At 46.2% G+C, this 275,147-nt stretch overlaps 24 protein-coding genes and 1 long non-coding RNA gene across 61 annotated transcripts in view; 11 read left to right on the forward strand and 14 right to left on the reverse strand.

The window, feature by feature from the left end:
• The first annotated feature begins 3,015 nt into the window (after positions 1–3,015).
• LOC114857960 (membrane-associated guanylate kinase, WW and PDZ domain-containing protein 2-like) lies at positions 3,016–53,372 on the forward strand. 9 transcript variants are annotated; one of them, XM_029154922.3, is made up of 23 exons: positions 3,016–3,657; positions 15,666–15,782; positions 26,142–26,261; positions 28,577–28,801; positions 29,865–30,093; positions 30,173–30,252; positions 36,901–36,958; positions 37,075–37,196; positions 37,632–37,814; positions 39,897–40,426; positions 40,871–41,042; positions 44,508–44,539; positions 46,014–46,206; positions 46,301–46,416; positions 46,772–46,964; positions 47,361–47,594; positions 47,803–47,997; positions 48,072–48,387; positions 48,921–49,140; positions 49,244–49,387; positions 49,801–49,939; positions 50,236–50,318; positions 50,763–50,963. In XM_029154922.3, the coding sequence occupies exons 1-23, from the start codon at positions 3,360–3,362 to the stop codon at positions 50,817–50,819; spliced, it is 4,056 nt and encodes a 1,351-aa protein (XP_029010755.1). In that variant the 5' UTR covers positions 3,016–3,359; the 3' UTR covers positions 50,820–50,963. The 9 variants fall into 9 exon arrangements, with proteins under 9 accessions (XP_029010755.1, XP_029010757.1, XP_029010748.1 ...); XM_029154924.3 differs by having other exon boundaries at positions 3,018–3,657; positions 40,874–41,042; positions 46,301–46,392; XM_029154915.3 differs by lacking the exon at positions 50,236–50,318 and having other exon boundaries at positions 3,019–3,657; positions 50,763–53,372.
• Positions 53,373–53,730: 358 nt separating this feature from the next.
• ergic2 (ERGIC and golgi 2) lies at positions 53,731–56,946 on the reverse strand. Its single transcript, XM_029154943.3, has 13 exons — positions 56,540–56,946; positions 56,343–56,451; positions 56,203–56,249; positions 56,043–56,110; positions 55,902–55,942; positions 55,653–55,754; positions 55,475–55,567; positions 55,284–55,339; positions 55,074–55,172; positions 54,901–54,998; positions 54,652–54,814; positions 54,313–54,392; positions 53,731–54,209 (listed from the first exon to the last, which is right to left on the reverse strand). The coding sequence occupies exons 1-13, from the start codon at positions 56,643–56,645 to the stop codon at positions 54,144–54,146; spliced, it is 1,128 nt and encodes a 375-aa protein (XP_029010776.1). The 5' UTR covers positions 56,646–56,946; the 3' UTR covers positions 53,731–54,143.
• An 81-nt stretch (positions 56,947–57,027) lies between these two features.
• kxd1 (KxDL motif containing 1) lies at positions 57,028–58,588 on the reverse strand. Its single transcript, XM_029154949.2, has 4 exons — positions 58,475–58,588; positions 58,238–58,390; positions 58,116–58,162; positions 57,028–58,033 (listed from the first exon to the last, which is right to left on the reverse strand). The coding sequence occupies exons 1-4, from the start codon at positions 58,570–58,572 to the stop codon at positions 57,777–57,779; spliced, it is 555 nt and encodes a 184-aa protein (XP_029010782.1). The 5' UTR covers positions 58,573–58,588; the 3' UTR covers positions 57,028–57,776.
• LOC114857978 (uncharacterized) lies at positions 57,774–58,912 on the forward strand. The gene is made up of 2 exons (XR_008694882.1): positions 57,774–57,895; positions 58,225–58,912. It is a non-coding gene; the product is annotated as an uncharacterized LOC114857978 (long non-coding RNA).
• Positions 58,913–59,526: 614 nt separating this feature from the next.
• On the reverse strand, positions 59,527–65,332 carry sinhcaf (SIN3-HDAC complex associated factor). The gene is made up of 6 exons (XM_029154946.3): positions 65,149–65,332; positions 62,748–62,875; positions 62,544–62,643; positions 62,323–62,446; positions 62,001–62,151; positions 59,527–61,734 (listed from the first exon to the last, which is right to left on the reverse strand). The coding sequence occupies exons 2-6, from the start codon at positions 62,873–62,875 to the stop codon at positions 61,467–61,469; spliced, it is 771 nt and encodes a 256-aa protein (XP_029010779.1). The 5' UTR covers positions 65,149–65,332; the 3' UTR covers positions 59,527–61,466.
• A 766-nt stretch (positions 65,333–66,098) lies between these two features.
• On the reverse strand, positions 66,099–78,831 carry LOC114857962 (DENN domain-containing protein 5B-like). Its single transcript, XM_029154926.3, has 21 exons — positions 78,474–78,831; positions 75,005–75,114; positions 74,118–74,829; positions 73,508–73,695; positions 72,016–72,534; positions 71,700–71,931; positions 70,887–71,037; positions 70,687–70,765; positions 70,477–70,596; positions 70,238–70,390; positions 70,049–70,127; positions 69,875–69,950; positions 69,596–69,724; positions 69,399–69,520; positions 69,093–69,238; positions 68,886–69,004; positions 68,556–68,740; positions 68,346–68,428; positions 67,925–68,051; positions 67,547–67,721; positions 66,099–67,456 (listed from the first exon to the last, which is right to left on the reverse strand). The coding sequence occupies exons 1-21, from the start codon at positions 78,580–78,582 to the stop codon at positions 67,273–67,275; spliced, it is 3,798 nt and encodes a 1,265-aa protein (XP_029010759.1). The 5' UTR covers positions 78,583–78,831; the 3' UTR covers positions 66,099–67,272.
• A 668-nt stretch (positions 78,832–79,499) lies between these two features.
• armc10 (armadillo repeat containing 10) lies at positions 79,500–83,045 on the reverse strand. The gene is made up of 6 exons (XM_029154945.3): positions 82,559–83,045; positions 82,017–82,162; positions 81,773–81,907; positions 81,474–81,650; positions 81,315–81,386; positions 79,500–81,102 (listed from the first exon to the last, which is right to left on the reverse strand). Exons 1-6 carry the CDS (start codon positions 82,818–82,820, stop codon positions 80,851–80,853), a joined length of 1,044 nt encoding a protein of 347 aa, XP_029010778.1. The 5' UTR covers positions 82,821–83,045; the 3' UTR covers positions 79,500–80,850.
• A 174-nt stretch (positions 83,046–83,219) lies between these two features.
• fbxl13 (F-box and leucine-rich repeat protein 13) lies at positions 83,220–93,096 on the forward strand. The gene is made up of 21 exons (XM_029154953.3): positions 83,220–83,437; positions 83,644–83,750; positions 84,060–84,153; positions 84,248–84,315; positions 85,119–85,273; positions 85,632–85,741; positions 85,832–85,927; positions 86,702–86,797; positions 86,882–87,017; positions 89,780–89,832; positions 89,982–90,082; positions 90,397–90,526; positions 90,893–90,991; positions 91,147–91,267; positions 91,353–91,515; positions 91,588–91,707; positions 91,790–91,913; positions 92,008–92,088; positions 92,361–92,495; positions 92,574–92,737; positions 92,819–93,096. The coding sequence occupies exons 1-21, from the start codon at positions 83,366–83,368 to the stop codon at positions 92,952–92,954; spliced, it is 2,361 nt and encodes a 786-aa protein (XP_029010786.1). The 5' UTR covers positions 83,220–83,365; the 3' UTR covers positions 92,955–93,096.
• On the reverse strand, positions 86,794–90,680 carry LOC114857968 (leucine-rich repeat-containing protein 17-like). Of its 2 annotated transcripts, XM_055509369.1 has the most exons (8): positions 90,467–90,680; positions 89,979–90,035; positions 89,357–89,619; positions 88,773–89,252; positions 88,473–88,687; positions 88,006–88,161; positions 87,592–87,733; positions 86,794–87,511 (listed from the first exon to the last, which is right to left on the reverse strand). In XM_055509369.1, exons 3-8 carry the CDS (start codon positions 89,494–89,496, stop codon positions 87,226–87,228), a joined length of 1,419 nt encoding a protein of 472 aa, XP_055365344.1. In that variant the 5' UTR covers positions 89,497–89,619; positions 89,979–90,035; positions 90,467–90,680; the 3' UTR covers positions 86,794–87,225. The 2 variants fall into 2 exon arrangements, with proteins under 2 accessions (XP_055365344.1, XP_029010771.1); XM_029154938.3 differs by lacking the exon at positions 89,979–90,035.
• A 147-nt stretch (positions 93,097–93,243) lies between the features above and the next one.
• Positions 93,244–96,073, reverse strand: fam185a (family with sequence similarity 185 member A). The gene is made up of 8 exons (XM_029154944.3): positions 95,539–96,073; positions 95,359–95,468; positions 95,170–95,262; positions 94,891–95,029; positions 94,188–94,229; positions 94,009–94,104; positions 93,761–93,895; positions 93,244–93,685 (listed from the first exon to the last, which is right to left on the reverse strand). Exons 1-8 carry the CDS (start codon positions 95,933–95,935, stop codon positions 93,573–93,575), a joined length of 1,125 nt encoding a protein of 374 aa, XP_029010777.1. The 5' UTR covers positions 95,936–96,073; the 3' UTR covers positions 93,244–93,572.
• Positions 96,074–96,795: 722 nt separating this feature from the next.
• LOC114857961 (mucin-2-like) lies at positions 96,796–102,042 on the reverse strand. Its single transcript, XM_029154925.3, has 2 exons — positions 98,519–102,042; positions 96,796–97,923 (listed from the first exon to the last, which is right to left on the reverse strand). The coding sequence occupies exons 1-2, from the start codon at positions 101,940–101,942 to the stop codon at positions 97,214–97,216; spliced, it is 4,134 nt and encodes a 1,377-aa protein (XP_029010758.3). The 5' UTR covers positions 101,943–102,042; the 3' UTR covers positions 96,796–97,213.
• Positions 102,043–105,894: 3,852 nt separating this feature from the next.
• LOC114857964 (lysine-specific demethylase RSBN1L-like) lies at positions 105,895–114,118 on the forward strand. The gene is made up of 8 exons (XM_029154927.2): positions 105,895–106,400; positions 106,650–106,775; positions 107,244–107,917; positions 110,243–110,380; positions 110,494–110,636; positions 110,810–110,977; positions 111,069–111,180; positions 111,690–114,118. Exons 1-8 carry the CDS (start codon positions 105,917–105,919, stop codon positions 113,343–113,345), a joined length of 3,501 nt encoding a protein of 1,166 aa, XP_029010760.1. The 5' UTR covers positions 105,895–105,916; the 3' UTR covers positions 113,346–114,118.
• Positions 114,119–114,400: 282 nt separating this feature from the next.
• Positions 114,401–116,093, reverse strand: LOC114857976 (transmembrane protein 60-like). Of its 2 annotated transcripts, none has more exons than XM_029154951.2 (2): positions 115,898–116,093; positions 114,401–115,662 (listed from the first exon to the last, which is right to left on the reverse strand). In XM_029154951.2, the coding sequence occupies exon 2, from the start codon at positions 115,574–115,576 to the stop codon at positions 115,172–115,174; it is 405 nt and encodes a 134-aa protein (XP_029010784.1). In that variant the 5' UTR covers positions 115,577–115,662; positions 115,898–116,093; the 3' UTR covers positions 114,401–115,171. The 2 variants fall into 2 exon arrangements, with proteins under 2 accessions (XP_029010784.1, XP_029010783.1); XM_029154950.2 differs by having other exon boundaries at positions 115,761–116,093.
• A 548-nt stretch (positions 116,094–116,641) lies between these two features.
• On the reverse strand, positions 116,642–122,775 carry LOC114857967 (proline-rich protein 5-like). 5 transcript variants are annotated; one of them, XM_029154936.3, is made up of 10 exons: positions 122,577–122,775; positions 121,324–121,454; positions 119,937–120,062; positions 119,776–119,856; positions 119,100–119,371; positions 118,923–119,014; positions 118,690–118,830; positions 118,473–118,608; positions 118,111–118,389; positions 116,642–118,022 (listed from the first exon to the last, which is right to left on the reverse strand). In XM_029154936.3, the coding sequence occupies exons 2-10, from the start codon at positions 121,452–121,454 to the stop codon at positions 117,793–117,795; spliced, it is 1,488 nt and encodes a 495-aa protein (XP_029010769.1). In that variant the 5' UTR covers positions 122,577–122,775; the 3' UTR covers positions 116,642–117,792. The 5 variants fall into 5 exon arrangements, with proteins under 5 accessions (XP_029010769.1, XP_055365343.1, XP_029010767.1 ...); XM_055509368.1 differs by lacking the exon at positions 122,577–122,775 and adding an exon at positions 122,399–122,531; XM_029154934.3 differs by lacking the exon at positions 122,577–122,775 and adding an exon at positions 121,571–121,811.
• Positions 122,776–122,922: 147 nt separating this feature from the next.
• On the forward strand, positions 122,923–126,535 carry rad52 (RAD52 homolog, DNA repair protein). 3 transcript variants are annotated; one of them, XM_029154933.3, is made up of 12 exons: positions 122,923–123,991; positions 124,191–124,254; positions 124,346–124,447; positions 124,533–124,626; positions 124,705–124,772; positions 124,858–124,976; positions 125,059–125,134; positions 125,228–125,457; positions 125,557–125,747; positions 125,835–125,915; positions 126,025–126,258; positions 126,334–126,535. In XM_029154933.3, the coding sequence occupies exons 2-12, from the start codon at positions 124,201–124,203 to the stop codon at positions 126,393–126,395; spliced, it is 1,311 nt and encodes a 436-aa protein (XP_029010766.1). In that variant the 5' UTR covers positions 122,923–123,991; positions 124,191–124,200; the 3' UTR covers positions 126,396–126,535. The 3 variants fall into 3 exon arrangements, with proteins under 3 accessions (XP_029010766.1, XP_029010765.1, XP_040927259.1); XM_029154932.3 differs by having other exon boundaries at positions 124,194–124,254; XM_041071325.2 differs by having other exon boundaries at positions 124,194–124,254; positions 125,557–125,735.
• A 156-nt stretch (positions 126,536–126,691) lies between these two features.
• On the reverse strand, positions 126,692–152,734 carry LOC114857958 (serine/threonine-protein kinase WNK1-like). Of its 4 annotated transcripts, none has more exons than XM_029154913.3 (29): positions 152,613–152,734; positions 146,668–147,896; positions 140,867–141,039; positions 140,463–140,683; positions 138,685–138,842; positions 137,567–137,655; positions 137,271–137,490; positions 137,034–137,135; positions 136,490–136,856; positions 136,224–136,375; positions 135,808–135,891; positions 135,429–135,464; positions 134,876–135,010; positions 134,534–134,632; positions 134,075–134,154; positions 133,832–133,994; positions 133,632–133,748; positions 133,305–133,418; positions 133,161–133,209; positions 132,907–133,050; positions 131,687–132,678; positions 131,526–131,597; positions 131,313–131,423; positions 130,912–131,221; positions 130,543–130,699; positions 130,249–130,436; positions 130,063–130,170; positions 129,734–129,963; positions 126,692–129,620 (listed from the first exon to the last, which is right to left on the reverse strand). In XM_029154913.3, exons 2-29 carry the CDS (start codon positions 147,457–147,459, stop codon positions 129,237–129,239), a joined length of 5,847 nt encoding a protein of 1,948 aa, XP_029010746.1. In that variant the 5' UTR covers positions 147,460–147,896; positions 152,613–152,734; the 3' UTR covers positions 126,692–129,236. The 4 variants fall into 4 exon arrangements, with proteins under 4 accessions (XP_029010746.1, XP_029010744.1, XP_029010745.1 ...); XM_029154911.3 differs by lacking the exon at positions 152,613–152,734 and adding an exon at positions 149,559–149,777; XM_029154912.3 differs by lacking the exon at positions 152,613–152,734 and adding an exon at positions 149,072–149,229.
• LOC114857965 (ELKS/Rab6-interacting/CAST family member 1-like) lies at positions 152,649–165,637 on the forward strand. Of its 4 annotated transcripts, XM_055509366.1 has the most exons (21): positions 152,649–153,194; positions 153,291–153,479; positions 155,394–155,685; positions 156,112–156,239; positions 156,374–156,448; positions 156,532–156,687; positions 156,788–156,955; positions 157,102–157,269; positions 157,347–157,484; positions 157,603–157,743; positions 157,990–158,130; positions 158,248–158,441; positions 158,818–158,829; positions 159,292–159,427; positions 159,541–159,672; positions 160,144–160,200; positions 160,768–160,928; positions 161,159–161,306; positions 161,914–162,009; positions 162,779–162,964; positions 163,101–165,637. In XM_055509366.1, the coding sequence occupies exons 1-21, from the start codon at positions 152,649–152,651 to the stop codon at positions 163,236–163,238; spliced, it is 3,402 nt and encodes a 1,133-aa protein (XP_055365341.1). In that variant the 3' UTR covers positions 163,239–165,637. The 4 variants fall into 4 exon arrangements, 3 of the variants coding, with proteins under 3 accessions (XP_055365341.1, XP_029010761.1, XP_029010762.1); XR_003786307.3 differs by lacking the exons at positions 160,144–160,200; positions 163,101–165,637 and adding an exon at positions 162,209–162,288 and having other exon boundaries at positions 162,779–162,918; XM_029154928.2 differs by lacking the exon at positions 160,144–160,200.
• Positions 165,638–166,039: 402 nt separating this feature from the next.
• On the reverse strand, positions 166,040–168,664 carry LOC114857969 (F-box/LRR-repeat protein 14-like). Its single transcript, XM_029154942.2, has 2 exons — positions 168,574–168,664; positions 166,040–168,072 (listed from the first exon to the last, which is right to left on the reverse strand). Exons 1-2 carry the CDS (start codon positions 168,577–168,579, stop codon positions 166,825–166,827), a joined length of 1,254 nt encoding a protein of 417 aa, XP_029010775.1. The 5' UTR covers positions 168,580–168,664; the 3' UTR covers positions 166,040–166,824.
• Positions 168,665–176,735: 8,071 nt separating this feature from the next.
• On the forward strand, positions 176,736–204,341 carry LOC114857404 (genetic suppressor element 1-like). Of its 7 annotated transcripts, none has more exons than XM_029153857.3 (16): positions 176,736–177,341; positions 194,152–194,331; positions 195,164–195,363; positions 197,161–197,324; positions 197,440–197,640; positions 197,784–197,939; positions 198,966–199,237; positions 199,340–199,649; positions 199,749–200,353; positions 200,441–200,553; positions 200,628–200,904; positions 201,311–201,424; positions 201,511–201,882; positions 202,025–202,324; positions 202,433–202,536; positions 202,678–204,341. In XM_029153857.3, exons 1-16 carry the CDS (start codon positions 177,305–177,307, stop codon positions 202,813–202,815), a joined length of 3,543 nt encoding a protein of 1,180 aa, XP_029009690.1. In that variant the 5' UTR covers positions 176,736–177,304; the 3' UTR covers positions 202,816–204,341. The 7 variants fall into 7 exon arrangements, with proteins under 7 accessions (XP_029009690.1, XP_029009693.1, XP_029009689.1 ...); XM_029153860.3 differs by lacking the exon at positions 176,736–177,341 and adding an exon at positions 187,444–187,597; XM_029153856.3 differs by lacking the exon at positions 176,736–177,341 and adding an exon at positions 188,251–188,583.
• An 851-nt stretch (positions 204,342–205,192) lies between these two features.
• Positions 205,193–206,048, reverse strand: LOC114856880 (dynein light chain roadblock-type 2). Its single transcript, XM_029152730.3, has 4 exons — positions 205,983–206,048; positions 205,783–205,858; positions 205,536–205,703; positions 205,193–205,428 (listed from the first exon to the last, which is right to left on the reverse strand). Exons 1-4 carry the CDS (start codon positions 205,983–205,985, stop codon positions 205,385–205,387), a joined length of 291 nt encoding a protein of 96 aa, XP_029008563.1. The 5' UTR covers positions 205,986–206,048; the 3' UTR covers positions 205,193–205,384.
• Positions 206,049–206,078: 30 nt separating this feature from the next.
• Positions 206,079–208,986, forward strand: psmd7 (proteasome 26S subunit, non-ATPase 7). Its single transcript, XM_029152721.3, has 8 exons — positions 206,079–206,219; positions 206,474–206,565; positions 207,001–207,093; positions 207,184–207,281; positions 207,387–207,467; positions 207,599–207,690; positions 207,841–208,039; positions 208,381–208,986. The coding sequence occupies exons 1-8, from the start codon at positions 206,146–206,148 to the stop codon at positions 208,642–208,644; spliced, it is 993 nt and encodes a 330-aa protein (XP_029008554.1). The 5' UTR covers positions 206,079–206,145; the 3' UTR covers positions 208,645–208,986.
• Positions 208,987–209,865: 879 nt separating this feature from the next.
• hprt1l (hypoxanthine phosphoribosyltransferase 1, like) lies at positions 209,866–213,396 on the forward strand. 3 transcript variants are annotated; one of them, XM_029152729.3, is made up of 9 exons: positions 209,866–210,132; positions 210,423–210,529; positions 210,819–211,002; positions 211,178–211,243; positions 211,330–211,347; positions 211,498–211,580; positions 211,961–212,007; positions 212,476–212,507; positions 212,922–213,396. In XM_029152729.3, the coding sequence occupies exons 1-9, from the start codon at positions 210,115–210,117 to the stop codon at positions 212,967–212,969; spliced, it is 603 nt and encodes a 200-aa protein (XP_029008562.1). In that variant the 5' UTR covers positions 209,866–210,114; the 3' UTR covers positions 212,970–213,396. The 3 variants fall into 3 exon arrangements, with proteins under 3 accessions (XP_029008562.1, XP_029008561.1, XP_029008559.1); XM_029152726.3 differs by having other exon boundaries at positions 209,880–210,132; positions 212,476–212,552; XM_029152728.3 differs by lacking the exon at positions 211,330–211,347 and having other exon boundaries at positions 209,875–210,132; positions 212,476–212,552.
• Positions 213,340–215,948, forward strand: nudt7 (nudix (nucleoside diphosphate linked moiety X)-type motif 7). 3 transcript variants are annotated; one of them, XM_029152724.3, is made up of 4 exons: positions 213,340–213,472; positions 213,996–214,165; positions 214,470–214,628; positions 214,710–215,948. In XM_029152724.3, the coding sequence occupies exons 2-4, from the start codon at positions 214,010–214,012 to the stop codon at positions 215,061–215,063; spliced, it is 669 nt and encodes a 222-aa protein (XP_029008557.1). In that variant the 5' UTR covers positions 213,340–213,472; positions 213,996–214,009; the 3' UTR covers positions 215,064–215,948. The 3 variants fall into 3 exon arrangements, with proteins under 3 accessions (XP_029008557.1, XP_029008558.1, XP_029008556.1); XM_029152725.3 differs by lacking the exon at positions 213,340–213,472 and adding an exon at positions 213,479–213,697; XM_029152723.3 differs by lacking the exon at positions 213,340–213,472 and having other exon boundaries at positions 213,479–214,165.
• On the reverse strand, positions 215,266–231,247 carry nfat5a (nuclear factor of activated T cells 5a). 3 transcript variants are annotated; one of them, XM_029152719.3, is made up of 12 exons: positions 230,893–231,247; positions 226,560–226,688; positions 223,928–224,552; positions 223,605–223,788; positions 223,157–223,347; positions 222,876–223,048; positions 222,622–222,756; positions 222,490–222,542; positions 222,246–222,378; positions 221,861–222,042; positions 219,681–221,781; positions 215,266–219,553 (listed from the first exon to the last, which is right to left on the reverse strand). In XM_029152719.3, exons 1-12 carry the CDS (start codon positions 230,963–230,965, stop codon positions 219,153–219,155), a joined length of 4,380 nt encoding a protein of 1,459 aa, XP_029008552.1. In that variant the 5' UTR covers positions 230,966–231,247; the 3' UTR covers positions 215,266–219,152. The 3 variants fall into 3 exon arrangements, with proteins under 3 accessions (XP_029008552.1, XP_029008551.1, XP_029008553.1); XM_029152718.3 differs by having other exon boundaries at positions 222,222–222,378; XM_029152720.3 differs by lacking the exon at positions 230,893–231,247 and adding an exon at positions 225,111–225,173 and having other exon boundaries at positions 222,222–222,378.
• Positions 231,248–231,981: 734 nt separating this feature from the next.
• wwox (WW domain containing oxidoreductase) overlaps positions 231,982–275,147 on the forward strand; it is a 99,335-nt gene continuing 56,169 nt past the window's right edge. The window contains exons 1-8 of one of the 3 annotated variants that reach the window (XM_055509587.1): positions 231,982–232,272; positions 232,926–232,990; positions 233,321–233,378; positions 233,507–233,676; positions 242,063–242,169; positions 261,374–261,462; positions 264,746–264,931; positions 267,371–267,635. In XM_055509587.1, the coding sequence (XP_055365562.1) occupies positions 232,166–232,272; positions 232,926–232,990; positions 233,321–233,378; positions 233,507–233,676; positions 242,063–242,169; positions 261,374–261,462; positions 264,746–264,931; positions 267,371–267,635 (1,047 nt within the window). In that variant the 5' untranslated portion in view covers positions 231,982–232,165. The remainder of the gene's footprint in view (positions 232,273–232,925; positions 232,991–233,320; positions 233,379–233,506; positions 233,677–242,062; positions 242,170–261,373; positions 261,463–264,745; positions 264,932–267,370; positions 267,636–275,147) is intronic. The other 2 variants (XM_055509588.1, XM_029152600.3) reach the window with 2 other exon arrangements.

Genomic DNA, 275,147 nt, shown 5'->3' on the forward strand with positions numbered 1-275,147 from the left:
TATGCTGCCTCATTATGCTCACACAATAACCTGTAATGCTATTATGATAAAACTATCTCTTACTAGTGGAGCCTAGAACATTTTCCCCTAGATATAAAACTATGGATCTATTTATCGAGAGAATGCTAGAAAAACCAATGCTTGCTGTTACTAAGTGATTTATTTGCACCCTTCTACTTCTAAACCACTGATATCAGCGGTTGTCACCCCAGAAAAATGCATCACTCAGGCGTTATTAGGGACGTCTGTGTGGCTTGTTGTGGAGTCTTCTACAGGTGTTCTTTGCCGTCACAAGTTTCACTGGGTAATTAAATCTTGTTGTAAGCTTGGATAAAAAGCCAACGTGGTTTAGCTGCCAATTCCCTTAAGCCATTCAGTCTAATTAACTTATTCTGTGTGTGTGTGTGTGTGTGTGTGTGTGTGTGTGTGTGTGTGTGTGTGTGTGTGTGGGGGCGCGTCTTTGAAACGGATATTTCACTGCTGCTACAGTCCAGCGTGCCCTTGGGTTTGTCACTGATGTCTATATCATTTTAAAGTTTAGAATGTTTTCCAAACATTGTGACTGTCTCGGTAGAACGGGGCTTACATTATATATTTATCTAGGGTCTGTTGTTTTTCCTTTAAGCTCTGGCAGATCTGTGGATAAACTAAAGATGAGCAGAGTCTGTCGAGAGTGTGTGTGTGTGTGTGTGTGTGTGAAGGTGAACCCCCCCCCCCCCCCCCCCCCCCCCCCCCGCTCCTCCCCACCTCCCCCACGCCTTCTTAGCTGAGCAATAAAAACAACTTAGCGTGCATTTCTTCCCAAACAGTAAATGCACAAAGTCAATGACGAGCTAAATCCATAGGCTCTACTGAAAGTCCTCCTGGTCCGTTTTATTGTATTTTGGCCTTCTGTTGTTGGCAGACTGCTCCGAGAGGCTCATTAGTTTCTGTCTGTAATGATGATATAAATTAATATCCTTTTGTTTGGTCTTCCTCCCCCACCCAGCGCATCAGCGCAGTCACAGGCATTTGTCACAGTTTGAGGGAGCCGCTCCAAACATTCAGGGTGTGCACCGTCACAATAATTCAGCTCTTGCTCTTTATAATGTGACATAGAGGTGATCAGATGCAGCTGGTGAAACGCATTCATCAAACTCCTGATTTTAGTACAGACAAAAAGACTAACGGCAGCAATGCTGTGGTCGCGGCTCCTCATAACGCTGTGCATGTGTGTGTGTGTGTGTGTGTGTGTGAGCTGCTGCTTCACTACTTCGATGTCCTGTCAGAAGAACACGCTAAAGTGGCGATGAGTCGCTTGAAGTGGCTCCAAATTTAGTCGCTCCAGCTCAGATCTGCGACAGCCGATGGCTTTTCCTTTTTTCTTCTTCTTCACAAAGGAAGGTCCAAAATAGTAAAACGCTCGGATCCAGATATAGATTCAAGAGCAGGATATGACCTGTGCACACAAACACACCTACGTCTACATCCAGAAAGCTGCGATGTGCCAGATTTACTAAAGCAGCATCAGCTGATTTCACAATTTAGTTTAAGTGAGACGGTGACTCTGAGGCCACCAGGGTTCCCTTACTGAACAGTTCAGGCCTCCTGTAGTTCTAAAACCCACCACTAGAGGCGCAACGAACGCAAAAACGGGAATTCATAATCATTAATCTGCTAATCCAGCCGTTTTCCTGAAAAATATCAGTTCTCTACGAACCTATTTGTTTATAATCGTCTAACCTGGCTCATCTTCTTCTAAGTAGAGTCATAAACATGTGCTGTGACCAGAATGTACAGTGTGACCTAAATACACTTGCCCTAAAGCAAGAAAAGTGACAGTAAAAGTGAGTCCACTATACTTCATGGATTATTTACGGCCTGTAAACTGTGTGTGTTGTCTTGTATGAAGGACGGTCGCACAACGCAAGCATGCGCCTTATAAACGCACGTTCACAGAGGGTCGTCAGCGTCTGCAGACCTGGAGGAGCGGCTCTCGACTTTTGCGGTAAATATTAAATGAGACGTTACTTCGCTCACTCCGTAAAACCATGAAAAAGTAATGGCAACAAAAGCATTTGTCATTCTGTGTTGGACGAGGGTGTGTGTCATCAGCCTGCTTCATGAAGGGGGACGTTCAGAGACCAAAGGCGCCGATGAGGTGTTTCAGCTCACATTATGACAACAAGAATAAGACTCCATCCATTCTCCATCATCACATCCCACAGAACCAACATCCAGGACGGTCCAAATGGTTACACAGGGCTGAGCTTATCCTCAACAAGGCCTCGGTGCTGGTCCGGTCTGCGAAAAGCTTGACCACAAAGTCACAAAAGTCTATTTGTCAACAGCATTTCAGTCGTCTTTGCGTGTCGTCGTTATTTACAAGAAGCATTTCTACTCCGGAGAAAAAATCGGTCCCCCCACATTTTTTCGCAGAATAGTTCGGCCCACTTCCCCACTGCTATATAGAGCTTTCAAACCTGCCGCTTCCTGTTTGACAGCCTGTACCTGAGCCCAGTTATCAGATGATGTGACGCACACGGTAAATACGAACGCCACAGTTTTTAGAAATAGTGCATCACAAATACTATGACATGACAAATACTATATTAAAACAAGTTTTTCTCTAAACTCCAGCACGATTTCAGTTTTAATTTGTTTGACGCGTTTTTGACAAAGAGCCCGTCAATTACTCCGCAGTAATTAGGCTACGACCAACTAGCGCCACATGGTGAGTCCGAACCCTTCGACCCCCTTTGGGTCTGGGGGGGGGGGGGTCCGCGGGGCTTCTGTCCACGCTGCCCCGGGGCAAAGCTGCATCACTCACTTGAAATACTTTTAAAAACGCGTGGGATGCGCTGCGTGGCATAAACGTCAGCCACGCTGCCCCCCCCATCGATATGCCCCGGACTACTTTGCGGTTTGTTTTTTTATATATACACGCATTCTGAACCGATGCTTCTGCTACTTGTCACCGCCACCGCGCGATCACAGCGAGCCCGAGGAAGCGCCCCTGGCTGCGTAGCGGGAGCGAAGCGCCTCCCGTGTTATTTCCCCCCTCCTCTCCATCCTTGCACGCCGAACCAGAACCATTCATCGCTCCCCTCCTTCAGGCTTCACATCCGGGTCATCCGCCAGTATCTGTGTCTCCTGCGTCTGTGCGTCTCGCAGAGTAATAAGCATTTCGTCCGCCGCCGTGCCGTACCGCAGCCCTCCGCCCGACCGCGCGGCTCGCCGAGCGGACCCTGCGCGTGCCGTGCACCGGCGACGATGGAGCCACGGGCGCTGTGAAGCCGCAGCCGGTCGCACAAAGGCTGGGATGAGACGGTAGGAGGCTGTTGTGTGGGCTAGCCCGTGGTGATCAACTCGCCCTAACGATGTCGAAGAGCCTGAAGAAGAAGAACCACTGGACCAACAAAGTCCACGAAGCGGTGGTAACGCGGGGGAAGGAAGGGGACCTGGGGTTCGAGCTGAGGGGGGGCGCGGAGAACGGCCAGTTCCCGTACTTCGGCGAAGTGAAGCAGGGGAAGGGGCTGATCCAGAGCGGCAAACTGGCCCAGGATGAGCTGCTGCTGGAGGTCAACGACATGCCAGTGGCCGGGCTCACCACCCGGGACGTGCTGGCCGTCATCAAACACTGCAAGGACCCGGTCCGCTTCAAATGTGTCAAGCAAGGTGAGAGATACGCGGGGCGGGAAGAGGGTCCGGCGGCGCGCGCGCGCGCGCGCGAGCGGGCGGCGCGTGCGGGCGCCTTCATTGAGATGTCATCCGCGCAGTCACCTGTCAGTCTGCGCCCAGGGCGGCACGGACGGGCCCGGGCCCGTCGGTTGGGACGCGCGACGCCGCGTCCGGTCCGGCGGGACCAGAAGCAGCCCCGAACGAGCGTCGCCGCCGTGTGTTTATGACGCTGTCAGAGCTGGTTCGACGCCACAGCCCGGAGGGGGTGTGTCCGTTTAGGCGCGATGCCACAGCCTGCGGTTCGGTCCGTGTTTGGGTCCGGTTCACCGAACAGGCCCGAGAGCCGCGGATCTGATGCGTTCTCTCCGCTGCCGCACGGTCTGGACGACGCCGCCCGGTCCACGCGCCGCTGTTATTACAGCACAATCACGCGCTGACGAAAAATTCAACCTGCGCTGCCTAATCACTGCTGGGCGCGCTGATTAGCGCCGCTCGCCGTAACTCGCGCACACGCACTCGTGCACATTTTGTTTGTGTCCGCGCAGCCCGTGCCTCTGAATCTGGAGCCTGGTGACGTTTCTGTGGATTTGCGTGACCTGCTTCTGTCAGCGGGGCCGAACGCGCCCGGCTCCGCTGGAGACCAGAACATGGGATTGACGGCCCGGCGGCGGAGATGGTGGTTCTCACACCCTCTGACGCTGGGTCTAAGTAGCAGTAAGTGGCTGAAAGCGCTGTGCGCCGCATCCCCGGCTGTGAAACGGGCATTACAGCCGCTTCCTTGTGAGAGGAGCCAGACGGGCTCTTATTTTTGGACGTTGCACATTTTCACCCACATAGGATTTGTGTCAGTGTTTCCATGGGTCAACGTGATTGATTATTGAGTAGGAGCTGCTGACACAGACTTGTCTTGTGATGTGCGAGGAGTTAAATGCTAATGGTGTGAATCTCAGACAAGTCTATTCTCCACCTTGTTTGTCGAAGCATGAGTTTATTATGTGCTCGCTTATATGAATCAGCCCTATATTTATTCCTCCCGTTCCCGCTGTCTGTCCGTCCGTCCTCCCATCTGACTCCCATCCAGTGGAGAGCGCGGCGTATTCATGGTAGTGCGCCTGCAGACACCCAGTAGCGCGGCTCCTCTGAATCAGAGGCGTCCGTCCTGTTCTCAGTCAGGTAGAAGGGAGAAGCGCCCCCTATGGAGCGGAGCGGAGCGGCGACGGCGAGGCCCGATGGACCCCGGGCGAGGTCGCGGCCCGACTCGGCCCCGACCCGGTTCGTCTTTTCTCATTCCAGACATCACCTTCACAGGTGTGACATGTGCATCCAGTCACCTTCTGATACTTCGTAGCATTCAATCAGTCAATCGCGGAACATTGTTTTGTTTCAGAGATAAACAACTTCAATATGAAGAACGGCGCCAGGAAAGAAATGTGCTTCAAGCATGTTCCTCAAGAGGGCTGTTACTTATTTTGCTAAGTGCTTCAAGTGTCTCACTTCTCTGACACACGAGTGTCCCGTAAATAAATCAGTAACAATATAAAATAACAAAGATGAAACTAAAGAGGCTTTTTACATTCGTCTAAATAATTGTATGAAACGTGAGCACCTGCATTTTATGCATTTTCGGCAGCTGTTTAAAACCTTTTCAGGAAACGTCTTTTACACGTCACCACAGCAAAAGCAGATGTGCTGCTTCACTAATATCTTGACTTCATCCCCGATGAGTGTAATCGGAGCGTTCTCTTGAACATGCGCACTCCACTTTTCAATCTCCCAATCTCCCGCATGCATTTGCACTTTAAAACAGACATTACTGTAGATCAGCGATTGGCTGTGTCCATCTGTGTGTAATTATCTGATAAACATCTCTCGCCCGTGTTCGTCAGCACCGAGCGGGAATGAAGTTCAAACCGCGCTAGAGGTGTTAAAACAGTATGGGGAGAAGTGTGGATGAGCGTCTGTGAGAGAGAGAGACGGAGTGAGAAAAAGAGGTGAAGTCCTAAAAGAAGAGTATGGTGACGGCGTGACAGTATGGAGGAAACGGCACAGTGTGATTTCTCTCCTTTGGTTATATCTGGCAGATTAATAAAAAAAAAAAGCTTGTTTCTAAAACGATGGCAAACCTGTTAGCCTTGACTAAATAAGCATAAAAAGCCTCCAGTCCCGTTAGCGTTTCCATTTTAGAAAAAAAACATTAAATATATCCCCTAATATAATAAATGGGAGGAAAAATGAAATCTGCATTTAATCATTCCATCCCCTCTCGCCTCTCGTTTCCTTTAATCTAGTGTCATAAATAGCTATGGACAGCTACAGTGATAATAATAACATTAATGTCAGCTATTTTTAGCTTTATTTATTCATATTGTATTAAGGCTGTCATCCCAGGCCTAATCCACAACAAATGCAGCGCAGATTTACATAACAATAAACAGTATCACAACTGCTATTTTCACCTCCTGGAGGTTCTCAGCAGACTCCCAGCCACAAACATGTCACAGTGTGCCCGTGTTGCCCGTTTGATGTTATTTTTTTGTGGCCTATTAGAGAGGAGCCCGGGATCGTTGTAGGAGAAGGATGTTTAAGGAGGAAACAACTTGAATTCACAATGCTAACGTGCCCTTTAACATGGGAGCGGAGCTTATGTGGGAACAGGACCTTCAGCAGAACCCAGAAACAGAGCTTCACCTGCAAAAGACGCAGTGGGACAGTGGTCGTCGGTGCATCTAAGCAACAACAGGCTAACGTGTTGAGCTTCAAGCTGGAGGATTTGGTAAATGTACTGTAAAGTCACATATGAGGGCTTCAGGTTAACATGCAGAGACCGTTTCCTGTCTCTTCCAGGTACAGTGACTTACATAACCGACCCAAAACATTATGCAGGCAGCTAATTACAGCATCGCCTGGTAGCGGACTGTGACTTACTGTGCAGGGTCCATTTTGACTGTTTCTACTGTAGGTATACTTTGTGTTCCTGCAGTTATTTGAAGCTGTCAGCTTTTTGACCCGTCTTCCCGCGTCCGACCGTGGACGGAGCGATGGTCAAAGAGCTTTTTCTCCCTGCTGTGTTGTTAGGGAGCTTAAAGAATCGACGCATAACAAACACTGTTTGCTCTGTTGATATTATTAACTCGCAAACGCGTCTCGTTTCTGTCAGAGGCGGACGATCGCGTTGTCGAGGCTCGAAGCTGCTGGCGCTCGGCTCAGAGGATCAAACCGGAGCTCAGCCTCCGAAGCGCAAATGTCTAAGTGGTCCAGTTAAGTGAATTAGGTCACGGCAACTCTCCTCAGCGTGGACACGCTGCGCGAGGCGATCTGGGTCTGAGCTGCCGGGCGCGAGATGCAGATGGTTGTGACGAGATGAAAATGGGATCCTGTCAAAACATTGTCGCTGTAACAGAGTTTTCATCCCACAAATGTCCAAGACGCGAAGCGGCGGTAGCGTCATTTGTCTCACTGTCCACCGAAGTGAACAGGAGGGGACCGAAGCAGAGATGTCACATTTGTCCTTGTCATAGGTCAGAAGAAATGTGTCTAGTTTCCAGCATTTTTCAGTCTTTGTGGTGGGTCGCCATGGCGATGAGACTGTATGATGCCCTGAATGAGGAAAGAAGCAGCGTGTTGTTTGTTTAGCACGTGTTTGTTATGCCGAGAACGAAATGCACACAGATTCAAGGTTGGGCATGCATGGAATTCCTGTTGGAATATTAAGAAATGAAGAAACCTATGGGAAATAGCTACGATACAAAGTAATTATTTTTACAATACAAATAATTATTAATTACATGTTATTTTCTTGTTCAAGCTACAACCTCTTTAGAATATATATATAAATGAGTTGTGGTTATGAATTTACTGCTCATGTATTTGTATGTTCCTGTTTGCATTTTGGTTGCCGTTGGTTACTTGGAGCTCCATCAATCCATTACTATATTTTTTACTTCTTTATTCTCATCACATCTGATTCCAAAAACTTGTCATGTGTGAAACTTCAGTTTTACACGAAGGAGCAGATATATATAAAGTGTGTCTCACATCAGTGCAGCGGAGTCAAAAGTGCAGCCTTCCCCTTTGAATTTGAGTGAAGTCGAACTACAAAGCGGCGTGAAATGGATGCACTCGAGCATTGTACGTGATGCAGCCTGAGTGCAGGTTGGGGGGGGGGGTCGGTGGGGCTGCGGGAGACGAGGGAGGCAGCCATCTCTCACCTAGAGACGGAGGCAGCCAGGACGCCTGCGAATGCCACAGTCATTCGCTCACACACCAACAAATTCACTGCACGGGACACGAGGCCTGCTTTCGGCGTGGTATGTAGCGTACGTGGCTACGAGCGCGTGACGAAAACCAGATATGGGCCTGTAACAAAGGCCCTTTCCAACTTCCACAGAATCATATCTTATGCAGTCAGGCGCAGAAGGCAGGGGATGCTTTTCATTCGCTGACATGCAGCGGCGTAGATTAGCCCCCAGTGCTAATCTGATAGCTTCGCTGTGGGCTTCAGCTCTCAATGAGGAGGATTATAAAAGCTGGCGTCAGGAGCGGCTCTAGCTGCACAACGGAACCTGGTGGACGGCTCCCAACAATGTTCCGCGCCCTCCTGACTCGCTAAAGAGGCTTGCCATCGCTGCTGAGCTGCATATCTTGGATCGGAGCCAACTCATACACAGGATTATATAGACTGCATACAAACATGGCTCTTTGTCATAATATGGAGTTAAAGGGCCTTTTATACAGAACCTCGTATGTTTCAAAACCCTTTGAATCATCTGCTTTTTTTTGTATGTTAACTTTTCATCAAGGGATAATAGATTTCACCTGATTGTGCCTCATCATTGTTCCTCCTGTAATAATAAGTGTTGTAGCGCTAATGCATCAGCTCATTTAAGATTGGAATTTAATTACTGGGTTTTTAAACATGAGCCTAAATTGCAGTGCAGCAGCAGCAGCAGCAGGCAGCGCCTTCCTCACTGGAAGAAATCCCAGCTGATGTGTTAAACTGCTTGATTTGCATTCAGCATCGCTTCGTCCCTGCAGTTGCCGTCTCACACCAGCAGAGGTCGCTAGCGGTCTGGTCAGTTTATGCACGGCTGCTTCCACAAGGCCCGAGGCAGCGTTTCCCTCTGTTTCTCACACTTTCACTGGTCTCTTATGGTTCAGCTCAACTTGAACTTCAGAAGTGATGCTGATCATCTTCCTTTTTTGTATCCATGTGTTAAAGATGTGAACCTCTATATATTGAGCTGCTGCTCAATGACGTTTCATACTTTTAATAAAATATTCCACAGTTTGAGATAATCAGCTATTTGCGACTGAACCATATTGGTTCGACTCAGTCTAGTACTTGTTGGTGTTTTATTATCTGAATAAGGTTTACATTTTGTTTATATTTCGATTAACATATTTATATGCTACAGTTTGGATGTTTTCTAATAAACGTAATACTCTTAATAATGTTATAATAAAATGATGATCACTATGTTGATGACTCAAATCAAAGTGTCCACTCGGGAGCGTTTATAGGTAGTTTCCCATCTGGCTTGTTAAAATGTGAGTTATGAGCTGTATGTGCTGGGTGTTGGTAATCTCGCTGCTGCTGTAATGGAGACAAGAAAGAGGAGCCGTCAGGTCAGTAGAGTTGAGCTGAATTCATTTCATTGTGCTTTGGGTGCAGCACGGTGACGGACCCCTTAATCGCTACAGACAAGCCTTATTAGATTATCAGACCGTGGCAGCCAAATGAAGCATCGGTGGGGAGAATCATTATGACGCTCAGAGGGCGGCTTCTCGCCGCCGTCACCATCATTATTAATTTTTTGTATTGACCAGGAACAAATCCCTGCTGCTTTTAATCCTCCGAGTTATCGACCGCTGCCCCCACAAAACAATGAGTTTCTTATGACTCTCCGTTGCCTCCTGGATCCTTGGAGTCCTTCCTGTTTTCTCCACATAATTGTTACTCAGTCTCCCGCTGCTACAGGTCAGAGGATGAAGTATTTATGCCCACACACCTTTTGCTCTTCTTTGTGGCTCGTACTGGACGCGACCTGTTGCTTTCTTTCTCATTGGGATGCTCTTTGGTTTTCCGCGTAGCGTCTGAACGCGGCGTTTGAGCCAAGGAGTGCAAGTTTAAAACAGGAGCCTCCGGTGCTTGTGTAGCCTGCTACGGGTTGAGGGGACATGCAGGAGGAATATTCAGGCTGGCATTTCCTGTAACCTGCAATCTTGAAGCCTCATTTGTAGCCTGGACCTGTTTGTCTTTATTGTGACTCAGACGTTGCGTATGTAAATGGGTGTCGGACCTTGTTTTCAACACTGTAGAGAAAGACAAGTAGGAACATCATCATTAGGACCAGTGTGAGGGGAGAGAGATCAATATTAAGACCTTTAGGCGAGGAGCAGTGTCATTTACTATTAATAATGGGCCCTGCCGGCCGCTGTGATGATGCCATTAGGAAACAAGTGAAAACAGATACTTCATTCACAGCCAAATGGCCTGTACAGTACATGCACATGCTCAAAGTGTCCCTGCGTAAACAGTATAACTCACAACCACAAGGACACAGACGCTCAGCCTTGGTTTTTCACAGTCGAGTCAAACTAAGCGTGCTTAACAACTAAACTAGACTGAGTGAGGTCAGGTTAGTGAGGGAGAGAGTCAGAGATGAAAACTAAAGCCGTGTAAATGACTCAGAGCTTCCTCTGACAAACAATAGATGCAAGGTTTATTTATAGAAAAGCATGTAAGAGAAAATCAATATTGGACAATAAAAGCTTTATTCATCCCCAATATCCTTGTACTTTTAAGGCTCAATATACAAAAGTGCAAAAATCTTTAGGCCCTTAGTTATTTAACAGAACATGAACATAGTCTGAAGTTTTTTTCCTCTTATTGATCTTTGTTAAAAGTTTTAAGTGTAGGTGTTCTAGTGTTAACACCTTTGTTTGATATTGCATATGTGGCTAATAAATGAAATGTAGAAAATATACAGACTACACTCACTGACCGGCTTATCAGGTGTAAACTGTCCAGTCTCATCTCTTTCAAGTCCCTTGAAACCGGAAAGCGAGGCATCAACAGCGAATATTGACGTTCTCAACAGGGTTAGAACTCAGCAGGATTAAAAGCAATCACATTTATGTAGGGAAGCATACTTTGTGTGTGTGAGATATGTTTAATGTATGAACTAGTGTTCTGAGTTTATTTTAATGCTAAATGGGCTTTATCAATGAGGATAATCACGGTCTTCCTTCCTCACCTGTGTGAATCAGTCCGTTCTCGCTGGTCTGTCGGTCCCAGGTGAAGCACACACTTTGGAGGGAACAGCTGCAGACAGTCAGCCTGATCCTGGCGGCGGTGTCATTTATCACACCTGTGTTTGACACCTGTGCTTTTCTACTTGCTCACCTTTTTGTTTCACTCCACGTTTCCGCTCACAGGGTAAAGACAGGGGCGGAGAACGCGCTCGAGCTGGAGGCCTGCGATATTAGTGCGTGATTACAGTCAACAGGGTAAAGCTGCGCATACAGTGGCAGACACTGCTGGTATTTGCAGAAGATGAAGAGTATTGTCTGCAATGCTCGGTAGACTTTGGATGAGAAAGCAGCCGGAGAGATATTCCTTGTGTGTGTACGAGAGAGAGAGAGAGCTGCTCCTGCTCCTCCATCCTGCGTGACCTCCTGTGGGTGTGCAGGCAAGCTATCGATCATCGAGTCTCCCTGTGAATTTCGTTCTCCATGACAACCGCTCGGGCCCAGCGCCGCCTCGCCCCGGCTTCCCCCCGGGACGCCCCCGACCCCCGGCTCGGATCTCCGCCTCTAACTGGCTGGCCGTCCCCGCGCTCCGCTCGTCCGCGTCGCTGGGATTCGATTAGTCGTAGGCGTGCGTGCTGTAATTGGTGGAGAACGAAGGGGGGGATGCGTCTCAGTTAAGATGCGGTGCACGGAACCTGAATATGAATGGTGTATTAGACATTCAAAGTATCGAGCGTTTAGCCAATATTGACAAACTGTTGGACTGTGTTTTACATCCCTCTGTTTTTCTTCTGTCCGTGTGATTATGGGATTTTCTTTTCACGTGTACAATAGGTAAATGTGTTTACAGGATCTAGGACCCCAGATATAATAAGTCCAGTCTGGATGAGGTGATGTAAGTCACCTGTACCTGTGGGTGGGTTTTTACCCGCGAATCACTTTAGAACGACCCTGAACCTTAATGCGGTCGCTGGCGTGCGTCTTTTAAGTGTGACTGCGCCGAAGACTTGAGCAATTAAAGTTTGTGAGGAGAGACGCTCTGAGAATCGATGCGTCTCCGCTGAGCTTCCCTTCTCCTTCCTCCTCCTGGGAGAGTGGACATGTCAGGCCTCATTATGCCGTCCCAAATCAAACTAAATGGCTGCTTTTGGGTCCTACATTCACCTGCTCCTCCCTTCAGCCGTGCAGTGCACTCAGACCTCGTTGGGAGAGAGCAGCGCTGAGAAATGGGACGTATGAGGACCATCAACATATTAGTGCACACTGCCTTATGTGTTCTGCATAACTGGTTGTTGCTGCAACAAAAAATATATTCACCTTTAAGGATTAGTAATAAGGTGACTACCTATTATGATCATGTTTCTACCTTAAATATATGCAAGATATGAATTAAAAATATGGAATGTTCCTTTTAATAAAACAGGATTAAACCATAAAAAGATGTTATGAAAGCAGATCGTATTAAACATGAACCTAAAACACCTCATAAGATATGATTGTTTATAAATATAATTTCAAATCACTAATTATTTATGGCTAACTGGATGAATTTTTACATGGATGCAGAGGAACTGACATGAAATGAAAAGGAAAACGCAGAAATGCTCGACTAAGCCCTGTTTTGATTAAAGATTACATTCCTCGGGTTCGTGCATGCGAGTGGCTGCTGTTCGCTCGGCTTAGAGGCTGTTTCTACGACGACGGCACATCAGGATAAGTGACAGGTATTGGAGTGTGATCTTGACCCTCTCAGGGCGAGCGGGGAACGAAGAGCAATTCCGTCAACTTCCTGTCCAAGCCAAAGTCAAAGCTTTAATGCTCTGGTCTGCAAACGTGTCTGTACAGAGCTCTCGCTCTGTTAAGTGCTGCATCTAATGCCAGTTTACAGACTGGGAACCATCACACACAGCTATTAAGTTTGACTTGGAGAATGAATACTGTTATTAACCATCCTAAAATATTTTAGCATGTTGTTGTTTTTATGTAAATGCTCAGCAATCAGTAATAGACACGGAGGATGGAATTAAACACTTTGCAGACAGAGCAGCGTTGCTCTCTAGATAAAAATCAAACCTCTGTAAACAAACCTGCTTCTTTTGCGTTGCCTAGCAACAGAGGCATTAGACCCCGGCGCGCGTGCCAGCGTTCATGCATGCATGGATGTGAACCCGACGCCCTGCCGGCGTCATCTGGCTGAACGCACGGACCGGACGTAGCCCGGTGCTCACCCCGTCTCCGTTTACCACGCTTGTCCCCGTGCGTGGACTCCCGCAGCCTGCTGCACGCTCAGCGGGAGGACGGCAGACAAACAGCACGAGGCGCCCCGCATATAGATGCGAGCGGACGGGCTGCACCATTGCAGCGTGCTGATGAGCGAGCAGCGAGGCGGAGGCCGCCGCGGCTGCGTCGGGCCGAGCGGCGGCTGCGGCGCGGAGGAGCGGCGGTGCGCGGGGCTCAGACGCGCCGTCTCGTTAGTGTGTCACTGCCCGCACGGCTGATGGGCAGGACGCTGTGACCTGCGTGGGCAGCAGCAGCTGCCCTGATTTCTGTCTGCCTGATGAGCTCCTGATTGATCGCCGCTGTCATCTCCTTCTCCTTGACGTGCTAATATTTTCGGAAACTCTACAAAAGTGTCTTTCACTGACTCTGCAAGCATCCGGCTGCAGAAACACTGACTGTGGTGTCGACAGCATCAGATGCACCAATGATGTGTTTAAATACCACCCCCCCCCCCCCCCCCCCCCCCCCCCCCCCGCCCACATGTGCCCTGAGCTGAGTGCTCATATCATGAGTTAGTGCATCTGTGTTGCTGTTTGTTGATTTCTCGTATTCAGACCAAACCTTGACCAACGCGGCGCTCGGGGCTGTTTCACTGGCGTCTGCAGCTGTGAACCCGTGGGGGCGCGCGCGCGCTCTCGTGCAGCATCGGCGTGACATACGCTCCCCGGTCCGTCTGTGGCGGGCGCTGACACAAGGTCACCCGGGGAGAGCACCTGGTGGGCTGCACGCGGTGCGTTTGAGGAGCGTCAGGGCGCACACGGTGCGGACACGGACGCGCATCCACGGATGCTTCCGCGCACGAGCGTTTATCTCATTTGCCCCCCCTCTCTCTGCCTATAGCACACGGTCACACCGAGCACACAGCTGCACAGACGCTCCGGTGCAGTGGCGGCGGCGGCAGATAGGGGTCGCTACAGGACCGCGGAAGCCGCCCAGCCAATCCGCTGCCTGCTCGCTGGGAGCGCAGCTTCCCACCGCCACATCTTTCTCCTCTCTCCTCTCCCGACGGTCACCGTCTTTCTCCACCTCTCTCTCGCGCGCTCTCTGCTTCTCGCCGTCTCCCTTCCCCCCCTCATCCCCGTCGTCTTTTCCCTGGGATTACGGCCGGCTGCGTCGGGGCGCCGCGTACGCGCCGGAGCGGCTGCTGAGGAGCAGGAGGGGAGACGCTGGGACGTTCGACCGCGGCCGGCGGCAGGAGACGCTCGCCTGCCTGCGAGGCTAGAGGACGCCTGCGAGGACGGGCTGTCTGGGGGGGGGGGTGCGTACCTGTGGAGAACGCGCCGCTCTTCCCAACATCTGGCGCCGCCGCCGCTGCTGCTGATGAGGTGCTCCGGATGCGCTGGCCGTCTGTACTCTCCGTGCTCGCCGTATATCGTATATCTGTGCGCGTCGGCCGTGCATGTGCAAAGACGCCTTCGTCGTCTGTCCGTGCGCGTCAGGGATGTTCCTCGCGTCCGAATAAATAGAGGGCTGGTGTGACAGCGGTGTTAATGGAGGTTTCATTCCGCCTCCCTTTGTATTCTGCCTCCTCGCGCTTCTCCAGCGTAGCTGTTTGGGAATCAGTTCGTTGCCTCACAGCCCCGCTAAAATGGTGTCAGTTTACATAAGATGTTCCTCCAAAGGATGTGGAAACGCTGTCACCTGTGTCAGCCACATACATGAGTGTATGAGCGGCGCGAGGCGGTGGAAGGCATTTTCTCCCAACATTACGCCGAACGCTCCCCCTGACAGGTAGATGCTGCATTAATCTCCACCGGTAGGCCAAACGCTGTCAAGTCAATTTGGCAGGAGCTCGCTGGAGTATGCATGAGCGAGGCGACACGTTTGTCATGTGTAACCGCAGCCCCCCTGCTGTCCAGTGTGATAGCCCCGCATAGCAAATGCTGTGTGGGGAACAAGTTCCGCTCTCGTCCTCCCGGGCTTCTCTGGATGGGGCTGACGGGAGGTGAAACATTCACGGCCATTATCGCACTGTGATAATAGTGTGTGTGTGTGTGTGTGTGTGTGTGTGTGTGTGTGTGTGTGTGTGTGTGTGTGTGTGTGTGTGGATGCGCTGGCCCGCTCTTGGCCCTCAGCCTTCGCACAACTTGGTCGTTTATTTTACTGCAGGTGCTCACCTCAGTGGCTTAATGGGAAGGAGGAGGGCACGCAGCAGATGGGATGCGAAGGAGGCGAGGAGGTGTGGACCCGTGTCCTTTGGAGGCCTTTGTTGACCAGCCTGCTGACGCCACACATTTAGCCCAGAGGGGATCACTAGTTTGGCAACTACTGTGTGTGTGTGTGTGTGTGTGTGTGTGTGTGTGTGTGTGTGTGGTAGCCATTATTATATTTTAGCTATAGCATGTTTTCTTCATGAGAGCGAAGAGAAGCATTTCAATGGACCAGCGCCCCTTAACTGGTTCCAGTTGTGTTTGTTTAAAGGCTTCCGCAGAATGAAATCAGACTGTAACCTCTGTCTTCCTGTTTGTGTCCAGGGGGGGTGGTTGACAAGGATTTGCGGCACTACCTCAACCTGCGCTTCTCCAAGGGCTCAGTGGACCACGACCACCAGCAGATCATCAGAGACAACCTCTACCTCCGCACCGTTCCCTGTGAGTCTCCCCGTCCTCCACCTCCCGGCCTCCATCATTCCTGCGCCCCTCTCCTCCACTCTTTGTTCTCCGTCTCCCGGCGTCGCTCTGTCTGTAATTGCCATCTCCGTCTTTCGTACGCACCATTTTCTCCACCTCCCCTCGCGCCTTTTCATCTTTTCTTTCCTCCGTTATAGTTTTTCCCCCGCTCGCCTTTGGGACATTGCCCTCGTATTTTTCTCATCACACACACACACACACACTCTCTCCTCCGCCATCGCTCATCGTCTATTGCCTCCCTCCTCTCGCCGTCGTCCGGCTGCTGAGCCTGAGGTTTCCACGGCAACCACCCTCTTGTGTCGAGGCTTGCGCTGCGACGCCCTGCTCCCTTTAGCGCACGCTCAACATGCACACACCGTTCGGACGTATACGAAGGCAATGGCACGTCACTCTAAAGGAAATTAGGAAGGAATCTGCAGGTCGTCATGGAGACGCTGGAGACACGCTTACGTTTTGTGAGCAGCGTTTGCCTGTTGCCTGCCCGGGGGTCGATGTCATTGCTGTGATTGACACCGAGGCGACGCTAACGCCCGCAGCTCCACCCGCTATCGATACTACGCACTGAGCAGCTCATGAATCGGCCCCTCCAGAGAGCGCCGCCGCTCTGATTCCCGACTCCACAGACTGCACTCACGCTGCGTGTGGTCTGATGAACTTTGACTCGACGCTTGTTGACGTAACATCCGTCCAACGTGTTGCAGATGCCGTGTTAATAACCAATGAAGGTGGATGAGCTGAATCAGCTGGCATCGTCCGCCTGCAAAATCGCGAGAGACCAAATTTCCCGTCGGTGATGGTTGTTTGACTCTTGTACTACACTAGACATCCAGAGCCGCTGACACAGAAGCGATTGTTTCGTTCGCTCCCACAGCTGCACAGTTGCCGGGCGCCTCTCTCTTGCCCTCACGCTCTCCTGTCATCTTCATCTCTTTGCTCTTTTTTTTATCCACTTAGATTTCTTCGGTCACAACCTCACAAACATTTTTTCATTTCTCCTTTTCAATTTGAACTCCAGACGCCCCCCCTCCGCTCTGTTTTCCACCTTTTCTAGCCTGTTGGCTGTGCAACAATGCAGCATGGGCAGGCTGACAGGGTGACGGCTGAGCTGAAGGGGACTGGCTGTAGTTCAGCACTGCAGGTTCAACTGTGCCTAAGGACACAACAGGCTCCTTCTGTTAGGAAAAGCAAAACTTAGTCACTACTTCTCAATTATGGCCACTATTCATGCAATACAGATGATCTGACAGCATAGTGTGTAGTGTTGTAGTTGGGTCAGGGAACATCTGTACTGAGGATGCTTCATACCAATTCATTGCGTAACTTTCTGGGAGCCTGGGAAGCACCGAGCAGCGGGCGCTGCTCGAGCATCAGTGTGACAAAGCATCAGATCCCTATGAACAGGGCTCTCGGTCCCGGGTGCTGCGCCGCTCGGGCCCCGCAGCCTGTTTGTTGTTGTGGTTTGGAGCGTTATAAGTTCAGCGTTTTTTCTCCCATGTCTGCAGCACTCTGACCAGGCTGTCATTGCAAGTCTGTCAGCTTGACAAGCAGACGCCACTCTGCATCACAACATGCTGTCACGCTGAAGGACGTGGGAGGAGGCGTGTGTGTGTGTGCGCGCGTGTGTGCGTGTGTGTGTGTTCACACCGCTAGAAGGCTTACATGACATCAACTTGTGCATCCGTTTACATACCTTCAATGATTGGTCATTCTTCCCTAAAAGATAATGGAAGTTAGTGGAGGAGAGTGGAGTGAGTGCATAATTCAATATGTGCAAAAATGTGAGCGGAAGCAATCACAGAATTGCAGGAAAGACACAGGAGAATGTGAAAGGAATTTGTAGAAAACTGGCGTCATTCATAGAATAAAACGCATTTATTTATTAAACACATGATTTGAATTTTGGCCCCTCGTCCACTTCAGGAGCACCTGCAGAGGCCGTTCTGCTCTCTGCACAAGAAGCACGTTAGCAGCTTTTTGGATTCAAGCCGAGCCGAGAGTGTTAAACAGTGTTAAAGGAGCGAGTAGATAAACACGGGGGGGGGGGGGGGGGGGGGGGGGGCAAGAAGGAAAGGAAACAGGAGGAGACAGAAGTGGTAGGAGAGAGGTGGAGGGTGGAAATTGAGAGGATGGGGGTCGAGACACTGGGAGGAGGAGGGCGTTCATGTGCTGAGTGGGGGTGGGAGGAGGAATGAGGGAGGTGGTGGTCCCCCTCAGAACCATCCCCTCTGCTCAGCCCGACTCAGAGGCATCAGTAAAAGGACCTATAAATAGCTTCAGCAGCGGAAACGCACGTTCACCCTCCGATCGCCCATAAATACACGCAGCTTCTGTCACTTGACATTCACTACTCCTGGACGCTCGTTGCCCCGCAGCTCCAGCAGGGATTCCTGCGCTGGAGAGCAGCGGACGCGGCGGCGGGAAGCAGTCACGGCGACAGCGACCGCGGTAATGACGATGCTAATCTGAGGTGAGGCGAGGTTAATGCGCTGCCCTCATGATGTAAAACGGATCCAGTAGCCGCCGCAGCGCCGCCGCTATTTCCTGTGCTTAAATGCTACAAACAGCCTCAACCCCTCACAACAGAAACCCTTGTTTCATGTCTCAGGTGATTAAAGACTTCCAGCAAACGCGCAGCCAAAACAAATTGTCTGACATTTTCCCCGTGCATCGCCGTGCACACTTGAAAAGGACCGAGCGCTCTCATCTCGCAGGTATTCGTGAACGCAGCAGAAATTTGAAACCAAGCGGACGAAACGGGAATCGGACCAGTTTAAACCTATTAAGGAGCGTTTGCTCTCTGGTCCCAACAAACCAATGGAAAAACCAAACCAAAATAAAAGTATTTTTTTTGAGTGGGTGGTTTCTACTTCACTCTGACCTTAAAGCTCAAGAAGCAGATTCAGCGTGTACTCCAGTGACGTCTAAGCTGAGGTCAGGGCGTCTGTTAAAGACCTATGAGCTGGTGTCACTGGGAAACAGCTGTGTTCAGCTCACTGGTGATTTTTCACGCTGTTGTGATTGTTCTGCTTTGAGTCCTGGTACGATTATGGGATTATTAAAACCTTGTTTGCCTGATCCTGCTGGTTTGCATGTTCGCAAACAGAAGGTCTGCCGCTTTAGCTGATCCATATGGAGCCTCATGATGCCTGGCGGTGGGATTTGACTGTCAACATATGTAACTACCGACATTCATAAATGACAGAATCACAATGCAAAGTTTGAAACGGCACTTCCTGTTTGGTCGTTAGGTGCATTTTTGGCCACGTAGAGTAGAAGAACCCCTGGCTTTGCTCTTCGAGGGTTCCTTCCACGTTCCACGTGGTGTGAACATGTGTATGGAGCATCCATGAGTGGCTGCTGCCTCTCCAAGGTACAAGTGGAGCCGGCGCTCCTTCGGACGGTGACATTTGAGAAGATGGCTCTCGATTCCGTCTTGCTCTCCTTCAACCCGCCGCCATTTTGGCCTCTTTATTTCGCGCTCTCGACATCTCATCCCCACATCCACTAATGATCATTTACAGATTACTATCACAGAGAATTACAAGACTTGTTGAGTTTGTTCAGGATAAAACTATGAGGATGTTATCTGTCAAATTATGAAAGATAAAATTAGTTTTTAGGAAAGTGTGAGTGACGAAAGCGTGTGTTACAACTTTTGAAACAGTTCAAGGAAAAGATGTCTTGTCTTAAGTCATTTGTTCGGCTTTTCGGCAGTTATTTTAAAACAAAGACATTGCTGTCGCCTGCTCGGTGTCACGCTGTAGCTGTGTCTGCTTTGTGAATTCAACCCCCGTGATCTCTAGGTTCAGCCAACACAGTTGCCAATGTGTCGCTGCGATAATGTTAGATTTTAATTCATTACGCTTGAAGTGCAATCGGATGCATGTGCTATAAATACACAAAGGGACAGAGTCGGTTCATTCATTTGCGATGATTTTACTGGGTGAACGCTGTCACCTCGCTGAGCCACCAATTTCTCCCACCTCCATCTGTCTGATGCCTTTCACTGGCTGAAGGAAATATGTGATTGTTGCTTCCAAACATGAGTTCTGAACCAGTTGAGGTTATTTCTTTAGCTGGAACATGTTCGCCTTATTCATCGGTTCTGTTCTGTTTATAGCCGGGACCTTCTTTGTAGTCGCTGATATAGATGTGAGTGGGCCCCGATCCTAGTGTTGTGCGACGATGATGCAAAGGAGGAGAAGGCAGAGTGGAGAGTTATTTGGGGATGTTTGTCGTGACGGTAATGGAGCCGCTTAACGAGGTAACGCAGACACGATTAAGTTGTGTGTTTGTGGGACGGGCTGTTTGTGTGAGTTTGTGTGCTGAGATTTACTAGGACGACTGCATAACGGGAGTCTAACACAGACTTGCGCGCGCCCGCTGTTACGTGTGTGTCTGCGAGGGAGAGCGCTCCATCATTCCCCAGGGACTCTCTTAAAGGCGTGATTTACCTGCCGGCTTGCTCTCGTTAAAGGGCTGGCTGTCTTGCTTTGATGTGGTTCTGTGCTCCCTGCAGTTTGATTGACACACCGGATTAATGTTGTCCCACGGATGAAAGCGACTGCAAGCGGAATGATATGAATTTTCCTGAAATGAATATAGCAAATATTGAATGTGATTAATGAGCTGGTAGTGTTTGCGAAGTGTTCTGTGCATTAAGCTCTGGACAGGTGTCATCTCATCTATTTTTTTCTTTCTCTCTCTCCACATTATGATCCTCTCACTTAACAGCTAATCACAAAATGAGCTTCCTCTGGAGCCTTTTATGTTTCTGTGACCCCACTTTTTTTTTATTTTGTACCACCAAGATCTAAATAACATGCAACGCTGAGTGAGCTGTCAGTAAACTATGAACCTCAGAAGGCTTAAGTCTTTCCTCTGAACACACACACACACACACACACACACACACACACACACACACACACACAGAGCAGAGCTTTGTGTGTGCATCGTTTCTCTGCATCACTCACCTCTGCAGACTAATAAAGGTGCTTTTCAGCCCATCAGGGCTGATTTCTGTCTCCACATGAAACTCCTCACGACAGATGTAATAATTTCATGTCTCCCAGACTCCAGCTCTGCCAGAAGCTGAGCTGAGAACGGGACCAGTTTTGCCACCACTGGTGAACCTGGCAGACGTTATGGAAGAAACTCTACACGAGCTGTAGCTGCTCTTTGAGCCTGGAGTAACTCTGTGTTTGCCAGCTTTCACTTCTAACACGTAGCTTTGGCTGAATGTCAGCTTGCTTTTTAATAACTTCTCAGATTTTTGTCATATTCATTATTTCTCTGGTGCCATTGACAGGCCAACAATTACAAAAGCAGTGTGTGAAGTCATTCAGTTTCATTTTAATTTAATTTGCCAAAAGTCCAAACAAACCAGATGAACAATATGAAACACTGGAGCAGAGAGTGCATTTACTGCACTAGACTGAAATACTATAAACGTCCCATTAGGCTAGATTTTATTTACAATACTACAATGGAATAAAATTCCATTGTAATAAAAAAGGAATGAGGCAAGGGTGGCATTAACAAGGAAGAGTTGAAGGATAATTTTGCAGTTTTCTTAAAAGTAAAGGTGGGCAAATGTAAAAAGCTGCATCTACAAATTGTCAGAATTGACAGAATTTCCGAATAGTTCCCCATCATAACTTTGAAGGCCACTGTGTAGTAATGAATCGCTGTCGTTCACTGTCTGCGAACACAGTTTGACTAACAGGCAAATAATGCAAGATAAATACCTTCTATTCCAGGAAGAACCAGCAAATAAACAAACCGTAGTCAGACACCTCTAAACTAAACAGTTCCTTTGGAAACCAATACAGGGGTGTAGCTTCCTATCAGCGCTCTGTTCAAAAGTCTTACAGATGTTAAGGTGTAAGATGTTCACAGTTTGCACATCCAGAAAGGCTCCATCAGCTGATGCAGCCCAGATGCAGCTTTTTCAGGAAAGGCCTTGCATAGTTCAAATATACACACACAGCATAGGAACCTAGACAGCTGAACTCAAGAATATCACGTCTGTCTGTTGGGGGGGGGGGCTTCTCCTATCCAGAGAGGCATTTACACAGGAGAGGTGACCCTCTGTTTCCCAGCCTGCAGTCCCTCCCAAGCCAGACCTCATTTTGACCCATTTAACCACCAGCTGAATCACTGAAGGAACCAGGTGTGAGCTCAGTGCTGGAGTTGTGATCGTAATTGACTGAAGTGCGAGACAGAGAGAAGCGTGAACCTGCAGCGCCCCAAACTGTAAGTAGTGAAACGGCCAAGTGTCGTATGTGACATAAATATTATTCTTGTACATCTAATGTGGATGTTGCGGCTTGTTGCCATGGCGAGGCGGCGTTGCCGGGCGCTGACGTGCTGTTGCCGTAGCAGACGCTCCTGTCAGCGTGATGCCATGTTGCATCGCTGCATCTGCAGCCCGGGCTTTGTAGTGCAAATGTGCGCGCGCCCCGTCGTACCTGGCTCAGACCTGCTGTCTCACTTCACACCTGCCAACCGGGAAGATTGAAGAGGGGGGAGCGGGTGGGGGCGGTGGTAAATGGTGAGAGCGAGACTTGACACGGAGCTTGAAGCAGGGACGAAAGAAGGGGGGGGGGGGGGTAATGAGAGGAAGAGGAAATGGATGGAAAAAGACAGAGGGGAGGAGACGGGGCAGCGGACGAACAAATGGGTGGAAGAGCAACGAGGTTATTTGGAAACCAGAAGAAGAGAAAAAGGCCTCATTGATGAGGAGAGAGAGAGACATTTAGAGGGACAGGCGTGAGTGTGAGTAAGAAAGCAGCTGTGTCTGCGTGTGTTTCTGGGTAAACAAGTTCAGGGTTTGAGGACAGTGGGGTATTTTTTTTTTTGTCACGTCTGCAGCATTGTTTCGCAGAACCCAATTATATTTCCCCCCTGGGTTGTTTAAGGATGAGGCGTTTTTTTATAGGAGCGCCGTTAGACTCAGTACAATTTTTACAAATGCTTTGCGTGTCGTTAAAAGCCTCGCTGGAGTTTGGCGCCTCTTTATATAGTTACAGATGGGATATGTACACGCACTGGTGTGACTCCGTCCACCTGGGGACAACTGTGACGGAGCACACGCCCGTTCACCTTTTGGTGCTTATTTTCAGCTCCCGTTAGATTTGGTGCTGCCTCGGCCCCCGTAACAAATTCACTTTCCCTCCCGAAGCAGCCGGATGGTTCTGATGGATGACGGGCTGGAACCAGAGGCGACAGAGGCACAAGCCCGCGAGGGAATATGTGTGCCCGGGTTTTATCTATTTTTACCCTCTAATTCTTCCTTGTACAAATACTGTAAGTCGTTTGTTCCAACGAGTCACTTCTCCCGAGGATAAAATGACCCTTCTACTGTAGCTGCTTGACTACAGCTTTAAATACTGTTATTAAGGAAAAAAGCCTTTTTTCACCTCTGTGTTCCTTCACATCGGCTGCCACATGAAATCATGTCACTGGACCACCTCCCCCACCCTTTATTGCCATTCCATCCATCAATAGTCTATTTTTAGCCCACACTGCCGCCGCCTCTGGGTGACTTCCTTAATATACCAACACAAACATGTGTATGCACAGTATCAAAGTCACTTGCAGTCTGCCGTGGGCGCGCGGTGACGCCGGCCAATCCCGGCGCCTCGCGCCATCTTCTCTGTTGCTGTTTTTTTTTTTTTTTTTTTTTGCTGTTTGTGGCTGCGCTGCTGTTATTCTGCCAAGGTCTTTGTCCTCCTGTCGTTCGACACCCAGCTGAGTTATTTCAGTATATCAGCTATTTTAGCTTTAGCTCCAAATGGACTTTTCTTGTCATGTTTCAATGTAGTCTCTCTCTCTCTCTCTCTCTCTCTCTCTCTCACAGTCCTAATGTAGAAATACTCAGTGGTTATGGTTTGAGGGACCAAATGTCTTCACTCTCTAAAGTGGCAGCTCAGAAGCTTTTCCGTGCTATTACAGATTTAAATCATTTAAGCCATAAATCTCCATGGCGCTCGTACCCCCGCTCGTGCCGTCACCTCGCGCTTTGCCTACATTGGCTGATTGCAATGCAAAGACCCTCTGTGGCTCGGAGCCAGCCTCATCTCTTTATTGGGGAGAGCGCGCAGCATCCAATCAATAGCCAACAGCAGCGGCGCTCATGGCTCTGGGGAAACGTTCTCAATACAATCTGCTGGCTTTTTTTTTTTTTGTGGAGCACCTGTGCACCTTGTCCCGCTTTGACGAGCACATGTATTATAGACATTGTGTGACTATGTGCAAGACAAAGAAAGAGGAGGTCCCTTTTAACCTGACTCTTTGGGTAAATAGAGATTTGGTGCTCTGGCTTTTCTCCGGGATGATGAGCAGGATGCATGGCTGCATAGAGAACAGAACATGGCTACTGCTGCACACGGCGGCTACTCCCGCTATGTAGTTAGCGTTGCTATGGGCGAGAGGAGACGAGCGGAGAGCGAGAGAGCTGAACCGCTCTGAGGCATAAACGTGTGAGATGGAAGGAAGAGGAGAGGAACAGTCGGCCCATCTCAAGGCCCGATAGCCGATCAATATTCCCAACTCAGATCCAACACGGCGTTCTCTCCCTCTGTTCAGTGGATGTGTCCAGTAAAGCAAGCTGTGGGAGAAGGCCATCGGCGGGGCATCAGCATTCACTCCGGTGTGGGCAGCAGAATAATTTCATTGTGATCGTACAGATCAATAGCTGTGCCCCACAGAAGGCGACCGGCCCCGCCTGGCTGAGCCGCTGCAGCGTTCAGACGAGCAGTGGATGCTAATTTAGCTCGCTAGCTAGCTACCTAGCAGAATGTGAAACAGAAAACTGATCAGTAAATTAATAAAGGAGTACATTTATTCTAACATTGTGATTTTACACAGTCCAGAAAACATAATGTTTATACTAGAGCTTAATAAATGACCATGTAGTTAAATCAGTGTGTCTGAAACTGGAAGGCTAATGATGCTAAACCTGTGTTTAGCGATGTTCCCTCGCTCTCGACCTGCTACTGTGTCGCTGGCCGTGTCTTTTCCTCCTTCTCTTAGCGCTTAGCTCTGCGCCGAGGCTGCGCACAGTTAGCGCGGTTCTGTCTCATTGTGTATATTAATCTACCATGGTGCAATTGAATTTGTGTAATAGCTCATGGAGATTCACAACCAGGAACCTGATATCTGTGCGGGCTTTTTGGCTAAAGCTCCATGCGAAACCAAACGTCCGTGTCGAGGTCACGCTCAAAGCGTCTGAGGCCTAAACATGAAGCCCACATTTGCAGAAAGTCGACACAAACGATGCGACGGCGTTGGCGGACCTGAAATCCCGTTTCCACCCATGATGCCTTGCTAATCTGCTGTCTCGGCAGGAGTAAACTCAGTGGAGGGCGTTGGGAGAGGCACTAAAGGAGCAACGTGGTGACAGACAATCGATGGAGATCTAATGATTAAGATATCGCACTCTGGGGCCAGTTAAAGGCTCCTGACAGACACCGCTCCGTCAGTGTTTGTGCACCTGTATTTGTGTTACAGCAGCACATCCGCTCACACTCCCGTTGTGAAACTTCAATGTTTAATAGCCTCCATTCAGACTGGAGCTGTTACATTGGTAGCGGCTCATCTCTTCATACATGTGCTCTTCAGGCTGGTGTTTCAAGCCAGATCAGTCCGCCGTACGCTCCCTCTCTGGCTCCAGCTCTGCTCCGGACCACTGATTGTTTTAAGGCGTGATCAGTGGAGGTCTGACACCCACGCCGAGCCTGGAGTGAAGGTCCACCTGGCACAGGCGTAAACACAGCACCTCATCAAACCCGCCAGCGCGGAGCCGGGCTCCTGAGCTGCAGCGCTGATGGAGTGTTGATAGAGGAGGCCTCTAATAGTGATGTGGAGCCCGTGCGTTCCTGCTGTGCTCACAATAATCCGGCCGTCACATTATGGCGTGCTGCGTAAGGAGGTTGCGTTATGCTCGTTAAAAGTGCCGTATCGACCCGGTCGTGACCAGGACGCCAGCGGAGCGGCGTGGAGGCCCTGAGTGATGGCGCTGCCTCTCCTCCCTCGCTCGCTTCCTTACTGTCACTCAAACGCGATTGTGTGAATGGGTTTTCGCTGGCGCGGGTGATGCCACCATAACTCATCCTCTTCTGTTCCATTTCCTCTCCCCTCCCATTTCCTCTCGTGCACTCTGTAGCCTCAAATCTGCCCTCTTTTTTTCTGTCCAGCCCCGTTTTCTAGGCTCCGTCTCTGCCTTCCTGCCTTTTCTCCTCAAGTGCCCTATTTGGCTCTGATGACCTCTCTCTCTCTCCCTCTCGCTCGTCCTCTCTCCCTCTCTCTCTGCAGGTACAACCAGGCAGCCCAAGGAGGGGGAGGTGCCGGGGGTGGACTACAACTTTGTGAGCGTGGAGCGTTTTATGGAACTGGAGCAAAGCGGGGCCTTGTTAGAGAGTGGAACCTATGAAGGTAAGCTGTGGGCGTGCAGGAAACATGGCGCATCTGCGAGACGAGTGCCCGCGCTTGTGGAGTAAGAATGGGAGCACGTGTTTCAGTGAAGCCGCTCTGCTATTTTTGATCTCATCTGCCTGCTGAAAACGCAGCTCATGAACAAAATGTGTTTTATGCAGACTGTAATTTATGACGGCGGCTTCCTCTGGTGACTGCTGAATGGCTGACTGCTCCTGTGTGTGTGTGTGTGTGTGTGTCTGTGTGTGTGTGCGTGTGTGTGTGAGATTTTGAAAGCTGGATGAACGCCATTTCCAAGTCATGTCCTGTCTGTGCATCTGCTTTGCTGCGCTGTCAGGGATACATCTACAGATGGGAGATTTGCTGGTTCATTTGCCCAGTAGCGCTTTCTGTGAGCATGTGCAGCTGAACACACTAGCAGAAATGATGTGTGTGTGATCGTGTGTGTGTAAGTCGTACGGTATGGGCACATGTACCCTCGTGTGTGTGTGTGCGCACAGAGCCTACTTTATACCCAGTGGGGGAAGCTGCCTCTTTCTGGGTGGCTGCGCTGGAGGTGCAGCAACTCATTTCGAAATGCACATTAAAATAAGAGGGAGCGGAGACGAAGGGATGGGGGACAGGAGGTGAGGAGGAGATTTAGGAGGCAGCGAAGGGCAAAACCGGGTATGAAGTATAGTTTGGAAGCTTCAAGGTGTTTGCGGAGCGCGAGTGTGAGCGAGGCTTGATGCACATAAAGGTCTACTTGTGCGATGGTGGGAGATGAGTCACAGTTGAAGGTGGATGTTGAACAGCGTCTACAGCCAGGATGCCCTCGGATAAAACGGGGATGGGGCCTTTTTTCAGACCTGACCAGAACGGAAGCGGTGGCACTGGAGCCGTTGCTAATACCTGTGAGTCTCCTGCCGGGATCAAAGTAAAGTGGACTCCTGCTGATCCTCCCTTTTGTCCCTCATCGCTGTGTTCTCAGCTGTTGTCTCTCTGTGAGCCCCCCCCCCGGTCTTCTCCGTCCTCTCCACTTTGAGGGATTACAAGTTCCCCGCAACTCGCTCACCTCGGTATTCAGCCACAAAGCAAACCCCCCCCCCCCCCCCACACGTCTGGATTTCAAATGAAATTAGAGCTGTATCGCAGTTGACGCGCACAAAGCCAAAGGAGGGAAGTCTATTTGTGTGGGTTTATTCTGGTGCCTGCACCTCGGAGCCGAGCTGAGCTGTGTGTGTGGACCAGCATGGGAGGGATGACGCAGCTCAGGGTGTGCTGAGGCGGATCAGGGTGTTCTGTACAGGCTGCTACCATTTCATCATTAGGTCGCACCTGTTTGCCTGGTAGCCGCGCCGTAGCATAGCTGCACGGCTAGCATCACGTCCTGAGGTCGGTCTGTGGGCATCGTCAGGCGGAGGCGAGCACAGTCACAGGGTTTTCGTAGCTTCCCAAATATTTATCTTAAAAACATGCCTGTTCTGTCTTCAGGGACGTTTTTAATTATCCTGTTGGATTTCGGCGTTTTACCGCTTTAGGACTCTGCTCTAAGTGTTTTTTTTTTCTTTTCCTCGGGAGCAAATGAAATCTCCCAACAACCCACCAAGGACGCTGTCTGCTATTGAGGATGTAGTTTGGTATTAGTAATATGTATTTATGTGGTCCTCCCACCATCTCTTTGTTGGTTTTCCTCCAGCATCATGGTTCATACTAATCAACATCCAAATCAGTTTTAGTTGACGTAGAGTCCGCTTAATAAGGATAAACAGACGTCTGGTCGAGAGCCAGCAAACTAATGATTCAACTGATTTAGCACAGCAGAGCTTGTATTCAACCCAAAGGTACCGACTAATGCTTGTTAATGTTTTCTTCTGCTTTTGCTAATTTGATTCGTCTTAGGAGAGTGCATGGTTCATATTTCGAGTGTACATTGAAACACACGTCTGAAATGAGGTGGACTGGAGCTGAAACATCCGGAGACGGTGGAAGGAAAAACGAGGGCGTTCGCTCCCAAAATGAGATGAGGAGTCGGTGTTACATTGTGAATGTGACAGGTTTGCTGTGTTTTAGGAGACGGTGAGGTGTAATCTGTTTTTCTGCCGTCGTCGAAGGAGCGAGCCCGGACAGCAATGATGATTGAACAGTAAATTAACTGGAAGCTGCCTGGAGTGCTTCCTTCTAAGGATGGGCTCCACGGAGTTAGGAACGATCGCCGCTCGTAAAATATTGTCACACACTGTTTGATGGGACACAAGAAAACATCACCGGCGCCCGGATGAGGTGGACCTCCGCGCCTCTAACTGTGCATGTGGCCTGTTCTCCTCCGCCCTCAGACAACTTCTACGGCACACCCAAACCTCCAGCGGAGCCGTCTCCCGCGGCTCCTCCTCTGAATGTGAGTGAGGCCCTGCTGCCCGGAGCCCGGCCCAGCGCCCAGGGCAAGAGGAAGAGGAACCAGTCCGTCAGCAACATGGAGCAGCGCGCCAGCCTGGAGCCGCCCGAGGAGGAGGAGGAGGAGAGCCCGGTTGTCAACGGCAACGGCGTGGCCATCACTCCAGGTACTGTAGCGTACAGTAGCAGCGCTCTTTCATGTTTTTACTCCGAGACGGGAACTCGATTAACTCACCATCTGTTCCCCGCGTCCCGCGAGCAGAATATTTGATCACGTCACGTTTAGGTGAGGAGGGTCCGCTTCCGAAGGCCCCGGACTCTCTCTCGGGTTGTTTATCTCAAGGCGTTGACTGTCTGCTGTCTGTTTATTTGTGCCTCACTGGTGTGATTAAGGAAAACTAGAAATCAAGCGTTTGTTTTCTTTTTCGGCCCAGTTTAATGGGTGCATCAGCAGCTCCTACCTGTGTCCAGAGCCTCATTTGGGCCTCAGCGTCCGTCCGTCCGTCCTGTGTGTGTGTATGTGTGTGTGTGTGTGTGTGTGTGTGTGTGTGTGTGTGTCCTGCTGCCTTTTCTCTCCCCCCACTGGCCTGGGGTCCCTGCTTCTATTATTACCCCCACTCTCCCCTTTCGTTCCCTCTCATCTTCCTCTGAACTCTCCAGCTTCTTCTCTGTCTCTGTGGCGGCGTCCCCTGTGCCCTGGCCTCCTCTACCTTCACCCATCTGTCTTTGTAGTTATATTCTTCTTTTTTATTCTCCCACTGTCATGTGCTAGTTTTACTTATTCATTTCCTTTTTGGGTAAAAGGCAAACTTCAGTTGCCCCTTTGATTATTTTACACATGCTCTTCAGGCCTAAAACAACTAGAAGTCTCTTTTCTGATCATTAATTTAAACTCCAGTCACTAGTTAAACATAGTGACTGTAGGCTTATATATCCTGTGTTTGTATAGTGTCTATCGTGTGCTTAACTAGATGCCACCAGCTTGTCGTCTTTATTCTAAGGACCTCCTTTTGCTTTTCTGACTCATTCTCCGACCCCTAAAGTCTCTGTCTTTCCACATTTCTCCAATTCTGACATCCCCACGTTGTTGTCTCATTGTCCTCAGACCCCCATCCCATCCGTCCCTCTTTCTCCTGGGGGTCTATGGCTCTGACTCATCACGCGTGGCGAGCGTTGTGTGCGTCCAGGTCTGTGCGGGAGAATAACTGCCCCGTGTGTGTTTGTGTGCAGAGTCCAGCGAGCACGAGGACAAGAGCACAGACGCCTCCGGGGAGGTCGCTGTTGACTTGTCCAGCCAGGCCCCCAATTCCACCGAGCCTCCCATCGAAGGAGAGGAGGCCCCGAAATCGCCCTGTAAATCCCCGGTCAAAGTCCCCGATGCAGACGAGGAGGAGCTGGGGCCACTGCCTGACAACTGGGAGATGGCCTACACCGAGAAGGGGGAGGTCTACTTCATAGAGTAAGAGGTTTCAGTCTCTGTGGGTGAACAGGCACCTCTGTGTGACCTCCTCCTCATCGCCCGCTCTCTTCTTCTCCAGTCACAACACCAAAACGACATCGTGGCTGGATCCTCGGCTGGCGAAGAAAGCGAAGCCCCCAGAAGAATGCAGGGAAGACGGTGAGTCGGAGCGCTTTGACTGCCTGTCTGCTGGCTTGTTGCGCGAGTTTCTGCTTTTGTTGATCTGAGTCGAGCTCGTCTTTTAGAGTTTGTGGGAGTGTGTCGCCTCTGCGTTCCCCCGCCGTTTGTGTACCTGCGTTGTCTGTTTCTGACTCGCTGTTGCCGCTGTGTTTTCCATCTCGGGGGGGAGCACAAAAATACTCTGTTTGAGGTGTTTGTCTGTCTGCCACTGGTCCCAGTCTGCTCCACAGGTTGTGAGAGGGACAATTACGAGTGACTTGCTGGGGCCTTTGCTTTATAAAGACGAGGCCACCATCAGATGATGTGAGGATGTCCACATGGTCCTAAAGCAGCTGAAGTCAGGGGTGAATTAGTCTCTTTCTGCCATCTGTCAGTTGTGTAACTGAGAGCCGCTGTGCAGATTCTGTGTTCAGACTCGTACAAAGAAGCTGATCTCACATGACTCCCTGCTGTCAGTGCATTAGGATGTGATGCGTTTCATCTGAGTAAGATCTGAATTAATACTTTCTGTACCTCTCCTCCTCTTCAATCACCCCCTCCCCCCTGCAATCATTCCCCTCATGCCTCTCTCTCGCTCCCCTTTCAATCTCTCCTCCCTTTAATTTTCCTGTTTTTTCTCTCCCACCTTCATTCTCCATCTCTCCTCCTCTTCCTCTGCCCGGTAAAGGTCCGGACTGTGACAGGAATCCTAATAACTCCTCTGCTCTGCACAAACTGGTTCTCTCTCTCTCTCTCTCTCTCTGTCTCTCTCTCTCTCTCTCTGTCTCTCTCTCTCTCTCTCTCTCTCTCTCTCTCTCTCAATTCACAGACCTGTTTTACCAGCACAGCCAATGTACTATAGTTCAGCTTCATTCTGGCAGACCACAGATCAGTTTTCACCAGCGCCAGCGATGTTCAGTAGCCAAGATGCTGTCAGCTGTGGCGCTGAGTGATCACTCATTTCGTGCATAAGTGTAACTACTTGCTGTTGCTTCTGGCTTTGTCTTTGATCGCAGCTTTTCAAATGAAACTTGGGTCTTAGATATCATGTGGGAAATAAAGTCACGGAGCTGCCTTATGGCTAAAGCTGTAGCATTTTTGAAATTTCATTTGACTCTCATTGAAATCCTTAATTCGTGTGTTTCTTTCTTTCATTCTCATTCAGACGTGTTTATTATCGGAGACAAACGGTTGTCTGACAATTTAATTCACCGAGGTTAAAATGAATCGAGTACACGGCACTTTAAGAACCTAAAGCTTTGTGGGGCAGCGCCGTTTGACAGTGCTTATCATAGACCATAGGTTTATTACAGTCACCATCACTCAAAAGTAAAGAGCGTCATTTGTTCTTGTTTCAGCTGTTTAAAATCCCACATGTCATAATCTCAAGACGTTTTTGGCTTTAATTTAAAGGAGCAAACAGCGTGGATTCAGAAAAGTTTACCTTTACTTTACACATATTGAACTTAGAACTGATATATTTTCTGCCCACAAAAACTAAATATTTTTCCTCGATCATTAAATATATTTTCAGCAGTACTTCTGGTCCTGGATGACACATTATATCCTCTTATTTATATCAGTGTCTTGTTCCTAAAAACACATTCAGAATAAACCCTATTTCTGTGCTGTTCTGCCCGTTTCCTGGCGTCTGTGCTTCTACGTGCTCGCTGTGAACTATGACATTTTAGAGGAGGTTTTTTGTAAAGGACATGAAAATGGGTGATTGATGAAATATACATGGACGCGAGGATGTCAGATCCTGAAAGGAGAGTGAATAATCTAAAAATGTGGGTAGGGAACAACAAGAAGAGGCGGTGCTGTTTTTAACTGGCCATCTGCCTGGAGGATCTCCCAGAGTCTCTGAACCTCAGGCAGGAAACAAACATTCAGACATACTTTTCTCGGCGCTCTGTTTGCATCTTCCCTCTTGTTAGTCCCTTTCAGTTGCCTGCATATCGTGCGTGTCTGTTTCTTTTGCTTCACATCATATCCTCATTCACTATTCCCTTTCCCCTCTCTCAGCTTCTCAGGATCCCTTCGCTGCTTTGCTCCATACATGCGAATTTAAATAGAGGCACGTGTCGATGTGTTTGCGCAAATGTGCAACTTTTATGTGCGTTGTGTTGTGTCTATAGGCTGAGGCGGACTCTCGGATTTATGGGCTTGTCATTATGGATCTGGTTCACTTGCACTTTTTTTTTGTCAGCCCGGTCTTTTGTTATGTAACTTAAGCCCGCGTCTCCTCTCTCACTCGGAGCGAGGCAAGAACAGAGCGGGACGAGCTTTACATCACAGCAAGCGTCCGCTTCAATCCTGCCTTTGATACGCACTCATATTCAACTCAGGTTTTCAAAGTAATCTCTCTGCTGTTGACAGTACTATGCTGCTCATGCTCATTTAGAGACAGAAATCCTCACCGAAGCCGCTCACAATTTCCAAACCCGCACAGTAACAGAGAAAGAAATGCAGAGGCTGTGAGAAAGAAGAAATGAGACATGATGGAGATGGAGCAGTGGTTGCTCTCGAGCCGAGTTGAGACATTTTCACACAGTCATGGAGTCACGCTAAAGTGTTACTTCTAAGTTACATCACTGTTATTACCTTCAGTCGTGTTGGGACCAGAACTATTTCTGCCTCTTTCTCATATCGCGGCTCGATATCCATCAATCCATTTATTGCCTTCTCATCACTGCAGCGCAAAGATGTAGGGTTTCAGTCTAGACCGGCCAGCGCCTGGTGGACACACGCAACTGTTTCACCCGCGGCCTAATTAGAGCCAGCAATTAACCCGAGCCGCGTGTGGGAGGAGACCACGCAGGTGGAGGGAGCACACGGAAAGGCTCCCCACAGACTGCAGGTTCAAACGGGCTCGCCGTGCGCTCATGGTGCGATGCTGCACCGCCTCAATGCGCTCTAAGATTTTAATTTGCCATCTCTGCTTTTTGGATCTGGTCTTTGAATATTGGTGCACAAATCCGAAGACTTGGACTGTCTCGCAAGCACAAAATCCATCTGGCGTGGAGCCCCAGCGATGTACTGTAGTGATGCAGACACACTCTGAATACTGAAAATTATGAGCAATTAGAACGTTTCTTTGCCATAATGTGAGATGTTTTGGTCATGTCTGTTGTTGATGAAAGGCCGTTGAAGGGCCCTTCATTGATTTGTGCCTGGGGATCCAGCGTCGCCACTGAGCAGATGTAATGTATGTCACAAACAGGTTAGACCCGAGACCAAGAATGGTCAGGATGTCCAGTTGGTTTCAATGGTTTAAAAGGTACAGAACAAAAAATCAAAGCAAGGCTGGAAATACAAGATTACATTAGGAAAACAGCAGTTCAGCACCTAACCAGGAATCACAAATAACCTTAAATCTGACCTACTGAGAAAACAAAGTCTCTGCAAGGCAGGTGAAGAAACAAATAACCTAATAATAAATATAAAAAAACGAAATCATTGCAGAGTTGGAACTAATGAATCGAGCCACCAAACCGGTCACTAACCTACAAACTCAGATGAGACGAGCTAGAGGTCAGGAAGTGGAGCAAAGCGGTAACGCATGAGGACCGAGGATGAACCACTAGCAACTAGAACGAGGACACTGTAAACACAGACACAAATCAATGAAACGCGACAGACCTGAACAGAGAAGAACAGGAAACGGAACCACAGAACATCAACACACAATAAACACACACCGTCACCGACGGGAGGAACCGCGACGCCAGCGTTGATCAAGATGATTCACATAGTATTTCCTGTTCTTCTTTAAACTCGGATGCAAAAAGAAAAAGACACCAGTGACATTAAGTGACTTAATATTATGTGTTATACAAAAAAGTGATTTGAATTTGTCTGTTTGTGTTGTGAAATTATTATTGACCAAACAATTACTGTAAAGTTACAATTCAGAGGGATTAGAGAAATATGCATTGGTTACTTGTATTTCTTCATATAGTCATAATTATCTTTTAGTTTTCATTATGAATGAACAAAAGTGCAGTATTGGTCTGTAATCTACATTTGTGAATATAACTACCGAACATATGGAAAAACAACCTATTTGAATGTGGAAGTTGCTTCTTGACTCCATTGTTAGTATTTTCTTTCTGGGAGACAGATGACTTCATCTTGTTTGTGCCTGGCTGCCTGTTGGTCCAAGAGATTGTGAGCAAAAGGGAAGATGAGTCATCTAATGCAGAGGAATCGCAATTAGACCTTATGTCAAATAAGACACTAATACACACACAGAAGCAGGCCAGCTCCTCGGAGCTCACACTGTGTACAGACACATAATGAGGTGTTTGATGGCACTCTCTCTCATTCCAACATGCAAACACCGTCCTGCCACCTAATACACACACAAACTGCAAATATATACACTTGAATGCAGCAAAACACACATGAAAACACTCGCTCCCTCTCTCTGTGTATTTCAGCAGCAGGAGATAGAGACAAGACAGAGCCCTCAGCTCAGCAGAGGAAAAAAAAGACTTCCACTGGTGGTTTCCATGGAAACTGTCTCCCTTTCACTTCAGGGGAGGGCAAGCGAGTAGTGGATGAGTTAGGCCGTCATTTAAGGTGGCGCGTGGACAGGGTGAGAAGGAATTTAAGGTGGATTGAAGTGTGAATCTATCGCGCTTTTCCGCCTGGGGGATGAGAGGGGTCGTTCGAGGTAATGGCAGGCGGTGGACGAAGCAGTAAAGCTGAGCAGGGATAATTGCAACGCGCGCCCCCCACCCCCCCTCACCTTCGGCTGCACAGTCAGCATGCTCAAGAGCCAGGACGCGCATAGACACACACTCAGCCATGCGCCTTCACACACGGCTTACTCATATCAAGATCGGAAATCTGATCATAATTACATTACAGCGTGAGGAGATGATGCCACGGCATCAGTGTCATTCAGACCAAATAATGGTAAAAATAAAATGTCTGTGTGTGCGTCAGTCCTAAAGGACCCATTTTGTAAAAACAATGCTTTTTTTTTTTAAAGCCAAGCTTAAAGAAGTGTTTCATAAGGATCTTCCTTTAATGCATTTTAAATGGGGGCTTTTTAATTTGATACTCATTTACTAATAAGTTAGGCTGTGTAGGAATAAAATGACTAAAATGAAGTAAAATGACTCCATAGATACGCATCAAATCAATTACATTAAAATGGCCATGCATAAATGTACTGTCTTCTTCAGACAGGCTCACATTTCATCTGTGATGAATGAAGTTATAATTAAACATGGTTTGGATGATTCTGGTTTCTTTAAAATTAATGCCACATTGGCTTTAAAGCCAATTTTTCCATTATTCTTCATTCAATAACGCACAAACCAGCAGCGTTTGATGACAAATGCAGGAACAGGTTAAAAAACACTCTTGTTGATCATCGCTAATAATTAAGAGGCAACAACGCAGGTGGAAAATACTTCATTATGGCTTTTTATTTGTTCGTCATCACTCAGCGTGCAGCTGAGGTACAGTACACGTGTGAGCACAGGATCGTCCACATCACGTCTCACCGCGTCCGTGGCATTTCCATTTGCGTTGGTATGTGGCGGTAGTCACGAACACGCTTCCTTCTTGGCAGCCTACCTGCTTTTTCTGCTTTCTTCTCCTATTTTCTCCGGGTTTCTCTGTGGGCTCACGTGGGCCGGCGCTCACACCTCTGTGTTTGTTTTAAACCCAAGACGTTTGCAGGTGATTTGAAAAGTGAATTCTGTTAAATTGCAATTTAACAAGCACTGATATCTCAACGGTTGGCCTCGTCGTGCCTTTTCAGTTTCCTCCTGTGTGTTTTTGTGCTTTAGTAATAAACTCAATCCAAATGCTCTGTGACTCATTGTTATTGTTTGCCATCTTTTCCAGGCTTGTGTAATATTAGTAACAAACTGATTTTTCACTAAAGGATTTTGAGCGGCTCGGTCGTGGTATATTGTGCGTTTCTGTATGTTCGCTGAACCTTCTCGTTCTGGGTCAGTCTCCTTGATTGTGCTCTGGCGAAGGTCAAGTTTTAAAACCAAGAAAGAAAAAGAAAAACAAGGCACGTCGAGCTGGAAAGTGTGTTGGAGCGGTGTCAGACAGGGAGAAATAGAATTACAGGGCGTAAATTAGGAAAATTTTATCAGTGCCTTGACCCAGTTCTTGTACAGTGGAAAGGAGAGCGCTAAATCAACAAAGGGATGGATGAAGTGAGGAGGGAATAGAGATGGAGACAATTAAGACAACAGCCATGGAAGGCGTCCAAGGCAAAGCGAGTGGGTGGATGAAAGGGAACAGAGGCAGACGTGAAGTAGCACAGCGGAGGTATTTGGTCTTGAAAGATTTGTGAACATGACAAAGTAAAGAAGAAATGAGAGAGAGAGAGCGAGCGAGAGAGGCCAGGATGTAATGTGGCAGAGCTTTAAATGTGTTTTGGTGCTGCCCCGCGTTGTATCGATGTGTCTGTTTCTGTTTGCCCGTGTCTCCATGAAGAAGCCACTGCCGCAGATCGAAGTGTTGTCTGTCTATTAAAGCGGCTCTTTGGGAGCGTCTAGCTGTGAGCCCAGAGATTCATGTTGTCTCCCCTCAGTGCCTCAATTTAGTGTCTGCTTTCCTTCTCCTCTCGACTTAAACGGCCCTCTTCCTCCTCTGATTTCTCCCCCCTCTCAGAGCTGCCCTATGGCTGGGAGAAGATAGACGACCCAATCTACGGCAGCTACTACGTCGAGTGAGTACAACGGAAAACATTTTACTAGTTTATGCCTCAATCTGAATTAGATTAAAAACAACTCTGACAGTGTTTGATGTGTTGTAGGTGTGAGTTGTTCTCATTTTTTTCCGCAGTCACATCAATCGAAGGACTCAGTTCGAGAACCCGGTTCTAGAAGCCAAGAGGCGTCTGGAGCAGCAGCAGCAGATGCAAAGCCAGGGACTCTCCGCTCTACCACTGCCGACTATATACAGAGGTACATGTGAAGCCTCACCGTATGTGCGGCACTTAAATAAAACATGCTGACAGAGCCACTCATTTACACAAATATGAAAACGCCAGAGCAGCAGAAAGGACGTGCAAGGTACACAGCTTTGATGTTCAGTGCATCAGGGCCCCTCAAAGCTCATTTGCTGATAGACTTCAAATTTAATAAGTGGGGTTTTTTTTTATATAGTTTTTCTCATAAAGTGGGTAGTTTCATGAGTATTTGATGGGGCAGATGCACAGTCTCATAATGTACCGGCTTGGATGGAAATCAGAGGCAGAGAAAGCGTTCGCCTCGAGGCCAACACGTGTGAGGGACCTTTAGACCAGCACTTACTGTAATGCACTGTACAAGAATTTAAATGATGTGATGGACCGAACGCAGGCCCAGCGACTCAAACCCTCGAACATCTCGTCCCCGCAGAGAAGCCGCTGTTCACGCGGGACCCGACCCAGCTGAAGGGCACCTTCCTGTCGACGGCGCTGCAGAAGAGCAACATGGGCTTTGGCTTCACGATCATCGGCGGAGACGAGCCCGACGAGTTCCTGCAAGTGAAGAGCGTGATACCGGACGGGCCGGCCGCTCAGGACGGGAAGATGGACACAGGTGGGAGAGTCATTTGCAGCGTTATCTGTTATATAGATTAATTCCCGCTTTAACATTTTAGTTTTTAAATCTATCTTCTTAGTCACAGGCGTTGACGCCCCGCAGATAAATAATGTCCTTTGCCATTATCACCGGTCAGGACATGAAGACACACGGATGAACATATGCAGCATAAAAGACAAAACACGGCACATAAAACTGAAGTCAGGCCTGTTTTGCTCCTTATGGCCCGTCGATGTTGCCAGGTTTTGTTAATAGCCGTTTGGGTGCCAGTTTTCAAATGTATAAAGAAAAAAAAAGAAAACCACAACTTGAATCGAGTTTAAAAGAAAAAAAAACTGCAAAAATGTGCACATTGTGCTTTGTGACACTGCGGTAGAAGCTCAGTATTCCCCAAAACATGAATTTATGTTCATAGAGGACAGGTTTGCCCTCCTGGGGTGTCCTACATCCTCTGACTGTGTCCCAGACAAGCACCAGCGTCATCCCTTACATTCTGAAACTGACGCCTACATTACCAGGAGATTTAAGGAGAACCGGTGGCCACACACACACACACACACACACACACACACACACACACACACACACACACACACGCACACACACGCACACACACAAAATCCTATCAAGTCGTCCCGGAGTTGGATATTTGTCTAAAGCTCCACACCAGCGGCGGTGTTTGTGCCACACTTACCGTTCACCCAACAACCCGACAGATTCTCGGCCTCCTCCACGTCCCAAATCCTGCGCCGTGCCCGTTTACGGACCGGGCCCTTTGGTTTGGGACGGCGCCGGGGCTGATGTTGCGGCGGGCCGGAGCTGCGGGCTCCGGAGGAAGCGTTGCGCGGCGCTTTGTGCGCGCCTCGCTCTGAACCTGTGCGCTGGCGCTTCGCCCGGCGCCTGCTGCCTTAACTGCTCATTTAGAGCCTGTTCCAGAGCCCAGAATCCGCGCGCTTCCTCCGCGCTCCCGCGTTCCGCTTTCATGTCTGCGTATCAGTTGCTCTTTTATCTGGAATCCATCTCTTCCTATTTTATCTCCATCCCTCTCTTTGTCTCTCTGGCTTACCCTTTATTATGCCCTCTTATCGAGCCATGTCATCTGACACTTTTCCTCTGCTTTCAGCCTCTTTTCTCACCACCTCTCCGGTTTCCCTCCCTTCATCCCTCCATCCCGGTCTGTCGGCTTTTTCCTGCGCTCCGTCCTGATTTGCCTCCCTCTCTGCTCGGTGACATTGCCAGAGCTGCTCGTACGCTCGCATCCACCCTCACGCATGCACGCTGTCGCACACAGGCGCGGCCCGGCTGAGATTAGCTGGCCTATTTGAGCTATGCGGCATTGCTTTTAGGGATTTTGTGTGTTTGTGCGCGCGTGCCCGACTCTGCACGTGTGACACAAAGTGCCTCCAGAAGTGTGAAATAGAGGATTTGAGGCAGCTGCATTTGTCATAGGGCTTTGACTTTTAAAGCTCAAATCCATAACTTTCCACACGTTCAAAGTACAGCAGAGACGACAGAGCATCTAGTGTCACGTCTGTGAAGACGGCTCCACCTCGTTGTTAGAAGTCCGCGTGAAATTATCATCAACCAACCAGGTGAGGTGAACATGAATATAAATTAGTGATGTGAGTAGACAAGAGAGGCGCTGTGACCTGAACAACACCGCATTTTTACTCAGGACAAACACAGTACAGATGTGTTTGTCCTCATGGTCACCAGCCTGGATCATCAGAGACACTTAGTTGCTGTTACTATGAAAAGTGTTTGTAATTTCCATAATTGTAGGACGTACCGTGGCCCTGTCTGCATCACACTGTATCCCTGTGCCTCAAACATGCACCCGCCTGCAGTAAGGATGAGGCGATATTATATTTGTGACACTTGAGAAGGACAGCGAGCGTCTCCTGTTGAGCTTCACTGTGACCAGCTACTGTGGAGACTTGACATTTATAGCAACAAACTGTGACAAGTTGTATTTTTTAATTTTTTTTGCTGCGCAGCGCGTTTACACACCCCCTGTGCAGACCATGCGACCTCTGTGACTGAAGCTGCCTTTGTCCTTCCTGTCCTCCTCGTCTCCAGGCGACGTCATCGTCTACATCAACGACATTTGCGTGCTGGGCACCACGCACGCCGACGTCGTCAAGCTGTTCCAGTCGGTGCCCATCGGTCAGAGCGTGACCCTGGTGCTGTGTCGAGGCTACCCTCTGCCCTTTGACCCCGAGGACCCCAGCGGCGCCGCCACCACCTCCCTGACGCCCATCGGCCTGGAGCACCGGCCCCTGGTGGTGAACGGCCGCGGCAGCTACGACCCCTACCTGGAGTACCTGTCTCTGAGCTCCCAGCTGCCCCCCCAGGCGCTGGCTCAGGCCGGGGCGCCCCACCCCGGGGACACGCATCTGGACGGCTCGTCCCTGCCGCCCACCACGCCCGGCTCGGCGTCGGCGCTCACGCCACACGACGATAACGTGTCCATGGCCTCATCGGGGACGCAAGGGATTACCGGGGGAGCGGCTCAAGGGGCCGAGCTGCTGACAGTCACTATGGTGAAAGGGTCTGAGGGCTTTGGATTCACCATTGCAGACAGTCCCACCGGCCAGCGAGTTAAACAGGTGATGGCTCTCTCATGTATCATTCTCCTAGGACATCACATGTGTTTGATGTTTTAATTCTATTATACTGCGTTTCAGGAGAAAGTACAAAAGTAGTCAGCTGAGCTCGGGATCTGAGTTGAGTTACACGTTACACTGGAGATAGGTCAAAGCCAATTTTGCTCAGTCAGTGCGACTAAGTAGAAAAAGATTGCTCAGGTTGTGGAGTACTTGCTATTTGTGAGCACGGTGATGTCCTAAGTGACTGTCTGAAGCAGCTACAGAGTGAAAAGAAATCCCCGTGAGCCCTAATCTGGTGAATAAAAGCAGCCGGCAAATGGTCGAAGGCACCGTGAGTCGTGATGTCACCGATAATATTTATTATTCCTGATGTAGCCGTGTTCTCTGTACCACAAAATCAAATAGTGGAAGGTCAGAGTAACTGGGAGTGGATGTGTTGTGAAGCAGGTGTTGGAGCCGGGCTCACAGGGAGCCTCGGGGCTGATCGAGGGAGACCTGATCCTGGAAGTGAACCAGCAGCCGGTGGCGGCGGCCGGACACGGGCGAGTGGTGGAGATGCTGAAGGAGTGTCCTGTGGGAGCAGAGGCCACGCTCCTCATACAGAGACCAGGAACAGGTGAGGGACGAACGCTTTGTGTCTCTCCCTTTGTTCATTCATGACCTACAGTCATAAACCCATTGGGCAAAACTACAGCGACTGTGGATGTGCAGCCTCAAGAGACAAGTCACGTAGAACTGAGAGAGATTCTGATTATGACAACTTTGATATCTGTTCTATTTCAGTCAAGTCTCCACGTGAGCTTTTATATTTAGACTGTAACATGGTTTTGAAGCTGCTAATTTTGTCACATTCAAATGACTATTTCTTGTAATAATTCAGGGTTGTCTCAGAATAATAATTTTTGGTATCACAGTAATGAAATGAAAGGTTTGTTTTATTTCACATGTGCTGACTCATGGAGAATAGGCAGAAATTAGAGTATAAGCAGATGTCACAGTAAGCTGAACGGGTGTCAGATTGCGTGTCCTCACTGTTAAATGCGGCTCGTCAGTGATTTTAACTGGAGGATTTAACACACGGGGAGAGTTTATGGCAAGACAGAGCAACTCAGAAGCTGGTAAATGCGACACGCACCGAAGGCTTGGGATGAGAGGGAGCATAAATAACAGTGTTAGGTGCAGAACTGGGTAGAGATGGAGGAAGTGGGTTCATTCCCACTCAGCTCACATGTGTTGAGCATGAATTCTGTTAGTCTTACTCTAATGTGCTGTGCATCGGTTTGACTGTGGAAGGTGCAACGCAGCCTCCAAACAAAGCGGATCTGGTTGTCGCGCCGCTGTTTGGCTGCTTATATAATTATGCAAGTGCATTTTGTGGTTTCTGGACAGTTGTTAATTTTCACATAACGCTGTCGAACCAAATAGAAAATATGAGCTCTAAACCAACAGTGTCCCATTCAGCTCGGCCCAAATCTAATTTTGTTGCAACTGACCAGCATCTGTTCACTCTGTTTGTCTGGAAAGCTCTTCCTCACGTTAACACACGCTTGAATTTTCACTGTGTTCAGACCGAGACTCAGCAGCTTTTATTGGGTACAGATCAGTTCCTGTGTCCACATTGACCTTAAATACATGTAGGTAGGACTGAAGAGTGGGTTCCTATTGTTTGTAAGAGGAACTACACATACGCTCTCATTTGCTTCGCTCCTTTTCATGGATCGCATTTAATTAGGGATGAAGGCAATCAGTCTCTTATGCGTCTCAGGTTTAATTAATTGAAGTGTGACAGGAATTATTATTGCAGACCTTAGAAGCAATCACAGACGTTGGCTCTTAGTGATCCTTAGACGTCAGCCTGGTTGATGTAAGTGCTTGTGGGTTGGTTGCTGATCCGGCGTCAGCTCCGTCGTCTCCAGCGGGCAGCGTGCGCGCTATCGATCGTCATTGGAGACGTCATGACTAATTGTCGCCCGATTGATTTCACTGAGCTGTATGTTGGTGCGCTTGGGCTCAGCACAGTGGACTTTATCACCTTCATTGTAATCAAGTGACTGTGCAACAGGAAGAACCTGTGACTGAGACGACACGTCAGCCGCTGTATGTGAGCGGCGCCTTCCGTCCATCATGCGCCACCTGGTGGTTAGTCTCTGCGAGGACCCGCCGTCATGTTTTAATGTGAGACACTCCATTTGAAGGGCTTACTGGAATTCAGTATGCGAATGGGGTTAACCTACACTCTCATACATCATGCGCACGCACACATCTGTATTCAAATGCACACACGCAGTCAATAAGGGCTTGAATGTGACAAAATGCCTCCCTCCCCCCAAAGATGCCATCTCCTCCCTCCGCCTCCTCCACCCCTAACACCTCAGGACAACGGGCCCACAGGGACCACTGGCTTGACACAGCAGGAGCTGCTGTGACTCTGTGTATCTCTCTGCTCCCTGCAGGATCAAAGAAAGGAAAAGGTCCTTTAAAATTACTCCTCCGTGCAAAATGTCAGGAGCGGTTGGGCTTGTTTGTGTTTGCACATGTAGGATTTCTGTGCAGAGGCAGCAGTGGAATTCAGTTTGCACACATGATTTCATATGTGTGACTGAGTGCATCGGCGCATTGTGTAGCACAGACAGCGTGTTAGACCTCCGCTGCATGTGTGACTCTGTGTGTGTTTGTCTCTGTGTCTGACTGCTCCGCTGTAGCGTGGGCATGCTGCCAGGGTTCCACTGAGCTCTGGTCGTGTTCACAGCTCTGTCCCCTGACATCCCAGGTTGAAGCCGAGCCAACCACAGGCTAGAGACATTTCGCGGCGCCAATGAGGACGCAGATCATGGCGCTAAAGAAAAGGGTGCCGAGGAGCGCGGGCCAATCAGGCTGATCTGAAGGCCATCCAGATCTCAGCAGGCTAGTCTGTGAAGCCGGCCTGCCAGACTGCCTGACCACTGACTCGTGAGGGAGGCCAAACCAGGCCTGTACGCCAGTCGATTGTAATTCATCAGCATGTATACGAGGGCTCCACACATCCGCCACATAGGCCAATGAATTGTATTAGCATTTAAATTAAGCTTTCATGTGTTGTTGAGAGGCACGCTCCTCTTTAATTTAAGCAACAATTGCCATGTATCTCATAGTTATTTTCATCCGTGGATCATTAAGAAATGTTTCCTGAGTATGAGTTAATAGGATTCCTCAAAGGCCTCCCTCAAGGCCTATATTCCCCGCAGAACATGGTTATTAGTCCCAACCTCCCACGGTGCCCTCCTTCTGCTGCCAGTCTGCTGAATCATTTCAGCACCACGGACAGCTCCCCTCAAACCTCCATTTATGTTTATGGGATCATGTACATGAGGGCTTTTATTTCTCTTTGTCCTCGTCATCGTGAGTCCTCCTGCACGCCGACAGGCACAGCAGGGAGGGAGGAGACGACGGCAGAGACCGCCAGGTGAAAGAGACACTTTAATTGAGCAAATAGAGGAGAGCTGGGCTCGGAAATTGGGAAACAATAAACCGTACCGTGATTTGATCTACTGTCTTTTGATTTGAAACCTTTTTCAATTTCTGCTCACTCACTGGCGTTGATGGGAAGTTCTTCCAACCTGCTCTTGCGCTAAGTGCTGGGGCCTTGATGTCACGCATCTAAAAAGGGGCAGCTGTAAGATGGAGCATAAGTCCATTCTGTTCTCTCTGAGATTATTATTAAACATGTATGTAGTTCTTTTATCAAATGGAGTCATAGAGCAACTGTGTTTGTTGAGATTGTTGTTGTATCATATGATAACGTGTGACGTACAAATGTGTGTCTGTGTGTGTGTTGGGGGAGTGGCTTTGTGCGTCCGCCTTGAGCTAATGATGCAATTATGTCGAAAACAAATGTAACAGCCGAACCCGTTCAGGAAACGTCGCACAAACAAAGTCAGTAGCACGTAATCAGAGATTATTTCTCTTACATTATAGGAAAATCCTTTCAACAGCCAATATCCCATCATCACAGTACGTGTTGCTTTTGTCTGGTCCGGTGAGAATCTGACACATTATTAGACCCTGCGCGCTGTTAAATATGTTTTTTGTCTTCCTCCTTCAGGCCACATCTCTCCATGGAAGGCCTCCAAACAGGTACGGTGATTGAACCACATGTGTTTCTGCTTGTCTGTGTCTGTGTGGGTGAGAGGCAGAGAGAAACCATCATCTGTGAGTCAGATTTGTTTGCTGAGGCGAGGAGGTAAGACAGTAGAGTGCAGGATCGCTGCTTTGCCTCAGAGGCGTTTGGCTTTTGCTTTATTGTGAAATGAGCCAGTCTGTTGTGACCTGCTTATTGGTTTGATCACGTCGGATCTCGCACCTCACCAGATGGGGAGAAGCTCGCCGCGTTTATACTCGGCCTGCACCTGTCACTGCTTCTACAATCAGCATTCATTCATGGTATTGCAGTATTCACACGTGATGAATTTGGGCTCAATCGAGGAAATTCAAGTGATCAAGTGTTTTATTATCACAGTGACTTAATTGAGATTAATCTAATTGATCAGTTCAGAAACTGGAGAGCCCTTCTCTGCTCAACAAGAAATAAACCTCATACCTCATAACCCAGGGTGTAAAATACAAACAGGTTCTATTTAGAATGTATTTGTAAAACTATTGAAAGTCCAAAGTTTAGACTGTTTATTTGAAGTACCTTTTTACGTATTTTTCTGTCTCTACAACCTCTAGGAGGAACTGTTTCAAAATGATTAAGCTCACTGTGAACACTGGGAATACTAATAGCTTTAGTGATCGCTTGATACCAAGTCAGCTGTACTTTTCACCACTGATCTTCACACAGTGTTCCTTCACATGAAGTCTTTTTTAGGTGTGTGCCTTTCTACACTACTGTACATCTATGTCCAAGCGGCCATTTTACCACATCAAGCAGTCTCAATACGTCATTTACATTTATAATTTGTAATACGTTTGCAAAAATGTTAATTATGTTTTATCAAATGTAGAGAAAAATTATACAATACTAATTTGACAAGATGTTGAAGTGAAGTGATAGTCGACTGGGTTCATTTGTGTCTTTATTAGATCTTCATTCAGATATTAGTTAATTTTCTTTAATCAGAGGATGAGCATGTACAGATACAAAAGCTTAAATCATTTTCATCAGGGCTGTTATGTCTTCAAGCTCAACTGGTTTTAATTCAGTTTGATTTACTTAGTTTATGCTTTAACCTTTGCTTTCTGCCCACTTTAGTTTGCTCATGAAATTCATATTAGTCTTATTAGCTCTGCAGCTGGTGCTGTGTGTTTCCACTGCCCTTATGCTAATGTCAGTTCTTATATCTTCTACTGTGTCAGTATTATAAGCGAGTGTTTCAGCTTTTCATTGTGGAGCTGTTTTCATCTGTCAGTGTGATGCAAACAGACGTTTGTCCCACACTTTGACAAGGAATCAAATAATCTCATTGTCAACATTTTGGAGTAGGTTTTGTATTTCAGATTCATGATTCAAGAAAAAGCAGACATAAATTATTGGACAAACAAAAAGAACAAGGCTGTATTTCTACACACCCCAGTCTCTTAAACGCTCTTGCTGGTGTTTTGCTTGCAGTTGACTGACCAGTGGGATCCACATGGCAGCCCTCAGGCCAACCTGTCTGGCCCAGTCCTGCCTCCTGGCATCCCCTTCCCAAATCAGCCGCAGCACCGCACTTCAGTGCCCGACTCCACTGAAGGCTTCGACCTTAACAAGCCTGACCCCTATGACCTTTACGAGAAGTCGAGAGCGATCTACGAGAGCCGACGTGAGTGCACAGCCTTCGGGGTTCGAGCGCTGGGGACCACGGTCACGGTGCATTCAGGAGGGACTTCACATTAACTGTCTGCGCCTCTCATCAGGTCCAGAGTATGAAGAAGTAGAGGTGCACCTGCTGAGGGAGAAGACCGGGTTTGGCTTTCGCATCCTGGGGGGAGACGAGGCTGTGCAGGCTGTGAGTCCGGACGCCCGTGACAAGGCTCGTATGGGACGGGCTGGACCTCACACGTTTTAACCTCATACGCACCAAACACATCTGACCTGCAGCTAACCAGCTCTCACCCTGCACACACACACACACACACACACACACTCTGACCCTTCACCTCTAACTGCTCGGTACCTCCCATACTGACGTAACGCCTTGCTAACCTGTGCCAGTGTACAGCAGCATGCTAACTGTGATACGTCGAGGGTGAAGCAGCCGAATAATTGGAAACTAGCAGTTACAACGACCCAAATCCAGTTTAGTGATTTCTGTGTGACTCTACGTTGCGTCCGTCTCGTCCTCTTCACCTTCATCTACGCTGCTAATTTTAATTGTCTTTGAACAGATTGTTATTGGAGCCATTATCGAGAACACTCCCGCTGAGCGCGATGGGCGGCTTCAACCCGGGGACGAGCTCATTTCTGTGGATAAAAACGTGGTTGCTGGGAAACCGCACAAATATGTAATAGACTTGATGCATGCGGCCGCTCGCAATGGTCAAGTCAGCTTGACTGTGAGAAGGAGAGTGCAAACGCCTGGTGAGGACGTGCTTTATGTTTGTGATTGTTTTTTTATTTTTTTTTTTCCTTGTGTTTTGTTTTTTTCACACATTACCAAGACCGGAGAACATGCTGCACATTTCACTGGCACCAAGAGAAAACAACTTGGACAGGACACACATGCTGACAATCTGTGTGCGGGATCAGTGTGTACTTTGCACCCACACATCTTTTCTGTAATAGTAGCTCCTCTGTCGTTTGTTCACGTTGATCACTGTGGGGTGTCACCTCTTATATATAGACTCCTGTGAGTCCATACGGCCACATGAGTCACAACCCACAAGCAAACTGTTGATGGAGCCTCTCTGTGGGACGTAAACAGGAAGGAGAAGCCTCTCGCGTCCCTCCCTGACCTCGCTGCTTCCTCTCCTCCAGGTGAGCTGTGTCCTGTGAACGGCCGCAGCCCCGGCTCCGTGTCCACGCAGCACAGCTCCCCGCGGAGCGACGCGGCCTCCGCCTCGGGGCCCCCGGCGGTCCCCGTCCCCGCCGCTCACCCAGAGGCGTCCGCTCTGCAAACCAGCGATGTCGTCATTCATCGCAAGGAGAACGAAGGCTTCGGCTTCGTCATCATCAGCTCCCTGAACAGGCCGGAGAACGCCACTGTCATCAGTGAGTTGCTTCTCTGGAGCCCTAAAGCTTGTTCCTCAGTGCAAATGGTGATTGTAAGTCTTGGTGACAAAGACCCCGATGGGTCACTGCACCAGACTGGTTGTTTGTAGATCTCTGGCTCATTAAAAACAGGAAGGAAATTTTGTTTTTGTGTATTTTTATAGTTTAAATGCCTGTGTACGAAGCTGCTGTGTCGTTGTTTTTCCAGCTGTTCCACATAAAATAGGACGCATCATCGAGGGCAGCCCGGCGGACCGATGCGGGAAGCTGAAGGTGGGCGACCGCATCCTGGCTGTGAACGGACAGTCCATCATCAGCATGCCACACGCAGATATTGTGAAGCTCATCAAAGACGCGGGGCTAACGGTCACGCTGCACATCATACCAGAGGAGGGTAGGAACTGTATGTGAATCTCAATCTTTTAGTTTGCCCCAAATCTCCATTTCCACTCATAAACCTCCTGTATTTGCACACAGGTGCCCATTCTGGGCCCAGCTCAGAGAAGCAAAGCCCCATGACCCAGAAGCAGAGCCCACAGACCCAGCCCAGCCCTGTAGCCCAGCCGAGCCAAGGAGGCGCCCAGCCCGGCCACACGCTTCCTCAGCCGGGCCAGACGGCCGCTCAGACGGGCCAGGCGCTGGTCCGGCCCGGCCAGACACCAGCCCAGACATGCCAAACGGTGGCTGGGGCTCCTGCACCAGCAGCCCCCCAGCCCGCGCCAGCTGGGAGCCAGCAGAGCCCAGTCACCCAGCCCTCCGGCCTCCCTCCTCAGCTCTACCTCCACGATGGCAGGTGAGAAAGCGCCGCTCGATGGCGGCAAACATCAAGCATATACTGGGCCCTCGTCTTCCTGCACCTCAGTAAGTTTTGGAGAAACCCTGGGCTAACTTTTGCTACAGTCGGACTCTCGGTCTCAGGCTGGTGTCTACTTTGTTATATAACACCACTTAGCTCTTACAGCGTCGGTGAATAATTCAGCTTAAGGTATCTCTTCTATAATGCAGGAAGCCAGCAGTTACACACCACAACTGGAAGAGTGTGCGTGCATGAATGGCTGTGGATGAATGTGACTCTCAGAGTAAGACTGAGAGTAGCACTCCCAGCGCTATGGATTTATGCCCATTTCACAACTAGGAGCTCGATGAATTTTTCACAACAGGGAGTGATATTTCTGTCCTTTTTGTGAGGCTCTTTGGGTGCACACAACAGTAAGACTCAGGCTCATGAGCTGAGCTCGACTCTACTAAACGTACTGGGGACGTGTCTGGTTGACTTTAATGCTTTTTCCCAAATTGCAGTGTCTCTGTCGTGTCGTCTTGTCGCAGGTCGGAGGTTAAAGCCAGGCAGGATGTCAAACCTGACTTCCGCCATCCTCCATTCACTGATTACAGACAACCTCCAGTCGACTATCGTCACCCACCGGTTACTGATTATCGACAGCCGCCGACACTGGACTACAGACACCCACCCGGCCTGCTGGACTTCAGGCAGCACCCTGCGGCTGCACAGTTTCCTCTTGGGATCCCCGCTGACTTCAGACCACAGGTACAACCAGACCACATGCTGTCACTGTAATGAATATTATTCATGCAAATCTGCGTGACCTGCGCTTCGACACGCCCCGGCGTTGCTCTGCAATGTCCTGCAGGACTACGATTACTTCACAGTGGAGCTGGAGAAGAGTGCAAAGGGTTTTGGCTTCAGCATTCGAGGAGGCAGAGAGTACAAGATGGACCTGTTTGTGCTGCGCCTCGCGGAGGACGGTCCGGCCATAAGAAATGGCAGAATGAGGGTGAGATGGCCACAGATACGATTATGTGGCTCTCTGTGAGTCAAGCACATTTACTGCTGGTTGACAACAGCCGTTTTGTGGAAGAAATGTAATGAATCTAGTTAAATGCACTGAGGAAATGAAAATGTCCCCGTCTCCTAATTCAGATATTTAGTATATTGTCTGTTCCATCTTCACGGGGCAGGAAGAGACCTCGAGCGCAGATAAGTGCACGGCACTGAGAAACCCTCCCCTGACCCTCAACAACAACTCTTGAGATGTTGTCGAGGGAGTTGTTGAGGCACTTAATGCCACTTACTCTCCAGATGCTGCGGCGGAGCTCGTCTCCAGCAGCCGTGTAGGAAAAGTCAACTTTCCGCGGGTAAACGAGGGTCGACAGGGATCGAGCATGTCCTCTGGTGTGTCTCCTCCAGGTGGGGGATCAGATCATAGAGATTAACGGGGACAGCACCCGGGACATGACTCACGCCCGCGCTATCGAACTCATCAAGGCGGGCGGCAGGCGGGTCCGGCTGCTGCTGAAGAGAGGCACCGGGCAGGTGCCAGAGTACGGTGGGTTCTCCCGACGCACCCGGTTCCCACGCTCTAACTGTCGGAGCTGATCCAGATCGGAGTCTCACGTTCATGCTTCATTTCGTAATGTTACCAAACTGTTCAATTTCCCGCAGCTGTTAAACAGCCTAACTTATATTAACATGTATTAACACCTTTCTGCATTTACTCCCCTCTGTTTTTCTACTCAGAATTCATACTCGTGAAAAGCTGTTCCTTTCACAGTAAACAGTCTGTAGCTCTGTGTCTGCTTGAAATCTAATGATTTGTATAGGCTCTTACTTGCCTTCCCTCAGGAATGGTACCTCCCAACCTCTCCATGTGCATGAAAGGTGACACACTAAGCTCCCCCTATTTCTTCCTAATGGGCAAAGACACGGTTTGTGAAAAACTGCACGTCTCTCTCTCTCTACATTCCAATTAAACTGTGTGCATAGTGTGTGCGTGTGTGCGTGTGCGTGTGTGTGTGTGTGTGTGTGCGTGTGTTTGTGTGTGCGTGTGTGTATGTGTGTATGTGTGTGTGTGTGAGTTCATGCATGGGAAAGCGTCGTCTTGAGCGGCACTGTGAAGTAGACTGTGTGAAATCAGTCTGTTCAGGATCAGTCTGTCACACACAACGACACATATGTTCATTATTTCCCGGGAGTGAACCGTATCACGTCTCTCTGTAGTGCGGAGTAAACGTCAGGTGCATGCCAGTTTGTCAGTTAGTAGATGAGGCCGTGTGTATTTGTTGTGTGCACGTTTTTCAGCATGTGCATGCTGGTTGTGCCGGTCGCCTTCTATTCTTGTCCACATTAACGTGGTGGTTTCTCCTTGACAGACTGTACCGGCCCCTGGGATTCCCTTTCTACAGCCCACTCTGCCCTGCAGGAAGTGACCCTCGAACCCCATCTGAATCCATTGCTCTCATCCCATCCGATCTCAGCCCCAGACTCCCTCCATCAGCTCCCCCTAGAGGCCGTGGTGTGCATGGCGGACAAGGCTCCACAGATGACGGACCACAGCTCCATTAGAGGGGCTGCAGGTGGCAGGTCCACCCAGCAGAAATGCATCATTAGGGGTCAGGAGACCCCTCAGGGGTCTGGAGAGGTGGACTGTGGGCTGGGGGACAGACAGCCTCGGGCTTTGCCTCCCAAAGCTGTCCTGGGGAGGTCCATTGAGCGGAGAGAGCAGCAGAGGGAGGCTAGCTCCCCCTGCTGTGAGAGAAAGGGCCTACACACACAGGCCACGAGCACCGTCTGGCCCTGGGACTCGTACGTGAGCGTGAATTTGAATGGGGCCTCTCTAGCCGGCGGCGACGTGCACATCAGCCTCCAGGAGAGGCTGGTGTCCAGAGGCCTGTTCCCCAGAGAGGACGACCGGGCCGGCGGCCACGGCGGGATCTGCTGCCCCTCTAAAGGCGTGGAGGATCCTCCTGTGCGGAGCGCAGCCGCCTCGCCTGGACCCTGGAACCTCCCCGGTTCCGACAAACTGCCCGGCACCCTGAGGTCCTGGACGTCCACAGTAAGCAGATAGAATGGATCAACCGGCTCGGACTCGCGCTCTCTGACTCCTCCTCCAGCTCACCCCCGGATGTCTGAGACTCCCCCCGCTCTCTGCTTTCTTCTCCATCTACTGCTAGGATCATCCGTTAGGTTTCATTTATTCTTACGAGATGATTATTACACCCACCACCTTAAAACAGAGAGCAACTTTTACAGCTATTCTAACGTACAGTTTAAAGCCCAATGGACTCTGCGTTGTGGGCATTTGGATCCTCGTCCTCAGCAGTACGATCGCAGATGAGCGGAGCTGTGCTCTTGAAACGCACCTTTAACGGCTCAAGATCGGTCATTGCAGCTCAATCTCAGTTCCTGTTGAACGTTCCGCGCAGGAGAAGGACATACTGTACCGTATGCACGCCCCAGATATTTACTTTTGCCCTGTTTTCCCGGGCGAAGTGGGAGGAACGAGACTAAAGTCCATCAGACGGAGGCAGTGAGACTGAGACTCCCGGGGGGACGCGCCACTGACCCAAGCCACAGCCTGGTTAACGCGACATATGTTAGATTCCACATGCCTACCAATATCTCATATACTGTAAATGTAATGATGTGAAAATTATGTACATTTGGTGAACTCAAAAACATGCCTGTCAGTGTTTTTTGGGGCCATGTTGTAGTTAGATGCATTGTAAAGAAAAGAGAAAAAACACCGGGACGGTGTTTTCCGGTCACGACTCCCACGGCCTCCTATAACTACATATCAAAGACTGTGCAAGGCACCAAACCCATGCCACTGAGGGAGGCAGTGGTCCTGTGCATGGATACAAACCACCATGGCGTGCAACGGGGACTCGCACGCCGGTTAGAGGTATAAAACGTTAGAGGACATGCTCCGCGGAGCGATAGGTGTGTGTAGGACGTGAGAACATCCGCTTCATCGAATAGAACCCAAACCAGTTGGCTTAGTAACAACTCATGTGGCTCTTCTGAGTTATGTACACACCTTGATCAGTCCACCATGCCGGCATTGTGCAGTGTTGTATTCATTTGATGCTCAACAGAACAATTCTGTCCAGTCTATATTTCCCATTTCTATGCCTTTTACTGTGCTACGTGTACCACATCACTGTGGGAGAGGGGCATCGGCGTGGGGAAGAGGAGGCCCGTGGTCACGAGGTGGGGCGGAGTGCCTTACTCGAACTAATGCAGAGCTGTCGTGATCTCTCCTGGCAACCGAATGCAAAACAGACGCTGGTGACCGCGCAAGACATATCAGCAAACTTTGGACCGAACACCAAGCAGTACATACAGTTTTCTCAATGCACTCTGAGCTCCACAGCTCGTCAATGTCCCCGAGTGGTGGAAAGGGAGTCAAATGTAGCCTGTAGCATCACACGCTCGTCTCACAAGTTATCCAAGAGAGTCGAGCTGGAGACGTTTGTCCAGACAGGGTTATTCTCAAAGTGGACCACAGATTCTGTTCAGTTATTTCTGTGAAGGCAACGTCATTTTTTGTCTTTTTAGCAGGCGGCAGCGCTTGTCACAGTTCGGCCCCTGGCAGAGTGGAGGCGCCGCCCATGAAGTCACTATCCTGCGTTTCCTCATCTGGATGTCAACCACTTCTCTCAACACGACGATTGCTCCCATGACAAAACGCTGGGGCCGTTGGAGCAGTTGGACGCAGCCTGACGGCAGATCCGAGCTGCACTCGTGGAACAGGGAGCGGGCCGTCGAGCAGAAGCCTCGAACGAACGTGAGCGGCAGCGGGTTCTGAGGAAAACCGGTGGTCTGGCTGCTTCTGGGCTTTGGTTGACGTGTTAGCAAGTGGCTGGGAGAGAGCGTGTTTACTGTGTACAAGTGTCAGAAAAGGTGAAGCAGTGTGTCATCCAGCCCTTCGTCTCCGTCCAGGCCGTCCCCTGCCTACTGTGAGTGATTTTGTACACAAATGGATTCATTGGAACCTGTGAAGGAAGGTTGGCACATCCATCAAACCCCACTGAGATCAAGTATAACTGTGTAGTGTTACTTGTGTACTATTCACCTTGTACAGCTGTATTCCTACAAATATGGTTTACTGTATCATTGATACTGTAGTTTCAAAGACGTGAACAACTATTTTTATGAAATGCGACAGTACTGATATATTACATTTTGCTAAAAAACAAAAAACTTGTTTACTGAAAGATATTCTGAAATACTGTCAAATAAACTCTTGACATGGTGTAAAATATACTTTTCTGGAGACTTTTTTTTTTTTTTTTACAGTGGTGAGACTAAAAACATTATTCTGAACTTAAACCACACTTCAATCAAGTGAATTTTAATTTAAACACTTATGTACACACAGGCACTTGTCAAACAATTTCAAACCCTTCCAGTCTTTTGACATTAACGTTTAAAGCTCCACACAAGTTTCTGCTCTATTGTAGCAGATCTTTAAACTGGGAGTTCTTCAAGCTCAGCTACATAAATGGACACAAACAGTAGTGACTTACATCATTTCTCCGTATCAGTCCTAATGAGGTTTTCCCCAAAGTGGCAGATGATTTAATGATGGTATAGTTTCTAGTACCAAACAATAACATCCTAAATTCATATCCACCAAATTAAGTTTTTTAAATTATTTACAGATTTCTGAGAAGAGAGGGTAATAAAACAATTTGTAAACATGTTCCCAGCATCTCATTGCCGTCTGGTGGGTGAGACGTCAGCCGTTATCACTGGGGGTGACTATCTGTAGGAATGGTGGTTGCACTGCTTTCCTGCCCGTTGACTGGAGCCTCCTGAGAACAAAAAGAAAGAAATATGTAGTGTGAAATAGAAGATTTACACTTTTTTTTTTTTTTAAAGCGACGACTTTGCTAAAACATTCATGTATTGGCTTACCTTAAGAGGCTTGTAAATTCCCATTTGGAATCGACAGCAAACGATATCAACTGCAAATCCTACCATACCGTGGAGCATGCCTGCAGGCGAGAATGCTCAGGTTCAGTTACTCTTCAGCACATTTAGCTGATTCCAAATGAGAATATATTTGTTCCTTCCTCCCAATGGCATCAGTGTCTCTGTGAGTATCTCCAATATCCATTTCATTCCATTAACTTCATATTGTGTTAAATTGCTGCAGATCATTCTCAGAAGTAAACAAATAGTTTCTTGTTTTTTTGAATCCATGTGTGAAGCACAGCAAATGTTTGGTTGTGTAAGTGTGTGTGCATTACAGACCTGTGGTAGAGAAAATGCCTCCAATGATGCCACAGAGTCTAACGAGGAATTGCCAAAGAGGCATGTGCTGCTCGGTGACTTTGACCATTAGTGAACTGATATCGTACTTCATGAAGATCCCAGAGACTCCATGGCTGCCTGCAGCATGGTTTATTACCCGCTCCTGCAAAAGAAAAAACAAACACAGTCACCACACTGACACACAAACTACTATAGAAGTACACAAACTAGTCAACAGTGTGAACTTACCCGCTCAGTGACCGAGTACTGATGTGTGTCTGCCAGAACCTTGTAGGTGTTTAGTTTGGTTGGCACAATGGTGAGGAAGTACTGAAACATGTGATTAGCTGCAGAAAAAAACAAAGAGCCATTAATAAAGAAAAATGCAGGTGAAAATATATTGTTTCACAAAACAGACATACAGTCAACAGAAACTTTCTCTGTGCCATCCAGGGGGTTGATAATTCCAGGAATCATTTCTCCAAAAGACAGGTGGTCGATCCGGTGCGAGAAGTTATACGCTGTAGCACAAATCAAAGTTGACATCACAGAAACCACAAAGTATTATTAGCCTCTTTACCAAAGTGCATCCACATACGAAAAGCATGAGAAGAATCAGTCTAAAAACTCACAGTCGTGGCTGACAAGCGCGGCTAGATGTGCATGGCCTCTGGGATGTGGGATAGACCTGTGCAGTGAAAGCTTTAGATTCTGGGCCTCTAACACTTCAATAGTTATGAGTGGGGGTTATCGTCAGTCACATTACTTTAATATCTAACTATTTAAAATACTTGTGACTGTTTATAGGCTTACAGACACATACTTGCCAACAGTGATGTGGAAATTTCCTGCCACCTTGTTGACATACAGATGCCCGTGGATCCTGCAGGCGCTGAAGGAAGCTGAATTGTCCTCACTTTTGAGAAAACACATAAAGAAAGTGAAACCGCCATCTGGTTTACGCTTGTCCTCATAAGCATCTCATGACTCGGTTGCAGCACCTGTGGGGTATGACAGGGGGAGCTCCTTTTATTGCAGACTTGAAGAGCACATCTTGCAGAGAATGCTCCACCCTCAGGCGCTCCTGGATATGCAAGAGAGTCCTGACAGCAAGGAAACAGGCAGCAAGTTAAATGTATTAAATATGATAAACTAATATTTAATAGTTTGTCTTTATAACCAAAAGGCTCAGCATTTTTGTTTAGGGTGTGTCACGTAGAACAGGTCTAACAAGTTCAGTTTGCTCTCACATGTGCCAAATCTTCTGATGGGGTGAGAGTTCAAAGTTAACCTGGAAAAGCAGGAAACAAAGCGACACAGACGGTAAGTAGCTGCATTCATCAGCGTGACGTCATCTTTCCCAATAAATTATGTTGGGAGCCGATACTCACTGGTTCATATTTTAAACCATCGCTTGCGACCATCGTCTCTGCCAGATCCAGTACATCTGCACCTATGTCTGCGTCCGACAAGACACACAAGCGAGTAAAGACGTCTCCCTCACGACTTAGTGGTTTATTCTATAGGTGAAATTCAAGTGTTGGCACTTACACTGGCATCTCATGGCAACGGTGATGTCAACGTTTATCCTCAGCTTACTGCAAATGAGAAGCACGTGGAGTTAGTTATCGCACAGAGCCCTCGCGTCGGGTAAAAAAAAACACGCATCGGTGCAGCTCTTCGGCTCCCACCTGGTGAAGTCTCTGTCCACCTCGTACTCGTATCTCATCCATGTGTTCCTATACACGAAGAACTCCAGGAAGGCGAGCACGGCCATGAGCGTGAACGCAATCAGCGACACTGGACACAACATCGCAGCCACTCGTGGTTAATATTAAGTCACTGTAAAGCGTGATCCTGCTCCTTTTGTAACCGTGGTTATTTATACCTGTCCCGCCGCTGGCCGTCGACTCCACGTAGCTCTCGGGAACTTTGGGGAAAGCGTCCAACTCCTTGACCAGAGTCAGAGCTTTCTTCTTGGTCAGCCTCCTCATCGTGGCGGCGCGCCTCCGTGCGACCTCCTTGTGGAGTAAGCGAACGCTGGTTGGAGAAGACCGTCAAGCAGTAACGATCATATCTGTCCTCCTCTCTGCGCTGACGTTGATCATGACAGCGGCAGAGGGAGCCGCTAACGTGAGCTAGCCCAAGCTACGCTAGCTTAGCAAGCTAAAATATAACCGCTCCAATTTAGGAAGTGTACGATATGGTGAGTTTAGGCCACGGCCGATGTGCTTCTTTCCAAGTTAAACACAAATAAATTCCGAAATGTCTCATGAACCTGTGTTAGCTACGGTGTCCTTTGACCCCATTGTCTGGAAAAAGCGAAGCCAGTCGTACGTAGCGCCCCCCAGTGGTCAAATAAACGTGTCACCGACATAAATGTAACTCGGTTTTTATTAAGGTTAGTTATTAAATATATTACGCAAACATTTAAGCAACAATCACAGTTCTCAATTAAAGTACGCTATTTAATAACTGATAATTTTACATTCATTTTGGGGGCAGTATAGTCAATGTAAACAGCAGCGATTACTGTCACTGTATTACAGCAAATCTGCGCTGTACGTTTGTGATTGTAACACTAGAAACTAGATGTGAATGCAGCGTTGGAAGCTATAGCAAATGTATTTGTGATCGATCTTTTGAGTTAGTAAATTTGACATATATGACCATTTTAGGCCAGATCTGTCTGTTGTAAACTGCATTTTCAAGGGCATCAGTGTAGCAATGTAACCACCCAAACAAAAGAGTTACAGTTGTTTTATAACGACAGGTGGTCCAAACCCCTAACTAACACGGAGCAAAGCTCTTACTTCAGTTAGGTGAGAATCCTTCCAACCACCAAGAAATAAATATTATGTTTGTAGTTGCATCACTGGTGAGGCTTTTGCTCAGGTTTACTGCCAGCACTGAATATATCTACGGTATAAAGACATACTGTACAGCTTCAAGTACCACTTGCATTAATTGTGTTGTGCAGTCAAAAAAGCATGCCAACAAAAACTCAGGATTATCAGACAGTCCAACACAGATTCAAATATTTACAAGACGGTCTCCTGCTAAAATAGTTTTCATGTGCTCAGTGCTCAGCTTTAGAGACTGAAATCCTTTGCAAACTTTCAGCGTTACTCTTCAGGTACGGAGTCGGGACCCTCGTCTCGTAGGACGGCAGCCTCTAGGCCGTCTGAGGTAGGTGTGTCAGGCAGCTCCTGCGAGAGATCTTCAGAACATCTGCTTACAGTGGGTGAGATCACGTCTGGACTTGTGTCACACGACTCTGTGCTCTGCTCTGACATGGCTGTTGTGATTGTTGTGGCAACACTGGGTGGTATTGGGTCGAACTCGTCGTCATCATCCTCCAGGATCGGTGACTCGTGGATATCTAAAGAAGAAATTTGATATTTTAGACCTGCTATTTTTAATGAGGCTTGAAAATGATCAATGAAAGGAAAACCGAAACTCACTACTGAAAGCTTCTGGATACTGCTTAGCAATTTTCCCTTTTAGTGTCCTGGTAAAGCACAGGAGACAAATAAGGTTGTGTGTATTTATGCATGTGTGTGTTTTGCACAGGGGAGGTGTTTACCTGATCCTTCGGAAGATGCTGTCTAGATCTTTCTTCATCTCAACAAGGGTGCGGGTGTGTAGCAGGAAGCGGTCATTCATCTGCTGCAGTCGGACGTTTGACAGCCCGTTGAAGTTGATCAGCATTTCATTCGTTTTCTCAAATCGATCGAGCCTGTTTCCAGGAAGGCAACATCAATCTCAAGACATGATCTTTATTTAGTAGTATGGAAATAGGAAAACGCAGCATGGCTCTCACATGTGTCTCTGAGCCTGGATGATGGCGTTCACGTCCTCAGAGTTGACCATGCTCAGCATCCTGTTACAGAACACGCCAGATGCTGTGGGCTCCACCATGATGCCGATCCAGACCCAAAGCCTACAAACACAAACATTTGTTTAAAATGTGTGCCAATATTCATTAAATCAATGTAATTTATTGTCACCTGCTTCGCAAACCGCACTATATAGTCTCCTTTTACATTGTTTGGCTTGCTGGTACGTTAGTTTCTTTTAATCACAGTTCTTCAGAGTTGGAGCAACGACTAACTACACACGCACCTTACCTGCCTCAATGTTAGAGTCCGCCTGCGAAGTTGGTCCGAAAAATCTGGGTGTTTAGTTGCTTGGTGGCTGCGGACTGAAGGTTGCCCCAACAGCTGTTCAATAAAAACAAAGCTTTTCCGTGTTTCCTACACTTCCGGTCATATGACCATTGCTTCCGGAACTTTTTATTTTTTTGCTTTTTATTTATCTTTATTTAAAAATTACAAAAAATCTAAAGACAACCAAATCTGGTGAAATATTGTTTTCCAACAGCCAGGTTGTGAGCAACACGTATGATATGAAATCATAATTATACCTCTGTAACAATATCATGTAAGACGGATCATATTTCTTCACATAAAATGAAAAAAATCATTTTAAACGTGTTTTTTACAGTGATGGCTAAAAAACGGCAATATCTCGACAAGTACAGGTGTAGACCAGCATGATGTTCTTTATGAATGACTTAAACATTGTTTCTGGAAAATGTTACTGATCATTCTTTGCTTTGTCCTGGCGATTATCATCACAGGTGAGGATATTTCTGTGAAAATTAGAGTAAAACTGAAATTGCAGCTGTTGCTCATCTGTAATATGGGATCAAGTAATAGTATAAAGTAGTATCACATACTTCTATAAAACGGTATTTCAACAGGCATAGAAGTGTCCTTATAGGGAAATTAAATTATTTACACATTTCCAAATAACTGAACACGTTTTCCTGCCGAGTTATCCATTATACCAATAAATTCAATAACTCCATACTTCCAGAAAACTCACAAAATTACTTTTATTAAGGGACAAGTAAAAAAAGTACATGATGTATAAAAAATACAAAACTGCTTTGTCTAACTCGTAAGCTAAGTAAATGCATAGCAACAGGGCATGCAAGTCTAGAGTAACGTATCCTAATATTCTGTAACATTTTAAGCCACAGGCTAAACAGGGAGAAAGTACAGTTTGGTTCTATCATTCGTTTCAGTCTACGTGATACAGAAAATGATGATACTGAATTAGCCAGGTTGCACACAACTCAACTGATGAGTAAATAAATACACAACATTTCACAAATATTGACAACCAGTAATTCAACGCAATGTTAAACAAAGCCTGCGTGAAAAATTACATTTGATTTCCAATGTTCAAAACCATATGACGCAGAAGCTAAATATGAAAAGAATTCATAGTATTACACTTCTAAGCAGGGAAGCAGTGATACAAATAAATATGAAATAAATAAATAATGAAACCCACGTATGAGCCGCGTGGCTCACCCAACCCGTATGTACAGAACACACCCTCTGCTCCCAACTACACCATCAAATGTATGAAAGATCCTATTAGTGTTCGTTCTTAGAAGACCATAAACATACATACAAATGACCTCGGACAAGCACAAGTGTCCATAGAAAACCTGCATTGAATTGACATTGGGTGAAATTTCAATGTGCTTTGGCTTTTATTTGATAAATAAAGTAATATTAGGCTATATATCACAACACATTTGTGGTATATAAAAAGGCAATGGCATAGAATTTCAGCTTGTATAAAGTATGTTACCGTACACTGAACTATAAATGAGGGAAATCACTGATACTGGTATCGATATTGCGGACTGACTATAGACCGATCATGGGTTTTGCTGTCATATTGTGTGGTATTATTAAGCAATGATACTTTTATTGTTCCTTTTTCTTTTTACATACAAAAATAAGTTAGACCTTCAGAGCAATTGATCAAAAAAAAATAAAAGTAAGATTTACAGTTTATATAAGGCCATGCAATTTTAGTAGACTCATGCATCAGATCATTAGGTCTTTTGGATGAGCGGCTTTCCATTCATGCAAAATGCACTATGTGTTGCTGAGGCCACAATAAATATAGCTACTGTCTCTTTTTGTCCCGTAATACCAATCCAGAATTAACACTAGCGCTGTCTGTAACACATAATTAAGGCTGGTGTATTTGCTGTTGAAGCTGTGAATAGGCCTTATTTAAATGAGACCCATGTATGTATTTGCACAGAGCGACACTAATCCAGTCTACAAACAAACTCTTTGATAGGAGTGAATGGTAATATGAATAGACAAACACAGGGGGCTACTGTACAGGTCTGTGCTCTGTTAATGTAAAGGAGAGTCATTCATTCCAAAACGAGGCATCCACCATTTCAACAGAAGACACTCTGAACAAGAAAAAGCAAATGTCATGACATGAAATCAGTCATGTTGACGTGTATGCTCCCAGATCATCCACATTAAAGATGGGTTCAGCGGTGAGCAATGAATTCCATGTACTGTAGCACCTTTTCCTGTAGGTAAGCGGATCTATTGCGTTTTGGAATAAAAATCTGTTCGATGTACCAGCAAACTAGAGCTCCAGCATTTCATCTAAAGTAAATCAAGAACACCGTAGATAATGGTCCATCATCAGGATGGTAAGAATATTAAATACAGAAAAAGAAGAGACACTGAGGAAACAACAGTCCATAAATTACCATTTAAACATAATAAACAAACCTCCAAAAGTATCATGGAGAAGACCAAGGATTTTCAGCTGCTTTATGATTGAAGGCAATCTGAGGCAACTTCTTTCTGCAAGTGCTCGTGAAAAAAAAAAACCCAAAGAGAACAAAAACACAGCTCCCCAAGATTACTTCATAAGTGTGGTGTGAACCTCGGCTACCCCACTACTCCCTTCCTTCGCTACTGGCACACTCCTGGCTGGAGCTCTGCATTTTGCTCACACATCGGCGTCTCCTTTGGACCCTCTTCTGTCTGGGACTTTTGCTCAGTGTTGTCTATGCCCACCTGGCCCTCCTCTTCCTCTTCATCCTCCTCCTCTTCCTCGTCTTCCTCCTCCTCTTGCTGCTGCTGCGGTCGCTTGTTGCGGCAGCACGGTTTGAACAAATGGGGGTCGATGAGCACCTCCCCGAATCGCCCCTTGTAGATTATTCCACAGCACACCTTTTGCCTGGACAAAGGGAAGCGTAAATGTTGTAACAGTCATGACCTCTGATCACTGCTGTGTCATAATCTGCCACAAGCCAGTACATTAAAGGGGAACTCTTCATGTTATGCTAGGAAGATGGAAAACTTCTGATTTATGTATATTTGAATACTGTGAGTATTTAACAATGCTTCGTTCTGTAAGTGTGACAAACACATAAGTCATTCCCATCCACACAATTTATAAGATAAAATCCAAATCCATCAGTCCAACATCACACTCTGACCCACCTCTTCCAGTACGTGAGGTCCAGAAAGGAGAAAACAGGGGAGCGGCTGGATCCGGGGCTGAGCTCCGTGTCAGAGCCGTCGTCTGACAGGTTGCTGTAGCTGGGAGACTGAGCTGGAGAGGCACTGGAGGTGGTGCTGTGAGCATCCGAATCTGGTGGGACAAATTAAATGATGATTCAATACACTTTATTTGTCCCCAAAGGGCAACTCAAAAAGGCTCAGAGAGCGTTAATAAAAACACAAGGAAAGACAGAAAGGAACCTAAAAAGTAAAAAAAAAAAAAACTTGAGTGCAGCAAAGTGAAACTTTGATCAGAACCTACTGTTTCGTTTGAGCTCCTTCTGCAGCCTGCTGATCTGGGTCGGCCGGGCTTTCTTGGAGATGGACTTTATCTTCTTGGGCCTGGAAGTGATCTTTAAGCTGGGGCCTCCCCTCGCATCCACCACCTGTGAGAGGTGGTCGGATAAATGAGGGCGAGAGACACAAGTTAGTTTCCAAACCTGGCCTCTTAACGAAGCAGTAGCTTTTTAGACCCGCACTCACGTGGTTCCAGTTCTTCTTGGTCCCCACAGGTAGTTTCTTCCACCGCTTCACCAGGAGAACGCAGGCATTGCAGATTTCACCGGACCGCGTCTCGCTCAGCCTGCGAATTACAGCGTGGGAGCCCGTTTATTATAGCGAAGGCTGCAGCGCGCACACTGAGGCGAACCTCCCTGCCAGCGCCGCACGTGCAGGCGTGTCTCTTACCCGAAGCAGCTCCTGAAGTCCTTCTCGTATCGCTTGCTGTCCGTGAACCGGGAGCTGGACGACTTTGCGCGGCAGATGCAGCATCCGTCCAGACTCCGGTACATTTTCGGCTTATGGAAGCCAAACATCTGCGCGCAAAAGGAGCATTAGAATAATGCAATAAATGTCTCAAGCCCTCATCAGCGCGCACCGCGTGTCCGCTGCAGCGCGTCCCTGCAGCTATGCGTCCATTTTATTCCAGCTTTCCGGCCGCTTTTCATGCAAGCCGAAGTTTTTTGAGCATCACGCCGCAATGAAACATCCGGAGAAAGCGATTTTGTTAGAGCATCTCTCCGCTGTGACCCACATGGGGGGAAGTAGGTCACCAGTCAGACAGCGTGTCAGACAGATCAAGTCAGCACGCCGCGCTCGCGGGGTGCACGCTTCATTTTGGGGAAATCAAAACATTATGCGAGCACGCAGTCATTTCAAGACCCCAGGCGACATAGCGGGCGGTATCGGTTTAGGGCTGAAATTAAACTGCCGAACTGCTGTATTCTTAGAAACGTGGGGGAGAAAATTATAAACGTGTTCGCGGGGGAATGCAATAAACGATCTGATTATGCAGAGGAATTATGATTTATGTTGCTTATGTTGCTGGGCAAAATTTAATCTCCACAGCACATGTAGACCTGAACTGCGGCAAAACTGCGAGCCGCGCCCCCCAGACTGTTTTTTTTTCTTGCCATCAGTCCTCGGGGTCTTCTGACAGTGCGGTGCCACAGAGAGCAGACAGAGAACGGCACAAAACCAAACGCCTCTCACTCCGACACTTATATCGGATACCTAATGCAAAATACGTTTTATTAAAGGAAAATGTGCAAGTTGAAAAAAGAACAAGTATTTGTCTATTTAACATTACAAAAAATGTGTGTGTGTGTGTGTGTATATAAATGTGATTTCATTAAACTATGCAGCAGCATTACACAAGACAGTATAAAAATATAACCCGATATTCTATACATATACTATTAATCTATTTATCTATTTTATTATTGTAATAACTAGAAAACGTGTGTAACCAATCGAGTGATGATGAGACAAGTATATAATTGTATAACTGCTAGAAGAAAATGCAATTTTAAGAATTTTATATATATATACACCGCCGCATTTCGGCCCTGTATCTTAACGTTAAGAGGCCGCTCAGGTTTTCACCTTCGAGTGTCTCATCTGTAAACTGCAGACGATCTCTGCAGCAGAATACAGTACGTGACGCAACTCAACATGGCAACACACTTCAAAGGCGGAGGCAGAGCGGAGAAGGGGGTGTGATGCGATTTTCCGCAAAAAAAGCTATAATACTAAAAGTAAACTGTGAAAATGCCACTAAAAGCGGTTCCGGTTGGCCTAAATTACACGTGCGCCTTTTAAAATTAAAGACGACACCGAGAAATACACTTGTTTTTATCGAGAGAAAAGTGCAAGTCGCCAATTTCACCGCCCACTCCAGCGAGGAAGCATGGCATGCCACACGACCTGCTAGATGCGCACCCATTTTATGATGACCGTCCTCTACTCGACGATGCCCGACTTTCCTCCCAGCGTTAACTTTCAGTGGGCATTAAAGCACAAACTAACGCTTTTCGGAGGCTAAAACGCCCCCTGGTCAGTTTTAAAGAGAAAGTCGTTCTTGGGGAAACGTGTAATTTGATCTTTACTCTTTGTTATTCCGGAGCCGCGTCACTGCAACAGTCCACCTTTAACCACATGTGCACGAAGTTCAACGCGACGGCTCGATGGGAGCCGGTTCCTACACGCATCGACACATCTTCCAACATCGCGTATAAAATCCGCGCTTAAACACTTGCGTGCGTTTGCGGTAGCTGTTTTGTTGACAGCGGCGCCGCGTGCTGAGGCGCATCTCAGGTCCGGGTGGGCGTGAGAGATTAACTTGGTTTATTTAGCAAGCGTAAAGGTTTAGTTGGCTGCAGGCGCACTCCAGCCATAACGTTAACATCGGTGCCTTATAAATTAGCGCCTCACTCCGTATCGGCCGACTTTAGGCTCATTTCAGATTACTAATCACCTCCAACAACCAAAAGCACACGAGCAGCCAGTGGCAACAACAGTCAGCCCTTGTTTATCACACTTGCATATGAATCACATTTCTGCCGCTATTAAACCCCGCGTTTACGTTAATCGTGCATTTATTTCAGCTCAGCCCGGTCACTTTATCTGTTTTTAATGAGAACTCGACGTGAAGCTGGTCGCTTCGGACCCCTAGCAGGCCTTAAACAGCAATTGTTCTGAGACAACTCGAAGCTTGTTTAGAATTACACATCTGAAAAGCAGACTTTTAACTCGCACAAAGCGTGAAGGACCCCAACAAACACAGCAGAAACCCGTTTGCAGCAATTACCTTGTTGCAGTAAGTTGCGTGAAGCCGATGGAAAGTACTGGTTCTTGTAGCGCGTCGTTACGATGTGACTATTATGAAAATCAACCCGCATCAGTAACCCGCTCTCTTGTTGATGTCTGCGCTTGTGGACGGGACTGGATAGTTGTGGACGGAGCGCGCATGCGTCGTATCCACGCCTCCATTTCAGAGTAGAGCAGATGCTTTTTTCTTTTTCTTCAATCAAAGCATTTACATAAACGACGTGTGACGTATCCGTGCGTCTGCATTCTACTGGCCTTATAAGGACGGGAACATTGCGCGGGAACAGGGGGCTCGGCCCCGGTTGCTATGGCACATTGGAGAATGTGAGCGGGGGGCGGGGCCTGTCGCTTTACTACAGAACGCCAGATGGCTGGTCTGGTAGCCTACGTTTTTTTAGGGAGCTCGGCGTCTAGCACGGAGATACGCTTTGTTGATCTCAGTTGCGTGACAACTGACCAGATTAGTGGTAAATAAAAGGTGGCGCGAGCACGCGCTCCATCGAGTGGCCGAAGAACCAGGGAAGCCGTCATGGCTGCTGGACATCACAGTGTTGCTGAACTAGGATGGATGGAAGAATCCACTGCTGAACAGTCAATAAGTTGTATTTTTGACTTCCCTATAAATATGTCAGCTTTAGTTACAAATCAGTACAGAAATTTTGTTTTAATAGATCTTCATGGAAAAACTATAACATACATGGTGGAAGATTTTCAAATGACTATGTTGTATTCCTCCATAATTTTAATGTTTTGTAAGTGGTGATGGGCGTTTGTCGTATGACTACTATATATCCCAAGACAAACTAAAGAACAGATAAATTCATTTGTAGAAATATATACAGATTATGTCAAAAAACTCAGTATAAAAGTATTGCGATATGTACACACAATAATTAAGACCTTATGTGATAAAAAAAACATCAAAACAAGTCAGTTATGCCAATATTAACTTTAATTTTTGACAAGACATTTCATAAATATTATTGCTTTCTCTAATCTGTGTATTTAAATGATGATAGAAGGTTGGCCATTGAGGGCTACGTAGTGCTTGCAAGACAATGCAGGAGAATTGAATGTGACAGCAACATATTATCTACCATTTTAAAGAACCTTCACTCAATTTACTGTTGTTTTGCAACGACAACCAAACAGTTTATAAAAAACAGTCTGGCTAATAATACAGATATTTAGTGCCTTGTGTGCAATCGGCTGTTGAACACAATGGCAAACAAGATGCCTTCATACAGAAAAATATGCCACATGATCATTACACTATAGAGCAAATGGGCACAAATCTATCAAAGATCTAATGGAGCAAAACTATTTACAGCGAGAGAAGGGAAACGCTTTCTTACAAAGTGAAGGGGACTATTTGAACTGACACAATTAGGACACTAGTTTTGTTTCAGTGTTTCACCAACTGAGGGTTTCATGTGCGTAACTAAGTAATGTGACCTCAAACTCAAATAAAAAGGCCAGACTTTACACAGCATAACAATACAACATATAGAGCTAGAACATTTTTTGAGCATGTTTACTAAGATATTCAATGAAGGAATCAATATAACACCGCCGGGGTTCTGATATGTAAGATCACAACACGCTAAGACGCAAAACAAACAGATTTTGGCCATGCATGTGCTTAGTTTAAAATTCAAGTGCAAGCAATACAGCAGTAGGAGAGTAATAGTTGTCCTAGGGTCAGATACAGTGAATGATCTGAGCTGTGAATCTACTGTGTGTGTGTGTGTGTGTGTGTGTGTGTGTGTGTGTGTGTGTGTGTGTGTGTGTGAGAGAGAGAGATTATGAATGACTCCATTTCACCTCCAGGAAACAGAATTTCACAGTGTAAGCAAGCAGAGGAGAAATCTGACGATATACCGAAGCAAATACGGGCATTTACAACATTTACTTAGTCAACGGGGCAGTATGTTCAAAACGTGAGTGATTCCATTTGATCCGCCGCCCTTTTTCTGCCATAAAGTCCCTTTTACTCAAGTGTCTGACTGCACTTCCTCTCCAGAAGATGTAAGAATGAAATATTTTCGACACCCCTGCCGGTGGCGGTTTTGCAGGGGCTGCAGTCTGTGTGCGGCCGTCGGGGTCAGAGCTCGACCCCTTTGACCAGGGCCGTCTCCAGGACGATGGGGAACCCGTCGAGTGTGTGCAGCATGCGGGACAGGGAGTGTATGGCAGCGCGGTCCCGCAGCAGAGCCCCGTCCTCGTACGTCCGAGCCGTCAGGGGACACTCCGCCAGCAGGGGGAGCCACTGAGAGAGAAGCCGGTCTCTGACAAAAGGAAGGTCAAAGGTCAGCAGGGTCTAGAAATGCCACATCTGGCTGGTTTGGGCCTTGGGAATATATGGTAAATGTGCTCACCGGACTCCCAGGCAGACGAACAGCTGGAACTTGCCCTCTTTGCCGATGTTCCGCGATGAGGCGTTGATGGCGTTAACGTAGTGGCACAGGGAATCGCAGGGCGGGCCCTTCGTTAGCGTGGATCCGTGCAGGTCCCCCATCTGATCGTCGGTCTCCACCGAAGCCACGGCCTTCTCTGCGAAGACAGGGCGTAGAGACTTGGAATGAATAATGCATCAATGCACGAGAGGAAAGTGAAGTACAGTAAAGGTCATAGAAGAACAAACGCTGCAGACGCATAATGTGAAATAATTATTCAAAGCCACTAGATGGAGACAGGAGACGGACATGAAACATCCTGGGAGCGTTTTCCTTCGCGACCTTAATGAACGCACTTACCCACAAAGTCCCAAACAAACACATTCCTCTGGAAAAGACGGTTGGATTTGAACCCGTGAAGGAGGAACTTCTCCAGGGAAAGCACTAAACCTCCTTCTCCACATAACAGGACCGTCAAGTTTCCTCTCTGGGATGATAAAAAGGGAGCAGTTATTAGAGACGCTGTAATCAGACGGAACAACTTCAGTAAAAAAGGCTGTTTGAGCAGAATTTGTTTCTGTTTTTAAATAAATAAAACGTTGTGTTAAACTAAAGCCATCCGTCCAGTTTGTGTTACACTAATGGACTGAGGTCAATGGTGTAACATCAACATGTAGTTGCTCTCCTCAGCATTAATCATGCTCACGCTTCGCGGGCCATTGGGTTAAATAAACATAGGGCGCTATAAACAAAGTCACATCACAGTATCATCATCACACACCTCTTGTTCATGTTTGTGGAAGTATTTCACAAGGTTGTTGGCCGCCTCCCTCATGTCCTCGTGTACTTCTCCCGTCAGCATTCCTAAGACGGCAGAAGAGCAATAAGCGCGAATAGTGACAAACGGCCACAGGAAGACGACGCGCGGGCCCAATCTGTCACTGTCGCGAGCTCGTACTACAAGTAGGTCAGCTATTGTTGTGGTACGTACTGCTGCGGCTGCCGAGGGACCCCAGCACCGTTCGAACGGCCTGAGAGGGCGACGCCAGCTCTGGAGGCGTCCCCGTCCACCTCCCAGCATCCTCCTCTCCTCCGGGGGACACCAGCTGGCCGAGCAGCACCCTCTCCAGGCTGCCGTCTCCCACGCCTTTCCCCAGCCAGCGGCCGCACGGGAACCTGAGGGGGAGCGGGACGCAGCGCTTCGTCATGCTCAACGTGGGAGTACGGTTCGATTACGTGACAGCTCAGACGTCCAGTAGTCGACATACACATTTTTACACAGCAAAATAACCAATGAGACCAAGGTGGAGGTGCGTCTTACTTGTAGGTGTGTCCGGTAATCTCATTGTACACCATTACACAGTCAACCAGACACTTGGCCAGTAAACCAGAGTTCTCCTGTCCCAGCTGCAGCGTGCTCAGCCTGCCAAGGTTCTTGCACTGTGAAGTACAGCAGCGGCGTGTCCCCGTTAGACTGGATGCGGCGCATAGCACGCGTGCCACGTGGTGCTAGCGGCTGCCTACGAACCTGGAAAAAGATCTCCTGTGTGTTCTTGGGGATCTGTCTAACTCCCGAGTCGCCCAGTTCTCCCGACACGCACACCCAGGGATTAACCGTAGCCATTGCAATGCTCAGCTTCTTCATGGGTATAATAACAACTCGATACGGAATACCTGCAGAGAAACCACACGGAAGAGTTACATTTTAGGTTCTTAGTCAGACAAAGGTGGATTTTTTACTGGTGCAATTTTAATGCACACGCAGAAAGTTTGGTTTGTGACTGAAACTGAAAGTCAATTCCGGCATCTTGTAGTCAAGGCATCCAGAACTTACTGATGGAGGTGAAGACGTGTGTGAAGCAGAGGTAGTCCACAGTGTTCAAAGAGAGCAGGTGGAACAGAAACTGCTCCCGCTCCTCCTCAAACAGCAGGAACGCGTGGGGCTTATACAGCTGCCTGTTGGGGGAAGCACATGGAGTCAGTTACTGCAGTTTAGGACGCGCTGCGAAGTCATTGTGTGGGAGGTCTGACCTGAGCAGCTCCTGGTTCGTGAGCAGCTCTTTGAGGTGCTGGGAAAGCATTTTCTTCTCCAGGGCCAGATGGATCCAGGCCCGGGCCTGACCCACCTCAGACAGACCCTCGCTCATGGTCTGGATGAAGCTGAAGGAACAAACGGACTGTCACAATGCTAGCATGGATTTCATCAGTCTGAGATGAAGATGTAATACACAAAATAACATGCATTTGTGGAACATTAGATTTTGTTTTCATCTGCTTCGGCTCAAGGTGTTTCAGTTTATCAATCCATACCTCACATCTTGCATTAAGGTTCCTCTCAGCACCACAGGCCCGTCATCAAACGTCCTCTGGTCCGAAGCGCCAGACTCTAAACAGGCAACGAGTTCCACATCAGTGATCAGACAGACTTTAACTAAGCAATTTACTTCACACTCGCAGAACTAAATTCCAGGGTTACGCTCTGACCTGGAGTCTCAGCTGATGCTTCTGTCTTCCCCTGCGCCGCCTGGTAGTGAAGCAGATGGGACCAAAGGGCAGACTTCCCCTGTTCAGGATAAACACGCTGGTCAATATTCAGCCTTTTGAGCAGTTTCAGACGTTTTTATAGGTCATCTGAGCTGAGTTGATGTCAAATGACGTGCGTGGGAGTCTGACCTGTTTCAGCTGCAGACCGTGGCCCCAGGTTCTCTCCAGTAGGTCACACAGGCCGTGGATGAGCGTGTTCTCCTGCAGGCCCGTGATGCTGGCTTCTCCCTGACCCAGTTCTGCGCTCTCCTTCCCCATCCTCTCCATCAACATTCGCTTGGTCTGACGAGCCGCAAAACGAAACTCACACATGAGCCCTGCGTCATTTCGTATGGAGAAGCCGGTGAAAGCAGGGAGGGAGCGCTCACCTTCAGACGACACTCGCTCAGCAGCCCGTCCACAAACTCTCTGTGAGTCTGTCTGACGGCTTGGGGACAAGGGTCGAGTAGCTTAGTGTGACTGAGGTTCTTCCTCGCAAATGTGTGCTTCTGTTAAAGAAGTAAAAAGACGGTAAATCATATTCACATGTAAAAACAGGGCTTTTAAAGACTCTGAGAGTGTAGCTGTGTGAAAAATACCTGTCTCTGTTCATTGTGATCAGCTGCTGATGATCTCTTAAAGTCGGTCCTGCGCGATGCTGTTCCGCGACCGGACCACCTGTTTACCCAGATGACTTATTAAACCATTAATCCTTTAAATGTATTTACAGTAGTTCATCGTTGGGTCATTTTTTGCTTATTGGCTTCTCGCTGCTGAGCAGCAGAAAACAAACACTCACTTGCTGGTGTGATGTCCCTGTGCAAGCACGTCAGCCTGCAGCTTGGGGAAGTAGCCTGGCTGGTGACGACCCTGGCCGATCCTCATGTCCAGCAGGTGGGGGTGAATGGCTGTGTGGTCGGCCTTCAGCAACCGGCGCTCAATGGCCTGATCTACACAAACATACACAGGCACAGCAGTGATAGCTTGGCTTCCACCTATCAGATCATATTCCACCTAACTCCTTTTGGGTTGCAGTTATTTACCACATTATTGAATTCGGTTTACATCTTGCAATTGTTTCCATCAATTATAATTTACATAGTTAAGTGTTCTGGTACAGAAGTCCCATTAAGAAGAATAATGGTGCTGGCAGGAACGCTAAGCAACATAATCAACATAAACCCAAACAGAAGGACAGATGGCATCAGATTTGTCTCCACACAGTCTGACCACTTCAATCAAATCATTCAGCTCAAATAAACCAGCTCATGTTTAATCTATTGCTAAATGCTGAAAAGAAACTGGTGAGTTCAGGGAAGCGTTTTTCCTTCTTTTATTCCACCTACAGCTCCTCAAATTACTGCAGTCAAGAATTTTTGTTGAGTTAAACATAAAATGAGACCCTTCAAGTCCGGAATTTCCAGAAAGTGAATTTGCACATCGGTATCAAATTTATATTAAAATTGATGTAAATTAGGTCAAGGAGATTATATCTATGCTGGTGAAAATAGACAACAAATGTGAATAAAACATTTGGAGAGCAGCATGTTTTTTTGCCTTGTGTTGAGTTCTGTGGTTCATTCATCTCGCAGCCGTGAGCTCCTCCACGTACCTGACTCCAGCCGTGTGCTGCACTTCCTGTAGCGGCAGTTACGGGTCTCCTCTTCGTCGGTGTTGTACAGCCGTTCCCTCTCCAGGCGGTCGTCGAACAGCTGTTGCTGCGGCTCGCGCGCCGCCCAGCGGGAGATCACCTTCCCGTCCACAAAGAAGGAGAACATGGACGTCTCCAGGAAGCGGGACAAGAAGCGCAGGTGGGACACGGGCTGAAGCGCGAGGAAGGAGCCCTGAAACCACAGCCACTCCTTAATATTGCCGTCAGCCCAAAGCACATGAGCAAACTATCACCACACCATCATGTTGACGAGTACCTTGTCGAAGCTCAGCGTCCCCTCCCTGTTGCTCAACCACGAGTCTAAATCCAGAGCGCTGTGGATGACGAACTCCTCGTACCTGCCAAACATGGCGGCGAGGCGCCCAGCGAGCACCTCCCGTATCTGGATGTTCAGCTTGGCCGACTTCACCTCCTGGTCCTCCTCCTCGAGCCGCCCCAGCGTCGTCCCACCGTCGGACGTCTTCCCGCCTCCGCACCGCTGAGCCAGAGCCTGCAGCCTCTCCAGCACCGCCAGCTCCTCGCCGCCCAGGTTCCCGTTCCTCCTGTCCTCCATCAGATCCTCCAGCACCAGGCTGCTGAGGCGGGGAGAGCCGGCGGGGGCGGCGGGGGCGGCGGCGGCGGTCGTCTCGGCGACCACGCCGCCCTGCGGGGGGAGCCCGAAACGCAGCAGGACCTCGCTCAGCTCCTGGATGAGCTCAGTCTGCTCTGGAAACGCAGGCAGGTCCTCGGGGATTTCCACACAGCGGTTGTCAATGTCCACGAAACACAGGTTGGCCTGTACACGAGACAAACACCTTTCAGCCGGAACCTACATCAAATTACAGCCTTAATAGGTTTAAGGAGTCACAGACAGTCATTCTCCTCATGCGTCTTGTCATCCAATTACGATCACAGATGACGATTTGCATCTTATTAATAGATTCCAGGCATTTTTTGTGCTAAGCCCTCGGGGGACATTTCATGCGAAGGATTAACTATGCGATGGCTGTTATCACCGCAACAAGAGATGCGGATTCTCATCCGGGTGAAGTAATGAGAAACCTGCATCCACGGAGCTGCTGAGCACTGAGTAACACAACTTTGTGAGCAATAAAGGCCCAGTTTTAAAAAAAAGAGAGCTGCCTCTGCAAGCGGCAGTGGAGCGCGGCGCCGTCAGCAGCAACACGACCTTCAACGCTGACCTCAGACGGTCGCTTTACAGCCCCGGGGGATGTTTGCAGGCATCTACTCAAGTAGCTGCATATCAGCCAGCGCTCCAGGGCTGTTTTTCCACAACCTCAGCCAAACTTACTGTAGCACGTATTCCTGAATTTCACCCAATCACTCCTTTAAATCAAGGAATACGCGATGATCTCTAATTCTCATTAATCATTCATACGGTTCTATTATTCTGGCTCTTTCATGCTCTGCAATTTTGGTCGCGTCCCCTCAAGCTTTCTTTCTGTTGCATCGTTTCTAGGGCAGAGCGACTTCAAAGAGGCTTTAGTGAGATATGCATGTGGCATAAAGAGGCCTCAGATGCAGGATTGGTTTTAAAGGAGGGGGTGGGGGGGGGGGGGGGGGGGGGGGGGGTTCAGCACTCATTGTCTCCATTTGACAGGCTGGAGGCAGAGGGCGAACTGTCATGGCAGCAGAAAGGAAAGGATCTTAAAAAGACTGTTTCTCTTTAACATCAGCCTCCTTTTTAAAATCGCTTTCTTTGGATTTTTGAATCCTGGCCGCTTGCGCTCACGCGGGACGCGCTTTACCTCGTGCGGCAGGTGCAGAGAGGATCGCTGAGCTCCCTCCCGGCGCTGGATGCCCATCAGGAACGGCACGGGGGCATCTAGGAGGTGATGTAACGGCACGGAAACGATGGGAAGGTAGATGTGCTGCCACTGGAACGGGAACAGCAGCGTAGTGATGCCCTCCGCTATAATCATCAGACGCTGGTAGTCTGAGGAGACGAGAGACAGGATATTAGCATGAATTTGTCACTTATAGGTATCAAGGGAATCACATACTTGAAATTAATTGGTTTAATTAAGGAGGCTACGTAAATTGCTTGTACAGCTACAGTATTAACCTTGTCCTGTTTACGTGCTTCAGCAGAGCCGTGCATCAAACCCTAAAGTTACTGGGTCAGAGTTCCCCTCCAGGATTCACCCACAGATTTACCCCAGCTGTCCCAGATGTTGCTATTGTAGCCTGAGTATGGAGTTTGTTTGATACATCCGGTTAATGTCTTGTTCCGGTCTTTGTTTATTTTGGACAGGAAATATGAGGAGAGAAAAGGGAAGTAGCTTGCAAACTAAAAACAATGACGATTTCCAGTTTTAAAACTGAAATAGCGTTGATCTCCGGCTTTTAGGTGCATACCTTGAGAGTAAAGCAGGACTTGTGTCTCCAGAAGCGCACAGGTAAGCACTTGCACCATGTTGTCCACACCCAGCAGGGCGAAGGCCTCTCCAAGCGGATACTCCCCCAGCGGCAGCTCACCCGGGCCGGGCCGCTGGCACACGATGGGCCCCTGCACCCCGTGGAACCTCAGCGACCTGCCGGGCGGCGGCAGGGGCACCTCGTACAGGATGTTGTGGATGTAGCTCTCCAGCGGGAGCGGGGGGGCCGTGGGCGACGCCACGGCCTGATGCAGCTGCGTCAGGAACTGTCGCGAGGCGTGAAGGAAAGGGAGCGGCGAGAGCAGGCAGAGGGCTTTGGACGCGTACAGGGTGTCCCGCGACGGGTCGAAGGAGCCCGCGCAGCCCAGGCAGCCGGAGAGCCCGGCCAGAGACTCGGCGTCCGACTCGTCCAGGCTGCTCGCGAGCGAGTCCATGCTGCAGGTGGAGGGCGAGGAGGCCGAGGAGGAGGAGGAGGAGGAGGAGGCCGAGGAGGAGGAGTGGTGCTCCACGTGGTGCATCTGGTAGAGGGTCTGCATGGCGGTGGTGATCTGAGCGCTGGTCACCTCCTCATAGAACGTGTGCACGAAGCCGTAGGAGCGCGTGCCGTCGTCGAACGTAACTGTGAATGAGTGGAACTGGGGGTCGAGTCTGTCTGCCTGAGTCCGGAAGGACAGGCCTCTCGGCATACAGAGCTGGAGAAAATAGAAGAAATGAAGGAAAGGTTAGAACAAATAGGAGAGTGAGGTGAAAAATATTAAAAGGCCATGTTGGAGGCAGACAGCCAAGATAATTTATCCGTATTATTTCTTATTATCAGTTTGACCATCAGATGTGACAGTAAGTGAATTAGAGAGAGCAGCAACTCACCATGTTGATAGCATCTTTATTAAAGGGGTTCCTCTCTGTGCTTTCGGGGTAGTGCACTAGAACCTTCGATTTGAAGGACCGTCGAATGGGGCTCTGATCAAAGCTTTCACCTGAAAGGCAGACAGTAGAAAGACTTATAAACAGAATCCAGGGAGAAAAGAGAGGGAGCCTGGAAATGACAGCAGCTTTGATTTCAGAAGCCTTTCGGACGGAATGACCTTGTCTGACAGGGACGAGGAAGAACAGCGCTGACACTGACCATTCTGCAGCAAAGAGGGAAACCCTCCCAGGGCTTATGTAATCAACTCATTACCATAGAGGAAAACTGGGAAAGCGGCACGAACACAGTGAAAGGGAGCAGAGATTCATATAAAACAAGCCCACAAAAGATAAAAAGTGAATTTATAGCACAGAGGCAGGTGAAAAGCATCTATCTGATCCCTGCGTGGCTCCGATTTCCCTCCTCGTCAGCCTCTGCAGCCTGTGTCGGCCTCCAGCTCCGGTTACACCCACAGAACACGAGAGAACAGAGAGGAGCTTAAAAGAACACGGGCTGCGTACGATTCAGTGTGTGTGAAGGAAGGAGGTACTTTCATTATTCAGGTATCCTTGGACGGTGCGCTTCGATTTAATCCTCATTTTACTAAAACCTTCGATAAAGAGTTCTTGTTCAGTTTCGCTGTGTTACAAAACAAATCAACAATGGCGTCATTCGTCTCTCAGCCGGCAGCGCTGGTGCACTCACTCGGCATTCAGGAACGTCCCCCCGACCTGCCTACGAGATGACGCACTCGCCACTTCAGGTTAGAGGAAGTCAGACGGTGTGTGTGTGTGTGGGGGGGGGGGGGGGGGGGGGGATCACAGCGATGCGAGGGGGGAGTCGGTGTTCCTCGATAGGGACGCAATCTGACGTCGGCACAGTCGAGCCCTGCTCAAAGATGCCCCGTTGCCATGGCAGCCGCTTCCGCCGCGGCCTCGGAGACAGCCGCCAGGCACGGCTCGCCACTGCTTACGTCACGCTACGATTCGTGAGCTGACCCGACTCTGAACCGCGTGCCTCCCGACCGGGTAATTTGCCCGAGACCTATTCAGATAGACTGGAATAAGAGGGAGGTTCGTTTTGGTCTTTGACCGACTCGTAAATTGCCTGATTCACTTACAACTGTATTTAGCATGTTTCCTCTCCTTCTTCAGTGTTAACACAAAAAACAATAATAAGCCAGAGTGTTACATAACATTAACATCGACCAGCTTCATTTTGAAATAAAGTCTAAGTGGCTGTTTTGTAAAACCAGCAGTTAAAACACAACATTTATTCAGTTTACTGTCGCATAAGACAGAAAATCGATAACTGCTTTAATCTTCAGTATTGGAAGTCCTTCACGTCACATCACACTTGATATTGTCAGTGATGACAGAGGAGGAAAACACTGCGTTTCATATTCATGCCACAGTGGAGACTCATCACAAAGATTTACAGCTCTGAACGTTTCCTCATCCCTAAAACGGGATCTCTCCATCCAGGATGATTGAACAGCCATAAAAGTCACACTCAGCCACTGAGTTACTGCCAGTGTGCCATTTAGCCCATCATTACATGAGCACAAGGACAGAAATGAAAGTGGGAAGGGATTAAACCGAAAATGTCAACTGGCGCACACAGAAAGGAGGTTCATTCCGTCCTGCTCACACTGTTCACTGAAGCTGAATCATGCAAAAAAAATGGCTGGTTTTGGTCTCAGCCCGGGACAAGGACGTGTTGCTGAGCTAATTTGCTTAAAATAAAAGATGAAAGCATTAAGTGCCTAAAAATAAAAAGCACCATGTATATTAATAACACAAATGCAGGACATTGTGCAGGTATTTCTCTGTAATCAGACCAACATCATAAAGGAGCACAATCGGCCTGTGGACGTCGCGCACTGCACTGATGTCATCTCTGTGACAGTCATCGGCCTGAACCGGAGCTGGAGCCTGGGACGTTCAACATTCCAACCAGCAACATCATGTGAAATTTGATTAGGCTGCAGATAACAGTGGCATCTATTCAGAGGCCAACAAGAGGAGATTGTCTCTGCATACATTCACTAATTACACCACAGACACACAAACACACACAGGCACCAAACACAGAGCCTACGTCGTTTTAACAGCACACACTGACTGTGTGCGAGGGCAAAAAGATCCCCGCATCGTCTGGAATCCTCTGATAGGAGCAGAGCTCCCTGCTGCTGTGGGTCTAGGATGACCTGCTGTTATATAAGCAGATTGGAAGGAGTCGGATGTACCAGCCAGCGGCACTGTCACTCTCTGCTGGCAGCCAGATATTAAAAGTCCCACACTGGTTAGTTAGAGCTCTCAACCGTCTGCAGTGGAGTGAAGCTCATATACGTAATTATCAAGAGCGGAAAGGGTCCAGAATGTCTGTGACAGTGGTCTGTGCTCAGAGGAGAAGACGCAGGCTGTTATTATTGTCTGCTCTTCATAACTCAAACCCATGTGACATTCAGCGTTTCGGTATTCAGCGCGCCTCCGTGTCCTTATAAAGGCCAAGACACAGACGCACGCACGCACGCAGACGTCACTAAGGGCTCCTGGGTGGATCTGTCCTCGTATCACCAAGCTCAGCGTCAACAGATCAACAAGCCCTCGACACCTGATACCGCTAATTTGTGACGGCGCTCTTTACAGGCAAACTAACATCATCGTGAGTCCTTGACTCAAGGCAGCATCGCTGCGGCTCTCGTCGCCGTAGCAACCCCCGCATCCACCAACACCAGAGCATCCATTTGCCTAAACTTCCACCACCGCCTCCAGGAAAAGTTAAGCGTTCTCTACCAGAGATGAGAATGCTGAGCGTAACATGGTAGAGGCTATTATGCTAGCCGCTCTCAACCGCTTCCCTGCCATGTTCTTCAACCAGGTGTAGCAGTAGATGACTTGCAGAAAGCTTATGAATTGACTCATGATGCTTTCTACCATCTAACGCAATAAAGACTTGAAAAAGCGTTTTGCAAGGCTATTAGAATAAGTTACCACAGAAGGATAATAAAGCATAACTATGATTTAAAAATTCTACTGCAATTGCTTTATGTTTCAATAAGAATCCAGTCTCTGGTGTTTAGGTTTGTGTTAAATACCTAACAAACGGGTTTAATAAGCGTTAAATGATCAAAAGCGCGGTTAAAAACACAGATCACGTCAAATGTGTGATGGAAAATTGTCAAAGACAAAAGAGATTGTCTAAAATGCATTTTACTGGCCCAAACCAGGCATTTCCTGTCGGACCGGTCACAGAGAAAGAAAGACAAATGAAGCTTCCAAAAAAACACATTAACATGCATGTCACCCAGCAAAACAGGCCCGTGTGACCCGGCGGATGTGGATCCTGCTAAGGGTGTCCTCAGACACACCACGTCCGCTCCTGGAGGTTCGGGTTCGGTGCCTCCGTGCTTTGTTGACCACGTACCTGCCCCGTCGTCCGGCTCCAGGCCCGTGTCCGCGTCCACGCCGCACACAACAAAATAGTGGGCGAAGCGGCAAGAAGCCGATCCCGGGGCCGCGGCAGCCGCGCTCATCCTCGACGCGTTCGTGATGCGAGAGCTCGGTGTCGTTCTACAGCAGACGGAGGCTGCTCATCGCTGATGCGGCCAATCCCGAATGATCCCGTTCAACGACCCGAGCGCTGGGTCGCGGTCGCCCGCCCGTGTCCGCGCACTGATCCGCGGCTTGACTGTGACGGAGCTCCGGATGATCCGAGGGTGGTCATCGCGTTGATTCGGAGGGGGGAGGAGGCTGGATGCGGGCCCGGGAGGGAGGGGACGAGGGAGGGAGACAAAGATCTACGCGCATCGCCGTTTGTGCCAAATTAGCCTCATTTAAAGGCTTTTTAGTGATGAGCTGTTTATCAACGGAACTAACGTCACGAATTTAAAACCAGTATCAGTATCAATAAGACGGTATGTCTTTTGCATAGATAATTAGGTTGTTTACATTTTTAAACGCCTAAGCTGAGACTAAAAGGTGTAACAGTTAATGCACATACGTCACAAAATACAACATTATGGGAACAAACACATAAAATCAACAGAAGCGATTAAAATATAGTCACAGAGATACAGAATCGACAAGTTCGACCCTTTTCCATTCAGCGCTGATTCCTTCCATCTGACAAAAATAACATTCTGAATCTTCTGTTTTTAAATCATTGTGGGAGCATTGTGGGAAATGTAGGACCATGATTAGAGCTTGACCTACGAAGGACTAAAATTCTTTTGTTAAGTGTGGTTCACGTAACCTTAATATTTACTGCATGTTTACTTTGGAGTATACCAGACAAAAGGAGAATGAGGAAAACTTGCTGACACTTGGAGACAGTTCTGCCACAAATCAGTGTGGATACCTATTTGTCTCCAATTTTATAAACATATACAGATTATTACTGATTATCAGAAGGTACTGAAATAATCCAAATACAAACAGAGCGTACCACAAGTTCAATATTCCAGGTGAATATATTGGACATGAGAAACATAGATGTGGGCAGGTTGTAGAACATTTACTGAACCATTCAAATGCACATGAACAAATTTCTCATTATATATTCAAAATGCAGAATAAACAGGTCACAGGTAGATCAGCCCCCTGCTCTCTTTTCTGGTAAACTACATGTTGCCAGAGAGATATTTGGGATCGGGGTCAATAAAGCCAAGTGTCCTCAAAAATGCAGCATTTCTGTACAAGTCAAATGGCTGATGTCATAAAAGCCACACAAAAATTATTCTTATGTAATTTCCACATTGTCATGCATTTTAGAAGTATGCACACAAACCCCTTTTTTTAGCCCAGCAGCTTTGTCACTGCAGTTGTACTAGGTGCATAAGCTCGTATAACTAAATTGTATTCGACATTCAATCACTGTTGTTTTTCAGTTCGTCCACAGTACAGTAATCACAGTTGTTACTATAATTGCTATCACAGAGTCCAAGTCAAACACTTTTTTTACTTGAAACACTCCAGACATCCACTTCCCTTTCAGTTTCCACCAGCTACTCCTTGAAGGACACTGCAGGTACTTGTAGAGCAGCTGAAACCAGCAGGAACAGAGAAACTTGTGTATCCAGCTAGCGTATGGTTGGTTTCCTTCAAAGTGACGTTTCAATATATGGAAGTGTCACAAACACCTGATAAGTATTTCATAATGTGGGGGAGGCAGTGCTTTGTCCTTAAAGGTTTCCTGATGTCATAGAATTAAGGAAAGTAACCACCCCATTACTTAAATATACCCTTTCTCAAATGAAATACACACAAAGAAAGACCAGCTTTTCATTGGTTGCATTATAGAATACATATCGATATGTTAGTGAGGACAAGGTTTGAGGGACACCAATCTTCCAGTGTCTCCAAGGAGGGCTACGATGTGCAGCAAGAAACCTCCCCTTGCCCCAGACTGTCTATCTGAACTCCAGACAGTCAATGTAGTAAATGTTTACAGGACACATTCTCTAAAAACTACGGCAGTAGGTTTGGTACAGAAATGTCACTTGGAAAATATCTTTTCAGAAATTAGGTGAGATTCTCAGATGTACGGGCACCAAGGAGCTTTGAAGAAAAATTGTCTCTGGCAGATTCTTATTTAACAGGAAAAAACAGAGAGGTGGTTTGTTTAAATACTAATCTGAATGAATGGCCTCTTCATTCAGCGCCCATACAGTATGTTGCTGTAAACTGACAAAGATCAGGTCTAGGGGACAGTATGGTCATGTCAACAGATCACAATTTTACTCGTACTGTGACAGATTAATGGCTTTGGCAAAGTGTATGGGAGCAAAAGGTGCAAAGGAGAACTACGTCAAGATCCGAGCCACCTGCGCCTGAATCTCCCCATCAGGGTGTGAAAGCAGGTGGACCAGTCTGCTGTGGAGTTGGGAGGACTCATCTAACATCACCCGGTACAGGCAGTCCTGTTTCTGCCTCAATTCATCAGCCACCTGCGCTGAGGGCCTCCAGGCCTTTAAGTTCCCTGCAAATGTCAGAAGACGCAAAAGCACAGCGGGGGCTGTTCGTGCATCAAACAGCAGCACGACAGAAGCTGGTGCCTGGGGAAAAAAAGGAAAAAGGACTCATGCTTTAGTGAGGCTTTACAATTTCACTTCAACATCTGTAGACGTAGTTTAACTACAGCCCATTGGAACATTGTTTGGATGATCTCTTATCACAGGAGTCATTTAAGTTTACTTTCTGTGATTAGAAGAACATACACCTGTTATTTGATTTAAATTTGATTGCCATTTATTTTCTTTAGTCCTACCTGAGCTTGGACAATATCATCCATCATATCTGGATTAGATGAAACATTCACAAGGACTTTCAAAGCCTGAACCTGAGACAATAAAACATCAAGAGCACATTTGCAGCTTTAGTGGCCATTGCAGATCTTTGCATAGAAAAAAAGAGATATTTTACCAACCTGTAAATTTTCTTTGCTCACAACAAGTAGAGAAAGTAAAAGTGTAATTGATTCTTTAAGCAAGTGCTGATGGTTGTCTGTGACTGAGAGGTTTGTCAAGAGCCTGAGAGCACTAAGCTGAAGGTCGGAATTCACTGGTGACATCTCAATCAGTTCCAGCACTCGTGGCACATAAACCTACCAAGACAAATTTTTCATTAACATTTGTTTTATGACATAACCATGGTATTAAACCAAAGGAAGGCTATATCGACTCAGCTACAGAACCTATGATAGTCAATGAGTAGACAACAACTTACCTTGATTTGTTCCTGGTTTTGGATGTTCATGCACAGATTATTCAAAGTGTTCAGGGTCTGCACTCTAACTTCTGCTGCAGGATCAGCAATTAAGCCTGCTATGATATGTATCCCTTCAAATTCCCGTATTAGATTCTGAGGGATTATTGGAGCAAGAAAATATATTGTGTTATAACGTGTTCAAATAAGTAATTCATGTACACCGTATTATGCTTATTACAGTGAGTACCTTTTTTTACTGTACCTGATTCACAGTGAAGGCGGCAGCATTTCCTAACGTAAGCAGGATCTGACATGTGTCAGATGGATTACTGCTGGTCTGCAGACAGGAGAGTAGCATTTTTAAGTGCTGTGGTTCCAAATTGCCAGTCGACTGGTGGGTGATGTCACCTATGGAGCAAATAAAGCAAATTATTCAGCGGGTATTTTTTTACTGCTGTTAATTATTTATTCAGTAGACACAATGACGGCACTGCGGATGTAATTATTTTTAAAATTCAAAGGCACCTAATAAAAATGCTGAACTCATACTGTAGGTGTCGTTTAGGAAGAGCTATAAAACTATAAATTATAAATTATAAAACTATTTTTTTTATATAAATATAAATTACCATTATTTTATTACCCTTTAGGCTCACTTTTTCTTAACTTGTGATACAGTATGTGACAGATTTTATTAGTAGATTTGACTTCACTTAAGTATAAATAAATAAGTTCACAGACTATATCTGTATAAATATCTAGCTCTGCTGTGGACGTTGGATAACTGAGCTGTCAGGTTCTTACCTGATGCAACATCTGCGGGTCGGGGACACACAACCTCCAGTCCAGACACTTTAGCCAGCAGGCTCCCTGGCTTGAGGGTTCCTTCACTGAGCTGACTGCTCTTCACAACACCAGGACTTTCAGTGATTGCACCTTTTTTTATTCTCTTAAGGCTTCCCCCGCTAATAAGTTTGTATATCCCGTAGGAGGCTCCAGCTCCAGCAACTATTCCAAGCAACGCCTTCATGTTGCCGAGCCTGGGAGTAACACTACCATCTCCCATGCTGCCCAGTATTAGCTTTTAGCTAGCTAGCTGGCGTTAAGCTACAGATGCTCTGAAACGTTATGAGCAAAATCGACTAACTTAATCAGGCTCATTAGTTAGCTAGCAATAACAAGAACATAGCGAAACCACTACAAGGCACACACGTAAAGTACATTCAATTCGGCTTCTCCTAAAGCTCGACAAGTTTGACACAGCCACAAGTATTACTTGTCAACAATGTTTAGTTCTGTTGTTCCGGTCAGAATGGCCGATCAAAACGTTTCCTGTGTGACTAGCATGATGTTTTTCGCTTTAAGAAAAAATTTGGGCATTTTATTTTATATTATGTAAATGCCGTGCGTTTTCAAACACAGTAACGTGTAAACTGCAAGATAGTTAAAGTTAAAATTTACTTTCTTACTACTTCGAAACTCCGCGACAGCGTATTGGTTGCCCAACAGTTAAATTCCGTTACTCGGCAACGACGCAGATGGAGAAGCGTCACCAGGAAAATCACAAGAATCGTCAACTGAGCCAAGAATGCGAAGAGTCACCTTTAAGCCATGGCTGTAGCAAACACAGACTCTGTTCTAAAGGAGTCTGGACCGAAAGACTGCCTGCCACAAATATATAAGGTGTTCTAGTCCTAGTAAATTATGTGAACTGTGTTAATGTTATTTATTCGTGGCATAAAAAAAGGGCTAAAACGCTAATTATCGTCAATTAGAATAATTCTTAATAGCATGAAAATCACTTTATTCGAGTACTAAATTTGTATTTAACCACTTCGAAAAGTTTTATTGTTCTTCATGATTTATCATCATTTTTTTTTTGTCAACAGACCATATTGGCAGCTTCGTGTCTGTCATGTCCCAGCGACCCGATACAGTTTGTGAAAAACACTGTCCGGGCCCTTCTGGGGCATGATCGCCTGCATCATGTTGACTGGTAGGGGACTCCCTTGTGACTTCTTGACCTGGACACTTGGTGGCTCACTTTCTCTAGTTTTCTCTCACTGCTGATGGTGAAATTCAATTTGGCCCTAGAGAAGTGAAAACGTCTCTAGGTTTCCTCTAAATAAATGTAGTAAAGGGGAAAGACAGAACAAACTGAAAATGTAGTTCAGAAGTATCAGTTACTTTTTTCTAAATGTGTATAATAATACGCTGTGAGAGGAAATCTGAAAAATCATTGAAATTATTACTATTAAATTATTAGTTTATAATTAACACTTTGATCAAATGTATTCTTTTGGAGGCAAAGATTTGTTGCTGAGTCTGAACTGTGCCTTGCCTCAACTGTCCTGACACATACGACTGTGAACGCTGTCTGTACGGAGGCAGGTGATATGGTACAGTATAGTTTAATACTGTACATTCCCTTAAAAGTCAGCATCAGTTTAAGTTATTATCTAAATGTAATTATGGTTCTGTATTGCTTCCTAGCTCCCCTTTATTCTGCTCGAGAAGGCCTATGCCTATTACAGGGAAAACCTAACAAGCTCATGCTTCAGGTAGGCCATTTGGGAAGTTATTCTTGCACCTTATGTTCAGCCAGGACCATTTTTCAATAATTCATGTATTACACACTTTTACGTCCTGTCCTAAATAAGTCAGAGCTTGAAGCTTGTTGACAGAAAACCTCTATTTTCAACATCAGGAAAACTCTGGGTTATTCCAGAAGTATGACCATTGGCCAACTTCCACAATTATAATAAAAAATGTTTGATGACTGGTATGAATACAGTGTAGAACCCAACCAAGAGGCACGCTTGTCATAAACACTGGGACAAATAACAGGCAGTGTAGCTGGCAGGATTGGGAAAAGTAAGGCTTTCACTTGGTTTTTGGTAGGTAGCGCTCTGTATTCATAGCTCCACTACAAACAGTATTTCCATAAACCTCAGAAACAATAAAATCACATGGACTATGAACATCAGAGTTTGATTTTGACCATAGTTAAAACATTCATGACCAAGAGAGAGTGATTTAGACCAAGCTTAAAAATTTAACCCACTGATTAAATGAGCTGCATGTTTTCTGTGGACCATTGTAAACAGGTGGTAAGACCATTAACATATCATGTTTCACAGATCTCCTCTAACCCATCGAATATCACTCCAGTCATGTCCGTCATTGTCTCTATATTATGCAAAACTGTTTAGGCTGACATATTTTTTAAAACAATATTGTTTATGATTAGATGGAATTGTTTTAATGTTATTGAATCCTGTTTGATTGAGTGAATGCATCTGTCTGACAGCCCGTGCACCTGTCTATTGAATTATTAATACGCTGGTCTTGTTGTTGGAGGCAGGAATTGGAAGAAGTTCACATCACAGAGCAGGAGAGATAGAGTGGAGCTCGCTCTGAAGATGGACTTGACTAAGAAGCACTTTGAGACAAACTGCCAGCGGGTGGCAGTGGTCAAATGGTTGAACTGGGTAAAATTACACAAGAAGACACATTCAGGTAGGTGACCAAGTATTTCTGAGTGAAAGGGTTTTCATATGCAGCAATGGCTGAACTAATGTGTAGCAGCTGTACCCTCTCATGTATAGAGCCAGAGAAAACATGCACTGTGGTTTAGACGTGTCCAAACCAAATGTCACATGTCTTTTTTACCTACACCCACTTCTGTGACTCATTTTGTCCCCTGTACCTTTCAATACTAAAATCTGAAAGCTAAAACCGAAAGCTAAAAACATATAATTATATCACCATTGCATACACTGACCTCTCATATTATCTTCTACTAAAAAATGCAAAAAAGTATATTATATAAGATATATATAAGATATTGATTTGAATTTCTTTTACTGCACCTCAGCTGCCATCAAGAAACTTCAGAGACTTATAAATGGTGAACGTCTTAAACGCATCATGCATGCGTGGCGTGACGTTGCAAAAGACTCAAAGAGGGCTAAAGAGTACATAAAGGTATAGTTTGATAAAAATTAAAAAATGTCTCTAGGTCTGTCCTCTAATTATATTCTGTATTATGTGTGTGTATTTGTATACATGTTGCAGAAGTCAGAATTGGCTTATAATGAAAGCACCAGTGAAGGCCAACAGATTGAGGAGCGTGACCAGCTCTCAGCACTTCCCAGCAGCCTCTCTTTGAAGGTGACTTTTCCTAAACCTCAGCATTTATGGGCCACTTAGCGTCCCCTTGTACAGCCGGTGATGAGTGATGATGGCCATTTCAAAGTCATAGCTGCTTCTCTTGTTTTCCAAGCTGTGAGTCTGAGATCATGCATGGAGACTGTTACATAAGACTTCACTGTAAACATACTGCTCAATGCTGTTAGCTCATTTAATTAAAACCATTCACAGCTAATTATCCTTACTGTACCTATCGCCCATTACCCAAGATAGGGCTATGTTTACAGAATAACTTATCTGCTCTTGATATATGGTTTTGTACATACAGTATTAAAATTTAAACATACAGTAATTAGCAACTGAAGTGAGCAGCTCTAATAATAAGAATCCTAAAAACTTAAGAACAAGTCCAGTCATAGCCCGTGGTTGTTTTGGATCCACATATGTTGGTGTATTGGGTGGGGATTTGGCTACAACTCCTCTGGTATTTTTGTCCTGCGCTTCTCTTAATAAATAGTGACCCAACATGACTATGTTTGGAGAAAGCAAGGGACTAGATTTGTATCACTTTAGCAGAGATGACAGTCAAGTGTGAGCACTCTTTACTGTCCGCTTAACACATATTTCCAAGTGTGTGTGTGTGTGTGAGGGGGGGATTACATCCTGAAGGATCAGGAATGGATCTGTTATTATGCAATTAGTTATATAGCTTTAATTTAAGGTTTTTTTCTCAATCCTGCCCCATAACATCTTACACTAAGGACCAGAGCTGATTAACTCACTGTTTCTTTGCAGATTTTTCAGTATCTGTCCTTACGAGACTGGTTGACTTGTGCTGAGGTGTGTTGTGCATGGAAAGCGATCATCCAGTCAGGAACACTTTGGAGTCAGGTCCGTATAACACTTTATTCTTGTATTTAATTCAAAATAATAGTGTTTAAAGCTAAAAATAGTTTGTTTGGTCGCTCTTGTTAGATAAACTTCTCTAGGGAGAAAGAATGGATAACAGACGACACAGTGAAGCAGATTTTGCAGAACTACCGCCCGTTTGTGATTCATCTCAACCTACGTGGTTGTACAACTCTAAATTGGCCCATTTTAAAATGTATTAGTAAGTATTGTGGATCTTTTTTCATGCATTTTTGTGCAATGCCCGTGTTTCACTATGCTTGTTTTAACTTGTCATCATAATAAAAGTCAGTAAGTTGGCAAAAACAACACTGACGTAAAATTGTTTCCTTGCCTGAAAAAACAATTTTATGATATTGGAACAAAGTAAAAGAACAGAAAACAAACACAATGTTTTAAAGTCATTTGAATCAGGAGAGTCTGATGATCTGGTATTTCTGCGGGGCTCGTAAGTGGCTCGGCTCCAGCTCCTCCTCCTCCAGCTCCCTTTGGACCTCCATCGGCGTGTTCCAAAGCTCAGGATCTGTTTGTTCCTGATCTGACTTGCTCTGCTGTCTGTCCTTTGGGCATTCTCTGTTGTAAGAATTCACGTACGTCTCCACTCTTTCGCCGGTATGTTCAGGAGGGGAGCGGCACAGCAGGCCAGAGTGCCTCACCCCTGGGTGCAGACGCAGCCAGTACACCATGTAGTGGATGCTGCAAAAGTGTCAGCTTTTAGTCATTTGTTTGTATTTGTCCGGAAAATATGTTGTGCACGTTGGATAAGAATTACGCACCTATAGTCACAGACCCAGGGGTTTCCTCCCAGTTTCAGCTGGGATAGGAAGTAAAGGTCCTCCAGAACCCCGTACTGGATAAACTGCAGACTGTTATCAGACAGGTCCAGCTCACGGAGGTGCAGGAGCCCAGTCAGGGAACCTGAGGAAAGAAAGACAAGCTTGAGGTTTTATTTATTTATTTTTTCAGTATAATTGTTTTATTGTATGAATAACCAAGGATGGGCTAGCATAATCAAACTCAAATAAAAATATACAGTATAGTCTGGTATTTGTGGGACTGTGCTACATGAGCATAGTAAAGTTTTAATGCGCTGTATGTACAACATGACTCAATGCCGGTCCCCAGGAAGGAAACCAACGTATGGGTTACTAAAACCTGTTGCTGTAAATGTACTGTATGAAGTGTTTCACCTGTGTCGATGTGCTCCATTTGGTTGTTACTCAGATTGAGGGTTCTGAGGCTCCGTGCACTTTGGAAATCTTTGACTTTGAGATGACGGATTGAATTATGAGACAAATCGATATGAACAACATCCTCTGGAATACCTGCAGGCACCTCAGTGAGACCTGAACATAAGGAGGGGTTTTAGAGAGTGAATAAATTACACACTGTATTTATTTATTCATGTACAGTAGTATTTATATGTTTTATAACATTTTTAAAATAATGGCCATTTTTATCCAGATTTATCAAATTCTCTAAGACACCAGCTTTTACGCTTGCCAGACCAGATGTGACTCTGCTATTTTAGTATCTGGCCCTGAATAGCTGTTGGAAGTGGAAGATTAATTATTCTTGTTGCGCAACAGTGCTACACAGCCTCATAACACTGTGAAAACATGGTGAGGCTCAGTGTAAAAATTGATAATGCAAGTACCTTGTTTGCTGCAGTCCATTCGTGTTTGGGGGAAAAAATAAATATGGCAAGATCCTATTGCATCGGGTTTCTTGCGAATTGGAATGGGCTGTAACACATTTGGGGAATCGGTTGGATAATGTGCTGGGTCGCTAGTCGGGTCCGGCTCTTTACAGAGAAGCTCAGGGTCAATTTGCTTCAGTTTGGTGCCTTTTAGCCTGATGGGCTCTGCACACCTAGCAGAGAGAGTACAGTTAAGTCATGAATGCATCAGTTGTATTAATACATATATTAATATATGTATTTGTATGGAAAACCTACCTGGCATGATTTCCTAAATTCCGGTTGCTTGGGACCTGAAGGGTTCGTATAAGACTGTCCATCGGGCAAACACAATTCCAAGGGTTGTTATGGATACGCAAGTAGCGTAGGTTTGGCATTGGGATGAGGGTCTCCTCAGTAAGGGTTCCGAGGTGGTTGTGCTGCAGCAGTAGAGTTGTGAGGCGTGTCAGGCCCTCGAAGGCTCCTTCCTTCACCAATGAGATCTGGTTCTGCTGCAGATCTAAACTGGTTAAACTCTCGTATCCAACAAAGGCCCGGTCCTGAAGCATTTTGATTTGATTGCGAGCTAAAGTAAGGTGCCTGATCTCCTTGGTCCAGGTCTCTGAGGTGGGAATGGTGGTGAGGCCTCGGTCCTGACAGTCTACAAAAACCTCTCCAGATTCTGTGGACTCTGAGCAGTGAGGAGACGGAACAACCCTCAAAGGACCTGCTCTGCTGTAGCGTCCAGCCGCTCTTCTTCTGAAATGGTTTCAAAATACAATGAAAACAATAAATGGCTTCCATTGTTTAAATGGTCCCTCAATTTCATGAAAATAGGACTGATGAGTGAATCCATACTGTACCTCTCCTGTGTGAGCTCCTGTCGTACCCCTTTGAGACTCTTGCCCTTCTCCTGTCTCTTCGTCTCAGCGGATGTGAGCAGCAGGACAAGCAGGAGGGCCGTGAGAAGGGCGATGAGATGCCACCTGGGTCCCGCAGGCATTGTCCTTTCAGTACCAAGCGCTGGAGCAGGAGCCTTTACAGAAACAGGCTTCAAACCAGAAGCAGTGGGTCGAGAGGCGTCGGGGTTGTTGTTGTTGATGCTGGAACACAGCTGCTGCTGATCCTACGGGAAAAAAGTCAGACGCGGCGTGTAATCTAACAGATAGGAGGCATCCAGGAATGTAGCTGCAGCTCAGGAACAGGACAGAAAACCGTCACACTTGACTGTGAAGGTGTTCATTTATTGTTGTCTGCTTGCTTGTTTTGGTGCATTTGTTGTTTAGATGAATGCAGAAACCTCCAGGAGCTCAATGTGTCAGAGTGTTTCAATGTTACAGTGAGTAAAACTTCATCGTGATCGTCACCTTGTAATAATAATGTGGCATAACTATTCATAAGAAAACCATTTTATTAACCATTACATTATTACATCACTGTTATTGCCAGATGCCTTATTGTAACATTGAATCCTGTGCTCCTTACCAGGATGTGATGGTTCAGTATGTTGCTGAGGGCTGTCCCTGTCTGCTGTACTTGAACCTGTCGTGCACACTCATCACAGACAATGCACTCAGAGAACTGTCCAGGTAAAACCTCAGTCCAGGGCAAAGGCATGTCTAAGCGTGGTCATTTTCTTCTGGCCTTCTGACTTCCCCCTTTATATTTGAGTTCATGCAGAGGGAGTTTCAGATTTATGATTTAGAGGAACAGTTCTGGCGCTCTCTCGCCTGCTGGACTTCATGACTGAATAGCCAATATATTTAGAGGTTGGAGATTTATAGGCAGCTCTTCCTGTTTTTAGTGTCACATTTTATTATGCATGGATCTTTCTTTTTTTTGTAAAAATAACAGCTTAAACACATGATTAAGTGTCATTAATAAAACTACTGGTTTTCAACAGGAACTGTACCAACCTGCAGTACTTGAGTCTGGCCTATTGCTACCGGTTTACAGATAAAGGCTTTTTGTACCTGGCCACAGGAAAAGGCTGCCACGGTCTCATCCACCTCGATGTGTCCGGCTGCACTCAGGTCAGTTGGCGTCGGTGCTGCGTAGAGTCACAGTGGAACCAGCTTTCTGATGTTCAAGTCTTTACTAGTAAATCCATTCACTGCTCCCTGTGTAGAGGGCTGAACGCTCTGACTGCACTGAGCTCGCAGCTCGTGGGCAGCTGCAGTCAAGCGGAGGGCTGGGTTCACATTAGACTCGGGTCCACCCACTCACCATGTGCGCATTCTGTAACATAACACGTGTCCCACAACATAAAGCAGAGAATGTGCATTAGATATGTGCCAGATGTAGGGTTTCTTTTTAGGGGCCCTGCTAAGGCGTGAGTCAAGCAGCATTCAGAATGAGTCAGATTCCAACAACCCACATTTTCCTCCCGCTCTTCCCAGATGACAGTGAATGCCTTCAAATACGTTTCTGCTGCGTGCCCTTTACTGCAAGAGATTGTGATCAATGACATGCCCACGCTGTCAGACGCCTGTGTGTTGGTGAGTCTGGTCATTTCTAACATGTCACTGATCTGTAACTTTAAACAGAGAAAATAACATATAAATCACAAAATGTTTTGTAACTTTTGGATATATTTCATGCATATACCATAAATCACTTGAGAAAAGTTCCAAGTCGTAGTCTTGTTCAACAGGCTCTACTTGCCAGATGTGCGTGTCTGTCTGCCATTTTTCTATTGGATGCTCCTCATCTTTCGGATATTGCCCTGAAGGCCATCGCTGAAGCAACCAAACTGAAGGCTTTTTACACAGAGGGTGAGGCCACTTTGCCCTCATATACATATGCAAAGATTCCTCTGCATTTCAGTTTTTCTGTCTGCGCTGCACACGTGCGTTTTAGGCAACAAGCAGCTATCAGACGCCAGCTGGAAGGCCCTGTGCGGCTCCGCAGGGGGCCTCCGCAGGCTCCATGCTGCAGAATGCCCCAGAATGACTGACGCCAGCCTCAGATCTGTGGCCACGCTCATGAACCTGCAGTACCTGGACGTCTCACTTTGCACCAAGTAAATGCCCTAATCCTTCTGTATCCGCTGCACTTTGTCCTCGCATTGCGTGACATGATGTGTGTTTTTTAGGGTGAGTGATGCTGGCATCAGGTTCTTAACTGAAGGATCCTCAGTCACAAAACTAAAAGAGCTGAATGTCAGTGGCTGCAGCTGCATCACGGACATCTCTGTCATCAGGATTGCACAGAGGTACAGTGCGTAGTAAACCCTGCTGTGATCTGGTGACAGGGTCACATACTGTACTGTAGCAGATGTGCATGTGTTTCATCAGGTTGTGTAAGCTGGACCATCTCAACATCAGTTACTGTAGAAGACTGACTGACATAAGTCTGGAGTGGCTGAGTGGCAGCTCCATCTGCTCTCTGGACATCAGTGGGTGCAACTTTCAGGACCAGGTACGTTTGTTTGTCTCTGACATTTTGCAGTAAAACAATCCTTGGCCCATGTTGTAAACACCCTGTAAATTGGCATTTGTGTTTGTATTTATAGGGACTGGCTGCTGTTGAGGGAATTCACTTGAGGAAGTTGATTCTTGCAGAGTGTGTCTGCATCACAGACATTGGCATAGAGGTCTCATTAGCATTTCAACAGATGGCCAGATGCTTTTTTATAGAACAGTTTGCACTTTATTGGTTTGTGTTTACCTGTGTTTGAATGTTCCAAAGAAAAGAACAGTGTCTAAAATGTTTCCTGGTAAATCAGGTCCACAATGAAAACAAAGTTCTTTTTATAGTTGTTCTTTTTCTGCTAAAAAAAACAGAATAGTATAGTGTTGTGTGTTGTGTAGCGTTTCCATCATTTCCCATCATCTCTAATGTCTTTGTTTTCTGCTTTGGGGACAGAAGTTGTGTAAGAGTGTAAGAGACCTCGAACACGTTGACGTGTCTCACTGCGTAGCTCTGTCTGACTCCGCCGTCCGAGCAATTTCATTTTACTGCAGAGGTCTGGTTTCGCTGCGGATGTCGGCGTGTCCTAAGGTATAAACAGGCATAGGACGCCTCTAAATATTCCCAGGTCAAAGCCCATTTGACCTATTTTCTTCCACCGTTCCTCAGATGACAGACATGGCAGTGCAGTATCTGACCAGCGGGTCCAAGTACCTGCGGGAGCTGGATGTGAGTGGCTGCGTGCTGCTCACAGACCGCACGCCGCGACACCTGGAAAGGATCTGTCCTCCGCTCAGCTCCATCAAAATGGCCTGTTGCAGCGGCATCTGCAGGTGAGACCCAGATGAGGGGATGAACTGTAAGTTTAAGCTCACGCACAGGTTGAAGTAATCGCTGGATGTGTGACTCGTCAGGGGGGCTGCCTTGACGCTGCAGCCACATGTGGAGCACTGGGAGCACAGCAACGGTGACCCTCCATACTGGTTTAGATCCAGCACGGGCCCAGTGGGGGATTTATTGCTGAGACCCAGTAACACTGACGAGACGTGAGAGGAAAAGAACTTTACCTTGAGATTAGTGACACGTTTTCTGATTGGTGTTTCGGTGAATTAATCTTGTGCAGTTTCAGCACAGCTCAGCTAACAAAAATTGTATTGTAGCATATCTTTATTTGTAATATGAAAGCCTGCAGGTCACATTTAGATTAAGATGTAAAATTATTGTTCATTGTTTAGCCTGTACAATACTAGTCAGACTTGGAGACAGTGAGATGTCATTTGGGTAAAGTATGAGCTATATCAGTCTATTTATGAAGGTGAAGTAAGAAGCTGGAGTAAAGTCTTTTAAAACTTATTGCTTTTATTGCATTTACATACAGTATCACATCATTTTAAATTATTTTAAGTGAATTTAGCAAATGCTGCTAATGAAAAAAACTAAATAACAAAACACCGGTGGGTGGTTACACACTCTGCCTTCCTGAGTATACAGTGATTTTAACTCTCACATACAGAGTTGGATGACACGTAATTCAGTAGTACATCCTGAGCTGCATTTTGAATCCTCAATAGAGGTGAGGGTCCATCTGATCCTGAAGAGCAGCAGTAAATACCTGGCTCTGTCTTTTAAGCCAAAGCCCTGGTGGAGACGATGCACCAGCCGGTCACCTCAGCTCCCCAGCTTCAGTGACTCAAACCAGCTTTGGGTCTTCAATGTCACAGAGCCTCTATCTGCCCGAGCTCTAACCCACTGGTCCACTGGAGACTCCACATTCATAAAACCTTTAACAAAAAGGAGAACCATCAAGTCCTGTGTTGATTTAGTGTTGTGTGATGTAATAAAGAATAATGGCTTACCAGTAACTGTGGTTTGGCCTTGGCTCGTGTTGTTTTCTGCTCCACACAGAACAACCTTGGAGTTGATTTCCACAGATGCTCCACAGAGCTCCACCCCAGCTCTCAATGAGGACGGGACGCGCACGCACACGGCTCCTACGTGCAACAACAAAATGAGGAACAAACTACATAAAAAAACACTACAATAGAGCAAAACACAGGAAGCAAGCTGCGGTTCATCCAATTAATCGTCCGGTGTTTGTGTTTACCTTCCCGACTGTGCAGCTCGGCGCTGCCGCCGTCTCCCACGTACGCATCAAGCGCTCCCCTCTGAGAGGAAACCTTGAGGAAACTATTTGAGCCATCTGCCAAAGTTAAGCGGGTGTCAGGTGCTGACCAGCTGCTGATAGACACAACAAGTCTGTTATGTAATCACCGGGCGACTCACCTATAACTGCATCCCCACACACGGTCGTCACTGTGGCGCTACCTTCGAAAACACGAGCTCGTTAAGACCTGCTGCACGTGCACGTCCAACTATTAAAGGTCGTGTAATGTATGTAGACTACAGTCAAAGACAGGGCCTCCGTCGCCCACTCGACGTGGCTGAAACATGTATGGAGGAACCTAGCCACACAATTGGTTCCATGTAGTTTCTGGTGAGACACCGGCATCAGGAAGAGATTAAAATTTTACATGGATGACGGATTTTCCTCACTTCCCATCATGAGTCTGTTTGTCTTTATTGCTAGTCCTTCCATCTAAAATGACTCTACAACTAGCCTGTGTTGCAACCACGCCAAAACTAGAACAAAGGGGCACAGACTTTGTGGTAAATTGCAACCACATTGGAGCTTAAATAACTATATGTGGATCAAAGCCAACGGCGGTATTTCACCAAGCGGGTTAACATGGTGCAGGTGTGGGCCGCGGGGTTAATGGACAGTGGGGACTTTGATCCCAGCTGGCAGACCATTCCACACTAGCTTCGGCTGACTTAATTGCTAGAAGCTGTAGCTCAGGTGAAACCCTGTTACAGTAGTTTACTGTTATCACCAAACCGCTCACAGCATATTTGGTTCAAAACAAATGTAGATGCGTAGTTTAGGGGATTTACTGTAGACGAGCGCTGGATGCTTCGGGTTGCTCACCGTGCACGTGCCCCAGTTCTACCTTTCCAGAGTGGGAGCGGATGCAGGTGGACTCGGCGTAGATGGCTTTGACCCTCAGAGAGCCGCGTTCTGTGGAAACATTCATCTCGGTGCCCTGGAGTTTCTTGACGTCCACTGCCTGCAACCACAGAAGCGATCAGTGCTGCAGCTGATGGATGAGCTTTAACCCACTACCACTTACTGTAAACCTTGGCTACAGTACGTGCTGTATGGAGTCTGCTGCTGCCCCCTGGTGGCAGACCGCTGTAAAACACTTACACCGTCTCCGTGTGTGCTGATGTCCACGTTGCCGTGGATTGTGCCCCCACCTGTGACACTTCCACACCTGGACTGCACCTCCACCCGATGAGCCTGAGATACAGCAGTGAGAGAACCTGTGAGCAACAGGACTCAGCCCGATGCAGGGCACGTTTTAACCAGAGGTTTGTTCATACAACATCCCATCACCTTCACAGAGTCCAGTGAACAGCTGCCTCTTTCTGTTTGCACCTTGCAGATGTCGCTCTCCATCTTCTGCACCCGCACGTCGCCCTTTCCCCGAGTAGTAATGAAGAGACCTGACAGAAACACACGCTCGGATTATCTAAGGACAGAGGCATCGACTCAGCATCACCAGGAGACACTCACTGCTTTTCACAGGCGCAGCCACGTCGATCGACGCGCAGCTGTTCACCTTCTCGGCACTGATGCTCAGCTCGCTCCTGTGCTCGTCATAATGGACCTGCAGCTCCGTGTCTGCCCCGTGGACTGTGACGAAGGCTCGGTCAGCCTCGGGGAAGGCGTGCGGGTCCAGCGGCCCGACGGAGATGCTGCAGCCCAGCTGCGCCCGCACCGTGGCGAACGGGCTCACGGTCAGAACCCACTGCTTCAGACGTGGCTTTGATTCGTCGGGGGCGTGAGACCTCGAGGCGGAGATGGAGAAGGTCCGTGAAGTGTCCACGGTGCATCGGGGTCTGACTGTGAGGGAGCAGCGGCGTAGGAGTGGAACACATCCCCGCTGAGCTGCGGCTGAGCTCCAGAACATGTCAGACAACTCCGGGTCAGTGCTGAGGAACTCTCACAAGCGTGGCCGATACCGCTATTTAACGACACGAACTACCGAGCCACCCAGACTGTTGTTATGTCAAAGTAGACAGTCACAGTAGATCCTAAACTTCCGTTCAGAATTTCAAAGTAAAAGCGATATATTTCGATCAGTCTACTACCTTGATTGCTCCGTTTCTGCAAGAATAAGTCACAGCCATCAGTTGCTACTTGTTTTAAAGGATGTGTATAAAGTCAAACCCATTAATATTGCAAACAAATTTATTACGAACGCACATTAAGACTGTGAAAATGGACATTCAGCTATGTTTTATTTAAAAAAAATGTACATGTGCATCTGCCTTTTGTAGCTGAAAATGTTTATGTATTCAAAATCCTGAACTAGAATCTTATACCCTTAATTTAACATTCATTTCTAACCTTTAGTAATTTTAAATGTGCACGTGCACAGACCTGAAACAATAAAGGTTGCAAACTAAATGTTTCCACTTTGCGTAACTGACAAAAATTGCAAAACACATTTTTCATGTTGCCTATATATTTATTCTTTTATGTTGACACTATAATTTACTTCCGGATTAAATCTTATGTTTTTGCAATTAAATTTACAAACCGGATGTGAATTGTACAAATGTAGCACCGCCCATTCTCTGATTTCATCCAATCACAGTGCTAACTTAAACATGTCGCGAGATCTGTGTACCTGTGGAATGCGAGTTTTAATTAAATACATAAACTTCATGATGTAAATTGGAAATGACAGTGACATATCTTATAAGGTCTACATGTCATACAGTATATTATAAATTTGTATTTCGTATTTTACAAAAAAATGCAACGTTTTTGTTTATGTAAATTCATTTTATTTCTCCTCACATGACAAACTCAGCTTTGACGGATTTCTTCCAGTACTGCAACAAAACAGGTCCGTTTCTGTCACTGACACAATCAGACTCAGTCTGAGTCTAAAACAGCTATTTACACGTGTTGTGATTAAACAACATCCACTCGATTGTAATAAAAGGTTATGAAAAAGATACAATGCAATTAGGATTATAATGTTAAAAGACTATTTACATCGTTATTTATTGTAATGTTAACCTGTGAACAGAACATCATTCCGCCGCCAGGGGGCAGCACTGTGTTACTGACGTAGAATAAAAGTGGGACCAGTAAGTGACTTTGCAAAACGTTGTAATGAGCATCTTTGGAGCTTATTGTTGAGGTTAGTAGTTCCACCCTCTCTGTCAGTCAGAGCTCACGGCGCAAAGCCTTTAGGTCGGATCATCATTCTGACAGACTTAAAAGACTGCCTGTAATTTGTGGGGTAGTACTCTGTCGACATGTTGTGCCACGTGCCCCAGAAAATCCCGTCCCGGATCCCCTTGTACCTCTTCACGTAGTACCTCCCATTGAGGTTCGCAGCCATGCAGGCGTCGAACCACCAGCCGGAGCTGTAGTAGGCCCCGCAGTTCCCGGACGGGTAGCGGTCGTGGTCCTTGTCCGGGGTGGTGAACGCCCGGTGGTTGTGATCGTACGTCCTGCTGAAGCGCAGGGCGTCGCCCGCGGTGCCCGAGTAGCCGCCCACCGTCAGCCTGTAGCGCAGCCGCTCGCTCGCCACCCTGAACTGCTCGTACTGCGCAAACTTGCTCAGGCCGTCGAAGTCCCGCAGCTCCACGCGCAGCACCGTGTCCCGGTCCCGGGTGAGCAGGTGGATCGGGTGGTTGCCCAGCCAGAACTCCCCCCCGCCCAGGTCCCCGAACCCGGAGCGGTACTCGGCCCAGGTGCGGTTGAAGCTCACGCTGCCGTCGTGCCGGCGCTGGACGAGAGTCCACCCCCCACCAGCCAGCTCCATGTCGCAGAGCACGCGGAAGCTGGTGCCGCTGGGGTCAGGGGTCACCAGGTACACGCCGCTCCTCCTCGCTCCCTGGAGCAGATGGTCTGAGCAGTCTCTCATCGAGGCTGGAGCTGCAGAAACGAAACGCAAGCGAGGGGAATATGAAAGTTCACACAATTACAAACATATTGTCACATAGTTCTGTTCTAATCTACCCAGTAACTGCTTTGGCTCGTGTCTGGCATTCTTCCTGGCAGCTGGGATGTATATGAGGAGACGGGCAACAGGGCAAAGCAACTATAAATGATTTACTTCCTCCTATAACTTCACTGGAAGCTGCCTTTAAGCTGTTACACGTTGCATTCTTGCGGTTTTGCCCCTGATCACCGCACACACGCATTTCGCACCATATGCACATTCCTTCTATGACACAAAAGGGTCACGATGTATGGTACAAAAATAACATCAGGCCACATAATTGTTTTTGTTAGAATAGTGTCATCAGATCTTTCCCTGTGGTCTCATGTCATCGAGTCTTTATAACTCAGGTTAAACTAATTAGACTTTCTAAACCAGTTAAACATTTTTAAGATGCTCTAAATATATTTATGTAAAACTTGGTAAATGGTTTTGCTCAGACAGGTCAAAATGATTTTTTTGCTGTTTATCCAAATGCACAACAATAAAACATGGCTACTTGTGAAAATGTGACATAAAAACACCTGCCTTGAGGCGATGTGAGTGGTGGTCCACCGTCAGGCCTCCTGCCTCCCCGCTCGTCCTCCAGGGGCTTTTTAGGCCCCCGGTCCAGCGGCCTCTCATACTGACTCAGGCTGCCGTTGAGCAAGGCAGCCACCTGGTTGATTTTCACTCGTAGCTCACGTGCGCTGGGAGTGGAGGCCTCGGCGTCCGGGAGCCTGGGGCCGCTCCGCCCGGAGGTGGCCGACGCCAGGTCAGGGTTCACTGTGGGGGTCGTGTGGGAGCTGGGAAGAAGGACGGGTGACAGCGCGTCGTCTGGTTCTGGCGAGGCCTCCGCGTTGTGAGGAATCGTGGGTTGTGAGCTGGAGTCGGCGTTAGGAGACAGATTTCGCTTTGTGGACCTTGGGCTTGTGCCAGAGACGACGTGTTCTGGGCTTGTTGTCGCTGGCATGGGCGGTGGTTGAGCAGCTGCCGGCGGCCTCGTATCGGATGGAGTTCTGCTGTTTGGGCTCACTGGGAGGCTCTCGGCTGCAGGGTGGGAGCCGGCGGGGGCTCTGGTGTCCTCGGTGATGAAGTCCTTCGGAGCCACAGTGGTGGTTCTGGTCACCCTGCGGGTGAGCTCTGGGTTCTGCGAGTAATGAGTCACACCGTCGGTGTGTTGTCCAGATGTATGTGAGGGGTCAGTGTGAGCGGTGCGGTGGATGTTTGGAGCGGTCACGCTGCTGGGACTCTCTCCTTTGGTTTTTGGACTGGGCTTTGGTCGCACCGCTGGTTTTGGTCTTTGAAGGCGTGTTGCTCCTGGCTTTAGGTCAGGTGTGGTTGGAGGTCTGGGTCTGGGGGGAGGCCTTGGTCTGACTGGTTTGCTGGATTCAGCTTCAGGGACTTCACCAGGCACAGTTTTTGGGCTACGATCAGATGGAGGTGTTTTAATCCCGGGATCGGTTTGCGGTGGGTTGCCAGGTTTGGGTTTCGGCCTTTGATTCGTCACAGGTCCTGGATGTTTTTGGTTGAATGTAGGCGTCCGGCCAGGTTTTGGCTTCTGATTATTCATAGGAATCTTCTGGCCGGTTGGAGGCGTTTGATCGGGAGATGTGATAGTAAGTGCAGGTCTCAGCTTCTGTCCAGGTAGAGATGTTGGTTTGGACTCAGGCACCGATGAAGGTTTCTCATTCTGGTTTGGCTCAGACTCTGTTGTGAGCTGTGTTGTCTCTCTTCTTTCAGATTCAGACTCTCCAACATTCGGGAGACTTTGCTTCTGTTCATCTCTATGATCAGGTTGGCTTTTTTCATCGCCTAATGCTTTTCTCCCAGGTGTTTGGTTCTGGTCCGGCTTGTTGGTCTCAGGAGGGTGATGCAGCTTTTTGCCAGGTGTGGAGCTGTGATTAGTGAATGCGATTTGATCAGATTCAGGCTGTCGGTCAGTTGAAGGATCTTTCTCAGGCGTGGCTGCTACATTTACTGAAGGCGTCAGGCTTCGGACCGGAGGGACGGGCTTCAGATCAGAGTCTGGCTTTGCGTCAGGAAACCTGTTTTTATTGAATGTACCGGCTTGGCCCGGTTTACGTATCGGAGTCTTTGTCAGATTTCGATCAGTAGTTGAATTATCCAGCAAAGGTCTTTGATCGGGTTTTGAAATGTAGATCGTTTTAGGGTCCTTGCCAGGTTTTGGCTTGGGCTTCAGGCCTGTTGTGGGTTGCTGGTGAGAAGGCTTCTGCTTTTGCACGGGTTTTGTGTCAGGCACTCGAGCTCCATCAGGTTTCTGGTGAGTTTGCGTATTTTTCGGCCCTTGGTCTGTTTTAGTCTTAACTGCAGGTTTGTGCCTTTTATCAGGCGTCGGTGCTCGGCCTGGTAGAGGTTTCAGTCCCACCTTAGTGTTTGAGCTGCGGCCCATCACTGCTGGAGCTGCCGTTGTGTATGAACCGATGAAGCGACTGGAAGTAGTTTTGGTCGGAGCTGGGTTAACAGGACCCTTAATAGCGTCACTGGGTTCATCCAGCGTGTTTACTGCGTCTGCCGTCGGTGGACGCTCGGGCCTTTCATCGGCGCCAGCTGCTCCGGTGCTTCGGGTTGGTGGTTCATAAGCAGCTGTTATCGTCTGCCGATTGGCATCGGCGATCGAATGTGAGGCGGGACTGGGCGAGTGCGGAGGTGGAAGGGATGACGTAGCGGCCGTAGCTCCGCTCGGGTCCAAGGAGTCGTAACTCGCCCCTGATCCAATGGCCGAGCGAGGAGCCGGGCTGATGGAAACAAAGTCTGCTCTCGGCGTCGCTTCGCTGGATGCTGAGACTCCATCAGCGTCTCTCTGCTCTCCCTGGACCCTTTTCTCTCCCTCTCTTTTGATCCCGCTGTCCACCTCCTCTGCTTCCCCCTCTTTTATAGTCCTCTCCTCTTTAGTGCTTCCAGTGTTTTCACTCTGTTTTGGTTTCTCATTATTTAGCTCCGCTTTAATACGGCTCTCGCCTTTGTTCTCTCCACTGTGCTGTTTTTGCTCCTTATTTGTATGGGCATCATGCTCCTCAGACATCTTTATCCCATCATGGCCCCTGTTTTCTTTTCTTAGGGACTTAGGGACTTTCTCTGTTTCTTCTTGCCTGACGTCATAGTTACCTTCTGGTGTTTTATTTGTATTTTTCACGTTAATGGTCGTCTTTTTTCCTCGTCTATCGTCCAACTTATCCTCTGGTTCTCCTTTTGAACCCATCTTCGCATTTGGTTCTTTATTGCTGTCTTCCTCTTCGTCCCTGTTATTGTTTTCTCTTGGCATCTCTACTGTTCTGTCTTTTCCACCAGATGTCGGTACCTTTCCCTGCCTTGGTTTGTCCGGTGCCTTTGCCCCCTCTGTCTGATTTCTTACATCTTTTCCTGTCTTCTCTTTTAACAGATCTTCTTTCTCACTTTCTCTCATGGCGCTTTTGTCGCCCTGCTTTTCGGAGCCCCGTTGCTTCCTCTCTTCCTCGTCGAGAATTATTCTGTTTCCGCCGTCCCTTTCCACAGTCCTTTCCCCTTTAGCCCTGTCTGTTTCACAGTTGTCTCGTTCCCCAGGATCCCTCTCATCCATCCACTTGTTCCCGTCCTCATGTCTAACTGTGTCCTCATTCAGTTTCTCACGCTGTCCTCCACACTCTCTCCCACTTTGGCTTACTGTACAGTCGGCACACATCTTCCTCAGCTCATCCACGCTGTCCTTCAGCGTTTGCAGATCCTTCATGATCTCCTCCAGCTCCCTCAGCTGCTTCGGTAAATGCACGGTCAGCGGCGGCAGACTGAACAGGTAGGGGCACGGCTGCTCATCCCGGGCCTCTCTGCATGTTTCCTGGCGTCTCAGCGTTGCAGCGCAGGGCCCGAGCGTCTCATCCCCCAGCGTGTCTCCCGCACCGGAGTCTGTCGCTGTCCAAGAAAGGCTGGTGAGAGCCAGCAGGGTCCCGCGAAGCCAAAGTGCTGTTAACCTCATTGCGTCCCGGGAGTCGAGAACGAAAGAAGACGAGACAGAGGGCGTAAAAAAGACCCACCTCGGTCTGTGGAGCGCGGTGACAGAGAGAAGAGGAGGTGAGGTGGGAGGGCGAAGGGGAGGGAGGGGGAACTGATGGAATGAGTCTGAGGGAGAGAACGCAGGAGCGAGACACTTTAAGAGGGAAAACAGGTGGAAAAAAAAGGTGGAAGGACGATTACGAGGATGCTCTCCTGCGTAGATAGCGTCTATGAGCGATAGCGATCATAACATACGAAAGGTCGCCTTTATAATAAAAGCAGTGTTAATGGCACTGAGACAGCTCTAAATCAGACATGAGAGCGTTTGAAGGCATGAATTTAATCCCGTTATTTGATTCCAATTGATCCCTATTGCATTGACATCACTTAATGAAGACCATTTGAAATGCATTCTCTGTTCATGCTGTAATGATAAGCATATCATGGCCTCGAATATGCATGTGTGTCACAGTTGTTTTGGCAGGCGACGGCCGGGCTTCCTGTGAGTGGGTCCGCAAACATGTGAGTGACAGATGCGACACATCAAAATGTGCATTCAAATGAAAATATTAGCTTCTGGGCTGAAGCCACACGTTTGTTACTCAGATTTGTAAGGACATAATTCATTTTACAGTAAGGTGTGTGTGGTTTAGTTTAACGTCTGGTGTAATGAAAATCAGGAATGTCAGATTTATCCAAGAATGTTGCCTGATGCAAATGCAAAGCCAGAGGAGAGAAATTTCTCACTCGATATTGACTTCATACAGACAGCACTAATCCCGGTTAAGTGTCCAGAATCACTGACCCCGGTCACTGGATGGAAAATCCCATCTGTCTGTGTATAGACTCTAGCAAAGTCCCCCTTCCTACATATAGTCAGGAGGAAGAGCGCTGGAGAAAAAGCAGTCACATGAAGTAAATGAGGCATCTGCTTGGCAGGGAGTTAAGATAATGAGGCTTCAGTTTTTCAGACCTCGCGTGTAAATGTCAGTCCCGCCACAGGATATAAGATATGAGTGATAGCAGGCCGTGCCTATCGCTACGGCTTCTTGAATGCTCTTATTTTTAGACTTTGAGGCAACCTGACCCCCGTGCATTGTTTTTGTTCTCTGACACTGATGGCATAAAGCTGGAGAGATCTCGCAGTCGTCCTCGTTTCCATGACAAAGCAAACCGTTTGTCGAGAAGACTGCAGGAAGCATCAAGTCAGAAATGAGGAACATGGTCTTTAAGTTCATAGCTACAGCTGGAAAAATCAGCATTAAGAACTTTAAATGTTTTAAGTGCGCATACTGAATGCAGCACTGATGTATTTAACTCCCGACTCTGCGGATTCACGTTTCTAATTGGTCCTTCCTCCTCCATCTTTGCTAATGTGGTTATGAGCTTATGTCTGACAGCAGTTGGCAGGATAAAAGGCAGAAAGAAGAATCCTTTGCCTTTCTCAGTCATTTCACCAACACTTACACTGGGAAATGGCGCTACAGAAATGTTTACGCTCTCAAGAGACTGTCTGAGCGCTAGGCTGCGCTGATTAATTGCCGTTGGGCCGCGATCTTTTATAGCGAAGCCAAGCGTAAATCTTCCAGCGCCGCTGCTCGGCGACAGCGAACCAACGCCACGCACAGGTTTCAATGGTGCTGATTAGACAGTGGAGCTGATTGAGCCTAACGATGGGTCATCGATGAAGTTCCCCTCGGCTGCAGAACAAAGCTCCTCTCCTTTACCCATTTAAGGCCGGCCGCTTTTTCTCCTCACGGTGCCCTCTTGATGCATTCCCCCATTGAGCGAGCTCGGCCCGCTCTCTCTCCCCCGTCGTGTAAACACTGTGGAGTCTTTTTCAACATAGACTGGAACAAACATCTGACCATCGGTCCGGCTCCGCCGCCTGCTTTCTAGCAGACTACTTCGTCGCCATCCACTCTGGGCAGCGGAGCCGTTGTCATTATTATGTCTGTTATGTGCATAAGTGTCCCATTTCTGCGTGAACTGGAGTGAACCCAGTGACTGTCACGGTGCATCACCAGCCTCTTCTCATACCACACTCTGTCTGCCTGCCTGCAGGCATAAACCTACCTGGACTAAATATTTGTGCTGACTGTTTGCGTGCTGAGAACAAATAAACAAGGTCAACACTTGGATCCAGTGGATCAGTTTAATATTATCATGTTTTGCTTTTTTTTATCACATATTCACATTCACATGAATGATCCTTTGCCAGTTTCTGAATTCTGCAGTAACAGATACATTCCTCTACCATGTGTGAGGAAGCTTTTGGTCAATTGACTGATAGTGATTCTTAAAAATGAAGCCTGTACATCTGGGCTGAATTTCACCAAAAAATGGCGAGTCAATTTGTTTCTTTTTCAGGCGCCTGGACTTTATTAAGACATGTCTTAAATTAAAATTTAAGAATCCGTGTCTTGATGAAGGATATAAAAAGCAGACCTACTGTGAAAAGCAGTTGCTGTCACTTTCTGCCTGGTGGGAGTGAACTTTGCTGAAAGTCAAAACTTTATTTCGTATGAATGAATAAACACAAAAAAGACTTCACATTTTTAAAAGTAGGTTTTGTAGTAAATGTTCAATAAAGCCATTTACCACAAATGCACTCAATTAAAGCCTCTCATACTGAACACATTTGTGCTGCATTCTGTATATTGCCCATCTGTGATTAATAGAAACCATGCATAGCTGGAGGATGGAACAGATATGGACACACAACGTATGACTGAGTGAATAATAAGAATCCCGGTCTGTTGACCTTTTTCCTTGTCTTATTCATTTCTAAGGAGAGTTAAATCATTCTGCTGCTGCTACAGTACAAGAAAACAGTATTCTCTGTGCATTGCCACAGGTTATAACCTTTACTTTACAATCCTACACACTGTGTCTTCTTCTCACAGCTGTTCTAGTGTCAGTGCTTAGTCTAACATTTACTCAATGGACAATTTGGGTCAAAAGAAATAAACAAATGTCGTTTTAGAGTAAACTAATGTCAGCGCTGTGTACGGCACCTTTCCAATCTCCACCAGCAGATCAAATCTTCTGCTTTAGTGGTTGCAGACATAGATGAGAACAGGATATAAATAGGTGAGGGTGAAAGAGAGTAGGAAAACAGTCATTTTCCACATCACCAAAATTTGTTGTCTGTCACAGTAAAAACGTGTTTTCACACCAACCTCTGGCAGGAAGAAGCCAAAGGGAGTTACCATGAACGGTATCAATTGTGCTTTGCATTAAAAATTTCACCATATAATACTAACATTTAGGCAATAACAAGGAATGGATGAAAATACAAACACACAGTTGTTTTAGCGGTGCATACATACAGTAGCACAAATGGTCAGTGAACATTACTTTCAAAGAAAAAGTGCTTCACATATTGACATTACTATGCTGCCACCTAGAGAGACTTTAAGAAACATAACAAGCATAATCCATAGCAAAAGCTCGATAAAAAATATTTTATTTTAATCAATATTTTATTTCAGATAACATGCTGTCATAAAAAACGCTATTTGTAAATATAACATCATAGATTTGAAATAATACGTTTAATGGTTAAAATAAAAATTAATAAATGTTAAATCGGCACAATGGCAGTAACGAGGTCATTCAAATTTTAGAAATAAATTGTGCATAGTCAAAATGTAACTGTAGTTATCTTAAACAGTAATTCTTCCTAGTCATAATACAGTTGTGGATATTCTGCATTATAATTCGGACTAGACACCATTTAATTTTGACTTGTCTAAATGCTGTTTTAGATAACTGAAATGCAATTGTCAGTTCCTTCACTGTTAAAAAATGCCATACACGCACAAGTCAGCGCCGTCTTGTCCTGCAGCCTGTAAACACGCCTGTCAGCTCGCCGTGCGTCTGACGTACATCATAAGCCACACCCCGCCCTCGCGCACCAGTTACGTCCGACCGTAAAAAATAGAAACTTCCAAGATGGCCGAGTCCGTGGACTCCATGCATTTCGCAGCAAACAGCAAAACAAATTCCCCCAAACCCATGATAGCGAAGCGGCCACCGGAGAGTCGACCGCAGCCATCCAGCGATATTTACCCACCGCCGCCCAAGAAGGTCCGGCTGGAGGAGAAGGGCCTGAAGCACGGGAAACTGAACGGGGAGTTGTGCGCAGGGGAAAAACACAACGGGAAGCAGAGTTGTGGGAGCCCAGCGAAATGGAGTTTCGGCCCGGCCAAGGCGAGCCACTCCGCCGCCGCCGCGGTGCCAGCGGCTCCCGCGCGGAAGATCTTCCGAATCAGCAACTTCCTCGCCTCGCCGCACAAAGTGAGGAAGGCGAAGGAGAAGCGGTACCGGGAGAAGGGCGGCGAGGCGCCGCGGAGCTCCGCCGCTGGTGTGGAGAAAGTGAGCGCTGCTAGCTGCCATACAAAGACCGAGAACGGCGACGTGAAAATGCTACAGAGAGGTAGGACACGCAGCCGCCCGCCGTCCGCGCGCCTCTGTCCGGGCGGCTCACATCAAACGGAGCCTCCACGTGAGCCGCTGCTAATAGCTGTAATAACGCGATGTATCCAAGTATTGCACTATTCGCCGTTTTGAAGCCCGTTCGTCATTATAAGGCCCAGATTGTGATAGTTACACGTGGAAATGTTTGTTGGCCAGTCCTGCTTCGGAGCGTCTCTAATGTAACTGAACTCTCCGCTGCTCCGCTCAGATCATCGCGTGAAGGAGAAGGACCGAGAGAAGAAAAGGGAGAAAAGCAAAGAGTGGAGAAATCACAAGCTGCCACCTGTGCATGACATTTCCCGAGAAAACGGAGAAGTGGTTTCCCCGCAGAAAGGTAGGGACGAGACCATAGGATCGCGGATCATTATTTCGAAATAACTTTAGTACAAACATGTCTTTATATATAGTTTTTTCTTCACTCGTGTTGTGACTGAGGCAAATTTCTTAAATGTATCATTAATGGTGGAAAACGCGTCTGTTAGTTAGTCTGTCAGTGCTGATGGGCAGTGTGATTAATCCAACATGTGTAGATTTAGTTTAAAGCAATATAAAATAATCTGAATAAAATGTAAACATTTTAAGAATTGATAATTCATAAGAAGATCACGTAGATTAAAAACACAAGTTACTTTACGTTATATCCTACTGGATCAAGGGTCCCTACTTACAGAAAGCACTGTCAACGTGTTTATTATTATTTATTTCACAATTAGACAATTGTTATATAGATTCCCCACATTTAAAGGCATAAGGTTTGCACAGCATTGGAATGGATCTGTTCAATGTTCTGTTTTTCTGTCAGACTCTAAGGAAAAGCGCAAAGCTTGTTCAGAGGAAGACCTACTGCTGAAGAAGCTGAAGAAGAAGAAGAAAAAGAAGCACAAAGATGGGGAACGAGTGAAAGAGAAGCACAGTCGACCCAAAATGCATAACCGCGCCTGTCAGACCGTGTGCTCAGGGGTGTCTCTGGCTCTGCCCGAGTTCCTCACTCAAATCAATGGGAACAACAGCATCAGCAGCAGCAGCAGCCTACTCCACACTGCTCTGCAGCACCATCAGGACCCTTCTGCTACTGCCGTCTCCATCTCCTCCATGGTCAGGGACAGACTCGGCTACAGCTCGCCGCTCCACTGCACCCCGGACCCGGGCCTGCCGGGCCTGGAGTTTGGCCGTCTGATCCACGTCGAGCAGCAGGCGAACGGGGGTGCGTCTGTGGCGCACGCCTACAGCGAGCAGCTCTGTGCTCTGTCTCCGGCCGAGATGCAGCGCTTCGCCGACGAGTTTGTGGCCCTGTCGTTCAGCGAGGACGAGGCCCAGGCCGCGTGCTTTGTGATGGGAATCATCCACGGAGCGGCGTCCTACCTCCCAGACTTTCTGGACTACTTCTCCTCCAAGTTCCCCAATGCGCCGGTGAAGATGGAGGTGCTCGGGAAGAAGGACATAGAGACTACAACCATGGCCAACTTCCACACTCAGGTGAGGCTTTCGTGTATGGTTTAGTTTAGTTTTACCGTTGCTGTGGACACATGGGGGCGTGTGAGGGGATGCTGAAGTGTTCTGTCAGGCGTCAGTTAGACGTTAGGAGGTATGAGCTGCTGCTGCTGCTTAGATAAGGATCATAGATACAGGTAACCCAACAAAATAAATAACTTTACTCTAATTTATTACTTTGGAGAATTATCTTATGTGGCAATAGTGCTGCAAAGGGCTAAGGTTCACAAACATTATCTAAACTTTTCCAAACAGGTCATTAACCTTCCCACTGACTTGGAAGGATATTAGCCTAGTTAAACTTTTACTCTGGGATATTTCTTTCATAAACTGCATGCTTTTTTTCCACTGTAACTGAGAGGACTGGGAGCTGTCTTGGCCGAAAGGCACCAGTTGGGCCTAAATTATGAAACTGCCACTATCACGTAAACAGATGGAATACAGCCTTTCAGTAGTCTTCAGGCTCATCGACTTCACCTTGAGTAAACTAAAGACAGGCTGAGAATAGGTGCTTTCGTTTTGCCGTCAAGAACAAACAATATATTGTAAAAAACACTTTCCTGAAACATGGAAACATGGTTCAGTGTTCATGGAAACATGAACACTGATATTAGCCACTGAAACGCAGACCTTTAGTTCCTTAGATGTTATCCTGGGGTCGGCTCTCACCTCCCAGCCCCTTAGAAAGTGTAAGATTTGTTGGCCAGTCACTCCTTAGGAGAGCAACAGTTGTGTTCAATGTTTGTCAGCCTTTTGAGTGTTAACAACTCTCCAGTTGTGGTCTGCAATAACCACCACTGAACCATGACTACTACTAGGAATTACAGACACTGTCCCTGAATCAAAGCAGAGAGTAAAGCGTACATACATCAAAATACATTAGAATACTTTGACCAGCAGTCACATCATCAGAAATCTTTATTCTTGTATTTTGAGTGACAACTTTTCATTTTGTTTCTTCACCTGCCCGTGCATCAGAGATATTTTATCTTCAATGGTTCAATTAAAACAAATAATTTGTTTGTTTGGGCCTAAAAATATTATCCACTTCATTCAGAAATACCTAGACTTCCGTCACAGCTTTTATTTTAGCATCATTCCAAAAAAGAAAATGATAGAAATTGACCATCCTTTTAAATTGAGCAAACCTGAAGTCATTAATGCCAAGGACCTCATGTAGGGAAGGAAGTCTTTCCAGGATGCCTCTGTTGATTATACTGATGCTGCATGTGCTTTGTAATCAGATATTGCTTCAGCTCGTCTGGCATCATGACTTCCTCTGCTACTAGCATCAGGCAGATGGTGCACTTCATCCCCTTGCTGTTTTCAATAAAGCCAAACTCAACACAAGTGTCAGCATATTTTCTTAGTTTAGCCTGTTTGGGTTTCATCACGTTGATGATGGGGACTGTGCCTCAATATTTCTACACACTAACACTGTTCAGAAAGCCAAGCAGCTCGTTGGGTTGAATTTGTGATTACAAGTGGCTGAGTTCAGACAGACGTGGTGCGTCACAATACTGAGTTAGACATGTTTTATTTCATAGCTTGGTCAAAAGCCAGAGTTATGCGCAGTTTCATCAGTGTTTTTTCTCCTGTACTGCGGACTCTGTTCATAGTACGGGAGTTTTCTGCTTAATTCTGTTAAAGCATCCCAGACAGGGTCTCGTGATCCCGCAGCATGCTGTGACCACTGCGATTTTATTGAGGTGTTCACATGGTAAATTACGCAAGTCGCTTTGAGAAAGGGCACAGCTGAGTTATACATTCAAAACATAACAAATAATCATACTTAAAATACAAATGAAAGTTTCAGGAGCGGTGGTGTAGTTGTCCCCATGGGCAGATATCAGATCTGCAGGAGATGTTTGTGTTTGTTTCTGTTCATGTATAAATGACATTTCTAAATAGTTTTATTTAATTTATAGGCGATACATGTGTGCTTGTCAGATGATGCCGTTCTGTCGGTCTTTTATGCTTCGAGGTCTTAGTTTTAAATCTTATTGTGTAATCCTGTATTTTTAACAAACCCTTTTGTCAGATACCGTTTTATTCCTCAAAGTGACAATGGTTTGCTCTTTTCTATGTGGTGTGTTGACATTTTCCTGTCTGGATAACTGCTGAGTGTCCTGGGCAAAAAGCTAAATATTTGTATTGAAGGTTCTGTTAACCGGCGAGCAGATGCTGCTGGTACTGTTAATGAGTGCTTTATTAAAAGCAGGTGCACCGCAAAGGTCACACTGTTTTATGTTAACAACTGTGACAGTGGTAGCCTGAGTAGTTGTCTATAAAAGGAGCATATGTTTGCAGGTGAAGCGGACATACTCCCAGGGAACGTACCGTGCCGGGGCCATGCGGCAGGTCAGTCTGGTTGGCGCTGTGGACGAGGAGGTGGGGGACTACTTCCCAGAGTTCATCAGCATGTTGGAGCAGTCTCCCTTCCTGGAGGTTAGTGTTTTATTCGGTCTGCAGCCAGTGGGCTTGTGAGCATCCGTCTGTCCGTAAAACATTGTTTTACCGACAAGTTATGTAACGTCCGGTTCTCACCTTGTGTCTTGTAGCGGACGCTACCCTGGGGAACATTTTCCAGCCTGCGGCTACAGAGCCACACAGAGAGCGACGACGGCCCCATCATGTGGGTCAGACCAGGAGAACAGATGATCCCTATGGCAGACATGCCAAAATCCCCCTTTAAAAGGAAAAGGTGTGTGGGGGGAAATAGTCTGCAAATCTGAAGTCCAGCGTGCAGGTGTTCACAGCAGGGACATTTAAGTAGAGCTGACACACCAGTATTTTCTGCTTATCTCTTACCTGCATACGCTATGTACGGGTACCGCACTCGGGATCTGTTCTGACAGCTCTACTGACGTATTTCAGGTCCACCAATGAGATAAAGAACCTGCAGTATTTACCCAGGGCCAGTGAGCCCCGGGAGATGCTGTTCGAAGACCGGACGAGAGCCCACGCTGACCACATTGGTCAGGGGTTCGAGAGACAGACGACAGCCGCTGTAGGTGTGCTGAAAGCTGTGCGTTGTGGAGAGGAGTAAGTAAAGAGTTACCTTTTTTTAAGATTGTGTCCACTTGTTTTGTCCAGATTTTTCTCAGACCAGTAAACAAACTTTAATATCTTGCAGCAACGACGCTCCTGCCCGGATCACCAAAGACGTTGTGTGTTTCCATGCTGGAGACTTCCCTGATGTGGTAATGAGGCTACAGCTGGATCTCCACGAACCTCCATTGTCTCAGGTGGGACATCAGTTTTAAATTGCCCAAACAATTATTAGGCATCAAAAAATCCACTTTGGGTGCATTAAGCTTTTAAGCGTTTTCCCTCCCACAACTGTTAACAAAACATGTAAGAAGACCCTGCCATAAATTCTCTGCATGAGCAAAAATATTCACTAACCACTTGAATGGCTAAACCTGTGCAGTCTGATTCAGTCCAATACAGCAGCACTGCCATTTATTCTACTACTACTACATGTTTAATTCTTAGTTTTTCAGTTGAAACTGTCAGACATGGGATAATATACTGAGGTCCCACTAAGTAATATAAGGGTGTTGAGGGGGCCAAAACATTAGAGCCACCTTCTGTAAGGATCCACTCCATAACGACTTCACCACCCACTGTGAAGTAATATAATCTATGAGCTAACTGTTGTCACCTGATCAGTGTCGGCTTTATTTATATTTGGAAATAATTAATGAAACACTGAATAGTTATTAAAGTGATTTTGCTGTCACTATCTCTACAGTGTGTACAATGGATTGATGATGCAAAGCTAAACCAGCTACGGAGGGAAGGGATCCGATACGCCCGTATCCAGCTCTACCACAATGACATCTACTTCATCCCTAGAGGAGTTGTCCACCAGTTCAAGACTGTGTCTGCTGTTTGCAGTCTGGCCTGGCATATTCGGCTTAAACAGTATCACCCTCAAGAAGAAGAAGAGGAGGAGGAGGAGGAGGAGGAAGAGGAGGAGGATAAGAAGTGTGTGTCAGGAGAACTTGCAGTTCATATCAAAGAGGAGGAGGAGGAGTTAGAAGTAAGAAAGCATGAGCCTGCTGTGCTAACAGGAACTAAACTGGAAGATGGGATTGGGGAGGGGTTTCCTTCACAATCCCCCCCACGGGTTTTCAAGGAGGAGGAAGAGAATGAGGTAAAGGAATCATCAATGACACTACCTTTAGTTAGGAAGGAGAGACCTGAAGATGTACTCACACATACACTAATGGAGTCTAAGGTTAAGGAAGATGAAAATGAAGATGAGGCAGCGGGAGAAGGGGGTACAGACATATGCCAGAGGTTGCAGATGGGCCATGGAGATGGTGGACTGGAAAATGTATCGTTAAAGTCACTACAGCAAATTAGGAAGGTCAATGATGTGGAGGAGGAGAGGAATCACAAGACAAGTCAGTCTGGTCAAGGTCTAAAAGAGAAAACTAAAGATAGTATAACAAGCACTTACAACACAGCACAGGTCAAAAAGGAAAAGGACAAAGCAAAAAGAGAAAAAGATGAAAAAGACAGGCCGAAGGAGAAGAAGGACAAGGACAGAAGTAAAGACAAAGAAAGGGATAAGAAGGAGAGGGTGAAAGACAGGGATCGAGAGAAGGACAGGATAAGGGAGCAGGAGAAAGTTAAGTTTGACAGAGTAAAAGAGGATAGTATATCCTCACAGATGAGGAAGAGAGAGGACGAAGATCGGACTAAAGAGGGCAGTAAAGCCTCTCAAACCTCCCTGCCTGCTCAGAGAGAAGAGGAGTGGAGCAAGGAGTGGGACTCAAAGACTCAGCCTCACATCAAGCGAGAGAGGGAGCATGATAAAGACAGGGCAGGGACACACGCTTCGTCCCACTTACTGCCAGACAAAGAGGACGCTCGAGACGCCAATTCTCATAAACACAAGTCTTCACACGGGAAAAAAGAGAAGAGCGGGCACAGGGAAGGGAAGGGGAGCAACGCACCGAGCACGCAGGGGGGGCAGGTGAGGGTTGGGAAGGAAGATGGGAAGCCAGCCACCCCCAAACCCACAAACATTCAGGTTAGGAAAGAAGCAAAGAAAGAGAAAGACATCAACAGTAAAGAGGAGAGAAAAAAGCCTGTATCGGCTCCTGCACCAGCAGAACACAAGCAACCACGGACGCTCATCACTTTCGACCTCTTTAAGCCGATGGAGGCTCATCAAACTCTGGCCCTTTCTTTCTCAGAGAGCAGACCTAAGACCCACCATCACAGTTCCTCCTCTAAGCCCGGATCGGACAGTCGGACAGTAATTCCCTCCAAAGGACCAAAAGTAAAGGACTCTGTGCAGGGGAAACCTGCCGCCCCTCTACAGGACTCTCAGCACTCGCTCAAACAACCCCTGAAACCACACACACCACAAACGCAGAAAGACTTCTTAATATGAATGTCTTGTTGTGGTCTTTTTTTTTTAACTGTACAACTTACGCTGAGGCTTTGTTAAAATATTTGAGAACGCTTCCTTCCTTCAGACACGAGCTGCTCTTTCTGATGGACGAAAGCTAAGCGGATGCATTACTCCAGCAGCATGGTGAAGAGGATGCACTCTCCAAGTATATTAACAGTGCCAAAGAATGTAAGCTAAGTAGCTCACTTCACGTTTGTTAGTGAATGTATGTAGGCTCTATATAAGACGTTATGTGACCCGTGTGTCAGTGCCTGTGCACTACTTAGCTTCGCTCTTAAAGCACCTGTTTTAGGTACTCAACTAGCCAATCTGAAAACAACCATAGGAATCACCCGTATTCACTGTTTGACACTTGCCTGCGAGCTTCCAAGCTCCTGCTGAAATTCTCTTTGCCATGTTGCTTTAGTCGGTGGGGTTTGTTGGTTATGACACTCCAAAATCAGAGCAAGTAGTTGTTTTCAGACTGGACTATGTTTTACTCACACGGGGCTGTAAATGATACTGTATGTACCAAAACTGTACAGTATAAATGTTATTAGCACCAGTGAGAAAATGTATACAGAAATTGCATATATTTTTTGTAAGACAAGTTTTATTTTCCATAGAACTTATTTATATCATTTACTGTCTGTTTTTATTTGAACCAATGTATGTGAAAATTTTGTTGTAAATACATATTATTTCTTAAGATAAGACTTGGTAGTGTGATTTATACTCTGATCGGAACCTCTCAATAAATGGTTCAAACATAACTTAGTCACTGTTAATGTCTATACTTTAATTCACGTCACTTTAGAATGTCCAGAATTGATGTTGCTTCAACGGATGAGCTTTGATGCCATTAACCAATCTAAATGTCTTAATACCTTCAGTTCAGCAGGTCATTTTCAATTTGTCCCACTAGCCTGAACTGTATTTTGATGGCAAATGCAATTTTGTTTACTTGCTCAATGCGAACAACTCAAAATGCTCATGTTGGAACAAGCCGTCTTAACATCAGACATTGGAACAAATTCTGGGGAAAAAGCTCAACATTGTTTTTTGTATTTCTTTAATTAAACCTGTGATTTTCCTACTGTCGAATGTCACACTGGCAAATGCGGCACAAAAAGTTCTACCTCACAGCAAAAACTCACTTAGTTCAAGTCCAGCCAGTTTCTTACATAACCAAAAAAAGCACAAGTGCTGCTCAGACAGATGCTGATCTAGGCACAACAACCCTGAACCCTGAAAGTCCAACGCCTGAGTGTGTATATGAACAAACCTTGAGAATTAAGTTATGTTGCATGTATTTTTGTGTGTCAGTGGCACAGTGGACGAGTGGGTGACTTTGCACTAGCATCAGTGTTACATCGATTATTTAACTCTGTGTGTGTACATGTGTGTCCTTTTAAGCTCAACAGCCGAACTAAGTAGCATAGAAGAAATCTGCACATATTGTGTCACGACAGCTGATGATGCTTCGATTATGATCTTGCTTAGCTCTAAGTCACATTATTTATATTTCCAGCCTGTGTAGTCTTTAGTCTCCTGCTGTTGCCTGAAGTCAGTAACAATTGCCAACAAACAATAAAAGGAAATGTTCTGTTTCCTCGTATAAACCTGCATAACACACCAGTAAGACGCTGGAACCCAGTCAGCCTTCACCTTGCCATTGTTATTCAACTTTCTACAGAAGCAGTGAGTTTTATAATAAGGTTATTGGCAAAGAGAAAAACATTTAATGTGGATCAGTATCACCCATCCAAAAAAATAGAGATGTCTGCATGTAATGTTACAGTTCAGAGACAGGAGACTCTTCAGTTTCAGTCCCTCCTGTAGTGGAAAACGCTGTGTCCCAGCTCCACTAGCGCCCCACCCAGCAGCACCCACAGGGGGACGCACACCACACTCACCAACATCTCAGTGAGCTTCTCCAGGTGGGTGCACAGTATGAGACAGAAAGTCACCTTGAGCAGTAAAGCTGTCAGATACCACAACCTCCTCTGTAGGCTCTGCTCACCATCCCTGGGGTCAAAGTCTGGCTTGCAGCGTCCCGCCATCTTCACGATCAACATGAGAATGAGGATGGTGTCAAAGGTCCAGACAGGGAGGAAGATCACGAACCAGTTCCACTGGATCTTGGAGTCCAGCTTGAGCACTAGCATAATAAGAAAGATCAGGGCAAAAATCCAGGAGAGGAGCACTCGCTGGACCAGGGACATCTTCATCTACAAAGGGCTGGCTCCGCGCCAGTGTCATCCACACCCGGAGACTGAGGAGGGGACTGAAGACCACAGCCAGTGATACCCAGTGACTTGAAAACACAGAGATACAACATAGCAGGCTTAGTCTCTGAATAAGCCAATGATCCGTGAACGATCAAGAAGAAGTTGATGCAGTACATGAACACACCGTTGTCTGTGGGGTTTGGAGTGTCCCGGCTCCAGAAAGGTCTCTGGGGAAGTTCTATACTTGTAGCTTGGTTAGCTGTAGCGGCTAGTTAGCTAAGTTGGTAACCCAAGAAACCAAAGTGTTCAGAGGCGTCTTACCGGGCTTTAGATGCGTCAGTCGGTTTTCTCTACAACTACGTTTGAAGGATAAATCCTCCGACGAGAGAAATGTCAAGACATTTAAACAGGGTGTTAAATGTTTAAAATGACGAGGTCTGAGTCGTTAGCATTTAGCTTTGAGCTAGCCCCTGTTCCATCTAGTTTCCAGCAACGACTGTTACACTTCCGGTCTGTACTTCCAAAACAAAAGCTTATGCGATGTACTTGTTTGCTATAAATATAAGGCTTTCGTCCACCGAATATCAATAATGATTTGTAATGCTATTTTGTTTTGTGATTTTATTTATCTGATAATTTTTATTTTGATAGAGTCAATGAATGCATTTTTTGGAAACAGCGTGATTTTATTTGCTAATTTCACATTTTGACAAACAGGTGGCCGCTTGTAAGACTCGATTTCTTCCCCATATTAATATGCTGGTAAAGATCACACTATGCAACTCTGGACGAAATCTAGTAAGTTAATGCAAAGGTGACAATGAGGTCCATGTGCTATACTATTATATGCGGAAATAATTAGTTATTTATGTGACCTTTAATATTCAAAGCTTTAGAAATTAGCTCAGAAGGTGTGGTGTTATTTAGATAAATCTAAATTTATTCATTACTATTTATTATTATATTTATTATGAGAGATTTCCTTTTTATTTTTTTATTGTGTTTAATTAAAACATTCTTTTTCTAATAAATTGCCTGCTAAAAACAGAAGAAGACTTTAACAGCTCTTTTAAATATTACTCAAATTTATTTGTTTTTTACTGGGCTAGTATAACAAATGAATACAAAGTACAACCCCATCGACATCATAGATTGTCAGAAAAAGTAAAGTACAAAACTTGAGGTAAAACATCATTTAAAAAAGATTCATTAAAAAGCCCTTATTTAAATCTCAATTCATTTGAAGGTAAAAGCTCACTTTACACTATTTAGCTGTCCTAAAAACCCACAATACATTTTTATTTACAAGGTAATGGTGGTGCAAAATACAGTGTGTGAGACAACATTCACTCAAAATATTCATGTCTTTGTCGAATGTAAACAATAAACATTGGCGTATTCCTCAAACACCTGCTGTACAGAGCTAATGCAGGAAAAAGCAAACGCTGACACACAGATGTTTTCTCTAAGAATAGACATTTGCATCAGAACCATGAAAAAAACAGCCCATATCTACTGGTTTATAAGGTGTTATAGAAAAAACAATGCAGGAAACCTCATTATTTTGTTGCTGCCAAACACAAGACAACAGCGTAAACAGAAAAAGAAATGAAGGACGCAATGAATCTGTAAAGTTGCTAATATTTTCCCATTTGTGCTGCAGTTGTGAAAACCTCATAACTTTGGTTTTTGCCTTTTTAACAGCTGAAGGACGATGTGACCCATTTGTCAAACATAACCAGTCTAAACCAACTGGTTTATATGGAAGATTTTAAAAAGGGGTCAGAAAATTGAAGCTGAATTTAATTAAAGCTAAACGCTAAAAGAAATGCTGAATTCGCTGCCATAACTACAGCATGTTGCAGTTTTTTTTTTTCAATATACAGATTTGAGCCTGTGTCTACTTCATCCCACTCCAATGCTCTACACATTGAGCCACCGAGCCAAACTGTCATGCTAAACACTAAATTGTGGATGTACTGATTTTCAGAAGTGTTAATACAGCAGCAGTATGAATGTTTCCCCTTTACATGTTAGAATCATATGGTTTCATTCACTACGGAAAGCACTTGAAATGGTGTTACAGAAGCTCATCGTACTACAGTAAAAAAGTATGTTGGTACCCACTGAATGGAATTTTGTTATAAGATTTCTTTGATCTGTATCCCAGAATGTTTCCGTACACATTAGTGGTGTGCGTTCCAAGGCAACCACAGCTACACAGTGCTCTGCCTGCTCTCCCGGCTGTACCCCTTAGCCTCCGAGGAGTGAGGTGGGAAATCGATAAATATCCCATCTGAGTCGGAGTCTGCAGACTCTAGCACTTGTCCAATTATGGTTTCAGGGCTGGATGATTCGCTGGGCGGTGTGGAGGACGCACCCTTACTGAGATCAGTCATTGTCATCGTGGCCTCAGTGCCATGCAGGGCTCCTGCTTGTCCCATGCCTGCGAATAACAAGGTGCTTGGGTCATTATGGATCATTAAATTAGGATTTTCAATAAACGGATCCAGACATCTTAATCTGTGTCATACCATTAAACTGAGAGCCCACACACAGCCTGTTGGAGGAGGGGCCAGATAATTCAGATCCTGGGGCCAGGTCAACGTAAGCTAGTCCTTGTTCCTCCAGACATGATATAATCTCGCAGGCCGAGTGGCGCCGAATTCCACCACTGCCTACAGAGCTGGCATCTGGGTCATACTCAGCCACCGGGGTCAGCAGCAGAGGGATATTGTAGCTTTTGGATCGTACGACAGGGTTTTTCGATGGCTGGTCAGCACACTTGGGCCAGCCCCACTGTAAACGCTTCTCTGAAATGCAAGAGGAGAGTTATTAAAAATGTCAGACAAATATTCTTGAACACTCTGCTTTAGGGGGTGAGGTACAGTCTTACCCAGAACGCAGCAATGGCCCTCCGTGCCGTCTCCAGAATAAAACCCGTGAGTACCCAGGTAGGGAGAGACCACCTTCTGAACCAGAGACTCCAGCCTCAGGTAGTCCTCATTCACGCCGCGTGGCTCATGGACCCCCTGGAAAGCAACACACGCACATAGGTGAGTTAAAGCAGCTGCTACAGGAAAAGACACCACGTTTAGCATCAGGCAGCTCACCTGTAGAATAAGCAGCATCTGTGTAACGGAGGGGGGCACGCGAGCCCGTGGTCGCGACAAGGCGTCCTCTAACTTTACACTCAAGACTATGGTGTTCCTGAAGTGAAGCAGAGCCAGCTGCCGGACAGAAGGCTCCTTACCCTGCAGACAGGAAAAGGCCAGGGAAGCGTTTTGGAATTGGGCCTTCAAGCAGCGCACGCATAGAACGACCATCTCCTCATATGCTTGAGTACCTGAACTGGATGAAAGATGGCCTGCAGCATTGACAGGACATCACAGAAGAAGAAGTCCCATGTCTCTGCCAGAGAGTCAAGCAACTTTTGACCTGGAGTCGCACAAGAACAAGGACGGCCATTAGAGGCTAATTGTCCGGCAGCATATTTGCAGACTGGCTGTGCCTGCGGCCCTACCTTCGTAGAACCTGATTTTGTCCCGTAGGATGACCATGCCCTTTGTCAGCAACTGGTTCTGGAGGGAGAAAACAGTAATTATGGATTTGTGAGGCGCTGTCGCTGCAGAGCCGAGTGTCATGTTCTGCATGACGCTGCACAAACAATATTCCCGAGTCGCGCAGCAACTGGTTTTCACGTACCTGACGGAGGTTCTGTGCGTTTCATATAAAAGGTGCGTTACCTGGAGGTATTCTGTGAAGAAGGACCCCAGTTCAGTCTTCAACAAGTGTCTGAGAGAACAAACGTGTGACATCAGCCTCATTTCAAAAGTCGCATATGAATCAATATACGCAGAGCTGTGTTGCATCTATGTGCGGGCGATTTGTACTACACAGTTACACACAACAGAACCGCAGGTTCGAAACCAAGCTCGTCACGTGTTATACTGAAGTTTCCTGTGTAGTGAAATAACAAACTGGCTGATGTGATAGAAGCGATGGCTCTGGTTTGGAGAGATAATAAGATATCTGGCACGACCACATGACTCCCCAGGCCTCGTATACAGTGCCCACACAAACAAGCTCATTCACAAGAAAACACAGAACAGACGCTAATTATACTAATTATAGCACAAAATGACACCAGGGCCCTGAAACAAGGCGCTTTTCCCTCCGCTGCGTTCGTCCACACTCACCGGACGCCTTCATTCAGGACGTAGAGCTCGTTGTCTGCCAAACCCTTCTTCTGGAAGACCGCTATGACAGCGTTGTGGATGCTGCGGGGCCAAACAAGCACAGGAGCCCAGTCAGTGTTACTCATCCCGGCCGCACGCGTCCCGCTCCGCTGTGGCCGTACCTGTTCCAGGTGGCGTTGGCCCCGGCCCGCTTCTGCTTCTCCCCTCTCTCCTCTGGGGAACTCTTCTCGCTCTTGCCCAGCTCGCTGAGGCTGGGGGAGCTCATCAACTTCAGCCGGTGCAGAGTCCTCATGGGGGGGGGGGGGGGGGGGGGGGAGGAGAAAGAGAGAGAGAGAGAGAGAGAGAGAGAGAGATTACCGAAAAGAAGAGAGACCAGACCGCTGCACGGGAAGCGGATGGTGAGCTGACACGCGAGGAACAAACACCAGGAGACAGCTGAGAGGAGGAGGAGGAGAATGTAGAGCGTGCGCGATGACAATACAAAGGGCAGCCGGTGACAGAAGAGGAGAGAAGTAGGACAGGATGGTGCACGGCGAGAGAGAGGGCAGCAAGTTAAAAGCAGGATGGGTGGAGCCAAGGCGGGAGGTGGGACGGCACGCTGCCCCGAGTCTCAGAAGAGGAGGAAACAATAGCACATGGAATGATGGGGGGCACACGCTTCCTCCCTCTCTGCCAGCACAATGCCGGCATTGATGCAAACAAATATGCGGGGTGAGAAGAGCGGATCTGTGCTTGTCACTGTACGGAGGAGGTGGAAGAGGACGCGACAACACACACCGGGATAGGAAGCAGTGACACAACACAGGACAACACAGACGCGCTTCCTGCTCCTCCATTTCCAGTGCAGCCGGAGCAGATCGACTACGCGGCAGAACAGACACGAGCCATAATCTATATTTACATATCACACTGTATATCGCGCTACTCTCCGGTGTCTCCTCTTTTATACGCATGTGCTAAATCTGAAATCTAATCAACATGCTCCCGACTAAAACTAGGTCTTGCTGCCATTGTGAGGCTGCAGGTCAGCGCCGCGCTCGGCCGAGCGACTCCCAAATTCAGGCCGACACTGATATGTGAATTAGTAAATGCTGGAGGTTCTGGTCAGTCGCTTCTATCATTGTCTACCAATAGGGATAATTAACCAGAATAAACCCACTCCTTAAAAATGCTACTAATAATTGTTTTTAGATCTTAAAAACACATTTTCTCTCCGAACGTCGTGTAACCAAAAATGATCCAAAATGGATTTAAAGGGTTAAGTACTTTCTCCCACTCTGTTGATAGCAGAACGGTAAACAAGAGATCAGCTTCACACTCGCAGACGCAGAAATGGAGCACGCTGATGAGATGTAGGCACGAGTCAATCAAACATCGCAGCAGGAGATTATTATAATTAGGTCAAAGTGTGTTTCAGGCAAAGCTCAGCGGGTTCATCACATCTCCTGGGACCGGCGTCCTGGAGTTTTTTATGGATCTCAATGAATATTTCAGGCGCTTCCCTGGATGAGGGCGTGGTAAAAATGTTAATCCCGTGGACTGACTTACCTCCTGATGGGATGGTCGCTGGTGCCGTCCAGGTCCGGGCTGGGCGGCGGCGCAGAGAAGGTGCTGAAGTTGAGGGACAGGGGCCGGGGCGACTGCCTGGAGGCATGCCTCCGCCGGAGCCCGTCAAGCATCTGCTCACGAGAAGGGAAACGTCACAGTCACGAGGCCCCGTTCTTTGATAGTCAATAAAGTTAGGGACATTGTGGCTCCTAAACGCACCGGCTGAACCATTGTGAGCAAAACTTACTGCCATGCAAACACAGGAGCGGTCACACATTTAGGAGCTTCTAAAATCACTTGGCTGCTTTTTGTTTCCTTATTTTGTGAGTTTCTGTTATTTCAACACTGCGAGAGGGCCCAACCCACCTCCACTCCAGTCTTACCACACTCACACTCAGAAGAAAAGGGAACTGCATGTGCGTACACGTTCCGTGTTCGTGCGTGCGCGCGCGCTTGTTCGTGTGAGAGTCACGTAGCCACGCCGCACTGGCTTCTCCCGCAGGAGGACGTTCTTCCAGCGGCGCGGACTAATTGGGTGTCTCCCCGTTGGAGCGCGGCGCAGGACGCGGCGCGGCTCCATCCGCTGGTCAGAGGGGGGAACGACAGTCTGGGGCTGCCTCAGACAAAGACACAACAGTCTCCCTTCGCCGCCGCCGCCGCCGCCGCGTACGCAAGCGATCGCACGTATGAGCCGCGCGCTCTCCGGACACCGGCCCGTGGTTTCACCGGGAGCAGGATCACGTCGCAGTCGCACTGAACTCGGAGCGGCCGTCACGTCGCGCCACGCCACGCCACGCCACGCCAGTCTGGCTATTTCTCCCATTGTCCCCCCTCCTCCTGCTCGTTGAGGGCGACCACAGTCTAATCGATACCACTTCCTATTATTATGCCTATTAGTCTACAATGCCCTCCTGGCCCATCGGCATCTTTCTGGACGGGCTCTGGCGTGTTTGTTCGACGTAAGATAACCAATCAATCGGCCAGACATGCAATCCACAGTCCACGTTTATCCTACCGGGAGGAATGTACAGACAGTCATGCGTACGTGGAGGCTCCTCTGGGGGTTTTTTTCTACCTGTGTGGACGACGGAATGAGGCGGAGTGTCACTGTAAACAACGTGGACGTGCTACAGCCACACGGGCCGGCGCAGATGCGGCGCGGAGCCGTCCTATGGGCAAAAACTGTATCGTAATGGCTACAAAGTTGCCGTTGGATCGCGCGCCTCTGCCCGCCCACTGTAGCCAGCACTCACCGTCGCTGATCCTGTCGTCTGGTTCCTGGTGGGATGAATCGCTCATGTAGAACTGGCGGCAAGTGCTCGGTGTCCGGGTTCATGAGCGTCTCGCTCCTTTAGGGGTCCACGCCAGTCTGCGCACCCACACGGGCTTCGGGGTGCGGACGGACGGATGAAGGGTCCGACCTGCGGTGCGGTGGTTGAGGAGTCATTCATGAGGCATACGCCGCCCCTCTCTCTCTCTCTCTCTCTCTCTCTCTCTCTCTCTTCGGCTCGCCCCCGCTTTGTTTTGACGAGATGCAAAGCGAACCTGGACGCGGCCGCGAGCAGGAGCCCGCGTGAATGCGCATCGTGGTTGTGGAGACATAGGGAGAAATTGCTGGAGAAAAAATGCAAAAACGCGAGTGCACCCGGTCGTTTGACGCGCGCCGGCGTCTCTCATTTTATTCCTCAAACGTTAGTGCGGCATTTAGAAGGGAAATTAACACATTTACGCTCGTAGCATCCTCCAAAGCAAAGCAACATCATGTTTTCGCACTGCTGTGCAGCAGTGGACTTCACACAGATGTGCAGCCACTGCAAACTGATCCGCAAACAGAACTGCAGGTTGTAAATTCGTGGTATTCGGCACTGACCCCAATCTATGCAGTTTAACTCGGTGGGTGTCGAACCATCTGTCAATGCAGATAGGGCCTAATCCCCTGTTTCCATTGGTCCTAATGTAAATAGGCTGACTGGGTCTCGTGAGCGACTTCATTATTATAAAGCGATTATTAAAAGCAACCCAAGGCCCATAAAGACTCCGTTGATTAAAAGGAACGTTTTTTTGTTTGTAAATGTTAAATAGCATCCATGGCAAAAGTGACGGCACGTGTGTGCATAATGTGACTGTTAATCTTTACAAGCAGATAAAAAGAGGAGTATCAAAGTGCAAATATACTGAATACAAGGAGACGCAGTGGAAGTGAAAATTATAGGGGAAGAAGAGAGGAAAAATAACTCTTCATCTTCCTCAAAGTACACTGTGTTCTGTTTGTTTATTTAAATCATTGTTAGTCACTACACAAATACCATGGCAACTTCATACCATAATCAGCAACAGCAAAAGACAGCAAGTGCTTTTATATCTTAATATATCTAATCATCAAATTGGACTATTATTATCCTTAAATATAGTCGCTCCTATGGAAAATTAAAATAGAAAGTTATACATTTGTACATATACATGTTTGTGATTTTCTGTACATTTTTGCACGCAGCTGTTTCGTGAAAGTTCCTACTTTCCGACAGGACGTGAAGGCATCACGATGGAACCAGCTCCTCCCGTTACCGAGCGGGAAGTTCAGATGGTCGACGAGCTGCGAGGCAGCAGACGCCGTGGCGCTTAGGCAGCCGCACTCACCTGTAAAGCGACCTTTAGTACGCTGTAAACGGTGAGTGCGTATCTATACGACCGGTCCAGCCCGTCGCTAGTGTAATGTTGATAATGAAGGTGGCTCCAGTCGTTGCTGCTTGTTCAGTCGGACCTTTAGCTTCTCTGCGCGTATTAGCCGCTAAGCTAAACTTAGCCCCCAGGGGAGCTGGCGTTACTGGCGTCAGTATACGTTAATTAATCGCGTGCGCTTGTTTTAGCAGGGCAGCCATGTCCACCGACACCGAGGAGACGAGCGTCCCCGGGCCCAGGCGCTTCGGGCAGGTGCGCACCACACAGTCACATGCTCCTGTTGTACAATAAGCTGACAGAGACAGGGCAGAATGGTTGGTTTCTGACTGGACTGTGTTGGCAGTGCACCTACACAGCCGAGGAGTACCAGGCGGTGCACGATGCGCTGCGAAGGAGGCTGGGTCCGGAGTACATCAGCACCAGACTGGCTGGAGGCGGACAGAAGGCAGGTGTTTGCTGATCTCAGCCCAGGTGTCAGGGAGGCGCATATGAAGCCATAGGACGCTTAATGTGTGACACGTGTCGTGCAGGTGTGCTACATCGAAGGGCATCGCGTCATCAGTCTCGCCAACGAGATGTTCGGTTACAACGGATGGTCTCACTCCATCTCGCAGCAGAACGTTGGTAGGACCCGCTGAGCTCATTCACTGTCGGAGGCAGTCGACTGCTGCACACAATGACCGAACGCTTCGTGTCTCACAGACTTTGTCGATCTCATCAATGGCAAGTTTTATGTCGGAGTCAGTGCGTTTGTCAAAGTGCAGCTGAAGGTAAAGTGAATTATTTTAATGGATTCAATTCAGCAAATGAAATTATGTCTTGTGACCGTCATCCGCGTCCTTACTTTTTGTTCAGGATGGGTCGTTTCATGAGGACGTAGGCTATGGAGTTAGTGAGGGACTCAAGTCTAAAGCTCTGTCACTGGAAAAGGCGAGAAAGGAAGCTGTTACTGATGGCATGAAGAGAGCACTTAAGTAACAGAAGCTTTTCTTTTCTATAACATAATTTCCTCTCTCTGATCAAGACTTTGATTTACCTGTTTTTTGTCTTGCTAAGATGCTTTGGTAACGCTCTCGGGAACTGCATCCTGGATAAAGAATATCTCCTGGCCATTAACAAGATCCCCAAACAGGTTATATTCTATCTCTTGAAATTCCAAGCGTTTATGTCCTTTCAGTTGTCTGGATGCTGAATCGTCCCTTCCTCTCTCCTCCCTGACACAAAGCCCCCTCCTCCTCTTGACCCAGCACACACTAAGCGAATGGAAGGTGAGCCGTCTGTGGAAAAGGCTCGCCTCTCCAGTCTGGTTCGAGAGGATACACCCATGCCTGGAGTCGTTCCTGCCAGAACAGCGCTGGAGCCCAGAGCTCCAAACCAGAACCCCAACAGTTCAGAAGTTCGTACTCCTAATTCAGGCCCTACTCCTGAAATAAAAAGTGAAAACATCAGGGCCAGGTAAACTACACCAGCTGTGGTTTTAACATCACAGTCCTGATCCTCGCTCATACAATAACTAACAATAACAGTTACGTGACCCCTGTTACTTATTCTCAGATCGATGGAAAAAGGGGATGTTGTCGGGTCTGAGCAACAAACTGACCCAAAACAGCTCAGAAAGATAAGACAGCAGCAGCTTCAACAGAAGTTTAGAAAAGAAATGGAGGCCAAGAAGCTGCAGCAGAAATGGGATCAAACCAAGTCTGAAGATGCAGAGGTTGCAGTTGGAGCAGCCAGTGAGGGTCAAGGTTTTGAACTTGAGCAGCTGTCTGTCACAGCAGGTGTAGTTGTGGTCTGGCTTTGATGCGTTAGTTGAAGATGTGTCTGTTCTGCAGGTCATGAAGGTGTACCTGTGTTCAGCAAAGGCTCTGCCACTGGACACACGAAGCCCAGCAGCAGGGACGAGTGTCTAATAGGTGCTGTGACACACCACTAGGCACTAGAGGGCTCAATAAGCCCTGACAACATGGTCAGTAAAACTGCCCTCAACCTTCACCACCAAGTCACGCTTCTGTGTTTCTGCAGATGACCCTGAGCTGTGGAACTTTGCTTTAGATGGGACTGATGAGATGGATGCATCTACAGACAGACCGTATTCCAGGGGATCCAGGCCCAGCACCCCTGGGAATCATCAGATGCTCACACGCAGTAAAACCCCCCAGAGAGGTCCCGGCAGACCTCCAGACGAGGCCCCGTCGTACAGCAGAGGACAAGACGGGCCTGAATACAGACCTCAAAACCAGTATCGGGCAAGGCCAGGTGAGGTTTCATGAGCAGAGCCACTTATGTTAGTGAAGTGCAGTGTGAACTATGTTTTGCCTTTCTGTCTTACAGGTGAAGCCTTCAGCCCATACAGACAAGGACAGTATATGAAGAAACGCCGACTAGACACTTGAGATTTAACTTCCTCAGTACTTGCCATGTTTTTATTTTATATTTATTTTGCTGTACCATATAATTTTGCAAAAAAGTGCTGCTATGTTAGATGTTTGGAGAAATGTTATTACAAGTAGTAATAAATTCATTCGTAATTAAACTCAAAGGCTTTCCTGTAGTTTTAGTAATAAAATATAATGGAACCATTATTTAACTTTTGTATTAGAAATGTTTTAAAATGTGTCTTAATGTGACGAAATGTTGATCAGCTGAAGGGTTTGATCAAATTTTCCTTAAAACCAATAAGCATGAAAAGTGCTTTGGAATATTTCTTTATTTTTTTACATTTTGTACAACGTGAAAAACATACACAAGACACCGAATCACAGGAAGTCAAGGAGGGATCATAAATAAAGTTCAACAGATATTACAGCATCAGTAGCCTCCAACTGAGTAGAGCTGTGACAATTACTGATAATAGTGTAGAAGCACATAAATCTTACGCTCTACTGTGAACTTGTGCTGTACAGTGGCCAGTTGTGAGTCGGTTGTCATTTGTAAGATTAAACACCAGTGTAGCCAGCATGCAGAAACCTTATGCTGATGCAGTGATATTGATGTATGGCAATTAAACAGATGAACACTTTGTGATGACTTGCAGGAAGGCATGTAATAAAAAAAGATTTCTAATATTGTGATATCAAAAACACTGAAGTCAGTAACAACCCTCATCAGCATGCACATGTTTTCATTACCCTCAGTCCCTATAAAACTTTAAACATTGCATATTCTGCATTGCAGTAACTTATTTTTTTCTCTAGAGAAGTTTAACTATTCATCCAATCTACAAGCAGGCGAAAGTCACAATGACACATGGCACTCGTGAGGCGGTGGGACCAAAGCTGAGCGAGCGTGAGAGCAGGTCAACTTTAAACAGCTCGCTCGCTATCTGAAGTGCTTTTCTCAGACTGTTAAATGATAAGTCCGCATAAAACAAACGGCAGCCCAAAACATGTACGCATGAGTCCAATATAAATACGCAGCTGATTACACAGCCAACACAAATGTAACCAGAGATTAAAGAAACCGTTTCTGCATCTGTGTGCTCTTTGTTCTGCAGTCGTGTGCGTTCTAGTTGGTGGTCACGTGTACAGCTCGAGTCGACTGGTTATCTGCAGTACAGTCACAGCTACAGCACTACATGAATCTGGAACTTGTCATTAGTGAGGATGCAAGGCACTAAAGTGTTCCTCGTGTTTATAGGTTAGAGTGCATGTGCATGTAGAGTGGGTCACCACAAGCATACTCTAGTGACGGAGCATTGCATGAAAGCATTTACCTCAAGATCATACCTACAATAAAATAGAAAAAGGGCAGACAGGGCAGTAATATATAGAAGAGCGTAATAAACCACAGGATTACTCCTACACGGTGAGTAGGACATTAATAACAACCCTGCAATTGCACTTTTATATTCCTTTAACTACATGTTGTTTAACAACCTTTAATAATAATTACAGTGAAACAACATCAAAATCTGATGGCTGAATACAGGTCCATAAAGAACATTTGTTTCATTAAATATAGGCGTACAAAAACAAACCACAGAAAGAGAACCCCAGACACTTGAGATTTGAGAAGTGGACGCTAAATGTCATAAGTGGAGATATTAAAATGTGACAACTTTACTGATAACCTGTTCGTCTATGTATCATTTGCGTAAACAGCTGGAGAAGTGGGATGGCTACGTGCGGAACCTTCCACAAACACTAAGCAATTAAACTAAACTGGTCCAATTTTAGTATGAAGCAGATTTTGAGCTGCTCATATGAAGCTGCTTTATGTGGTTCCATGCGCAAACTTGGGATTCATAAGATTTCATTCTTGTTTAAAAAAACAAAAAAAAACAACAAAAAACAAAAACAATTATCCTCTAAGCAGACTGGTCTACAGCAGCATCACCTCTTCAGTTTCAGATGCTGAATGGTGGTCAACACCAGGACAATTCTTTTTTTATGTGGCAGATCCACTGGCTTGTGTGTCAGAAGTGACGAATAAATCAGTATAAGAAATCTGTACGAGACAGACAAACCAATTCACAAAGACATCACGAGGACATAAATATGCTGAACATGGATTATAACCCAGTGTAGGAATATCTATGTACAAGGTCAAACTTTTAAGGCCACAATTGATCTACTCTTTGCCATTATTGCATTTTACTTAATAGCCACTGGGGCATATTCATATTCCAACCCTCTCCATTACAATCTTACATAACGTACTATGTCTTTCTTCTACTAACTCCACAGGTCTTGCTTCACTGCCCCACTATTACTTCCTGCAAACTCACCTCCTCTCTCTCTCTGTCAGTCAATCAATCAAACCTACGATCCCAGGCCACTTAACCAGGTTAATGCTATTCAGGTGTGTGTCTAATGTGATACATCACTTCGGTTTTCACTCCCAGTTCAGTTTACGTAAGGACCAGTAATAATGTAAACCACGACCTTCCTCCTCAATTTAGTCCATTATTCCTTCTTCAAAAGGAATGGCAACATTGCAACATTGACTCTCAGAAGACATCTTTGGCTGCCTTTGGTTACGTTTCAGTTTGTTAGACCTGAAACAACCAACTCACTCGTCACAGCTCGAATTCCACAGCAAATGGCAGGCAAAGTATGAGACTTGTGTGCTGCGGATGTGTATTGCACGCTCCCTCTAACTGTCAGGCAGATTCTATTCTACCTAAGAGAACTTGACTCACCCAAGCCAACCCAGAACACAATGATTAAGGTGAAATAAAAAATAAAAAGCACAAAAACCAAGCCCGCTCAACCCAGAGCAGGGTTAGGACTTGGCTACGTAGGCCTCAGGTTGGATCCTCCGGGGCTGATGGATTTTTGGGGGGCTGGATTTCCCATGTGGTACCCCTGGTGCAGGGATACCGAGGCTGTCGTAGGTGGCTGGTACTGTGCAAGTGGCTGTGTGGGGTTAAGCATGTTGACCTGGCATGTGCCTGCGGGTCCTGCCCACTGAGAGGCACTGTAGGGGGCTGAGCCATATCCAAAGGCCTGAGGAACTGGGCCCAGGGAGCCTTTACGAGGTCCCAGAGGAACAGATGAATTCACTGGGTTGGGGAGGAGAGAGTTGGTGGTGGATGTGGCATTGGAGGGAGTAGGAAGCGCTGGGCAGAGGTAGCCTGGAGCTGAGAACTTACGGCCAACATTTGCCGGAGGAATAATCTATGTAAGAGAAAAAAAACAACACTTATTACTGAACACCATTAATAAGCAATAGGTTAATGTCATAAATGCTCTAAAGACAATTTTGTTTTAAAAAAGTACTGAATACTTACATCATGGCCCAGCGCTGGCTGTGCTCCAGTTTTAGGGCCCCTTTTACACTGGGACAGGCTGATGGCGTCTCTGGCCCAGTTATCTACCAGCTGGTGAAAGTCATCAGTGAAGGTCCCCTTGCCCTTCTGGGTATGAGACGTAGGGGGAGAAGGTCCAGTCCCCTGGGTCAAGGACGTAGAATGGTTCTGGCAGTGGCCTGAACTGTTTGTGGAGATAGTCCCACTTGATGCTGGCAAATGAGATGAAAGGTCAGATGCGAGGTAAACGACTAACCAAGGAATCAAGTCAAGCACCTCACGTCGCCTGAGATGAAGTACTCTGCACATACCTGAGGAGCAACTGCTTAGGCTGGGCATGGACGGAGAGGATGTGAGCTGTGAGGGAGAACTTGGCTTTGGGGGGGACTCAGAGTCATGGAAGATTTGAGCTGGCGATCCTGAACACATCACCACACCATAGAAGGAGTTTTACATCACAGATGAGCAAAATGTCTGGTTTGGTTGAGTGTTTTTACCTGAGTGTATGGGGCTGGGTTGTCCACTACTGCGGGCAGATTTGTGGCTTTTGCTTTTTACCCTACGCCGTCCTCCAGTCACAGCAGGGGAGAAGACAGAAGGAGGAGGATGTTTGCCCATACGTGTGAAAAGGGCTGTTATCTCCTCTTTCTGACGGGTCTGCAAGGTCTGAATCTCCTTCATATGTCTGTGAGCAAGAAAAAGCAAGAAGGCGAGTGAGAAAAAGCAAGAAAGGAAAAGTTAAATCTAAACTGAGAAGAAACATTAGTGAGTCTAATAAATTAATTAATTACTTTTCTCTTAGACGGCTAATTTCTTTCTGTAAAGCTTCGTCATCAGTCCCAGAATCCTCATCATTGTCAGTACTGTCATGTAAATGCGTGTTGTGCAGATCACATGTTGATGCCGGCCCATTCTGCACACCAGAGCCTGCTGCTGGAGATTGTGTCACTGAAAAAAAGGAAAAAGTTTCTTTACCTTCTTTAAAAACAACTTGAACACTGTCCTGCAAACTCATATCCTCCAACCAGAGCCATAGGCTTTAAAGCATTTATTCTCTATTCGGTTTTGCTAGTGTGATAATATATATATTGTGTAAAAACTTTTCAGTGTATTCAAGTATTAGCACCCACCCAGAAACTTTTTCTGGACCTGTTACACACCTGTGACTGAAAATCGTCCCACTTTAGAAGCAGTAGTTTGCCCAGATGTGGCATTGTTGCTTGTAGACACTTGGAAACGCCCAATAGTGGTCGAATTACTGGTCGAACTAGTAGAGTGAGATGAAGCTCCATTTACAGCATCTAATTCGCAAACCCCTTTGGACAATCGTGTTGAGCGGTGGAGGGTATTTTCTGGACTTGAGGAGGAGGATGACGATGAGGAGGAGGAAGAGGTAGAGGAGGAGGAGGAGGACACAATGCTGGCAGGTTGTGTAACGGTGCTGGACGCATCCTCAGAGGCGACAGACACCTAAAAAAACAGTACCAAGTGCTTGAATAAACTGAGCTTTACCCATTTTAGACTTTTATCATGTTCCATCATACACAATAAAAAAACGTACCTGGAAACGTCCCAGAGTGAAACCTGTTGCCGGCGGCTGGACGCCCTGAACAGTTTCGGGGCTGAGCGCTCTTTTCAACTGAGCATCTAAATTACCCAGAGGCTGCTGTGACTGGATTCACAAAAACAGTCTGTAAGAAACCATCCAATACTGCACAAGTACACATAGAACCCACAAATTAACAGTGATGGTAGATTGCAATGTATAGCTCACCTGATTTGGTCCAGGAAACGGAACCGGGTCAGAGTTTGGTGTAGCAGTTTGGTCAAGACCAGAAGGTAAAGTCTAAAAAAATACACATAACAGACATTAAATCGATAATCCACTAAAAAGACAAATAATAGTTATTGTTTGCCTCAGCATTTTTCACTAACCTGTGCCCTGGGCTTAGATGGTGGTGTCTGTGCATGACCTCCTGGGGTAACAACCTGTCCTGGTGTGGTTGTGGAGCCTAGAACACCTTGTACACCAGAGTTGAGGGGAAGGTTTGATGGGGGAACTAGGGCAACTCCAGGTGGAGGAGAAGAAGTCCCAGTAGGAGGAGAGGAGGTCCCTGTGGTGGGACTGGGATCCACTGATGCTGAGGAGCTTGGATCTTTGAAGAGGGACCGTAGCTTCTTGTCTAGTGTTTGAATATCATCTCTGCCACCTGTTTTATTCTGGAGGTCAGCACCCTCCAACTCAACAGGCTGTGGCTGAACCTGGCTTTGACTAGGAGGGGACTGAGTGGAAATAGGAACAGGTTGAGTCTGGGAGGTTGTGGGCTGTGGTGCATGGATGGATGAAGTTATAGGCTGAGAAGATGAAGCAGCACTATTAAAAGGCTGCTGGTCTGGAGCAGGGATGGTGCCCACAGAGGTGGATGTAATACCAACAGAAGAGCCAGGGACAGAATTGCTCAGCTGAGGTCCAGGTACTGCAGGGACAGGAGTCTGTGCGAATGGTGGAGAAATGTTTGAAGAGGAGGGAGGGATTATAGCAGCTGGTGGAAGCTGGGATGGGGTTGTTTCATGGGAAGACTGAAGAGGTGGATTGGGATCATTAGCTGAAGCTGGAGCCTGATTGGATATAGTCTGAGGGGAGATCCTCCCAGTTGATGTTGGTGACAAGGATGTTGAAACAGAACCGGGGGACACAACAGGATAAGTCGCACAAGTGGTAGAAGCTAGAGTTTCTACAGAAGCGACAATGTTTATGGAGTTTGATCCAACTTCAGGATCAGTGGATTGGACAGTTCTTGGTTCGTGCTCTGCACCAGTGGGAAGTGTGGTGCTTGTCTCTTCACGAGTCTGTCTTATCTGACTGAAAGCCTGCTGCAGAGTCCCAGACGGAGCAGACAGTGAAAGGCCCAATGTCATAGAGGGAGCTAGAAAACAGAAAACCAATGTAATTATGTGAAAATCACGTGAATAAAAGTTGAGAAATGGATCCTACTACATGACTAGAAAAGATTTCACACTATAACAATTGTTGTTATAGTAAATAAATTGTTTTCTTAAAACAACATTAAAGTAGTAATAGAAATAAACCTTTAGTTGAAGCAAGCTTTCAGATAAAACGTATAATCATTTGTTTAGGTTGATATTCCTCTCACCTGAAGGCAGGTCATCTCCAAAGGAGGTATTAGCAGAAGAAACTCCAAAAAACTGTTCTTTTAGACGCGACTCTGGTACTGGGCTGACAATGAACTTTCGTCCTGCTGAATGTACCACCTGGGTTGTTGTACTGGAGGAAAACCCTGAAAGAAAGGTCAAACAATAAGTTAGATGTTAGACAGAAGTTAAAAAAAAAGACCTTTGTGGATATTAAACATTATGATTCTAAAAAAAAAAAAAAAAGTTTGTAAACCTTGCATCAAGGGGGCAGACAACTCAGGCTGTTGTTGAAGATCACTCATCTGCAAAGAGATAACGTTTAGGTGGTTATTGCTCGCGTTCAATAGGTGAAAATACTCAGTTTATTCAGGTAATAGTGCATGTGTGAATGAACTACCTGAGGAAAGCCTTCTTTCCTTCCCTCTCCTTTCTCATCAGCCATTTCTATGACTTCACGGACCTGATCGATGAAAGACTCTCGCTCGTTCTCTAGGATGAACTCACTCTCAACCTGAAAGAGAAAGCATCAAAGGTTCACCTACAGCTACATGTATTGTTCTAAATTTGTGACCCTTAAAACAGTTGATACTGTTTAAGAAAAGGTCATGTTCAGAATCAGTGGACATCAAATTCTTATATTTAGCTTGTATCACAAATGTCTAAAAAATTAGACAGTTAACATTTAATGTTCAAAATCAGACAAAAGCTGGAGAACCACTACTACCATGATCTGTGCAATCTCCTCTGGATTATCACCATCTAGATCAAACTTAAAGGTCACCATCTTCCTGTTGTGTGTTTCTAGCTGGCACTCTGCTACTCTGTCCCCCACATTAGAAATCTGCAAGACATTAATAAACGTTAAGCATTCTTGGACAAATGGTTTAAAAGTAATTATATATAAAAAGAACTTATCACTCGTACACTGAGGACATTCAGTTTGGCCTTTGTGGTCTTCTCATGGCGGGAGCGGCTGCGTACGGATCGTCGCTGGTGACGCTTCATGGAGCGGCCCTCGTGACGACCTCCTGACATAGAACCGCCTTCATTACCGTCACTAAGACCTGATGCTGCATCTGATGGGCAGCTGAAATAGAAAAAAACAAAACAATGAGAGACAGCTTGTGCAGTGCTGGTGAAACCTGCCTCCCTAAAACAAATCCTTACCTTTCTACAGACTGAGGCACCATAACAGAAGATCCAGCTGGTTGCTCCAATGGTGTCGGCTGACAAACACTCATAGGAGTCTGAAAAATAGAGAAGGCTTTTTATAAATTAAGCAGTTTAAGGCAAAAACAAATCTGATCACATCCTACTTATGCACTTCGATTTTTGAATTATTTATACAACACACCTATTTCTTATTAATCCAATTATATTTTGTTAATTCATGGTAACCACCCTTTTGCAGCAATTTAAAAGACCAGACGATCCACTAGGTGGAGCTGTTTGACATGAGGAAACTGCAAAAAGCTATTTTTACATTCACCGTGCAAATATTGCATTTTTTTTTATTGTGAGTTTCCATATTCCATATTTTCCATAGTTTCCATAAAACATTCCTTTGGGTTCCTGTACACAAGAAATAAAAAGCAAAATATGCCAAATGGTTCAAGATCATTGTACCTGCATAATAGAGAGGCATGAGGCCTGATAGAGGAAGTATAGGTGCTCTGCGTTGAGTGGAGGAGACAAGATAGGAGGACTTGGCTCATTGGCCCAAGACTATAAGTCATGCAGGTATGTGCAGATGTGCAGCATGCAGAGGGAAAATGTGAAAGGAGAAAAGAAACAGCCACCAAAATGAGAGTCAAATCCACAAAACTACACAAAAATAGCCAGAATGAAATTCATACTGTAGTATGTTTAAGCAAAAGATCTTAGGTTAGAAAAAAATAGTTAAGCACCTGCATGTGTCAGCATACATCCTAAAGAAATATTACAGAAATGCTAAAATGTGTGCATCACCTGTAGCTGCTGAGCTCCAGGCTGGGCCTGTGGTGCAGCAGAGCCCTGCAAAGCGGTGCTCCCTTCTAAATGTTGCTGCTGTTGGGGGGGAGACTGCTGAGAGGATGGAGGGATCATCACTTGCTGAGTAGGAATCTATGAACAAAAAGGGGAGGGGGGGCATCAGTTTAAGATACCTGCCAAAACATTCACATGGATACATCCTGAAAAGCTAATTATCCTCTAATCTAATCCTTCAGAACATGCATATCTTTCAAACACGTATGCACTTACCTGCTGTGAAGCATAAGCACAAATATCCAATCATATTTATTTATTTATTTATTTATTTGACAGAGTGGGAAGTCTTAAGGCAGTAATTCAAGAAATATGGATCAGTCAAACCACGCTGGACTTCCAGTATTTTAAATACCATAAACTCAACTTTTAAAGAGATCAAGTCAGCCACACACCAGTATGATGATATGTTCAATACATATCTCATTATAAATGTAGTGTAAGGCTGTGGGTGTATTCAAAAGCTGGACACAGGAAAATGGGACATTTTATCTACCTGAGGGGGAAGCGATGGTTGGTAGTAAACGCCGTACTATAAGAAACAAAACATAACACAGGGTAAGAGTAGGAAAAAGGAAATTAGGGAAGCATAATGGAGACTGTGAAGCTCAGGGATTTTTAAAGTCAGCTCCTTTGAACACAGCCACCTGGAGAGAGGTTTCAAAGGTTAACCTAACACCCTCAGGTTTTTGATGACCCTAAGTGCTTGAAGTTCACTTTAGATGCAGTGAAATCGAAGTATAGTAAGGGTAGGATTGGCTGAAAGTTGTATTTGCTGTTGTCACGTTTGTTGACGCAAGATCAGCAAAGCTAGGTTTGTCATTTGTCACTGGAATGTTCTCTAATGTTAAACAACATTAGGCCATGCACGATACCTGTGGAGGTGTCACTGGAACAGACTGACTGGCTGGTACAACAGGAACGACTTCAGAAGGAACACTTTGCAACTGGGGTTGACCCTGAAAGAAAACAGTGATAAATGTGATGTTTGAGCTGCAAAGAAGATTAAAATATGTAAGGAAAGACATGACTCAAGAGCCATTTGAGAAGTAGTTGAGTAAGAGTGTTGATTAGTGGAAAGAGCTGCTGTGAATACAGAATGAAGCTTTCTATACAGAGAGTCTGTGCGGGCCAAATGCTAATGAATATTTAATGTCTAGTCTATTCGTTAAGCAGAGTATTAAATACAATTCATAATTATACACTTGTTGAAACCCATACGGTACCATTAAGAAATAGAAATATTTTCTTCAACATACAGAACCTATGACCTGTTTAAAACATGACTCACCGCTGATAACTGCTGCTGCTGTGTTTGGTCATTTTGTGTCTGTGGGCACGACACATGGGGCTGAAGGTGCTGAGTGGGAGGGGTGCTGTATATAACAGGTTGGGCCTCGGGAGGGATGCAGGAAGCAGGGGGTCTGTCCCCAATATGACCACCTGTAAGAAACAGATATAAAAACAAAAAAAGATGTACTCCCAATAAAAAAATCATTTTGATATCATACTATTGACTATATGTTTATCTTAATTTAAATCATCCTTGGAACGTACTGCCTCCAGTGTGCTGTAGCTGTTTGTCTGCCTCAGGCTCCTCTGTCTCGACTTGGTTAGTGACCACACTCTGAGCCTGGACTGGAACTTGCCCAGCTGACTGGGGTACATAAGCCGCCCCCTGTAGCGTGCCCGTCAGTTGGGTCAACTGAGTGGTGGTTGAGCCCTGAAGGCTCTGCTGAGGCGTAGCTTGGACAGACAGCTGTGAGTTTGGTTGGTTTGCTTGAGGAGGAATGTAAGATGCGGGCTCCGGCAATGGCTGGGACAGAGGCATCTCTGTGCTGGACTGCTGGCCTGGCTGCTGTGCTGGTAGGGACTGATTCTGCAGATCTTCTTCTAACATTCTCTTTTCCTGATCTTCTCTGACCTTTAAACAGTGAGGAGCAAATATACCACAATGGTAATGTAACATATTGCTCAATAGACACCCAACAAGCTACACATAGGCATAATCAATAGGGCAATTACATATATCCTGTAGCTGAGAAATGTTTTCAAGGCTGTCTCAATGGTATTATGTGTTCCTTGGTGTACACTGACTCACCTGCTGACGCTGTGCTCTCTTACGGCTGATTAGGGACACTCTGTCCTTTATAGCTTTCGCAATAGTCTTGTGATCACCCTCACAAACATAACCAGAATCAACCTACAGATACAAATGTTAATTTCAGAGACTGTTATGTTTTCCAATTTCTCATGCAGTCTTGGGTGTAGTAATGATTCACTTTTAATGAGATGTTGAATTCTTTTAAAACAAAGACTGATACAAAGTTAAATTCACCATTTCCTGAGCCACATCCTCTGGGACGTCTTTGTTGAGGTCAAAAGAAAACTCAATAGCTTCATTGTCTTTGTACTTCCCCTTGAGTTTCTTTATATCCTCTATTCTCAGCCACAGCTTAATAGCCTCCATCTCTCCATCATCTTCTTCTGCTAACTCCACACGCACCCCTGTCTCCTCCTGGAAAAACGCGTGGTTCAGAAGGTCCTTGATTGAGTACCTAAACAAAGTTACAAGTGGTGAGCCAAATATTTTCATGCAGATTTTAACTTGTGGAGTGTGTTCTATCTACAGACCGTTCATCCTTGTTCTGGCGAATGCATCCCTCGATGATCTCCTTTACTTCTGGGATAGCCACCTTGTTGAAGCTGCCCGGCTTCACCCCCTACAGGAAACACAGAACCTAAAATGACAATGGTTCCTATTTCTTACTTAACCTTTTGTTACTCTGGATACTAACCCATGACTTGTTGTTTTTGTCAGCTCAGTGGCCGATCAAGAAAGTGTGCAATACTCAAACACTTCAAGTAATGTTACTTCCTCTTGGCTTTTGTTTGGGAATGCGTCACAAAAGTCAAAGTACGCTATGAAGCGACTTCTAAGACTCAAATAATTCAAATAATTTTCAAAGAATGACATGCGTTTTGTGAGGTGGTATTTAAAGATTGCAGAATGTCAAGTGACTGTAAAAAAGGGACACGAGTTGAAGAAACAGCAACAGGAAACTGCCTCATGCTACAGGAAAATGGAGGGTTGGCTAAGAGCCAAACAGCTGACCAGAAATGACAAAAATGAAAGAATAACCGCCCCACTACCAAAGGATACTACTGTACCTCTACTGTAAAATAGATCTATTCCCAAGTAACACAATAGCACATTGTTTCTAAATTAAGAAATGCTTTTAGGCTTTAGGCAATGCAATTGTTTGGGGGTCAATATTTTACACTGCGCTAAGAGTTTACATTTTCTAATTAAAAACATAGTAAAACTGTTTTCAACTGTTTTTAAACTATTTATATGTATTTTCTATATTTCAAGACAGATTTTTGAATTACTTTCACTGTCTTCATCTAGGAGACTACTATAAATAGTTTATTAATCTCATGAGTTATCAATCATCCCTGCTTCATATCTACATTCTTAACCAGCTTGCAACATAGGGGAAGGAAAAACAAAACTGAACAAAAGGTTCTAAATGCCATATATTTGTCTCTTTTTACACTTGTGGGGCATTAGAAAATAGCTTGTAGATAAAGAAACACACACAAGCAATGAAAACAAATGTAATATGTATGATAAAGAGTTCTTGACAGGAATATAAAACCATTCCTGATGGGACACAGGCCTTCTTGGCACATAGGAAGAGGTGAAGGCAGGGCAGTGGATGACATGGAGGGCTGAAGAGAAAACTTACGCTGGTAACTCTGCGGTAGATCTGTGCAGCATTCTGGCACTCTGAGTAAGGGTACTCTGAGGTGGCCATCTCCAGCATGCACATTCCAAAGGCATACACATCCACTGACTCGTCGTACTTCTCCTCATACATCTCAGGCGCCATGAACTCAGGGGTACCTTAAATCAAAACAACTATTCAGAACTCTGGAACTCCCTTACTGACTGAGTGGGCTTCTGACAACCCATTGCCCCTCAGCTCCCCTAACCCGTGAGGGGTTGAGGAAGAGGAGGATGAGAAGAGTGACCAGCCTGCTGACATCTCCTGGAGGAGAACCTGTGAGGTGAAAGTTGGAAGAGAGCGAAAGAATAGGGGAAGGAAAGCAAAAAGAGACAGAAAACAAAAAAGGAGGGAGAGGCTGGGCTCAGTTAGACTGTAGACAAGAAGGCACGTGTTTGTCTGTGTAAGACCCTAACATACTGCGATAAAAAAAAAAAAAAAAAAGTAACTGAGGTAACCAGTGTGCAGAACACATGTTAGCAAATTATTGCTAGTTGCAATGTTCAACTAGGTTTGATTCAAAATTTGCACTTCAGATTAATATCTGGACCACAATATCTTATAATTTGTCAAGCCATATACCAATGGAAAGAGTAGTATCACTAGCTATGGAAATAACTTGTCAAGACCTTACCTTGCAACATTAACATTGCTTTACATAGTACACTTACTTTTCGGAGTCTGACTTACCGTTTCTTCTTGACCTGCCGGTGAAAAGTGATGGTCAAGGCTGAGAGAAGCAGATTCCATAGCTAGTTACTGTGCTCAACAGTGTGTCTCTGCACACCTGCCTCATGATTTCATTTTACTTTTACATTCAATCTCAGGTCTTACACAGAAAAACTAATTTGGTTATTTGAATGAAATTGTCTTTGATATTGTGTGTTACAGCACACTGTTAGACTTACCAGGCCCATATAAGTTCATACTTACTCCATGACCAGCAGTACCCTATTCATTCCAAACAGCAGAATGGGGCACAGCTGAGGCTAGAGCCTACATTTTAAAAACATACCCAGGAACATAAAAGAAAATAAATAAATAAAAACAAAATAAAAACAAAAGCAAAAGGCTGACAGAGAAAGAAGGGAGAGATCCCTAGACACAAACATGGAGCAAAAAGATTCTGTGATCCTGTAATATTTTAAAAAGACAGTAAGAGACAAACACTAGAGAAAAAATAAATAAAAACCTGTTGAAGCAAATCCATAGAAAGAGAAGTTAAATATTATAGGTATAACTGGCAAACAGACCACATATTTCAAAACCACAGAACAAAGACCAGTCTACAACAGAAGCACAGGCCATACCTTTAGCCATGGCCAGGTTAGCCTGCAAGAACTATTATAATTGTGATTAATATTTATAGTAACAGCAGGAGAAACGTTAGGCGCTACTTACATTCAGTAGGTGCCTGGAAAAAAAATCCTCTTTTTTTGAGAAACATGAAAATGAAGTATTTTGTACAATGACCAAACTATATTAAAATACTGTGTGAGTGCAAAGACAGAAATCTGCCCAGGATTATCACAGTATTTGGCCTCTATTTGAGCTGTGGTTTGAGAGACAGCTGAAACCCTGTGGTCTGTTTTTAAACCACATCATCAGAAAAGACAAGTCAAAGGAAAAATACTTTAAATACCATCAGTTTTGATACAAATGTAATATCAAGACTTCAAAAAGGGTACTGCCCATAGCCAGACAGGTAGCGGAAGGTAGAAATGTAATTAAAGTCATACCTATGACACTCTTGGCAAACGATGCGCGTTTCAGTGTGGCAAGTCCCAGGTCTCCGATCTTGACAGATCCTGTTGGGCCCGTGATGAAAATGTTGTCACATTTAAGGTCCCTGTGGATGATGGGTGGCGCCCGGGTATGAAGGAAATGGAGCCCTTTGAGAATCTGTCGACACCAGCTACGGAGCACTTTAATTTTCATCACCTTGAAACGCTTCAGATATCTTCAGAAAAAAAAAAGATGGGAAAATTATGTAGTTCTCTTGGAAAAACTTTGATTAATATTTACCAGATTTTGAAATAAAAAATCTGGCATTTTACATAACATAACCAGTAAGTGCAACATATTTAAATTATTGGATAACGTATGGTAATGTATTGATGTATTTCTGTAGCTTTAGACTCACGTTTTGAGTGTACCAGATGTCATAAGTTCTGTGACAAGTACAATGCACTTCCTGCCTTTGGAGGGTCCTTCCCAGGAGTCATAAAATCTGACAATGTTGGGATGCTGCAGCCCCTTCAACATCCCTGCTTCCTCCTTGAAGCGCTGCCGCTCCGTCTTTGACAGTTTACGATCCTGAGGAAGACAAAAACAAGATTTTGACCTTTTCACAACAACTTGGAAAGTAATGGCCAGTTATTGACACACGGCACCATGTTCGCTCTGGCGAATGACCTTGAACCAAAGAAGCATGTCTGGCTTTGCTCCATAAACCAGCAAAATAAAAAACGATTGCCAACAGGACTAAACATTAAACTAAATAGAGAATATCTAAATAATTAAAATACGCCAGGGCTGACAAAGTTTTACTACACAGAACAAGCTACACTTGTCTTAACTGAAGCCATACAGTGTAGGGAAAAACAAATAACTGCTTGCCTTACAGTTGTGCAATGTCAACTTGACAACATTGTTAGCCAAAAAGGATTTGACATGTCATAAAGAGACTTATACAGAAGCAAGGAGTGGCAGAAAGTCCTCTTGTAGCATTTGCGTAATAGAAAAAAACTGGAATGTGTAAACTCATGCTTCTAAAGTTTCCTCAGTAATTTCTGGTATGACCTATATTTACAAAACACATGAGCATACAGCAGATATCCAATACCACTTAGACAAGCCCAATGAATCTTTGCAGCCAAAGCCCCCCCCCCAAAACCCCCAAATACTTGGCCACGGGCTAGGCTGTCCAGGAAATCTATCCATGTACATAATGATTATTTAACTTGGCGTATGTCAGAGAATGACATTGTCATTTACTGGAGTTACTCTATCTGAGATCTAAGGTTAAATAAATAATATTGCAATATCCAAGAACCACGTGGGGCAGAGAAAATTGAAGTTGAAATGAAGACAAGCATTCGAACACTGAATCAGAGAGCTCTGTCGTGAAACACAAGGTGAGAGAGGATGGCTGCCATCAGGGGTTGCATGGTGCACTTGGATCAAGTGACCTACTTTCAGGAATATTTAACTGGTGGTGCAGTGGCTCCCCTTTGTACTTTTCTGTACAACATTAAACAATTCATGCAAAACCATGGTGGCAATGACAGAGCTCTACAGAACCCTAATTGGTTGAAAGAGACAAAGCAATTAATAATACCAAAACATGTATTTCCTCTGAGACATTACACTTACATGCTTCACTGAAATCTGTGTCAACTTCTGAAATGATAACAGAGAAACAACTAAGAATGTAACAAGTAAATGATTAATACATTACTATGATCTAATACATTTTAGGGCAATCTCTCCAAGACCTCCTCCCTCATCTTACGGCATTTTCAGTGCCTTACTCAGCAAACGCCAAGGCTAACTAGTTACATGTGTAGCCCTTACCACTTAAAGCATGCAGGACCAGAGCTCTGTAAAGAACACTTCTAGGAATTTATACCCTTGCTATCACAAGACACACGTCACACTGATTTTAAATCACTTCAAAGAATCCTTTTGCCCTTTGCCTGGTAGCCTCTGGTACCTCCACAAAGTATCTTCTATTGACTGAATAGTGAGGGGAAAAAATACAACAAATACTTTCATTACCACTAGGGCCAGATGTGATAGATTGTTAGTGCAACTAGATAGATACATAAATGATAGAGGCACAAATGACAGCTGACAAAACAACCCTACCTACCTTTAATCACAAAACCGTGTCATAAGAAATTATTTTATTGGTGGAAAAATACATAATATTGTTGATTAAAGCCTAATCTCACTAACTACAGGGCAAAGACTGCACTTCACTCATAACAGCTCTATCTAGGTGAGCATGAGTCACCTCACTAAAGGAGCAGTTTGGCACCACCCCCTTTGCAGTACTATAAAACCTAGCTGTAAAATCCTACCTTTGTGGTTTCTCTGAATGTGATGAGGCAATAAAGTTAAATGGGTGAATACAGTAGTGCTACTATTTGCAAAAGTGGCTTATACACAAATGGAATACCAGGATACATGTAAAAACTGATTTATCACCAGCCCTAGCTGTAGAGTAATACAGTACCAGTAATTTCCTTGCAACAATTTATCAAACTTCCAATAAAGTATATTTCTCAAATCATTGATTTAAGTAATTCAAACTGTGAAATCCACCTAATCGACTTGACGATTTTATGAACACATTGATATATCATCTGACCTATGATAAATTCAGTGAGCAAGATCAAACATAACTACAGTATCACCAAACCAGAGCAAAGAATACTGCCTCTAGGCAAAGGCCATCATAAATAACCAAACAACCCTAAATATAGAGAGTGAAAAATAGAAGCCTGGGATCATGCCAAAGGCGGGCTCTGTCAGGTCCTAGCTCTGAGGGTCTGATGAAGCCCTCAGAGTAACATTGGTTAAAATGAGAGCCGATGGGTCTAAAACGGCATTGTAAACAGCTGCCTAGCATTACAGAATTTGATTTCTGAGAAAAAAATCTGTGGTATATGTCAATGAGGTCAAAGATCACTATAATCATCAGGAAAGGAAATGAGAAAACACGGTCACTTAGATTAGTCAGAGTGGCAAATGGTCTGACTAATAGGATGGAAAGGGTCCAACAAATCTACAGTGAAATGTAGGGCAATTACAGACCTGATATTATGTGGACGATGACAGGGATTATTATGTTAGTGGTCACTGCCACATTCACTGACTGGGGAAGCCAAAAGTGAACCCCTTAATGGTAACCAGTTAAATGGTATCAGTCAGGCTTTCTGGTCTATATGAGAGCTGTATTAGATAAAAAGATAAGAACTAACTTGTGTCTAAAGTTTGTTTGGCGTAAGAACCTACGCATGTAAATGGGGCTTTTAAACATACAACTACAAACACATATATATCAACTATCACATAACAACGGAACCATGAATACTGGTCTTGATGTGTTATCAACATTTTCTAATCTCATGCAGCACTGATTACTGGTGATAGTAGCAGGTTACTTACGCAACATAAAAAGGTAGACTAACATGCTTAGATTATGCCATTCACAAAAATAAAATCCAAAGCTTAGGCTCATGTAACAATGAACCATTGCTTATATATAGTGTGTCACCCCCAGTGAAGGCATTCAGCCAGCTGGGCAGGCAGTGGAATTGAACAGCTTCTAAAAGGAGGCGCAGGGATCTCCTATTAAACTTTTAGTTTTCCACTTTATACCAGCACTGGAAATTAAGGAGTTAGGGGGTCAATGAGAGGAAGACGTCATTGTTGAAGATGGATGAGTGAGCAAGAATTGGAAGGCTTCTAAAGTTATTCCCGTTTTTTTCCCAATGACTTCCTCTCTGTGGTGACCTACTTATTGTTCAGACATGTCTGCAATGTGAGATGTGAAACAAATGTGTGGGTACATGGGTGGGGTAGAAAAAGGGTGGATGTCTAAAAATTCCTAGACATTTATGGACAGATTGGACGTTCAGACTGTACAAACCAAGGCTCTTTCATTCAAAGTCCATACACATGAGTTCAAACATGGTTTGATGGAATTAAAACCCAACATGAATACTCCTAAACTACCAAAGATATTGATCTGGTATTTGGGTGCAAACAATTTAAAACGACTGACAAAAGAGAGAGTCTGGATGCTTCTGAGTCAAACATTGTTGTCCCACCACTGGTAGGGATCATACAACCCAATATTTTCCAGTGTATAATGAGACTTACAAGCCATGTTTAAGGAAGATTTAAAGAGCTTTTATCAGGAAAAACCTGTCAAACTGGACTCATTATCATTCAAGTAAGGGTCAGGTTCCACAGTTTTTTTTGTTCACAAAATTACCAGTAAAGGCTAATTACCCTCTGTATCAAGCATCGTAGCATCCAAAAAATGTTTGCTCTTAACCCCCCATATAGTAATTACAATCCATAGCTTTTAAGAGAAAACAGAAATAAATATGCTGCAAAGACACAAGATAGCTGACTTCAAAAGCTTAAAACATAAGTATATTCCTAATACTAGTCATTTTATTCCTGTAAGTACCGTGTGCCTCGAGGCATACATGAGTAATCACAAGACAGGTTAAACAGCCATGTGAGAAGGGTCAAAGCTTCTTGGTTTTTGACAGCGCAAAATTAAGGTGCTTCTCATTCATCCATAAATATGGTTAATAAAGCCCCCCCCCCCCCTTTTATTTTACAGGGTTGTCTGTGCTGCATGGGGAAACTGACTTAGATGGTAAGAAATCTGATCTAAGTAACTATGAGCAATCACAGGGGCAAACTATAATCAACAACAATTCCATGCCATTCTATGCCTGCTTTAAAAGTTCACCAATTAAAAAAAAAGTTTTCTGCAGGCTAATGAAAATGGAAAAAGTTAATACAAGACAAAAAACAATGCATAGTAAAATATAAACAAATAGAAAATATATATGTGTGTGCTCAGAAGTGAGCTTTGTTTTAATTAAATTAATTAAATAATTAAAAAAAAATGCTGCAAAATTGTGAAAGCATGGGAGGTGCACTGATAGTCAAAAAGCAGGCCTTGGCAGGCCAGCCTGCTGCGCTTCACACAGAGGATTCCACTGACAGGAATGTGACCCATTTTACATTCACATAAGCATTCAGAGAAGAAATTGCACAGAGCATGCGCATGGCTTGCTGTGCAGGGGGGAGGGGCACGTGCCTGTAATCTTCACATTGTTCATGCACGGTGTGCATGTGTAGCTGTGAGGCCTGCGCCTTTCATGACAGGGTGAAAGCATGACAGTAAAAGCTAACACTCCTGTGACGAATGGGGTCAAACTTTGCTTTTAACCATGTAGCTGAGTCAACCGAAAAGACAGGCAAGCAATGTTTTTTATAACAATTTAAGAAAACGCATAAAGTATTGTTCTAAAGCAGATTCAAAGCTAAATGATTCATTAGAAATATAAATATATATAAATAAATATGAGAAATAAGAGCAATAGTCAAACTCAATACTAAGGGTCAAATAAACCTTAATCATATATGTAATGAAGATCCTTAAAATGTGTTTACTTTTAACTCTTGCTTCACAAAAAAATAAAGCATTTTGCAACACAAAAATATAAGCACTCATCTTAACCTGACCTGAATTATTATTTTCATAACAGCACATCAATGATTAAAAGTTCAACCTTTAAATAATCTTGTTACGCTAGCAGTGTGAAAACTAGAGGAAATTATTATCAGTTATATCAGTTCAGTGCTCTTTGGTCATTTCCTGTGTCTACACTGTTAGATAGTGTCATAAACAGGACAGGCCTTGGCGAGTTGTATTAACTTGCCAAAGTATGTAAGTACTGTATGTGTATGTGAGTACTGTATGTGTATGTAAGTATGTAAGTAACTACTTTTTATCTTATAGATTCTGTACTACGTGCAGTCACCCGCTAGTAAACTGAAACTGGTAGCATTTGCTGACGAATGACATGTGAGACAGTCAAAGGGGAAACGCTAGCTGTGTCCTGTCAAGAGAAAATGACAAAGGCTGAAACTACGTGAAAAGTGTGACAGGAAATTGCTTTGTTTCTACGCCACCATGTTTGAGTCTGAAATGATAACACTTGCAAAAGAGAAGAAAAGAAGAAGAAAGAACACTGTAAGGATGACCCAATTAAAGCATGTTAGTAACTTATGGCCTATAAACTGCTAATGTTTGATTGAATTGGTGAGATTACAGACAGGACAATTGATATGACAACAAAAGCAATGAGGGAAGGCAAATATTAAGAACAACTGTTACATACATACCTGAAGCTCACACCAAGCCACCTCCACCGTGGTCTCAGTGTCCAATCCTTTGTAAACTGTCTTGAAGGAACCACGTCCAATTTCAATATCAAACTTTAAGAAACGTCCGTCTGGCGATGTTCCTACTGCTTTAGTCTCTGCCTCTTCAATGTCCTCCTGCACCTTCTTCTCTGCTTCTCTTTGCTCTGCCTCTGCTCGTGCCTTGGCAGAATCCTTGCTTTCCTCTTCCCCCTCTTCATCGCGGAATACCTTCACCTCAAAGGTGATTTCAGGCTGTGCTTGACTTGGCAACCCAGTTCCTAAGTTTGCTGCAGAGTGGGCTGTTACCACCCTCTCTCCATCACAGCTATCGTGTGCAATAGCAGGCTCCTGCTCTGAAGGCACAATTTCCACCTTGGCTATTTCTATACATTTTTCTTCGCCTCCTCTGCCATGAGCAACCTCTTCATTTTGTACTAAACTTTGTTCAGGCAGTGGAGGTTTAGCAGCAGCAGCAGCCTGTTGCCACTTGTGGACAGCCTCTTGTGGCTGAACCTGTTGCAGTGTGGGGACAGGAATCTTTGTGGGTAAGGGTAGGGCTAATGCTGTAGCATTGGAATCACTGATGACACTGCGGCGGAAGAAGCGGTGTTCGGGGTTACACCGATCACGCTCCATGGTGTGATGTCGGCGTCTCACTTCACTTGGTCGACATTCGCCCACCATTGAATCAGAACCAGAGGTAGGGCCATTTCCACTCTTCTGAGGGGGAGCCAGGAACTTCACCATTTTGTCGTCTGGCTTCTCCGACATCCCACCACCCACACTAAAAGTAAGGGGGTACAATAACTGGAGCCTTAAAATAGCAATCCCTCCAGGTCTGCCATATAGGGTTATACGTGCAATATCTGTGATTAAAAAAAAAAAAAAAAAAAAAAAAGACAGTCCCACAGCCTTTACTTGACGGTCTTCTTTATTGCTTGAATATGGTCTGTGTATGTTTACTGCAGAGACTAGGACTGTATGAAGGAAACTGTTCTTTGTAAAAGAACTCAAGGGTGCAGCAAAATGAAGGGTTCTGATGATGACGACACGCAAGTCTTTTCAGGTACACATTACCCATCCTTTAAGATATAGGGTCCACGTTTCATCAAGCATGAGGAATCGCTGGTGAGGAACAAGCATGCAAAGCCCACTGTTGGCAAAGGAAGGAAAGCCACACACTCCTAATTTGCACCAGTCCAGTTTCACTGCAAGATAAAAAAAGAAACATATATATATTTTTAATTAACCATAATATGTACAGTAAATCATTAAATCTAAAAAGTATATAAGTAAATGTATTAAATCTTACATATACAAAGTTTGATGAGAATGCATTACTGAAACGAAGAGTAGCCACAACCTATTTAGACATTACCTCCTGGGTAACCATGTGATCATTTTTGTTGAAGGACAAAAGTGCCTTAAGTGCTACTGTGTCTCATAAAATGCATTGTCTTTCAGAAGGACATTCAAGTCTAGTAGTGTTTTCCACCACAGCAGCTTTAGAGCCTTCTGTCAGTGGAAACCTTTATGGCAAGATCCCACTGTGCCCAACCAATAGTATTCATAGTATATGACTTGTTATTAAGTGTTTCAATATGTGAAACACAACATCCCAAATGCACGCCGCAGACATCACAACAACTTCCTAATGCCTCCCACGTCTTAAAGCCTAGAACTAAACCCAGCATGAAGCTTACCAATTCTTATTTGCCAGTGTAAACCTTTAATCATGTAACGTTGCCACTACTTAGTGTTCCTGAATTTAGTCAACTGTTAACACAGCAACCACGATTTTAGTTGTATCGTCGGGAAATGACAGATGGCATATAATAAAGTGCGAATTCTACTTGTAAATTAACACTTCAGCATCACGTCACACTTCAGCATTCAAAAAGAATTACAATCACAAACACTGCCTACTAGACATCTATATCGTGCCACGGGTGCTGCCATTGCCAGTGCAGGCAATCATAATATCAGAACCAATACAATAATGTCATCCATGTAACGCTAAAGAGAAAATGCGTTGCGTGTTAACTGAATTGGTATTAACTGATGTAAACACTGTCTTACGTACCTATATTTTCAATTTTATAAGTGATCTCACACATTTGAAAGGACAACATCGAGCATACAAAGCAAGGAGGAGCAATGGGTCTTTGTTAGCTCGCTAGCAAGTAGCTGGCTAGCTACGATGTTAGCAAGCTAATCCTTAACCAGTAACGTTAATCAGCAACGAATCATTTCCACGTCACGTCTTTTTAAATATTCCGCCCCACCGAGTTCACCTCGCAGTTAGTCCCCGTAGATAGACAGTGTTGTCATAACGTTTCTAGAATAGGCATGATTAACATTTATTAATATAAAATAACTTTACCGTAACGAAGTCCAGTTTCCATCCCTGTGTGATTAACATTCCTGTCCGTGGCTAACACAACTTTAGGCCTAGCGTGATACCGGCTGGAAAGCTACTGGGCATTGACAAATAGCGCACCTACTGCTCTGCCGAGCAGCTAGCAAGCGTTAGCTAGGCGGGTCTAGTCGGTGCCCTAAAATGTTGGACCCACCTACTCGTCGACCCATTCAAATGCGCGTTAACGTTATCTGACAGGATGGAGGTGGCGTAAAAAACGTTTAGTTAAAATTACTGTCGTTTATAAAATGTAAATGTACTTGGTGGTTCGCGGTGAGCTGTCTGGCACGACAGTAACACGACATACGTTTCTGGCTGATAACATTACGCATTATTTGTTCGTCAGTGCATCTATTTTTGCTAACAGTCTGTTAGCCAGCCATGTAGCTAACGCCAACCCTCTTCAAGATGTGGCTAACAGAACCGCGCTGGGCGCTAGATACAGACCTACCTTAAAATCGTTTCCACAACACTACTGGTAGCCGGTGGCGTTGAAAATGTCCACAGTACGAATTCGCCTTAGTGTATATAATAAAGATCCAATGTACATTATCCGTAGCTGTCAAAGAGACACGTTTCTCAGAGAGCTGATATCAAACAAACGCTTTTTGGCTCGCTTTCACACAAGCGGCGCAATTGCTACATCTTGACAGAGAAACGGGTTTTTCCGAAAGCGCATGCGCTGTGGAACAACCTCGCAGCCACGAAACACTCGTCTCCGAAGCGTCTTTCTTATTGCTATTATTTACATGATATAAACTGGTGTACTTGTTTTATTATGTATTATGTATTGTTTTTTATGTAGATTCATTTATTCGAAATAGTATGTCATTCTTATATGCAGTTCTTTAGAAATTCACTTAACTCATCACTGGGTAATGTGAAAAACCAATCTCAATAAAAACTGCGCATGTATATGCATAATGTATATATCTATGTTTCACTCTTACTCTTTACAGATGTTGTTTTTTCAGTACTTTTTGCAGAACTGAAACTGGACAGGAATCACCTACTTTTTTTCCTTTTTTTAATAGCATTTAAAATGGCATTTTTTTTCTGAATATTTCTAATTTGATCAATATTTTATATCTATAATAAGTATATATAATATATACATATATAAGTCCTATATTTTAATTACAATTACAACAACACAATTACAATTACACTACAACTTACAATTACTCTACATTAATTCATTGCCTAATTCATTAATTACATTAATATTTACACAAAAGTGAAAGCACATTCCAACACTCATTTGATTGATTGATTCATTCATTAATTTTAACACATCAATACAAGCTAAAGTTAAATGGTGTTTTGATATCAATATCGAGGTTAGCTTATGCAAATTCAGTTACTGAAAATAATTTACTGACATTATAGTTGTCATAATATACATACAATTACTGTATCGTTGACTAAAACCAATAAATAAATCAGTATTAGTTTTATAAACTGTATTTTAACAGCAAATATATTTTTGCAGTTAGACGCTGCCCCCTGCTGGTGTTTGTTTACTAAACATGCATCCATTCTTTTTACATTATACCACTTATAAATCAATTGTATACTACTGAAAGCAGATTATCCACAATATGTATATTTTAAAGTTGATATAAAATTAAATTAATTAAATCATAGCAAACACAATTGTAAATGTTTCCTGTTTGGTTATTTTTAAAACACTTTCTAAGCCGTTTGAGGACATCGGTTAGGGTACATATGTATCGGAAAGCATGTATTTCTGTGTTTTCTGCTTGCATCTTGTAACCACGAACGTCGTGAGCGCGCGTCTAAAATTCAAGCGTGGCGAGAAAGGCGGTCGTGAACGCGCACAGGAGGCTTGACGTCACTGAGGCGCCCTGGCTCTCCTGAGCCGCTGGTACTGCTGGCAAAATGATGGGAAAAGCAGATAGAGATCTTTCGCGTAATTGAGACAAAATGACCGGTTTTCCAGCTGATTTCCAGTTGACAGAGGATTCAGTGTTGGCATCGACGTGAGCTCCGCCAGGCAACAAGAAAGGTAGTTTGTTTGGAGAGGTTCTCGGCGCTGGCTATTGTGTTAGCGAGAAAATATAGGTTCTGCCTGACCACATAAATTGGATGGGCTAGCCTTCATGTGTCACGGCGAGCTAACGTTAACGTACGTGCATTTGATGTTTTCGCTGATTTCTTGACATTTAACCACACGTGTGAGCTTCTGGAGGAAGAAAAGCGTAGCTTAAAATGAAATCCGCTCAGAGTAGGAGGAACACGGGCACGGGTTGATATGGGTGTCTCCAGAGCAGACCCTGCACGGTGTCGCTGGAACTGTGCAAAATGCTTCAAATCTGCTGCAATCTGCCACTTTTCATTGCGTCGTTTATAACAGGACCTCGTCCGGCGTCGGGTCGACTATGTGACAGGAGATATTTTTGTTTCTGGTCATTATCTACAAGCTGGGAGATTTTTTTTCCCCTTACACTGTCCACCATGAACTATCCCCCTTTCCCCTCACTTGCTAATTTTTAATCCGTAGAGTCAGCACATTGGAAAAATGACAAATTCAGACATTGAAGATTGAATCCGCACGTATGAACCGCGAACAAATAAACACGGCGCTTAAGCAAACGTCAACAACTTGGACGTGGCCCTGAGATAAAAGTAGAAACGGCTGTTACTGTTAGCCGGTGTGTTAACTTCACGTTAGCTGCTAGCAAGGCCACGCAGACTGGCTGCAGTGTACGAACAGCTGTGGTGGGAATTCATTTAGGAACAAAAATATGAAACTGAGCAAAAACACAAAATAGACACACAATAATGTTGTTAAACGTTATTAAAACAGGTTAAGGTTACTAAAAAATCCATGTGGATTTGAATAGAGATGGAGAGTAATCTGGTGACTGAGTCACATGTAACATTACAGTATTGAACGTAACCTTTTCCTCAGCATTAACCTAAACTCAACCATCAGGGGTTTCGCACATCCACGTCCTCATCAGGCGGTTAGGAAACATTCTCCGGATCTGAGAATAATGTTGTGTTTTTTTTAAGGTTGCATGTCTGTCTGGTGCAGGAGTGAATCCAAGTCAAACAGTGAAACCTAAGCACACAATAGTCATCCCTACTCCTTCTGTTTGTGTTGAACAATGAATTCAATTAAATGTACTGTTTCCTATTTTACTGGAAGGGGATAAAGATCCCTTCTGTGATTCACATTGGACTGTTGACTAATAAAAACATTAGACTTTTTCTCTTGCTTCTGATGCTGATATTATTGCTACTTTGTTCTTATTCCTTATTAATTAATAATAGATGATTTATCATTTTATGGGTAATGTTTTTCTTGCAGGTTGGCTGTAAGTTTAAACACCGGAAATCTCCTGCTGGGAGAGGAAAACTCAACGCTGCTCCTCTTTATCATGACCATTCTGCCGCTCGTCTGTTGAAGCCTCATCGCCGCCACAGGCCGCGCCTACGAATCCAGCAAGAACACATAAAAACTTAACGACACACTTACATTTTGCAGCGGGCTCCCTTCTTCTGTGCAGCAGAAATGTATGGTAGTGCCCGCTCTGTTGGCAGAGGGGATGCCAACCATAGTGGAGCGAGGGATGGAGGGGGTGCTGGGAATCAGGGATCTGGTCGTTCCCCCCGCCTGCCGCGCTCTCCTCGGATGGGGCATCGCCGCACCAACAGCACGGGAGGCAGTGGGGGGGGTGCCGGAGGAGCGGGAGGCAAGACGCTCTCCATGGAGAACATCCAGTCCCTCAACGCTGCTTATGCCACCTCAGGCCCGATGTACCTTAGTGACAATGAGGTTGCAATGCCAGGTGACCATCTCCTCAAAAGTGGAGGGACCGTGACGACCATGGGGAGGCAGAGAGTCACGTATGGGTCAAGGGGCAGCAGCAGTGGGGTTGTGGCTGCGAGCACTCCGAACATCTCCACCTCAGTGCCGGCCAATGCTGTTCTGCCCGCAGGCATGATGGCAGGGGATGCTCTAGCGTTCGGGGACCACCACATGGCCTCCACGGTGCCGCATTCTCTGAGGCAGGCCAGGGACAACACCATACTCGACCTGCAGGCCCAACTCAAAGAGGTATTTGTTTTCTCCTAGTTGGCAGATTTCCTGTATCAACAAATATTTGTTGCTAAAATCGTGTTCATGTGCGATTCCTTTGGCTGCCTTCCTCAGGTGCTGCGTGAGAATGAGATGCTGCGGCGGGAGGTAGAAGTTAAGGAGAGCAAGCTCAGTTCCTCCATGAATTCTATCAAGACCTTCTGGAGTCCGGAGTTAAAAAAGGAGCGAGCTCTTAGGAAAGATGAGGTTTCTAAGATTTCTGTTTGGAAAGAACAATACCGCGTGATTCAAGACGAAGCACAAGTGAGTGTTCCTTTTTAAATTTGTTAAAGTGTTCAGCTCTCTGCCTCAAAATTCCCCTTTCTGTTCCCATCATTCTCTGTCAGACATGTTTGACTGAAACAATGCATTACACAGCAGCCAGCTTTGATACAAGTGGATTTTTCTCCTCTCTCCCTGCATAGGTTAGAGGCAGTTTTTGAACATCTAGTTAATCCTCTTATACGCAGCTATATGCTTGTGCTTATAGATGAAAGGGCCCATAAGTCTAAAGCATTAGCATCTCTGTATGTCCTGGAAAATTTTTATTTGTGGTTGGGATGAAAATGTGGATTAAAAAGGTCTAATTTGAAGCTGCATGTTTGTGGAATAGCTGAGCACCAAATACAAATACATATGTATTTCAGTGGAACTCTGAATACTACGACTGTATTAATTCACAACACACTCTATGGAGACGCTTGGCTTTGAATCAGATTCTTACTTTAGATCTGGATTTGATGCCAGTTCAAGCAAAGGTTCACTAGCCAGCGTCACCTCATGTGTCCACAACCTGTATGTGCACCTGTAGCATATATTTTAGGTGCAAGATCAATTTTTAAAATCGTCAGCATGTTGTGGGAATGGTGCAAATTAAGCTTCATTAATGAAGAGACTGGTCTTTGTTTCACTGTGAATCATAATGGATGTGCAGACCTGGGTAATTTGCTGTTTTCACTCCTGCTGTGTCACAGAATCACGCTGTGGACTAATCTCAGTAATGCCCAGCTAGTGCAGGGCTAATCAGTGGGTGCTGAATTTAAAGATGTCAGCTTTCACCTCCCACACACACACACACACACACACACACACACACACACACACACACACACACACACACACACACACACTCAGAGGCAATTAGCTAATTATGCCCCCTCAATAAATGTAGGGCCAAGTGAATGTGCATATGCCTGCAATTGTATGTTTATCTTTGTGTATATTGTGGATGTGTATCACCTTACTTATCCTACTCCTCATATACTCAAAATAATAATTAGCTGTTGGCTGCTTGCTAACAGTCTGTTTAACTTTAACCATGGGCAGTTTAGGAAGGTCTGTGGGTGACGGGCTGTGCGTGTACAGTGTTATTTAAGAGATGTGACTGTGAATTTGGATCAGTTTAGTGATGATCACTCCTCAGGCGTAGACGGTGAGAATATGGGGGTTGGGCAAAGGAGAAGGTGTGCGCGCATCTATTTACAGTACATGCATGGTGGCAGTGGGGGGTGGAAGGGTGCAGTCACAGCAGTGAGTCAGCCTTAGTCACGGGGAAGAGAGGGTGACGGAGAGGGAGGGTTAGTGAAAGGAGAGGTGAAAGTGTTGGAGGGAAGAGAGAGGGCGAGAGGACATGAGGTGGACGAGCAGCGCGCGAGGAGGAGATGGAGAAAGCGACAAGGGACGTAAAAGGAGGAGGCTGCAGGAGGTGGACAGAGCACAACAAAGGCTGACACTGACTTCTGTCTTTGTTCTGTCGTCTGAAAACGCTCGCAGCTGGTTCAGGCCAGAGCGTAACACAGCCGTGTGTTGTGTTACGCTCTCACAGCAGCCTTGCCAAGTGTCTGTGGCGTCAGATGCCACAAACAATGCTACACTATACCGGGCTGGTTGTGTTTCACCACTTGTCTTTCTCCAGGCATGAAATGCAACACTGTCCACAAAGCCCGGTTGTTGGGTGTGCATCTGTCAGGATACTGCTACAGACAGGCTGATTTTTTTTAAAGTAACACCATATTCATTATACATTCTCACAAAATGGGAGAGGTTCAGGCTCCTCGATCATCCAGATCACTATATATTTCACGTCTACCGCACCTGTGTGTATTATTTAGGTTAGAAAATGCTGGAAGAAAAACAAGTAAATGTCAATTAATGCATGTGCCTCCTATTTGTCTCCAGCATCTGCAGATGACTGTTCAGGCTCTTCAGGATGAGTTGAGAATCCAGAGAGACCTCAACCAGCTGTTCCAGCAAGATCCCGCCAGCCAAAGCCGGGACCTGGCCCTGACATCCGAACCCACTGAGGAGAACTACCGGCGGCTGCAGGCCGAGCACGAGAGGCAGGCCAAGGAGCTGTTCCTCCTTAGAAAGACCCTGGAGGAGATGGAGCTGCGGATCGACACGCAGAAGCAAACACTCTCAGCCAGAGATGAATCCATCAAGAAACTCCTGGAGATGCTGCAGAGCAAAGGTAGACGTGAGCGATTGAAGAGTACCAACGTGCTAAGTTATACACAACTTGAATGAATGTTTTTTCCCCCCCTAAGCTTCACCTGAGATTTCTCCCTCCTGAGCAAATATGGGTTTCTTTGAAGCAATGCATACTTTAAACTACAAAATCTTTCTTAAGTTACAAACATTCATACTTTATCCAGAAAGTAGTTTAGTTATAGAAAGTACCAGTCTGACAACATAGCTCATAGGGATTGGAAAGTACCTATATCATTAAGGAATTCAATTGAAATTAAATATTATTAAATATCGCTGGTTCTGTTTTCCCATTTGGATGTGAAGTTGTCTAACATTGTTTTTGCCTCCTGATGGAAAGATGAGCATGCAACAAAAGTTGCATCTCGTGCTTTAGTTGTGTAGCTCACGGTGGTCATTTGGTCGTCAGGGCCGTCTGCCAAGGCATCTGAGGAGGACCAGGAGCGGACGAGGAGACTGGCTGATGCAGAGATGCACAGGCATCACCTTGAGAGTTTATTGGACCAGAGAGACCGAGAGATTACAGCACTGAGAGAGGTGAAGTTCAGTTCAAGCACCTACATGAAATAACATCCATTTCTATGGTTGGGTTGTGTTTACTACAGTTTGACCTGACCTAAACTATAGGTTATAAATACATGGAACATGTTTCTCTCCTCCTGAATAAACAGGAGTTGCATCGTCGATATGAGGGAGCCCCTGAGTCCACCAAAACCACGGCTCTGCAGACTGTCATCGACATGAAGGTGAGGATTTAAATGAAAATTTGTGTTGTGATGTGCATTACAGGTGCATGTTATATGTATTAAGGTCTCTTCATCATCCCCAGGATGCAAAAATCGGCTCCATGGAGCGTAGTCTGAGGGACATGGAGGAGGAGCTGCTAATGCTGAAATCCAATGGACTTCTGAGCTGTGAGGAGCGTCAGGAGGAGATGAAACAGATGGAGGTTTACCGCAGCCATACCAAGTTTATGAAGAACAAGGTCAGTAGCTTAGTGTGACTGAATTCCTATCATCTTTTGTCGCCTTCAGTCTCTCCTTCTTCCTTGTTTCACTTCGTTGGCCTCATGTTTTTTGTTTTAGATGGAGCAGGTGAAGCAGGATCTCTCCAGGAAGGACACCGAGCTGCTTGGTTTGCAGACCAAGTTAGAGACACTGACCAACCAGTTCTCAGACAGCAAGCAGCACATCGAAGTCCTGAAAGAGTCCCTCACTGCCAAGGAACAGCGAGCTGCCATTTTACAGACAGAGGTACAGCAGCCACATAGCAAAACACACTTTCCCAGTAGACTTTTAGTAAATTTATATACACTGTGCACATAAATATATAGTTGGTGCAATATCCATTTAGACAGAACACAGATGTTAACACGTAACGTTTTTCTGTTCCTGCTCAGGTCGACGCTTTGCGTCTGCGCTTGGAAGAAAAGGAGACAACTTTAAATAAAAAGAGCAAACAGATACAAGAAATATCAGAGGAGAAGGGAACGCTCAACGGAGAGATCCACGACCTCAAGGATATGCTGGAGGTCAAGGAGCGGAAAGTTAATGTGCTGCAGAAAAAGGTGACAGGTGTGCACGGGGTCTCATCCATTATGCTGCCGAGCACTTTGACTGACGGTTGCCTGTGTTTGTTCTGCAGATTGAGAACCTGCAAGAACAGCTGAGGGACAAGGAGAAGCAGATGAGCAGCCTGAAGGAGAGAGTAAAGTCTTTGCAGGCAGACACATCCAACACTGACACTGCTCTCACTACACTGGAGGAGTCTCTTGCAGAAAAGGTGAATAAACAGTGACTGGTCTCAGAGCAGGCTGGAGTTGTTATTTGTAGCAATGTGCATTTTGATGGTTGTTTTTGTGAAGGCAGAAAATGTGATGACTTCCTCCACCTTCTCCTAGGAGCGCATCATTGAGCGTCTAAAGGAGCAGCGGGATCGAGACGACCGGGAGAAGACGGAAGAGCTCGACTGCACCAGGAAGGAACTGAAAGAGTTGAAGGAGAGGCTGAGCCTACTGCAGGGAGACCTGTCAGACAGAGAGGTGACAGATCCAGATCCTGGAACACAAGCTCACACAAAGACAGACAAACTCTTGTTTACTGTGATTCTATTAATACAGTGAAGTGTTGCCGTCAGAGATGAGTGCGAGTTTTTTTTCCTGTTACTTACACTTTGCAGTGAGTCATGAAAGGCGTTATTAGATGTAATATATTTTTATATTATCTCTGTGCTCCCCTGGCTTGACAGGCTGGAACAAGTTTTTATATATTTATATATACATGTGCAGACCTCGCTTTTGGACCTGAAGGAGCATGCATCGTCCCTGGCCTCCTCAGGGCTGAAGAAGGACTCCAAACTGAAGAGTCTGGAGATCTCCTTGGAGCAGAAAAGGGAGGAGTGCCTCAAACTGGAGAACCAGCTCAAGAGAGTAAGAACTCAAAGTATCAGGAGGCTTGATTCTAATTAGTGGGTTATTCCTTATTTCCGTTTCTGCCCCTGAACATGAGAATAGCCGATTCCCAATCAGTATCTCGTTATCTGGCAGGCTCAAAATGCCGCCCTGGAGGCTCAGGCCAACACCGAGCTGGTCGAGCGCATTAAGGCCCTTGAACAGGAAGTCGCCCGCTATAAAGAGGATTCTGGGAAGGCGCAGGCCGAGGTGGACCGCCTGCTGGAGATTCTTCGTGAAATGGAGAATGAGAAGAACGACAAAGACAAAAAGATTAGTGACCTGGAGAGGTGGGTGGGAACATGCACGAGGTACATTGGAACGGTTCGGACAACACTCTCATTTTCAACAGTGTAACAATGAAGCGGCCAAAAATTTAAAAAGATCAGCAAAGGCTGATTTATATTAAAAATTCCCCTTCAAACATCTCCAATGTGGAAAGATTAATTTCAAAGATCTTTGAGGGAGGCTCGACCCTAAACCATTACAGATGAATTATGTCTTCTTGTTTAACGGTGGCATGTACAACTGCAGTATAATAGAACCGATGGTGTTTAAGGTGCCTTGTCCTTAGTTTTCACTCTTCATTTGCTTTTTCCTTCTCGGCCTGAGTCTGTTTTCTCTTTACTGCCTTCTTGTCTTTACATTGGAAATCTCTCACCACAGTATGGCCTCCAGGTTAGTATTTTATCTTTTTACCCCTGTCTTCTCACATTTCTCTCCCTTTGTTTCTCTTCACCTCTTGCCTCTCCATAGTCTGTAGTGCTGCACGCAGTTGCCTTGCCTGTTCTGACATACTGAACTGTGTTTCTCCTCTCACTCCTGTTCGTGCTTAGTTTCCCTATCTATCGTTTTTCTGTTGTTCCAATCTGAAACGGACTTTCTGCAGGGCTGTAGAAAATATTGCAAAAGCGAGACTGTAAAGCTGAAATCACTTCAATGTGCGCCAGCAGTGGGGGCAAGGACCTTTTTATCTGGTCCCTTAAATCGCAATTACTTCATAAAGCTGCTGTCTACTGTACCCCCACATCAGTGCTTCAAGTAGAATAATGGGTTAATAGTTAATTTGTGAAGTAGATTCATAGAGTTAATTGTAAACATACTCTGTAACTTCTCATGTTTCCCATGATAACCCTGTAGGCAGATGAAGGACCAGACGAAGAAGGTGGCATCTCTAAAACACAAGGAGCAGGTGGAGAAGAGCAGGAACGCTAGACTGATGGAAGAGGCCAGAAAGAGGGAGGACAACATGTCTGAGACGTCACAGCAGGTGAAGGTAAAGTTGCTTTAGGACTTTAGGACTGTTTGTTTATTATTTTCCTCCACTGTTCTCTGTAGGGTTGCGTTTTAGAAACCCAGGCCTTACCTCTTGTTTTTCCTGCTCTGAAGGACTCGCTGCGTCAGAAGACGGAGCGTATAGAAGAGCTGGAGGAGGCCCTGAGAGAGAGCGTGCAGATCACCGCTGAGCGAGAGATGGTGCTTGCACAGGAGGAGGCTGCCAGGTCACTGCAGGAGAAACAGGTACACAAGCCCTCTTAAACACACACACACACACACACACACACACACACACACACACACACACATTCATGGTCTATTACTCCTGCTGCAGGAACACACGAACAGCATATATAAACCACATTTACTTACTAGTGTTCTAGCTATATTCTTTTAAACAGGCGCACGACCAACTCAAACAATGACGGACTACTAATCCTAATGCTAACATGGCTTTTTGTCTGACAATAGGAATCGGCTATTTACGGAATCGTCCCAATCAATGACGTTGACGTGTTGCCTGGTCCCTTGTGTTCACACGTCTATATGCAGATAGCGCCTTCCTGTGCTGATATTGATTCTCTTTCACCTTTTGCTGCCATCGTGGCGCTTCTCATCGTCATTTCTTTGCTCCCTCTGTTGCCTCTTCCTCAGATCTCTTACCTTTTACTCATTGCTTCTCATGTTTTCTCTCCGCTTCAAACCGCCTCTCAGAAGCACTCACTCAAACCAATGCATGAGTCCAACCTCGCCCACTTTAAGTGGTCAAAGGTATGAGCCCAGTATGTGCGCACATAGAGGGGTTGGACACAATAACAGCAACGCTTTGTACAACTCGCGCAGTGTCATACAACAACTCTGCAATGGGTATGTTGGGTAAGAACGAGGTTTGATGGGGAGCTGCGAGTTCACTGTTGTTGAACTGCACGTGTTTGCAAAGTGTTGTGAATTGTGTTTTCAACCCATGTCATTTTAATGTTATTTTGTTTACCTGCTGTTTACTTATCAAACTTGTTTGACTCATCAAAAAACAAATAAAATTTGTAAAAGGAAATAATTTTTATTTTAATTATTTTTTTAAATAATTTTTTTTTTTATAAGTTAGTTTGGTATAATACTGTGCTTTTATAGGTGAATAACAGGTAAATGAAAAAAAACTGTATGTGTGCGTGTGTAGTTGCTGGCCCACAGTTATTCCTGAAAGCCCACGTGCATTCTGCTCCCCTCTGCCTCCAAACATTACAAAGTGACCTAAAGTGTCCTAAAAACACTTCTAGTTTTAGGTACTTGTTGGTTTCCATTAATGGCTTAAATCCTTGTGCATGTGTGCGTTCCCAGATGGAGGAGCTGCTGGGGGCGATGGAGAAAGTGAAGCAGGAGCTGGAGTCCATGAGGGCCAAGCTGTCCTCCACCCAGCAGTCTCTGTGTGAGAAAGAGGCCCACCTCACCACTCTGCGAGCGGAGCGCAGGAAACACCTGGAGGAGGTGCTGGAGATGAAGTAAGGCAACCAAATCCAACCAAGGCTTAGCCCTCAGAGAGCCTTTCGATGGTGTGAGGAGAGCAGCCTGGTGTCAACACACACAGATGCACGGGAGACTCTGGATTATTTATTGCTACCGTCACCTTGCTAAATGTCACCCAGTCAGGATGATTTTGTACAGTAAATAATAAATGAGCCACATCTTTACCTGTGTGTAAATGCCACGATGTCCCGTCCTCGCCCGACAGGCAGGAGGCGCTGTTGGCCGCTATTAGCGAGAAGGACGCCAACATCGCCCTACTGGAGTTGTCCTCCTCCAAGAAGAAGAAGACGCAGGATGAGGTTTCTCTGCTGAAGCGGGAGAAGGACAGACTAGTGCAACAGCTCAAACAGCAGGTGGGGAGAGGGGGTAGAAAACACGCTGCAGTTATTAAAGCCTTGCCATCGTTGAATACATTTAACACTATTCCACTTCGCGTACATTCATCTGCACTGTAGTGTTCTAGTGTAGTGTCAGTCACCACTATTAAGACTCCAGCTGCAGTTGTTTTTACTAAAGGCAGCTGATCACCAAGCATATCTTACAATTGCACTGCAGTTCCCAGTAAAATGCCTTCAGCACAGATCTACTCAGGATTTTTTTTGTCACACTGGGAGGGAACTTTTTTCCATCAACAACATTTAAGTAGGCAAACAAACCCTGTACTCCCCTGAGCCAGATATAAAATGTCTCTGTATAATCAGACAAATGCAACAGCCTTTTTCCGACAGAGACTGGTAAATGTTATATTGTAACTCAGAATACATAATTACAAATTACATGATTGCTGATAAAACTGTCTGTAACATTTTAATTAAATTAAAAAAAAGATTATTATTTGTAGCAGTGGTTAGCAATTAGCACTTGTTAGCTGACAGTTTACAGGAACTTCAGAATATGGATCAAACTGCTACAATAGGTGGAAATATGCAAATCCAAATGTTTCCTGTCTTTACTTTCCAGACTCAGAACAGGATGAAGCTGATGGCAGACAACTATGAAGATGATCACCTGAAGACCGCTCCTGACCAGACAAATCACAAACCCTCTCCAGATCAGGTAATGTCTATCAGCACCAACTATTTATTACTCTGAACTTATCGTTTCCATCCGAATTGACTTTTCTAAAATATCAGCACCTGATTAACAAGGTAATGACATTGATCAAACCAAGTATTGGAGAGGTGTAATGTCCTTTTTTATCACCTTTATTCACACTAATCAATTGTTCCTTTCTAATGCTGCGACGGGCTAACAGGATGATGAGGAGGGTATTTGGGCGTAGTCAAACTTTTGCCCTCTCTCTCTCTCTCGCTCTCAGCCTTTTTGTTCAGAAGGGTGAGCTTGTGCAATCTGTGAGATCTGTTGCAAGTTTCTCCATCGTGGCTTCATTTGCATGCGTTTTATTTTTCCTCCATTCATTTGTTACTTTTTGTCACATGCTGTTGACTGTCATTCTTCCCTCCTTCATCCTGTGTTTCAACGCTGATCGTTTATTGGCTTTGAGTAGGGATGGTGGTTGTGCATGTGTATGTTGCATGGATAAGCTAAGAGGATAAAATGGCCTGGTTCAGTCTCAATGTCTCAAAATAAAATTTAGCTTCTTACATTTGATCTAAACTAATGGATTTAGATTTAAGCTTCATGTGATCAGTGTTTAAAAGGTCCAAGATTGTTTGTTGAGCTGCATGTACATAAAAAATCAATGAACATGTGCAATAAGCAGCTTTTGTGCTGAGCTGGCCGAATGCATGAAGATGGTATTTGTCTCCTTTTTGAAATAACTAAACACCTTTCTCCTCCACCGGTCAACTGTGTCATTCTACAGATGATACCCCCTCTTCTAGCCCTGTCTCAGAACCGCAGCAAGCTCAAGCTCTACATTGCCCACCTGACAGACCTCTGCCATGACCGGGACCCCAGTATCCTCAGCCAGCTCTCACCACCCCCTCACTATCACTGCAGCGACCGTGAAGACTGGGAGGACGAGCTCCAGAAGATGACAGTCCAACAGGTAGCGAATCACCTTCTCTCTTTGTAATCCGTTGTTTCTCGCATCTCACAGTGTATCACATTATTTGTTTTTCTAAAGGAGAATTATGACCATTTTTTGAGGAGTAATTTAAAGAAACTGTTTTATTCTCCGCCAGTTGGAGCGGGAGCTGGAGGTGTGTGAGAAGGAGAGTGGAGAGCTGCAGGAATACGCCAACTCTGTTCTGCAGCAGATCGCTGACTACTGCCCTGATATCCTGGAGCAGGTTGTCAATGCCCTGGAGGAGTCGTCCTGACACAACTCAGCTGACCACTGGTCCTCGCATAACCAGTGACGCCTCTGGAGGAGAGGAGGCAGAGGCATTACTTCACAACGCTGAGCACGTCTTCTTTGTTCCCCTCATCCACCCTGAAACAAGCTTTCATGACCCGAGTGCTTTGCTGTTTCTTGTGTCTCTCTAATGTCAGGCTTGCAAAAAAGGAACTAGGGATGTTTACAAGTGCTTTTAAGCATGACGCAATGGCTGTGAATGGTGATCTGTTCATTAATGGTAGGAAAGGCCGTTTTAGGCACAAAGGAACTGATTGACAAAGGCAGAGTGAACAGGTCACCGTTTCCCTTTGTGCAAATGCCAAATTCATTGTTCCTCGTCTGAGAATAGTTACGAAACCATCATTGCACACCTGTAAGTCTGGGACAAGTGCATTGGGAAGGAGGAAAGATGCAAACTTCTGCACAAGTTCTTGGAATATACTGCCAACCTTCCTCTCCCCAGGTGGCGTCATTCACAGAGATCAGGCACAGTTACCTCAGGCTTTTACCCCTCAGATTCCTCTCACAAGTCCTTCACATCACAAGGGGTAAATGTTACATGAGGCAGGAAAGCACTTTTCGTCCTGGAGCTTTGGGGAGCTGCTACATCTGTAGGGGAACAGAGAGGACTGGAGGTTCGGTGGGTGAATCATGGTGTCATGTAGATGCTTGTTTGTGTATATAAAATGTGTTTACTTAGTACTGAGCTTGTGTCAAATAATCTGGAACACACAGAAATTGCTACTTTTTAACCAAATAAATGCATCAGGTTCTCTAGATCAGAGCTGCAGATCTGTAAACATAGCCCAGATTGTGTTGTGGGTACGTGTTTGTCGTTTGTTGCTTGGTGGTGGTGGGGGGGGCTGAACTTTGATACTGATCTGAGTTCAGGTTAATTATGCTAAGTTCTTATCCAATGAGAGAGAGAGAGAGAAGAGCTTTAGTTCTTGGTGACTCATTAATTTTTAGACGGTTTTGCACACAACGCCCACATGTTTGAGGTATGCAATGTTTCTTTAGAGAACGTTCCAGTGGCCTTGGTGCATGCACAGATCAGTACTGGACCTAATGCAGGGATATTATTATTCCTCTAACATTGGTGCTAAGGCATGATGAAAGAATTTTCAATCTGATCCACTGATCCAGATTCAGTTACATCCAAAGTTTCTACAGCGGTTTTCTAAAACCCACCTGATATTTAGTTCTTCAACGAATCATTGAAGGATACAAGCAAAGCCGCCTTTTCTTGTATTTTTCAGATCACTTACAAATGCAAGTGAAGCCTCCTTTTATTATTTTTCTATCTGCAGGGCTGCGGTTTTTAATTACTAAGTGCATCTACATTTACAGGAATCGAAAGTCACTTTTCAGCAGATTTTGACTTTTTAGATGAGTTTGTAAATAACATAGTTAACATATTCAGTGACTGAATAAAGATAAATAAGTGGAAGGTGTTGTGCATTCTTTAAAAAAAAAATAATCTGAAAAGTTAAAAGCAGTGCAGTTGTCTTGTCTAATTTTGTCTTCAGGACAAAGCGTGTGTATGTGACAGTACTGCCATAACTTACAGAAAGTCTTGTTCTATAGAGTTATATATATGAATATAATACATATATAAAATGTTTACTGTACGGATATGCATTGAATGTTTGCACAGTCTGAAAGAGCAAGGTGCTCTAAACAAAATGACCGTTGAGTTATTGTCCTCAGCAGAAAGTGTCAAAAAAACTTTGTCAAAATAAAGTGTAAAATACAGATGTTTTCAAATGTGACTGTGATGAGAGAGTAATTTTCTTGCATTTATTTCTAATCGTAATCTTTTATATATTTTCACCACATGGTGATGTAAATGTTTTATCCAACAATTTCAGTGTTGTTGTCTTAACTGTTGTAGATGTCGAAGGCAGAGTGAGACTGACTGGTCTCCAAACATTACGGCCCTGCTGCTGCTAGAAAAACATAATGCAACAGAACAAACGTGCATCAGTGTGTGTCTAGAAGCCGTTTTCTAACATGCTAAGTGTGGTAAACATATTCAGGCATGGGGATTTCAAAAGTCACACTGAAATCAGGAGGACGCTAGTTGGTTGCTTGATATATTGGAATTCTTTTTTTCCATTACTTTGATAATCCCTAAAGATTTTTTTGTTTGTTTTTAACTATAGCCCATGTGTCCCTTGCCTTAATGTCTCATTTCCTTTTCTAGACTCCTTACTTAGGAGCACAAAGTGGATTAAGAGGCTTCTTACAGTTTTTTTTTTTCCTTTCATTTGAATAATGTACTGCCTTTTGTCTGTCCATGTTAAACTGTTATAAACGAAAGCAAAACACGTTTGTGAGTTATTTGGATTTTGTATGTAAATAAATAAATTATAAGCCTTGGTCTTTCAAGCATTTTTTCCCCAAAGTAGCCAAAGTGAAAAACACTTAAGGTGTAGGAAATGTTGGAAAGGACTTGAGGTAGGATAAATATTCTCCATTTTCCTACAAAGATATTCATTACTTAAAACTCTATAAATACTTCAAATGTCTCAGCCTTTGTATTTTTATGCAAAATTTTAAATCTTTGATGATGCCCACAAGTTCAAGACCTACTTTTAATCTGGAGATAAAAATGTAATCAGAAATTGTGAGGTTATTCTTTACTGCACTTGCCAGCTGGTGAAATCTAATTTATTGATTGAATATGATGTTACCTCCATCTCAACTAAGTGAAAACCTCTGAAATGCTAAAATTACAACATAAACTATATTTCACAAATTAAACATTTCTTATAGACGAGGTGAAACATATTTGCCATCTTTATTCATAAATATCACTACTTTATGAATATAAAACAATCTTAAATTACTTGCTTTTTTTAAAAAATACTCTGACACTATCATTGGAAGCTCATTTGGAGAAAAAGTACTGATGAACAGTTGAAGGTATTGCATATAGACTTGGCAGAGGCTAATTACTATGCCTTACTGTTGCTGTGTCGAACCTTTGACAGAGTAGCACACGGGAAAATCTGATACATATGCACTTCCTCAGGAATATGAAGTCAACTATACAGGTTAAAAAAAAAAGACAGGAGTGATACACCCACTTCAATTTGAAGCACAACATTGTTAACAACAGCCGTTCAAGACAGGAAAGTTTGGTTGAACAACAAAGAAAGTTAAATCAGCCACAAAGAAGTTCAATCAAACTTTGTTACGAGTCAAAATGCCCACCAGTTAGTATGCAATGAAATTTTTTTAATATCACAATCCCCCTAATGGTATGTGAATAACAAAACATGCAGTGTAATCTAGTATTTAGCAATAGTAGGCACTCCTGTATCAGATAGGTGAGGTAGCTAGACAGTCTGTACACAGGCTGAGATTGAACAATGCACATCAAAAAAATAAACTGAAAATAAGAGTAGAGCACTGCAGCAGAGGTGAACAATAATCCAGTGATCAATGCCGAGTTCATCTCTTTGTTTTAAGCCACAATAAAGAAGGTCAACTTAATGGATACAGGCAGTTTTTCTTCAGTATACAACTCAGCGCTATTCACAATAAAACACAACAATGAGTGTTCATCTGACACGCTCACTTTCAGTCATCTGCCACAGTCCCAGATTTAACACTTTAAGGCACGGGAGCTGCGTTATCCTCTCCAGACCTCTTTTGGTGATCCTGGTGCAACCGTAGAGATCAATCCCCGTCAGCTGGGTCAGGTGGTCGGCTATCAACTCCAGCCCTTTGTCTGTGATCCTCACACACTGTCCAATGTTGAGAGTTTTGAGTTCATGCATCTGGCGCACCATCCTGTTAATGCCATCGTCACTGATATGGCAGGAACAGAGAGAGAGGGACTTCAGCTGATACAGTCCCTGGGCGATGTACGCAAGGCTCTGGTCACCGATCTTATCACAGAACGAGACATCGAGCCCTGAGAGGCGAAGGGAACCCATGGCCAGATGCATTATCCCCGTGTCACTGATGTTATCACACGATCGCAGGTTCAGGCTGCAGAGGTGGGTCATGTGTGACAAGTGGATCATCCCTGCATCAGATATTCCTCCACAGAAGCTAAGGTTAAGCACTGTGAGCTTGTTCAGGCCTTTTGAAACATGCTTGAGTGAAAGATCCGTCAGCTTCTGGCAGTCCTGCAAGGTTAACTTCTCCAGGGACAGACAGCCCTCTGCAGCACTGCGGGTCATGCCAGACAGGTGACCGATGCCCACATCTGACACGTGCCTGCAACTGCGAAGGTTAAGGCTCTTTAATCTATGCAAGCCCCAAGCAATGAGCAACAGGCCCGTGTTTGTAATGTTACTGCATCCTCCCAGTTCAAGCACCTCCAGGTTTTTGAGGTACTGGGCAATCCTGCCCAGACTGGAGTCTGTGATCTGTTTACAAAGGCTGAGGTTGAGTACCCGCAGGGATGGGATGTCCTGCACAAAGGCATGCCCGAGTCCGTTGTCCGTGAGGTTGAAACAACCGCACAGGTTAAGGCTTTCGATGTGTGGCATCCCTTGAATCACGTAGCTCAGACTGCGTCTCAGGCTGAGAATTTGAACTTTTTTGATGCCCCTGGTCTGCAGACTGGGGAACAGAGAGGGGTTAGCTCGGCGCAGATGGAGCTTGGCTTCCACCCCCCTCCACACCGACTTGTGATAGGATGCGTCTCTCCAGGCCGCGCAGACTTGAGCTACTCTTCCTTTGTCTTTAACGTCCAGATAACTGAAAATAATGGCCAGGATCTCCGGGAAAAGGCACGATATATGCCTTTCCATTTCAAACATGGCTGCGGGCAGACTGCTTTTAGCGGCAGACGTCGCCTGTAAGAGACAATACTACGTGGTTAGCTCGCTGAAACTCTCCTGCCGAAGTTACTGGCTGGCCCGGCAACGTTAGCGGGCATGCTAACTGTAGCTAGTTAGCTTTGTCTGCTAGGTAGAAAATATCCAGCCATGTCGTATGAGCGAAGAGTACGATTCGACTAACAATGTGTGCGTACGAACCGCCAAGTAACGGCGGAGCCCTTATATTGTTAACGGCGAAAAAAAGAAACTCAAAAAAGCAGTCCTAAAATTCACCTAGCGAGCTAACGCTAGGCTAACACTGCTGCGTTAGCTGACGCTAGCATACGTCAGGTAGCATTAGCTCTGGAAACTTGAGAGCTTCAAAGTCGAATAACATCCTCGTTCGAGCCGCTCAACAACATAACTTCTCACTGACTCCAATCCATCGCACGGCGTATCCCAGTTTTCTCCGTGTGTAGAAATTTCCGCAGAGTAACAAAAATGTCTCGTACACTGGTAAGTGCCCGGTTCGGTTACCTTCATTTCCAGCAGCTTCGTAGCATCCCGGATCTTCACCACCGAGCAAATCGACTGCTTCGAAGCCACTCTAAAAGCACACAAGCGACCCCTAGTGGTAGTGGTGCGTAATTAATAACAAAGTATGTAAAGAGGACAGTAGGAGTTATTCATGTTCGCGTATTTTACTCTGTTTGACATTTGATAATCAATACCATTATTTTAATAATAAATTATTTTATACTGCAGCATCCAGCCTAGGAGAGGTGATGTGTCTGATCTGGCAGAAAGCCCAAGGTTACTGAGCTGTTTACTGACGTGGTCACATCTGGCTGCTCAGAGGACACGGCGCAGGCCTTACAGTGATCATTACTGGTCCTGCGTGGATGAGACGACAGGTGTTGCCCCATCTAAATAGACATCTGAGAGGGCCGTTTGTGTTTCGTGTTTAAATGTGTAAATTCGCGCTACGTGCTTCCAGTCTCATCAGTGAACTGCGATAAGCCGTAGCCTGGCCTTGAGCAAATATTTATCCCTCCTGACCTGTCGCAGGCCTCCTGTCTCCCACTGAGATTCTACCCGTTAATCGTTTATCTTTTTCCTTATTAAAATCAGAAATGCTTTACTCGAATTACATGCAATCATTAGACAGGCAGCAGAACTATTGTTCAGGAATCTAGGCCTTCTTCCAGTTGTCCCATAGCATATGGAAGCAGCTAAATGTCTTTAGTTGCTGCCTTTAGGCGCAGAGTTCATAAGAGTAGTGTAAGTATAATGATGCTGAGTCAGACATCACTTAGTTTATTTGTGGAATTTTAGAGAATGAGCTTATTTCCTGCCATTATCCACTTCTTTCCAAGACCCTTAGGAAAAACTATTTAAGTACAACACAGTGGTAGTAACGCAGCAGCAAAATATGCTTTGGATTTCCAACAGTAGAAAGGGTCATCCTTCTGTGCTTGTTTCTCTGACACTGTGAGAGAGTGAAAACACTTGTCTAACAAGTGTCCTGCACTTTGATGTTTTCTGTAAAACAGACACTGAGCCTCTAAACAACATGTTGCTTAGAGGCAGCTCAGTTAAATGTGTGGGGATTCTCTGGGTCGGAGGTCAGTCTTAAAAAACAATTTTAATAAATAAGAGTTAATAATTCCGCGTTACTGTTACTGGAAACTGTAGTTCCTTCCATGACCAGCAGAGGGCAGTGCTGCTCTGACAGAGCAACTAATATAATCAAAAAGAGCTGATCACCATTTCCATTTCAGACACTTTATAGGTATATGAAAGAATTATAATATCAAAGAACTAAATATATTTTCAGGTCTCTGCTTTCGAGCAGGAAGGGACAATTAAAGAAAGGAGCTCGTAAAATCATCAAGAGGTGAAGACAGAAAGCTGGAGATGAGAGATGGGTTTGGCAGGAGGGGAGGGGAGGAAAACTAAATCAGAAGGAGCGAAAGTGAGGGATGGTGATTCCCCTCTCGGCCTCCCCTGTGGCTGGACTTGTCTCTGCTAATGACCCTGTCTGCTGGCTCACACAGACAGATGGTGAATTAACTCCAATTAGCCCACTCACACCAGATCTCCTCTGACAGCTCACACACACACACACACACACACACACACACACACACACACACACACACACACACACACACACACACACACACACACACACACACACACACACGCGCACATTAGAAGCAAGTTGGGAACAGTACAGCCTTTTGTTTGTCTCTGACTTTGTTAAAAAAATCAATGTACAAGAGAGCAAAGTCAGAATACAATGGATTTTAATAAATGATTATTTATCACTTAACTGAGTCACAGTGTGTTGTGGTCACTCACAACATGACATGAATGCTATTCGGTTCATCACACCAGGGAGAACGTGTCTCTAACGTGGTCTAACAGGTTTCTATCTCTGCTGCTTGAGAGACTCCATCTGCGATGGTGGGTGACTGGGAGGTCTCCAGTGACCTCTGACCTTTTCTGCAGGTGCACGGGGAAGAGGCGGGGGTCCGGGCTATTTCAATGGCGTTATCGAACACCGAGGCAGCGGAAGAGCCTCTCACGACGCAGGCGAGTGAGGCTTCTTATCTCTGTGCGCAGCGTACACTGCTTGCTGTGTCTGAGGCACATCTGTGACTAAAAGTGTGTGTGTGTGTGTGTGTGTGTGTGTGTGTGTGTGTGTGTGTGTGTGTGTGTGTGTGTGTGTGTGCGTGATTGAGTGCCCTGGGGTAATCCCTTTAAATCCCTTTAGCTGTCCTGATCCATACCTCAGAGCATGGGGGCAGTGTGGACCGCAGCTGCCTGTGAAGGATGTGCGACCCTGTCAGTGCAGAGGACTCAGAGGGAACCGTAACACCGGTCGACCTCTGACTCCGGATCAGATGAGGTCACACACTCACTGTTTAGTGTAGTGTAGTAAAGTGGACCACCTATCGCTGTACAGTCTCTCCAGCTCCAGTGTGTGTGTGTGTGTGTGTGTGTGTGTGTGTGTGTGTGTGGTTGTCCTACTGTCATGACACCAAAGTGAAAAGACAAGTGTCAGTGAGTCATTATGTCAAGAGAGAGGGAGCTGTGGAGAGGGTTGGGAAGAGATGACCAAGGAGCTGAGATGCTGAGGCGTGGACGCGTGTGTGAGTGACGGAGGTAGAAACGTAGGAGTATAAAGACGGGAGCGCAAACGATGGGAGCGCGAGGCGAAGGTGAAGCAGAGTGAGTGTGTTTCTCTGCTCCGGTCTTTTTGGGTCAGAAGGCAGCGGGCGCGGGTTCGAACCCGCCTCTCCGCCCGATGGTCCGTCTTCCCAACACGCTGAGCTCCGTAACAGGAGGGCGGATCCACGCACGAACGAACCGCAGCAGTGTTTTAACGCAAACCCGTGCCGGCGGTGTGATGTGACGTGGATCGCTTCATGTTCCTCTCTGATACTAAGACGCGGGATGATACACATATGCAAATGGCCGCAGTCGCACACGTTCCATTTTCTCCAGCCTCGTTTTGATGCTGCATAAATTGATGCCTTCTTGTTATTTAGTTTTTTTCCCACCACATCTCTGCGCGGCTTGTGTGTATTTGTTAGTGTGTGTTGTTGCCCCCCCCCCCCCCCCCCCCCTCCTCCCTCCCCTTGCTTCCCTCCAGGGCTGATGTGATTTAAGGCTGTGCTTGAAGACTGAAGACCGGGCCGTTATCTGCCCGTTATTGATGCGAGCTGTGGAACTCTCGCCGTCCACGCGCCACGGGCGGACGGAGGGAGGGATGGAGGACAGCTGCCTCGGAGGCCCGGATGGATGCGAGGCAGATTGATGGCCTTCGCCTCTAATGTTCAGGCTGCGAGGCATTTTTTTATCCGATTCATGTAAAAAAAAAAAAAAACAGAATTCAGTTCCGTCGTCGCTTGCTCCGGTCCCGCAGCTCTCACCCCCCCCCCCCCCCCCCCCCCCCATCCCCTGCCGTCACCCATTCTCGCCGTCTGTACATTATGTCGACGTCAATAATTCAGCGCGGGATTCGAGAACGCCGCGCTTAACAACAGGTTACGATCTCTCGCTATAAAAGCCCTAAAATATGCGTCGGTGAATAAAATATGAATCTGCCTCTTTCAAAGCAGCCGAAAGCTGTCAGGACTGCCATTTGTTTTGTGACAGTATCGCGGCGAAGTGACAGTTCAAAAGCAGGGGTTTGTCTTTATCTTGGCAGGTTTTCAATCTTTGCTCTATTTCTGCGCGCGGCACGGCATTATTTTGTATCCATTGTTTTTGTAGACCGTCTTTCATCTCCGGGGCTTTGTTGTTTTCTCACTCTCTCGCCGTCTCTCACTCTCTCCCCCTCTTACGTCGTGACTTCTCTCCCTCTCTCTCTCTCTCTCTCTCTCTCTCTCTCTCCTACAGTTCCGTCGCGTGTTGTACAGTAGCAGTACACGCAGCCAACACGTCCCACTCTCGTGGCCTCTGCGACCCCCCCCCCCCCCCCCCCCCCCCATCACCTGCCTCGCGCACACCGCCCGGCTTCCCTCGTCCCTCTGCTGTCTCCCTCCCTCCCTCCCCTCCCTCCCTTTTCCTCCCGCCTTCACCCCACAGGCAATGGAGATCGTTCCTTTGTTCCTGACATCTGTTTTGTTGGGTGATTAATTGAGATGAGCATGTGGGGTGAAGGCCTGTGGAGGGGGAGCGCAGACCCCCCAGGTAATATGCATGTTTGTGTGTCTGCAGACACGTGTGCAAAGGTGTGTGTGTGTGTGTGTGTGTGTGTGTGTCCTTGCTGGCAGCCGAGCTACAATAATCCTTGATCCGCGTTACTCGGTCCAGCCTGCCAGGATTTCCCTCTGGACCCGTGCAACGTGAAACAGTCGACTATCCGCTATCTTAATAAAATGCTTCATAAACACGTTCCCTGAACAGAAAACCTCCTCGGCCGCTGAGTGACAGCTGACTGGGGAGCGAGTGATTGCACGCAGCAGCGCGCCCGACACACGGAGCTGTGATTTCCTCACAATCAGGATCCAGTTCCACCGTCATCACGCACGAACTCATCCGTCTGAAGTTACAGTAAACGACATGAATGTGGAGAAATTGGGACATTTGATGACTGTAATATTTGTCTCAAACGCAATCAACACTCTTCTATATGCTGTTTCTTTGTAGTTACTATCAAGCGCTTCAGTATTTATATTCATTAGCATTCAACAACGTCCCAGTCAATTACAAAGAAGTAAACATGAACTGATCCGACTGATCAGAGCCTGTTGCACACATAAGATACTATTGATATAAACATATCTGTATATAGTGTATGTCACAGCTTTGGGTTGGAGCCTTAGATGGTGATTTATGACGCTCTGAGGCCAGAAAGCATCAGAATGAGCAGGCGCTGGTTTAGAGGTCACAGGTCAGAGGTCACGTTAGTGGAGTCAGGGCAGCGAAATGTGCTGATGGAAGTCCAAACCTCCGCCTCAGCCTGTGTCTAAGTGCCGACACCTCAGACTGAGTCACACGATCGAATGTTGTAGCGCTCCGTGCGTGTGTCACGGTCCTCCTCCGCTTGACGAGGACAGTCGGACGAGGGAAGACTGCGGAGGCGCGGCGGAACCGCGAGGCCCGGGCCCGTTTCGGCTGCAGGTCGTGATTTATGCCGCTGTGCATTCTGTGGTGGGACGCTGTCAGTGCTGAGTCAGCGATCCGGCGGGCGTCTTTGCTTCGCGGCCAGACAGGCACCAGAGAGCCTGAGTCCGGAGTTTAGCTCGGGGCCCAGATTGGTCTATTTTAGGAGGGGGGGGGGGGGGGGTCAGACCGACACCGCACACGGGCCGAACCCGTCCAAACGTCCCAAACCTCAGTACGCGTGCAGTTTAGGGTGTTATTACTGCGCGTCCCACAGAGACGAGACAGGCTTGCGTCTGAGCTGCCTCCTCGGGTCTGTTTCTATCCACGGCCTAATGCTGACGGCAGTGTGGACTCCGTTTAAAGACTCCCGAGAGCTCGTTTTTTTTTTTTTTTTTCCTTTTCTGCTTCCCTGGACGTTGCGGTGAAATCCAATTAAATCTCTGATGGTATGGAAGACACGGAGGCTGATGAAGAGAGGAGAGGAGGCATGATGAGAAGGATCGGTTCAAAGGAGCCTCCTCGGATTTCTCTATACAATGTGTGCATAATGACTACCGCTCACAATTATCTTTGATCCGACGCATCACCCCCCCCTCCCCCACCTCCCACCATCCACCCCTCGTCCACTTTATCCCTCGTTCTCCCCATTCCTGAATCCTGTCCTTTTAATCTTGTCCTCTCCCCCCCCCCCCCCTCTCTCTCTCTCCCTCTCTCTCTCTCTCTCCGTCTCGTGTTGTAGCAAGCGGCTGCAGGAATGACAAACGTATTTACTTTCCCTCACGTGCGCGCGCACATGCAGATCCCCGCCTCGCTTTGATACGCGAGTGGCTGCAGAGTGACTGGGTAATGAGGCTCGCCCGCTCCGGGTCACTGACCTCCCCGGCAAAGATGGGGGGGGGGGGGGGGGGGGCAAACAGAGGACGTCATTTTTCTCCATCGTTCCCCCCTCGTTATTCGGCGTCTCCTCTCGCTCGTCAGCAGTTAAACTGCTGCATGGACGCGAGCGAAGGAGCAGCGGAGGAGCGTAAGTGCTGATGGCAGCCCCTGGTTGCGGCGGGGACCGGGGTGTCAGCTCTTATTCTCCCACAGCACGCGTCTGACAGGCAAATGATAGAGAACGAGCCGGGGGGGGGGGGGGTGGTGCTGCTGCTGCATTTTGGGCCTGTGATGTCGAAGCTTTTGAAGACGGAGCATCGGCTTCAGTAAGTGAAGGAGGAGCCGGACTTTTTCCCTCCTATTGTCTCTGACGTCCTCGCGCTGTCGCCGCTCGCTGATAGATTGAGTTATGGCGCTGCCTCGCCGACAGGCATTCCCTCGCGTCTCCGCAGCGATGAGGTCAGAGGCCGGCGCTCGTTATTGGCCGTTGTCTGTAATCATGGCGCTGTGTGTTTGTTGGAGCCCTTCCTCCTCCTCCTCCCCTCTCGACCCCCGCGACCCCGCTGTGCAGCAGAGCGTGACCCCTGGGAGCCAGAGGGGTCTTGACTCCATTGACCCGCGGGTCAGAGGTGTTTACAGAGTGTTGCTGCGTGTGTGTGTGTGTGTGTGTGTGTGTGTGTGTGTGTGTGTGTGTGTGTGTGTGTGTGTGTGTGTGTGCGTGCTGCATCTCAGGGTGACCATAAGGTACATGAAACAAATAAGACTTACTCAAACCTCACAACCAATAGCGAGAAGCTGCCACATCATGTTCATCCTTCGCTTTGACCCCCCCTTGACCCTCCCGCCCCCCCCACCACCACCTCTCCATCCTCTTCTCTTTGCTGCTTCCTTCGCTCTCTTTATCTCTTCTCCCCAGTCTGCCCTGACTGTCAGTTTGTGGTTTTCTGATATTTCACAACTGATGTCAGCTGTGTGTGTGTGTGTGTGCACGCAGGGGTTTCGTGCCCAATGCACAGCCTTGTGCGTGCTCACACACTTGCGCTTGTGAACATTAAGTGTTTATATCAGCCGCCTGCTTCCTCCTCACAACTCGCACAGAAGAGGGGAAATTAAAAGGGAGTAAACACAAAGAAGGGAGATAAAAAAATTAAACAACAAAAAAACGTCCAAACGCGGAGGAAATGAAGGTGCACACTATGCGGCTGCGTGCACCAAATGTGTGAGAGAGGAAGTGACAGAGAGAAACGAAGGCCACTGTGTGAAGATGCAGACGCCGATAAAGCAGCCAGGTTCCTCCGAGCTGCCGAGGACACGCGGGCCGAGAAGCACACGGCCCAAAAAAACACGTCCACCGCCGCTGATTTCACCGCAGCACCAATAACTGCCGATAATCTCACATCATCCCCCTGTGATGCCGCTCGGGTTGACGCTGTGTGTGTCTGTGTGTGTGAGTGTGTGTGGGCAGTTCCATCGTGGCTGTGATAGAATTGGGTCTCAGTGACAGTAGATGGGACGCTAGCTCGCCAAGAGTGGACACAAATTGATGGAAAGCCCAGCTAAGGGGATGTGTCAGACATATGAGGCCTATCTAATCAATGGGAGTGTGTGTGTGCGTGTGTGTGTGTGTGGACGGTACAGTTGTGCCTATGCACCAGTGTGTCTGCGTTCCAATGCAGACACACTGGTGCATTTCAGGACTGGAGGCTGGAGAAGGAGCTGAACATGAGATGTGAATGAAGCAGCTGCTTAAGGGCAGGTTTGAACCCCCCCCCCCCCCCCCCCCCCCCCCCATCTCTCTGCACACACCCTTAGTCCTCCCCTTCACTCTCTCTTTCTATCTCTCCCATGATGAATCAGCTGTCACTCAGGCACCAGTCCAATCTACTGATAATGAGAACTGCATCAACACTCTCCCTCTCTCTTCTTTCCCTCGTTCCCCCTCGCTCGCCCTCTTTGAGTAACACACGCACACACACACACACACACACACACACACACACACACACACACACACACACACACACACACACACACACACACACACACACACACGCACGCGCTCACATAAACTCATTTATTTCTCCCTCGCTCGTCCGTCTTATGATTCTCCTCCTCTCTTTCTTCCTCCCTCTCCCTCACGCCGTCCCTCCCCCTCTCGCCGGCCCCCTCCTCCCCCGTGCTGGCTGAGCGAAGCCGTCAGTGGCGGGACTGAGGCAGAGGAGGGAGGAGGAAGCGCGACTAGAGGCAGAACAGAGAGCAGAGCCAGAGGAAGACAGATCATTCTACAGGGACACGAGCGAGGGGCCGCTGAATGAATAACAAGGACGGGACTACACAGCACGGGACTAAAATAAGAGAGGACGCCGGCTGAAGACTCCCCCCTCGCTCTACCCTTCCTGTCACAACTCTCTCTCCTTAGTGGACGATGGCATGAGCACTTTGCCACCCATCCCCATCCTGTGGACTCTTCTCCCTCCTCTCTGTCACACCTCCTGCCTCCTCACCCTTTTATCTCCGCCGCTCGCTCTGATCCGACCCGCTCTGCCCGGCCCGGAGTGTGAGGAGGGGGAGGAGGAGGAGGAGAGGGAGGCAGACGGGGGCTGACCCGTCCCCTCCTCCTTTGCACCCGCGGGGCCCGCAGAGCCGGAGCCCGGAGCCGTCTGATGCCTGACACCCACAGCGAGCTCCTTAACCTGGCCTGCCACAGCCCCAGCCCCCCACCACCGCCCCCTCCCCGCCTCCAGTAGTACGGGAGAAGTGATCGAGGACCATGTTTGGATTAAAGCCCCCGCACTTCTACCTCGCAGGTGAGACCGTCTTCACGCAGTATTTGATGGGCTGCTGTGTTTCATTCTGCGGGCTGCAGAGAGTGATTTTCCCCGTTTCTTCAATCAATCTTTGAAGGCATAATTAATAGCGTGAGTGATGTCACATTGATTTACTGTCTCCTGCTAAGAAAGGACAGGCAGGACCCGTGCTTCTGTCACAGTCACGCAGCACCTCATACCCGCTGTGTTTAACATGATTTTGTTAACAACTCACAATGTTTGATCATTTTAAAACAGAAAGAGCAACATTTAGCAGATTGCTTGTATATTTTAATTAGTATTTCCCTGAATTAAAACAACATGTGTTCATTGCACTGACACAAAAAATCTGCCACTAATTATTTGAAATATTTTTTATGATTAACGTTCTCTCTAGCTGTATTGTCTCTGCGTTTTTAATGTATTTACCTTCATTTTTATGAAAATAGAATCAAACAAATACACCAGTTTAACTCTTCCTGTTTGCGATGCAATAATCACGTACGGCATCTTGATGAGGACGAGGGCTCGTCTGGGGGGTCACAGTGGGGTCTGTCTGAAGCCTGAATGCTGATTGTCTGTGTGATGTGCCAGCTTCAGATTGGAGACAGGTGTGACTGTCTAATGGCAGGATGACATAGAAAGACAAGAGCAACGGATGGAAATCAAAAGATAAGAGGGGGCAGAGAGCAAAGGGAAATATTGCAAAGTGGGATTTTGTTCATTTCATATTCATTCCAAGGGGATGGCTGCGTTTGAAGCAGGACTGTGTTTTCATGAAGACAGACCATCCTGGTGTGTTTCCCTTAACCCCTGACCTGATCTCTGACCTCTGACATAGTGAGACAGAGCAAGCGGGTCTGCTGGGGGGAATTAGAGGGCGGAGGGCAGATGAAACAATGTTCTGCGCCTTGTGAATGTTTCATGCTGCTCTTTGAATTATACATCTGCTTTCATAAATGATTGAATCGGAGTTATTATGTGGTGCTTTGTCATTGTTTGTATATTTCTATGTCTGTGTGTGTGTGTGTGTGTTTTATCAGTGCATGCATGTGAAGATGAAGATGATGAAGAAAAGAAAATCTTTCCAAGAAGCAAAATCTCCCCTCCTCCCCTCCACTCTCGCCTTCATCCTTTTTTTTTTACAGTTTCCTAGGTCTCGTTTAATGTCTGTGTAGTGTGTGTACTTCTGCGTGTGTGTGTGTGCACACTTGACAGTGTATGTGTGTAATGGGTTTCTGCCATAGCTGGCACCTTCATGAGGGGTGTGTGTCTACACACACTGTCTGTGTGGCTGTATGCACCTGTCTATGCTGTGATTGTGTGTGTGTGTGTGTGTGTGTGTGTGTGTGTGTGTGTGTGTGTGTGTGTGTGCTCGCATCACACACTGGAAGATGCCCCAGCCCCCCTCCTGGTCTTAACTGCCGTTGCTGTGGAGACAGTGTCAGCCACACTCTGGCTCCTCAATGATCATTTGACAATGTCGGGGGTGAGGGGTAAAGGCTGTGTGTGTGTGTGTGTGTGTGTGCGCAATATGGAGTGATTACTGTGTGATTAGTCAGGGTGGAATGAGTGGAGCCGCGTAAGGATGAGAGAGGAATGGAAATTAGAAGCAACAATAGAAAATCAGGTTAATGATACATATTATCTACATCCTCTAACCGTCAATGGGGAAAGAAAAGGTTCAGAGAGGGAGGATGTGTGTGCGCTGTATTCACGCATTGTTACCCAGAGCACACCCTGACCTTAACATGGTATCATAAGGAAAAGAGAGTGGCATTTTGCTATCTCCCAGTCGCCGGACCCCCCGGTGATTTGCGGCACACACATTAAAGCAGTTCACTGTTTTTCCTCTCACTGCTGATCTATATCTAAGCATCTTATCTGGCTTTATTAAAATCCAGATGCAAAACCAGAAGCTGGAGGACTGAGGCTGATCAGCGTTTGCATGTTATGGAATAAACACAACCACATGCACTTAGTTGTGATTGTGAAGGTGAGGTTTTAAGTGCATTTGACCAAATTAAAATATTTATAATATTTTAAAACGGCTGAAAGATGCAGATCTCTATAAGCATTTGCATGATATCATTTTGTTATATAATAGACAACAGAGTCCATGTTCATCATGATGAATGAATAACTACAGCGCGTCAGAGCTGCTAATTATTTAGAAGAATGAGTAATTCAGGCTTTGATTGAACAGACAGAATTTGTCACTGGCATCAACAAGTATTATTGGTTTTAAAGATGTGTTGAGGCAAAGACAACAAAGACAATCACCACATGAATCCTCTAACATTAGTAGCACCAGGACCACATCATTCTCCTCACAGTGTCACTGGGTCAGTCCCAGTGCAGATGTCTGCATGAAGAATGGATGTGCCCCCTCTGATGTGTGTGTGTGTGTGTGTGTGTGTGTGTGTGTGTGTGTGTGTGTGTGTGTGTGTGTGTGTGTGTGTGTGTGTGTGTATGTGTGTGTTTCCATGTGCGCATCCTTCATGCACACGCGCGTGCACGCATATTATCTGTGGCGAGTCAATAGGGTGAGAAGGCTGGATCGTTGACGTGTGTGTTATCCTGCCATCTTTATTGGCCGCTGTGGTATTTTCGGGGGCTGGGCAGCTCTGTTCGACTTGACCTCTGCATTGATTTCCATGATATGTGTTAGAGCTACAAGGACACCGTGGCTTGTGATTTATAGCAGATGTCACCAGAACGCACGCACACACACACACACACACACACACACACACACACACACACACACACACACACACACACACACACACACACACACACACACACACACACACAGCATTCAGTACCATCCCTTTTATTTTCCCTGAACAGCAGCAGGAGACCTACGTACACAAATAAATGCTAATTCCAGCCTGTGAAGGAGCAATGATTCACAAAACACAATATGAACAATGTGGAAGAGAGCGTCCTTCATGCAGAGAGCTTGTGAAGTAGCAGTGAGCTGAAGGAAGGAAGCCAAAAGAGTCCTTAAGATCAAAAACACATTAAAAACAAAGGAATCAACAGATGGCTCAGGTTTAGAGCAAATGTTGATCCATGTTTACTAATGACGTCTTTCCCCTGTGATTTCACACACTTACCTGTATGAGTTTTGATTCCACTCGGTTACGATGTCAGGTGTGTGGAGATCTATGTGTATCCATACATGGGAATGGGAAGAAGGCAGCCTCAGAAGGAAGTTGCTGTCAGACTCTGTTGTGCTGTTAATGTGTGTGTGTGTGTGTGTGTGTGTGTGTGTGTGTGTGTGTGTGTGTGTGTGTGTGTGTGTGTGTGTGTGTGTGTGTGTGTGTGTGTGTATGTGTGTGTGTGTGTGTGTGTGTGTGTGTGTGCTTGCTAGCACGGGGTCACGGTGCTCCACCTCAAGGGCACTGTTATTAATGAGATGGATAAAAGACCATGACAACGGCTTGATAACACAGAGGAGATAAAACCCTCACACACACACACACACACACACATACACACACACACACACACACACACACACACACACACACACACACACACACACACACACACACACACACTGGAGCAGGGCGTCGTCCCATCGCCAACAAAATAAGTGCAAAAACAACCATGATCTATTTTTCATGTGTCCTATCCTCCTGAGAAAGCGAAAAATCAAAAACCAGCGCTAAAGAAAGGGAAGGAGCGAGTGTCGAATGGAAAACAAGCAAGCGAGCGAGAACGCCAGCCACACTAATTGGTCAAAGAGCTGGTGTCACTAATGAGCTCTTAATTAACAGAGGATTCATTTAAAGCATGTGTGAATGCTGCGACACACACATCACACACTGTTGTATAGGCAAACATGTCTGGTGTGTGATGTTTACATTCATTTAGAACAAACAGGAAGCTTTGATGTGTGAGACACACACACACACACACACCCACCCACCCACACACACACACACACACACACACTGTGCTCCCTCCTCACTGACTCGGAGCGATTGGGATAAGCGCCAGCAGATTTTTGACCCGAGGTGATAACGACAACTCCTGGTAGCTCAGTCAGTGACACACAAGCTGAGAGCACACTCGCACACACACACACACACACACACACACACACACACACACACACACACACACACACACACACACACACACCAACATGCAGAGTAAACTGTAATAAGCAGCTCAGTGTATGACAAAGACCAGATGGCAGTGGGCTTAGCCAAATGAAAACAGCAGCTAAAATTTGCGGCATTAATATCTTTTACAGCGAGGTGGACGCGCAGACGCACACAGGCTGCGTGTGTCTGCATGTCTGCCGGGGTGGAAAAGAGAGAGCGGGCGCTCAGATGCTCCGCCATTGCTGGTCCTGCACCATCTGCATGCTCACGAACCATGTCAAAACATAATTGATTGACTGTGTCAGTGAGTAGGAAGTGTGTGTGTGTGTGTGTGTGTGAGCGAAGAGGCAGCCTCACCAAACAATGCAGCTCTGCTTCATGCTGCAGTTGTGTTTTTACTCAGGCCTCCGTGCTCCAGCCTGCAGGGACACAGTCATCACAGACACACACACACACACACATGCAAACACACACACGCGGCTGGCGATGGGGCTCCACCGAGGAGCCTGTTGATTACCCATGGGCACGGCTCTGTCTGCCACCTGGCCTCACGGTGTAGCAGGCTTTCAGTGCTCACGTGACCACAGGTAACACACACACACACACACACACACACACACACACACACACACACACACACACACACACACACACACACACACACACACACACACACACACACACACACACACAGGCTGTCAGCACATTTACAGCACGGCTGTTAGTGAGGTCTGAAAATCAGACTTGTGCAAACATCACCAGGCGATGGCCACACTTGGTTTAGTTAATAATCATGTCAGGTGTTGGTTAAAAACCTCATAATCTGCAGGTTAAAACTAAGAACAGTGATAATTTACAACTAATCAAAACACTGTGTCACATCTTTTGTGAACAAATGAGGTGAAGGTGGGTCCTTGGCGTTCAAAGTAACCATGAAATTGCTCCTGAGACAAACTGCTGAATTTCTCTAATTTGATTTTTCCGTGCTGAGCCACCATAAAGCAAATCCCACTCACGCTCACGGTAGTGAGGTTCGATTCTTTCAGCCCTGCTCCTTCGTCCCGTAATAGAAACTGCAGCACACAGCCTGGGGGTGAATTTGCTAATGCAGATGTTTCGTGGAGAGCAAGTGGCACAACAGAAAAAAAATCCAATTAACAAATCAGTAAACTGTCAAATGTGTAACCATGCTGTCTACACATGTCCACCATGCGACACACACACACACACACACACACACACACACACACACACACACACACACACACACACACACACACACACACACGCAGAGTTTACAGGGCACGTGTTTGCGCTCGTGTGATCTCCCGCCACCTTGTTCCGCTTCTGGGTGTATTTGCATAATCTGCATAATGACGCTGGTTTTAATTGCCCACGCCCAGGTAAAGGATCATGTGGTTAAGTGGGAGATCATAATTATGTAAATAATTGGCCTGACCACAGCAAGCTGCTGCTCTCTGCCACCCATCTGGAGAGAGAGGGAGAGAGAGAGAGAGAGAGGAGAACGAGAATACATTATGCAGGAGAGAGGACACACACAGAGGTGAGAAAGAGGTGAGAAAGAGAGTGTGAGGGGGAGAAAAGGAGGGGAAAGACTGAGGGGTGCAGGAATGACGGCGGCCCGAGATGGAGAGTACACAGAGAGAGTGGAGTCTGATGATGAGCTGGCGAGGAAGAGAGTTACGCAAAAGGCCAAGGTGAAATGAATAGCAGCAGTTTGTGATTGTGTTCCTTTTAATCTGCTGTGTTCACCCACAACTTCCTGATTTCGTCTGTTTTTTACGTAATGACTTAGTTCCTGTTTTTAGTTAATCCACAAGAAAAAAAAAGTACGGCTTCAGTTCTAGAGAAACTCACTCATTATAATAAAGTAAGAACTTGAAGCAACAAACAACCAGCTCTGAACAAAATCCCACAAACAGCTCGAAAAACAATATTCAATTCTTCCTGAACTTTGAAAGTCCGAAACAACAGTCCGCAGAATAATTAGTTTATGATGTAGAAGAGAGGACAGAAAATATTTAGAGAATCTACAGCAACACACTGTTGGTTTGCACAGTGAACAACACACACACCACAACAGTTAAAACCTCATTTAATCTTAAGTGAAACGTTTCCTGCAAACGAAAAAAGAAAAGAGACACATTTTGCATATATCTCACTGCGCTGGTGTCTGTATTCTAATCTATGCAAACAAATCACAGGTGTGATGAAAAGCATTGAAATCATTTTGATTACGCTCATCATAGAGGAACATATTTGTCACCATATGGTTTAATAGTGCAGCATCGTAAACATGAGGCGTGCCGACCGAACAGGGGCGAGTAATGGATACACAAACACAGATTCTATGAGATGAGCAAAATCATTTTAGTCCTTAAAATGAACACATCTACATATTTAAATGAGCAACATCATTATTATTAAATGATGTGAAATATTAAAATAGTTTCCCTAAATAAATGACATATATTCTTCCATCCTTAAACTTAATTTATCTGAACTATAATCCCAAATTTAATAAGCTCCCACAATATTCCTTGAAAGACATGGGTTTATGTCCGCTGCCTTCACTTTGAAGATTATCCAAGTATGGCGGCGCAGAAATACACACACGCATGCACGCACACGTGCACGCGCGCACACGCACACGCCTGCCACTGTATCCGCCGCACAGATGGTAAAGGCAGCAGCCTCTTCACGCAGACAAAGGGAAGGTAATTCTCTCTGCAGGACGCGAACGCAGCTCGAGCTGGAAAAGAGCAGCGCACACGCTCCCCGCTTCCTCGCTGCAGCCCCGGGCCAGCAAACATGGCAGGAATGAGCTGACATTGTGTGTGTGTGTGTGTGTGTGTGTTGTGGTGCCTAAATAGGCTTGAGGAAGAGAGGCAGGAAAAATAAGAGAAGTGGCGAGAGAGGGAGAAAATGAGAGAGAGAGAGATAAAATGAAAAACAGAAGGAGAGTGCAGAGAGGGAGGAGGTAATAAACAGGATTAGTGCTTATCTGTACAGCACGCGTGTGTGCGTGTGTGCAAATGTGTGCATGTGTGTGTGCATGTGTGTGTGTATGTGCAAGTGTGTGTGCTTTGCCTGGGGACAGAGTGACTGACTCCAACATTACCTTTGCCGATGCGTCTTCATCCCCAGGTATCTCTACTCTCTGGACTCCCTCTGCGTTGTGTGTGTGCGTGTGTGTGCGTGTGTTTGTGTGTGTGTGTGTATTCAGTTACTGTGACTGAAGTTTATGTACTTTTAGGGTGTGAGCTTTTTGTATGCGAGCAGTAACGAAAGTGACTACAGTGTGTAATGTGTGTTCAGGCAGTGGTGATTCTGTTGTGCTTTGTGTGTGTGTGTGTGTGTGTGTGTGTGTGTGTGTGTGTGTGTGTGTGTGTGTGTGTGTGTGCGCTCTGTTTTGCATGTTTATTGTGGACACACTATTGTACAGTGTGTGTGCAGCTGCCTGAGGACAGACAGTGTGCAGTGTGACTCCGTGCAGTCTGAAGCGCCAGTGAACCTTGCGTGCGCACGTTTGTGCGACGGCGACGTGTGTGTGTGTGTGTTTGTGTGTGTGTGTGTTTGTGTGTGTGTGTGTTCTGCTCCAGCTGTCCGGCCCCACGGCGCCGCCGTACGCCTGCGCGCTGCCTGGTTGGAATCTCCTTCCTGACCAGAGCTAAGAGGCTGCGGCGGCGTCTCCCCTTCACTGGAAGGGGCTGCAGGAATACATTTAAATAATCAGGGGTTTGGGTTCACGGCTGATATTCTGCCTCGCTGCTTTTGTAAATGAGCATCTGTAGGCGTGTGTGTGTGTGTCTGTGCGTGAGCATGAAGTGCATCTGTTTTTCAAAGACATCTGTGGATGTCTTGGTGAATTGTTCCCGCCGCACTGTCCCCGGCGCTCCAGTCGTCTTCCACCGGAGATGAATAGGCAGAGGAAGCGAGCAGGAGGTGGAGGCGAGCCGTGCGTGGAGTTGTGTGTTTGTGTGCGGCCGCGTCTGCATACAAATGTGTGCATGCTTGCGTGGGTGATGGATAGAGGGCTTTATGAGAGAGGAATAGGCTAATGACCAGGTCTCCAGAGGCAATAAGACTCCTGGAGCTATTACTGCCAGAGTTCATAATGGCCTCCGTGCTTGGTCTCCTTTACACGCTGCTTAATGGGGGATCCTACGGTCCGACCCACCTGGAGAATACACTCTGCCGTGCGCGTTGACCCACACGCTGCACACAAGCGCACAAAAAAAACCTACAGAGGAGCTGGCGTTCGATCGTAGGGCTTACCTTCCCCTTTGGTGCACCTGCACCTGTGTACACCTCAGTGTTTGCTGTTCCCTCACACACACACATACACACACACAGACACACACATGCGCTGCTACACAACCTGTATAGGTCACAAAGGATGGAGGTGAGACACCCACCTCAGAGAAAACTGAGAGTGTCTGCCTGCAGTGCACAGCCAAACCATAAATCATGTCAAGCTACAGTAGTCTCTGCAGACACACACACACACACACACACACACACACACACACACACACACACACACACACACACACACACACACACACACACACACACACACACGCGAACACGCACGCGCTTCTCCCCTTCTTTTCACTTGTGTAGGTTTGAGTACAAGAGAGGGGGATTTGGGGATTAGAGAGGAGCTTCTTCCTTTTTCACTGCCTTCTTCAGTACTTGTTGTTTCCACAGAGAGAAGAGTGTGGAAGTGTGTGTGGGGGGGGGGCTAATCTGTGAAATGTGTACGTGTGTGTCCAGATATGTGTGTCTATTAGATGCGTGCGTGCCAGCTTGCATTCGTGTGCGCGTGCGTCTTTCATCGCTGAATGGATCTCGGGGAAAGACTTGAAGGAGAGCGTCTATTCATTGAGGGAAACATCAAGGCTCTTTGGTGCTACTGCCTTTCTGGCATCTTGGAAATGCGAGAGGGAGGAGAGGGAGGAGAGGGAGGAGAGGGAGAGGCTGCAAAAAGTGATGGACAAGGTAGAAATCTGCTCTAGGAAGCGCAAATCGATGCAAAACAGCTGTTAAATAGCTGCAGAGTGGAGCAGCTGCTCGGGAGACGGGGAGCGAGGGATGGGGAGACGGAGGGATGGGCGATCAAGGCGGAGGCAGACAGGACGATGGAGAGCGAGGCTCGGGGGACATGTTGAAATGTTAGACTAAATGAAGTGGGCTGAGTGAGCTTATAGCACATGATGACACACGAAAACGTGCCCGGAACACGAGCGCGTGGTAAAAATGAGGTGGATTTGTTTTATTTAGAATATTCTATTGGACATATAATTAAGCTTAAAAACGTCCAAATGGTGATTTTATTATCATTAAGCTGCACCATATCACCCCTAAAGAGGTGCATGCATTGTCACAGTGGCCAGAAACCCAAATGTTAGTGGGATTGTGTGTATTTGCCAAGTTGCTCAGCTCGGCGTTAAACGTGGTGATATTTTAAGGTTTGTTTTCGCTGCTGTCAAGTACAAAAACAAATATTATGCCTGGTTAAAACTACAATGCGGGCGCCGAGGCAGCGAGTGCTCCGGTGGGATTTCACAGTTCCTCTCCACCTACTGTGTCTGTCTCCGCTATCGCCGCTTTGTACTCGTGAGTTTCGTCGCAAATTAGGGCCGACTGGAGCAAACTTGGCTCCGTGCGCTGTTATTATCGTCGGGATGCGCCGGACGCGGCCCTGCAGCGCCCGCGTGAGCGGCCTCACGCGCCTCCGTCCGGTGCTGCGGTGCAGCGGGAGCCGAGATCCGCTCGTCTCTGACCGACAGTAAACATGCTCTGAGGTATCGGCGGTCCGGGGCCACGTCCTCCTTCTCCCCCATCCCCTCCATCTCTCCAGGGAGCATCAGTGGAGCAGGTGCTCGCCCTCCTCCCCTCCCCTCCCCTCCCATATCCCGCCCCCCTCCCTCCCTCCCTCCCTCCCTTTCCCCGAGGACAGCGCTGTCTTTCTCCATCGCACATCTTCACATCCGCGTGCGCCGTGTGGCATCGAGGAGATCACAAACTACACCGCTGTGCACGCGCGCGGTACGGCTGTAATACATTCACACAAGGATGCGCACAAATCGCGGATTCTCTTGTGAGGCGGTAAGTTGACCGGTCTCTGCTGTTTCTCCACAAATCGTCGAGCTTTGCCGGAATGAATGAATAACCTTGCGTTTACTGGCTGTTAAAGTTGCCGGAGGTGAGTTGTTCGTCGGATTATTGCGTGGCTGTCGTTGCGGTGACTTTACCTAATGACCCACGGCTCTCGTCTTCTTATTTCTGGGGGGTTTCACTTTGTCCGTAGTGACTCGCTTGGCATCTTATTTCTATGCGTTGTGGCTGTGCGGTTCCCTTCTGGACGTTTATGGGCCCTCGTCTCCTCATTTTGACTTTTTTCTGACGGACAGTTGGAGGGAGCGAAGTTTTATTTTCGATCGAAGCTGTTTTCAGGCGAACTGCAACGTTACCGAGCAGTGTGTGATTGAGCGAGTCGGCGACACACTCGGATAAACTGGTTGAGCTTGACGGACAATGTGAAGAATGTGCGTGTAGTAAGGACAATGAGAAAGACACTTCCGGTTGTCGGTTTCAAAATAAAGCTTCATTGCCGATACTCGCGGTGGCTCGAATAACTTGTAAACCACAAATCAGGGTAACGTTCGATCACAGCCACGTTTATTAGCGTCGTTTCATCAAAACGATACGTGAAAGTGGCGCGTCGCGTGCTCTTATTTAGAAGTTAGCCCCACACTTCCTGTTTTGGTCAAATGAATCGTGTTTGGATGCAGTTGAAAGGGTGTGAGGTTCCTAGAGGTGTGTGTGTGTGTGGTTTCTAGTTATGTTATCTGTCTTGTCAAACTTGTCGCTGATCAAACAAAGTTCCTGTCGGAGGAGGAACATTTACCGGACCTGAGGACAGACCTGAAACTCTGCGGCGTGTCAGCTTGTGGCGGTGCGTCTGACGGCGCCCATGGGAGCTGGAGGAGTCGCTCTTTAATCCGGGACCTTTAACAGCGACTGTATTGTTCGGCGGAGATAGATGCCGCCGGGCGCATTAGCAGCAGTCAAGCGGATCACGTCGCTTTTGTGTGTGTACACAGTCTGCAGGTGGAGTTCAGCGCACGCACACGCACAGACACAAACACGAGCGCGCGCACGAGGGAAAGCGCGCGCACGCGCCCCGTGCGCCATGTGCCGCTCTTGACCTGCCGTAGACCAGCTGCTCTGCGGGGGTTACTGAGTAAACCTCCAATCTCTTTAATTACCTCCCTCTCATCTACATGTAGGTAGCGGGTGTGAGCTGGCTGCCGGCCCCAGGTTGTAAAAGAGCTCAAGCATGGTGCATTTATCGCGTGTGTCCCGTAGAAAGCCGCCCATCACCGACGTGTCAGTCTCTGATAGTCTAGTTTATGTCCAGTTTCAGGGAAGCTGAAACGTTTGGACAAACTTTGAATAACTGCTTAAACCTTAAAGGCATGTTTGCTATGTAAATATTCATGTAGGTGGACGCCAGTTTGGCTTTGCTTCATTGTTTGGACACTGAAAGTACTTAATAGGCCAAACAATTCCATGCTGACCTTTGGAAAAAGATGAAGCAGTCTCTCATGCTCCAGTCAAAGACCATCATTAAATCCAAGGCAACAATGCTTTTGGAATTCAAAGTCTCCAAAATTGTATAGTTTCTATAACATATTATATAATAGTTTAAACTTAATAGTTTAAATGTATGATGTCACGTCCTAATTATTGTGTCCTCGATACTGCAGCTTTTGTTTATTTTCCTTCAAAAGTAATGTCAAATATTACTTAGATTATAGATTTTAATAGTAAATGAATTCATCCACTCAGAGGAAACTAAGCAAAACCAAATTTTTATAGCTATTACTGTCTATCTAAATTTTTTGATTATTGGATGGTGACTGTACTGTAATGAAGACCTGTTGAGGCCTCATACCTCACTGCTCTGCCTGAACTCAAACACGAATGATCTTTGAGGAAGCAATTTCAAAACAGAGGCATCTCATGTTCTGACCCGAAGTGCACACCAGATGCCATTTACTGTGGCAATAGTTGTCCTGTATACATCAGTTCCAACCTGTACTTGTTTGTGGAACACCTGCCTGTCAGGGAAATCTGTGTCTTCATACACCTCGGTACGTGAGCGTGTTTGTTCAGATGGACCTGCACCTGGTGAGCGGAGCCGCATTCGGGCCAGAGGAGGAGGAACTGTGGCTGTCAACTGTCTGTCAGTGCCCCCCCCCCCCCCCCCCACGTACCGCCGAACCCACACCTGAACCAACAGGCTCAGATCCTGCCGGCGGCGGAGAGCGAGACGCAGCCAGGCGCCGAAATCCGAGCAAGATGGGCTCGCCTCCGATTGTTTTATCTTCTTGCATCGCCTCCTTATCGGAGAGAGGCGAGACCGAGCCAGGGGAGATCAGAGGAGGGAAAATGGAAATGTAGCCGCCGCGATGGAAGGCGACGGGGAGAAAAGGCGAAAGTGAGGAGGAAGTGACAAGGTAGAAAAAAAAAAAAAAAGAAATGACAACACAGGCTGGTGACAGGTACAGAAACGTGGAAGGGGTCCCAAAGCAGCCGCTATTTATAGCGTCCACATCTGACGAGTTGAATCCAACGCAGTCGTTGGAGAAATGGAGACCGGGGCCGGCGAGGGAGGAAACATGCCCCGCTCTCAGGAGGAGGTGGAGCCGAGGCCCGGGCTTAAAGTGAAGAAAGGCCGACACAGCGCGATGCTGCTCCCCGAGCTGTTGGGGCGATAATTTATAGACCTTTCACCAACATCTCAACTCTGCAATGATTGCTCAGTAAACACGGCTCTGCTCCGGCAGCCACGCGGTCCCGTCTGGAATGAAACAGGGTAATGGCCGCTACACCTCCCATACACTGCGTGCTATTAATTCTCTGCTGCAGCCCGTCCTCTGATGCGCTTCCTGCTTTATTTTCGTGCTGGAGGTGTTGGTTATTACAGTGTGTGGCTTTTCTGCTCCATTTATCCCAGGACCATAAATGCACGCTGGCTGTTTGCTCCCAAGGGGTCGCATGCATACACTTTGTGATGCACAGTGCCCGAATCATGACTCAGCTAATTGCACATGTGCCTATCTTTGCATTTATTTCCACAGACCCCCCCCCCCCCCTCCTTATATACCGTGCACATGTGTGCTGTCGTGTTGTTGATGTCATCGTCCTGCCTTGTGTCATTGCCCTGATGCTTTGTGCGCAGCGGTGGGAGACAGCGCTGGTTGTTTACGGATTGTGAGGAAGTGTTAAGTGTTTGTGTGCGAGCCGCTGAGTGACTGGGGCTAGTAAAGCCATTTAGCAGCCCCCGGAGCAGCCCTGGAGACCGCTGTGTTGACGCCGCTCTGACTGCTATTACAGACAAGTTTAAGAGGCTGTAAAACATGTGGTCTCTTTGCCGCTGCCTCTCTTTGTGTGTGTGTGTGTGTGTGTGTGTGTGTGTGTGTGTGTGTGTGTGTGTGTGTGTGTGTGTGTGTGTGTGTGTGTGTGTGTGTGTGTGTGTGTGCGCTGGTCAGAGGAATTTGAAAATGTCTGCCAGGTATTGTAACCGCAACAGTAGCTGTTGTTGTGATTAATATCAGGTTTAGTAGCCAAATAACAGCGTCTTAAAGCCTAAACAGGGCTCATTTTGTGTGAGGGCCACACTTGTGTGTTTGTGTGTGCAGTCATTATTGAGCACACACCAGCAGAGGCAGTTTAATGGGATTAACACACACACACACACACATGCCAGAGTGATGAGGGTTAATGAGTGGGTAGTGTGTTACAACCTCTGCTTCCAGCCTACTAACCCATCCTCCAAAGACACACACACACACACACACACACACACACACACACACACACACACACACACACACACACACACACACACACACACACACAGACGTTGAGCTTTTTTAATGAGCTGACAGGGCAGAGCAGGTCCCCCTGCTGTCCTCACTGTCCCCTGCGCTGTGTAGTGCTGTAGGTGTGTGAGCGAGAGCAAAAGTCAACGAGAGCAAGACGCGTTATGAGAAGCATTAAAGACACAGGCCTCGTCATGTTGTGTGTGTTGTGCATGGGTGAATGGAGTCACATCCAGGTGTAATTTCCATTCTGGCAGAGCAGGGGGAAGTCGTACTAGTTTGTGAGGTTATAGTCATAAAGCAGTGGGGCTGTAGGTCAAGGAATATTAGCTGGTCAGTGGATAAAGGGTGAGAAATAGGATTAAAATTATAAAATTTTGTATCCCCACGGTGCGATTATTATGAACAGATCAACCATTAGACTGAGCAAAACTCCCAGCTGGATGTCTGCTGGCCTCAGTAGTTCTCGTTTAATGAGGGAGAGCGTGGCTTTTGGTTGAGTTTATTTATTCAGTCATCATTTTACAAAAGGAGTTAAATGTCCTCATTCACATTTACGGAGGTTCATCATCCTGCAGAGGTCAGAGGTGAAGGGTGAAGTGTCACAGTCAGACCTCACCGCCTCCACACCCCTGTCCCCAAAGCAGACAGTAAGACAGAGTGATAGATGGTGGGTTAACACACACACACACACACACAAACACACACACACAAACACACACACACACACACACACACACACACACACACACACACACACACACACACACACACACACACAGCTTAGACCATACTCACCCTCCCCATCGTCACTCCTCCTCCTACTCACCCCCCACCCACCCACCGCCACCCTCCTGGGAGTGTGAGCCAAGGAAGGGAGAGTGAGGAATGAAAAGAGAAAAGCAAACGACAGAGCGCAGAGAGAGAGAAAGAAAATAGATAAAAGAATAACAGAAGAGAGGGAAGGAGGAGGAAGAGGTCGGAGGATGGAGAGGGTGATGGAAGTAGAGGGAGGAGGGGGGTGGTGGACGGAGAGGAGGAGGAGGAGGAGGTGGGGTGAAGTGGATAGAAAAGAGGTCACGTGACCGCGTAGCAGCTGCAAGGCTGAGAGGGCGAGAGAGAGAGAGAGAGAGAGAGAGAGAGAGAGAAAGAGTCTCGCTGAGGAGCGGAAAGACGACAAGCGGGAGGAGAACAGTGAGCAGGAGGGTGAGTGCGTCTGTTTGCATGTTTGAATTATGTACACATGCGTCGGCTGCTATGTGTGACTGACGCGCATAAACATCTGAGGAACAGCTTTTAAGAAAAGACTGTGGAAGGAGGGGAGGGAGAACGAAAAGAAAGCGGGACACACAGGACGCAGATTATGTGTTGGCTTTTGTTGAATAAGCCTCAGTTTGCTGAGATAAATACGGGAGACGGGAAGGAAGGAGTCAGTGAGGAGCGAGTTGAGAGGAGGGAGAGAAAGAGTCGATAGAAACTGTCTCATCATCTCTCTCTTGACTGCTGGGCTCAGCACACACACACACACACACACACACACACACACACACACACACACACACACACACACACACACACACACACACACACAGCCTGTCAGGATCTGAGCTTCCACTCTTGTCGTTTCTCCTTCCCGTTCTCTTTGTCTGCCTCACTTCCAATTACAATTTGCTTCCCTGACAGAACATGTAAATATGTGAGTGAGGCCAGAGAAAACAAAGGGAAATAATCAAGTAAGAGGAGAAAAGCAGCCCGACACCGACGCTGTGAAGACGCCGCCGCGTCCTCTGTTGTCTTCATGTACAAACACAGTTGTGTGAGGAGCGGCTTGGATGTTAATTGTGTGATTTGCATGTCCTTTAGTGCAGGTAGAAGTGAGTCGGTGGCTTGTTACCTGTCTGCGTTGCTTAGTGGCCGCCGGTTGCAAACTGAGGCAAGGAAGCTTTTCATAAATAATCGAGATCATAAAACTCTGAGTAGCTTTCTAGCAAACTTGCAAAATGTGTTGTTGTTTTTTTTCTTCTTTTTCTGTATTTTGCTTAAGCCGTCGCTGCGTTGGGAGCTTTTCAGCTTCCTCTTCCTGTTTGTGCGTGTGTGAGACGCCTGTCAGGTAATAAGCATCAAGTCCACCATGTGCAGAGAAGGACACGTTCATTTCACAAACTCTTAGTTTCAGTCATAATACGAATGATCTATGTTTGCGGCTTTTCCTGTGTGTTGGTCTTCATGTGTGCGTGTGCGTGTGCGTGTGTGTCTGTGTGTGTGCTGTGGTGATAATGAGGTCATTGCTTTTGTGGGCAGGGGGGGCTGCTGGCTAATTCTAGCTGTAATTACCATTAGTGGGTCAGTCAAAGGGTGCAGGGTGATGACAGAGGTGACTGCAGCCACATCCACTGTCCGCTGTTTATAGACGCGTGGCTTCATGGGTTATCGTGTGTGTGTGAGGGTGTAAGAACGCCGCGATAACTAATAACAATGTTTGCGTGTACACACTCCCGAGGTCTTAAGATGTGTTGGCTGGCTCCCTTGAGGAAATGGACGTGTGTGCACCCATGTGTGTGATTTGCTATTAGGGTCACCGCTCTATTTGGCACAGCTCTACTCCCTCCACTCTGTCTCTGGTGGAGCTGACCTATGTGTATAGGCCCTCTGTGATAACACGTAACAAAGGCACCGCACACAAACGCGCCCGCTTTGTCCAGAGGGAACCCCCCCCCCCCGAGTTTACTCAAGTTTTATTAAGAGAAATCTCAAATCTCTGCTCCTCAGGTATGAACCATGAGTCCAATAAGTCCCCGTCATCAGGAATGATCTCCACGGCAACCCGCACCACGGCTACCGTCAGTCCCCTCAGCCCGCTGACCAATGGGAATGCAGTTGCTCAGTCTACAAACTCCGGATTCGCTGCTGCCCTGCGCAAACTGGCCAAACAGGCCGAGGATCCCAGAGGTGAGTCGGGATCTCGCCCGCTTAAAAGCGCAGACCGGCCGCGGATGCAGGCGCCGGAAGGCCTCACACACAAGTGCGTGTGTGTGTGTGTGTGTGTGTGTCCCCTCACTCAGCTCATTGGCGTCTAATGAAGGTGTGGGATAAGAGCTGACCTATTCTGACCTCTCGGTCTGTGTCTCTTCCTTCATTCATTTCCATTCATCTCTTAATAATGAGAATGTAATTACAGCCAATTATAACAAACTCCCCCTCAGGTCTCCCCCCCCTCACCCCTCGCTCCCCCCCGTAGCTCTTTCTCTACCTTAAGGCTCTCCATGGCTGGGCTCATTTGTTGCCACCTTCTCTCCATCTCATTAGTTCCTCCCTCTTACTGTCTCCGAGTATGTTTGTGTTGCTGTGTGTGGGTACAGTGATTAGTGAGTGTTGTAGTAATGGAGCGATGCTGGAGCGAATGTTGAGGAAAACACACGCGCACACGCTCTGTCTTTATAATGTTTAACACCTCCCCCTTCACGGCATCACACTCCAGCCTCCTTTTCACGCCTTCGTTTATGACATCCTTCTTTTGTTTCACGCACACACACACACACACACACACACACACACACACACACACACACACACACACACACACACACACACACACACGCACACTCTTCTGCCCCCTGTATGTTTGTACATGTGCCGTTCATTTCTGTCACATTCCACCAGAACACTTTTCATCACAAAAGCCTGAAGCTGTGCTCACATCGTCACTGGTGATGAACGCGTTTTTTTCTACCAGATGTTTCATGTCGCAGGAGAATAGTTCGCTCCTCCTCCTCCTCCTCAGGTTCTGCCCTCAGTGGTGAGTCGTCTCCAGTCTCCTCGCCGCCCACCAGCCACAGCTCCCCGGTCACCACCCCCAAGCGGGGCTCCTTAGGGCCCCTCCCGGGCCCGACCCGAGGCCACGGTGTGCCCAGCACCCCGCCGGTCGTCACCATTGCCCCCACCAAGACCAGCAACGGCCTGTGGAGGTCCGACGGGCGACAGGTGAGAGGCCAACTTCACCCAAGGACCAGACACTTTGTGATTCTGGCTCTGGCTGTTTTCCAGTGTTCTCGTCGGGGCCTCTCCCTCCACGTCTCCGCTCTCCGCACAGACGACTCGTCTGTCTCTTTCTGTTTTCTTCATCTGTTCTGCTGCTTCTCCGGCCATTAAAGAAATCGTCCCAGTGCCTGTCAACATCAGACTGTCAAAACCAGACAGCCCCCTCTTTCTCCGCTTCCCCCATCCTCTGCTTCGCTGTCTTGTCCTATTCTGCCTTCGCCCCTGTGCCTTGCTCCCTCTTCCTCTCACTAATCGCTCCATGTCTTTTTTAGCAACACATGAGGGGTTTGTAAAGAAACACTGGAGGCTGCAGAGACTAGCATCTATTGTGTTTAGCTTCCTGCAGCGTGTGTGTGTGTGTCTGTGTGTGTCTTTGTGTGTACTTGACCCTTCACCAAATAAGGGCTTAGGATGTAGACAGACCTGTGTGTGTGTGTCTGTGTCTGTGTGTGTGCATGTGTGTCTGTGTGTGTGCGTGTGCGTCTGGTGATGTGTGAGTGAATTTAAGCAGGAGCGAGGACCCAGACCCCTCACACAATGCCGGGGTGAGCCCCCACAGTAGCCACTTCCCCCTGGATCAGAGTCGCCTTTCTCCCTCTCCACAAAGGCCACTCTGTGGCTCTGCCTGCCTGGGGCTCCCATTCAGACATTCAGGGAGAAAGAATAGGATGTTAAGAAAGGACGGGAGGGAAAGTAAGAATGAGCCGGAGAGCGGCGGGGAGAGGAGTGCGGGCACTGAAGCTTCGCGCCAGTGTTTGTCCCAGAACAGAGGAGGACGGAGCGCAGGACAACTTAAGCAAAAGGAGCAGACTGCTTGTGTGTTTATTGCTCCATCTGTGAAGGCTGCTGTCTCACTGTGAGGTCAAAGGTCATGGAATGTGATAGCTGCTCCCCAGACGTCTGTTTGTTGCTTTTGAGCCATTCATTGTTGGCACAAACTAATTGCGTCAGTAAAAAAATACACACGGCACCATAGGTTTACGTTGTACAAATACACATTCATGCTCATGCATATGCACATACTGTACACGCTCAGCCCACCCCCCGCTCTCACCCACCCCCACCCGGAGTCCCAGTTTGCTGAATGACAGCGCGAGGCGGCTCATTACTGGTTTGAATCTGCTTTCCATGAGTGACACATTCAAATCTATTCAAACGCATTCAAAGCACAGACGTTTCACTGCACGCCGGAACTAAGGTAGCAGGTCAGCTGTTGCTCGGGGGGGTCATTTGTTTGTGGCTGTCAGACCCGCGTTGTTATCTGTCGCCGTGGTAACAACATCTGACACACTAATGGAAACATGTTTTTATTTCATTAACCTGAGTTAGTCAGAGGTTTGCTGGCAGGCGCCCATGCTTCACTCGAATAGTTGCTTAATGCAAATGAAGGAATTGTCATCATTCTACTATTTATTCATCACTATGGTTTTAAATACGCAGCATACTGAGCATTTTCCCTCATCACTGTTTTGTCGTGTTGGTGATTATAGGGTGCGAAGCTCTTTGAGTGAGTGAGCGGTGGAGTACGGAGCAGTTGGCCAGATATTAGGATCACCTCCCCGCTTTGATCTTGACCCGTTATGACATATCAAACCCATTTTTCCACTCCACTAAGCCTTCGGGTGCACCTTGGGGAGGTTTTACCCCGTCGCCTCCTCTCATCTTCCTCTCCTCTCCTCCTGAACAAACCCAACAGAGGTACGCCGCATTAGCTGCTCTCGCTGTCTGTCTTGCCGTTAGGTGGAGCCAGGTGTTCAGGGACTCAGGGAGCGGTCCGGTGCTGAGAACACGCAGCCACAGCTGGATAAGAGGACGCCGCCGGTCCCCTCGCCTCGCACGCTGACTCACCCGTTTGGCCTCACTTCCACCTCCGTCATGCAAGACCCTAGAATACAGAGCCTTAAGTAAGTACGACACTGTGCTGCAGAGGGCGAAATCCAAGGAAGCACTTCAAATCCACAGAGTTTTTTTTTTATTAAAAAAGATATTGAATTAATCAATGAATTTACGAATCTACAGTTTACCGGGGCAGATGCACCCGGTGGTTCCCTCAGGTGCCATCCCAGAGGAGTACCTGAGAGCCCTCCGGCCCTTTGCCACAGCCGACGACCTCCGTTTGACCTCTCTGCCGCTAAGTCTGGATCCCACTGCTGCTCACGCTGCTGCCACTGCTGCTTACTATCATCCTGCCTACCTGCACTACCCACTGTCCTTACAAAGGTAGGGCGAAAGGTCTGTGAAGGTGAACAGCTGACAGTGCCGTAACTCCAGGGGCTCGTTTGACATGTACCAGGTTAATTAGCCGTCATTGTTTGTGCGTATCTTGTGCAAATCCAGTCTGGTTTCGCCTTTGTTTGTCCCAGGATGGAGGAGTCGCTATGTCTTTCTGCACTGCGGTCGCAGTTTTACTCGGTGCCTGCAGGGGGCGCCTTCCCTCCGCTCCACCCTTCTGCCCTCCACTTGCACCTGCCCGGAGGCCGCTACCCTGGAGAGCTGAACCACACAGCGCTGGCTGAGAGGTAACATGCACATCCATTTACACATTTTCCATCCTTCCTTCTTTTCTTCCATCCTTCCTTTCTTTCTTCCTCCCTTCCATCCTTCCCTAACCATCCTTCCTTCCTTCTTTCCCTCCCTCCCCTCATTTGTTCAGTCGTTTAGTTGTTCCTTCCTTCCTTCCTTCCTTCCTTCCTTCCTTCCTTCCTTCCTTCCTTCCTTCCTTCCTTCCTTCCTTCCTCCCATCCTTCCTTTCCTCCTTCCCATCCTTCCTTGCTTCCTTCTCTTCTTCCCTTCCATCCTGTCTTCCTTTCCTCCTTCCTTCTGTCTTTCTTCCTTCTTGCTCCGTTCTTTGGATGCAGGGCTGTGTAATCACTCTCTGCGGGGTAGGTACAGGTTGCTGAGTGTGTGATATTTTTAGCACACACCCCACAGTGTCTTCTATACACTCATCACACACACTGCCCTTCACACGCACACACACACGGTATTATACACGTGCATATGCCAGCCTGTATTTACATAAAAACTCTCACACACAGTCCCTCTCTCTGTCGCTTCGTTTTCTTTCAGTGCCTGTGCTCCTTTCTCAGTTTCACAATGCACATTGTTTCCTTGCACAGGGGAAATGTTTGTGTTTGAAATGGATGCTATTTATCGTCTGGTTCTGTAATGGCTCCTGCATATCTTATAGGTTTGTTTGTGTGCTATTGATTGCTTGTGGATGTGTTGTCTGTGTGTGTGTGTGTGTGTGTGTCCTTTTCCTGTGGATACCTATTAAGTGTTCATCTGCTCCCGCTCAGTCATGCTGTGTATGGATTATTTTCCTCATGGTTAAGTGGAGTGCGTGTGTTCATATCTGTGTGTTTCTGCGTGTGTCTGTTGGAGCAGAAATGTTTGTGTGAGGTTCACCAGTGTGTGGTTAATATCTGCCTCATGTTGGGTGTTGCATCTCTCACCTTCTCCCCCTGTGTGTGTGCGTGTGTGTGTGCGCGTGTGTGTGTGTGTGTGTGCGTGTGTGTGTGTGTTCTTCTCAACTTCCCCCACAGGCTACAGATGGAGAACGAGCTCCGCCAGCGCGAGCGAGAGCAGGAGCGTGAACGAGAGAAAGAAAGGGAGCGCGAGGCCAGGCTGGAGCGAGAGCGGGAGAGGGAGGAGGAGAGGGAGAGGGAGCTGGACAGACAGAAGGAGAGACAGAGGGAGAGACAGCAGCAGATGGTGAGAGCGGTGGAGAGCCACTACCTGGCTGAGCTGCAGGCTCGCAGGGCTCCACCGGAGGACAGGGCCAGGCCAGGGGAGAGGCTGACCCCAAACAGGCTGGGTACCTAGACACGAACACATGCACACACACCAGTTAAAGGAAAGCCTTGAATACCCAAACAAGCTGCACTGCTTCATTAATGCATTTAACCTTTCTTTCCAGATAAAGCCAAGGATTCAGAGCTTCCTGGTTTCCAAGCACCTAAACCTCTGCCCTTGCAGCCTGGTCTTCACTCCTTCAGGGGCTCTGTCCCGCACCCGGTGCCAAGCCTGGTGCCGTCTCACCTGGGGAAGCACCATGCCTCTGCTGGGGGCATTCACGGAGCTCTGGCCGCCACCGTCATGCCTCAGAGGAGCAGCGAAGAGGCTTGGTTGGCGCGACAGCGTGGCCAAGGGCAGGGGAGAGAGAGTCCGCTGGAGCTGGGCCTCAGGTCGCCTGGGAAAGGCGGGGAGTCGAGGAGAGATAGTCACAGGTGAGGGACACAGTAGAACGATGATTTGTGCCTCATGTGCAATGTCATGTGCAGCCTAGGTTGACTGTGAATCTAAATTAAATTGTATTGTACTTGCAGAACCAATCCAGTCCATCACACCTCCAGCAGCAAAGATGTACACCACTCATTCGGCGCTCCACCCCCCCTTATCTCCCCAAAAGGTCCCCATCATCCCCCGGCCCCCCCAACTACACTGTGGAACCCTGTTTCCCTTGTTGACCCACCTGGAGATTCTCATCGTAAATTTAATCCTTCTACGCCGCCGAGTCGGCCGCCTCCCGGGCTGACCCGCGCCGACAGACCTCCGCAGAGCTGGGGGGAGAAGCTGGAGGAGGGCAGCCGGAGGAGGGCAGAGGGCTCGGAGCGGTACGCTCCGGCGAGGGCGGCCGGCTTAGCGGAGCCCTGGAGCAGGCCCGAGCTGGAGCGGGCCGCCCCCCACAGCCTTCACCACAGGCATCATGTCAACAGTTTTGCCCAGAAGCCCTGCGCGCCCCTGTCCGTTCCCGGCACCGCCGCTGATCCGGGGGCCCGGCGCCAAGCGTCGCCTCCGCCCCCAGCGAGGGAGCGGCCCAGTCAGGCCGCTGACAGTATGCTGGTGTACGACGAGGTCCTCCAGCAGCACCGCCGGCTGCTCAGCAAGCTCGACCTGGAGGAGAAGAGGAAGAGGGAGGCCAGAGAGGGAGGTGAGGGAGACGCGTGCAGAACCAGGGGGTTATAAAAAAACAATAAAACCACAATACAATAATACAACATGGCTTCTGTCTGACCAGGTTATTATTATGACCTGGACGAGTCGTATGATGAGAGTGACGAGGAGGAGGTCAAAGCCCATTTGAGGAGAGTGAGCGAACAGCCCCCGCTCAAACTGGACACGTCCTCCGAGGTAACTGTGCAGACCCTCAAACGTGCTCCTCATTCGAGCTGCATTCACACTCCCAAACGTGTCTCTCTTTGAAGAAAGTCGATTTCCTGCGACTGTGCGGCCTGACCACGGCGGCGCACCGCGACGAGCTCCTGGTGCAGAAGAGGAGGAAGAGGAGGAGGATGATGCGAGAGCGCAGCCCGTCGCCCGCTGCCACGCGGGGCAAAAGAAAGGCGCCCTCGCCGACACCTACAGCTCCCCTAAGTACCCCGTACTCGGCCGAGCAGATGGACAGCGCCCCCGAGCTGGAGGAGAAAAAAGGCTTCCTCCATATGTTCCACCTCTCCCATGTCAGCCCACAGCAGAGAAGAAGTGAGTGCTGCGCGGCACCCACATTCATCCTACGTGCTGCTCCTCTCGCCTCACAGTTGTGGTGGTGATTCCCTGTGGAAAAATACAACTTACAGTTTCCCTCATTTGTTTGAGTTACCAAGAATGTGGGAGGGGTGAGAAGGAACGAATGTTACTCTAAAGAGCAGGATCGAGCAGGAGCTGCTGATTTAATTAAGCTTATAGAAAGTGTTTAATTAGTCCTGCAAATGAAGGTTCATAATCAAATCAAAGTTCAAATTTAACTATTAACAGGAAAATATATTTTATCAAACCAATACGTTGAATTCTTTCTGTCTGTGGTTGTGTTGTGCTGGACATACAGTATAATCCTTTATTGGCCGTCTATTTTAAATGTGACTGAGCTGTTTTGATTGCGTTCGTCCAGATAAGCGGAGGACAGAGGAGCTGCTGAAGGCCATCCAGAGGAAGACTGTGACGCTAGACACGCTGAGATACAATGCTTTACCTCCATGTAAAAGCCCTCCTGCTCCCTCAGCTGGTGAGAAACGCACACACACACACTTACAGGCATTTTCCCTGTGTCAAAAATCCACATAAGCACTTTGCAATGATATGTGTTTTCAGGCGACTCGTCCTCGGGGCCTCTGCTGTGTCAGTCAAACGGCCACCTGTACCCAGACTCCCCCAGCCCCTCGCCTCCTTACTTACACAAACCCAAGCACCCCCCCAGCGACACATTCAAACCCTACGTGGACGCCCCGTTGCCCCGCGTGCCTCCCCCCTTGGCCCCGCATCCCGAAAAAGCTGACCTCATGGAGGTTCAGCCCAACCGCAAGCTCCAGAATGGCGTCGTGGCAGCTCCTCCTCAGGAAAAGGATCCCGGCCCGGTTCAGAACGGGCGGAATCGGCCCTGGGAGAGGTTCACGCCCGAGGCCTTTGCTCAGCACTTCCACCAGGCAGTGCTGCAGTCCACACACGGCACCCTGCAGAGCAGAGGTGAGCCACGCCCTCCCACAGGCGCATGAATGTACCTGGAATGGCCACAGTGTGCCATCTAGGGGTGTTTACACACACTAACACTGAGGTATATTTTATGCATTCAATACATTGACTTACTGTGATATTTCCTTCTTCTAAGGGGTCTCAGGTGTCCCTGAGCCTGGCATGAAGACCGGCCACTCGCTGCCTCACAACCTCTCTCAGCCCAAAAGCTCAAACCTCAGCCACGCTCCTCAAGGCGCGTACGTAAACGGCCACCGCCTGAGTTCTTCTGGTGCCGGTCAGGACCCGGCGGCGGCGCCGCTGCAGGAAGGTGTGTCCGAGGAGGACGAGGACGCGTCCTGTCAGGAGGAGGAGGATGACGAGGAGACAGAGGAAGCTCCCAGGAAGTGGAGGGGGATCGAAGCCGTGTTTGAGGCTTACCACGAGTATGTGGACGGTAAGTGAGCCAGGTCACGCTGGATGCAGGAGGTTAAGTGATCATTTGTGTAACTATTACAGTCACAGTTCACGTGTTTACGTTTGGTATGTGTTTCTGTCTGTTCAGAGTGGAGTGTAGAGAGGCAGGTTCTTCACACTCAGTGTAAAAGACTTGAAGCACAGAACTATAATCTAACCAGAACTGCAGAGCAGCTCTCTCTCACCATGGGGGTAAGTATCCCAGCCCTATTATCCTCCAGCATTTTACTGTTGTAACAGCTCTGCATGCGCCGCTGCGTCAAAGCGGCAGCTCAAGACTCGTAGGAGGCCTCGGTTCTGCAATAAGAGCTGCGTTTGTCCTTCGTCCGACAGGAGCTGGTGAGTCAGCGGCAGAAAGTGAGGGAGGAGAGGGAGCGGCTGCAGGCCCAGCTCGAGCACTTCAGGAGGTGTCTGACACTACCCACCATTCACTGGGGCCGGGGGCCGGTCAACGGGCACACGCTCAGGTGACGCCCCACGCAGGCGTCCGGATGGGTCTGGCCCGAACACAGCAGAGCAACAGTCACAAGGACAAGATGAACTGGGGCCGCACCGCTCTTTGCACTTGAAGCCCTTGAAGGAGCCAATCCAATTGATCCAATCGATTACCTGCCATGTTTGCCACGGTAACGGTTACCCATAGCAACCATACAGCCCCTCTCTCGTTCTGACAATACAGCACTGTGTTTATGAATTGGCATCTTTATAATGCTAACCCCTCCCACTGGTCCTGACTTTGCTCTAAGGACTCGCTACCATTTAGTTTCTATCAACTGGATTTCTGCACAGACTTCATCGATCCATGCTGATGCGATGCATCACTCGGCACAAACCTGTAGCCTCTCTGGACAGCACTGACAAGAGACAGAGTATGCAGTGGTCACTTGGTTAAAACTCAGAGAATGAAAATTGAGTCAAGGAATCAAAGCACACCTCAGGCCTTAAACTCGATAGGATGCACTTGAAATGTAACAATGAAATAGATGCCTGTCCTGCGTGTGGTAATATTGTAGTGTCTACTGAGTATTTTATGTGACAGACGGAGCCGTTTGTGTGCTGGTAAAGGTTCTACAGAGGACAGGAAACATCTCAAAGATAATATCTCAAAAATGGTAAATGAAGTGTTTTTTGCGGTTTAATTAATTTTCCATTGGTAATGTTACTTGTGATAAAGAATTTTCTATGATTTAGTTGTTTTAACCTTTATTTTTGGGAAGCCATATGTTTTCTCTGAAATGCTGCTGGTCAGATTAAATAACACAAAGGGATGTTAGGATAGTTGTACTTGGAATAAATGTTTGGGTTTGGATTGAGATCAAAATGGGATGGAGGACAAACGTCTGTGTTTGTCTGAGAACTTGTTTTGTTGTAGGACCTTTGTTTAAACGGTTTATCCCAGAGTCCGCGTGTTAAGCTCTTACATGCCTGTAAATGTTGACAAAATTTGAGGCGAATAAAAAATGTGACTTTTGAAGGCTTTTTGCAAAATTCTGTTTGTTAGAAGATTGGCATCAACTAAAGCTTGTTGTTCAACCTTACACTTACAAAGGTGAAACATTTAATTGCGTCTGCGGAAGAAAAATGAAAGCCAAACTAATATTAACTTTATTTCATAATTATCAAGATGAATTAGGGTATATTTAATACTTTTACAGTATATCTAACAAATCTGTCCTTGTTTGTGGGCAAGATAATCACACACTTCATACTCTGAATATCAAACTATACATTATGTAGTGTTGATACAATTTTTTTGACCGATGCCATTTAAACAGTGTCGTAAACTGATCATTTTCTTTAATGAACTGAAATCCCAGACGTCCAAACTACAGTAGCAGTTCTACCAAAATCACATGACCTCCCTGTATCATCTGTTCATTCTCCTTAGTTCTTCTTTTGTCATGTCATGTATTATTGGACTGTATATTTGCAATTAATTATTAATATATATTGCTGTACATTCTGATGGAGATTTAGATTAAAATATTTGTAAAATGTCTTATTTGTTATTGTTGCACATTGGGGGGGGGGGGCAGAGTAATCATGATAAATGTCTTAAAACAGGCTTTGATTGCATTCACTCAGGTTGAGATTAATTGATTGCGTGCAGCCAGACCATGAATATTAATAACTGAATCTTCCCTGTGGCTAATGGAAATTTTGAGAAGCCCACCGAGTCAAACCACCAGCCATAAAATATTTACAAGTTACATATTATGATGTTATAATAATACTGTGATAATGTATATAATGGTAAATCTCTACAGGAGGTGTTTCATGATCACACAGCCTGTAATGTGGACCATAGCTTAGCCTTTTAAGGACGGCCTAATAATATAGTTTATATTATACCTTGCATTCGATGAAATAAAATCTTTAAAGCATTGTGCTTTGTCATTGTCACATCTCATTCTCACCTTAACATAAAGTGAGAGTTATTGATAAGTTTATTTGGTTTAGTCTGTGGTATGTTTCACTATGGCTGATGGTAATAGATAGTAATCACTTTTGTATGTGTTCCTTCAAAATGTCCCTTGAAGGAGATCGTTACATGGCACTTGATGTGATGAACGTCCAGATGAGCAGAGACTCACCTTCAAGGTTAGTAGTGATGGTTAACATGAACGCAAAGTCACTTTCACTACTGTTATTCTGGATGCTGTTGTCGAGCTACAGCCGTCTCCTCCCACCTCCAATTTGCTTGAATCAACAGAAATTCCGAGTTCTGTTTTTGGTTTGAAAAGTTGAGTCTAAATCTAATGTGCGTTCTAGCTGAGTACTGAGTTGATGTTCTGCCAATGTCAGACACAGCATCTGTCTTAACAATAATAACACAATAAACAATACATACTGAGGACAATAAACAGCTTTACTCATAGACTTTAACATCAACACATAGAAATAAAAGTACAAGCATTGTGTATTTTAAGGCCATATACTTGTAGTCCAAGTATAAAAAGATGATTTAAGATGTGGAGCAACAGACACAGCACCAGTCTGTGACAAAACAAAGAATGACTTTCACGCAAGTGCCTGGCAGCTATTCACATGGGTTCTGGATGACTATCAACAGAAAGTCGTTCTCTGCACAGAGACAAGAGAAGAGATGAAAACACAGTTAAAATGAGTTCCATCTGTTCGTTCCAGTTGTCATTAAGTCAATAAAAGCAGTGTGACCCCGACACACTCACCTGGTGCCACCATGATCTCGTGCTTCCTGGAGCGGATGCGGAGGAAGGTGAGGTCATTCTGAGGGTCGATGTCCCTCACGGTGCTCCTGGCCTGTGTGGTGAGGTGCTGAAGAAGCCTTGCATACTGAAGCGTGGTGGAGTTATCTAAGGTTGTCCTCACAGGAATCCCTGAAACACAGTCACTCTGTACAGTCACACTGCATCCGGTACAACCTATTCTGTTGGGTTCTACTACTTTTTAACATACCTTCTGCATTGACGACTATTGTTCCAATCACACCTTTATGGGCTTCAATCCTCTTCAGTGTTTCCTCAACTTCAGCCTGATGGACAATGGTGATAAAAATTAATAAAACTTATATTCATGAATACACTAGATAATATAATACAAATATAATAAGATCAACAATAGTTTGCTTCATATATAAATAGCAGCTTAGCTTTTACCATTCTGTCTGCAAGCGGCAGCGGTCGTCTGTGAAATCCTTGCCTCCTATGTGTCTCGGTGTTGCCACGAGAAACGGAAGTGACGTCAAGAACAAGCGGAAGTGAATCCTATCCGTCATTGTGCGCTTGGTAGGGTTGTTCGTTTTGTCGTTTCACTGCAAAGATGCCGGAGTTAGCGGTGGAAAACGTGGTGGTTCATCCTCTCGTGCTGCTCAGCGTAGTTGATCATTTTAACAGGTCAGTGAGTTCTGGGGTTCTGGTTGGTTATAATTGTTGGCCGGGTAATCATCCAGCGTTACACAGCTAGTATGCTAAGCTAATGCTAGCCCTGCTGAGTCAGAGTCCCATTGATAGTGAATGCAGGCATTAGCAGCCTAGTTAGCTAGAAAACCTAGACAGTGTTTGCAAACATTGAGCGTTTACAGTCTAACTAATAAAACTATGTAATTTAATGACAGGATCTTGTTGTTTTCTGCTGATTTGTTCTACAGGATAGGAAAGGTTGGCAATCAGAAGCGAGTGGTTGGTGTCCTCTTGGGATCGTGGCAGAAGAAAGTTCTTGACGTCTCCAACAGCTTTGCTGGTAAGTGCCATTTTCCAGATCAAGGCACCAAATAGATACATTAAAGGTGCTTTGCTGAGTTTATACCTTAGTACGTGACACGAGCTAAGACAACAGGACTCTCGGATTTTCATGGTCTAAATTAACTGATTTTTAACTGTCCTTCCATTTTTAAGTTTATGTAGAATTCTTGCTTGGAGTTTGTATACTTCCTTTATAAACCGAGGATGTTAATATGGTTTATGTTAGTTTTACAAAGTTCTCTTCATAGCCACATATTAATGTTATTCAATGTTAGTTTAAGTAGAATGGCTCAAACATTGGAGACAAACACCAGTGAGAACCCATAAAGCTATTTATTATAAATATAATGGATGTTGTCTTTAAGAGGTTTAGGTGTAAACTATGTCATTAGGTAACTTTGTTCTTTTTAATTGTCTATTTTTTTGTTTCCAGTGCCATTCGATGAGGATGACAGGGATGATTCAGTGTGGTTCCTGGACCATGATTACTTGGAGAATATGTATGGCATGTTCAAGAAAGTAAATGGTACAGAACCACCTATGTTTTTATAATTAATTTATGATGTATGTTACTGGAGTTATACCTTTTTAAATAATTGTGTTTTTGTTGTTTCAGCCAGGGAAAGAATAGTTGGATGGTACCACACAGGGCCAAAATTGCATAAAAATGACATTGCCATCAATGAGCTCATCAAGCAGTATTGTACAAACTCGGTAAACTACAGCTTTTTTGTATACCAGCACTTTCTTTACAGGACCTTGTTTTACTCATGTTGCACTGATATCGAATAACTTAAATGTCTTTGTTTGCCCTGCCAGGTGTTAGTTATTATAGATGTTAAGCCCAAAGATCTTGGTTTACCTACAGAAGCATACATCTCTGTAGAGGAAATACATGATGTAAGTGAATCGCTGACAGTATTGAGAAAGTTAGAATACGTTTTACCCAGGGTGTGTGTTAAATGTCTTTCATTAATGACCAAGCATGAAGTGTTTCCTGGATGTTTATATAAACTGTTCCTTATTTGTAGGATGGCACCCCAACATCCAAGACTTTTGAACATGTCACAAGTGAGATTGGAGCTGAAGAAGCTGAGGAAGTGGGAGTAGAGCACCTACTCAGGTACTAGAAAGATGCAACCGTGGTACAGCTTTGCTATAGTTACTCATGTGAAACACACAAGCATACAAATTAATCCACAAATGATAGACTGATTTGTCTAATTAAATATGTAAATATGCCCACACTGATGTCTTAACACTCACTTTGCAGAGATATTAAAGACACCACAGTGGGGACTCTTTCGCAACGCATCACAAACCAGGTTCATGGGCTAAAGGGACTCAACTCAAAGCTGTTGGACATTCGCTCTTACCTGGAGAGAGTAGCAGCAGGCAAACTTCCCATCAACCACCAGATCATCTACCAGCTGCAAGACGTTTTCAACCTGCTGCCAGATGTAAATCTATTGGTAAGTTACAATCGCAACAGTGATGCTGTTGGTATATTATAAACATGGAATTGTCAACCCATATACATTATGTATCTTTTTTTTTAAATGTCTAACTAAAGCTTCTCAAGTGGGGACATATGAAAAAAATAGACTTATCTTGTTATAGGTTGTACATTTTTACTAATCTATACATGGGCAGCACATTCCTATTTTATCCACTGGAGGGCAAACGGAGTCAGGTTCAAATGTTGGTAATGTGGCCTTCAGCGGTGAACTGACTGTTGTTTTTATTTAGTGTTTATTCCATTTGTTTTTGTATCATATGACCTTGTGTTTCTGAACTTTTTCTTTTTCTGCAGGAGTTCACCAAAGCCTTCTATCTGAAGACAAATGACCAGATGTTGGTGGTATACCTGGCATCGCTCATACGCTCCGTGGTGGCTCTGCACAACCTGATCAACAACAAGATATCCAACCGGGACGCAGAAAAGAAAGAAGGGCAGGAGAAGGAGGAAGGCAAGAAAGAGAAGAAGGATGAAAAGGATAAAAAAGATGACAAGGACAAAGACAAAGACAAGGAGAAAGCAGATGGAGCCAAGAAAGATGAGAAAAAGAAGAAATGAGTGCTCTTGCTTTAAGGTCTTCTCTCAAATCATGCCGTTTTCATCTGGATGATGTTCTACTTTCTGCCTTCAGTCACAGCTCTGTATGTGGGTCTCAGGCTAAAACTAGGACTCTCTCTGCAGAATGATGTCATTTGAGATTTGACCTTTTGGTCACAAGTGGCCCTCCATAAAGACTGTTCTCCTCGTGCAGAGATGCTTCTGTTTTAAACTATGGAAATATGCTTATTCTGTTTTCATAGTTGCCATGGTCCTGATGCTTATGACATCTGGTTTTGCTTTTTTGTAAAATGGAGATCTTTTTGTTTCTTTATCACTCATTAAAGTTGGATCCGATTAATAGCTCCGTTGATGCGGTTTCCATTTTACTTTACGGTTGCTAAACTCAACAGACAACCTGTATTTTTTAGTGTTTATAATCACCTTTAATATGGAGGTATGTAGATAGCACACATGTAGAGTGTATGCGTTAAATAGTCCTCACGAGGCTGCAACAGTAGCAGTATAACATAATGCTTTAAAACTATCTGAACACAATTCATATTGCTTGATCTTATTAAAAGTAATATAGTTGAGGCTTGAACAAATTGGACTGAACAGAAAAGGGCCTTTTAAATGTGAATCAAACCACAAACATGGCCCCAGTTCTTTTATTGGTGTGGCTGTCTTGGTTTCCCCCACTAACTAGACTTCATGGTATTGGTACCAATACAATTATACTTTTCTTCTGACTGTCTGCTAAAATTGCGGAGCAACTGTGCACAGCAACATAATGGAGGATCAGTGCAAATAGTGTTTGTTCATATTTAGATCAAAGTCTGGGAGTTGGACTGTAAACTAGGTTTCAGGTCCCACACGAACAAACGAATCAAAGCAAGTTTCTTCCACTTCAGAAATACAGAAATGATGTGTCTAATCCCAAAAGGTGCTGAAAATATAGTCACAACCCTACAATTTCAAAAGGGCTCCAGTAAAACGTTATAAGTGAGCATCACGAGGACGGATCCAGCGCACATCACCCCACACGGAGCAGGAGGCGCTTTGACGGCACCGCTGTCCGCTGATTTATTTTTACAACTGCGTCATCTGCAGCTCCTCTCAGCGCATCTCCGCCGCCGCCGACACGCAGCATCCACTGGCGGCACAGGAAGTGCTCGAGCGCTTTTAAACCCCCCCCCCCCCCTCGCGTCTGGCAAATCAGATTACCGGGAAGGTAAAGTGGATTCTGACGTAAAGGGCTTAAAACCCCCCGGCGGAGGAGCATCGCGCGTGCGGCTCGCGCTCCGTCTGCAGCCAAGAGGACGGCAGCTCGCGCGAGCTCCGGTCAATAAAGACCCCCCCCCCCCCCCTTCTCCTCCTCCTCCTCCGCCTCCGCCCGTCGCCGCCCCCTCTCTCACGACCGGAGCATGACTCCTCACACGTTCCGCCAGGACTGAAGGGAGGACGAGGACGAGGACGACCCGCGCCAACATGGCTTCGTACCTGCAGGTGAGGTTTGCTACGCCGCCAACGTGCTGGTTTGGCGCGGCCAGGGTGTGGCTCCGCTCCGCGCGCCGCCGTGACAGCCAGCGGGGGGTGCGGGGTTTCTAGACGGCGTGCGGCTCGAGCTGCGCCGCGTCGGCGTTTGATGTGTGTTTACGTGCGAACACGCTGTCGTCACGCGTGGGGAGCGACGATAAACAGGTGGTTTCCAGAGACCGTGGGGGGCGAGCGTGGCTTCACTCGGCTCAAATGCACGTTATGTGTCGCTGCCAACTTTCTCCTTCTTCTTTTTCCAGATCGCCGATGACGAGAAAGGCCATGATCTGAATCTTTTCTGTATTCCCAGACATTATGAAAACGATTTGGACAAAGTGATCATCCCCCATGGACTCATCATGGACAGGTAAAGCACCATCTACTGTACAAACTCTGGAAAGTCCTCTGACACAGACACTGGTGTTATAGTGAAACCTGGTTATTTGACTAATCACTGAAGTCCACATTTGAATATGGGTTTAGAAGGAATGGAGTTAAACAGTGACCTCACCCCTTCTCCATAGGAACAGTAAAGTTATTCACCACTTCACTTATGAGACGTGTGTGTGTGTGTGTGTGTGTGTGTGTGTGTGTGTGTGTGTGTGTGTGTGTGTGTGTGTGTGTGTGTGTGTGTTTGTGTCCGTCCCGTGGTCCAGGACAGAGCGACTGGCTCGCGACATCATCCAGGACATGGGCGGACACCACATCGTGGCTTTGTGCGTGTTGAAAGGCGGCTACAAGTTCTTTGCAGACCTGCTGGACTACATCAAAGCACTGAACCAGAACAGTGATAAATCAGTGCCGCTGACGGTGGATTTCATTAGGGTGAAGAGTTACTGTGTAAGCTGCCTTTTCTCATTCCTTTGCCAGGAAGTCCTGGTGACTCATATGAGCTCGACGAAGCCCAAATGAGAACGTTTTCAGATCCCACAGTGTGGAGATTATTAATATTTAAATGCATAAAAAATAATGTACAAAACGCTGACAAATGGCACTTTGTTCCTGTATCCACCAGAATGAGAAGTCCACCAACAGCGTCAAAGTCATCGGAGGGGACGAGCTGTCCCATCTCGCTGGCAAGGTTTGTCAGCTAAAAACACGTCTGCAACACTACTTGACTGTAGAAGGATTTAAATGTATATAAACAAGCTGTTAATTCCTTTGCAGAATGTTTTGATTGTGGAGGTAAGAATTTTAACTCCATATTTGGGTGGAATCACATCATGATATGACGTTATGCCAAAATTGACTCACTTTAAAAACCCATATATTTCACAAGCGTTGTGTAGAAATCTGTAAAGCCTTGTTTAAGTGTTTTGCTCATCCCTCCAACAGGACATTGTGGAAACGGGACGGACGATGCAGACGCTGCTCTCACTGCTGAGCGAATGCAATCCCAAGATGGTTAAAGTTGTGAGGTAGGCACCGTCTGAGTTTACGGTCCAACGTGTCCCACATGATTTCTACACCTCCGCTGTAGCTGGATGCCATGTGTAGAGTGCTCTTAGCTAATTGAGGCGCTAATGTTACCGTAGGAGGGAGCAGCTTAAGAGATAATCTACTGCACTGTTAACTGCACAGCGGAGTCTCTCATGTATTCCTGACACATGAGCGAAATAGGAAATGTGTTTAAGTGAACTGTGTTTCCCACTCAGGGTTTTTTACATACAGAAGAGCGATAGTGACATCATCAATAGTGTCAATGTCAATAGTGCCATTTATAAGTTAGGATGACATCAATTATTGATTTCTCTTCTAGAGGCATTTGTGTGTTAGTTTTCCTTGTTTGTCGTTCCAGTCTTCTAGTGAAGAGGACCCCGAGGAGTTCTGGGTACAGGCCGGACTGTGAGTATCTCTATGCTTGCATTACATTAAGACCTATTATAAGTTTGGTTCATTAATGCATGGCAGAGGTCATTCGGTGTCTGCGTGTGGTTCTCTAGAAGGCTGGCGTGGTGCTATTTTTAAATGCGGCGTTTTCCATGTAGGATTAAAATTAATTGCAGGAAAATCTTCTCCAAGCTGGGCACCTACTCTCCTCCGCTCGCCTAATGACCCCTTGCTCACACTCTCGCTGATTGTGTAATGCTTTCAAGTTTGCGTCTGATAATCTCTTTAAGATTGTCCCTCAAGGACAGCTGTTACTATAAGCGTTTTAACTTCCCGCCACACAGCACTGGCTGCTGTGTGCAACGTCGCACAGCAGCAAAAGAGCAGTGGATGGTGTTTTTACACAGCATCTGATTGCGGTAATAAAGCAGAGCACCTCCCACAGAAGCACTGATGTGTTTGTGATCTGTCTCTTTGTTGCAGACATCGGCTTTGAGGTACCGGATGGTTTTCTGGTGGGTTATGCTTTGGACTACAATGAGTACTTCAGGGATCTCAGTGTAAGTTTGCTGCAGCCGTGGAGAAATATCTTATGAGGCAATAACTATGTTTTCATACAGTACAGTGTGTGTCTCTTTGTATACAGATTTTACACTCGTCTGATCACATATCCGTTGTATTCACAGGAAACTTGGCAATAAATGCACATCATACAGTTTATTGAACACAATTCTGCAACTGCATTTTTTAATAATTATACAATTTTCCCTTGGCGCATTGTGTACCTGTGTGTACCAACCCTTCTCTTCTCATTTCCTTAACAGACATGACATCAGCGTCTATATTGGCAGCGATTCTCGAGTGGCAGCTCTAAATGACAATGTTCTTTCTAGACAGGAATTAATGACGTTATTGTCCTCTGATTCCAGCACATCTGCATACTGAATGATCACGCTAAGGAGAAGTACAGAGTGTGACCACGCTTGGCAAGACTGGGACCACTGTGACCCTCCTCAGCTTTGCTGTGTTTTCAATCTTATTTTTCTAAGAAATCCTCAAAATGTGACTTAAGGATTGTAAATAAATTCAAGAAGCACATTTCCTTTGCCCCCGACAGAATGGGATCAATTATGTATATTCCGGATATTTTGGTTGTTAATTTTTTATTTATTTATTTATTCACTCGTGTATAAACTTGACATGTAAATGACAGTTTTATCTTAGGTACAAAAAATAATTTCATCAATTTAAGGAACAGGTCTGAAGCTTTATGTTCAGTCAGATGATAGTTTTTCGTTGTTGTTTGTACATATAACGCTGACATGGCCAATGACTAACCTGGAATGTACTGTATGTTTTATTTCATATCTGATGTTCGACCTGTTTAAAGCAATATTACCATGACGCACGGAGTCGCCTGTTTGTGTTGCACTGCCCCAGTTTATCCAGAAGAGGGCGTAACGATAACTAAGCTGTTCAAGTAAGACGTCGGAACGCGGCTTATGCAGTCGATTATATTAATTTGACACTTGTTAATTAAATTAATTTCGGAAGCAAACGTATAATCAAAATGAAATACTTGCTAACTAGCTTGGGCTCACATCGTTTAGTTTAAACCTAAGGTCAAACGAGCCGCAAAAATTCTGAATGACCTACTTTAAATTAGTTTAATTTACATTAGTGTCATTCGGGATAAATATAACAGGTACCTTGTAGCTTGAGTTTACTAGAGCACTGCATTCATGAATTTACACGTAACCGACTGCTTAGATAACATTGGGGTTAGCTTCTATGCTAACTTGTCGATTTGTGATGACGTCAGTTGTAGCAGACAACTTCTAAATGAACCCTTTTTCATTTACCTACGCGAGGAACTGATTTACGTGATGCTGCAAGTCATTCGTCTCCTTAACGGGCAGGAAACATCGCACAGATTATTTATTGTGTGTTGATGCTTTGGAGCATTTCCTGTGTTTTTTTAGTTGTGCTCTTCCTGTTGTCAGAGCGAACAGGTGCAATGAGCGTTAAAGAGGAGGCGATGGCTGTTTTAAAGCAGTTCGACATCGGGGACAGGTTCTCGTACCTGAGGTGGCTGCCTAAAGCGTCGGTGCTGATCCCACTGTTGGAGAAGAATGGGCGGCTGTACACACTGTTGACCCTGCGGTCAAAGGAGGTAAGCAGCATAGAGGCACCCGGGTGAAGGAATCTGGTGCCTTCTCTTTAACGCCTGTCTGCCTGCCTGCCTGTCTGTCTGTCTGTCTGTCTGTTTGTCTGTCTGTCTATCTATCTGTCTGTCTGCCTTCCTTTCTGTCTGCCTTCCTCCCTGTCTGTCTGCCTGTCTGTGTATCTGTCTGCCTCCCTGTCTGTTTGTCTGTCTGCCTGCCTGCCTCCCTGTCTGTCTATCTGCCTGTCTGTCTGCCTGCCTCCCTGTCTGCCTGCCTGTCTGTCTGTCTGTCTGTCTGTCTGCCTGTCTGTAGCTGAGAACCAGTGCTGGTGAGGTGTGTTTCCCCGGTGGGAAGAGAGACCCCAGTGACAGAGATGATGTGGACACCGCTCTCAGAGAGGCAGAGGAGGAGATAGGTCTGCCCCATGATGAAGTTCAGGTGGTCTGTACATTATTCCCTGTCATTAATAAGGTAGGAGGACATTGTAACTAATTCACGCTAGCTTTTGTTTCCTGCCACCTCACACTGTCACACCTTCTGCTCTTCTACCAGAACGGTCTGTTGGTGACCCCGGTGGTCGGCTTTATAGAGGAGTCCTTCTGTCCCTGTCCAAATCCAGCTGAGGTCAGTGCCGTGTTCATGGTTCCTCTGGACTTCTTCATCAGTGACAAGGATCACAGTTCTACCTATGGCGGCACTGGGATCGTGGGACCACTGCACTCATTTTACTTTGTAGAACCAGAATCAGGGAACCAGTATCACATATGGGGCCTGACGGCTGTGTTCGCCATCCTGGTGGCTGTGATCGCTCTCAGGAAAAGACCAGAGTTCAATATTAGTTTTAACCTGACGGACCCGTCTTCCTACTTCCAAAAGCTGCTCTACAAAAGGATCAGTAAACTTTGACCAAGCCAGTCACCTACTGTTAAAGTAACTAAAGCTAGACCTGGTTAAGGGGATCAATCACACTACATGCATATTTGTACTGAGACTTATTTTTAACACTTTGAAACAGTATTTTCCACTGGGAAGCTCCAACTAGAACAAACTCCCCACTGCGGGACTATTAAAGGTTTTCTTAGTGACAGTGGGATACAAAGGAGTCAAATCAAGAGGTTTAGATTTTTATTAATTCATTTAATGTAGCAGCAAGATTACAGATAAACAGAAGAGTATACAAATGTCCAGACCAAGGCAAAGTACATGTTAATAATAGTTTAGATGTATGGTAACACACTGGGGTTGACCTTTATCCCTACTGCAGGGTTTTAAGGCTAGATACTAAAGCTCAAGCTACACAGAACGAATACAACCGAACTGTTGAATGTGAAATAGAAAGCGAACTAGGAAAAGTGAGCAAACTGATTACACACGAGATACAGCTCACACTATTGGCAATTAACGGTTAATTTGTCATGGTTGCTCCTTTTGATCAAGCAGTTCACAGCAACAATAGTAATGTTGAAAAGCACATCAACACAAGAAAGCGCTCCATGAAACAATCTCCACTGTCTTGTCCCTTTTACCTCACATGTACAGATCTCATGAGGCATGAAAAAAAAAGGTCTAACAAAATAACCTAGTTGACGATTCACTGCTTAAGCTGCACAATATCAGGTTGAGAGTAATCACGGATATCTTGTGATGGGTTTTCAAATAGACAATAGATAGACAATATTAACACAACTATATTGGATGGGCTGTGGGTATGCTTGTCTTCTGGAAATAAGGTTGAATCACTGAAAATTGTTTTGATGTTAAACAGTCTTGGAGAATAAAAGTGACAAAGAGCCAAGTTGTAATGAAACAAAAGGGACACCAGTAAACACAGCACAGTAACGGTTAAGTTATCAAGGCACACAAAGTTCTGTTGAAAGCATCACAATTGTAATTCAAGATACCCCTGCAGTATATTTCACATTTAAATATACATGGATATTCATTTACATGACTGAAGGACAAAACCAATATCATGTATAGATTTGTGTGCTATCTTCACCCATATTAAATCAAAGTTTCACAACGTTTGTTCAAAGCGGAAGTGACGATTTGAAGAGCAAGACGGAGCATCGTGGATCGCTCGAAAATGAAAACAAACGGAGGTGACGAACGTGAATTTACACCACGAACCCAAGATGAACCAACAAAAGTACAGTGACATCAATGACAGTCGGTGCCACCCCGCCCATCCCCCGGCCTCCAAAATATATGTCCTCTACAACGGCTATTGGTCCGATGTTAGATGTAGAGCGAGCTCTATGTCCACACCATGAGGTAAATTTACATTCATGAAGGTGAAGTCACAGGGAGGCGTTCTGTGTTGGTATGGCTTTAAGAGGCATTATTGTTCCGTGCTTCCCCGGCAACATCATGTGCTCTTAAAACTCCCCTACCCAGGAGGGACGGAATGCTCGGAAAGATCACCCCTGCGCGCTAACCTGATCTACAGTTAATGGATAAGTCAAAGTGCCATTTGAGATGGAGGAAAAGAGAAAAGAAACCTAGCCCATGCTTTACATTGTACAGTTTGGATAATGTTAAAACACTAGAGTTAAGTTTTAACATCTGCTCAGCGTCCACTTCAAAATGTCATTCACACACACTTCACAACAAACCTGCGCTTTAGTTCAGGAACACATATCAACAATGATATTCTGTGCTACAAGCATCAACCAAAAAGTTTAGTTTTACAAAAATACATTTTGATAGATGGATACAAAAATTCTAAAAAAGATAAGTTACTAACAGGACAAAATAGTATCACTATGAAAATGTAAACGACGTAAAGTTGCTATTAATGTTTCAAATTTCAAAGTCTGGCTTGCTGATGATGCCACATTGGCTACTGTTAGGATATGGAAAGCACAGCAGTGTTGTTCTGCATCAAAAAGAAAAAAAAAAGAACTGTATCTGTGGAAATGTTAGTGAGAAGTACCTTCCATGACCTATAGTAAAACCTGCACAGCGTGCTGAATTATCTCAGTAAAAGCTGCATAATTTATACGAGCATGTAAAAATATGAGTAAACATCACGAGGGCTTTTCACAACAGGAGCTTTGGTTCGCCCGTCGGACCACACGGCCACAGCCAGCCCTCCACTCGGCTCCGCTTCAAACGTCAGCGCTGTCGGTTAGTAGAACGTACTAACGTCCCGTCAGAAGTGCCCTCCACTCCTGTACATAGCACCGTAGGCATGAATCAAAATGGCGCCTCCACGTAACAGATTTCTTTCATCAGTGGGTCCCTGTTCACCACGTACGGAGCGGGTCATGGGTGCCAACTTTACATGGTACCAACACCGAGACACAAACTTAAATATCTCAACACAACACAAGGTAAAAGTGACAAGATTTGAACAGTAAATAGTACAAATAGCGTAATGAACTAAATCCTTCAGTTTACTGGACAGACAGTGAATCAGTTTTGCGTTTGTGTTCTGCCAGTGTTCCAAACACAAAGGCCTAGCTACCACCCCAACACTGAAACGAGACTGCTTTTTGTGGGAATGGCTGTTTTGGGACAGACTCGACTGGACCATAGACTGGATACAAAGAGGGATTCAACAGTGAGCAGACGTTCTATACAAAGTTATCCCACACCTCAAAAATATTCTGACATGAGAAAAATGTAAAAATGCTTGGTAAGATGTTTTTACCTTTAACAAAGACAACTTGTGTCTGTTTTCTCTTTTTTTCCCCTAACTGGATGTTTCAGAGTATAAATTCACCTGGGTCAGTAGAGAGCTGTGGACGGATATAAGGATTATCTGGTTACACAAAAGAGGTTATAAAGTGCTTGAGATAAAATGTTTATAAAACCACACAACACTCCATTTTCACTAGTGGAAAGCTTCTCACTATCCACATTGAATTGGTAAAGGTTACCAAGTTCTTCAAAACAAAAATATACAAACTACATAGTTGAACGCTTCTTAAGATTTCACTGACAAAGCTGCTGCAAACCTAGCGACGAGGCCGAAACCTAGAAAAACACTGGTAGGTGCCCAATGAAAGTCACATTACGTGCCAGGTTTCATCCTATTAGTGAGGGTTTCATCCTGCCTCCTCCTGCATGCGACCGTCTGCCCTGCAGAGCCAATTTGCAGTTCATTTTCTTTTTGTTGATTGTAGTCTGATCAGCTGCAGACTTCAGCCACGCCAGCAAATTTGATGGAGGCAAAGGGTTCTGTATATGAGCCCAATTTGATCGTCTTCACTCTTGGAGTACGATTTAGCAAATATATAATTGAGAACATTTTTGGCGTAAGCAAACAATAGATTTGAATAATTGCAAAAGAGCTCATGTTCTTCATGGCATAAGAAGTCTTAATGGAGTGGCTGTGATCGCTTTTATGCCAGGAACTGCTTTCACGGTCGCTCCACTTGATGGACAGACAAAATAACTCATCGCCTCACACATCTGTGGAGGAAGTGAATGCTTGAAGGTTGCAAACTCCAAAAAAAACAAAAAAAGAACAACGGAATTCTGCCTACATGTACGTCTGACAATTATGTGCAATCTGATATTCATGGCTGGCTGTTTCATCCACTCCGCTCTTACAGCCTCATTCACATTACTATTCCCGTGTCACTACAGCTGACATTCTTTATTCCGTTCCATGTTCCCACCAAAGACGGCAGGTTTCAACTCCTCTCACGCTCACATTATTAAAATACTCTAACACTGCATTTTTTTCAGATTAAAGCAGCTATTACAGGCCCCTCTGATCCTGCATGAGGGACAACAAAAGCAAATTTGTGAACTCCATGACAAGGCTATAATTAGTGATAAATATTAGATTAAAAACAAGGAGTTAGATGAGATTATAATTTGGTGGTTTAGATAAAAGGGGAATTTAATTCCTAAATATTTTAAATTTTTTGTGGCATTGGCACAGAACACCATGCACCACCATTGTGTTTTTTTGATGTTAACGTGTTCCTTCCAGCTACATATCACTCGCTCTGCTTAGTAACCACAAGGTCCAAATATTTATCACTGCTTCTGTAGACTTTCCAGTAGGTCCTCAATTTTATCCATGTTGGACGATGCGGATATCGATGCTTGCAACTGATTCTGTAAGCTGCTCTGCATCTGCGTCTGCATCTGCATTGGAGCAGGCAGGCTCGTTTCTATGGTTGCCTCTAAGCTGGACTGCAGATCCGTTTGCGGGTTTGTCTGCAATGCATTTTGCAGTCTGCTCTGCAAGGCATTCTCCAAGGTGGACTGCATCTGGGCTTGGAGGGTGTTTTGCATGCTGCCATGCATGCTGGCTGGCATCGAGGAGGCCGCCTGGGCTATGGGCTGGTCCAGCAGAGGCTGCATGTGGCCAGCATTTTGGGGCTGGCTCGGAGCTGGCAGAGTGGGTCCAGAAGAGTTGAGCAGCTGCGGTGAGTCTGAGAAGAACAGGAAAATATTTGGAGCAATGCAGGAAATATTTAAAGTACAACTCAATGGTTAAGGCATAACAGCGCTATAAAATGTTACTGTACTTCTGACCTAGGGAAGACTAAAAACACTTACCATTCTGGATGCCAAACACAAACAGATTGGCTTGTCCTTGTGGAGCCACATTTCCTCCCACAGCTGTCTGGAAGAGCTGCTGTGGGGGCTGCTGGCCCGGATTAGCTACCACACCCATGCTACCCTGGACCACAAATATGGTTGTGCTTGCTGCTGGAGCCTGGTTGCTCAGCTCTTGTGAGCCAATGCTGTTCTGCAGGCCAGACAGGGACGTCTGTGGCAGGAAGAGCTCCACAGGTTGACTGCCTGAGACGCTGTCAGAGCTTGGTCCCACTTGCATTGGCTGCTGCTCCTGGAACAGGCTTTGCTGTGGGTTCCCGGTGGATGTGGAGTTGCTGCCTGACGAGCTCTGGTCTTGAAAGGACATGGGCTCTGCTGGGTCTTGCTGGGTGATTCCAACGCTGATGCTACCCATTGGGGAAGGCCCCTGGGTCTGGGTGCTGAATAGAATAGCTGGTGGAATAGCCTGGGGGTTAAGATCTGTGGCGCAGAGGAGGAGGCCTGTCTGCTGAGGTTGGGAGAGTTGGTTCTGAGGGACAGGATTTGCTTGCGAGTGGTTTGAGATACTTTGGAACAAAGCCCCCTGCTGGCCCATTGGCAGCTGTGGTGGCTGTGGTTGATTCTGCTGAGAAGACTGCTGCTGCTCCATCGGGGTGCTCTGTTGCTGCATCTGAGAAAGCTGAGCTTGGGGTTGGTTCTGAAAAATGGATACTGTCTGGGGCTGGCTAGCAGAGGTCTCCATTGAAGAGAGGAATGCCAGCTGCTGCTGTTGTTGGGGCTGAGGGTTGGAGGACAGGTAAAGGGCCGACCCATTGGGCTGCTGCTCTGAGTTGAGGCTGCCACCAGTCAGAACGGTTAATGTATTCTGGAGCAGGGTGACCTGGACCTGTTGTTGGGAACTTTGGGTCTCAGCCATTGGCCTGGGTGTCTGGAAGAGCTGCTGTGGGGGAGACGTGTGGGATGGAGGCTGTGCAGGAAAGCTCGGCTGAATGCTGAGGAGCTCTCCAGCCTGCTGAAGCAGAGACACGGACTGCTGGACCTGGGGGGAGGTGTGGATCTGGGGCTGAAGCAACTCCGCCTGTAGATGCTGCTGCAAATTCTTCAAGACCTCTTGCTCTTGTAGTTGTTGTTGCTGTTGTAAGCTGCTCAAAGCTTGATTTTGTTGTTGTTGTTGCTGCTGCTGTTGTTGTAGCTGAAGTTGTTGTAAATTGGTAAGAATTTGATTTTGTTGTTGCTGCTCCTGAAGCTGAATATTGTTTAGGACTTGTTGCTGATTTTGTTGCAACTGCAAATTCTGTTGCTGCTGTTGAATATTTTCCATCAGCTGCTGCTGCTGTAGTTGCTGTTGGTCTTGTGGCTGCAGTATTATTTGCTGTTGCATCTGTATGTTGCTAAGGACTTGCTGCTGCTGCTGCTGTTGTTGAAGGTTGCCAAGGATTTGTTGTTGTTGATGCTGTTGAAACTGATGCTGTTGTTGTTGCATTTGCTGTTGTATCTGTAGCTGAGTAGTTAATGGACTCTCTGTAGTTCCCAGTCTAAGACTGTTCATGTTCTCCTGGACATGTTGCTGGAGCGAGTCTGCAGAGGGTGCTGGGCTGTAAAGCACAGAGTTTAGTTGCTGCTGAGCTACAGCTGCCTCCAGCACCTGCTGAAGTGTGTTCCCTCCAGCCTGTAGCTCCCTCACCGCCCTCTCTAGCTGAGTTACCCCTTCTTGGGGGAAAAGGGAAACCTGTGGCTGTTGTGACTGGGACTGAGAAGGCGTTGCCATTTGAGGCATTGCCATAACCACAACTCCACCACTACTGCTAGAATTTTCAGGTGGCAGACTCTCCTGTGGATCTCTGAGGAACTGCTGAGGGACCTCTGGGGTCACCGGGGGGATTGTGGTGTCTGCTGACACTGGGAACGAAGGAGCAGGGGAAATTTCTTGCTTTTGTATAATGCTGAGTGACTCCAGGCTAGGAAAGACAGGTGGCGCCTGGGAAAGGTCCACATCTTCAGGTTGTAGGGGCATTGGGTTTCGAAAGGAATCTCCAGTGGAAAGAGAACCAGGGCTGAGCTCCAGAGTCTGCTGTACGGAGACAAGCGGATCAGGGTCCGACTGAAAAGAGAGGAAAACAAAATTTTACCACTGCATTTTTGAGGTAGATATTTTAAAATGTACCCCTTTGAAAAAATACCTTAAAAACATCTGTGGGGGGTGGATTGCTAGACACCTCCATAGGCGTGTCCTCTTGTTTAGAAGACTGAGCAGAGCATTCAGTTCGCTCAGCAGACATCGACTTCATCTGGCCATCAAACAAACAGGCCTCAACCAGGGAGGATCCCTCTGTTTTAACCGTCTGGATATTTGAGTTATCACCTAAGGGTATAAACAGGGGAATTTGTTATAGAACTTAATAAAAGTACATAAACTGAGTGTGTTGCACACATCTATGAACCTGTAGTCATGCATTTTGAGTAATGAAGCTAAAGACCTATAATTCTACAGAATATATCAATGCAAAATTTCCAATGTAGTGAACTCTGAAATAATCCAACCTGTGTTTGAACTAGCGACCGTACCAGAGTCTGGAGTGTAAGTGAAGGGCTGGGCCTCATGTGATCTACCAGCGTTGGTCATCACAAAAATTCCCACAGAAACAGGAGCAGTGATTGATTGGTTGTGGAATGGAGGAACAGTCACTATCAAATGGTTCTGAAAACAGATTTAAAAATTAGTCAAAAATTACTACAATCACATTTTAGTGTAGTCAACAAAGGCACATCTCATAGTGCTTTTGAGTGTAAATCATCCAGAAGGATTTACCTGATGGAATAGGTCCATGTCAATCTTTGCCTCAGCTTGCCAGGAACTGTCATCTATAAATGAAACTTTGTCAGATCTCTACATGTATAAACCCCTGTGCTGTCAATAATAACTAAAATGCTGGCTACACACCTGCAATGTTCTCCTGAACAATAACTTTGGTTCCTTTCAGGAAGTTCTTTCCGATGATGAAAACTTCCTCTCCTCCTCTCACTGAGCAGCTGTGGAGACTCTTTTTCAGGATCTCTGGCACTCCTGCTGGTTGGGCTGGGGAACAACAACACTATTGAATTTGCTAGAAGGCATAGTAGGAGATAATAATTGAATGAAGATTTGAATGTAATGAGACCTGAGCTCTGAGTTCATGTCATGCCGGAACTACTTACTGCAGAGAATGGGTGATGAGGGGACCTGCAGTGTGAGGACAGATCCATCAGGTTGGGGGATGTTGACTCTGAAGGTCAGCCTGGCGCGGGTGCTCTTCTTCTTCGACCCGGCCACACCAATGCGGGCCTCCACATCTGCATTACGAAGCTTTAAAATTCCTACACAGTCCACACTGTGGAGTAGCACAAGATACACACACAAACACAACACAATATTAATTTCTTTAACACTGTGTGGGTTTTATTTAATCCTGCATTATCCACACAAAATAATCCCTTACGCAAGTGTCATGTCATTGCTGGGCTCTAGAGGAATCTCAATAACAGTGGTGCCCTCAATGTCCACTTCTTTGCAGGCAGTGGTGTTGCGTCCGGTCACTCTGCAGGCCTGGTAGAAACCGTGAGGCTTTACTCTGCCTGCATCATTCGCTACGAACACCTGTAGCACAACAGGTTCACTCACGCCCTCCAGCTGGGGAGAAAAGAAACAAAAACACATTGAAAAGTGCAGATGCCGTTTGCATTTGATTAACAGAATTATTTACTTTCTAGTATCTGTACTGTTATATGCACAAACAAAAAAACTATTTCAGTGATGCCATCATAGAAATAAATAAAGCATCTGTATTCCACATTCTAAGTAGTCAGTGGTTTTTGTTGGCTTTAGCTTCAACTTAGTGGCTAATTTTACTGTGTCAAGTAGCAGCCAGTGGCCCATCTTTGTCAAACCTTGACAGTGGGGAATCCTTGTTGTGTGCGGTCTTTGACAGAACCTCTGCTGCCCTCGGTGAGATAGCGAGCTCTGTGCTGGGTCTCTGGCTGCACCAGGATCTTTAGCTCCTTCCCATCACTTTTCTGCGGAAACTGAGCAGAGAGTGACCCACTCTTCACAGCAGTCCCCGACTCAAGAGAGCTGAAGGGCAGAGCAAAAAGTAAATAAATCAATCACATGAAGGCATCAATATGCAAAAAAACGACCACCTTAGGTAGAACTACATTGTACTGTATTCCGACAGAAGGATAGATATTCCCTGAGGTAGGGGTTACGCCACCTTGCCATGGCACTGGTCTTGTCTGTGCCCAGCTGAGAAAGAACAAAGTGAGGGGCCTTGGCGCTGTCGGCATCAAACACATCCATGCTGTCCTCCAGGGGAGCAGGCTTGGGACCGGGCCGCTGGCAGGGGGTCCGTTTTCTGGATTTTCTCGGCACCTCTGTGTTGTCATTGTAGGATGCAGAGCTGACCAAGCTGAAGTTGGAGACAGAGTCATCTGCCCACATGCTGCTGCTGTGCTCGGAGTCTGGACCAGGTGGACCAGAAACAGTGGGCTCCTCTTGGCAAGACATTTGGCTGTCATCAAACAGGTCCTCAGGTGGTGGGGATATGCTCAACACGGGCCTCCGCTTCGATGGGGTGGTTTGAGGCTGCTGGACTCCTAGTCCTGACAACACTGCTGACCCCATGTCTCCAGTGGGCGCTCCACTGGTGACTCTGCTGGGGCCAGACACACCACCCTCCATTTCTTGCATCTCTGAAGCTCCTGCTCCATCCCCTCCAGTGGAGTGGAGATGCTGGGGGACCTGGAGATGGTCTGAAGATGAAGTAGAGGGGCCAGTGGACGGGGCTCCGATGGCCAGGGAGGAAGAGGCGGAAGGATTGGAGGTGGAAGAGGTGGCATCTGCAGTAGTATATATAGTTAAATTAGTTAATATAGATGTTCAGCACAGAGCAGGCTAGCAGTCCCATTCAAGCAGCTGAATTTGTGCATGATTTGTATTGATTTCCCCTCTTCCCAACTCTAATTTCAATAGACTGTTGTGGGTTATATGCTCTCACTGTGCATGCGAGAGCTGTCAAGCACTGGTCAATATTCTGAAGTTAAAGTTGAGAAGGGTACTATAGGTCCCACAATATTTTGATTCCTACAAAACCTCTCTCAATTAAAATCAATGTGACAAAACTGACATGCTTTGTTTACAAAAACAAAAGCAAGCTATAAATTGTTACATACACATTGCCAGAAAGAAACAGAACAAAATCTGGTCAAGTTTTCTTGTACAGCCAAATTTTTGCAAGCTGGTAGTGTGGCACCAAATTCAAATTGCCAAGGTTTTCAGTGTTACAGTACAGTTTGTGCAATGTGCATTCAGTAGTAAACAGTAGTTTGCGCATGCCAATTGGAAGATTTGGTTGGGACTGAGCGTAGCCATGGAGACAGAATAAACAAGCCTCTGACCTATGGAGCAGTGAACTGCAGACCATTTTATATGCAGACACTCCCTGCCTCAGAGGGAACTTCCTGCAATAAAAACGAGACAGCCAATGAGCAACAAGAGAGCTGATCATTCAAGACTCAACTTCTGTCAATCAGTAAATTGGATGAGTAAATATAGTGAAGGAAGGAGCTTTGAAGTTGATCTATTGACACTGAAGCACGTGTATTTGGTTAATGATAATCTGTAGGACATAACAGCTGTCATGCTTTTGGTCAGCACTGCTTGGGGCCAGCTGCGGCAGACAGATATTGAAAAGGTAGCGTTAAGAAAAGCGCTCTCTTCAACGTGACTGTTGACCAGTTAGTTGTTGTATAGATGAAACTCAAGACTATGTTTCTTTTACAGTAGTGGCTGTTGTTGGCTGCCCTCAACCATGATCCAAGATCAGACAATAATCTTTTGGCTTTCAAAAATATATTTCTAACCTAATGACTGCCAGGGGCAATGTTACGGTTTCAAAAGCAACTGTTAATTACTGAAAATGTCAGCTGCTTTTAAACCTGTGAGCAGATTAAACATTCAGCAGCCGCTAAACTTAAATTAATTATCAGATGACCTTTTGCCGTGTGTGTGTGCGCGGGTGTGTGTGTGAATGATGTGCATTGCCATTTCTAACTTGGGGCTTATCTTCGGTGGAAAGCATTCATTTTAAACTGGTAAAAAGCACATTCTGATGTCATTTAGAGAGGTTGCTTGAGGAAAGTATGTGGGTGAACAGCCCTGGTATTCAATAAGGCCTTATTGCTTCTCTAAAATCAAACCATTCTACTGCCTAAAATGTCAGGGACACACACACACAAAAAGAAGAAGAAGAAAATGGAAACGTGCTGCCAAAGGATAATGAAGATGTCTTTGGGCCTATAACCAGCATTACATTTTTCAAAAAAAAAATACACAAAAATATATTCTGTTTTTAAAATACCCAGTTCTGTAAAGAGAACCATTTTGTGAATAGCTGCTGGTAGTTACTGCAGATTGGATATGAGCAGTGCATCTTCCCATGCTGCTGTTAGGACAAAACAAGGACACACAAAACACCTTAACCAGCTAAGAGGGACGTCTCAGACGGCCACCGTCAAACAAGCTAGTGGCCAATTATGACCAACAGCCAGAATGTTATTTAACACTAGTTCCACAGCATTCTCGTGGAACCAAGAAAACCCGCAGTATACATAATAATTACATACACATATACTAACAGACCTTAAAAACTATAGCTGAAATGTACACGCCCATATTAACTTAAACAGTTCAAACAGTAACTGTTTCACAAATGATGAAGTTGTCCTCAGACACCCCAGATATGAGCATATTAGTTTGTTTTCACCCCCACTGACTTGGGGAAATAGGTTGTCAAGAGGAAACTGATCCCAGATCATGGTTTTCATAAGGTTAAGCAGGTAGCTCACCTGAGGCCACGGCTGTGGAAGGGGGAGGCCCTGCCTCTCCCCCACTCTTCTGACTCATGGTGGCTGTGTTGGTCTGAGAGGACGACGGCTGAAGCTGGAGCTCTTTGGGGAGGAGGTCATATACTGATTCTGCCATAACAGATGAGTGGAAGAAAATAAATTACGGTTACTTCACAATACAACAAAACATTTTTACTAATAACTACCCCACATTTCTCATAACTTTGGTTTCAGCAGTTCTGCTTTAAGTTCTCACAAATTTAACCCTCTCAAACACATTTGTAGCTCATGTTTAACATCAACTCTCCTTAATAACTCCTAGCCAGCCAGCCAATAAGCAGTTATAGAAAACTGCCTGAAGATGCAGCACTAACAATGTAAATATGCTCTGAAAAAATGCACTCAACTGATTCAAACAAGACATATTTAGGAACAGTCTATCTATTTCTTTTATAAAATAACTGGGTCGACAGGGTTAATTTAATTTCAAATTATTGTGCTAAACTATTGCTGCATCACGCTTGAGTGGTTGTTGATTTCTTGCTTCCTGTGCAACATAAGTAAAGACAATCGTAGAATGAGACTGAAAGCAGACATGGGTCGTCATGAAAATCTTTTCTCTTATTTACCACATATTTATCAGCCAAGGCTAAACAATGAAGTGGATGTTATAGTAAACTAAATTAGAGCCTAGAAGGGGCTTACTTCAATGAAACCTACAGCAATACTCCCTGACATCTGATTAGGATTCCTGGCAAACTCATCAAGCCAACGCAGCAACGCAAGCATAAGCTGAATTTAATGCCAAATAAACACATGATTAGGTTGTCTGGTTGCTAGGAAACAGGGAGCTATCAACACCCTGACATGGATATTTCAGCTGTGCATTGGCAGCACCAAGCATGTGTAGTAGTTATCTGATACACAGCTATGACTTGGCACTAGCACAATGGTGAAACTGAAATGACACATGATCTTACACTTCTGTGACTGCTTAGATGCTGAAGGAGTGACAACACAAAGTCACCACAGTTACACAAAAATGACACACTGTCAGCAATGTTAGCAATGAACAGAGACAAGTTAAAAGTACTGATCTGAGATCCTCTGTGGCCAATTTATCCCAGCCTGTGCCAAGAGTAACACATGCATGATCAACCCAATAACGCTCTGTCTGCGTCTGTTGTGCTTTGTTTATGGTGTGAAGAGAAGAGTGTCTTTGTGCATGGATGGTTTGCAGAGTGACTACCAACACGACATGACCTCAGTCTTGACTATAGAGCCTTTCACATCGTCCATGATGTGACTTAACAGTCCATTTCAACCTGCTTGAAACTCCCTTTCGGTAAGTAGGACAATTGTGTGCATTTTAATAAAACTGCAGCACGTCTGCAACAGCAAGTACACAACAAGCAAAGTTGTATGTGGCCAGGAATAGAATCAAACCACCAGAGTTCAAAAGGACAACAGCCTAACTAAGTACATAAGCTGCATCCTTCTATGCGTGCCCCAACACTGCTAGGTTCCCAATGTCACACCAACACCCAGGACTGATCATCTTTGCAATCACAAAAGTCACTAACGATGCTCAGTTGTTTAACTCAGACTGTCTATGTAAATGCAGAGCCTGGATTTGTTAATGCACTGTTTTGAATTTCTTTGTGAAGCAAAACCTGCCCAAGGGGGAGGCAGTATGAAAAACAATGTTTCTAAATATAACTAATGGCCTTTTGATTGGTGAATACTTGGTTGCACTGAGTGTTCTGACCTGCAACCCTGATCTTATCTAGACATGACCTGGAGGAGCTGTGTGCAAAGCACTTGAACCAGACCTTAAATGGACTTCAGGCAGCCAGTTCTCTGGTGCAATGTCTACATAATGTCCAACTGGGCATTTGTGCGTTGGAACAAATCAATGGATGACGTACTCATAACAATGAAGTAGGAGAGGCATCTCTAGCTATTCCTAGCACCTAGCGAATTCTGCTATAATCAGGAACATCTTTTAATAAAAAGATGCTAAATAATTAGTGAACGCATCTGCAGAGTTCTGAGTGCAATTAGCAAGCAATTATGTTCTCCTGCAATAGCTTTTCTCCACTAGCTCCCTAGACTCCTTCTTCTTACTTACAATGCACTTAATGGTAACACACTGTCTTATTCTAAAGAGCTTATAGTTCAATAACGTCTTGACTGAGTGCTGGTCTACTTGTGGTTCCCAGAGTTGCCAGGAAATAAGACACAGAGCCTTTTGCTTCCAAGCTCTTCACCTGTGGAACCAGCTCCCTTCTGGTTTCAGAAGCAGTCACCCATTTTACTATTAAGACTAGGCTTGAAACTTTCCTTTTTAATAAATAACCAAGTACGTCTTTGGTTTAATGAGGAATGACTTTAAACAATGACAAACCATTAAAAGAATACCTTGAATAATTAATTCTACCTACACCTTTAACAGAAGGAAGCTTCAGACAGAGTTACTACAAAGATATTGAGCTAGTCCTGGTTCAGATAAACCTTGAAGACAGTTTAAATCATCCTATTGTTACAAAACCAATACTGGATAAGAAATATGTTCAGCTCAGTTTCCTTTACGGAACTCAGGTGACATTTGGGTGAGGTTATACACACAGATCTACATGCCCATCAGTGTATGCCCCCACTCCAAAAAAGGCTGCCAGACTGACTTTAACCTACACTTAGAACAATTAAATGACCTCATCTCATAGCTATGCACTGCTCGAATTACACGTGCCTTATAAGCTTTGCCAAATGGCAGGGCCACCGGCCCATTTATATTTTTTGCAGCTGGCTTAGGACTAAGGCGGGGGAGAACAGATGAACGCACAATTCACAAGGGCTCTCTTTTTGTTGCAGATGAAAAAGAAAATACACAAACCAAAAACACATCTTTGTGCCCACCAACAGCTGTTTTAATTACACTCTCGGGCACGCAGTAATATCCTGAAGCCAGAACACAGACAATGGAGCTAATCGCTGGCAAAGAAGACGGTTTTAAACATTTACATCAATTAGTTTTTACCTGAAATATAATTGAAGGAATGTGTGGTTGTTGTAGAATAACATTTGTCCTCAACAGAAGAGTTGAACTTGTAGCAAAGCAAAAAGGGCTAGCTAGTTATGCCAAAGTCTGCCACTTTGATACAAACGAAGATATAAATAAACTGCCATCATGTGACCGTGGCCATATGGCAGGCTCAGCTGAGACTTTCAGGGTCACAGAGCGTTGCTTTCTGCCTGGCTCACGAGCATCCCATAGACAGCAGCCACACAGATGTGCAGCAGGGCAGACAATGAACAGGTACAGCGCAGCAGTGGGCAGTAGTGCTGCAGCATTTGTTCACCACCAGTAATCTAAATTTAACCTAGCAGAGCCAGCCCAGCCGTGCACCTGTTTACTAACAAGTGCATTTTGAATTTAAACCATGCATCTCAAGTTACAGTCACCAGTAACCGATCATACAACACGCAGGATCTGCTCATTAATAAGAGATGGCTTTAGAGTAGCCGGCGTTGAGCGTCAGACTGAGAAAGTTTTTAAACATATTAAGGTGACACGCTTGTTAATGGACGAATTAACCCAGCGTCAAAGCGCTGCTGAAAGCCAGTACAACCCTATTAACCCAGCTGACCACAACAAGAGTTAACGCTCTAGTTCCTACATGATGCAGCAGCACCCGCCTAATAATAACACAACAGTTGGCTGACACGTGTCCAAAGCCTATTACTGACAGAAAACACGGTGGCCTGGCGGCGTTCTGACAGGGAAACGAGTTTAACTGCATAAAAAGCACAGAATGACTAGATTAAGTTACACCAATGTTAAACAAGGACAATTAACAAATCCACCAGTGCACTACTTTCCAGTCTCGGGGCGTGCGTGCGCGTGCATGCGCGCGCACATAAGAACACACCTCTGCAGAATCCGACAAAGACTTAAATACGATAAACCCCTGAACAATGTGAAGGGTAGAGAACGACCTCGCGTAGCGTTAGCCCTGGGTAATAAGGTGTATCCAATATGATGCTAACCAGCAGTAGCCTAAGTAAGAACACCTCGAACAGTAGGATCTCGTGTGTCCAGTAGCCTGATGTAGCGTGCTCCTCAAAACATGACAACGACAGCTAACTAGCCAGGTAGTCACCAATGCAAATGCAGCTAACTTAGCTAGCTAGGTTGGCTAGGAGCAGAAAATAAGCTAACCTCTGCTAGCTAGCAGCTTAACGTGAGACATAACATTTTATTTTTTCCACATTTAGCCAGAACGATACAGGTTAGTGCCCAAACAGCAGTCTTTATTAAGTAAATTCTTACCTTTTGAGTATAGTGATTTAGGGGAATTGAGATCGAGATCCGAACTAAAGAGGGATATAAAATCAGAGGGCATCGCAACGCTTCATCGAGGGGAGGGTAAGCGGACACTCTAGTAACGTTAGAGACGAAATGGACGCTCTTGGCCAATAAATAATGCGTTTTACAATCGGAATCTTTAATAAACAGAGTACAACATCAAAATAATCTCAAAGCGACGAAAAGAAACTTTCAGTAAAATAAGACCGTTATCTAGCACGAACCACGTAAGTGTCCCTTTGCTAAAAGGAGACACATTTCACGCTACGTTGAGACAAACCATGGATATGAAAACTGGATACCAGACTAAAACATGGCGGCCACTCACTTGACTGGAAACCTCTCGCCTGGCGTATCAGCTTGAAAACCTTTTCTTTCTTCCGGGTTTGCTTCCGCGTTGCGCAATTTACTGCACCTGCGCAAATGCTTTTGCGCCGCCCCTAGCAAATAATAAATTTACAGCTATGTGTTAAGCTTACTAAGGCGAAAATTAATATTTTTAAATGAGAATATTTGATGTCAATGATTGATGCCCTTTGTGAGATATTGTTTTACCAATTATCATAACAAATATCTTCACACAGTGTTTCATTATGACAGTACAAAAAACAAAACCAAACTGGTATTTACTGTTAATTTGACACTATTCACATTACCAAAAAATGTTTTTGCTCTCAATAAAGTCAAATGAAGAAAACACTCCTGCAACATCTGTGAAAAAACACTCCACATTTCATTGTGATTTAATCAATGTGCTTATTGTCTTTTTATGAAAAAGGATACCCAGCTAATTTTTCACATTTCCTTTGAATACATAAAACAATTATCATGGAGATATTTCTCCTTGTCTTTTGTATTTTGGAATAAATAAAGCTTTTCTCTAAATATGGTTAATTCTATATTTTTATATTTTTTATTTTAAATGGGCTACAGCACATGCTCAAAGATAGTTAAGATTATTTCAAATAAATACATTAAGAAGTTATTATAACATGAATATTATATGTGAGTATGTTTGCGACACCCACTTCTTTTATTCTGAGCACATTTCTTCCGCCTCGATTTCCCAAGAACCAATTCGGCGAGTGTCACCGTGTTGATACGGAAGTCCCGGTGGAAACTCTGCTGGCAATTCTCTACCCTCAGCATAATCTATGCCTTCTAATCTCTGAGCTGCAGCCATTATCCGGAGCAGATATTTATATTTCCGTGTGTTTTTACGTCAACCACGTGAGTTATGGCAGCTCTGAAATTCGCGGGTATGGACGATACAGACAGTGAGGATGAGTTGCCTCCTGGATGGGAAGAGAGATCTACCAAAGATGGATGGGTCTACTACGCAAAGTATGTAAACTCGGTGTTGTACCGACGTTACTAACTATACCAACAATGTAATTTTAGTTTTAGCTCGTTTCGTACCTAAGGTTTCATTCGCATGCTACCAGTATGTGTAGTTTTCTCACTGAACTGAATGAGCTCTAATATTTTAATAGAGACACTATTAAAATATTACAGCGCTTTTATCGGGTTAGTATTTTGCGGAATTGGTGCTACACATGCTATATTGTTAAAGCCTTTGCTAGGACAACATATGTGCAGTGTGACTTCATGACAGGGACTGGTAGTAACACAAGCAGCGTAACACCACCCTGCTCCATGTTGATGTGTCTCATTGATACAGCAGGTGGATATGAAACATTTGTCTCAAAGTACTTTGTAAAACATGATCAACAAAATTACAGTAAAATATATCCCATACTGCTCCTTGAATCGTCTCTGTAGTAACTTGGCCAACTCAGGATCTAGAAGTTTGAGGACACTACTGAATTGACACAGCAGACATTAAGAACGCTGCAGGAGGATTGAGGGGAGATCCCACCTGAATATGTGCTGATCAGTAGAAAGTGTGTCAGGCCGCGAAGGACATAAAAAATGAAAGTAAAGTAGCATGCAAACTAAATTTATTTAAATGAACTTTTGTCCTTGTATACCAACAGCCATGATGAAATGAAGACACAGTGGGAACATCCGAAGACCGGAAAGAAAAAACGTTGTGCTGGAGGTTTGTTTGATTTACTTGCTTGTCACTGTTTGCATGTATGTCTGCTCTGTCCAGATACTCTCTTATGCATTTTCATCCTCAATGTGTGTGAGAATTCTCTGTTTAAGCACTCTCACAACAAAGCCAACCAACTGTTTTCCAATCACACAAAGACAATAAAACAGGAGCTAGGTTGTACAGCTAGATTGACTGTGTTTGTCAGTGTGGTACAGCATAAAATCATTGTTACTACCGTGGTGGTTGCCTATAACATTGTATCTCACCTTTACCTGTACAGCCATGGGATTTTTCCTTTCAACTTTCCTAACAGAAAAGGAATTCTTTTCACAGATTTACCGTATGGTTGGGAGCAAGAAACTGATGAGAAAGGACAGATCGTTTATGTTGAGTAAGTAGATGAATGATTTAAAATAGTTACATTATGGGCTTGACTGTTGATTGTATTACCCTGAAAATATCTGTCTATTATAACATTCCTATTTTCTTCTTATTATCCTATTCTTATATCATTTTTAGTCACATTAATAAGAGGACCACGTATTTCGACCCTCGCCAAGCATTTACAGTCGAGGATGTAGTGCTGAAACCAAAACGTTATGATGGAAACACAGCCGCTCTGGAGATCCTGCAAGGTCGCGACCTCTCTGACAGAGTCGTTGTCATCACTGGGGGCAACTCGGGCATTGGTAAGTATTACAAATATAAAATTGAAAAAAATTTTGTCAGTGCTCTATTGCAATAAGGCGTGTTAATATGATGAGTCCACTAGGTGGTGATGTGGGATCACCTGCCGATAACGACGCTCTCCGTCTCTCCACAGCCAGGCATTCATCAACATTAGCCCCCAAAATGATACACTTAGACCCAACAAATCACTCCTTAATACCAAACATGATTGTATTGAAGTTCATTAACTGGGCTGAATTGGATGTCATTGTTAACTGTAATGAATGGCATCCATTTGTACCCAGCAAATGCATGGCTCACTATATAATGGTCGGAAACAAATGTATTTCCTCTTTCTTTTAGTTTAAATTAGCACAAGTGGTGGCCATTTGTTCAGACGTGATGCTTTGTTCGGCATAGATAATGACAGCATGAGGGAAATCAAATAAACATAAAATTGTTAATTGTCTTTATATTCAAATCCGTTCTCCCAAGTACTCTGAGCACTGAAATTGCTGTGCGTGTGTATAATATGAGATACAGCGAAGCAGCACTGTAGTGCAGAGATTTCCAGCAGCATGGGAACATTCACTGAACAAAGGAGCTTATATATGTCTTTCTGACCTTGATGTTCCAGTGTAAATACAACATTTAAAGTTAATATAGATTTCAATTACATCCTTATTCATGTAAGGATGTAATTAATATATGAAGCGCTTTTTTTATTTGGACCACAAAGTACAGTTAAATATTGAGCAAATGTGTGTCACTAATGAAGTATTCCAGTGATCTGCATGATTGCAAATTACTTCTCAGCTTTTCTCCCTCTGTTTCCTTTGAGGAAGTTAATTTCTGCAGTGGTAAATGAGACACGTTATATACCATTTATGACTGTGTGCACCTAGGAAGCAAATGATTGAAAAATCTAAAGTTCATCTGTAAAACAGAGTGTGATCTATAAGGATAAAAATATGTTTGAAAACACATCATTTTTAAGTGGAGAGCTTGTTAAGCAGTTGAACGTTGAACGACAACGTCGCCTATTTGCATATGAACTAATCCAGCTGTTCCTTCTGGCTTCCATTAAGGAGATAAAACAGGGAAATTACCCAAATATGCATCAAAACTGCTGAAGACCTTATGAGCTCTGGAATAAAGCAGCAATTCTAAACTGTGCACTGGTTTAAATAGCTTTTGTATCTGGCATAACATTTATATAATTGTTATTATAGGACACTCTGATGCTGCATTTTATATTGCTGATGTGACCTAAGCAAAATCATATTCTTACTAAAAACAATATATTTAAACAAATGTGAAAAAATATTCATATTAATATATTTATAATAGAACCTCTGATTATGATAATTTTACATTTAAAAGAAAATATGAGTCTGGTCTTTCACCTCAAAAACTGTTTTTCTCTCATTTTCATCACTCATTTTTAACCATATGGTTGATCAGCCTAGACTAACAGAGTCATGTCATAAGGATTGAAAGGACCAAAGTAAAACCTTTGGCCTGAATGACAGGGCGTCACGTTTGCTTGGGACCAACCACTGCATCTGTGAATCCTGGGGGTAGCAGTGTGGTTTGGTCCTGCTTTGCTGCGTCTGCATCATGCAGCACAACAAGGACCCTAGATATAGGTGAAACTGGATGAGATGTCATGTTTGGACTAATAGAGATGCTGAAGCTGACTATGCAAGGAAGCCATCCAGCATCGCTGAGTCTCACAGACAACAGAGGCGATACTAGAAACATTTATGTGAAGTTTTTACTGCAGTTATTGTTACTCACATTTGCACACAAACATTTTTAAGACTCACTCATTTTCTACATGAATAAATAAAGAGGTGTATTTGGCTGGTTTAGGTCATATTTATGCAGAATTATGGACCATTTTAAAAGTTTCACTAACTTTTAGGCGTGCAGTTTATGAGGAGGATGGAAAACTGTGGTTAGGTCTCACCACAAGAGGGCACAGGAGGTCCACGAGGCTGGTGTTTGAACCCATCTTGCCTTAAAAACTATAGAATAATAAAGAGAAGACACATTTAACTTTTCTTTTGATGCTTTTAACAAGTCACAATGTGTTTGTTTGAAAATTTCATTCCTCCCAATAATGCATCAAATGGCAACAATACATAGAATTTTATGTGAATCCTTAATAAACCCATATTAACATAATCTTTGTTTTCCTCTAACACATATTAAATATGCATCAGGCATAATTAAACGTATTCTAATAGTAATTGCTACTACTCGCGTGTTCCTTTGACATTCCTCCAGTGAAATGTGGTTATGCCAATTGGTTGGACCCACTTAGCATTTTAATGGCATCAATAGTGTTTTAATCCAAGTGTCAAGGCTATTTCCATTTTCCTCAGCGCCTAGTTCCACCACAGAGTATGTGACATTTTTACTAGTAATGGTGGGATATTATTTCATTAGCAAATTTACATCTCTGCGCTTTAATTTAGTTCTCAGTGCACATGAACATGAAAAGCACATCTCGGAGTTTATTTGTGCATGAAATGTCATAGTCTCTGGTTTAGCGGCCGCTCTTAAAGCCCCGCTGCTCCAGTGCTGGGAGGCGACACGGTAACGCTGTTTGTCTTGCTGATGTGATCACTGTGCTCTGTTCGCATTAGTCTTCCCCTCGCTGGTTTCTTTTGTAAATTAAAAACTAGTACCTACCTGAATGGTGTTTTTAATTGTGATAATGGAAATGAATGATTGTGGTTTGCTTTGCCCTGTTTTTTTCCTCCTCTTTCTTTCTCTCCCGCTTCACTTTAAAGGTTTTCTTATTTCTAGAGACCTGTGGTTGTACACCTGTACCTCTGCATTGATTCCTGAGCGGCTTTGACCCACAGCCTCCTATCCATCCCCATTACGCACTCCTGCCCTGGCTCTAATTCCCCTCCGATCAACCAACTCTTAGGTTATTTACTGGCTGAGGGTTCGTAAAACTCTAGTCCTTGTAGGGCCATTGTCGCCGTAACTTCGGCTCAGGTTTAGAGTCACGATGTAAAAAGTCTGCAGAACATTGCTTTTAAAAATTCAAATCCTAAACACCTTCCCAAAATATTTTATCCTGCTGCAGGACTATTTTTGCATCGTGCTCTCTTCAGTCAGCTTTGAACTCCATGTAACTACATGTATGTGTCTCTATCTGGGGAGCAGCGTTACTCTCCCAGGTTGCAGAGAGGATACCATGTTCTCAGCACAACAGAGGTTTAATGGTGGTCAGAAATATGATATTGACCCTCTGTCTAAGTGAAATAAAACATTCAGACAGGCATATCCAAATGCCTTAATGTGCTATTTTAATCCCAGTACAGTTTGTCTGAAATATAAAACGTTTTTATGGTTTAAATTTGACGATCACCACATTTTTATATATAGACAGGCACTTTAAGATGGTTTGTATTCAAGTGTGTGCATTTTCATAACTTCTATAAAATGTTCCACCTTTGCAGTGTTATTTTGTTTTATTCAAAATTAGTTTTTACACCTCATCTGAACTTTTAGGCGCTTTTCTACAGCAGCTTGTTTTAGATAAATACCCTCTGTGGCAAAGCTGCATTCAACCTAAATGCACGCACTGCATTCATTCTACTGGACACTGTACTGTTGTTGAGGTGCAGGGTCAGTGCTGGAATGAGAGGCGGGAAAAGACTCCTGCAGCCTGGATGGGGAATAAAGAGGATTTGGAAAAGGAGCGCCTCATAATGTTTAAGTATCCCTATGCATTGTCTTTGCGGTCTGTCAGGACTTTGAATGTTATTCTTATTCATGAAAGAATGACATTGTTCTGTGTTTGTGTTGATCCCAGTGTTGTGTTGTGTTGGGGGAGGATTAAGAGAACAGGCCGGTGCTCTCCTCTCTTTGGATGGAGAGATCCCTAAGCAAACTCAGTGAGTCACAGAGCTGTGGGAGCCTCTGTGTGCAGATTAAACCCATAGCCTAGCTTTGTGGCTGATCATTAGATTGAGGCAGATTTGTTAAGCATAACTGCCATTAAATTGGCTGCAAAGCTCTGGTATTTACTGCACTGCTGTTTATGAATAAGGACCCCCTTAAAGACCCGCGCAGCGATGCGTTAAACCCGAGCCTCAGTGAGGAAGCAGATGCATTATTCATAGCGGGAGGAATTAGATGGATAAAAAGATGTTCCTGGTGAGGGTGGCATGCGGTGCCTGCGCCTCCGTGTGTCTCTCTGAGCACCTCTGAGTGGCTGCGTGTGGTTCAGATGACACCCACAGTGCATCTGTGTTTGCATTCCGAGGTCAGAGAGTGTTGTGTGCGCGTGTCTGCCGGGGGAGCAGCTCCAGTGTCCCCCTCCGTCGGCTCGTGAACGCACTCGCTGAGGAAATCGAAGGAGAGGGTCCTTTTTTTTTCTCTCTCTTTTAAAACAGGCATTTCATGTCCTTTCTGATGAATGTGTTTATTGGCTACGTAATGAGAACCAGTTATGGTTGGTTAGTCAAATTATTCAACTTTATTAACCTTGGATGAAATTTGCTATGCAAACCCAAACTGGTGTGACATGCAAAGAATATTATGCTGGAGGCCAGAAGGGTTCAATAATGATTACAGCTTTAATATAATAGCACAGAAGTGGTTAGAGAGAGGAAGGAATGCATATATGTACTGAAAGGCTGTAGGTAAAATAAAATGAAAGGGTATCGGGTTATTGTGTGTAGTCAAGTAGTTTATAGACCTTTCGAGTTTACAGTCTGCGGATGATGAGGGGATCAAAGTTACATGATTGGGGGGGATTTGATGACAGTGATGAAAATAGCCTGAGTGCTCAGGAGATATGTGTGCATGAGCGGGCACCTGTGTATATGCCTGCGCATGTGTGCAATTTGTGTGTTCATCAAGTCTACAGGCCTCAAAGTGTGCGTGTGTGTGTGTTTATGTGTGCGTGTGTTTGTGTGTGAGTGTGTTTGCGTGTGTGCGTGCGTGTGTGTGTGTGTGTGTGTGTATGTGTGCGAGTTTGGGTGTGTGTGTGTGTGTGTGTGTGTGTGTGTGTGTGTGTGTGTGTGTGTGTGTGTGTGTGTGTGTGTGTGTAAGAGAGCTGGTCAGGTAAAGCTGGACGCAGGAGGAGCAGCAGTGACCAGTGTCGTGTGAGGCCGCGATGAGAGATTGTGTAGGGAGTTGGAGGTTGCACAGAGGGTCAGAGGAAGAGAAGTGGGCTGGGTGGGTACTAGATGGGGCTGCATGGATGGGGAGACAGCGGTGGGGGGGGGGGTGCAGGCAGAAGGGGACAGGGAGGGGTAATAGAACCACTTCAGTGCTCTCGCCTGGAACAGCTCAACCTTGGGCTGTAATTACTAACAATACATCCCACTTTTGGGGTGACATCTCCCTCCCCTTGGACTAATGGGATGGGAATTAGAGGGAATCTTAAAAGTCAGAAAGTGTGGGGGCAGGGGTTTGTACTGCTCCTCACTTCTGGAGACAAGAAATACACAGCAGCAGGAACAGGTGCCCTCATGTCTGAGACCTGGCTGACATCAGGCCACTGTGGCTTTATTTACTACTTTATACATAAAACACTGTAAATTGCTGTTTTGACTAAGAGTGAAACTATTAAATTATTAATTGATTGATAGAAAATGTTTGTGAGGACACATTCAGTATATTTAAATAAAATGGCTGCCAGTAATTACCTAGTGTGTGTATCTAGTTTTTATTTTTAGAGAGTGGAATTTCCTTTGTTGTAGTGCAGTGAAAGCTTTGGACCTGATGAAGGGCGACCGCAGCTTAGTCACTTTTAATAAATCTAATTTATAAAGTCTTTAATCAGCTCAAGGCCTCGCAGTTTTTAGGAATAAATAAAATGAACTGCACCAAATGAACCCAGTCAGAGATGCTGGAGTTTACCAGCACAGTCCCACTCATTTCTTCACTGCTTCCACAATATGACACACAACATGCTCATATGTTGTGCGTCGTAGTTAAGCGGGTGTTCATGACCTGTGTTGTCTGCAGCACAGATTCAGTTCTGTTGAGAAAGGGATTGTGGGAACTCGACATATTTCCCCCAGAAGTCCTTTAACGATCTGAACGGACTTCTGTCCGTCCGTCCGTCTGTACGGTGGCGCTTACTTTAGTTAAATTCCCCTTTTGGACGCAGATCAAGCGGGAGCAGGGGTAAGCAGCTCCGTTTGCCAAATAAACAGGTTTACTGACGAGGCTGGTAATGATCTCATTACATTGAGCCAATACACCTGTGTACAAGGCGGATCCGGAGAGGGGCGGCGGGCCAGGGAGGACAAACAAAGCGTGAAATCACTAAATCACACTCATTATTGGGGGATATCAGTAGGGCCAGGATCCTAATGTACCATGAAGAGCATTCACTGCTTAATGGACATTTTACACAATTTCTATGCATTTTATGCATTACAGTAAAGCAAATTCCCAACAATAGCTGCGCCATTTACTGTATATGTGCTACACAGAGCGTCTGCCCGCTCCTTGTCTGATTAGACCAAAGAACCTGGAACATCCTAACAGCCCAGTGGAACCGCCGGGCCTCCTGTGCGTTGTAAAACATTTCACGGCACCTGTTAATGCACTAGACCAAAAGAAACCTCCCGCTGACCCCTCGTCATGTCGCGGCGTCAGCGCGCGACGCCGGAACAGGCTCCCCGTGTTGTACACCTGACCAGGAACTCGTTTCAGCGCGGCCCTCCTTCACCGCAACACGGCGCGAGGGGGCGGGGAGTCTGTTAGAGCAACGCCACTCTCGTTATTTCACAATTAATGTCAAGCCCTTGTTATTTGTCATTGGAAATACATGGCTCGGGCGCCGCGGCGCTTGTTGCTGCCATATTCTAATTTGTTCTCCATTATGGAAAACACTGGTGTCGATTAATTTCACTTTCATGGCTTGTACACACAACAAGTGAGCGCGAGGTGTTGTTGTTTACCCGCAGTCAGTGCTCTTGTCTAATTTACAAAGGCCGGCTTCAAATGATGCCGCGTTTGAGATCGTCTTTTATCATCTGCAAGTGTTCCTTCCCTGCTGTGTTTGAAAAAAAGAAAAACCTTCACTACCTTTAACATCGCGGTGAAGGATCAGCCCTTTCGTGTGATGCTGACAGGTTGCCATGACATTTGCTTCCCTAAAGCCAAAGTGAGTATTTACCCGCTGAGTCACGGGGCTCGTTTTTTTTTTTTTTTCTTTTTTTTCCTCTTCTGTCACGTTGTTTTTATTTTCATTTCCATTTCCTGTGAGTGAAATGATCTCTGCTCACAGCCACAGTCCCCTCCATTACACCTAATAAGGTGTCATATAATTTAATTCCATGCTTCACTTGTCAGAAAGGGCTTCCAATCCTACTGCAATTTTGAGTTTTAATAGATATTAGTCCTTAACACTCTCCTCACAATTAGGCCTCCCAGTTTTGCTCTTAATGAAAATCAGATTAAGACATATAATCTAATTACAGTTCATATTAATCCACCCTCTGATACACTGCCTGCTGCTCTGCCTCTCAGACCTTCTTTGCCACAATCACTTATTGTGGCTGACAGATTGTCAGTCAGGCCCTCAGCCGGTGACCAGGTTTACTGTATGTGACTCCAGTTTGCATTCGGAGGCTGGTGCCCGCGATGCTGCGCCGCTCTCTTGAATTTCTTCACATCACTTTGAGGGATCGTAAATGTCAGAGGAAATAAAAATACGGTGAAGGAAAAAAATTAATCACATAGATTAATTCAACCTACGGCTTGAAATGACCCATTTAGACTTGTAATTTAAAAATGAACTTCTCTCCTTCTATCTTGAGTTTTTGTCAGTTTTATCGTGACTGTATGATTTGGATGGAGCCATGAAGTAGTCTTGGGCTGATAAATTCTGTGCGTATCCGTGGACCTCGTTTCGTTGGAGAAATGTCCTTATCGGAACCTTTTGATGTTCGGAAATATCACACTGAGGTTCAGCTTGAATGTCATGTCTGTCCGAATGTTCATTTAGCTGCCTCTATTATGAGTCATGTTTTCATAATTACTGCCATCACTGTATAATTACTAACATAATTAGCAACCGACCCCTCTTCCACCAGTATGAGCGGTCACATCCAAAACTTTATTAGAGATGAGGAGAAGGAGCCTTGGACCACAATAATTTAATCAGTTTCATCACTGCAGAGAAGAATGATTAACTCTCTGCTAGACCACTGGGTTACTCAATAAAAGAAATTATATGGAAGCTGATAGGGATTTTTAACGTTCACCCAATCCCCACCCTCACCATGCCACCCCTTTAGATTCGACCCTTGGAATCAAAGTTATCTTGAAGAATAAAAAATCTTTGAAGAATTACATTCTCTTTTCTTTTTTCCTCTTCTTGTCCGTCTGTCTCTCTCTCATCCCTCCTCTTGTCAGGCTTCGAGACAGCCAGGTCCTTCGCTCTCCATGGGGCCCACGTGATCCTAGCGTGTCGAAACCTGACCCGCGCAAACAAGGCGGTCACGCTCATACAGCAGGAATGGGTAAGTGTCAGATCAGATTTTGTAACTTGGAAATGTTTCTATTCTTTAAAAGGGTAATTTGGGCTTAAATTGAATTAAGAATAGGGTTATAACAGTGTAGCATTTATAACATACAGACATACTTCAATGATGTAAGTAAATCTCTAGGCCCATGTTTCCAGATATTTTAAGTCAAATGTCAATAATTCTAAAAGATTTTATTAATAATATTAATATTTTTAAAAAGTTAGTTCCCCGTTAACTGCATGCACGTTTCCCAGGATGGGACGGGAAACCACAGCATGTGTTTATCTCTGTATGAAACAAGAGCAAGTTGGGGGAAGCGAGAGAGGGCATCTGATAATTACCTGAGATTATTGCTCTAATATCGCTGCGCTCGTGACGCGTCCCCAGATTTACGAGTGTGGGAAAATAAACAAGTGAAATGTGGGTGCTGGAGCAGAAAGAATAAGCCATTAGCACTGGGTTGATTACAGCCAGCAGGACTTGAAGAAGAAGGAGAGTGAGTGCTCAGCGCAGATACGGGGAGAGAGGAAGCGAGAGAGAGGAGGGGGGAGGACAGGGGAGGGGGGGGGGGGGCAAACGCCTTTGAGCGAGAGTAGATCTGCAGTGTTTAAACTCACCCAAGTCTCTAATTGAAGTATGCCCCTGGGGCTGTCAGTGCTGCTCCACAGTGTGAAATCCAGTGTACAGATCTATTAATGTAGGTGCTTTGTCTAAACGAGTGAGGAAAAGCTCTGATCCAAGTAGCAGATTTTTTTAGTCAAATTGATTTTTAAGCTGTGCACCTGCTACGGCGTCGTCCTGGATGTTGTTAAATGTTTGCGAGTTACGTAAGGGAGGGTTGCTGTAAAAGCATGAACCTCTGCAGCACCAATGATAATCTCCCCTATTTGTGGCAGTCTGGCGTGTGGCATGTGTAGATCGTCAGCAGATTTAATGACTGAGTTAATAGAGTTCTGCATAGTTCAAGTGGAGCACGAGTACTGAATTAGCATTCCCTAAGCTTACTTCATATTTCCTTCCCAAGGAATCCCCCCCGTTATAGGCTAATGAATAAAAGTCACAATATCAGAATAAATCTTTGCTGCAAATTCTCCCCTCTGGCGACATTATTAATAGATTCAGGAGAAGAATAGAGAGGAGGATTAATCTTTAAGATGATGGATGGGCTCCGCTCGCCTTCCCATGCTCTTACGCTAAGGTCATTTTGATAAGAGGGTATGTTTTGGGGTCCTCTGTACAAAAGGTCATCATATCTCCTTCCAGGTCCCGCTCATAGTTCCGTTGTGGCTGCCAGGAGTGGAACTGCTGTCGCGGTTTTACGTGACCTCTGACCTTTAACTACCTGCTCACTGTTACTCTCCCTTTCGTGGGCTGCGTGAGAGTGACGGCTGGCGCACGGCGCGCTGCGGCGTTGTGTGGGCACGACAGCGGAGTCCCGGCTGAATAATGGGCCGGTCGGGACGGACACCGGCGGTTGGGAAGCGTGGGGTCAGGGTTGTCCTCCTCGGCCAATCACGTCGCGCTCTTCCAGGAACCGGTGCATTAGAAACAGAACAATGCTGGCAGAAACCGCCCTCGCACTTTGTGCTGTAACTAACCTGATAGTATTTGTTTCTATATTTACACAGTTGCCTCATTATTGCCTTACGTTATTGAGCTTGTTTGCGCCTTCAGAGACTTCACTGCCCGTCCGCGTTTCTGCTGACATTTTATCATAAAATGAGTTTCTCGCTGTGTTCATGCTACGCACAGCTTTCCTGATTGGACTTTAGCTGCGTCTCCACCACAGGTCTAATCTGTACACAACGTGCTGTTTTCTCTGCCTCCATTCGAGCTTTTGAGGTGAAACCCCTCCAGGAGGCTCATTAGGGGAGTTTAGAGTGGCGGAGGGGGGGTAAGCATTTACCTTATGATTGTGTTTTACAGTAAGCCTGATGCTGGTTGCCTTTATAGGGTTCAAAGGGGATGGTTTTACAGGCTGTGATGGAGCCACGGTAAAAGCAGGAGGGGATTAGGCAGCAGATGGGTGCTGAGAGCCATCGAGGGAAATGCAGAGAGTTGTAACATGTACGTGCTGAAAAAAGAAACAAACTCTGTGGAGTTGTAAAGTCCAAAACCTTTGTTCACCTCCTGGATTATCATACATTTGCATGCTTGTATTGTCACTGAGTCCTTCGGGGAGCTCTGCTGTGCATATCTTTAATCTCTACTACTTCTGGCCTCTGCCCTGCACTTTAACTGCACGCTATCTCCCACAGCCCCTCGCCTACATTATCTATCACCTATTCCACTCACAGTGCCAGCAGGTTAAGTTGGTGGTTAACAGCGAAAGTGTTGCCTGCGTGCCGGAGATTTATTTTTCCTGATTGCCTTTAAAATTCTGCTTATCTTGGACTCCGGTGTCTCCCTCAGAGAGCTGTAATGGACTCCCCTGAGACACCGCCCAGTGCTCGGTGGGCTAACCAAGGCCCTTGGCCCCCGAGTAGATACAACAGATACATACACACGTGTGTGCGCCATGGTCTTGTTTTGTAATTTCTTCCCATATATTTTTTTTTTATCCAAAATGCTTATTTTCCCCCACTGCCCCTTTCTACAACACATGCTAATGAGATGCTTTGTAAAGGCGTTAATTAGTGAGCTAGTCACTGATTGCGGTGCTTGTTTTTGGTGTGTGTGTGTGTGTGTGTGTGTGTGTGTGTGTACGTGTGCGTGTGCGTGTGTGTGTGTCAGGGAGGTATTAATATGGCTGTGTGCTGCTGAGCAGAGTTCTGTCAGGGTCTGCTCTGGAACCAATTAGGCTAAAGCTCAGTGTCCACTGAGGCTGTTGGTAGAAAAAAACCCCTGCTGTTTGCAATGTCAAACAGCAACATTACCACAGGCCAGAGAAGCAGAGCGAGACAGGCACACTGAGAGGCGATAAGCAGCGGCCGCTCATACGGGCGGACAGTTCTTCTGCTGGAATGAGGAATCGGACCCAGAATCCCCTCATACCCAGCGCCTTCTCCCGTTCACATGTTGTGTTACTCCTCCGTCCTGGAACTCGGTCTTTGCAACTGGTCCTGGCGTCTGTCGCTCACAGCTGATGGTTCATAATGAGAATGTCACGTTTGCGCGCCATGGCCTACATCGGCTACGACACTGTGAGGCAGCAACGCTCTGGAGAAGTCCCACATTTCTTCTCGCATGACTCGTATCCACCGGGATGCATTCATGCATTCAGGCTCTTTTCTATTGTCAGCCTCACTCTGCCTTTAACCTGAATCACACTTGTTTTGATACTGGAAGTGTGTGTGTGCGTGTGTGTGCGTGTGTGTGTGTGTGTGTGCGTGCGTGTGTGGGTCTGCCCTCGTCCGTTTGCCCGGTGTGTAACCTCCTGTGTCAGTCTGACAGGCCTCGTGCCCCCGCTGGCCACCGTGCCATGCCACGCTGCTCCGGCTGAGGCCAACAGGAAGTGACACATGTGAAATGCTGACCTGGTCGCTGCAGCTCCCTCCGGGGCCTCAGGATGCTGCTCTTTTAGTCACTCTTCCCTTCCTTTCTGCTCTCGGGATCTTAATTGTCTTCATCCTCCCGAAAGGCCTCAGAAGACTCGCGTCCCCCTCCGCTCGCCCTGCGCCGCTTCTCTCTCTCTCTCCCAGATTGCGGCCTGTCTCCGAGGTCAGTGAACAGGTTGTGCTGCGGATCCTACTCCAGTTTTGGGCATCGCTGCGTTTGAACTTTGGTTGTTTGTCGTGATGCTACAACATCGTGAGCACTTGTTCGAAACGAGGCCACAACGAGAACAAAAAACAGCCGTTTCTGTAAATTGCTTTATTAGAGCAGACCTATTTATAGACGTTTAGAAAGACTTGGTGCTCTTCCATTCTCTAATGAGCGCCGGCTAAATTATACATTTCTTGCATGTGGGTTTGCTGACACACCACAGTTAAGGTTCAGATAAATCCAGTGGAGATTGCTTTCGGTGATACTGAAGTTTGTACTTAAGCAGTCCTAAAGCCCCTTTACACCCCCCCCCCCCCCCCCCCCCCCCCCCTTAGACTCTGCCCATGTTACCCCCATGCCTCCACCTCCTCCTGCTCCGCGAGTCCTCCGCTCCAGTCTCAGGTGCATCCACTCTGAAGGAAAACGTGGCCCTTTCCTATTTGCACAATGAGGCATTGTGCAAATCCTTCTGTTCCCTCTCAAATTAGTAGGACGCATCCTCCTCCTCGGGGAGAACGTCTTATCCTCCTTCATGTACTTATTTATTAGTTTGTTTTGTGCCTGCGTCGAGCCTGTAGACTGGGAATAAGAAGGTCCCACGTCCCCAACTACGCTCTACATCAGCCTGGCACTGAGGAGATGGAGGGTATGAATGGAATTAGGGTAGAATTGCGATATGTAAATTTGATGAGGAGAACCCCCTTTTCCACAGATTTATCTGGCTTCGATTCCTCCAACAAGCCGCCGCACAAAACTCTGGAAGTACAATAAGGTTTCCTGTAATATACCGCTGAGGATTTCTTTACGTTACACAGGTGACGGTTAAAATACTGCTTTTGGGAATACTAAAGGAGGCTTTGTGTAGTTTTAACTGTATGTAGTATAAAAGTGTGTGAATACCTTGAGGTTTTATAGTAGTAAGCATTTTATGTGTGTGTGTGTGTTGAGACAGTACAGTATTACATTCATCTATGCACACCTCCGTGCATGTGCACGCACATTACACACCACATGGTGTGTATTTAAAAGCTTGATTATGCATTTTGCATAGCTTTGGGACATGCATCACTCTTCCCAGACTGCTAATAAAGTGACCAGGGAGATGGGGGAACCTAAATGAATCCTAAAGTGCCAGGCTTGCATTCCTCACTCTCTCACTCTCCCTCACCGCTCTGCTTAGTTATTCCGGCCCATCGCGGAGCGCCGCGTGCCACTCAGCTCTCCTCCTCCTTAAGTCTGCCTGCTACAGCCAGGTGCTCCGTCTCCTGAAGAGGTGTGGCCTGCTCCTAATTGCCTGGACCACGGTGAACTATGGGCAAATGCTTTGTGTGAAGGAGCACCGCGGAGGAATAATTTTGAATAAATCGCATAGTTAGCCGGGTGGTATTTTCTGCTAAATAAGCAGTTCAGCCGGCGTCTCGCGCGGAGGTGTGAGCGTTAGAATGACGGGTCACTCGCCATAGGTCATGTTGGGGAGGATTTAAATGATTTAAATGATGTCACTGCCACTGAAGGGGACAGGTTGAGGAAGGATGTGTAAGGCAGCACCTCTTTGTTGTTTGAACCTGACAGACTCTCATCCTTTACTCTTTCGCTCTCCCCTCAGAAGGAGGTCTCGTAGCCCTGGGACGGCGGCTTCTTATGATGAGAGGGGTGAGAGGTTGCTTGGATCTCGTTCGCTCTTTTCCTTTCTTTCCCTCCCTGCCAGCGGAGAATGTTTTTATTGAAGTCTGAGAAGTGCTGACCACAGAGAGGCCGCTCCAGCACACCCTGTAATGTTTTAAATCAGGAGATGAGCCAGTTGTAATAAGCTGCAGCCAAATAGACTCAGGCTTAGATGGCTGCCAAACAGGAAAACATAATACTGAATGCAGGAACCATCTGGCAACTGGCTATAACAGTTATGTGCTATTACCCTGAGCATCTTTAGCGTAGTTTGGAATTAGCACAGGCCCACAGATCCCATGATAAAGTTCAGACCTCTGTTGTTGTGCGTTTGTCTACGTGCACCGGTGTGGGTTCCTGATTGTGTTTCACATGTGAGGAGGGAGAAGGGGAGGACTGCGTGTGCTTGGCTTGGTGTCAGTCCACGTTTGCAGGGAAGGACGGAGCGGTTGTCTGCTAATGAACAGAGAAGTGCGTCACCACGGGTCGACGGCGGCCTGTTTGACAGCGCGAGTGGCCAATGTCACGCCGATGAGCCATCATGAAGGAAAAACCTGCAAATTCTAGTTTCGTATCTGTGACAGAAACCAGGCAAAAATTAATTGACTTTTTTGTTAATTTCCCCCCACATTGTGTTGTGTGGTGTCTGCATGCAAATCACCGTTTTCAGCTTTTTCAGTGCTGTGTTGATGGGTTATCCTCTGCAGTCAGGTCTCATGGAATTGATATCAGTGCACCGCTCCAGGCACCCAAACATATCCTGCCCCAGGCTTAGCAATCATTATTCTCTGGGAAGTGGTGTGCGTGTGTGTGTGTGATAGTGTTTGTGCTCATTTAAGTATGTATACAGTATGTGTGTGTTTGTATGTGCCTTGACACAGAGTTAACACTGGTTTACAGCTTAATCAGTCTGTGTAACTGAATGCATATTTATCAGAGAGAAAATTCATGCTCAAAGAATCAGACCTCAGCCCATACATCATTATCAGACACGCGCACGTTACAGTTTACATGCACACACGCTCGCACGCACGCACGCACGCACGCACGCACGCACAGGCGCGGACACACTCAGATCCACATTTCATTAGAGCGGCAGATTCAGGCAGCAGTAGATTAAAAACAACGTGTGTTTTTACAGGTCCATAAATCAAGCATGGGACGAGGGGGATTCATTTAGAGAACACCAGAGTTGTGGCGTAGTTGCCCTCACGTGACTAATGCTTAACTGTGATACTTTGATACACTGCCTTTTTATTAGTTTCATTCTCTCCTGCCCCATATCAATGATTATCTCTCAGCTCACATTTGACTTGCAGAGTAGACTGGCTGCTGTGTTCAGTTTGGTTGATGAAGCAGCCTCGTAGCTAACCAGTGATTAGACCTACAGTATTAGCTGTAGATGCAGCACTATGCGATGTTACTGTGTTTGGACGATAAAACCAAACACATGTATTCCTTTCATGCCTGATGGATGAGGAGGTGGTTGTGTTATTGCTGTTTGGGTTGCTCACTTTTAAATTGGTACCAGTGCTTTAATGGGGTGTGAAACACTCCTAAAAACTGTTGTGCTGATCAGTGATGCAGGGATATACATGCAACATCACCCGCTTACACCCACACGTGTTCAGCACTCCTTGATATCCAGGAGTTGCCTGAAAGCCAAGTTTCCTTCCCTCTCAGCTTTACCTGTGCGTTCATGTGTCTTACTGACTTCTGGGGGTATAATCCCCAGTTCCAGTTGTCACTGTGTGTCATGGCTGGTCTCAAGCTGGAGAGCAGGTGTAATTTCCCCTCCACTAAAACCCCAACAAGTGGCACCAGGGGAGAGGACCATATTATAGGTTCAAGTGCCTTGCACTGCAGAGAGCTACAGGCTTTCCTGACCTGTGACCACGCACAGCCCTTCACAGTGTGTGTGTGTGTGTGTGTGTGTGTGTGTGTTGAGGGAGGCTCAGAGGTGTTGGAGCTGCCTCGCTGCGTCTCTTTCATACTGTAAAGCCTTTATTAGGGGCCGGCCCTGTTTGGGGGGCCGCAGGGCAATATTATTTCACATGTTCCAGTTGAGAAATGAGCGTGTGTGTGTGTGTGTTGGCATGTCTTCACTGTACAACTTTTAGATAACCAGCTCCATATAAAGGCAGGTTAGAAGGTGAAAAGGTGAACAGGTTGGGTAAATGTATCAAATAACTCCTGTAATAAAACCTGCTGTAAACGAGTGAGCACAGTTTGACCTTTAACCTCTTACTCCCTAAGTCACTATACACTATATGAAGGCCACAGGGGCTTCGCTGATTAATTCTTCTGATGGCACAATGCTATGAGGGCCACATATGAGATTTCAAACCTGTTATTATTTCACCAGTGCTGTCATAATTGATTGGGATTCTTTTATGGACAGTTGGATTTCTCTTCTGTCTCGTGAGGAGTGCTTTTTCTTAGCATTTGTAGGAACATCAGGGTGCTTCAAATTAGACCTCCAAAGCCCATCTAGACAGATCTTGACCTCCTTGTACCGTTCGTGGCTCAGTTCAGCTTTTTTACTAGATTTGAGGTTTATTGGTTGTAATTCAGATCTACACGAATACCGACTGATGTGCTTGTGTTGCTGCTAAAGGACACAGACGTGACAGACCTTGTCATTCCTACAGGTCTGTCTGTGGCGGTGAGCGGCTTATTGGAGATTCTCGTCTCTCCTCCGAAGGGCACTGCTGCCCATTACAACAGTGTCATAATAAATTAATCCAAATAAACCTTTACACACAAGCGATAAATGATGGGTTTATGTCCCTGGGAGTGCATGTGGGCTTTTGTCTGAGTCTCATTCATTTTTGTATGAGTGACCACAACGAGCCAACTTAGGCAAACATGGAGGAGTAAAACTCCTGAAGAGTAAAGAGAGGAGAGTGTGAGATTGGAGGAGGGCGAGGTGGGAGTGGGTGGGGGTGGGGACGCTCATCCATTACTCTCCACAGCGGCCCAGGGGTCGGCTTTAGTAAGACTGATTCAGAATGATCAGGTTTGGACTCCATCTCCCATAAATCCTGGCATGCGACGCTGATGGATGTAGGCCATAAAGCCTCCTGCTCTGACATGTGGAGAGCAACATGGAGAACCATGGGAAATTGCGAGTGCTCCAGGTTAATGTCAATGAGGCCTGGGAGTGAAGAGAGGATGATGGAGAGAAGGAGAGACAGGGACAGCGAAAGATCAGAGGTGTGGAGAAGGGGATTGAATGAGCGCGGCTGAGTGCAGAATGGAAGAAAAGCAGAGTTTGTAGGAGCGCTGTAACAGAATTTACTGTGACATTGCAATAATTCAGCTGTCATCACACTGGTGGCTTGGAGTGGGGTGAAATCCCACCCCATTCTTAACAGATGAACTATGATGAAGTCTAAATATGTTTCCTGACACTAATTTTCTAATTTATTTCCTCATCATCTCCAAGGCGCGCCTGTAAGAGTTTTTGTAGTGTAATTAATTCTGTGCGTTTTCATTTATTCTGTTATTGTATGTCTGTGTGGCGTTCGATGCATGACCAAGATGAATACAGCTCATTACAACGCCTTGATTATAACGGGGCCAAATGCAGGAAACGCAGACATGTATACTTCCTTATTAACAGAGCCCCGTCTGGGCCATAAAGGACCATCCCAGTGTGCCCAAGGAAAATGCCCTGATTAGAGGAGTGCAGGGGCACTGCTGCCCTAATAAAGCCTTCCCCCAAAGTCGTTTATGATATTGGTATTGGTGCTGTGGCGACTGGGCCTGTGGGATGCGTTGACTTACTGGGCGATAGCAGATGGATGGAGAGACGAGAGGGTCAGTGGGAAGCACATCCACAACTCACTTCCAGGAGTCAGTTTTACTGGGTTGCCGCTAATGGAGATGAGCTTGTGTTGAGAGCCGGGGGAGATGCAGGTTTTACATACAGTCAGAGGAGGCCCGAGCGCTGTTGTATCCGCTGTTTCTAGCGTGCTAATTGTTGAGGCATTAAATGAGATACTTTTTTTTTTAATCTGATTGTTTTTGATCAGATTTATAATTTCCGCGATGGATTCTAAAAGACCGTGTTTGCGGAAAGTAGACGTATGTAAACACGGAGTCAAATCTCATCTTCAAGCCACTGCTGTTCTCTTCCCGTCTTCCTAATTTCTCCACTTTTTCATGTCGCACCCCCACCCCTCCCCCCTCCATCACCGCAGGAGCTACCTGAGGCCCTTGTGTCCACCTCATTTATCACCGGAGTTTGATTCCTCTGCTTCGAGAGAGAGAGAGAGGGAGAGAGAGAGAGAGAGAGGGGGAAGAAGAAAGAGTTGGGGAGGAAGAGTAAAGAGTCAGAACAAACTCTCCTCCGTTCTCCCTTCTTCTTTCCTACCTCACTTCCTTCAGTGTGTGAGGGAGAGATGAATGCAGCCAGTGGAATTAATTGCACCCTGTTACTGAAGATCAGCAAGTTTGCACTGTTGGCGTGCTGATCTGCCATATGGTTGCCCACTAGGTGAACACTTTGATTAATGTTGCCCACTCTCCCGTTTTTTCCCCCCACTAATATTTGATTCTGATAACTGAAACTCTGAGTCTCTCAATCTTGCCCCCCCCCCTTTTTGCACTGGTTTCTGTTTTCCGTGCTCACCTGAGCCATCTGTGTTTGCAAGCGAAGTTTGGTTTCCAGTCTCACCTCCTCTTTGTTTTGTACTTGTACAGCCTTTGCTGTGTGGCTTCGGTGCGCGTAGTGTGAAGTTTAGAGCATCAGTGAGATTAAAGGGAGGAAGAAGGCCGGAGTGTGTTTGTGTTAGAGAGAGGCTTGGAGCTGTGGGGACATGTCCTTCGCAGTTGATTAGGCCCCTGGTGTGTCAAGGGTTTCTCTATTAGCCTCCTCAGCCTCTCGTCTGCTACTGTGCACCGCTTCTACCTCCTACCCCTAGAGGTCTGGGATACACAGGTCTACACAAACAGACACAGAATGACACACACACACACACACACACACACACACACACACACACACACACACACACACACACACACACACACACACACACACACACACACACACACACACACACACACACACACACACACACACGTGCCATGCAAGCAGTCAGATAGGATGCTGTGCCGGGATGCAGGCAGTAACAAGGAAGTGAAGAGAAGCTGGAGTCACAATATCAATAGGGCTGAGTGTAGGTAATAATACCTTAGCAGGGTTCAGCCACGAGGCCGTGCTAACTAGAGAGGCGAGTCTCAAGTGGAGCATTCGCTACCTGCAAATCACACCATGCAGCCGCGTGTGCCAGGTGTGTATCTGCCGGTGCTCGTGGGTGCACGTCTACCTATTATATGTTAGAGGGAGTCTGCTTTTGCTCTGCAGGGAAACAGTGGGATGGTGTCACTGGCATCATCAACTCCGAGATAAAATGTTCTCACCCAAGGTCATAAGTTCACGTTTGTTTTCTTTTTTCCTTTGCTGTAATGAGGCTGCAATAGAGAACACTATGCAGACGAATCTGGAACATCTACTACAATCACCCGGGTGCTTTGTTTTCCCTCTGTTTTATGGCTCCTTCATGCTGCTCGTCTATTTTGGTCTTCCTCGGCCTTGTTAAGTGCTGCCATTCTCCTGTGCTTGGATGTGGCCCAGAGGGCCCTTAGCGAGACCAGGGGCTGGGAATGAGCCGTGAGCCCCAGCCAGGGGGTGCCCACAGTAGGCTGCCAGTGCCACTAAATCTCCCTGATTACACGGGGTGGCTGCGGTGTGATGGGGGTGTTACCAAGGTGGTGGGCTCTCCAAAGAGGCTGATTGAGATGCAAATGGGGGCCATAATTCATACGTAATGCGGACCTGAACACCCTTTGCCTCGTGTGGTCCCGCTCACCTCACTCTCTCATCACTCCCCATTTACGCCGGCATAGAAGGAGGTACTGTTATTGTCTCAGGATAAAGTTAGATATTTGTCATGGTGTTGGACCTGGAGTGGAAATAAGGCCTTATGGTGGGGTGTGTATGTGTGTGTGTGTGTGTGTGGGGGAGGGGGGGGTTATGAAGGTATGAGCATGTAAATAGAGCATGACTTTGATGGAGGTAAACTACATACAGTACTAGATTCTGCCTGTGAAAATACACATGCTGTGGAATCGCACCTGAAGATGCCAAAGTTTGCTTGTGTTTCTTGGAGAGAACAGACGGACACTACAATAGGGAGTCGGCTCGCTGGTAGAAAGGTGGAATGAAGAGGGGAAGAGGAGGGGGAGGAGTAATTGCACAGTCCTTTGCTGAATTGTTCTGTGGATGCAAATTTAAATCCCTCCTATTATTTTAATAATCTGCCTTTTACTGCTTGTGCTCGGATCATTTGTTTGCAAACCAGGTTATTTGGAGAGGGAGGCTCGGGGGTAATTTCATGCTTTGGAGCATTTATATCTATAACTTAATGAGGAGAGGGCCTGTTGTTTCCTGGTAATACACTGCTAGAGGGGAGCAAACTTTTTATTCTCCGTTTAGGGTACTGTTAGAGGGCAATAATGTGGGATTACTCTGATGGAATTAAGGAGCAAACTGAGAGTGAGACCTAATGCAGCTTTGGGTGATAGACCAAACTTAATACAGGGTTTTTTTTAGGTTCATGGGAGACCATAGGAGATAGGCCTTCCCATTTGCCCATCACAATAATCTTACACTGATTTCCTTAAAGATTTCTTGCCTTGTGCTCTAGATCCTTATATACATTTGTTTTTCTGGTGTGATTATTTAAACTTCCTCAACTGTTTATGCAAAGTGTGTCCAGACCAGGCCGACTCAGTTTTATGCGGGCTGATTTAATTTACCTTAGAGACAAACTGAAGACGGTGTTGAGGCGACCACGGTGGTTAATGTAGTTACCTGTGTTCAGCGGAGCCGAGGACGTGGGCCGGAACGATTGGAACGCAAGGTGTGTGTCCACGTCTCGCCTCTCACGTCCCACCCCTGCGTACTGCTTCCTCCCTCCACGCAGTCCCTCGCCTCCCGTCTCCCTCGTGAAGGACTCCTCTCCCCCTGCAAATTGAATCAGGCTGCATGAATTAAAGCAATAACTCAATTTGTTTACAAGGCATCATTTATTCTCTGTCAGCCCGCCGCTCCGCTGACAATCGGTGGCTTGCTGACCCCCGACCTCCGCCGAGGTCACATGATGCATTCATTACTTTGTTCAACAAGCGTCTTTCAGCCTATTATCAGGCGACAAGGGGCTAAAGATGCATGATGAGAATCCTATTATTCAAATCTGTGTAACACTGTAGCAGAATGCAAACACGCATGACCTTATCAACAGATAGGGTAGATCATTCATTTAAATGCACTTGAACATATACAGTTGCTTGTAACATAATAATAATAACAATAACAATAATAATAATAATAATAATAATAATAATAATAATAATAATAATAATAATAATAATAATAATAATAATAATAATAATAATAATAGGGTGATTTTATTCTAGAGAAATGGGGAGCGCTAGGGAACTAAACTATTTCCAGGCTAAACTATTGTGACAATGGAAAATAGTAAGCAGTTTAGAATATTGCTAAACAAAAGAGCTTTTAATCAAAGTGCGTACCAGACCCTGCGGAGTGTAAAACACTCCCTCATCAAAAGGCCTATTATACACTTACTCACATCAAAGGCCTTCGTGTTTCTTAATTGCCAGATTCTTTTCTTATTCAATTATGTTATGCTTGTGTTTTTATAAATTTGATACCAAAAGGTGCCCGTGTACCCGAATCTAAGAGCAATTTATCACATCTGCACAGAGGCGGCTGCTCACTGTGTCAGAGCACATATGTGTAAATGTGTGCGTTTACCAGCCCTCCGGATGCCGAGATGATCCGAGGCACGAGTGTTTCAGGAGAAATTAAGCAGTGGAAAACTAACGGGTTTAGGTGAAGCAATCACATTACCGCTGCACTTGAAAAGAACACTTTATTTTGTAGTTGAGAGAGTTTATTGCTGACACCCCTAAATAGAAAGTTGTTCATACAGTAGGAGTGCATGTGGGTCTAGGACTTTATTGTTATCTAACCACAACATAATCAGCATCTAAGTCTGCATGTGGTGTTCATCCGGACACTAAAGTCCCTGTGCAGAACTGCAAAATAAGCTGGGTGTAAATATGTAATTGCCTGTGCTTATTCTGAGATCTGAAATATTAGGGAGCGATATGGATCGCATTAAAATCCTGGTTGTTAGGGGTATCGGTTACACTGAAGACATGCAGGAAAATATGCACTGTCTGCGAATCTGGCGGAGATGGAGTGGGTGCGATGAGGGGGAGATAGGAGTGGGAGAGGGTGAGGAAATGGAGAGGAAGAGACAGAGAGGAAGAGGATAGTAAGATGAAAATCTCCTGATGTCTTTCTGAGAACACAGACATTATTTAAATCTCCATCACTTTTTAATGTAAATCTGATCAGGCTTTGCGCTGGATGAGGAAGGCTGGAAGTGGAGTAGAGGCAAATATGGAGACGCGCACACGCACACATGAACATACACACACGCAATGATGAAGGAAAAGACAAAGCAGATTTCTAATATACTATTGTTAGAATTGAGAGCTGCATGTCAGTGTCTCACTACACACTTCATTTGTCGGGAAACGCAAAAAAACACAGAACACTTAAAAAATCGGCTGTGCTGGCTCTGGTGTGTGTGTGTGTGTGTGTGTGTGCTGTGGGTGTATGTATAAATCTGTACGTGTGTGTTTGTGTGGAATTTGATATGTGCCTCAGGCCCCATGGCCCTGGTCTGTCTGCATCCGAAAAGCAAACTCTGCAATTATGATGACCGCCCTGTCCTTTTCATTTCCCATCTCTGTTTCTCGCCTTGTTGTCTCTCTCCCTCGCTCCATCTTTATTTTTCTCTCTTTGACCTGTCTGTCCTGCTTCAGAAATGTAAATACATTCTCAATAGTTGGACTCTAACGGACTCGATTATATCTCTGGCTTCAGTATGACGTCTATGTAACACATTAATTCTATATTTTTGAAATTTTGACAGAATTTACAGTTAATCTTTTATTCATTATTCATCTCTTGTCAGTGTTGTTAAGCTCTTCTTGCATTTTATTAAATACGTTGTCCTTTATGTGTATGTCTCTACTTCCTCTGCTGTGTTCTTCTAAACCATTACATTACACAACATCCTACTTTTGACTCCAAATTCATATGACGGTTAAAGTTAAGCTACACTGCAGATAAAGATTTTGAAAAGCTATAATGAGCATATAAATGTAATTCATGGCTGTACAGTAAATTAAATTACACAGCAGTATATAAAGCACTAAAAGTCACTTCACCTTGACCGGCTATACCATTAAAAATCTGCTTACATGTTAATGCCTCTTCATTTTTAATCCTACAATACATGTAATTATGCAACTCTACCATTTTGTCTGTGTAATGGCTACTAACTATTTATGTAAAGCACACATTGCGGCTAATAGTTAATAATGCATTTCTGTCTGTTGAAAGACAGATTCGAGCGTTTAGAAAAGACACAAAGAAAATTTCTGTAAATGATTTACTGTTTGTATATTTGTTTGTGTTTTGTCTGTAGCTAAGGGCTGGTTTGAGTGACTAAACCGCTCACAAATGAACGTCTTATGTTAATTACACTTCGCTAACATTGTTCCGCAGGAGCGTCATTAAATGGAAATGTCAGCAGGTGCCGAACCCAGACGTGGCCTTTAATGTCCGTGTTAGGAGTATCAGCACGCACGGCCCCCGCTCTCCGTGATCCTCATCGGGAAAATCGCCCCCCGTCCTTCCTTCACCTTTCCCCTATCTGCTCCTGCTCCTGCTTGATTTGTAACTTGATTTCAGGAAAGGGAAACCTGTAGATTATCCAGTTTTCATTAGTGGGGGGAAAAACCCAGTCCATGTCAGAGAAAGAAGAAATCAATTTAATACAGACTTAACTGGAGGAAATTGCATATTCTGCCGGTATGTGCTGAACAGGCACTTTCTCTTCCTCACCAGAGACCTGCCTCCCTATTAATTGCAGCGTGTGCGCATGCTACCGAGCGTGCGAATGCGTGTGCGCGTGTGCGACCGCCGCTTGTTTGTTTGTTTGTTTGCGTGCGTTGCGTTTGCTCGGCCCCCAGACTTGCGTCGCTGCGTGTGGAGCGTGTCTGTGTGTGGAGGTCAGGTCTAAGACCCGCGGTAGGGCACCCAGCCAGACGTGTGTGTGTGTGTGTGTGTGTGTGTGTGTGTGTGTGTGTGTGTGTGTGTGCGCGTGTGTGTGTTTGTATGTGTTTGTGTGTGTGTGCGTGTGTGTGTGTATGTGTTTGTGTGTGCATGTGTGTGTGTTTGTGTGTGTGTATGTGTTTGTGTGTGCATGTGTGTGTGCGTGTGTGTGTGTGTGTGTTCCTTGTTGGTGTGTGGCGCGTGCATAAGCGCATGTGACTTAGCCAGGTGGAGAAGAGATTGGTTGGTATTTATGAACAAATGTCATAATTGTGACAGGATGATATACGAGCAGTGCGTTCCCTGAACCCCCCCCTCCTCCTCTTCTCTTTTTCTTTCCGCTAAAAATATATATCTATGATAAAATACCGTCTTAAAAGCTGATGACCAATTTAGTGTGGCGTGTTGCGGACAAGGTCGTGGGGATCGCAGCTCCTCTGTGTTCCTCCCTCCGAGGCCTGTTCTAATCTACGGAGCAAGAAGAGGGGCTCAAAGTCATTTCTCTAATTGCTTTTATAAGGTGCCCTTTTCACATGGTGTCTCCCCTGCTCGTTCACTTTCACCGCCATTACGACACTTTACCTCCGCACCTGCTGGTAAAAATACAGTCATGGAGTATTAGTGTTGCTTTATGCTGTCAGGCCTTAACTATAGATATGCCGACTCCCCCCCCCTTTTGTTCTTTTACAGCCCTTCTCCTGGCGTGTTGACGGAGGTGAGGCACTACCCTTCAGGTTGAGTGTCGTATATATTGGCAGGACTTTTGATTTCCTAAGTGTTGTCCCTGCATTGGTGATCTATAAGGGGAGCTGAGCCTGGTCAGGGAGCAGCACGGGGTGAAGGAAGATGGAAAACGGGGGTTAAAGTGTGAGAGGGGCGGCTGAGGAGGATAAGGCGGCCCCGGGATGAGATTGAGCCTAGTGCATTAAGACAGTGTATTATTTGGCGGTTCCACTCGCTTGCGTCCATTAGGGGCGGCCGCTGTGCCATTAAAGGGGTCAGCGGAGTGTGCGCACCTGTGTGTGTGCGCACGCGTGTGCGTATGTCCGCAAGTGTGAGTTTTAAGAGTTAGTAGAGTGGTCCAGTGTCTTATTGAACAGGATGGGGCTCCCCCCTGATCTAATATCGCTTCATTTTATTGGATTGGATGGCCCCGCTTATAATTGTATTAGATCTCCTCCCTTGGCATCCCCCACCACGTCTCCATCCTTCTCCGCGGCAATGACCACATGTCATCCCCCGACACGTGAGGAAATGAGGAGAACCTCTACGGAGGCCAACGTCTTGGGTTCAAACCAACGCGCTCCGGGTTTCTTGAGAAAACTTTGAAGGCTCCGTTGTTGTTCTTTGGTTGTTCACCAGCGTGGATGGCTGTGTGTGTGTGTGTGTGTGTGTGTGGGGGGTGATGCCATGCCTATGCTCATGGTGACCTTGCTGTCTGAAGAATGCGGCTCTCCCACAGTCACAGTCACTGAGACGGACGCCCAGTGTTCAATCTGTGGAGCCTATTTACATGCGTTTCACTCACAATTAGCCGCCCGTGTTCTGACGGAGCGATGGCTTGTGCGTCGCTGGGGGGCGGCGGGCTCCGTCACCCCGAGCCGAGCTCTGGTGTTGCACACTCAGCGATTACGCCGGAGTGAACCAGAGAGGCTTCGCTGCCTCTCACTTTTCCTTCGCCCTTGAAGAGACCAGGAGTTGTCAGGGTCCTCATAAAAACCTGAACGATTGCGTCGGCGCGTTCCACCTCTCTTTCTCAGCCCGTCTTTTTCCTCTTCTCCTTCCAAAACCTGGCCATCTGTCTAATTGTTCACCTCCATCGCTTTAATGCTTTTTACATGCTTTTCCCCCCTCTTTCCAGGCAATAAACTTTATTTTCTTCGCAAGACTTCAATCTGCGGGGGGGGGTGGACGGGCTGCTCACCTTCTCCCTGCTGGATTTGCTCCAGTGCCCCCCACCCCTTCAGCCCCCCCACCACCACCACCCTCCCTCTGGTCTCCCATTACTCGGCCTCTCCTTCCCTTTTCCCCCCGTCTCTGGAGAAGGGGCTACGTGTTCGTCAAGCTGACACCTGCTCTCATCTTCTCTGCTGGTCGCGCGCACGTAGGAGGCCTTACGCCGACCTGCTAATTACCGCACGGCTCCGTGCTCTGACCTTGTTTGGCTGTAATGTGTCAGTTTTCTCACCCTAAGAGAACATTTAAAGTTTTCGAATTGTTGTCTTCTCAGTTTTTATTTAAAATATAAAGTACTTCATTCACTTTCATTTCTAGCGTTACTGGTTTCGTAGATGCAATCACACATACAAGTCATTAAATTAGACAGTTGTCTCCTCTCACCTGTGATTACTGCTGTGTGCAGATCATATAAGCAGGTACCCTATAATCATATCTATAATAGCCATAATCAGCCCTTTAATGCTTTGTAATAGCATCCATATAATGGTATAGAGTAGCATCAAGAGAATAATTCAAGCATAGATAATGGTGTGATGGCATGGTTTTACCCTTGAGTCACAACATTGGATTTGTTGTGTGTGTGTGTGTGTGTGTGTGTGTGTGTGTGTGTGTGTGTGTGTGTGTGTGTGTGTGTGTGCATGTATAAATACACCCTAGGGCAGTTATGGTGTCTGTAAAACGCCTGGAGAATCACATTTCCATCAGAAGGCGCTCTTAACCCTTTGTTGTTTTTTTTGTGCTCATTGCTCCGTGGAGCATCCTTCCTGTGAGTGTCATGTACACTTAGCTCTGCAGAGACAGACGTTCCCAAATGACGCCCACAGACTGGAGATCAGATCTGTGGAAAAAAGCTGACAGGGGATCAGCGGCGGCGGCGGTTGGAGAGCAGAACGCTGAACGCTCTTCCGGGGGGTAATGTGATCTGACAGTATTCCTCAGAGATGTTGGAGGGGGGGGGTGTCATGAGGAATACCTGGTGCTGCTGAATCCTGGGCCCAGCTGGCTGTTCTGCTCCCTCCCTTGTCGCATGTGGCACGAGCCTAACAGACCGTCAGGCTGAACGAAGCACCGCCTCACTTCTCTGCTGCGCTGGTGCTAACATGCAGGAAAACATGGTTGGATGCTGCCTGAGGCCCGCGTCTGCCGAGGCCTCGCCCTGCAGCGGAACGCTAGCGAGGGATGGAGGGGATGATGAATATTTAGCCCGCTTCCTCTGTGTGGAAATGCAGCTATGCATTCATTTCTTCAGTCATTTATCTTTCTCTGCTCTTCTATCCTAACACTGTCTCCCAACATATGGTGTAAGATTAACACACACACACACAAACACGCGTCGAGACCACACGGGCAAAAAGCGTGGAGGTTTTTTTAAGAATCTTAAGAGAGGACTGTGGTCGTGTCAGCTCTTTTCACATGATTTTTGCCAGACTGGATAAAAGTAATATCTGTGTTAATGCTTCAGACTTGACAATCTGAAACTTCAAGAAGGCCGGTTGATCTGAGCTGAGGATGCACAGATGCGCATTTTGGAACTTGCACTTGTGAAATCCTTCATTTAGGGAAAAACACAATAAATAACAAACCTTGTTTCCTTTTTTTCACTAATGTTACTGAAGTTTAGTTTTCTTGTTTTCTTGACAGCACAAAGCGAAGGTGGAAGCGATCATGTGTGATCTGGCCTCTCTTCAAAGCGTCAGAGAATTTGCAGATGCTTTCAAGGCCAAGAAACTGTAAGTATCACTTACATTTTTCCCACTCGTTCTGCTTGGTGTCATTCATTTGCGTGATTTAGCATTGCATAGAAGGTTCTAATTTTCAGACCACTTGGATCAGTTTCGGTCTCAAAGGCCTTTAAGAGACCAGGAAGTCTGTGAGGTGAACAGATGTGGCAAACAGAGAAAATAATGGAACAGGAATAAAGACAAAATAAAAGCGATGCAGACCAAACTCTCATTCCTCATGCACCATATTTAGAGGACGCCCCGCCTGTTTGTGACGGACACCAGGCCCCAGGAGTCACTCCGTGCGTTTGAGTGACTTTCCGTCGGTCGAGTGGATGAACAGACGTTATCTCACTTATTTTGAAGGGGTCAGCTTTTGCAACATGTGTCTTACATCTCGCGGCCGTTCGCACGGTTGCTATTTCGGGGTGGTGCGTCGCGTCGAGTCACCCGCACGGCTCCTCCGCGGGCGCGTCTCCGGCCAGAGCAGCGCGCGTGTGAGGGGGGCCCTTGGGGAGAGGCAGGGCAGTCATCGCCTGCAGCAGCCCTGGGGCAGGGTATGGCCATCCAGGACACGTGTTCTGGGTCACAGCCAAGTCTCACAGCGGCTTCCCTCATGCTGTGTCCTATAGCTGTCCTCCCATCTCCTGCATGTGTGTGTGTGTGTGTGTGTGTGTGTGTGTGTGTGCGTGTGTCCCATCCATGCTGAAGGGCTGCACGTTGACCTCCCTTTAACCTCAGTGTCTGTTGTTTTTTAATACCCCCCCCCCCCCTTTTTTGCAAACTGTTTATCTGCCTGCGCCTCTCTTTTCCACCCTCTCTCACGTTGTCTCTCCGTCTTCCTCTCGTCTGCGTCGCTCTCTCTCTCTCTCTCTCTCTCGCTACCTCAGTATTTTGGCAAGGTTGTATTTCTTCATTAGCGGCTGTGTTGGGGGGAGCGGGGGAGTCCCAGGGGACGTCAGAGTACATTAATTCTCATCAGAAGGCGAACAGAGCAGAGTGGAGGCTGGAAGCTCTGAGCTGTGAATGGCACTGGGCAGCTGTCTGAGTCTAGCACCACTCTATTACTGCACGTATGTCTTCGGGCATAACACACACAACACGCACATATATGTCCATACATGCACCGACACGCACAGATAATGTGCCGTGCGCCTCTGCAAACACACACGGAGGCAAACGGACACGTTTGCACTGCGCCCCCACCCCGCGCGCACGGCAACGCGTGTCACTGACAGGTGAAACGTAATGGAGTCGTTTTCTTTTTCGCCTCTCGTTTCTCACTCCCGTGCTCTTAAGTGCTTTAGTCAGTGGCTTTCACGCTGCTTTGTGTTCCATTGACCCCAATTCTGCTTTAATTGCCTGTCCTTTGAAATGAAATTACCTGGATATTGATATTGTTGAACGCAGCACTGTTTCGCTGGGATGCAGGTGATGGAGGACGCCGCTGACAGGATGCCCTGGGAAGGATTTCAGCTGAGCAGCCACTAATTAGCACACATTTGTTTCACCTCTGATTTCTATATTTTGTAAACTGCATTCATATAGTTCTAATGTGAAGTCGGGCGTCTGTAAACACACACCGTGTCACATGCCGTAGTCCTCCGTTGGTTATTTAGCTGACTGTGACTCTGTCAGACCGCGTGTGACTGTTTGGATATTGATTGGGGTGAGTATACACATATCTATAAGTATATCGTCAGGGCCAGTGTTCTACTTGCCAATAAAGTGCAGTGTTAATGACCACTAGTCCGAGCCCAGCTCACATAGGAAATCTCTTCCTGCTGGCCCACATTATCATAGAGGTCAGGGGTCATACCCAGGGGGGTTATTTAAAGTAAATATATAAACCAATATCTCCCCGTTTGGTAGTTAACTCCCTCGTTTGTCCGGCGCTGAGATTGCACAGTGCATACAGTGTTGTGTGAGGTCTTAATGTGGACAGAGGGACTGTGCTATGCGGCAGTAGGCCTATTAAAGGCATTCATTAGACCTACGCTTATGAGAGAGGGACTAACTGGTGGGCAGTTGAATTAACAGGCCTTTTACATTACAAGCAGACCCACCAGAGGCCCATGTGAGCTGTGTGTGTGTGTGTGGGGGGGGCATCGCTCTACTGGCCCGAGAAAACTTGGTTATTGGAGTTTTTAATCACAAATTTTTGATGCACTTTGAGTGACGTAGTTTTTTTCCCACAACTAGTTCATCGATGAGTTCAAAACTGCAGCTACTGTGAAAGGTTCACTACACTCCTGATTTGATTTGCCCGCTTTGATCATTTTTAGAGGAAAATGTGAAAGCAAGTTGTTTTTCCCAGCTTTGTTCTATGTTTTGGAAGGAAATCTGAATGTCTCACCGCTGGAGTACGCTCTGTTGATAAAACGCTGAGGCCGGCATTCTTTAAGTTGACTTGCGACTAGGTTTGTGCTCTTTAATGAACCTAGTGTGTTCGGAGGCCTGAAGGTGATCGTACAGTACACTCCTATGTAATAGCATGGGATGGCTCATTATAGCAAGGCATAACAATTCACACATTAATTTTCCAGCATCCAGTTTTTAATTAATCCAGTAGGCAGCCTTAAACACAGGGTACACAAATTGCCTTCGGCCTCATAATTAATTCTAATGGAAGAAATTAAAAATTGGTGGGGTGTGTTTGGATTGTTCGTCTGTATTACTGTGGTTTCGAGCTCGCTGGAGCGACGCTGTCACCGACAAGGATCTTTCCCTCCCCTGACCGATCTCCACTCACTGGCACGTGCGCAGGGAACGTTCCTCGTCCCCGTGACGTCTGAACGGATGGGAGAACGTGGTCCTGGCCCTGAACTCAGCCGCTGCGTCATTGCGATATGACGCGCGTGTGTCTTTTCTCCGATCTGTCCCGATACGCTGAGCCTTTCCGGCTCCTTGTTCTAGCGGGGTGCTCATATACAGCCTTTATCCGCAGCCTGCGTGTTGAAATAGGCTGAGATCGGTTCCCAATGTGTTGCTGGCTTTGGACTCCATCCAGCTGAGTTCTGTATCTTCAGTACCTGTCGGGCTGCGGGGAGCTGCACTGGAAACCTCTTTATCATATCAGCCTCACTGATGCTCGGTCTCTGCAGAGCTCTAAAGTCCACCACACTCTGGAATAAGACACCCTGCTTCCCTCCTCTGCTTATGCTTCTCACGATTCCACCCTCGTTGTTTATTCCCTCTCTCTGTATCTTCACCTCCGTTTCCCACTAAAACGTTACGAAACACCCTCACAGTTGCAGCTGGGACTGATCCTTCCACCTTGCTCTCCCCACAGGCCCCTCCACATTCTGGTGTGCAACGCGGCGGTGTGCACTCAGCCCTGGAGCCTGACGGCAGACGGCCTGGAGTCCACCTTCCAGACCTGCCACCTGGGTCACTTCCTGCTCGTGCGGTGCCTGCAGGACGTGCTGCGGCGCTCGGCGCCCGCCCGCGTTGTGGTGGTGTCTTCAGAGTCTCACAGGTGAAGAGCATTAACGGTGTGGCATCAATAACTCTTCTAAAACTTATTAACCTACAGTATTTTTGCTGTCAACACCTCCCCTGAAGACAAACATTATTATTGATATTATATGCAGGTTTCCCAAAAAATCCCAAAAATCATTTATCATGAATTTCCAGGTGACATAAATAATTTTAAATCATAAAATACACTTTAATAAGGTTATTTCCAGAAGCTGCCCTGTCTATTCCAATAACTCCTCATCTCCAGTCATGCCACATGGGCTAGTTTTCACTCTAAACTGATAGATCAGACTTAATGTGTATTGTCAAACATGACAGCCTCACTCACTGAAAACTCATTTCCCTCCACACGCTGTCACTATGAATTAAACGTATCATCAACATGATGGATGGACTTATCAGCCAAAATTTACTTTGATCTAGTATCTGCTCCTTCGTGTCTGACCCCCTGACTCAGCCCCTTTCCTCCTGCTTTTCACTCCTTCTGGCGTCTAGCGTTTCTCCACTCTGTCTTTTTCTTAAGCTGCTCTGCACCACGGGCTTCTGTTTTGCCTGTCATAAAGTAGACAAGCATTATATTTTGCAGTGATCTGTGAGCCTGAGCCCTGAGCCGTGTGTTTCAGAGTCAGCGCATGCGTGTGTGTGTGTGTGTGTGTGTGTGTGTGTGTGTGTGTGTGTGTGTGTGTGTGTGTGTGTGTGCGTGTGTGTGTGTGTGTGTGTGAGACATTGATCCCTGCTTCAGTCAGTTAGACGGTCAAGCATAGTGATTGATTGGAGCTCGGCAGAGTGACCTGAGACAAGGGGAACATGCGCATATGAGAGTTATTCTAGCAGATCAGCTGCCGCTATTATGTGAGTTATGTTGCACAGACTGCCATGCGTGAAAAGGCAGAAGACTTGGCTCGACACTTTACTCGGGGCCATAGGGGAAGTAAAAGGCAGAGAAAGAAGGGCACGTTATGGAGGCTGTGTTACGCTTAGCTGATGCAAGGTGATCCTGCACAGCGAGAACTGAGCTGCTGCAGAGGTTAGCGCCGGTTCTGATAAAAAGGTGGCAGAATTCACAGTGCATCTGTCTGTTGCGTGACCAGAGGACCCCCAACCCTGCAGAGCGGAGGATCTGTTGCTTTTGTTGGCCGAAACCTGGGCCCGGGCGAGCGAACCGCACTGTTCTGCCCCGTTGGTGAACGTATCAGTGGCCAGGTAGTCATCGCTCCTTCCCTCCCGCCTTGTTCTCCAGCAGATCCTGATGCACTCACCTTCCTCTCTCTGCTCCACAAGCAGCAGCGGCTTTAACTCCTTCAAAGGGGGTTTAGGTAGGAGTCGGTTACACACTGACACAGACTAGAGGGAGGGGAAGAAAGGAACAAATATAGACAATATCTCACATAACATCTTCCCGTCTCCACACCTCATTCCACACCTATATTACATCTTTTGAACTCGACCCCTTTTCTGTTTGTGTCATTTTCAGTTTCCACTGATTCCCCGTTTATTCACTTAACGTCTTCTCACTCGCAGCGTCTGACCTCTGACCTGGCAGCATATTGTATCCCCTAAGCTGGTAAAGCTCTGACCCATGTGGGACAGAGGTGGGGGAGATGGACACGTGGGTAATAGGTGCACACTATCAGTTTCCACCACAAGGGCTTAGTGTGCAATTGGCTCAGTGCAGATTTACCGCTCCGAGCCCAAGTCCTGCATCAGATCTCATCACGCAAGGAGATAATATCCGTAATGGCGCCGTACTTTTGTTTACTTTCCCATGTTGTTTTCCTGCTAGTGTGGATCATCTGAGTAGTTAATTGAACGTTACTTTTTAAACCTCATTCAAACGTAACTAGGCTCAGCTTTAGCATAATGTGAAAAATGTAGGAAAGAAAACCTCGATTGGGCCCCACGCAATTGATTTATCAGCCCCTACTTGCTAAAGTAGTTATGAAGTTGCGGCACATGAAATGAAAAGCCTGCAGATGTTGTAATTTAGCCAAGCAAGGATGTTGCGGAAGGCGACAGTAAACAAGAGGCAGCGAGCTTGTAAAATCGCAACAAGGAAACCAGGTGACATTTTGATTGGTTGTTTTCTAATGACTGGATTAATATGTAGGATGTGTTCCGCCAGTTTGGAGAGTCTGTCCCTCTTCCCACACACACACACACACACACACACACACACACACACACACACACACACACACACACACACACACAGGTTCTGTGTCTGCGGAGTGCGGCTGCATAATAACACAATGAGTAGTGTAATGTTTAAGGGGCCTTGTCAAACATCTGGAGTTTAATAGCTCTGTCGCAGGCAATTAAAGAACATCATGTCACGTCTTTTGATTTGTATGCAGCTGGCGCCGCACATCTGCCTGTGGACAACGCACCCAGACACACGCCGCCACTGTAACTATTGTTGATGTGGACTATGTTTCAGGTTTACGGACCTGTTAGACTCCAGTGGGAAGGTGGACTTGGCCCTGTTGTCCCCGCCCAAGTCGGAGTACTGGTCCATGGTGGCGTACAACCGGGCCAAACTCTGCAACATCCTCTTCAGCAGCGAGCTCCACCGCCGGCTTTCGCCCCACGGCGTCACCTGCAACGCCGTGCATCCAGGGAACATGATGTACACTTCCATCCACCGCAGCTGGTGGCTCATGACCCTTCTCTTCACCCTGGCCAGGCCTTTCACTAAATCTATGGTAAGCCAGAAAACGCTATAACAATGAAAACCTGGTGAGTGCAGCCTAAGTGCATCAGTGGCCACTAAAGGGCACGTTTTATTACAGAGAGATGTTTGTAACAAGCAGAATGTATTGATTTAGTGGTGGTAGTAATAGTAACTTTACATCCGAGCAGATCTTTAGATAGTTATATTCTCCTGCAGGGGATGAGAGCCTTTAAAGCCCCCGCACTCTAGTTACTTTAGTTTAGACTCATTCTTAATCTGCTTTTCTGAGCGCTGAGGCCTCAGAAAGGCAGCCTGGATTTCACAGATAGAGACGTTTCCAGCGGTTCCTTTTCCCTCTTCCTGCTGTCACTGTTTATGTAGCTCTGAGAGGCTGTTCTCCTCTCACAAGGGTACGGTGTAGGTGAGATTCCAGACTATTAGCTGCAGTAAATACTGCACGAGCTCAGGTCTCCACCGTTACACAGTCACGTGGGCTGTTAGACAGTGAGGAATGTGGTGGGGAGCATCCATGCGCCCTGTAGCAGCCAGGATTATGTTATGTTTGGACTCAAAAGCTGCCATGGACACATCCCTTTTAGAGGAAATAGAGCTTTGCTGGTCTGGATAGTGGAATGAAAAGTCTAACTAAGGAATTTAAGAGGGTGGAATCAGGCAACCTCGGTCACCTCGCGCTTGTGCTGAACAATAAATGACTACATGAGAGTGTCCGCGACACGTGTGTGCTTAGGAAATGATGTCAGGTGCCCGAGGTTAACGTCCTCACACTCTTCTGATATGAACGATAAAATCCAGCTCTGTGATTTATCCTGGTCTATATTGTGTCCTTTGCTCGGTGAGATTCTTCACCTGGATGGCGCCTCTGCACCGTTTAGGCTCCAATGCTTTACTTTGACTGTTTAATCTGTCCATTAGCTGTTCCGGCTACTTTATCAAACCGCTGTTTGCACTGAAGGGGGAACGTGATGTGTTGAACGGTGGAGCTTTAGCGAAGCGTTATTCTGATCCATCATGTTTGACAGACACGGGGCCTCGGGCTGTCATTTGTCTCTCCTCCTTTTGACACCGCATGAGGGATGAGAGGAGCTGCTCCTCGGCACCTTTCACAAAATGTCAAGCTGAACATTTCCTCAATCTGACTTGTCTTCCCTCCCTCTTTACCGCCTGTAACATTTTTTTCCCCCCAGTTCTCTGTCACCACTCGCCGGTTCATCGGAACCCGCTCAGATCGCGGCTCGGGCACGTTTGGTCCGACGCGGCTGCAATTAGCAGGGCAGTGACGTTTCTACACGCGCTTAATTAAACGTAGCGTGGATGTTGGTAAATATTAAAGGACAAAGGTAGAGCTGGTAATTAAATTCTGGCGTGCTGACACAGCAATTAACTAAAACTCGTGTCTGATAAAGGCCACACACAGATACACAGGCACACCCTTAAGCTGAGCATTTGCTATTATTTAAATCTGGGCTTGATAAGGCCCCTGAAACCGTATCCTCCTTAAAAATCCCACTCCTCACTCCTTCTGCCCCCACATTAAGGGCTTAATAAAACAGTGATATTATTTCAGTTATTGGTTGCAGGGATATGAAGATGCTATCGCTTTAATTGCTTGCGTACGCTTGCGGGATCCATGGAGATTGTTCTGGGATGCAAACATAAGCAGAATGTTGACTCCAAAAACAATCACGGAGCCCCCATGTGTGTTCTCGCGCAAATAACCGGCCTCTCATTTAAAACATAGGTTTGATTTATACGAGCACAGGTGGAGTGATGCGCGCCCGCCCTGGCGGAGCAGAGAGAGGCACGCTCAGACGGGCGCTCGTGTGAAATCTCAATATGGAGGAAAACACCTGGAGCTGCACGTGGCCCTGACGCTTTAATGCGTTCACAGTAAAGGTGAGGAAGTGCCGTGTCAAGCCGTACGCAGCTCTGCTCCGGCCTCCTTTTGCCTCCGTCACACTAAAACTCCACTCTCATCTTCCTGTATTGCCGGAGTCTATTTTGACTTCCTCCGTCCTGCGCCCTTTGTGTCGTGGATTCCGCCTAAGCAAAAGAAACTTCTCTATTAGCGCGGAGCACAGCCCACTCGGCTGTTGATGCACAGAGCTGATTCCGTTTTGCTGAGTTGAAAAAGGCATCTATAAAGAGCCATGACATTTTAATCGGGCAAACTATCTCTCACTAACATCATGGTTCCCTCCCCGTGCCTTGATCTGCTTATCAGAGATTGCGCGGCTGGGCCTGTAACTCCTGTTTCTTTAATTCAGCGTGTTTAGAGTGGGAGTTTTCCCTGTGTCCTTTGGAGTGATTATCAGCGGGGAGCGATGTGGTCTACTGGATGTGTGCGTGTGGATGAGAGGCAAAAGTGTTATCACGCTTCTACAGTTTAGTGGCAGCAATTTAATGCTCAAACTTTGATTCATATCGATTAGGCTTGATTTTATTTCATCTAGGATAGTGAGATATCGCCGCCTTTCTAGATTATGTATATATTGTAAAAGTAATTACATGATAGCTTGAATTTGAATTCCTGTTGGGGAAACAGCACGTAAATGAATTTTGGCGACTGTTGCATTTTTTAGTTGGGCTGTAACCTTTGTGAAGTTGTCATTGTCCTGTCACGCTGTAATGCTGACCCTGTGACATTTTGTTGACTGACTGATTGCTCCCTCCAGATCGGCGTACCCTCAGGCTCCTAGCAGCTGGGCTCGGCCTATACTCATCAGGTCTATACCTTAACTATAGGCACGGACAGTGCTGAGCTGAATGGAGATCAGTGTGGCCAGTGGCTCCAGCGCCTCATCATCCGCTGTAATGGATGGCAGGAGGGGAGGGAGGTGGCCGCGGGAGCAGGCCTAAGAGGCTCGGCTGGTCCAATCAGACACCTCAGGCCCCCCGGGGGGTCGGTTTCATCAGCGCTCTCGCCTGGTCCCATGCTTCTTAGTGTTTTAGCGTGATTATTTTACCCAGGATCCTGCCTCGGGCACCAGGCCACCTTTTTACATATGCACAGGCTGAACTTTTGACCAGGCACCAGCAGTCAGGGGTGTATTAGAGAAACGGTTGTTCTGTCTGGAGTGGTGGGACTTGTAGCTGCTGGTTCCTCCTCTGCTGAGCCTTGCCTAATACGACCAGGTAGTCAGCCCAGTTCCTGGGGGGTTAACCTCAGAGACAGACCACCACAACAAAGACGTCATCATTACCATATAACAGATCCACAGGGCCACAGTGAGGTTGCTGCGCTTCTCTGCCGAGTGCGAGTGCAGCAGCCTCTTAGTCATTTACCGGGTTCTCTCCTGCAAACAGACATAAGGTTAGGTGCTCTATCTGTTATCTGGCGTGGCACACTGTCACGGGGGCTCCGCTTCAAGCTGTGTATGTGTGCGTGGTGCTCAGCCATTTGTAACAGAGAGAGGAGCAGAGGTCCCAATCTCCTTCCCAGCCCCCCTTTCTCTTTTGCGGGGTTAGATGAGCTGCCAGGCCCCTGTAATAGAGTCCTCTTGGATGATTAGGAGCGGCACAGAAGGGGGCCGGCCCCAGCCTCACTGTGTAGGCTTCTCCTCAGTAGTGCTGACAGAACATTACACATTACGCCAAACGTTCTGAAGTTTGTATACTCGAAGTGAACCTCTCCGATGAAGCACTGGCTTCTTGGTGTAGATCATTTAGTGCATCTAGATGTAATAAATGTAATATTCCTGCTTGGCCTTCCCTGCTGGGCTGCTACACAATGAATGGAGGGAGACTTAGGGAGAGAAAGATGTGTTGGTGGAGGAATGGATAAAAGCATACAATCCTATTTGGCTGTATTGACATGTGTGTTGCTGCCCAATCCTGTTACTGGGATTATTGTCCACGGAGATACCATTTCATTAAAGAAAACACACACATGCTGAGACCCCCACACACACACAGTGGGTGCACAGAGATGGCCTCAGGCCTGGTTATGTGGTCCATTGCACAGGGAAACTGTGTAAATGGTATTGTGGATGAGTTGATGTGATGGAAAGCGTGTCTGGATCAATAAAGAACCAATCAAATGCTGACAGTCTGCTACTGCATGCAGTCAGTCATTCACCCCTGCTCCGCATACAGTTATAAAAAATGTGCGTGAAGAAGGCATGAGCAGGATTCCCGTTAAAGGGGGAGGAAGAAGAAAAAAGAATCCAATATTTTGCAGCGCATCCGTTAAATGCTACAAATCAGTGCATGTTAGTTTAGCCTTTGTCTCTTTATGAGATGCGTTCCAGGGACACGACTGTGTTTTGTTTGTGAGGGAATTAAAGCGTCCACCACATCCTCCATGCTTGTCCAGCCATAGACACCTCAGGGAGGCCATTAGGATGTCTCCCCAGCCGGGGATGTCTGAGGTTTGGGCTGCGTCTGAGTTGGGGCTGGGCTAAATTACCCCAGAGCCACAGGTCAGAGCCAGCTAGACCCGCTCTGCCAAGGGACTCTCTCCTCTAATAGAAGGGATCAGAACAGGCCAAAGAGCTGGAAACCAACCTGGCCAAAGAGATATCCTGACTCACTTACCCTCTGCTTACACATTTTCCTCTTTCAGCCTCCATCTCTCTTACCTTTAGAGCATCGGGGATTTCTCCTGTGACCTGCTGACAGGAGAAAGATGTATCCCATCGCCTCTTCTTCACCCATTCCGTCTCGTTGCTTTCCCCCCGTCTGGACACACACACACACACACACACACACACACACACACACACACACACACACACACACACACACACACACACACACACACACACACACACACGGCTCCCTCCCCTCTTTGTTGTGACACGAAACTGATGGACTATTTTTCAAATTGATTTCAAAAATGTACATAAGCAACCGATCCCCTAGCCCAGATTACCTATTGATTTTTAATATGAAAAGCTCATTATATAAGCAGGAACTGCAACACAAAAAGCTAGCCAACCTTTGCATAAATCCTTTAATTGAATTTCCAGAGCCCGTGGTTCTACATTTTTTAATTAAATCCATTTCTTTTTTTAAGGGTTGCTGTGTAATTTGCATGCTGTGAAGTGGGTGCTGTCCCAGATAAAGTGCCATTGATCCTTATTAAGGCTCACCTCTGGGCTCGCTGAAAACCAACCGCAGAAATTAAATGTGCTCATGGTGCATACACTTATTGCCCGCATGATAGGATTAGAGGCAGTGGGAGAGAGAGAAAAGGAGGGAGATAGAGATGGAGAGAAGGAGCGCGGGGGTAAGAGGTGGAGAGGAAGAAGAAAGGGGGAGGGTGGGGGGCATTATTAATAGTTGTTTATATTAATGTAATATTTCACCTTTCCTCCTCTGGGGTGAAATTGTGAGGAGCTTGTTTATAAATACAGCTTGGTCTGAGAATTACTGGGGTTTCTAATCAAGCGCACGCCGGTCCGGTGCGGCGTCTTTTAGGGCCCGGCTGTGGATTCAGGGCCACAAAAGCGTCTGCACGTTTGCGGGAGTTTGTGAAATGAAAGCGCTTTTGTGTAAAACGTGCACCTTTTAATATGTATTTTCCGAGTGCTTGTGATAATATGTGTAAATGAAGCCAATGATCATATCTCTCTGTGATCTTAAGTAGAGGGTGTTTAGCCACCCATTTAGCGATTAAATGATGCTTAATTTTCTTATTCTTATCCTGCTTAGCATCAGGTACCGCTGTGTGTTTCTGTGTGTGTGTGTGTGTGTGTGTGTGTGTGTGTGTGTGTGTGTGTGTGTGTGTGAGCAGCGATTTTATCCTGCGTTTGATAGCTAAAGTGGGCCTCTCCTTCTCTTCCTGTGTGGCTATATGCAGACGTTGGAGTAAATCAATAGAGATTAACCTGCGACCCCAGCCACATACTTATAGCCCAGTCCTCGCTGCTCACACATCTCTCATCAGTTTCACTTAAACACTGCACCTCACTCAATAAGGCACCACGCGCTAATTCATTTCAAAGATGGAAAGGCCCCCGCTACAGAAACCCCTGTAGCGTGCAGACGCGGACGCAGGCACGCGATGCTGCTGAGCAGCTGAAGAAACGAGTGAGGAAAGGCTTTGTTAGGATTTGAAGGAAGCTAATAAGTGTCTGTGGTCTTGTCTTTAAGGAAGTTGTGTACATTGCTATAATAATGAGCGTAAGAGAACCACCCTTTTACCGATACTTGTGTTTTTGAAACAGCTTTTCAGTTGTTTGTGGTTGGAAGTCACTGTCCACTAGGTGTTGGTGAAATACTAATTTGGCAGATGAGTTTGTGTAGCCGCTAAAATACTAAGCTATAATAAATTTTCATTTCACTTGAAAAAAAATTACTTCTTTTTGTATCACAGTGATCATGTCCAGTGTTTGCCATGCTGCCTTCCTGGTTTTGTCTCATTCTCTCTGGAGTCTGGATGGACTCCGTTTAGCTTCTTATCTGGAATAAAAAAAACAAGGAAAGTGTGAGCAGGTTTAAGTGTCCATTGTCTGCGTTGTGTTAAATCCAAACCCACACACCTGCTTCCTCTCCTTCACTGCGTCTTCCTCTTCACATATTGACATCAGCCGACTGATTGGTCTGATGGCTTTTTGTTTTTTATGTACATGAAAATATGCGTGTGTGTGTACGTGTGTGCGTGTGTGTGTGTGCGTGTGTGTGCGTGTGTGTGTGTGTGTGTGTAGCGCTGCAGTGTCAGCAGTATGTGCCGTGTGTATTGACCCAGGCCTGTCCTCTGCTGCTCTGACTGCCTGTTGTCCCTTCCTCGTCTTCTCCCTCTCTCGTAGTGGATCTCTGTGTGTTTGAGCTCCTTGTGAGCTGATATCATTGATTTTAAAAGTATAGTTTATTTACTTTTTTATATTATGCACCTTACATCAAAACAAATTTATTTAGTGGGGGTTAGAAGTGTGAATACAAACCAGTAGCTCCGGGGGGAGACCGTCCAGTTCCTGCATATTTTGTATACCTGTATAATATGTACCTGTATAAAGGTGACTGAATGAACAGCCTGATGATGATGATGATGATGATGATGATGATGATGATGATGATGATGATGATGATGTTTACTTTTGCCCCCATGCTTCCTTTTGAATGGTTCCCTCTCTCTCTGTCTGTGGACGCACTCACTGCGTTGCTCAGTGGTGTGTGTGAGCGTCCCCTTCACAAACAAAAGGCTTTGATTTCCCTCATTTCATTTCATAATCCAATCAATCAGGCTAAAACAACTTGGTTCCTTTTCTGTCCCCCTCCAACCAATCAAGCATGCCCACACAAGGACCACCTCCTAAATGCCCCCCCAGGGTTCGGGCCACTCCATTTGTTATTGATTGCATCGTTGTTGCATGTTGTGCTCAATCATGTGTTCCATGCGTCTAACGCCGTCCTCTCCCACCTGGTCCATTAGATTAGGGTAATGCATTCAGCCATTGATTAGTCATTACACTCAGACCTGATCAGCCATTCGCCCACCTGGTTTGACTCCACTTGACCCGTGAACCTTGGCTCCGGTGTCGTCTCGTCGGCTCTGACATGTTAAACACGCGCGGCTCACAGC

Source organism: Betta splendens, chromosome 6 (assembly GCF_900634795.4).
Source record: "Betta splendens chromosome 6, fBetSpl5.4, whole genome shotgun sequence".
Classification (NCBI taxonomy): Eukaryota; Metazoa; Chordata; class Actinopteri; order Anabantiformes; family Osphronemidae; genus Betta; species Betta splendens.

What these genes read in the sequence shown, in the direction of transcription:
- LOC114857960 (XM_029154915.3), top strand. Translation starts at nt 3,360, where the DNA reads ATGTCGAAGAGCCTGAAGAAGAAGAACCACTGGACCAACAAAGTCCAC. An exon ending in CATACAGAGACCAGGAACAG is followed by an intron (nt 41,043 to 44,507) that starts GTGAGGGACGAA and finishes TTCCTCCTTCAG; the next exon opens with GCCACATCTCTCCATGGAAG. An exon ending in AGCGATCTACGAGAGCCGAC is followed by an intron (nt 46,207 to 46,300) that starts GTGAGTGCACAG and finishes GCCTCTCATCAG; the next exon opens with GTCCAGAGTATGAAGAAGTA.
- ergic2 (XM_029154943.3), bottom strand. Translation starts at nt 56,645, where the DNA reads ATGAGGAGGCTGACCAAGAAGAAAGCTCTGACTCTGGTCAAGGAGTTG. An exon ending in CGTTGCCATGAGATGCCAGT is followed by an intron (nt 56,111 to 56,202) that starts GTAAGTGCCAAC and finishes TGTCGGACGCAG; the next exon opens with ACATAGGTGCAGATGTACTG. An exon ending in AGTACTCGGTCACTGAGCGG is followed by an intron (nt 54,815 to 54,900) that starts GTAAGTTCACAC and finishes TTTCTTTTGCAG; the next exon opens with GAGCGGGTAATAAACCATGC.
- kxd1 (XM_029154949.2), bottom strand. Translation starts at nt 58,572, where the DNA reads ATGGTGGAGCCCACAGCATCTGGCGTGTTCTGTAACAGGATGCTGAGC. An exon ending in ATCCAGGCTCAGAGACACAT is followed by an intron (nt 58,391 to 58,474) that starts GTGAGAGCCATG and finishes TCCTGGAAACAG; the next exon opens with GCTCGATCGATTTGAGAAAA. An exon ending in GTATCCAGAAGCTTTCAGTA is followed by an intron (nt 58,034 to 58,115) that starts GTGAGTTTCGGT and finishes TTTCTTCTTTAG; the next exon opens with ATATCCACGAGTCACCGATC.
- sinhcaf (XM_029154946.3), bottom strand. Translation starts at nt 62,875, where the DNA reads ATGTTTGGCTTCCATAAGCCGAAAATGTACCGGAGTCTGGACGGATGC. An exon ending in GACTTCAGGAGCTGCTTCGG is followed by an intron (nt 62,644 to 62,747) that starts GTAAGAGACACG and finishes TGTAATTCGCAG; the next exon opens with GCTGAGCGAGACGCGGTCCG. An exon ending in CCAAGAAGAACTGGAACCAC is followed by an intron (nt 62,447 to 62,543) that starts GTGAGTGCGGGT and finishes CACCTCTCACAG; the next exon opens with GTGGTGGATGCGAGGGGAGG.
- LOC114857962 (XM_029154926.3), bottom strand. Translation starts at nt 78,582, where the DNA reads ATGAGCGCGGCTGCCGCGGCCCCGGGATCGGCTTCTTGCCGCTTCGCC. An exon ending in CTCTGCACCTGCCGCACGAG is followed by an intron (nt 72,535 to 73,507) that starts GTAAAGCGCGTC and finishes TCTCGTGTACAG; the next exon opens with GCCAACCTGTGTTTCGTGGA. An exon ending in GTTTGTTTGGGACTTTGTGG is followed by an intron (nt 67,722 to 67,924) that starts GTAAGTGCGTTC and finishes CTGTCTTCGCAG; the next exon opens with AGAAGGCCGTGGCTTCGGTG.
- armc10 (XM_029154945.3), bottom strand. Translation starts at nt 82,820, where the DNA reads ATGGGAGATGGTAGTGTTACTCCCAGGCTCGGCAACATGAAGGCGTTG. An exon ending in AAAACCAGGAACAAATCAAG is followed by an intron (nt 81,651 to 81,772) that starts GTAAGTTGTTGT and finishes TTGTCTTGGTAG; the next exon opens with GTTTATGTGCCACGAGTGCT. An exon ending in TGAGCAAAGAAAATTTACAG is followed by an intron (nt 81,387 to 81,473) that starts GTTGGTAAAATA and finishes TTATTGTCTCAG; the next exon opens with GTTCAGGCTTTGAAAGTCCT.
- fbxl13 (XM_029154953.3), top strand. Translation starts at nt 83,366, where the DNA reads ATGGCTGTAGCAAACACAGACTCTGTTCTAAAGGAGTCTGGACCGAAA. An exon ending in GCCTGCCACAAATATATAAG is followed by an intron (nt 83,438 to 83,643) that starts GTGTTCTAGTCC and finishes TTTTGTCAACAG; the next exon opens with ACCATATTGGCAGCTTCGTG. An exon ending in GGGCTAAAGAGTACATAAAG is followed by an intron (nt 85,742 to 85,831) that starts GTATAGTTTGAT and finishes TACATGTTGCAG; the next exon opens with AAGTCAGAATTGGCTTATAA.
- LOC114857968 (XM_029154938.3), bottom strand. Translation starts at nt 89,496, where the DNA reads ATGCCTGCGGGACCCAGGTGGCATCTCATCGCCCTTCTCACGGCCCTC. An exon ending in CAGGAGCTCACACAGGAGAG is followed by an intron (nt 89,253 to 89,356) that starts GTACAGTATGGA and finishes AAACCATTTCAG; the next exon opens with AAGAAGAGCGGCTGGACGCT. An exon ending in CCCTGGGTCTGTGACTATAG is followed by an intron (nt 87,512 to 87,591) that starts GTGCGTAATTCT and finishes ACACTTTTGCAG; the next exon opens with CATCCACTACATGGTGTACT.
- fam185a (XM_029154944.3), bottom strand. Translation starts at nt 95,935, where the DNA reads ATGTTCTGGAGCTCAGCCGCAGCTCAGCGGGGATGTGTTCCACTCCTA. An exon ending in CGAGCTGCACAGTCGGGAAG is followed by an intron (nt 93,896 to 94,008) that starts GTAAACACAAAC and finishes TGTTGCACGTAG; the next exon opens with GAGCCGTGTGCGTGCGCGTC. An exon ending in AGGCCAAACCACAGTTACTG is followed by an intron (nt 93,686 to 93,760) that starts GTAAGCCATTAT and finishes TTTTTGTTAAAG; the next exon opens with GTTTTATGAATGTGGAGTCT.
- LOC114857961 (XM_029154925.3), bottom strand. Translation starts at nt 101,942, where the DNA reads ATGAGGTTAACAGCACTTTGGCTTCGCGGGACCCTGCTGGCTCTCACC. An exon ending in ACCACTCACATCGCCTCAAG is followed by an intron (nt 97,924 to 98,518) that starts GCAGGTGTTTTT and finishes TCGTTTCTGCAG; the next exon opens with CTCCAGCCTCGATGAGAGAC.
- LOC114857964 (XM_029154927.2), top strand. Translation starts at nt 105,917, where the DNA reads ATGGCCGAGTCCGTGGACTCCATGCATTTCGCAGCAAACAGCAAAACA. An exon ending in CGTGAAAATGCTACAGAGAG is followed by an intron (nt 106,401 to 106,649) that starts GTAGGACACGCA and finishes TGCTCCGCTCAG; the next exon opens with ATCATCGCGTGAAGGAGAAG. An exon ending in TGGCCAACTTCCACACTCAG is followed by an intron (nt 107,918 to 110,242) that starts GTGAGGCTTTCG and finishes ATATGTTTGCAG; the next exon opens with GTGAAGCGGACATACTCCCA.
- LOC114857976 (XM_029154951.2), bottom strand. Translation starts at nt 115,576, where the DNA reads ATGAAGATGTCCCTGGTCCAGCGAGTGCTCCTCTCCTGGATTTTTGCC.
- LOC114857967 (XM_029154934.3), bottom strand. Translation starts at nt 121,600, where the DNA reads ATGTGTGACCGCTCCTGTGTTTGCATGGCA. An exon ending in AGCGACCATCCCATCAGGAG is followed by an intron (nt 120,063 to 121,323) that starts GTAAGTCAGTCC and finishes CCCCCCCATGAG; the next exon opens with GACTCTGCACCGGCTGAAGT. An exon ending in TGTGGGCTCTCAGTTTAATG is followed by an intron (nt 118,023 to 118,110) that starts GTATGACACAGA and finishes TGTTATTCGCAG; the next exon opens with GCATGGGACAAGCAGGAGCC.
- rad52 (XM_029154933.3), top strand. Translation starts at nt 124,201, where the DNA reads ATGTCCACCGACACCGAGGAGACGAGCGTCCCCGGGCCCAGGCGCTTC. An exon ending in GGCATGAAGAGAGCACTTAA is followed by an intron (nt 124,977 to 125,058) that starts GTAACAGAAGCT and finishes TGTCTTGCTAAG; the next exon opens with ATGCTTTGGTAACGCTCTCG. An exon ending in AGTGAAAACATCAGGGCCAG is followed by an intron (nt 125,458 to 125,556) that starts GTAAACTACACC and finishes ACTTATTCTCAG; the next exon opens with ATCGATGGAAAAAGGGGATG.
- LOC114857958 (XM_029154913.3), bottom strand. Translation starts at nt 147,459, where the DNA reads ATGTCGGAGAAGCCAGACGACAAAATGGTGAAGTTCCTGGCTCCCCCT. An exon ending in AGGAGATTGCACAGATCATG is followed by an intron (nt 133,419 to 133,631) that starts GTAGTAGTGGTT and finishes TTTCTCTTTCAG; the next exon opens with GTTGAGAGTGAGTTCATCCT. An exon ending in ACCCAGCCCCATACACTCAG is followed by an intron (nt 130,171 to 130,248) that starts GTAAAAACACTC and finishes TGATGTGTTCAG; the next exon opens with GATCGCCAGCTCAAATCTTC.
- LOC114857965 (XM_055509366.1), top strand. Translation starts at nt 152,649, where the DNA reads ATGTATGGTAGTGCCCGCTCTGTTGGCAGAGGGGATGCCAACCATAGT. An exon ending in AGACTGTCATCGACATGAAG is followed by an intron (nt 156,449 to 156,531) that starts GTGAGGATTTAA and finishes CATCATCCCCAG; the next exon opens with GATGCAAAAATCGGCTCCAT. An exon ending in GAGACCTGTCAGACAGAGAG is followed by an intron (nt 157,744 to 157,989) that starts GTGACAGATCCA and finishes ATACATGTGCAG; the next exon opens with ACCTCGCTTTTGGACCTGAA.
- LOC114857404 (XM_029153856.3), top strand. Translation starts at nt 188,535, where the DNA reads ATGCCGCCGGGCGCATTAGCAGCAGTCAAGCGGATCACGTCGCTTTTG. An exon ending in CGGCACCCTGCAGAGCAGAG is followed by an intron (nt 201,883 to 202,024) that starts GTGAGCCACGCC and finishes CCTTCTTCTAAG; the next exon opens with GGGTCTCAGGTGTCCCTGAG. An exon ending in AGCTCTCTCTCACCATGGGG is followed by an intron (nt 202,537 to 202,677) that starts GTAAGTATCCCA and finishes TTCGTCCGACAG; the next exon opens with GAGCTGGTGAGTCAGCGGCA.
- LOC114856880 (XM_029152730.3), bottom strand. An exon ending in AATAGTCGTCAATGCAGAAG is followed by an intron (nt 205,704 to 205,782) that starts GTATGTTAAAAA and finishes ACTGTGTTTCAG; the next exon opens with GGATTCCTGTGAGGACAACC. An exon ending in CGAGATCATGGTGGCACCAG is followed by an intron (nt 205,429 to 205,535) that starts GTGAGTGTGTCG and finishes GTCTCTGTGCAG; the next exon opens with AGAACGACTTTCTGTTGATA.
- psmd7 (XM_029152721.3), top strand. Translation starts at nt 206,146, where the DNA reads ATGCCGGAGTTAGCGGTGGAAAACGTGGTGGTTCATCCTCTCGTGCTG. An exon ending in CGTCTCCAACAGCTTTGCTG is followed by an intron (nt 206,566 to 207,000) that starts GTAAGTGCCATT and finishes TTTTGTTTCCAG; the next exon opens with TGCCATTCGATGAGGATGAC. An exon ending in GGAGTAGAGCACCTACTCAG is followed by an intron (nt 207,691 to 207,840) that starts GTACTAGAAAGA and finishes CTCACTTTGCAG; the next exon opens with AGATATTAAAGACACCACAG.
- hprt1l (XM_029152726.3), top strand. An exon ending in TTAGGGTGAAGAGTTACTGT is followed by an intron (nt 211,003 to 211,177) that starts GTAAGCTGCCTT and finishes TGTATCCACCAG; the next exon opens with AATGAGAAGTCCACCAACAG. An exon ending in TTCTGGGTACAGGCCGGACT is followed by an intron (nt 212,008 to 212,475) that starts GTGAGTATCTCT and finishes TCTTTGTTGCAG; the next exon opens with ACATCGGCTTTGAGGTACCG.
- nudt7 (XM_029152723.3), top strand. Translation starts at nt 213,944, where the DNA reads ATGCTTTGGAGCATTTCCTGTGTTTTTTTAGTTGTGCTCTTCCTGTTG. An exon ending in TGACCCTGCGGTCAAAGGAG is followed by an intron (nt 214,166 to 214,469) that starts GTAAGCAGCATA and finishes GCCTGTCTGTAG; the next exon opens with CTGAGAACCAGTGCTGGTGA. An exon ending in TATTCCCTGTCATTAATAAG is followed by an intron (nt 214,629 to 214,709) that starts GTAGGAGGACAT and finishes CTCTTCTACCAG; the next exon opens with AACGGTCTGTTGGTGACCCC.
- nfat5a (XM_029152718.3), bottom strand. Translation starts at nt 230,965, where the DNA reads ATGCCCTCTGATTTTATATCCCTCTTTAGTTCGGATCTCGATCTCAAT. An exon ending in AGCAATGACATGACACTTGC is followed by an intron (nt 223,049 to 223,156) that starts GTAAGGGATTAT and finishes GCTACTCCACAG; the next exon opens with TGTGGACTGTGTAGGAATTT. An exon ending in CTCATCACCCATTCTCTGCA is followed by an intron (nt 222,757 to 222,875) that starts GTAAGTAGTTCC and finishes GTTGTTCCCCAG; the next exon opens with CCCAACCAGCAGGAGTGCCA.